This window comes from Centruroides vittatus, unplaced genomic scaffold (assembly GCF_030686945.1).
Source record: "Centruroides vittatus isolate TY-2023 unplaced genomic scaffold, ASM3068694v2 contig_3118, whole genome shotgun sequence".
NCBI lineage: Eukaryota > Metazoa > Arthropoda > Arachnida > Scorpiones > Buthidae > Centruroides > Centruroides vittatus.
In genome coordinates this window covers 6,968-269,269 of record NW_027122009.1, presented here as the reverse complement: position 1 = coordinate 269,269, position 262,302 = coordinate 6,968, and the positions used below count along the sequence as shown (strand labels likewise).

The 262,302-nt window shown below is 31.0% G+C and overlaps 3 protein-coding genes across 4 annotated transcripts; 2 read left to right on the top strand and 1 right to left on the bottom strand.

The window, feature by feature from the left end:
• Positions 1 to 24,525: 24,525 nt before the first annotated feature.
• tapas lies at positions 24,526 to 215,839 on the top strand. Of its 2 annotated transcripts, XM_067267916.1 has the most exons (26): positions 24,526 to 24,629; positions 47,885 to 47,982; positions 56,156 to 56,261; positions 69,477 to 69,585; positions 76,074 to 76,304; positions 85,489 to 85,696; positions 95,584 to 95,805; positions 121,298 to 121,377; positions 133,439 to 133,572; positions 137,230 to 137,278; positions 140,291 to 140,422; positions 146,819 to 146,965; positions 149,508 to 149,603; positions 152,534 to 152,652; positions 159,703 to 159,817; positions 160,764 to 160,889; positions 162,728 to 162,841; positions 169,780 to 169,887; positions 169,991 to 170,104; positions 170,816 to 170,934; positions 181,304 to 181,480; positions 192,950 to 193,097; positions 199,194 to 199,265; positions 209,319 to 209,432; positions 209,905 to 210,022; positions 215,306 to 215,839. In XM_067267916.1, the coding sequence occupies exons 2-26, from the start codon at positions 47,886 to 47,888 to the stop codon at positions 215,539 to 215,541; spliced, it is 3,291 nt and encodes a 1,096-aa protein (XP_067124017.1). In that variant the 5' UTR covers positions 24,526 to 24,629; position 47,885; the 3' UTR covers positions 215,542 to 215,839. The 2 variants fall into 2 exon arrangements, with proteins under 2 accessions (XP_067124017.1, XP_067124018.1); XM_067267917.1 differs by lacking the exons at positions 24,526 to 24,629; positions 69,477 to 69,585 and having other exon boundaries at positions 47,964 to 47,982.
• LOC136973213 (craniofacial development protein 2-like) lies at positions 36,137 to 37,231 on the top strand. Its single transcript, XM_067267914.1, has one exon. The coding sequence runs from the start codon at positions 36,137 to 36,139 to the stop codon at positions 37,229 to 37,231; it is 1,095 nt and encodes a 364-aa protein (XP_067124015.1).
• Positions 215,840 to 228,213: 12,374 nt separating the features above from the next.
• Positions 228,214 to 260,950, bottom strand: LOC136973212 (protein smoothened-like). Its single transcript, XM_067267913.1, has 8 exons — positions 260,703 to 260,950; positions 256,799 to 256,922; positions 246,299 to 246,391; positions 239,401 to 239,509; positions 239,147 to 239,326; positions 237,410 to 237,543; positions 233,615 to 233,746; positions 228,214 to 229,250 (listed from the first exon to the last, which is right to left on the bottom strand). Exons 1-8 carry the CDS (start codon positions 260,865 to 260,867, stop codon positions 228,214 to 228,216), a joined length of 1,974 nt encoding a protein of 657 aa, XP_067124014.1. The 5' UTR covers positions 260,868 to 260,950.
• Between the last annotated feature and the right edge of the window lie 1,352 nt (positions 260,951 to 262,302).

Here is a 262,302-nt window from a genome sequence, read left to right as displayed (position 1 = left end):
TAGTTGGTCATGTGTCACGCCTCTTCAACGGACTGGCCACGTGGCGTTTTCGGGTTTTCTTCTCATTTGTGACATCTAAATTTTCCATAAAGACTTTTCGGGAGGCATTTTTCCTCGTCATATCGCCCATACGTCGCATTGCCGTAACCAAATAAAACTAAAAATTTCTTTAAACATTCAATTAATTAATTTCTCCAAATACAGTCATTAAAGAAAAGTTACATATCATGGAGGAGGCATTGGAATAATCGCTGGATTTGTAAATGGACGCCTAGGGACTAAATTTTTTGGCGTACAACATGGATTCAATATTTTGCTGTCAGAATGGGCCAGATTGTGGGCAATTGGTAGTTACTTGTTAAACACAAGAGTGGGCGTATAAGTTAGGGAGTAGGGACAACTACATTCCAAATTTAGAGAAAACAATGGGGAAAATTCGGGCGAAACAAGTAGAAAAAACAGACAGAGAAAGCAAAAAGGTTAAGAAATCATCGGTGATGGCAAATTAAAAATTGGTATCTGTATTTTTTATTTGTTTAAATTTTCCTGATGTGCCCGTACATCCTGAAAATCCTCTTTAATCAAGACGTGACCGTACATCAGTGATTCTCAACCACTGTGCCGCGGCACTTTAGTGTGCCGCGAGATTTTTGAAATGTGCCGCCACTGCGGATATCCGTACAGTACATAAGCGACGTCAGACAAGTAGTTCAATAGGTTCTATCTTCCTAGGGCGCATTTGGAAATTGTAACCGGTGTTACCGGTAACTGCCGGTAGTTACCAAAGCGTGACCTAAATAACCAACCGCGTTTAAAAATCACTGGTATGACGTCCTGCGGTACTTACCGAAATAACTGTATGTGCCGTCAAATTTTTAAATTGTTACGAAAAAAAGGTTGAGAATCACTGCCGTACATCGACGTCTACAACGACATACTTCGCATCTAAAATTTCATACAAATAAGAAGAGGAAAATGTGTCTAATTGACGTGCGAGGCACATACATTCGACATCCTTCGCTCCCGCACAGCATTAGAAATATCTAAGTCAAGGACTCTGATATAATTTCCGCACCCACTTCCTGATGTTGGGTTGAGATGCAATAAACTTGTTTGTTCTAACTTGTGTGAATTATTTTCTTAATTGTAAAATACACTAGTCCGTCGTTAAACCGCTTATTTCGATATACTGTATTATGCCATCTTATATACGGCTTATTTGGTTTGTATCACTACAAGTAGTATATAGTAACATATACATGCGAAACTCTGGATTAAATATCTGAGTCGATATTTTAATTGCGAGACTCTGGAACAAATCTCTGAGTCGATATTTGGGTTGTCTGACTAACGAATTTCTAACATAACATTTTTTTCTGATTATAAGATATATATAAAGAAGAAAATTTAATAAAAGTCGTCATTTTGACTACAGGCTTTGAAGCAATATGTCTCCAATTATGGTTAAATTAATGAGTAAAGATACTAACTGGAGAGAATTTTTTATGTTAAATAATATTTCAGAAGATGCAATTCGCCAACTTCAAGATAAAGTTGATTGGGATATTATTTCGGATAGATCGGATAGATTAAATTGGGAAAAAGTTTGGAGAAATAAACCATATACTGAAGACTTTATGAGAAAATATTTTAACCACTTCTGTCTCAGTGCTTCATTCGATGGGATTTCATAAAATGTAACTTTTAACCCTTCAGGAGTAATTTTAGATTTAGCATACGATGTGCAAAAAGGAACGCAACAATTTTTAGGCACAATGTGCCTTTTCTATTTGAACTATACAATGAATGCATTTATATCTATACACCAAGCTGCAGTTAAAGAGTAAACCGTATATAACTCACGAATAAGTATAACTATATACAACTATAACTTTATGTAACTATTACAATTTCATAAAATCGCTATATCTGTACACGAAACGATCAATTTACTCAATACGTGATTCTCACCGATAACTAGCGCCAAAATCTTTTGCAGCGGCGAAAAATGGAAACAGTGTGAATACGGCAATTTTCTTTACGGAGGACGGCCTTACTAGCAAAGCGATCAAGAGACCTTGGCTAAGCTTAATTAAATATGTTGTTTAAAATAAACCACTGATTAGTCCTAAAGTTTATCGACATATGGTTCATTAATTTCACAAGAGCTGATTTAAAAAAAATAATGGAGTTTAATGTTTTGAAGTTCTTTAGTAATTATATTTCATCAGTTTAAATAACTATTATTTTGAAAGTAATAGATAAAGTGATTGTTGATGAATATAAATCATAAAAAATTCAAATAAAAGTTTAATGACTTAGGCCTATATTTATTCAATTTATTAAAATAAATAAAATTTTTTCCTAACCAACACAGTATAAATATGAATCTAAGGATGATCATTTTCAATTACATATACTGTATTTTCGTTAATGTAAGTATTAATTTTTAATATTATTATTTATTATTAGGGCCTACTGCTATATAATTTGAATTGAATTTTCATATTATATCATTTACTCACATTTCTTTTAGATAAATAAATTTTTAGTTATTTTAAGTTTTACATTTTAATCTATATATGTAATTTAAAGTTTTATATATAAATGTTTTAAAATTTACTTTTATAGATTCACATTAATTATTTTTAAAAAATGACAGAATTTTCTGATTACAATCGAAAAATTTAGGCCTACTCGAAAATTGCAAGAGATGAAAAATCTTATTATTTTAATCAACATGTTCGTTGTCCGCAGAAAAATATTTATGTAAGTATAAAATCTTTTTTTTTTATTATATATAAAAAAATACTAATATTAATTTTTAAAATAAATAATTACAGAATGCAATAATAATTGTTTTCGAAGCATTCCATTTAAAACATTATGGAATTATTTATCGTCAATTAGGATTCAAAACATTACATTCACCAATTGTAGCAGTAATTGGTATATACTGTATATTGAACTTGCCCCGGGCTGCCTTCTGGACGGATATCTGACGGAAACCCCGGGGCATTCTGTGGTGGAAATAAGATCGATTCGGGTCACGAGAAAGGTCTGTCTTAGACGGTCAACCCGACACCATACTTCGACTCTTGTTGATGGAACTATGAAACCTGCGCTCGTATTTTAGCCCGTTATTTCCTTTCTCTTGACATTTTAGAATGTTAACGATCAAACGCGATGTTTTCTGTTTATCAAACCCCCTTTTTTCTCCGATTCAGTTTAACTTCGATCTATTGTATACGAGCGTTAGTGTCAAAGTTCGAACTCTCCGGCTCGACACTGAACACGCACTCGGGACTCGCTTGTTGACTTTCTCGTAGCGTTTATTTTCATTACAATTTCTTTAGTTCAATCTTTTGGCATTTTTATAAAATTAATAACGAATTCAGAATTGGTCTGAAACCTCACAATAAAAAAAATCTTTGACATCCAGAAGACCGACGACAGATTGATTTTTCTACAGAAAAAATTCGTGGAATACAATTTACGTAATTATTTAATTAATATTAAGGTAAGGAATTCAAGTTATTTAGATAAACATTTTGTATAATAACGACGGTTTAATTGTGGAAAAAAATTACTTTTCCTTATTATTTAAAAGTAAATATAACTTAATAAAATGTTCATAAATTAAAATTTTCGTACTTTTCATATTAGCAAGGTTTTAAATTAAATATTTTAAAAATATATCAAGAAATCTTATAATTTTTAATTTAGAAAAAGAAAAAGTTGCATCACTTTCAGGACGATTTTCATCGATCATCCACAATAGGAATTGTCTGAACGGTATTACACGCAGGATTTGAATGGTATAATTTGTTATGAGAGTTTAGAGAGGGGGGAAAAAGAAAAGTGAGAAGAATGTGAAGAAAAGAGAGAGAGATAAGAAAAAATAGAGAAGAGAAAGCGCGCCCAATAAAATCATAAATTTCAAAATCTCTGTGGTTCCCAAAGTGGACGTTGCCACCCCCTGTGGGCAGTAAGTAAATCTAGGGGGCGAGGGTTGGAGTCACCGACAACCTTTCCCTTTCCTCTGTTAAAACGGTTAAGAAGAAACATTGCGTTTAATGGTGTACAGATGTGTAGAACAATGTACAGAAATGTGAGGTTCTTAGAAAAGTTATTCTAAAAATATTTCCAAGCCTTTCTCACACAAGGAAAAATGGGTTACGGGCGTTGAGTATAAGTTTATGGAACCAAGAGGGGCGGTGGCTCGAAAATGATTGGGAATAACTGCAATATCTACTGTCAGCAATCAGAGTAAACAAACGTCTTAAACAAGAACACCCACATGTGGTCAACCGGAAGGAAATTGCCTTTGGTGAGGAATAAATCACTTTTTGGCATCAGTTAGATGACACAAAAAGAAAATAAAACAATTGAATTACAAAATTTTACATCATCAATCCTATTCACCTGACTTAGGGCCGTCCGATTTTCATTCGTTTGGATCATTAAAAAATCATTTAAATATTTAAAAGTTTAAAAGTTTGACAACACGAAGTGTGGCGTGCAATTGTTTTGTCTGGTCAAAACCAAAACTTTTTATACCGTTAGAATAATAAACTTGTGGAATGTTGACAGAATAAATATAATTTATATTTTAACGTTGTCTTTGGTTTTCTTCCCTAAAAACGCAAAATTTTCTTAATTCAATACTTTTATTTGCACCAACCGGTGGCCGAGCGGTTGGAACCACTGAGCACTGGATTTCTGCGTGAAGTTTTCTAGGTTTTCTTCACGTGTCTAATACCTAAATAGGTGCCAGTTTCCCACAACTCACAGATTAATCCGTGTCATAACTTTTCCATTGAAAATTCTTCTGGGAGGCATCTCCCTTGGGAGAACTTTCAAATTTTTTCTACATTTAGCATTTTTATTAATTTTTTCATTAAGAATAGAGGGTGCGAGTTCCCTGGATTCCTCCCTGGTTATGCCAGTGCACACGGGCGTATGCCTATCCTTATGTATCAATTTATATACTTCCCCATAGAAAGCTATGGTTTTAAATTCTAAGTTAAATTAAATTTGCAAATGTTTAAACATACTTATAACTTTATATAAAACATAACATGCTTAAATTTACCTCTTTAACTTCCTCGATTCAAATTTTTTAAAATTTTACCCCATAATAAATAGGCATTCTAATGAAAATAAACAGAATACACAAATACTTTCTATTAATCGTATACATTTGATTAAATTTATATTATAGTGTGGTTCATTGTATAATAATAATAACAAATAAATTTAAGTTCTATAGAATTGTTACTTTCTTGCCTACTACCAACGTAATGATACGTCGGAAGCTAGTGAAATAAATACCTGTGAAGTCACCAGATGATTATTTGCTTGTTTATTCGAACTGACATATTTTGTGGGATCACCACCGACCTTTGATCTCGGAATGATTAAAAAATCGTGATATGGCAATATGTTTGGAGAGGTTTAAAGCGCCAACAAACACTGGTAATTGGTCGCAGGTTCTCATCCAAACAACGGTAGAGTTTCTCGGATTTTCTTCACTTGCCTAACATCTAAATAGGATCATATTTCCAGAGAGTCTTCCCGGGAGAAAAATCTATATATTATAGAAGTCTTCCCGGGAGGAATACAGTATATAGGGCCTATAGTTAGATTTGAGTCATTCCATATTAATTAATGACCACATACATAGGGTTATAAACATTAATTATACTTAATTTATATTATATAACAACTTATTTTAATTTCATGTAAAACATAAATTTTATAAAATTCTTATCCAGTTGTTTCTATTATAATTAATTTTTCGTTAAAATTAATAAATCTATTTTTAAAAATTTAAAGTTTAATCTACAAAAAAAAACAACAACAAAAAATTTAATAATTGGAGAATTACTGCAATAATATATTTATACTGTACTCACACAGCATTTCCGGAATGTTGTACGATGACTCATAGCGTGACTAATAAATACCTTCTATTCGAATAAGAATTTCTATTTTTCCTCATAAATATCTTTACAAATTTAATATGCAGCAAATTTAAATCGTACTGTACATTCACAATAATTTTTTTAATTTATTAATTAACAGAAAGAAATACGAAGTTTTTATATCGTTTAATGCTTAATGGAGACTTTTTCTTTAATTATACTGTATCTATAAGTTTAATATATATATTTTAATATTTAAAGATGAATACGGCAAAACCTGTTTAACACTAGAAAAAATATTTTATATGCGCAAAAGGCATTGATCAAAAGGAGAAATATAATTTTATTTATACGGTGAAAATGTTTACGTCACAAAAATATCGGGACAGAAGAAATAAATAATAAATAAAACAAAAAAAATTATACATTTAAAAACAAGTTGGATTTTTTTTTGGCCCTGATTACAGCTTCTAAACGACTAGGAATTGATTCAACTACTTTTTACTTTTCCGACTATAACGTATAACAACTATAACAAAAGGAATGTATAGCAATCGGTCAGAAAATGACCCCTCCCCAAGATTTTTACATTTTTGGACTTGAGGGACCCTAAAACGTCGAGAAATGAAAAAATCGAAGGTTTTTTTTTCTGTATGTATGGATGTTAGCGTGTGGGAGACACGATTTTGTTCATTCACTTTAAAGCATGATAATTCCTGTGCTTTTTGTCGAAAATGTCTGAAATTTTGCAGGAAGGTTTGTGTATTAGGGGGATTAGTACTATTAAATTTTGGTGATTAAAGGTCGGGAGATAGAAGGGGTCATGTGTCATATCTCAGTAAGATCAGACTTAGTAGCATTTACAATTGTTTTGTAAAACTCGTATCTATCCTGAAAAGAAAGCTTTTTGCCATTTTATAATAATTCATTATATAAAAAGATATTTTAAATAAAATATAGCAGATGGCGCTACGCTCAATTTTAAATGTTTCTGGGAAACTTATGCAACTCTTTGCAGGATTTTTTTTACTATTTAAATTATTAGTAATACTGTAGTTTTGTTTATTATATTCCAAACTCTGATGACATTTTGAAGATCAGTTTCGTTTGTTATTTATTTTTTCCGATAATTCATTCAATGTGATTTCACAAATGTTCAAGCGGGTTAAAGAGGTCGGGCGATTCTGGAGGACAGGAAGCACTTTTATACGGTGCTCATCAAGAAACTCCTTGACTGATTTCGAAGTGTTCGTTTGATCGTTGTCTGCTGGAAAACATATCTTCGGCCTAACTTGAATTTTCTTACGGATTTCTGAACACTTCCGTTTAAAATCTGTTTATACACACGTTGATTCATTATTCCATCAACGAATTTCAGTTCCATCACCACTTGCAGACATACAATCCCAAACCAACACTTAATCACCTCCATATGTAGGGTTCAGGTTTTTCATTTTTAATGATTATCTAGATTTTCTCCATACTTCTCCATACTTATCTTGATTTTCTCCATCTGAACCAAAAACATTGAATTTAGATTCGTTCGACCGTAAAAAATGAGTTCTAAAATGCTATTTGTTTTGTATAAAATTCTTTTACAAACTTTAATCTTTTTTGTTGATGAATGGCTTTTTCTTAGCAACATAACTTTTACAGCCACTTAGGAAATTTCTTAAGATTCTTCTCACATTTTCCGCCGATGTTTGTACTCTAAATTCTACAGAAGCCTCAGTAGCAAGCTCGGGGGCATTTATTTGTGGATTTTTCTATACTTTACTGACAATGACATGTGTACCTATTTGGATATATTGAATCTTTAGTGGCCATAAAAGTCACGCCAACTGAGCAAACCTCCACGCTCGACCCTCTCCAATTTTGTTCAGACTCCACCGTAATATTGTTATACATAAATTTGAAAGTTGTTTCGACACTGATGTCTAAATTTTTCTTTTGATACACTATGGCGTCACTCGTCGCTTCCTTTTCATGCCGTTTTCTGAGAGTCGGTGTGTTAAAATTTAAAATTTTATTCTATTTCGAAGGTTAGAAACAAGAGAAATCCGGAACTGTCCCAAATAGACCTGGATTTAGGTCACCCTGAAACGTGTTCGTTAATAAAATTCAATTGACTAGCAAAAGGTTGGAATAATTTAATGCCAAATCTTTTAAAGATTAATACATTTTAAAGAAAATAATTTGCAAATAAATGAAACTTATTCTCGAGGCTTCAACATTCATAAGAAAGTCACTAATGAAATTTTTATACCTGTCTGGAATTATTTTCAAATTTGCAAATAAAAATAGGCTAAACCGAAATTACGTTCAGTCAATTCTGTTTTTAAGGCATTAAATTGGCGTTCAAAATGCAGGAAAGTGAGCTTTTTTTCATTTCCTATATTTTAAAACAGTAACACTGTAGTTGATGTTCCGAAGTTGCTTAAGTAAATACCGTAATTGAAATTAAACTGGACTGTAATCCTACCTTCACCTATGGCAGGAATCTCTTTGTAGACGTCATTTTGTGGATGGAGATAGGATTACGGTCTAGTTTAAAGTGTTTTTAAGTAATTAAAATGACTAGTAACAGAGAGCACAATACAATAGATTAGTTTTATGTTTGCTTTAGAGATTCCGGCCCTTTAATGGTCTTGGGAATTTTGCAGGTGTTCGAGAACCAGCTGCCAATAAATAGTATTTATTAGTAGTTGTCAGTTGACTATCGGAGAGGAAAAGAATTTTGTATAAATGAAAACCTTTTTCGAAGATATATTAAATATAAATAAATGATAAATATTTTTCGTCGTAACAACATCGATATTTTGATCGGTATCTATTATTTTATGAATTATTATATACTTTATGTTATTATAAATATATATTGTGGCGCAATCAGGGGAAGGGGCGAGTGTTCCCGTAAAGAGAATTTTTAAAAAATATCGAAAAATTGTCAAATTGTCATAAATGAAAAATGGAACATGCTTCTTTATTTCTTTTATAATTCTTACTTGTTAGATAGTATTATTAAAAAAGTCGTTATTTTTAAAATTTGGCGCCCCATTGTGGGCCTAACCAAACACACGATGCATTTTATTATTATTATTTTTTAATGCTTTGTGCTCACGGAACGGGAAAGACAAAATAAATAAATTGGAAATTATTTATTTGATGTTTCATTACATTTCTTGACTATTTTCTGTCTGAAATATAAGATTTATCCCTCTCTTGTAAATATATACAGTAATATTCTCTTCGTAACTAAAATAAAATAGAAATAAATTAATTTTTGTTTCATTTAGCAAGAACAAACGAATGCTTTCCGCAGGCCTTCCCAAAGAGTAACGGGGTCCTGGAGCAAATTAAGTATTGAGGTAAGCGGACCATATATACCATTTACAACCCAACCGGGAACACATTTCAAAAGTAGTGAAAATGAGGTCTAAAAGTGATTGAACTTCGGTTATTTTCAAAAATTTATTTATTTATTGACCTATAAATTGTTTATATTAGGACCTATAAATTGGTTATATTATATTGACGTGGTAATAAAATTGCTCGATTGACAGATTGATTCTACAATCAAATGTTAAAAACATTTGGCTATCCTAATTGAGTGTCTTATAGCAAATTAAATTATTGCGTTAAAGTAAAAGAAGTAAAAAAATTCACTGTATATGGGACCCATTTTTTCGGGTACTGGACAATTCACTTCTTTTGCTTCCCTCTGGGCGTCCCTGATTTTAGAGCCCAACTTCAGAAGTTTAACGGCTTCTTTCACAGAGAAGTAAATATTTTACAGCAGTTGTGATAATTACAAATGCTAATTATATCCTTAGCGAGCATTGTAGGTTAATATTAAGACAAACAATTCATAGAAACAATTTTACGTTGATTTCAGCTAAGACCAATAATTGCATGATTATGAAAATTGTTTAATTCATTCCATATTAATATATGATTTTTTAATGATTATTAAAACTTACGAAAAACATATAAAACATGATGATTTGATAAGTAACTACTTGCAATAATGCTACTGTGCGCTTTAAAATTAATGTAATTTTAATTCTAATTATTAAATTTATCAAGAGAGGATTTGTGAGACTCCTAAAATCGAGTCGAAATTACGGGTAATTATAAAGTTCCGAAGTCGAAAAATTTCGGAGGTTAAACCGGAACAAGAGCTTGTGCTAGTGATGTAGACCAGACGGAAAGAAAACTATTTACGTATTTTAAAACAAACGCGACGCGATGATAAACGACGGAGGGGAATGTCAGCCGAGAGAGAGGGAACTTTGTCAAAGTGCTCGCGAACAAGTGTCGGGTCTAACAATCGAGAAAAAGGGGGGTTAATGACCGAAAAGGACATTTGTTAAGTCATGTGAGTCCGAAACCGATAAGGGGATAAACGGCCACAAGAACATCTGGTAAATCGTTTGAGTCCAAAACGTCAGAGAAAAAGGCCATAATGGAGTAAAATACGAACACGACACCTCTTGGACCTTTCCCGACCCGGATCGGTCTCGGTTTTCGCCTAGAGACAAAAGAATGACTAATCGGGGTAAGGGAGAGGGGAAACGGGACCAATCAAAAGGGTGACATTCGAGGGAAAATCTTATAAAACCCCCGAGTCTCAAGGTCAAGAAGTCGGTTCTCCTCCAATTCTGGCAGTGGTTGACCAGCGTCACATCTTCTCCGACCTTGAACTGTTCCATCTCAGCCGACCCCTCTCCGTCTCTTCAAGACTTCTTATCTAAGAAGACACTCTCGCCTACGTCGTCTCTGCCCCGGAGCTGCATCACTGTCTTCGGCTTTTGGACAATCCTACGAGATCAACGGTCATCCTACCCCACGTCTGATCTTTAAGATAGTCTGTGTTTGTTCGTAGTGTCAGTTGAATTTATGTCAAAAATACACGGTGTTTGTAAGACACTTGTCATCTTTGCCTCTGCCGCCGCCACCACCCACATACGATTCGCCCCTAGGTTTTCCTGACGCGCAATTAACTTATTGCCCTCAAAAGTCAGCAACTTACAGATAGACGTCATAACCGCCTACCTCTAGCCAAATTGATTTGTATTTAATTAGTTATTAGCTTTATTAATACATGTATAGCCCGCTAAATAATCCGGCAGATTCCTTTGTCTTAATCAAAACTGGATTATGTTATTATTTATGTATATCAAGACATTTGACATGTTTCGTTGCATATGACTAATATTTATCGCGGTAATCTATATCAATATAGGCCTAGATCGATAATAAAATATAATATTGATATATTAATTAATAATCATATTATTGTAGTCCTATGACTAAATCAAATAAAATAAAATAGAAATATATACGTATTACATATGTCTTATTTCTCAATTAAAAGAGAAGTAGTCACAATTAAAAACAATACAAGTACAGTCTTTGTTGAAAAGACTATTACAGGTTGCCCCGGCATATACAACTGCGGTCAAGACTACCGCTGACACCGCGCCTTCTTTATTGCTTCTCTTTCACGCTCTATTTATTTGGAGAAGGTATGCTTCGAATTCACTTCCCACATTTACTGTATAAAGTCCATATATAAAGTTACCGTATATAGGCTTTGATAAATTAAAAATATTTTTAGTAAAAGAAAAAACAAAAAAAATTGATTATACTTTATAATCACAAATACGTATTGATGTTATGTATTAACCCAAGAAATTTTCAGTAATTTCTTGTAATTTCACATAAGACAGTTTTTTAGTTTAGCTGCTAAACTAAAAAAACTTGCAGTTTTTCAAGTCTTCAATTACGTTATCACAAATATGGTCTTCAATACATCTAACACAGGTAGAATCTGAAAGCTGGATTATTTTTATTTCCGAAATTATTTGATTTTTGTTACTGAATTTATCAAATAGTACATTGGAAGCGCTTAAAAACATTCTTTCACAATTTTAGCATCAGTAAACGGTTTCATGTTTACCACGTATATAACGAATTTCATACGATGCCTTTGTTACAGCTGCATGTTGTGCTATTGCCACAGACATAATATTTTGTTGATGTTGTAATGACTTTTTTAAAATAGCCAATTTCTCGCGTCTTATGAGAGATCCCGGAAGAAAAGTATCATTGAACGATTTGTGTTTAGTATTAAAATGGCGAGCAATATTATATGTTTTTTATACACCTATCCCTCGTTTTACACGGTACTTCTTTTACACGTTTTCGCTTTTACACGGTTTAAAAAATAAATGTAGAAAATAAACTGGCTATGATCAAAAGGAACAATTTTTAACTCTAATCTACATCTATCTTCCAATCCACCTTAATTATATGTTATAGTTGATATTTAGGATACTAGGTGACAGTTTTATTTCAATCTGTCAAATAGTAACCGATAAACCGATATAGGGTACTCCCCCATACGCATGAAGTTGCATTCATTGCACATAGTTTTATACCAGAAAATTTTAATTTTTCATATTCATAAGTAACAAACGATTACATTATTTTTTATTACATTTTTTACATTACATTACATTACATTACACAATTGCATTACATTTTTATGAATCTTTCAGATTTTATTTTTTGTTCTTTTGTACTTTGTATTTAATTAATAAAAGAATATATTTTTTTGCCTTTCAATATTTTTGTTTGATTTATGTACCTTTAAAAAATTGAAAACAATTCATAATTAATAAACAACGAAATTATGCGTTTTTTTGCATACTTTTCGATTTACACGGTTTTACATTCAAAAAGATACAAATTCGATTTACACGTTTTTCTCAGGAACCTATCTTCCGTGTAAATTGAGGGATAGGTGTATAACACTTTCACGACAGATCAAACAAATTGCTAAACGGTGTTTGTTTTGCACTACAAAATAGTCAGCTTCCCATTCGTCTTGAAACAATATTTTTGTCAGATATTTTTCGTTTGTATATGGAAGACATTCCTGCATGGTTGATAATAATTATAAATTACAGTTTCTCGAATAAAATGGTCGCTAATTCAGTGTGATTTATTGTTTACTCAATTATAATAATATAATTAATATCGCGTGTAGGCGCTATGGGTCTCAATAAATTACTAAGTCTAGCTCTACTTTTACCGTCCCTTGCGCCACCATGTTCACAATGCTCTGACATCTGGCGACGACAATTTTCTAAGAAAGGACAAAAGTGACTTAGCGGTGTGGGCGGAGTGACTGTGCCTCAGCATTGTCTTTGGTCAAAAGGGAGAGAACTCTTCATCCCATCGCCTCTCAGATTCACAACTGCCTTACTAACCCCAGGAATGCATACTATATTAACTAGATTCGTTCCCATAATGGTATTGTTGGTAATGACAGAGCTGACTCTCTGGCCAAGGATGTAGCCAATAACCACTTTCTTCCCATCGAGTATTCCAAAATCCCTGCCAAGGTTCTTAAATACATGCTGAGGAAAGACCTTGTTAATAACTGGCAGGCCGACTGGGACAACTCCATTACCAAACAGTTCTTTCAAAATTTACATAGTTTGCTCAGCAAGAAATGGATGAAGCTTAACCATCATAGTGTTCAGTTCATTACCAATCATGGTAAATTCAATGCTTACCTACACAGATTCTCTCGCAGCAACAATAACCTTTGCCAGAGCCGTAACTAGCCATTCCTGTGCCCTGTGCAAGAATCTGAATTTAGGCCCCTTAATTTATCTGGTTTGGAAAATAAAACAAATACATTACAATAGATTTTTAATAAGATTTATTTTAATTGAACTTTTCTGGCTTTCATTTCAGCAAATTCGTTAATTACATCAATTTTGTAATTAAAAAAATTTTCGGGCAGATTTACTTTTGTTACAAAATTTTACCTTTACAGATTTCTAGCTCTGCACACTGTAGAAAAATCTAAAAATACGGTTTTGTATATCGTAATAATAATATTCGTTGCCAGAGAGTGCTATAGAGAAAAATTTGTAAATTTGAAGACTATAATCAAATTTAAATTTTTCAAAAAATAAATAAATAAATTTCAAAAGTCGCTACTTTTGGCTGATTTGTCTGCGGTTGCCGCAACGTCACTACGTCCCTCTAAAAGTCGTCACGGTTGAGAGCACTGGTGAGCAGACATCTAGGGTCTAAGTAAGGCAAAATGTAATCGCCAAACCGCGCTGTAGAAAGGCGAAAAAATTTAAAATTTAAAAATATAATTTCTTGTGAACAGCAGTTTGGGCCCCCCTTCCAAGTAGGCCCTGTGCGGGTGCAACTGTTTCACCTGCTTAGATACGGCTCTGACCTTGACCCTATCTGTGGTGTTCCTGACGGCAGTCTGCACTATATCTATCTATAATTGCCCCATTACTGAGCACGAAAGGCCACAACTCGAAATCTTCATCAGAAGCAAAAACAAGTTTTGGCCATGTAATTGAGAAGAGCTTACTCTCGACAACGACACCTACAATTTGTTTCTCAAATTAGTGGACAAGTACTTTCGGGTTACTCTGATGAATTAATGTAAATCTCTTTGGCTATACCTTGTCTATTATCCCGCATCTATAATTTGTTTATATAATTTATAATTTATATTGTAATTTATTATTTTACGCCGGTACTGTTATGCATTTATACTTACTGTTGCCCTTTATGTAACCACCTTCCTTTAGTTGCATATACTGTATTGTACTGTACATATCTTATTTTACTTCTTGTACTAGCATTTAAAATTTTTTTTTATTTTGTATTATCATGCAGCTATTGATTTCACTGCTTATAAATGTAATCTCATCTTATTCTTTCTTGTATTTTGTGTCTGGTTGTGCATTGCGGTGCCAAGCTATGTAAGTTGTTAATTTACGTTAATAAATATATAATGAATGAATGAATGAAATGACCGAATCTATTTTTTGCCGCGAAAATTTCAAAATTTATATTTTGACTGCATTATTTACGGGTCACGTCCGGGCCACTCACAAAAACTCAGCGGGCCTCATGTGGCATGCTGAGTTCTAGAGGGCTACATTTGCCTTTTAGCGAGTTTCTTTAGCCTTTTTGTATTTTGAACAAATGAAATTCGTAGAATGTTTCTTTATTACTAATAAAGATTTTATTTTCTGTTAGTAAAATATCGTTAATTGTATACGGATAGGACACTACAGGTCGTTTCCTCTGAGCCCGAAGAAAAAGTTTCCGGGTATCTATAATTAAATCTCAGCAGGACCATCAGGACACCCTTTGATGGCCCTGCTGAGATTTAATCATAGATATTAAAATCACATTCGTGACTTGTGAATGAGTTCGTTTAGAAAGCGTGATCACTGGAATGTTGTTTACTTTATTAATAGTTGGTGATCTACATCCTTATTTTACTAATGACAAATGTGATCACGTGATTGACAGTTTACCTGTTAAACCGTGCTAATTAATAATAATAACCGTGTTATGTGTCATTTCGCGACACTTTAGCTTTAGTTCATGTGTTCAATTTCAAAATTCAAACTATATTAATACGTGTTAAAATTTCCATCTTTTTAAAAATAATTTTTAAGTTAAGAGAGGGGTACACCCTTAAATCTATTTGCTTTTTTATTTTTATCATCGTCATGTTTAAGGTCACTCATTCAAATTTAATGGTAAACTTATTAAAAAATAAAAATTGTACTGATAAATGGAAAATATTCTAGACGTAATTCGCGTTTTTCATGAACTATAGAGGGCGCAGAATTTTTACAAAATGGCTACTTTATCTGGGTCGCTTGTAACTAGTAATGTAAAATTAATCATATATTACTGTCCGATATAATGATATATGCTGCTTGTAGCTGTTTATCAAGAAATTTTATAGTAGCAAAACAATTATTGCTAGCGGGATACTTCATTATGTGGTATCGAAACAAGTGAGCAAGATCGTTCTATACTGTACATATTTGTGCCCTTTGTGTTAAAAACATCAGCTTTGACATTGTCCTATCAGGGTTGGATTTACAAGTAAAAAACTATGTAAATTGTTGCTTAGGCTTCGACTTTCAAGGAGCCTCAAACATTTGTACAAAAAAAAAAAAAAATTAATGTCGAATTTTGTAATAAACATTTTTTTACAAACCAACAAAATATACTTTACTTTTTATTTTGTGTAGTATTTCATTAATTTTTTTCTAAGAATTAACATAAGGTCTTTTTTTAAAAAAATGATAAAACCAATTTTAAAAAAGATTCTTAATGGAATGGGTAAAAAAGTTTAATGAAATTCAGTTATAAAACAGAAGACTAGTGAAACCTCACATCTTTTTCTTCCAATAACCGTATTGAATCAGAGAGACAGTATGATTTAATTCTTTTCTTTTTATGATTGACTTCTAAAATTGTAAATGGTTGGTAACAGCGCCGGATTAAGCCTCTAGCGGGCCCTAGACAAAATTTAAATTAGGGCCCCATTTAAATAAGTTGCTCCTAAACAATGGGCTCTCGTGGCGCACATTACTTCTGACGCACGGGTGGCTGTTGACCTTTTTTTTTTTTTAGATAATGGCTAGTCGAGCGGAGCTTAGTAGGAATTGTTAAATACAGCCTTTTCTATCCTATCTAATTTCTTAAATAATTTTTAACTCGTTTTGAAACAGAGAAATCTTCTGCACTGAAGCCGGCCCCTCCGAATTCCGGGCCCTAGACATTTGTCTACTTTGCCTATTCGATAATCCGGCCCTGGTTGGTAAGGTGACTTACAGAGTTCAGTTTAGGGCTTCGAAATGCTTAAATCCCTGTGTCCCACACAAAATTACTGGCTTTTTAAACTTTAAGAAAATATCTTTTAAAATTGACAGCATAACTTGTTCATGTAAAGTTGGACAATCGAGAAAACCGCCCATTCTTAACAGTCTAATCCACTCTTTCAGAATTCGGAGAAGCTCATAAATATAACCAGTGCCGTAACTAGGATTTTGGACGCCTATGGCCAAGAATAAAAATGGCGCGCTTTTTTAATTTTTGTTTTTAAATAAAAATAAAAATGGTGGTTTATTTCTGAAATATATGTTCATAAAAATTACAGATAATAAATACTATATAAATATAATTATAGAAGTTTTTTTGTGTTATTAATTTCGAATACATATTACTGTATTCCAAAACCTTCTCGTTGGCACCTTTATTAAATCGGCGCCTATGGCGGGAGCCACGTTGGCCATACCCTAGTTACGACTCTGAATATAACCGACCGATTTCCGAATAGTCATCTGTTTTTCGTGTGGGAATAGACGAAAACTTATATTAGGCTCCCGTAAATCTTTGAAATTGCAATTTAGAACGCAACAGAATGCTTTGCTTTTTCTATTGTTATTCATCTTTACTGCTGATAATACACAAGAATTAATCAAAAGACCCAGATAGAATAGTTTTGTTTTTAAACACCAGAGGACGAGCATCCGGTGAAAAATGCGAATATTGAGGAGGGAAAGAATGATCGCGAAACACGTCGATGGCAATTGATAAAATAAAATGGTTTGAGAAGGCAAGCATTGATGTGGATTGATGTTCTTCCCTACAGAAATAATTTGCAAAATACTGTATATTTTATTAGGAAATCACCATACTGTAGTTACTTTTATGTTTATGTATATTTTTTATATTTATTAAATTTGATTTATAATTTTATATGTGACTTTTACATAATCAAGAGTATTTATTTATTTATTTAGCGTATGGCTACACATCTAAATCATGAAAAGAACAAATCATAAATGAAAGAACACAAATCAAAAATGAAAGAACACAAATCATAAATGTAAATCTAAGTTAGAAATATAGTATAAAGCACTTTCAGTCACAATCAGGAAGTCACTTAGTTGTCCCGGAAAAGATCTTACTGGACAATCTTCCAAGATATGGTGTATAGTCTATCTTTCGGCACCACAGTCACACTGCGGGGATGCAACTTTTCCCCACCTAAAAAGACTGTTCCTGCACACCCCATGTTTGGTCCGAATCCTATTTAACACACTTCAAAAATTTCTGGATAACTCAAATCCAGGTGGTCGCTTTGTGATACAAGGAAGTTGTCGACTGTCCATTATTGGAATGCAGGGATTTAGCTCTTAATAGGGGAGGGTGTCTTGATTTAAGCCGGTTTACGCTGAGGTTATCAATATCCTGATGAATCGGGAGTTGTGGATTAGACAATATCTTCTTATATTCCCTGAGCAGAGTGCTATCCCTTCGGAGTGCAGATGGAGGGATATGGCTCAGAATAGGTAACCAATGGACAGGAGTTGATCTGAGAGTACCTGTTATGATACGTAGGGTAGTATTTAGTTGGGCATCCAGTTTATTAATGTGAGTACTGTTCATCCATACCGGTGCACAGTATTCCGCTGCAGAGAAAACCAAGCCAAGAGCAGTGATCCGTAAGTTGGACGGCGAAGAACCCCATGTGGTTCCACATAACCTTTGGAGGATGTTGTTTCTGGTATTAACCTTGGCAGCCAAATTCATCAGATGTGTTGTAAAAGATAAAGTTCTATCCAGAGTGACACCAAGATATTTCGGGTTCTTGTTATATTTCAGTAAATTATTGTCAAAATAAACTTTTAATTCTTCATTTGCCAGCTTGTTATTAAGGTGAAAGCAAATGTTCTTCCCTACAGAAATAATTCGCAAAATACTGTATATTTTATTAGGAAATCACCATACTGTAGTTACTTTTATGTTTATGTATATTTTTTATATTTATTAAATTTGATTTATAATTTTATATGTGACTTTTACATAATCAAGAGTATATTATGTATTTATGGTGTCTATAATAATGCTATAGGCTAATATCTGTTGTATCTGTCTGTCTTACCACACCTGCAATTAATTTTAAGCTTGGAAAACAGCATTAGGATATTCGCATTTCCATCGTCAAACTGTGAGCAAATCACATTAAAATCACTGATATTAAAAAATTACAGTAACGAATCACGTCTATGATTGCAAAAATCACAAAATCACTCATCCCTACATAAATTAAAAGTTGTAAAATATAGTCGAACAACCAGTATTTGGGTTGAATTGATGGAATCAGGCAACGAAACACTGCTAAGTGGAGAATGTCTCTCGGGAGAACTTTCTATAGAAAACTATATTCACCTAAATAGGAAAACTGGTTCTATTTAGGTGGTAATTATATAGGAAAAGAAGACCCGAAAACTCTTAACCAGACCCGTTTGTCAGGAGTGGGACCTATTTTATTTAGTCTGCACATTGGAACAATTCGAATATTAACACGAAATAATACATGAATGAAAATTATTTTTTTTAACTGTTGTAGAAAAGAATAAATAAACTCGAAAAAAGCACGTCTTTCGAAAAAAAACCGAAACAATATCGGAAATTTACGTGGGTTAATTTTATTAGTGGAATCACAGCCGGATGCATTATGTTTATTTACAAAATGGTGTTTGAATAACACAAAACTCGGATTTTTTTTTTTTTTTTTTTTTTTTTTTGTAACTCTTTCCGCCCAGTGGGCACTAAGAGGGCCTCTTATAGCAAGCCCATTATGGGTTCGGCCAGGCCCACAATGGGGCGGCCGGGTGGTGAGGGACAGGAACCGACGTATCCGGATGCACCACCCCCCGAAAAATTCCTGAGGATTTTTCGACCCGTCTGGATTCGATCCCGGGTCCCCCAAGGCGGTAGGCTGCGAACCTTGACCGCTCAGCCATCCGGCCGCTAACTCGGATATTACTGAGACCAAGTTTAAAATAACAATCCGGAGATAAACTTTTCAAGCAACGATGTTATGAAATTTTAACAAAGCTTAAAATTTAATACACAAATCCTTTTTATGATTATTTTAATTCGTTATATTATTAAAATTATATAACGTGTATTTAAAATTAAGACTAGTTTTATTAAATTTTTCTATCGTCATATTTTTACATTTCTGCGATTAATCTGAGTGAAGATGACGATATCTTAATACGAATCCGGACGGGTCTAAAACCCTTAGAAATTTTTCATGGGCAATCTCGTCTTGTCCCTCACTACCAGGCAAGTCCACAATAGGATACTATTGTGGACTTGCCGAACCCACAATAGATCTTGATGCGTTATAGCCTCGTGGGGCCTAGGCAAATTTAAACTAGTTAAGTAATGCTGTATCATCGTGTAGTCAGAACGAAGCTGCTCGCACCTTTATTTTCTAGATTATGAGGGAAAAAAGAAACACAGAATCATTCGTTCTCAACAATATATTTGATTTCTATTGGATCATTTAAAGGTACAAATATAAGGTCAGAATAAGCCATTAATTTATTGCTATGCTAACGTCTCATGAAATTCTGTCTATCACTATTGGCCTTGGACTTACAGATTGACTCGTAGCGATTTTTATTGTAACTCTTTAAAAATACTGAGTCAGTTATTTTTTTCACTTGACTCAATGTAACATAGGTAAGACCGATAGCTGTCTCTTTTTCCCCTATATCTATTTTGATTTTTGGAAGAGTTAATCCCTGTGATTTATGTATAGTCATCGAGTATGCTAAGGTAATGGGAAACTGTCTACGAGATCGCAATATACTGCCATCGTTCGAAGAGCGTGTTATGGGGATTATTGGAAACAGATTATCATAGATGAAAGGTCCCTGATAGCTATCGAATTCCACTAAAATAAACAGAGGAAGAGCTGGAGGGAGAGCATTAGGAGCATATATAGTGTAGCGTATAGTTCCTAGTAAACCATTGACGAGAGCTCCTTGCACCCATAAGTTGACTGTCGGCATGATTCTGGCATTAACTGAGAGATTCAAATATTTGGAGAGACCAAGAGCTGAGTCATCTTTGGACGAAGGCGGGGCAATATCTGGAGTGTTTTCAGATGCTATATAAGCAAGAGGGCTGCAAGTAGTCTTCGTTGCTTTGTTTAACTTGCTCGTTTGTTGGATATGGCTCTACTGCCGTTTGGAACTGATCAAGTTCATCTCTGGATAAATAGGCTCGATTTCTTATCGTCAGAATGTTCAGATTTGTATCAGAGAAATCACCCGAAGCTAGATGTTGTAAGTCTGTAAGACATCTGTGAAGTAACTATCTGCGCTATTTTGTCTATGAGAATTACTAAGTTCAACAAACTTCTCAAAAGAATCAAATGCGAATGTAATGTAATGTCCCAACAAGGACATTACATTGTAAAAAGCACTCGAGTAGAGAGGAGTACAGTATCTTTAACAGGAAGAAGCTGACGAAAATCACCAAACAAATAGATAAAGAATCCATCAAACGGATCATCTTTCTCGGGGTTTATCTCCCCCAATCTTCTCTTGATCATGTAAAGCATTCTTGCACCAATCATTGACATTTCATCGATGATGATGAATTTGAGCGACTTCATTTCAATCTGGAATCTCTGTGCAGCTTCTCCATTTAGAGATCGAAATTTCGAACTAACGATAGCAAGACGAAGGAAAGAATGGATCGTAAAGCCATCAATATTGATCGCTGCTGCTCCACGTTTTAAAAAGAAACCTTTTAAAGCTTATTATTCTATAAAGATTCTTTATATTTGTTGTGTATCTAGTTAGCGATGACATTTACCTTTCGAAATTACCGTTTTAATGCTTGTCGTATTTTCTGACCACTAGATGACGCTTCTACACGTGCGTGCAGGAAGCAACTAACACTTGACTTTATGCATTCCTTGTCAACATTATGACTCAAAAATGATCTATACTGAAGAAAAACGCGATCTTCGTTTTGACCCCTATCTCCAGTTCTACAAAAATGAATCATTTTTGAGAGTTGAAATTTTAATCAGTTCATCCTTGAGTGATGATGAGTCGTCCTAGAAAGTTTCATCAAGATCGGACAACTCATTCTAGAGTTATAATGTTGACAAGGAATGCAGGAAGTCAAGTATTAGTCGTCACTTCGTTCCGACGATTAGGGAGCCCTATGTACAGTACAGTGTTGACTTCAGACATCTTTCTTATAGGAAATGTTTAGGAGGAAATATTTTCTTATAAAGGATTGGTTTGGCTCCCTGCTGGTGGGGGCTCCAGGCAATTGCCTTTTTTCCCCTTAGGGTAATGCGCCACTGACAATTGGTACGGAAAAAAATGTCTTTTTAGTGTCCACAAGCAGTGGCAGGTCGCACAGCTGCAAGAAGCGTCCGCTTGGGCCGGGCTGGCCGTGTGGATTTTTCTCGGGTTTTCCTCGTTTGTAACGTCTAAATAGGGGTCAGTTACCTTTAAAAGCCCTCCCAGAAGGCATTCCTCTAGGCAGATTGCTCAAGTGTTGTGTTGCCATAACTTAAACAAACTGATCTCTTGAAAACTGCAAACTGTGCAAACAAATGAAAAAGTTTAACCTGCTTGCGTTTGGTGTGGTTGGTGCTTTTTAGTGTTGTTTCTTTTTTGCAAAGAAAACGCTATAAAAAATATTCATGTATTATATTATTGTTTATGTTATAGAATAAGTTCCGTTTTATTGTGATTGCTGGTTATTACAATCAACAACAAGGACCCATTCAAAACAGTAAAATCCACTGCATTTAGTCGATTAGAATCATACCATCGAGTATTAAAACTGATTGATCAAGGCCGTGTTCAGTAACACAGAATGCTAAGAAATCTATTAATTCTTTTTTGTCTCTATGCCCTTACTTTTATAAATTTCTATTTGTATCCTTGTCTACTTTGGACTTTGTTTATTAATAGGACTTATTACACGTTTAGCAAATAGAGGAGATTTTAGTCAAAAATTTTGACTTTCTGATTATACAATTTTGGACTCAGGGGACCTTAAAACGTTGAGAAATGCATGCAAAAAAAGAAAAAATTAAAGGGTATTTTTTCTGTATATATGGATGTTAGTGTGTGGAGGGCACGATTTTGTTCACCCACTTTGAAGCTTAACTCCTGTGTCTTTTTTCGAAAATTTCTGAAATTTTTCAGGGAGGTTTGATGTCGTGGCGGAATCGTGGCTCGTTGGGATTGGTCAATAATGAATGTTCCACGATCCGTTAGATTTGAATGAGCGGCGGACCCGACAGAAAGCTACAGAAGAACGGAGACGCTGATTGATAGATCGCGGCCCGCCGTAGCGCTTACAAGGACAGTTTCAGGAGACGTCGTTTCATCTTTCTTCAGTGAGAGTTATCGTCTGGCTCGAGAAGAACGAATCGCCTGGCCTACGAGAGGTGGATTATACATCGCTAAGGACACCGGAAGTGCTTTTACATCGTAAGGTGCTTTCCTGAACGGACTTTTACGGGATAAGAACAATTAGCAATCATTGGCGCTCTGTTTTTGGACACCATTTATGGAATCTTTAAGTTTACAAACTTGACTTTTGTGTATTAGGGGAAATGATACTATTAAGGAGTGAATCTGCCGATCGGGAGTGTCCCGGCAACGAATCCGGGCGGAAAACCGTACTGGTAGGCTTCGTAAAATTAGTTTTTTATTTTTGTAACCACCCTGTGGGATCGGTCTGAAGGCGCGAATTTTTGTCTTTGGGATCAGCCATTTTTCTGTGTTGGGCTATGCCTGGACGTGTTTTCTAAATACTGTATTGTTAATATCCTTCTGTGTGTACTGTAACTAAACATTCGATTTTATTAAACTGTATCGGTCAATTATAAAGTGGTCTAGAGTTCTTTATGTCCATGACACCTACGATGTTTTCGTGAAAAGTTTGTTTCGGATATGTCGGATCTCGTCACTTATTCGTCACATCAATCGTCCTTATTGTAGTTATACCCACGATGGATATAACTATAATGGCCTTTAATAGTACCCACAGATTGAAACCATAAAAAAGAAAAAAAAAAAGAAAAAAGTGTGATGAAGTTGAAAAATGACAATACGTAATTATGTATATAAATTATAAATATTGAAATTGGATCTTTCATAGTGTAGAATATTTTACTGCGAGATTATATCATTGGATTATTTAGAATGAATTCAAATCATTCTAAGTGAACTTAATTCAAACTCGAATCACGTATATAGTTTCCAATTTTTTAAATATATTTTTATCCCAATATTACAAGAAGCTGTCATGAGATATAGTGATTATATGACGACGACAGGATGGCCGAGCGGTAAGATGGCAGCTGTGGCCAAGCGGTCTTCGTACCATGAACATTGGGAGGCTCGGACGCTGACCACGTGGAGTTTTCTGAGTTTTCTCACGTCTGTAACGCCTAAATAGGGGCCAGTTTCCCTTAAAAGACCTCCCGGAAGGCATCCCCCATAGGCAGATCGCCCAAGTGTTGCGTTATCATAACTAAAACAAACAAACAAACAAAACCGCTCTGAGGAACCGGGATCGATTCTGGAAGGGTCGAAAACCCCAGAGTTTTTAGGGAGCGATCCGTCCGGATAAATGACGGGCTCAGTTCTTCACTACTCGGCCTATCCATTGTGGACTTACTAAAAAGATCCACTTAATGCCTACAGGGCGGAGAGTTTAAAAAAGTGGCTATACGATAAGAGCGATTCACTCCCAATAAACGAAAACATCAATCAACTGATGAAAAATGACTAATTTCAAAAAATATATATTTTTTGAAATATTTTTACTATTTAATTATTAATACTTATAATTAATTTATATTAAAAATAATGATAATTTTCTAATACTTAAAACTTTGAGAGATGGCAGCACTGATTTTGTTTCGTTTATCTCAATGGGAAGTTAGCGCGTTCAATTTCATTTCGGAAGTTCCCGCTGTTCGAAAAAATTAAGGTTAGAATGTTTCTGTTTTTATTCATTCTAATATCTGTCAATGCAAATGCCAAATTTCGTGTCAATTTTTAATGTTTATAAAACTAGAAATATATTTTGGTTTAACGTATTTAATTTTTAAGTCAGTTTAAAAAAGTATTACATTAATCAATTTCATATGGAAAGAATTAGTTAAAAACTAAAAAACTTTGTCATTTGGGTTGAAGTTGTAATTTGATTTTAATTGATTATGATAAGTATTGATATTAACTATATGAACATGAATTCTTTTAGTAGTTTGTCATTTATTATTATTATTAAATGAAACTTCGTCTTCGAACTTTTAATCTTCGTATTTTTTTAATACAAAAGTTCAAATCGTTGATCTGCATTTTTTACTTTTAGTTTATTTAACAGTTTGCTTAATGTCTTAAGAGTTTTTGTAACTATTTTCGAACAATCTGTTAATCGAATGATACCTATGTTGTTCGATGTTGATGTACTGTACATTCGATTAACAGAATTCTTACTATGAGTAAAAACTGAAAATATTGACTTATTTATACTATACATAGGATTGTCATAAGTTTACCTACTCAATAATGGGACATCTTGTGTCCTTGGACCATTGGGAGAATGGTAGTTGGTTGAATTAAGACAGTATTCTTGCTTTAAAGTATCTTAATACATCTGATCAACTGTGTCAATTGATGTTTTGGTGGTGTTATGTTCCAAAACAATTTATGGCTTGTGAGTTTCTTGGTCAATTGAATCATGTATCATTGATATTAATATGATTGATTTTTGTTTTACAACAAAAACTAATATATAGTGATGTAACGAATAATATATTCGGCCTCAACCGAATACCGAATATTCGGCCAGGAGTGTTGCCGAATGGCCAAATATTCGGCCAAACTATTCGGCTTGATTAACGCACATATAAAAATTAGCGCACAAACCTCATTATGCAAGGATCGCGCACCCTGCTCTCTATTGGCCCGCTGTCACTACGATTTTTTCTTCCATTAGGTCTAAATTATTTAAATTAATTAATTAAATTATAATTATTAAAGTTAATATGAGATGGAGCCTAACGTCTACCTCTAGTGCCAAATTGGTTTATAATTTATGTAATAGCCGTAAATAGCCCGATATGATTCGGCAGTTGTTGGTATTTGGATGTAAGTTATAACTTACATCCAAATACCAAGTTCTTTTATTTGCAATCGATCATTTTAACTCTTTAATTAAACACTAAAATTTTGTTTTTACTACGTATTTGTAGACTGAATAGTACACTAAGGATATACTTTAGTGGTGACATAATATGGTCTAGTTTCTCCCCAGTTGTGGAACGGTTCAAATATATTATTGGGGAGTTTCTATTTGTGAAGTTTTGTGATATTTTGTTGCTATTGTTTTTGTCAATTTTTTTAAAATTAACATGATTTCAAATGTTATCTTTTGTATATAATGAAAAATGCTCATTCTTTGCTTTATATATAAAATAAATTATATATTAGTTACTCATCTTCTAGAAATAGATAAATAATTCTTTCATTAAATACGATAAGTTCCAATAAAACGTTTCGTAACTCATTTTAAAATATCGTATAAATATTAAAATATATGCGAATACGAATATAACTTAATTAACTAAACAATAACATTAATGCCCAATACATTCTAACCTACACACCATCAATGCCATATCGGGCTAGATAAAGGCTATATTATTATTTAACTACGAAATAATTTAATACTAGAGTTAGATGCTATTTCTTATTAACTTTAATAATTATAGTTTAATGTTCAGCATTAATAAAAGTTACAAAAATGATTAATTTATTGTGTTTTTGTTATTTCTTACTCCTGTTTTTAGGTATTCGGTATTCGGCCGAATAGTAATTAAATATTCGGTATTCGGCTGAATAGTGATTTAAATATTCAGTATTCGGCCGAATAGTGAAAAATAGGCCGAATACCGGGTAATAACTGAATATTCGTTACATCACTACTAATATAGCTTCCTTCTGAAATCCATCTTTTGTTAGGTAGGAATTGTGAAGGTATTTCTCATTTGGGTGCTTTTTGTTAAAGGGATGCCAGAAGACGATCGTGAAAGACTGTCACATTTAAACAATTTAACCCGTGCGATTGTGCCGGCTTCGAGTAGCCCGCTTGACTGTTGGTGGCGTACTTGATGTTATATAGTTTTAGGGGGGTGTGGGCGCTTGCACCTCAGCACCCCATGGGGGTGCTGAGGTGCAAGCGACAGTGAGCATGGAGGTGCACGTCTACATGCAAAGCATGTAGAATACGTAGTATACTGATAGGTATTAACAACTGACCTTTGGAGACAAATAACTCATGAAGAGTTAACAATTCTGGAGATGGTGTGAAATCCCTCATTCACAGCTTGCATCTTGCTCATTGCTGTACATATTTGGCAGGTTTATTTGGATTATATTGACCAAAACTACAGCATCCTCTAAATGCTTGTATTTTTTCATCTATGGTCACAAATTCTCAACAGAAATTGTCAACAACAGCAAAATGTCAGGCCCATTATGGAGAATTTTATGAAGTTCATTTTCAGAAAGACACTTTCTAGCTCTAAAAAAGATAATTAAAGTTAATTCTAATTACATAAAAGAAAATAAAGCTGTTTGTATCAAAATTTATAAAACAAGGACAAAATATAACAATAAACAGTTTTAAAAATGTATAAATATACTTACATCAGGGGTGAGCAACCTTTTTAATCAACGGGCCAATTTAAATTTTAAAATTTTTTGGCGGGCCGCACATAAAGTAACACTTATTAATAATTTACAAAACTTTATTTATAATAAACATTAGAATAAAAAAATATAAAATTTAAAAAAAAAGTAAAGATTTTATATACAAATTTTAATGCAAAATAAAAACAAACAAGAAAAGAACAGAAAAACGAATTTACTTGAAATTTTTAATGAGAAATTTGGCACTGTTTTTTCGATACAAGCTGATCAATATCAGCCGGAATTGATGAGGTAGCTACACATACGCAGCATTCTAATCGTGCATCACTCAGTCTTGATCGGTGGTCATTTTTGATTAATTTCATGGTTGAAAATAATTGTTCGCAAACATACGTACTTCCGAACAGAGACATCATTTGCTTTGCATTTTTCATCAAAAGTGGAAATTTCTCAGAGCTCGCATAAGATTTATAAAAATTTTCGATGTTTACTGAGAAAAATACATTTTTTAAATTGGTATTATTCTGCATGTCAATCACTTCCATTTGAAAGTCTTCGGGAACTGTATCCACATCGATATTAAATGGCGAGGAAAACATTTTCATGGAAACCGCTGTCTTCTCAGCTTTGAACATTTGAAATCGTAATTGAAATTCGTTGATTAAAATGTCTATATATTGTGCGCATTTTTGAGAAGTAGTAACGTTTTCTTTTTCTAAATGTGGAAAGTGAGACACATTATTCTGCAAAAGATGCTGTTTCTACAATTTTAATTTGTGCTCAAAACCCCGAATTTTATCATACAAATTGTGAATAAACCAGTGGCGTGTCGTGACATTTGATAGGGAAGCTGTGTTTCTGTAAGAAGCCGACTTACAGGGGCAATCAATTAATTGCGCGTCAGGGCCCGTTCGTATTCGTTTGTTCAATAAGCCAGTAAAAACCGTATACTTCTTTAAATGTATTTTTAATAGATTATCCGACGTACTTAATAAATAGAAAGTTCAATATAATTACCTCCGTTATTAGATTCAATAAATTCCCTATGCCCTCTAAATGCCAATTCTCGCTTTGAGAAAAAACATATAACATCTATTAATTTAGATATACCTATTAATCGTAATTATCTCATTATAATTTTCAATATTTATTTTATATTGTCTATCAATGTTAAATTCTATTACACTTTGATTTCCAAATTGCTTCAATTTTACGAAAGAATCGTCATTCGTCAAAAATGTTATCGTCAAAATGTCGAAATTTTTTTGTCGACGTATTTATATTTAATTTAGGCATTGGTCTTTTTCTTTTAATAATGTTTTCTTTTCCATTATACGGTCTTGAGCCAAAACTTCTTTTTTAAAATAAATTTTTGAATCACTAGCCACGATATAAGGGCTAAAATTAAAATTATCAGAAAAACTTACTTGGTAAAACAAAATGTATGATGAATATACATACCCAGTACAAAAAATTCTTCAATTGTACAAATATACTTTTAAAGAAACTTATAATTAAATATAACTTTGTGAAGAAACGTACATAAAAATAACAAAATATTCTTTACTTTTTAAATCTTAAAACAATTCACTTACAAGTTAGTGAAATAGCTCCCTACGAGTGGCTAATGAATGGAATCAGAGACGGTCCAGGTAGGTGTGTGCGTGCCAAATCCCGAGGGTGCCGATACCGGTCAATGTCAAATGCCTCTTTTGTCGCATCACTAGTATATTTCAAAGGACGCGACAGGGTTGTTGTAGATTTTAAACGTTTCTCACCATAGCTGTAAAAATCTAAATATGTTAAACTTAACAGATTGTCCGTCGTTCGTTTTCTAACTAATTCGTTTTAGAACGAGTGTTCACGGAAATTTCCAAAATTTACAACTTTTCCGTCACTCTCATTGAACTGGAAAAATTTCTGTCTTTATTACATCTAATATTACGAAGAGATCAGACCCCACTGTACTCGGCAAGAGATTGGTTCGGTTAAGCTTCTGTTTAAGTAAAATTTTGGCTCTTTCATCAGGGTTTTATATATGTTTCTAATTCCCTAATCGCTTAATTATTTTATTATTTTAACTACTACTTAAGTAGAAATAAGTTGAAACCGGTTACTTTGTACTTGAATATCTGTAGTCTTGGGAAAACAGTGGAAAGACAAATTTTTGTGACAACGGATATATAAATCGTAAATTTAAGGAAAATAAATTCTAGAGCTTTTTTTTGTACCATTGTATGTCTCATTCATTAAATTTGGTTGTAAATGATGCTGCCAAAGTAACAGTTAATTTTTTAACACTGTACTAGAATTGTACACGTTTTTTCTGCATCCCCTTACAGATGGGACATACTAAATCGTAATATCACCGGTTTAACATTGAAATCCGTAAGTAATATAAGATGGGAGAGCGGAATAAACGCAGAATAAATATATCAAATATTTTAATGGATTTTTTTAAAACTCCTTTTTTAAAACAGAACTATCATAAAAACATGCTAGTAAACTCCTATCGGTTGGGTTAAGTTATACATCTAGTCTGGGGTGAGCAACCGTTTTTATAACATGGGCCAGAATAAATTTTACGTTTTTTTCCGCGGGCCGTAGTAGTCAATTGACGCCTTCTTGTGACTTGTAATGTTTTTAGTCTGCAAATATGAAATAAATAAATAAAAAGTTAATTACTACATTTATTTTTCTTATCGTTTTCGAAAATTACAAAGAATTGGAAAAATAACTATTAATTAGTTATTTTTCCAATTTAATAATCTATTAAAGATCTTGCGGGCCGGATAGAAACTTTTCGCGAGCCGTAGCTGGCCCGCGGGCCAGGGGTTGCCCGCCGTTGATCTAGTCTGCTCATGATTCACATAATCGGGCGAGGGTGGCCGAATATCTAGCAGGCAGCTAACAGCCCACAACCGCTTCGGGATATAAAATGCTATCTTTACTGCGTGTGTTGCTTCTACCAGCTAAACCGTGACGTTGGTGCTCTGTAAAGCGCATGCGCCAATGCCTATAATCTGGCTGCTTGGAAGTTGACAGGCAGGCGGCTAACAGCCCACAACCGCTCCGGGATATAAAGTCGGACTCTTTACGTGTGTGTCGCTTCTACCAGCTAAACCGGGTGAGGTTGGTGCACTGTAAACCGCATGTGCTAATGCCTATATAATCTGGCTGATTAGAAACTGACCCAGTTTCGACATTCCTTCCACCACTGAATTATTCGAATATACAATAGCAATCTTATTGTTTTTTTTCACATGTAGTATAGAAATTTGTAAAAGATACATAATGCAGTTATAATAAAATATTAATTTTAATTAATTCAAAGTATGTTAAAATATGAAAATTTATATTTTATAAAATACAAGGGAAGGTCATTGGAAGGTGGAAGCGGCGCTTCCATCGCTTCCAATGACGGCACGCCACTGGAATAAACTGTCCTTTGCCTTGAAGTTTCACATTAAGATCATTGAGATGCTGAGTCATGTCGATAAGAAACCCAAAATCACACATCCATTCTTTATTACCAAAATGAGGAAAGTCATATCCCTTCATATCCAAGAACAATTGTATTACGATTTTTAAGTTGTATACTTTTTTAGCATTGCACCTCTACTAAGCCAACGTACTTCGGTATTAAAGACCACGTCGCCATATTCAGTTTCTAAATCTTTCAGGAATTCTTTAAATTCACGGTGATTTAACACGCGCAACTTTATAAAATTGATTAGTTTAATTATTGGTACTGTGACATTTGGCAAACTCAATCTTTTTGCACACAAATTTTCCTGGTGAATTATGCAGTGGTTAACGAATATTTCCCTTCCTGTGACCTTAATGTCTTGAAATAGCCTTCCCGATACTCCTACCTCAGGGCTTGATATTGCTCGTGCTCCATTTGTCGATATGCCAATAATCTTTTCTAATAAAATTGAAAAATTTTCCAACACAGACTTTAGTTCATCGCACAGGTCTTTGCCGGTTGTAGTCCCTTGCATTGGAATCAGTGAACAGAATTCTTCAGTAATATTAAATTTGGTGTCAATACCATGTATAAATATAGCCAGTTGTGCTGTATTGCTAATATCGCAACTCTCATCAAGTGCCAAAGAACAGTATTCGAATTTTGCAATGCGTTCACGAAGCGTTGTTGCTATGTTCTCGGACAAGTTTTCAATTCTCCTTGCAATAGTGAATCTTGATAAACTAGTGTTTGAAATAATATTTATTTTATCAGGAAATGCTATTTCTGCAACAGCAGTCAGACATTTTTTTATCATCTCTCCATCCGCAAAGGGTTTCATTTTTTTTGCCAGTGTTTGACTGACAACAAAACTTGCCTTTACTGCCGTATTTGATAAAATAGCTTGATTTTTAAAAATAGCCTGTTGGTTTCCCAAGTTTTTCTTTATTTGATTAAACTTATCTATCCGGAGTTGTCCTGTTAAGTTTTTCTATTGTTGTTCATGTTTTGTATTGTAATGCCTTTTTATGTTATATTCTTTTAATGTCGACACAGTCTCTGAGCATATTAAGCATACAGCTTTATCTTTGATGAAAGTGAAAAAATAATCAAATTTCCATTTTTCTTGGAAATGCCTGTGCTCATTCGCAACCTTCCGTTTTTTTGTTTGCTTTTCTGACATGCTATTATGGATTAAAAATTTGAAAGTTAAAAAAATCTGTAGGAAAACTTAATTTTGAATAAAAAAAACTAATATTACCTTTTTAACAATAATATTGCACTCACGCCTTTCAAGAAACAAGAATTGCTAAAATTGCTAGTTAACAGCTTACCAGTCTGACTGACTGTGTGACAGAAGCAAACACAAACAAGCACAGACGCGGCGCGTTCGTATTGCATGTTTAAACAAGTTGCCGACAAGTGAGTAACTCATCACAAAAAATTGTTTCGGTTTAGTATGTACTACCATTTTATTATAATTAATTTTATAACAATATATTAATGGGAGAAAGTCGATAAAATAAATTCAATTTTAGAAATGCTTGGCGGGCCGCATACACATGTTTAACAGGCCACAAGTGGCCCGTGGGCCGCGTGTTGCTCATCCCTGACTTACATGATTGTGTATATGTCACTATGTATGCCTAGGAGACATGCTTTTTATAAGAAATATATCAATTCAATTTTAAAATGCAAATGAATAGGATGTCTCTAAATGAAAGACAAGATGCTCAATGAATAGATAGGTGATCTTAAATGTTTATGCAAAAATATTGACATATGTCTGGGTGATGCATATACTTGTCTGCTACAGGGTTAAGTTAATTAATGACACAAAATAAAGTACATTACATTTTAACTGTAATTATAATAACAAAATAAATTTTAAACCAATTAAAGTACTAATATTACTTCGTTTTTGTCATATTGGTTACTAGTCACCCTTTTGAGCATTTCTTTTTTACAAACTTGTAAAATTCTGCATGACTTAAGTTCACATTACAAAACACGCGAAGAATAGATTCCACAGAACGAGAGAAACGAATTTTTGTGATAGAAACTATCTATATCCAATCTGCCCATTGCTCTATATCAAATTATTTTACAGAGCCATTGTTGCTTGGAATGGCAAAAATGTTTATTAAACCTGACTTCTGCTTTTTATGTTTTGTTTCCTTAAAAAGCTTGATGCACTTCTGATGTATATGTATTCCATTCAATTATCAATCTGATAGTTTTTTTTGAATTGTATAATCTCTAGATAAACTGATTGAAATACATGTTTGAATTTCTCATATCTATGTTTCTTTCTTAGAGATAAAGAAGGAACATTTTTGACAGATAACCGATTCAGAATATTGTTTTTATACATTCACTCAAAGAATAATGTGTGTAATGGACAAAATGACAATTCTATTGCAGTCTGGGAGCGATACACTCCAAATATAGGTGACGGTGGGTGGTGTCAATGGCAGCACATGCAATGGCCATTACTACACTAAATGTTCCTTACTCAAGTCTTCAAATGGTACAGACAGATGCGGGGGTCTGTAACAATGACATCACCTGTGTCTGGACGATGGACAATGATATGGTTGGCTGTGTGCATGCTTGTTGGAGGACCATGTGATCCTTTCAGCTAGTGATCTGCTGAGGGTGTCCTGAGCCTAAGTGCAGTGTGTGTGAGCTCTCTCGTCTACTGGTCTCAACATCACAGTGTTGTCACAATGGTCTATTTGACAAGATGACCATCTGGCTTTTCTTCAACCTGACAATCCTTTCCCATTCAAACTCAGTTAGTTGTTCATGTGGTCTTTGATTGTGATGTAAAGACATTTCTAGTGATAGTGTCCCTTTGAAACAGGTAAACTACAGACAGAATGCCTTTGCATGCTTTTTTCTAGGCTAAGGGGGGGACACTTTAATGTTTTCTGTTGGGCATTATGCAATGAGCCATCATGCTATGACTAATCATATCCATATCTGCTTGAGACTTATCTGCATGCCAAGTTTCTCAGCAATGTGACAACTCCTTGGTGTGCAAATTTTTATGGCAATGAGTTTATGTGAATAAAAATATTTTTCTTGAAAACGATTTTTTTTACTGAATAGACACATTAATATTTAAATAAACACACAAACTTGATTAGAACAAGATTGAATGAGTTAAGAAACATACTATACTAATATTCTATGATTAAAAAAATAGTCAAAAACACAAAAGAAATAATAGAAGTCAGTTGACTGCTAGCAAGCATTCTTGGAATAGGCTCAATTCAGGCATTCTAGTGTTAACCCTTGTACTACCTAGTGACATATTTTTTACAAAATTAATTGTAATATTTTCTTTTTTAGGCTTTTAACCCATAAAGTCCATTTCATAGCAAAATGCTGTGTATCTCATGAGACATGCTCTGTCCATACTTTCAGAAAATATCTTTTATTAAAGTCCACCAATGAACATGTGGATAAAACCATTGAACACTTTTAGCTCGTGATGGAATTGTGGCTGGAAAGTAAACACTTATGGAATTGCTTTGAAGTGCCAAGCTTATCTTTGCCAAAGAGAAGCTCCCAAGAAAAAAATTTTACTTGGAATGATATTTTTTTACATCTCATGTTTTACTTTGGATATCAATTGTTTTATTATTATGTTGGGTTAAGTTAGATATACTCGGTTAACACCGGTGGCTAAGTACTATGCCAGACCAAAGTCAAGGCATAGTAACCAAAACAGAAATTAAAGAAGTGTATCAGTGTGTGTGTCTGTATTCAGGAATTTTCTCACAATATGACATGTATTCAATATAGTGGCCTTCTGTAGAGTGATATATGTGTTTCTATTCAATTCTAATGTGCCCAGGCTTTTGTGTAGTGTGTGTGGTATGACACCTGTAGAGGAGAGAACAACAGGTACAGGAGGGTCTAATGATGTGTTCACTTGTTTATAATCAATCAGCGCAAATCGCAACCGTCAATCTCGTAACGGTCAAATCGTAACGGTCAACTCTTTGATAACAGGTGCGTGTCTGGGAATTGTAACGGATAAGTTACGGCGGCGCTGATCGATTATAAACAAGTGAACACATCATTAGACCCTCCTGTACAATAAGCACCCTATCCATCCTCCACAGATGCCTTATTTCCTGGGCGAGTTCTGTGTACTTGCTAATTTTTTCAGTGCATGCGTTTTGTATATTGTGAGTGTTTGGAATGGATATGTCTATAATGTATGTGATTTTATTGTGTTTGTCAATGAGTGTGATGTCTGGTCTGTTGTGGTAAATTGTTTTATCTGTGATTATGGCTCTGTCGTAGTACATTTTGTGCGTGTTGTTTTCCAAAACTGTCTGTGGAATGTATTTGTAGTATGGTTCGTGGATGTCTACTAATTTGTGTTTGTTTGCAAGCTCTTGGTGTATTATATTTGCTACTTGGTTATGTCTGTGTAAATAATCTGTCTGTGCCAAGAGCTTGCAACCAGAGGTGATGTGTCGTATAGTTTCTGGCATGATGTGACATTTTCTGCATGTGTCATTTGTGAGTGTTGCATCTTTGAGTATGTGTTTTCTGTAGTTTTTAGTATTTATGACCTGATCCTGTATTATTATTATTATTGTACAGGTTAATAATGCTTACGCATCTTCCTGTGCCCAAACTTTTTTTCTCCATTCTGTTCTGTCTCAACAATCCTCCTCTGTCAGTCCTTTGTACTTCATAGCTTTCGTTACTTCCTTTATTCATGTAGTCTGCGACCTTCCTCTCCTCGTTTTGCCTGTCGGAATCCATTTCAATATCTGTTGTGGTAGTCTACCTTCTTCCGTCCTCCGAACATGGCCAAACCAAGTTAATTGTTTGTTATGGATATAGTTGACTATAGAGTTTTGATAATCCGTTTTTTCCTAATTTCCTCATTTCTTACTTTATCTAGTTTTGAACATCGAGCAGATTTTCTCAAAAAGTCCATTTCTGTGGATTATAATTTAGGTTTAAATTTTGAATTTAATACCCACACTTCTGCTCCATATGTTATCACGCTTATAACTAATGATTTATATATGTTTATTTTTTACTCTGCCATTGCTGGTCCCAAGCCCGGATGAGAAAGGAAAAGGGGCGTGGAAGGAACTGGTAAACCACCATGCTATTTTTACCAGAACACTTCATGGCAAGCTACAAAGGAAGTTCTGTTATGGTGGATCCTCCAGGCTGCCTGATCACCTACCGGTTACTGGAGAAGAGCATAGTTTGTATCGCCTGTTCAATCAGACTTGGATGAAGTAGCAGGGTCAAACTCTGAGGAGCACCCTATGGCTGATACTCTTGATGAAAGGGTCAATCTGTGCTTCACAAAGAACAACATAAAAGTGGGAACTTGGAACGTAAGAGTAATGACCCTCAGCAGATTGGAGATAGTAAAGAAAGAAATGATAAGATGCAACTTTGACATTCTAGGAGTCAGTGAACTCCACTGGAAAGGGGATGGTTTCTTCCAATCTGATGATCACACTGTATATTTCTCGGGAAAGGATAACATCAGGCGTGAAAGCGTGGCATTTATAGTCAACAAAAAAGTCGTCAGGTGCATTAGTGGATATAATGCCAGTAATGAGAGAATCATCCTAATCAAAATCAACAGCAAACCCATGAATATAAACTTCATACAAGTTTATGTCCCCACGATAGACTCCACTGAAGAGGAAGTAGAAGCATTCTACAACAAACTTCACAACACAATTAAAACCATACCAAGGAAGGAAATGTTTTACGTTTTAGGAGATTTTAATGCCAAAGTGGGCACTGTTGAAGAACCACTCACTGTTGAAAAACATGGTCTTGGAGAGAGAAACAAGGCAGGAGACTGTTTAATACAATTTTGCCTGGAAAATGACATGATAATTATGAACACAATCTTTAAACAGCACAAGAGGCATCTATACACTTGGACCTCTCCAAGTGGACAATACAGAGATCAAATTGATTATGTATTGTGTCAGAAAGAGTGGAGAAGCTCCATTACTGTAGTCAAAACATTATCGGGTACTGACTGCAACTCAGACCATCAGCTACTCATGGCAAAGATGAAACTGAGGCTGTGCAGTTTCAAACCTACTAATCCAACAAAAAGGGTTGATGTGGAGAAAGTAACTACAGCATATGCTGTAGAAGTCAAGAACAGATTTGAAGCACTTTGCTGCGATGATAATAACTCGGAGGATCTGTGGAGGAAAATAAAACAAAATGTGTTAATAGCTGCTGAGATCACAGTTCCGTACAAAACAAAGAAGAAAAACAAAAAATGGTTAATGGAGGAGACACTGAAAATCGGAGAAAAAAGAAAAAGATGGCAAGCAAAAGCTAATGCCATGATTGATGAGTTCAAGAAGTTGAACAATGACTTCTAAAAGGCAGCATGCAAAGACAAGGAGGCTTTCCTTATCAGGAAATGTCAATTCTTTGAAGAAGAAAGCAAGAAAGGCCACACCAGGCCAATGTTCAAGGAGATTAAAGAGTTAAGATCAAATGTTAAAGCCAAAAAAGGAATGATCAAAAACAAGAATGGGATTGTACTACACGATCAACCGGATATAAAAGAAAGATGGTGGGAATATGTGACTGAACTATTCCCACCATCTCAACAGTCAATAGAACAGATCCTACAAACCCTTGCAAACAAGATGAGATACAAGAGCCATGCATCTTAGAATGTGAAGTTCTAAAGTCTGTGGAAGCACTGTCACAAGGAAAAGCACCAGGAATTGATGGAATCTCAATAGAACTTCTCAAAGCAGTGTCTGTCAAGATTCTGATAAAACTTTGCTAAGGGATATGGTCATCAGTATGTTGGCTAACTGACTGGAAGAGATCCATCTTCATACCTTTGTTTAAGAAGGGTGACTACAAGGACTGTTCAAACTATCACATGATTGCTCTGATATCGCATGCTAGCAAAATTCTTCTCAAAATAATACAGCACAGGATTCAACAGTTTGTTGACTGGGAGCTACCTGTAGAACAAACAGGATTCAGGAAAGGCAGAGGAACAAGGAAGGGATCATGGATCATATAGCAAACATCAGATGGATAATGGAAAAAGCAATAGAATTTCAGAAAGATGTCTACATGTATTTTATTGATTACAGTAAAGCTTTTGACTGTGTAGACCTCAATAAAATGTGGAAAACACTGAAGGACATGGACCTCCCTGATCACATCATCAATCTATTTCAAGCACTCTATCACAACCAAGAAGCAACAGAGAGAACAGTCTATGGTGACACAAACTGGCTAATAGTGGACAGAGGAGTCAGGCAAGGATGCATCCTTTCATCTTCACTGTTTAATATATATACAGAGATGATTTTCAAGAGGTCAGCCTCTCAAGATACAGACCTTGGTTTCCACGTAGGAGGCAAGGTCATCAATAATTTAAGGTATGCAGATGATACAACTTTACTAGCAGAGTTGGAAGATCTGGTCACTTTAATCAAGAGCATAAAAGACTAGAGTGAGAAGATGGGCCTGAAGCTCAACATTCAAAAGACCAAGGTCATGACGACAGCTGAACTGCATGGGAAAGTGACAATAGATGACTACAAACTAGAGCAGGCGTGGCCAACAGTTTTTGCCCCTGGGCTGAATTGGAAAGAAAAATTTTTTTGCGGGCCGAAAGAAATATTAAAATTAAAAAATGTTAAACACAAAAACGTTTCATTTAAGTAAATAAATGTTTAAATATATTAGTATTATATTTCTAGCAAAGCACACGAATTACTAAGTTAAATTGAATATCATCCATATGTCTTGAATTACTGTCTAACATACATTAAGATAAATATTAATATTTTAAATTTATCATTTTGTTTTATTCTGGCACTATCACACAGATGAGTACAAAAGTTGTAAATTTCTACAATGGAAGTTTTTTAAAAAATAAATAAGTATCGCGAATCCATTCAACCAATTATTGGAAGTTAAGTAGCTAATATTGAAAGATTAATCGCAGGCCGGATCCGGCCCGCGGGCCGTATGTTGGCCATGACTGAACTAGAGATTGTGGATGACTTCATCTTTCTTGGTTCAAAGTTAAGCAGAACAGGAGCATGCACAGAGGAGTTTAAGTGAAGGTTAACCTTGAGCCGCACCTCTCTAACCAAGATGGACAACATCTGGAAAAACCGAGATATCACAATATCTACTAAGGCCAGACAGGTCCAGGCAATTGTGTTTCCAATCACAACCTATGGTTGTGAAAGCTGGACAGTAAGAAAAAGTGAGAGAAGAAGGATAGATGCATTTGAACTTTGGTGTTGGCAGTGGATCCTCTGAATCCTGTGGACAGATAGAACAACTAATGAAGAAGTCCTAGATAAAATTCAACCACAAATCTTGGAGGCAATGATTGCACACTTGAGGTTAAAGTTCTTTGGTCACATCATTCGTGCTGACTCCCTGGAAAAATAGATCATTCTGGGAATGGTAGAGGGACATAGGAAAAGGGGAAGGCAATGTACCAAGAGGATGTATAATATCAAAGCAGATACCAGCCTGGAACTCAAATATCCGAAAGACTGGGCACTACACAGAACTCGCTGGAGGAAACTCGTCTATGAAGTCACCAATAGTCAGTCGTACACGACTCATTGGTTAAAGAAGAGATTTTTGTTGTTTTTAAAGATATTTGTTTATCCCATAAGATTCCATTTAATGTTCTTATCATAGATCTTCCTTTTATAATTCTGTCCCTAATTTCAATTTCCATCTGACCATCATTGTTATTTTTTTGTTGCAATTCTGTTGTTTTTTGAATCATTTATCACTATTTATTATAGCTTTGATAACATAATTTGGTCTTAAAACAGTCAATAGAAAAAAAATGAAAAAAATAAACCCAAGATCAGAATCTAACTGAACAAACTGAAAAAGAAAACTAAAGTATTTTCAGTTTGTTGAAAATGTAATTAATAGGATTGTTTCAGCTTCTTATTCACTGGTTTAAGTTTTCATGGCAGGATTGCACCTGTTGGTTCAAGATTATTGATTTTTTTTTCCAAATTTCATATTTTAAAATTCTACTATATGAGTTTAGTCCAGCATAAGTAGGAAATCAACTATTCTCATAGTAGAAAGAATGGGAGAAACTAAGACTCCTTAACCCCAGGCTGATTTAAGTGTCATTTTTAGGCCAAATTAGTGTATTACAGTCTATTGCCATTAGGGATTGCAATTGCTGGATCCCTCATCCAGCAGTCCAGCTGGATCCAGCGCATTCTTCGGCCTGCTGGATCTAGCACTTGGTGCTGGATCCAGCGCTGCGGATCCGCAAATACTCAATTAACTTTCTAAATAATTGCGAAAAAGTCTACGTCGTCGCGTTGCTGCTTTGCTAACTACTAGACTGCTACTAATTACTTACTCACTACTTTACTAACACTAATAATTAAATTACTTATAAATAAACTATACCTTAATCAATCCAGCAAAATTTAATAAAATAATAACGTATTCAATCGCTTTTAACGATCTTCCTCAGTTACAAAAAAATACAACATTAACTATAGAACATAAAATGTGTTTGGAATAAATATAAAAAGAATAGTGCTTAATTACATCCCATTTTTTAAACAAGATACATAGATGTACTGCCAGGTCTAATAATTTTCGTATTGTATACCGACGTAATCCCACTGTTTTCAAACTTTTAAGAAACGATAAAAAGAAAGAGGATCGGAATTCAACAACGGGTATATATTCGGTGCCTTTACACAACCAACGTTTCAATTCCAAGCTTGTTTATGTGGGTGCAACGATGCGCAGTTTAAAACAAAGGCTCAAGAGCACAAATATACAATCAGTAAGAACCTTGACAACACTGCGCTGGCATCATACGCAAGACAGAAGGATGTTAACGTCCAATGGGATCAAGCGGCAATTATAAAAACGACGACGAATAGGCAAACGGTCAAACATCTTGAGAGATTGGAAATCTGCAAGGCGCACATGACAACTGGTTGTATAAACCATAGAGATGCGGACTCATTGTCTACCATGTGGAGATCCTTTTACATTAATTAATGTTATTAACGGACAATGCTGGTTTCATTGGATCTTATATACAGGGTGTTTTTTTTTAAACTGACGGTACTCAGAGACATCTGTAGAGCAATCTAACAGCCGGACTGTCGCCAAATTTGGGAGAGTGACTAAGGACGACATGGGAAAGAGATTCCGCGAAGAAAAAAGTAGTACCCAAATTTTCCGGTAGGGGTGGATTTGGCGCTGTTGTAGCAAAACAGCTAAGAATCTGCATAAAATCCAGCTGCAATTAACAAACACACGAATGAATAATCAGACAGAGGTTTCAGTGTAATAACGAAAGTTTAATTAATCAGCAAATAACCTTCTCCCTTCTTCAATGTGATCACCGTCCTGCTGGACAACTCATTGCATCCTGAACACCGTGTTCTCTATGGCCGAACGTAACATGTCCGCAGGAATGTTCATCACAGTTCGAGAAATGTTGTCCTTCAAAGTCATCAAGTTTGGGACACTACCAAGATAGACCTTGGACTTTAAGTAACCCCACAGGAAAAAGTAACATGGGGTTAGATCCGGGGAGCGAGGCGGCCATGCAAGTGGAAAAAAGCGACTGATGACCCTTTCTTCAGTGAAGTGCTGGTAGCTTTTTCGCTACAACAGCGCCAAATCCTCCTCTACCGGCGAATTTAGGTACTACTTTTTTCTTCACGGAATCTCTTTTCCATGTCATCCTTAGTCACTCTCCCAAATTTGGCGACAGTCCGGCTGCTAGATTGCTCTACAGATGTTTCTGAGTACCGTCAGTTTAAAAAAAACACCCTGTATATATTTTTTCCGCTATTTATTTTGTTTATTTATCTATATTTTGTCCGTTTGGGCATTTTCCGTTAATTTTCATATTTATTCCGAACACATTTTATGTTCTATATTTAATGTTCTATTTTTTTTGTAACCGAGGAAGATCGTTAAAAACGATTGAAAACGTTATTATTTTATTAAATTTTGCTGGATTGATAAAGGTGTAGTTTATTTAACTTATTCTACTTCCAGTACATAGTTTTATATACCTATAAATAACTACAGACTAATATGTAGAGCCTATATATGAAAACTGGTAAGACTGATAGCCACTAAGCCACTGATTATCCGTCCTTACATTATTATAATATATTAACATAAATTAATCAGTAGAATTACCTTTGCTATTATTTAACTTAAAGATTACATTATAATTATAATCTAACTAAACATTTAAAGTTAATTATCTCTATCTCAAATGTTAAACCGAACCAAAGTTAAGTTTACTACCTAAATGTGTAAGAAGTTTTACTGATTTATAGTGACCAGTCTAAATAATAAAAGCTTTTTAAGTATTTTTAAAAAATGTTTTATTTCATTAAAAAAACATAAATTGCAGGATAGATAGATAGACAGATAACACTTTATTGCACCAAAAATACATCCGCGCTGGATTCAGCTGGAATGATTTAAATCCAGCAAAAATCCAGCTGGATTCAAAACACTGCTGGATTGCAATCCCTAATTGCCATGTGTTCGCTGTAATTTTAGTGTTGAATTTTAAGACGAAATGGATGGTTGTTCTGCAGTAAATTACGCATACCATTTAAAATAGTTATTGGGTTTATTATTATTTAATGTATTTGTATATTTAATGATTTTACTTCTTAAATATATTTCAGACATATATTTTATTATTAAATTTAAGAACTGTTATAAAATGTAAGTCCTTACATATATTTATTGAACTCTTAATTTAAGTAATTATTATTATTAGCATTTTTTTTTTATGAAGTAAGTAATAAAATTTAATGAAATCATTTTTAATTAGTGTGATCATAATTGGGGTGATTATTTGGATTATACTGCATTTTTGGGCTGCAATTTGAAAAATTGTAAACCAATAAATTCCCATTGCTGTCTGTCTGTCTTTACCCCCTTCTTAATCTTGAGAATGGAGTTGTAGATGAAAGCGAGACCAGATATGGAAACCTTAGGGGGCAGGAGACCTTGATTAACTATATATGAACTTCTGATGCAAACTATAAGTCATGCTATTTCAATTCAAAAAGTTATCACTGATGAAAGGTATTAGATATTGGGTTGTTTGAAAAGTAATTTCGTTTTTTTATTACTAGAGGAATTAAATGTATTTTTACCAGCCAATTTTATTTTAAATTGCATTTTCATTATATACTTCGACAGCTGACATTTTAAGGCTTATTTGTAAAAAATTTTGTTTGATTCTGTACAATTGTTTTTTTTTTTTTTTTTCGGTGACCCAACAAATATGGAAAATCGAAAGCATCATTTTTGGCATATTTTGCTTTTTTATAGCTAAAAAAACGAAAATGCTGTTCAAACAAGAAAAAAATTGTGGTACATGTTTGGAGAAGATGTGTTGAGAGAAAGACAGTGCCAAAACTGGTTTACAAAATTGTGTTCTGGCAATTTTAATATTGAAGATACACCACATTCTGGATGGCCAGTTGAAGCCAATGAAAACAAAACAAAGGTACTGATTGAAGCAATCTGCCATATAACAACACGTGAAATCACTAAGAGATTACATCTGTTAAATTGAACCGTTTATTATTACTTAAAACGAATTGGTTTCGTTTCAAAGCTCGATATGTGGGTTCCACATGTTATTAACGAGAGATGCTCTCTATGTTTGGATTTTAAAGAAATTTGTTTTTGAGCTTTTACCAGACAATTTAACAATTGATTTGAAAGTGTACTGCCATTGAGTAAACAAATTGAGTAATATCATCAAACAGAAAAGGCCAGAATTGATCAACAAACAAAGTGTAGTGTTTTATCATGATAATGCCAAATTTCATACAAGTTTGGTAACCGGTCAGAAACTGTTATAGCTTAGATGGGATGTATTATCACACCAACCATATTCGCCAGATTGGGCACACTCAGATTATTACTTGTTCCTGTCTATACAAATTTTTTTTAACTGTAAGACATTTACTTGAAATGACAATGTCAAAAATCACTTGGATCAATTTTTTGTAAACAACGATCAAAACTTTTATGAATGTGAAATTATGCTACTACCGGAAACAATGACAACAGGTATTTGACCAAAATCGTCAATATATAATTCAATAAAATATTTATTATAAGAATATTGCATTTATTTTTCTATGGAAAACACGAAATTACTTTTTGAACAACCCAATAGATAGATGACTGGCACGACTCTATTGTTAAAAGAAAAGTATGATGTACAGGGTCAAGCCATTATAAATTTGAAGTGGAGAGCATATATTTTAAATTAAGTTAATTAAAAATATGATTAAAAATTGCATCCTGGCATTGTGACGATATCACAATAAATGAATGCTCGTTATATTTAATATTATCAACAATACGTCCATGTTTAAATAATCGTGAACTACTCAGTGGCGTAGCTAGCATGGGTGACACCCAGTGCGGATATCGTGGTGTCACCCTTTTTAACTCTTTTATAAAACACTGTTGAATTGTAATATCTTCGCACTCGAGCAACTTGAATGCTATATTGAATATGCGATGTCGCGATGTATGAGTTTAGATTTATAGAATAAATCATAGTAAGATTTTCAGCTGGTGCGAGCTCTTGTGGCGTCTCCTCATAGCAAAGAAACCGTCATGGTAAGCAAGCCATTGACTTTCTTTCTCTTTTAGGTACAGGCCTACTGGGTGTCACCCCTACATGAGTGACACCCGGGGCGGGCCGCCCCACCGCCCTCCCCTAGCTACGCCTCTGGAACTACTCACGTTGATATTTATAACAAATAATGAATTCATAAAATATGTACTTTGCAAAAATGTGAAATGTCTTTTTTTCATCAACTATAAAAAATTTATAATTTTTACAATTACAAGTTGGTTATTCTAATAAATATTGATATCTTTGGTGAACTAAAACATGCTAAAATTTATTCATAACTTTTATATCATGATAAATTTTGAAAATAACTTTGATGTTGCTATGAAATTGATAGGTTTGTTATAACTGATGTCCATTGCACTTTCAATATGCCATGGCTGAGCATTGGCCTAAGGATGGCATGTAAATCAGTCTGGATTCTAGCAGCCCTAGAAGAAACAAAAAACACATTAAAAAATTGGTCTGTAAAACAGACCAATTTATTATGTCATTCATCAAATCATTATTTTTTTGAATTTTATTGTATTTAATTTTTTCCTGGAAATAATTAAATTTAAATCAATTTTTTTATAATTAATTAATAAAAGTGGAATTCTTTTGGTTTTTAAGATGTAGTTTATATCCATTTTTTGATTCTTACCATCACTTTTAGCACAACTTTTTATAGAGAAATTTTAGATAAAAATATAGGTATTCTTCATATAACATGGCAGTTATGTTCTGGAAAAGTGCCATGTTATGTGAATCCATGCTATACAAAACAAAGGACTAATACAAAACATGGGGTTAGATTCCAAAAGTTAACAAAAGTATAATATTCTTTTTTATTACTGTCAGAAAATGAAGCAAATAAACAAATCTAATGATGCACAGAAATATACAGTTTTATGTAACATGAATAAAAGCTGAAAGGGGGGAGACACCATACCATACAGAGATGTAGCAGACCAAACAAGACCTATGACCAAAAAAATGTGAAGCTTGCCAACATAGTGCCGTCTAATACAAAATATGTCTTAGCACACAGGGATTACATTTTTACTTTCTTTCACAATTACTAAGAGAAATATGTTTATTAAAGAAATCACTAACTCCAATGGAATGAGCTATATCTATGATATTGGCATAAAGGTTTTCAGTTGAACTCACGTTTCTTTCAACTATTACTTCAGGCCATATGACTTTCCAGCAAGAATTTATTGTTGACATTTTTTTTCGGCTTATGTGACATTTGTTACAAAATTTAAAATTATAAAATTTTTCCACATTTCAGGTAGAGTAAGTGAAGGATTTTCATCCAATTTTTTTAAAACATTGCAAAGGTTCGTCTAATGTAGTAAGCCTTAAATGTAGAAATTATTCCCTGATCTTGAGGTTGAATTAAGAAAGTTGTATTGGGAGGCAAGAACTCAATTTGTATATTTGCATGTTGCAAGTCTATTGGATGACTTGGTGAATTCTCTAGGAGCAATAGAACTTTGAACTCAAGGTTTTTTCTTGTAAATAACTTTTCACTTCAGATACAAAACATTTATAGAATCAGTCTTCAAATATTGTGCACGTCATCCATGCTTTTTTGTTGAAATGCCAATACACAGGTAAAAAACCTTTAGGTGTGAATTTTGTTAATACACAGGTAGTTTTTCCAAATCCTTTCCTTTTATTGCACGTGATCTTTGAGATCTATTAATCAATAAAGGTTTCAAACATGATTGCCTGATGCATTACTACAAAGAAGTAAAGTCACCCTATCCTTGGCTACTTTAAATCCCCCAGCCAATCTCTCAGATTTTGACAAATAAGTTCCAGAATAAGCCAGTCTCGTTGGCATTAAATACCTGGTCAAGAACGTAAGAGTTTTCTTCAATAATTTTTTTCAGTTTTGCCGACTTTTCATCACCAGAAGCAATTTCACCTTTAAGTTGAATGTCATGTAGATTGTGTCTTTTTTTTTTTTTAGAGAGCTAAAAAGATTAATTACTTTGTGTCTTATCGAATTAGAATCCACTGGTACTTTTTTTTTTACTATTATCTTCTATCCAAATTACTAAAGCTTTTTCTACTGCTTCTATTAAATCATCTTGTTTATATGTAGAAAATTTTGCACTTACAGTAGTTCCACTGGCTACATTCTTTCGAATAGAATCTTCCATTCACTTTATTGTCCTAACTGTCACCTCGTTCATTCCGTATTCTTTTGCTATGGATGTTGAACTTTGTCCAGATTTTAGTTTGTCTAAAATTTTAATTTTCTTTTCCAAACTAATTGTTTGTCGTTGCTTGGGAATTTTTTTCTTTCTGTTGACATTATAGGGCTATAAAAATTTTAAAACAGTATTATGAAATAAATTTTTAAAAATATAAACTCATTTCACCTGTTATTAGAATTCATTCACTTCGGAATTTTCTTTCTTATTCTTCTTAACAGGAACTGTCTGGACCAAAGATAACTCAGCTAATTTAAATAATCATACATAACATTTCATTGCTCAAAATAATTCAAACAATGCTTATTTACATTCTATTGGGTGCTGTTTATGACCTCAGCAAGTTTCGTAACTTTACACCCAATAGAAGTTTGTTTTGGACCATATTTTTGGTCCCTATCTATAGAGATAGTGTATTGGATCGAAAAATTTGTGATGTATTTGAGTATTTACAGTAACTGATGCACATCTGTCTAGAAACCTGTCTTCCCCTGAGATTTGTATGAGAATAAATCACAAACGACTACCAACAACTGTCTCAAACTTTTTTTTCGTTTTCATTTAAAAACCATGTAAAAGCGAAACTGTGCAAATAGAGGGATAGGTGTATATTATAATTAAAATTATAAAAGTTATTTTCTAAATAAGATTTCATAATAGCCAGGAGAGTTATATAACTCTCTACCATAAAATAATATTTTTACCATAAAACTTTTTATGTATGACAAAATAAAAATACGTTCTTAATCAAAAATTTGTTCTGGTTGCATATTAGATAAATTTTTTCTTTTTAATGAGAAGTTTTGCAAATGAAATACAATATCCACTTTTGAAACTAGTCAGTTTTATTTATGCTCTTGTATTATTTTGCTTTTGTAAATTAATTGCTATATTTAAAATTTAATTTTTTGATGATAATTATTTGAATCTTAACTCTTGATTAGATACTGTAACTATTAATTTTTATAAATAGGTTTTTTCATATAACCATTGCAATCTTCTAATTCAAATCACTCACTTTTTGATTGATGCATTCTTTATGATGGATATTTGATTCTTTGATTTATGTTTTATATATATAGGCCTATATATTTTAAATTTTAAACAAAAGTTATGTAATATTTCAGAATGAATGAAACAACAAATAGCAAAGCAGAGGTGGAAGCAATGTTACGGTCTGTTATTCAGAGTTCAAAGGGTGGTGTATTAATTTCAAATTTACAAAGTAAGTAAAGATAAATATCCTATTTTTTTTAATTTAAAGTGTAATTAAATTTTAAGGTAAATATTAAAAATTTATTAAAATAAAATTATTTTGCAAATTATCTATTTATGTGACATACCTATTCAAACTTTAACTGGATATATTTTATACACTAAATAATTTTTTAACTCCAGCACAGTCAGTTTTATTTAACACTTTTGGTTGTGTTAAATGGTTTTTCTCAGACTTTCTAAGAACACCAAAGTTCCAAACTGAATGGAATAAGACCTTTAAAATTATAGAACATCAATAAAGCATTGGTTGCATTTAAATTAAAGGAACATTTATACAATTGGTTATTTTTAAAAATTTTTAAGAATGATTTGCTCAATTTAAAACTTAGCCTCAATATTAACTATAGGCTTTGTTATAATACAACAGGACTTTGGAGCAAGGATCCTGATTATGGCTCTTTCTCCATCACCTCTCCACATGAATTTTTTGACTATGACTCCAGCCCCAGTCCAAACCAAACATTTAATTTTTAAGTGCAGTTGTTTGAGATGGAGTACATTATTCAAATTTTAACCATTTAATTTTATTCATTTATTTATAATCTGTTTCTATGGTTTTATATAAATTTTATATAAACAGTAGAACAGATCTTTTGACCATTTATGATATAACAATACAGCATGTATATTTAGCATTATTTTCAGATATATCAAACTACAGGGTGGGTGGAAAGTAATTAGGCATTTATTAATCACTATAATTTTTGTATTTCTAATGCAATGATGATGATAATTATTTGACATGTATCTTATTAAATGGAAATATGGATGCATACCTTAAAATTCAATGCAGGCACCAGCACCATCTGCCAACTTCCTGAAATGATAGGGGATTGTGATATGGATGAATGGGTATTTCTCTGTGTCTGCAATAGAACCTGCAGTAATTAGCTTTGAATGACTTCAAATTCTTGATTGTTTCTGGATGGATTGCATCCTGATATCTCTTCACCATATGCCACCATTTCTACATGGCAATCACTGATTTCGACACCTCCCACAATCTGCTCACTCCTGAACAGACAAACAGTCATCTTTTATGTCACTGCACATGTGGTCTCTCTTGGTTGTTGTCCCCACCACCAATGTGGGAATTATAAAACATTCTTGATGTACATACATACACAAACAGATTTTATTATGATTGCATTATTATTACAAAAATTATAGTGATTTTTCAATGCCTAGTTACTTTACAATCATGCTGTATAATTAAAGGGCAAGAAACCAGAGAAGAGAGAATGAGCTACCAATAAATAATTAACTAATAACTAGTACTCCCCATTTACTTACCGTCATTACCCCCTGCATCTAATTAAAAGTAGTTCAATCTGTTTTTACAATTGCCAGTATATAAGAAAGGCAGGCCTCGGAGTCGCTCACTTTTCTCACTTGTACTCACTTTTCTGAAGTATCCTCACTTTTCTCACTTTTCAGGTCATTTTCTCACTTTTCTCACTTTTTTGGTCATTTTCATGTGCTTAATTAAGATGTGGGACAAACCAAAAATAATTTTAAAGCCAAACGAATTGCCGAATTATCGGACTATCGGAATAGAATTTTTTAGAAGAAAATACGTGGCCCTGAGCAGACTCAAAATTGCAACTGCCGGCTCAGTGTCGTTAGATTATAGGAAACAAAAATTTATTTAACGTATTTAAAAAAATCTTTTATGCACTTAAAAAATTCCCTCTCATTACAAATTCAGAAGCCAGTGTTGAGTAAAGTTATGTACTCATGCCATATTTTCATTATTCGCCAAAATCTACCTTATCCGAATTGCATTTCCTTCTACAGAGTTTAAAAATAAGTATTCTAAGCATCCCGCGGTTTTGGCTGTTTTCTAAGAAAATCACTAAAGTCCTTTTGCAGGGGAAAACACATTACGCAGAGGGATTAATCTCTCAAGCTGACAATACTGCTGCCGCTTTTAAATTCAAAATATATAATTATTAAAATTAACACGAGATGATAGCGTAACCTCCTACCACTAAAAAAGATTTCGTTCCTGACCATTTAGTTATCCTGGTTATAGCCCAATAATTTGGCAGATTATTTGGTTTTAATTAACAATCGGGTTATGGAGTTGTCGTTTACAAAAATATTTTTTTACTTGATTTATCTTTAAATAATTTCATAAACTTGAGTTTAATAAAATTACTTTAATGATTTCATAGCATATTGTTAACATTAAATCACATCTACATCTTCCCATAAATGTATGTTTAAATTGACTACAAGTATAATTATTCCATGTAGTAAGTGTTATTTTCATAAAATGTGTGATTACTTTGCTTGTGAAATATCCATTTTTTAATCTTCTCTTATGCCGATTATAATTGTGCATTAATTGAGAGACTAAAAAAGTAAACGAAAATGTAAATTCATATTTACATATAAAATTTACCAAATAAATTAAAATATTGGAAGTGTTGTAAAAAGTACAACACGTAATTGCTTGTGAGAAAGATTTTCACACGCTTCCCAAAGGTTAACAACTTTGCAACGATGTTGGTTTTTATTCATCTGCAGGAAAAAGTTTCTTTTTATTTATGAAATCGTTAATAAAATATTATTTTACTTATATTATTTGGAGTATATTTATTTCAGATTAATTATTTTATTTGGAAATCAATATTTACACATCTCGAAGCATTAAAAAATAAACAGTTTCTGATAATGGTATATATCTGAGAATAGCCAAATTAGTGAAATCAGCATCGAAAATCCCGTTCCCATGAAAGAGAGGATCAATTTTATGCCGGGCACTTTCTCCTGATAGAGCATCAGTGTTAGAAAGAATGCTTAATTCACTTTTGATTGTTAAGGAGAGACTAAACGTGTATGACCAAAGCCCACACCTTGTACCTATTACAAAGGACGACTGAGATTAGCTTCCTCGGTGCATAGAAATTATCAAGAACGATTGGAAAATGAAAAGAAGTTAAAAGAATAAGAGAAACGGAAAAAAGAGCACAGAAATGTTTTGAAGAACAACAAAAGAAAGCTGTTCGTAACATGAAGATTATGGAACTGGAACTGAGTTTAAACCAGAAAAATGTAGAAGAAAATGAAATACATGCGACAGTCCAAGTTTTGTTAGAAGCAGCAAACAAAAAAACTGGAGAAGGCTATTAACAGCAAGAACATGAATGAAGTATAAGCAGCACGTATGATGCTTATTAGTGTTAAGTGTTCAAAAGCAAGAGGAAGCGAAAAAGAAGGAAGCTGATAACATACAGAATAATCTTAATAAAAGAACATCATCTTTCATGACTGATTATTTACAGAAGCCAAAGACTTTTCAAGTATTCATGGTTACTTGAAATACAGAAGCCACTGGTTATCGGGAGACAGAAAAAAACGCGATATAACCGAGTAATAAGAATTCTGGGCTTTTACTGAACAGATTATACATGCTATGGAATCACTATTCTTTCATCAGCAAGTGTTTCTGATATAAAATAAGCTTAGTTTTTCAATCCTGAATTTTATTCGTAGGTTATATCGAATTAATTGACGTTTACGTAAACATCGAAACCATGAACGCCCATTTAGCATTATTGTTTCTTTAACAATGACAATGAAAGACAAATACTGTCGATATAAAAACAAAACATCAATTGCGATTTTATTATACAGTACTATATAAATCGCTTATTAGAAATTCGTGTAGTTTATATTTTTCAATAAAAATTATAAATACTGTAATTGAAAATTTAAAAAAATAAATATTGAATATATAATAGAACATCAAAACTTATAAAATTAGAGTAAAAATTCTCTAAAAAGCAAAATAAAGTTACTACTGTATAAAAATTTTAAAGTTTTCGTTCAGAATTAGAGATCTTTTCCTTACACATTATGTGGTGAATTCGAAATTTCACACCTTTATGTGAATTGACGCAATACCGTTAATTCACATAAAGGTATGAAATTTCGAATTCACAGAAACTTGTAAATGAGGAGACTGTACTTAAAACTAACAAATAAACAATTTTTATATCAAAAGGAAACAAATGACAATCCATCTAACCACCTGTTCTGCATATTTAGCTCTTTCTCGTATTTCGTTGCAAATAGAAATTCAGTGGCAATTGGTAATTTAAAATTAATTGACTCAAATGCTTTTAAAATTTGGGGGACCAAAAAAAACACGATATAACGAGTGGCTACTATATTACAGTATATACAGAAATTTTTAAAATGTGTTTAACCCTAACAGAATAAAAAGAAAATAATTTTTACTGCTATTTTGCTGAGTTTTCCTTCTGTATTTTCACTTTGTTTTGTCACTATTGCACTCACTTTTTATTCACTTTTTTCTGTATTTCAACTCACTTTTCTCACTTTTTCAAAGGGGAAATAGCACTCCTAGGCCTGGAAAGGTTATAATAGTAAATAGTACACAGTAACTTAAACAGTAAACAGGTTATAATATGTAAATGAAATTAACATAACATCTTAATTATTATTTAAATGCTTCTAAAGTATTGTTCATTTTATGGTGGTATTGATTACACTTGATATAAATTATTTTTTGTTTAATTCTGAAAAAATAAACAGACTATGTCAAAATATATCTTTGGTAGTATGTCAGTAATATAAGTTGTTAGTAAACTTTGGTTAGATTCACAAAATTTTTAAAACATTTGCAAAATGTAAAGTTCAAACATTCTAGGGCATGTAAGAAATTATCTAAGTTCCCCAAAAAGAAAACAAATTGGAGCTAGAGCTAAGAATTTTTTTAAAGACTATATGGCTCTGGCTCCAAAGTTTTGCAACACAATAACATTCATTAACATATTTTAAGTTAAATAAATTAAAAATCAATTAAGATTGGATAAATTAAATTATAGTAATGTAGATACCAATTAGAAACCATAAGTTGTACCAATTCTTTCCCGTAAAGAATTTCATAACAAGATCTCTTCACATGAGAAAAAATCTGAAAGCCCTTATAATACCTCAAATAAAAGCTCAGTACTTACTCCAGTACATGATTCAGTACTCAAACAAACATTATTGGTCTCATTTAGGGTATTATTTGAGGTATTGACTGTTGTTCCAGCTTTGGGAGTTCATACTGTCCTTATAGTTCATAATTTGTTTTTTCATGACTGTGCTTGTGTTAAAGGTTTATTTAGGTGTGATATATTCTATTTTTCTTTCTATTAATTTTTATCTTCATAGAAATATGAATTTTTTGCAAATTTATTAAATATTATAAACAAGTAAACCAAGATTGGACAGCACGCCGATCGTTTAATACGAGAGAATTCTTGTTGTACAGGTGTTAGATTACAAACAAATGTTGCTATATTTACAAATGCTTTTGACGAGATTATTTTCGTCTTCTTCAGGTCAATAAATGTGGTTAATATCCTTTTTTGAATAGAAATATCGAATTATTCCAATGGTATTAACGCTTTGGAATAAAATCAATGATGGAATGGAATGTAAACAATTTAAATAAAACACACATGGTTGTAATGCACATATGCCATAAGTCGCTGAAATGTGTAGCTAGATACAATGTCTTAAACCGTTCTATAAGTTAACCCACATAGGTGGCAAATTGAGCATGGGGATGTTGCACAGATTTAGTACATCAGTAAGAAGGGCCTCCCAAATACATACAAGGTTTCTGTTATCACAACGCCTGAGCATCATTACCTGGCCCCACAACGGGGTGTGTTGGTGTTGCAACACCATTCTAGCTAGCTCGGTATCATACTTGCCTGCAAATTTTAATTTAAATGGCATTATTTGTTTTTTTATTTTAATAATTTTTATTACATAACAAACAATTTCTGATTTATTTTTCAGTTTATTAATATTTTATTAAGTGTAGGAAATTTATTAAGAGAGAAATTTAATAAAATATATACTTTTGTACATGGATTCTACAGGATTTGTTAATAAATAATAAATAATGGCTTTTTTCTTTTTTCAAAGCCATACAGATTTATGGTTGTGGATTAATAACAGGATAAACTAATTTAAACATTTTATTTTTAATTTTAAAAATTCAACAATTACAAAAAATATGTAACTGTTAATTAGAAAAAATATCGTACATTTCCGCAGATAAGACGATAGTTGAATCATAAAAAAAAGGCCCCCAAAATCCGGAGTCATCTTATAGGACAGATACAAAAAATTAGATTGAAATTTATATAAATTAAAACCATTATAAAAAAACAAACAAACCGTAATTATTTACTAGTAGAGAGTAGGGCATGATCACAAAATAGAATAGCCCATACGACATTTTTGTGAATAGTCAAGGTCATTACTCGAATGCCCGAATCAGTGCAAACGTTTGCAATAGCAAGGCAGAAAATAAAATTTGTTCGTTCGAAAAATTACGAATCTATATATATATAATCGTGACGAGTTGATGATAATAATAATAATAATAATAATCTGTGCAGAGCCCAAAAGGTTAGGAGTTGAAAGTTGAAATTTGGTACACAGTTAGGGTACGTCATGAGAACGCACCCTAAGAAGGAATTTTTCGAAATTCCTCCCTACGGGGGAGAGGGACAGGATTAAGTCTTAACACTTCCATCAACAATGGAAGTGTCAAGTAACAATGGAAGTGTCAACAATGGAAGTGTTACGTAACAATGGAGAACAAGAGAAAGCGACATGCAAGATTTACCGGCACTGGAGAAAAAGAAGAAAGAAAGAAAAAGATAATATGTTAGAACATATTCAATTTTCAAATTTAAACACATTAGTTCGGTTTTTCTCGACCTTTCTTCTTTAGAACTGAATGTTCTAAAATGTTCTGAATGTTCAATGAAAATTGAACGATATAATCAGAACACGTTGTGAAAATCGAACAATATTAGAACATTCGATTTTCAAATTCGACCTTTCTTTAGAAATATTTAGATTGTTGATGAAATTACTCTTTTTCTTTTGTGACTATAATGTAATAATTTTAATCTTTGCTATCGTTACTTTTGCTCGAGCAACGCTGGGCCTACCTGCTAGTAGGACATAATTCCATATACACTATACAGTATTATTATCCAGATGATGATCGCTGATCTAAACTAAATTCATAGGCCATTGATAGTTTGGGGGTTGTCTTATAGGACAGATATATGCTAAACTATAAAACTTTGACGAAAATTTATACCTCATCTTATCTGCGGAAGTATATGGTAACTAATTAAAAAGTTGAAGAAGGTACTAAAGTACTATGCACATATGCTATACGCATATGTGCATAGTAAGTCAAATACTGTTTTACTTTGTTAGTGTGCCATATTGTAAGGGATGTGAGGGTTGGGAAGACAGGAAAAGTCATGAAACTTTAAAATTTTAGTAGGAACCCTGATATAACCTGTGTATTATCTGTGTTTAAAAGACAATTTGAAAGGGATGCAGTTTATGTAATGATTTGGGTTATGTTCCAATTTTAATTTCAGTTATGAAGTTTTGCTTATGGAGCTATATCTGCTCTGTATGTACTGTACATGGAATACATTGGGGAAGAATTATGTGATGTTATATTTATGTTTTAGCCATTTTTAACAGGGTACATTTGGTATAAAAAGAGAAGTTTATTATTATTAAAAAATTGGCAGTTTTGTCCATCAAATAAAGCCTTATTGCAGTTAAGATTGGAAATAGATTTTTTAAACTTTTCTTTATATATACAATTACTTTATAAAAGCATATTTCTAATTTAAATTCTAATAAATTGATATACAATAGAGCATCGATTATTCAACTTAATTGGGGACTGGGGTTGGTCGGATAACCGAAAAGTATGAAAAAATACATTATTAGTATAGTGTATTAGGCCTGGTTTAAATACTAGCCTCCCTTTCATGATCGAGCCAGTGGTGCCAGCTAAGACATGCAAAAATTTAACAAAAATAATATTAAAGTAGCCAAACATAACCAAATATTGTAGCGCCACATCACTAGTGGACATTTGAATTTGCCGACTAGAATGTGGTCGGTTAACCGATAAGTCGGTTAATCGGGGGTCAGATAATCGATGCTCTACTGTATTAGAATTTAAATTAGATATATTTATGTTTAGCTTTATAATAAAGCAATTTCTGGTGTGTAATTGTTATTACTGTATTTTATAGAGGAATATAAATTACTTGTGGGCAAAAATGTTCCATTCAAAATGCTTGGTTATCCAACTATTGAAGCAATGCTTAGAGATATGCCTGATGTTGTGAGGATTGTTAGGTAAGTTTGTATTTTATATATTATTTTATATACAAGTATATATTGTATTTTATATCGAATTTTCTAAATCAATTACCTTTTTATTTCTAAATGTTTTTCAACTATAAATATAGTCAAAAAACATATAGGATATTGTGATATTTTGTTTTAAACAGTGAATTATAAACTATTAAGTGAATATAATTATCAAATATTACCTAGTATTACTAAAGGCTGATTAATTGCTAACAGGCATGCTTATGTAGTCTGGTATGTCAGATTTATTTGCTTTATGTAAAGAATTTAGGTCAAATGGATAATTTACATTAGAAACATCTGAATTATTATAAAATTGAGATTCGTTATCATTAAATTAATGATACAAAATTTCAGAAGTTATAGTGTTTATTTGGCATTGAAAATCAGTGACATCAAACTTACATATACACTGTATAAGATAAAATTTTCAATAAATTTATTCAAACAACATTGAAATGTTCATAAACTTTATATTTAACTTTATTATTCCTTAGAAATTAACACATTTCATAAACCTCTGGATGCCCAGCAACAAAATTCATGGGTAAAAAAATTTTTGTGTGTTCCTTCTGAGCTCTGTTTCAGGTGTTACATTAATAAAGGAAACCTCTTATAATCACCATTTATGAAAGGTTTCCTTTATTTAATTACCATTTTAAAGCATTTACACTTATTTTTACACAAATACACACCTTTTTAGTTTTTAAAAAAATGTTTAAAATTGTATAGTTTTATTTTAATTTTATTCTGTGAGAATTGAATGGGAAAGGAAAACAACAATAGGCTGACTTCATCAGCAGCCAGTGTTTCTCAGTTTTCTGACCTGAGAGAGTTTTGACTTATGCTTCCTCAGTGTTGGAAGTGACACCTTTCTTCTGATCTTTTGACATCCTCAGGTATTTTGCTACTTTAATATACCAAGAAATGGCTGAATCAGAGTTGTCATCTGTTCCTCCAGCCATAGAGATTATTGTCTGTGCCTTGTCCAGCCACTGGAATCTCGAACCGAGTGCTTCACCTACCTTTACACTGAGGACTATCTTATTCCACACTTTGAACTGTGCCAAGAACTTTGTGTTCATCCCCTGTGATTAAGTACCAAACTTTGTAAATTTTCTCTCTTTCTCTGCGATGATAGCACATATGACTGCGAATACTAGGCTTTACTCTATGTGATGTCTTGTACAAGCCTTCATGCTGTTCAATAAATGTTTGAATGTAGGAACTGCATTGAGTGACTCCTTCCAACCGAATCTCATCTCCTACTTCATCCTCTTACCCCTAGTCTCACATACGAGACTGTGTTACTGCTGTCCGCAAAATACTCCAAACTTGTGTAGTAGGCATAACCTACTTGGTGTCTTCACAGTTCATCCCTGTGAGATAGAGTGAGCCCCACAATGGAGTCAAAATAACCCTTCTAAATAGAAACTTACAATTTTATGTATTTCTTTTTAATCAACCTTTATAGAAATTCACATTTACTTTTACTTTTATAAAGCTTATGAACACAGAGTTGATTCATCCAGTGATCACTAACGTAATTCTAAGAAATAGTCAAATATCTGTAATAAAGGACTGAGAAGGGGCAAAAGGTCCAAAATGCATTTCCTGTTATAATAAAGTTGGAATAGCCAATTACTGGTGTGTTCCTTGTGTGATTTGTTCTCTCCAGCAAAATTTATGCTTATAACTAAAGAATATATCAAGAGAACAAGTAACAATTAAACATATGCGATGTTAATTGGTTTTTGTTGTTCTTGTAAAATTTGATTTTTGATGTTTGAGGTTTTCATATTTCAACAATGATTATTTAATTTGAAAAGATCTGTTTTGTGTGGAATAGTGTTTTTACATAACTATGGTTGGCATAGCTATGAAAATTTATTTAATAATATAATTGGGCTGCAGTTTGCAAAAATTGTAGACCTATAAATTCCTACTGTCATCTGTCTGTTTATCTGTCTTTCCTTAATCTTGAGAACGATGTTAGATAGTTGAAAGATGAGACCAGATATGGAAACCTTAGTGCAGGAAACCCTGATTTAACTATATATGAACTTACCTATTGGAAGAATTTGTTACGCTCATACAGTATAATTTTCGAATAGCAGACACTGTCAGAACCGACAAGTTTGTCCTCTATTTAGAGGTGTCTGCTATTTGGAGGTACAGTACATGTTGGTGGCTATACTGTATCTTAACCTGAACATCATACAGTGAAGAATATGATGGATTGCAAAAACATCAAATTTGCATTAGGAATGTGACTATACCAAAAAGTATATGTAGCATATATAACTAAAATATATATACAATATATTATTTAACTTTACAGCTGTAAAAATATTGTTTTAATTTAATCTAATTTGAATGTCAAATTACGAAGGAGATTTGCTATCCACTTCAAGGAGTGGGAAATATATTTGGAATTGTTACATTTATAACGTTATTTATGATCTAAGCAACTAATAAAAATCAATATAGCGATTTGTCTGCTTTGTAGTTATGAAGTAGGTGTAACTTAGAACATTTCTGCTTTTTTCAGTAAATGATAAGCATTAGCAACCACAAAGCTGTTAAAACGGTTACAAAAACAGCATTTGTTTGGTGAAAATTCAAAGGTGTGTTATGAAGGTGATTTGCTGACCACTTTAAAGTGTAGGAAGATATTCAGTTTTCTTGCATTTATGATCTTAAGTTTCTTTTTCATTACTACTATACTACAGTTCTTGTTGAATTAATGTATAACTTTGGAAAAGCTTATAGTTTTTTAGTGTCATAAGTTTTATTCCAACAATAAGACTGAAGTTTAATAACATTAATATGTATAACGATAAATGGTGATTGACAACTTAACCAGATTAAACTTCTTTAACAAATGAAGAATATTGTTCAACTTCTTACAATCTGCCCTCCTTTTATTCCTGTTTTAAGCCAGTCTTTATTTGATGCCTACGGTCAGAATTCTCTGTCTGAAAGAGTATTTGAACTGATTCTCTGTTTTCGTTTTAAAATATTTCCTACGTAATTAATTATTTTGGACTATTGAAGGTGGGACAGTGTGTTTTCATAAGGTTGGTTGTGGATGACTGCATCTGTTGTTTAGAGTTCACTATTTAGGAATAAATATTATAGATTTCCTAATTGAAGGGTCTGGGATTGTAAAAATGTCTATTAAGTAGAAGTGTCCGTTAATGGAGGTTTCACTGTACATGCTTATCTAGGAGTTACTATACATAACAAAATACATACAGTAACTGTAGATTACTACAGTGAAATTCTATTAACTTGGCATCCCATATGCTGGCAAATCTGATAAGCTGGTGAGCTTGTCGTGGGGGAATTATTGGTGCATTAGGCCAGAAACCCTGGGGTTATCGGCATGCCAGTTAAACTGCAACTAAAAAAAAATTCACACAATCGCTCACAACTGGGTAAACTTAATAAAAATAGGCACCAAAACCAAATAACCAGCAGAAAAAAGGGAGAGAGAGCTAACATTTTCATTCATGTTGAATGGACATCATGACCTTGCAGCTGTTGAAACAATGGGGGATTGCTGTACATGTGTGAAGAGGGAAGGTGAGAGATGAAAGAGAGAGGAGAGGGGGGAGAGGATAGTAAGTTTACAGTTTGTGAAATGACTTCCATGCCAGGGGAAGGAATCTACATCATAAAAGTTAATGACAGTATATTTGCCTGTGGTCTTATAAATTTCAATTTGTTGTAAATGTCTGAGAGGTACACGTGGATTTGTACAGTTTTACTTGCAAAGATATCAGAAATTTTATCCAGGGAATCGAAAAAACTGGAAAAATTTCCACTGTCCAATAAGGCAGCATATTTGATAAACCAGCACTATGTCAGTCTTGATGCTGAATTAATGGAATTTCACTGTATTTAAATGTCACCCATAATCAACATCAGTGTGATCAAATATTTTTCTATGGACTGGTAAAATTTTTTGTGGTCTAGTGGTTCAATAACACTGGTATAAATCCTATCATCTGATTGCAGAGACAATGTTTAGATGGTGATGATGGTTTAGCAGTAGTCTAGATTGTGGTTCAGAAAAATGTCATTGCAGACATTATTTTTCTTGCTTGCTGCAGGTTAGATGATTAGAAACCAGTTATTTGACGTACTTTCTAGACTTGCTTAATAACAGATTAAGATGGTATTTTAATTTGAGTGTAAGTTGCCATATTGATTTGTTTGTGGCAAGTTAATTAAAAATGGATATTGTTCATTTGATAAACGTTGTAAACGAGATGAATCAATAAAATTATTCACCAATTATGAAGGGAGAGAGTAATACAAGATTGCAGTAATCCTTTAGAAATCTATTGTGAAGACAATAAATACACCCCACTAACTTTAATAATGCTTTGCAGTTATTTTGTAATGTACCACAAACATTTTTGGTCCACCCTAGGACCTTCAGGTGAAGTTCTAGAAAAAAAAAACCTTTTCCGGTGTGATTAGTGTTCTATTCAGTTTCCAATGTGTCCTAATTTCGAATGCTTCTATTTTGAATTTCCTTTAATTCCTGACAATGTGTGCCTGCATCGACTGTTATAATGCCGGGTCATTACATAGCCTGCCACACCTCGAGAGTTTGTTTTCATCTTTAAAATTGATTGAAAGGCCCTGGAATTTCGCTTTAAAAATCTCTAATGCCTCCAAATTCCTAAGTTGGTTTATATGACGAGTTTGTCAGATTATGGGTGCAGCTGTTGAAACAATGGGGGATTGCTGTAATTCGGGTGTAATGCCGTTTTCACTGGCATATATAGCTAAGGCGGTAGTGTTTTTCTTCTTTTCAATATTGGTTTTATGTTCATGGAGGCATTGTTTGAGCGATCTTCTTGTATATCTGATATATACAAGGTCTCTATTGAATCTGTTTGATCTATAGAATGGTTTTTGTATTCGATCTATAGAATGGTTTTTTTTTCATATTCATTCCTGAAGAGGGCTGATAAAATTGTGGCTGAAAACATTTGAATATTAAATATTTGTGTATTTATTTGCTGGAAATTTGTGTTTAGTTGTTATTCTGTTCATATACTGTATACTGGTTATACTGTATATATGTGAAATTGTTTAGCTTTGTCAAACAATATGTATGTGAATTAAGAATGCATGTTAAACATGATTCTCTAATCATAAACAACAGCAAAACTTACTATTTGATAAAATTGAATATACAGTCAAACCTCCGGTTTCGAATACCTCACTTATGATCAATTCAGTTTATGAACAAAATTTTGAATACTTTTTTTGCTCCAGTTGCTGTATGATAACTTGGTTGCTGAATAAGCTACTCAGCAGAGCTGGCCACCAATGGTCAACTTCCTATACTTTCTAACATAGAAAGAGGCCTGACCAATCAATGACAGGACTACTGAATCAGAAGTTAGGGGTGCTAAGATCACCTTGCACCTTGTGTCACAATACGAATTGTGGATGATGATGCTATTTAAATTATATTTCAATGCACAAGCATTGAATACTATTTCTGTTTTTTGGTACATGCCATTGTCAAATTTAAATCAAATTAATTAATAAAAACTGTTAATTGACATTCATGTAATATAAATGGCATTCAAGTATTAATATACAATATTATAATAATATTAATTATTAATATTTATTAATACCAGGTAGCCAGTTAATTAAAACTAAAAGTAAAATAAATTAAATTTATTAAAATTTAAATTAAAATTAAAGTTGAAATTAAATCAAATAAAATGTAATATTTTGGAAAGTGTGGATAAAGTATTGTACTTCTCTGTCTTGATTTGGTTATTCTGTATACAGGGTTCCTACACACCTGGAAAGTCGGGGATTTTCATTAGTGTTTGGAAAAAGTCATGGAAAGTCAGGGAATTTGTCTCCTTAGCTGCCTTGTTGATTTCGTTTGTGGAATATGGCTGACCAAGTGTAACCATCTGCAGGTGGCAAGAAGTAATGCTGCAATCTTTAATAAGAAAATATACCAGAATCCGATTTGAAATGGCTTTTTTCACCATTCTGAAGCCATAAAATTTTACAGTTGTGGATTAATAACAGGATAAACTACTTTTATGTAGTAGTGTTTAATTTTTAATTTTAATAATTCAGCAATTATAATAAGATGAAATTGTTAATTAGAATAAAAAGTAACTAATTAAAAATTTGTTTGCAAACTTTTAAAAGTTGAAATCATAATTTATTAGAATGTTCACTTCAAAATAGCTAAATAGATCAGTAAAAATCTGTAATTTAATCGTTTTTCACATTTAAAACATTACTACACAACGTAAAAAATTATCAATAGCTACCTGGCATTTACAGTAAAATGCTGGTGCCAACTTGTGGTTGGCATGAGCTTTTTAAATTTGTTATGATTTTTCTTGAAAGTACTGTACTGCAAGTGTATTTTCCCCCCTCTCTTCCATTAATTTCTGCAACTTCGATACATAGTTTAATAATTAGTTTAACAGAAATGACATTGGGTAACAAATATCACTGATTTTGGCAAATTTAGGGCTTAAAAACTGGCAACATTCATCATACCTATAATAAATAGTTTTGAAAATCAACAGGTAATCTGATAGTTTAACCAATGTTAACTTGCTTATAATTAAAATTTAAAAACCTGGTAAATTTTAAAAAAATTAATTAAATTACTAAATTATTAAAATAAATTTGATTATCTTTTGTGTGAAACAACAACAAAACAATATTTATAGTTATGCAAAAGAGATTTGTAGTTACCATTCTATGTGCTGAACATATATATTTTATTAACGTATAATTGTTATTCTGTTTGATGTTTATTTCTGTATTTATTTTATTTTATTTAAATTCTATAAGTTTTAAGAATTCCAATATTGTAATACAGGTACTCCTCACTTTACGATCTATCTTGCTTAACGACCACTCGCACTTACGACTAATCGAGTTTCGACCTGCAATTCGGAGAATCCCCTTTCTCAGCTTGAGTGTCGGTCAGTGGCGAATGGTGACATGCGCACTAACCGTACTATAATAGGCTAATAGCGTACTATAATAGTCTTTTTATGAATAAATTTGAAGTTTGTTGCATAATTTGTATAATTTTACAACAATCCTATATTCCCGGTGCAAGCTCCTCGCTTATCGACCAATTCGCTTAACGATGTGGTCATTGGAACGGAACTTGGTCGTAAAGTGAAGTGTACCTGTACTATGACATCATAGGAATACAAGTGTGAGGTTTTGGAATTGTCCTGGAACTCACTAAAATAGAAAAAACATAAAATAATTTAATTATTAGAGAAAAAAGGAATAAACAAAAGTTTTTTTATAGAAACTTGAGAAATAGTCAAGACAGTGTAGCTCCCAAGATCAATCGTTTGGGTTGAAGTCGGATTTTCCATTGTTTGAAAAGACAATAATGACTTCTGCAAACTCCAATTCTTTGATTGATATAAGTAAATCGGAGAATCCATTAGATCCCCATCATAAAGCGTGGGAAGGTACCTGTCAAGTACAAATGTGGGAAGGCTTTGTATTTGTGTTTTACTTGGAGGTTCTACATGATACAAACAAGATTGATGAGAAATGTGCTGCAAAGCAAAAGAACAGTATGATATACTCTGCAATAAAGTGTCCATAAAACTCTTTTCTACAAAGTTTGAGGACTTCATATCTGAAAGGAGTGATGATGATGGTCTGGACACATTTTATTGTGAAATTATGAAGGATGATAGGCAACTGCAAGATCTGTGGTCTATTATCAAAATTTCGGTTTTTTTCTCATATGGGAATGCAAGTGTTGAGAGTGATTTCTTGGTTAACAAATCACTGTTAATTGAAAATCTTAAGGAAGAAAGTTTAGTTGTTCAATGCTTAGTTTATGATGGGGTCCATTTTTCAAGTAGTATTGATCAAATAAATTTAGACCAGAAAATGTTGTTAACAGTCAGAGGATCTAGACAGCGATATATTACATCTCTGCAACAGAAAAAAGATATTCAGAAGCAGCAGGCATTGAGGGCTGAAGAAAAAAGAAAACTTACACAACAACTTAAGGATTTAAAACAACACAAGAAAATGTTAAGAAAAGATCACGAAAAGGAAGAAAAAAGATTGAAATGAAAATAAATACACTTGAGGAGAAAAAGCTAAAACTACATTAATATAATAGTTCTTGTGTTATGTGAATTGTAATTAATTTTTTATTTTCTAATTATCTGTATTTTGAAAAAAAAGAATTAATACTAAGAAGTTTCTCTGTATTTTGATTATTCATTTTGTAAAAAAATAAAAGGATTTTACAATAAATTAGATGTGTTTGTTAGAGAAGCTATAGTAAAAACTTACACTTATCCCTGTTTATATACAATATATTTTTATGCAATTTTGAAATAATGTGGTTGACAAAAGAAAGCTAAATTTTTTTTTACATGATTGATTTTTTTACAAAGGGAAAAAATGCTTTATTTGAAAATTTTTAAATTTAATTTTTTGTTAAAATTATGTTGCCGTTTAAAAACAGTTACTCTTTGTTGAAAGATTGGTTTTAAAATTATGTGTTTCTAAGTCAAGAGTTTAGTTTAATTAAGCACAGTACACTACTATTTGTATATCAAAGAATACTGTTTGTTGATTTTATGCTACTTTGTATTTATTAGATTTACATACAAATAATAATGATAAATGATGATAAAATAAAAAGTACATGTTTGTAAATTGCTTATTTTTTCATTACATTTAAGTTGTGGACTCTATCAAGCATTTTTCTACAGGATGTATGTACTGTATTTTTTTAATGTGGCAGTCTTTGAAACATAGGCTCTATCAACTGTGCAAAAAGAGGGATAGATGTACTTACTGTTCACAGTAAATAAAATTCTGGTTTATTATGTTGATATTTCACACTGTAAGAAATGTGAGGGTCAAGGAATTTGGACAAAGTTGGTCAAGGAAAATCAGGGAATTCAAAACAAAAATTTGAGTAGGAACCCTGTGTATATTTCATCCAGGCAGAGTTGAATCTCTGTTTATAGCACTTCTTGTGAAGTTAGTTTTGGTTTCGGTTGGCAATGACTAACATTTTGCTTTTAATATATATATAGAAATAGAATGGAGATATAGATAATATAATTTTATATATATTATAACACAAATATTGCCTTCATAGGCATTGTTATGCATGAAATACAGCTAAAAAGATTTTTAAAAAGTTTTATTTTTGGGGTTAGGAATGGATTAATCCATTTTATATTGTTTCTTATCAGAAAATTTGTTTCACTTTTAGAACAAATAAGTTGATGTTTATAATATTTAAATTCATTTAACTTATGAAAAGTTAAATAAATTTATTTTCTGGTGGTTGTGGAAAACAAGATTTTGAAAATTTACTACTTTCCACTTTTTTATGACTTCAATTTTAAATTAATCAGCTTCCTTTATCTCTGTTTCCTGTTTCATTTCCTGTTTTTGTTTTCCTCTATATTAATGAGATTTGGGAATTTTCTAGTGAAGATTGAACAAATATAATATGGATAATTATTTTTTAAAAAACAATTACTAATATTTAGTATTATTTTATCTGAATATTATTTACTATCTTCTTTTGGGTGGAGGTAGATCATTTGCCACTTCTACATTTTCCCTAACAGCTACATCACTTATTGTTACAGGTGATGATAATCTTGAATTAGAACACTAATTCAATATTTTTTTTCACTTGTAATGTTCAGTGGTAATGGTTCGATACAGTCACCAAAAACAAATAGAACCACTTGTGTGGCAGGATTTGGCAATGATGATTCTGGCCCTTCTCCTGTTAAATGTGCAGCGCATTGGTTGTTGTCGGCCTCTTTCTTTGCTTCTGTTTTTAAGTATTTCCAACAACTTATAATATAGGAGACCGTAAGATGTAATTTTCTGTTAATCTAATACATAGAAATAGAGATTTGGGGGATGTAAAGTCTTGATTCAGAATAGAGTTCTAACATAAATAATTTGGTTATGCAATAGTGCAAATCTTTTTCAATTAAAATTATAATTAAAATACTGATTTTTCTTACTTTTTGACTTTGCACAATATATTATGTCTTATTTAAGAGTAATTTTTATTGACATAAATAAAATTTATACAAGTAATAATTATAACTTTCCATATTCTTTTTATTAAACTTTTGAATTATTACTCTACTTTGATGTTAGTTAAAATTTTTAACATTAATAACAACAACTTATAGATGTAAAATATTCATTGAAGATTATACTTCCTTCAATTGCTCTATGTTGTGAGCAAATCGACAAGGAAATGATGAAAATTTGCTTTGTATTCTCATCTATGCAATTTATCTATGAAATTTTTTCATTACCGGAGTTTGATTATTATATTCTTTCTTTTCAACTGCAGGATAATTTTTTATTATTTCCAAGAGAACACTTTTTTCTTCTTCGGAAAAAATTCCTGCAAGTTTTTGGCACGTTGTTAGTTACCATTTTTCTGAGATCAAAAACAAATGACCTAATAGGTTGAATGACTAAGAGAGAGGAGTAACAGTGAAGAAAGTAATAGCCAATGATATTTTGTCAAGATTTGTTTAAACAGCATTCAGAAATAGACAATCATTTTAAACTGCAGTGTAGTCGGCCAATGTCTAGACACCAATTGGCTGTTAATTGATGTTTAATGTAAACTCTGTCTCTGCAAATGGATGCATATGTTTGTATACTATATTTGCCTGGGATCATATGTCGTTTGATATAAGGATAAATTTTCTATATAAAGATTTTGGAATTAGAGAATTTCCTGTATCTTTTTTACAATCAATTACAAATAAGGTTTTTTCTTTAATAATGATGAATTTCAAATGTGTTTTATTCATGTAAATGCTACTTAAATTTGATTAACATAAGAAAATTTTCATTTTTTAAGATTTTGATGTTTAACATGAACTAATACATGTAATCATAATTATTTATATGCTTACTTTTTCAAGCACTTTTAATCTTAATAAAAAGAAACTAAGTTTGATATGCTGCATTTTTAGCATGAAAGAAGGTATCTTATTAAAGTAAGTTATGCTTGCAAACATCTTTTATAAGGGTTGTTCAAGGTTAAACGAGACTTTTATTTCTACAGACCAAACAGAATGTCCAAAACATGTGTATAAATTATGTCAATTTTTTGAAATACTTTCCATCTGTATGTAGACACTGTTCCCAGCGGCAGAGTAGGTCCCTGATACCTTTCTCATAGAAAGAAGTGAGCTGATGTAGCTAGCACAGGACAACTTGCTGCAGTTCATCATCTGTCTGGAATTTTGTTCCTCCCAGGTGCTCTTTAAGGGACCCAAACAAATGGTAATCATTGGGAGCTAAGTCTGGACTGTAAGGGGCATGAGACAACACCTCCCATTCCATTTTGGCCAGAGTTGATGTTGTCAAATTGGCTGTGTGCAGTCAAGCATTATCATGAAGAATCACTTTCCCAGATAACATTTCAGATTTTTTCTTGCGAATGGTGTTTCGTACGGCATCTGTAATCAATTGGTGTAATACTGGGCATTAATTGTGGCCCCTTTCTCTAGAAAATCCACTGTCATTACTGTAGTTGGTTGAACATGTCCATGTGCTTCATTTGTCACCAGCTCTCATCCTTTACCGAATTGTCGACACCATTTGTACACTCTTGCCCATGATAGCATTTGTTTCCATACTGTGCATTCTATCTTCTCTAAATTTCAGCAGGTTTAACCTTTTCCTTCACCAGAAATTTTATTATGCACCACTCTTCCAGTGTTATGGACACATTACCTTCTGCCATGATTGCTAAAACTGCTACACATATGCAAAATACGTCATGCTTGCTACCAAAATCTTGGGATGGATAATGCTACTCTTGCTTCGGGTTTTATTGTGTTACAGTTACTCTTCAAAATTATAGGCCCAAAAGTCTTGTTTAAGCTTGAGTGACCCATGTAGTAATAGATTGATAAAATTTTTATGCTTGAGGAATACAAATTATGCTAAATGTTTTAAGAAAAAGCGATCACTAAAATACTCATTTGAGACTTTCCCATGAATGTATCCAAAAATTAAATCATGATTTTGTTCATCTTTTAAAATGTATCAGTATTATGCAATTTATGATACTAGTTTTCAAGATTTCTTATTAAAAATATTTTAGAACCAACTAAAATTTATATTAAATATTGTACAAATTATTTCAATGTCTTTTTACATTTAAAAAAATTTTTAATTTATTAAAAGAAACCTCCTCCTTTTTAATCTTAAAAATCTTTCTTCCTGCTTTATTGGAGATTTTGTGATTGTTTGCTGTAGTGTTAAATGAGAGCAAAAAGACTTATTGGAAGTTTAAACATTGAATCCAGTCAGTTTAAGATAGTTCGATGTTTTAAGATTTACACGATGTTCGATACGGAAATTGTTTCCTCTACATTGCATAAAGTTAACTAAAATAAATAAAATAAAAATTATTTCAGTTAGTTTATTTAAGAAAATATACTATGATTAAAATGTTTACATATTAAAAAAATATATATATTGAAGAAACATAAATTGTCATCTTAAATCCATCACTCTCACATTCACCAGGAACAAAAACAATTTTTAATCTCAGAGATGATTTTTTTATTTCAGGTAAAAACAGTTTAAATGTTCTCTGGTGATGATGCCAAAACTTAAAAATAAATAGACAAATTATTTTTTTATAAGTTTTGGCATCATCACCAGAGAACTGTTTTTACATATTTTCATAGAGGTGAAGCCTCAAATAAAAGATTACCTCTGTGATTAAAAATTGTTTTTATTCCTGGTGAATGTGAGAGTGATGGATTTAAGATGACAATTTATGTTTCTTCAATATATATTAAAGTATGACAAACTTGATCTGGCAGGGGGCATGATAGACTCTGTTTGAGATGAAAAGTTCATTTAGCTTGAGATAAGAAGTGTTTGAAAGAAGATTTTGTTTTAAAAGTAGATAGTATTTGCCTGATGTTTGTTGAAGTTTCTTCTGAGGTTCACACTCCTGATGACGATATGAAAGACCTAAAAATTTTTTGAACTTAATAGCAAACAATCATATGACTTTCAATAAAGCAAGAATTAATAGATTTAAATTTACTATATAAATGGAAATAACAGTAATAATTAAAGTGCATTACATTAATTATTTAGGAATTCTGCTGGAGAAGATGTAGTAAATGCTGTGGTTGATGAAAATACGGCTCATCTTGCTAGTTTAGTTGCAAGGCAGAAACCAAGTAAAACTGTGTCAAAAGTTAAGGTCAGTAAAATTACAAGATTTATTAAAGAAAGATTTTTAAATATTTTGCTATAAAATTTTGTATTGTATTGTTTCATTGACTAATGCTTGTTTGACATATATTTTGGATGAATATTGTACAGTAGAGTCTTGATAGTTTGAGATTATGTATAATTCAAGTCACTTATCACCCTTAAGCCAAAATACATGTACTCAACCAGAATGTGTAAAAATGACATATTTAGGTAATTGAAATCATGTGTGTTGAGACATCATATTTCCACAACATTATCTTATGTCACTGAGAATTATTTATTAACTTTAACAAACGTTTTCAACCTGTTCTACAGGCCATCTTCAGGTTTTTAAAAGCTATGGAATATTGATAATGGTTCTTTTTGAATAGAACAGTTAAGAACACATTTAAAATACAAAATTCTTTGGAATAATGAACTATTTGAATCCAAAGAATAAATTACATTAGTATACACAGTGCGGCAATTATATTCCAGGACTGGATCTATAAAAATGAAACAAAACAATTTTATTCAAATCTTTTTATTAAATTATTCAAAATACTCTCCTCCTGCTTCAATACACTTTTTACAGCGATTCAATAGTGATTCAAATGCCTGCTCAAGCTCAATTTTCGGTATTGCCTCTAATGTGCGGTAGAGGCTTCGGTATGCGCGTAGACTCTCTTTGGATGGTTTCAATATCATTATCATGCGTCCTTTCAATTTCATTTTCATTTTTGGAAATAAAGAGAAGTCACATAGTGCTAAATCGGGAGAATACGGCAAATGATTCAACACACAGACTTGATTTTGTGCCAAAAATTCACGAACAGTCAATGATGTGTGACTCGGTGCATTATCGTGTAACAAAAACCAGTCACAAACACCAGAATTGCGATATTCTGGTCGAATTCGACGAATTCGTCCCATTAATTGTTATAAAACTCCCAAGTAGAAAGCAGCAGTAACTGTTTGACCCTGTGGGACGAACTCACGGTGGATGATGCCTTTGCTATCGAAGAAAACAATGAACATCGTCTTGATTTTTGATGGAACTTTTCGTGTTTTCTTGGCTTGAGGTGATGATTTTGACTTCCATTTGGCACTTTGACGTTTTGTTTGTGGGTCATATTGAAAACACCAGGTCTCGTCACCAGTAACAATTGATTTGAGGAAGGTTGCGCTGTTATTTGCTGCTCGTACAATCTCTCTGGAATGTTCCAGTCTCATCAATTTTTGCTCTTGGGTTAGTGTGTGCAGAACAAATTTAGCACAGACCTTTGTTTTGCCCAAATCTTCTTTAAGAATTTGTTGTATTGTCTCTTTGTTAATGTATAATGCCTGTTCCATCATTCTCAGTGTCGCATTGCGATCGTTGGATACAAATTCTTGCACTTTTTGAATCGAATCTGCTGTTCGAATTGTTATTGGCCTTCCCACACGTTTGTTGTCCTCCAGTGATTGTCTGCCTTCCAAAAATCGCTTGTGCCACTCAAAAGTCTTTGACCATGATAAACACTCACTTCCATACACTTTTTGCATCATTTTGAACGTTTCTGTGAGATTGGGAAATCCCCTTGAACGTAAAATTATAATAAATTATATCCGAATTAATAATTACCCCTTTCTTATATCCGGATATAATCCGAATATAATACGACTTATAATAAAATTGTTCCCTATATTGAATCGAAAATTTTCCTATTATAAACATCCTGCCTAAAAACGGTCCTGGATGAGAAAATATGCGTCCCTGGCCGTATAACTGTCAACTATCTATTGTTCTTACGCTGAGTACAGATCATCTTGCAACTTAAGTTTATAGTTAGCGCCTGAATTCGCCATATTGTTTCCAATCTTGGGAACACCTATGGCCTAAGCACATGCATGTGACCAACTTTCCCAGCAAAAAGCTATATAAGATGCTTCCTTCCCCCTCTGGGGAGTCAATCATCGATTTAGATTGAGTTGCGATCTCGTCCATTTTTGTCCTTTGTGCCTAAGGGAATATTTTACGTTGTGCCTCAAGAGTTACCGATCCTTCCCTTTAAAAGAATTATCGATCCTTGTGACCGACAGAATATTGGAAATACTGATTGTCCAAGAGGTATGGAACCCGTTTATGTGAGCTCTCTCTCTCTCTCCTCGCGTGGTAGGGATATATAGCTTTTTATATGTCACCCCTTTTATGTCAGATTTTTGTAACGTATATTTTGTTTTCCATTAAATTGTTGTTATCCTGTTATATGGTGTCTTGTTTGCTCGAATATCCGCTTATTGCCTTACCACGACTCCACCTTCCCTCCTACACTAGACCGGATGAAACGTAGTCCCGTCCCTACGGGATTCCTACCGCCAATTAAGCCTTCTCTGACACGTGGGCAAGTCCCTCCAACTTGTTGCCGAAATTAGACAGAGGTCTGACCTCGTCGTCCCTCCTTGGTACACACATTTCTGTGGCACTTGTGCCAAGTTTAGTGTGAAATTTAATAACAGCACGTTGTTCCATTATTGTTTTCCGACCTGTAACAAAATAAACTGATAAACAAAATATCAAAAACAATGATAAATGTCAACCGATTTAAATAAAAGTTTTAGGTTATGTTCATATATGTCCAAACTTCATATGACATAAAATTTAAACAGATGTCGCTACTGGTTGCTGAGATATAGCTTCAGTCCCGGAATTTAATTGCCGCACTGTGTATATACAATTTAAAATAACAAAATAATAAAATATAATAAAATTTTAAAAAAATCATACACTGAAATTGTAAGCACACTGTGAAAAGTTTAGTATTGACTTTCAATTTATTGCATTGTGAAATGATATTATTTCCAGATTCTTCTAGATTTGGTTGTCACTTGCCCAGTATTATACAGGACATCTTGTATTTTAAGCCAATAAAATAAACTTGGAATTATTCAATGCCTTTAGTTATTACTGTTTTCCATTTCATATATATTCTGTATACTTTGGGTTTTCATTAGTTTGAACTGTCAAGACTCTACTGTACTTTGTAATTGGAAGATTGATAAATTAATTGCATATAAATATTGAGGATTGATTTCTTTAAAAAAAATAAATTGAAATTTTAGATTTTTTAATTGGAAGTCACACTGCAGAAAAAATGTTTTAGTTTATTGGCACTTTCTAGCAACTTTTATCATGTGCTGTTGTGAAGCAGCTAACACTTTCATGATGTCTCCTGTAGGAGATATGAGAATGACCTTTAGCCTCTACAAGGCAATTCCTGTAACTCTCCCATGATTTTTGTTATCATAACTATAAATTTATTTTTTCATATTTCTATGACCATAGTCCTTTCAGTAAGTAATATACTCCTAGCTTCATCTAGTGACAAAATTTTAATATTAAAATTGAAAATTTTTAATGAATTTTTTTTTTGCAACAAACAAGTTTTCTTGCTTTTTTTGTAGTTATTATCATTATTAAATATTTAATATTTTTAATTCTTTTAAAACATAAATACAAATAAGCAAAAACGTTACAATTATTATAGTTTAATCCATTTTTTATGGCATGCTAATTCACATATTTACCAGGATGGCATATAAACAAAACTAAGATTCTGTTGCACACATCTTCATAAATCTTTGTCAGATGGTAGAAAACAATCAACAGAATGAAAATAAACCATTACTGAATCAGAATTGAGCACAGATTTTTCAAATGGTACAATTATGAAAATGGCTTTAAAAAAATTGATTTTTGCATTTGTTTACATTTAATTCAAATTATCTATAATTAAACTTATATCAACAAATTCTTATTTATCAGATATTAGATTAAATGATAAAAATGATATTTATGGTTTTTTATTATTAGTCTATGTTAAAGTTTTACTTGTTTTCAAATATATGTAATTATAAAAAAGGTTAACAAAGGTCATTCCACAGACACATGACACCTAAAAAACATCAGTCCCATAAGCATTAACACTTTCAGGTTGGATCTTTGGGTGTCATGACTCTGTGGATTAACTTTTGTTGACCTTTTTTAAAATCTTGCATGTTTGAAAATGAATAACACTATGGTTTTTATGAATAGTCTATATTAAAAAAAATTTTTTTTTTGTTTAATTTGATATATAAGTAAGTATTGTTAATACACATTTGATTGTTCATAATATAAATATAATGTATACAAATGCAAAAACCAATTTTTTAGTCTTTATTGTGAGGTTCCAGAACAGGTCAAAACTAAAATTTAATTTAAAAATAATTAAAAGCATACATGCTATTGTTGGGTTGAGTCAAAGGTGGTGATAATTATGTAAGGGAAAAAAGAGAGAAAAAACTAGCTGTCAAACAGATGTGACACAAAAACAAATGACATAATGGATCAGATGGAATGTCAGTGGGGAAAGGTAGAACTCTGACACAAGTGCTCATAAACAGTCAATCTAGGTTAAAAATTTCGAAAAGGGGAAAGATTTGATGAATAGAAAAACATTGCATATGATCATTAAAGTTTCAAGACAACAGAAATCACAAACAACGGGCTAAATTATGAGTGCAAGTCTTATGGTTCTATCAACAATCTCTGGACATAGTCAAGGAAAAGGTGTTAAATAGACACCTCGAATTGAACCTTTCTCGTAACCCGAGTAGGCCTTGGTTTTTACCTGGAAACAAAAGAGAGACCAATTGGAAGTGAGGAAGGGAATGAGGGGCCAATCAGAAATACAGATAGCAGGAGAAAAACTATAAAAATAGGAAATTCAAGGTCGAAAAACTGTCTTCTTCTGGATTAAGCTCAAAGTCGTGCTCTTTAAATTGTGTTGTATCACCATCAACCACTTAGGACACCACAGCATCTCCGCAATCATCATTACGTATAAACATTAACAGTCATAGCCTGTTATACAATGAACACGCCAAATGATATGCCAAATTCTTGGGCTGTGTAAAGGCTATAATTAAATATTAGAAATTAAATAATTTTACTAGCAGTAGGCAGTTATGCTGCTATCTCATATTAAATTTATTGACCAATTCCAAATTAAATTTTAGAAATGTCTAAATTAAAAATTATTTATTTATAATTATTAAGTTTAATATGAACTAGAAGCATAATTGCTTACCTCTAGTCAAATTAATCAATTTATAATATTTAATTATAGCCTTAATAGCCCAAGAATTTGGTATATCATTTGGCATGTTTTTGAGACGTCTGTGATTTTTTTTTTTTTTTTTTTGTTTTCTGCAAATCAAATTTGTATTCCAGGTTGGTTCTTTTCACGCTAGAAGAAAAGATGATGATGATTCACGCTCCTTAACAATGTATATTGTATAATTTTCTTTGAATAAACGTTATAAATAAAATATTTGAGTATTTTTTTCAGCATGGAATGCATTATCGTATTTTACGTTAATTTATATGGAAAAAATTGTTTTGCTTAACAAGTGTTGCATATTACGAGTAAGATTCTGGAATGAATTATGCTTGTTAAGTGAGATTCCACTGTGTTAGACTTCAATTTTTCTTTTGTAGAAATTCTTGAGCTCTTTGGGATACTCTGTAAATAGTGGAGCTTCTGCAATTTAATTTTTTTTGAAACTGGTTGAATCTCTTCTCCAATCAACGCTTTGACGAATGCTTCTCTAAACATTATAAGTTTTATTTTAAAAGAAGTTGCTTTTTGAAAGAGTTTGTGCGCATTATGTATATATATTTCTATAATATGTAATGCAACCTTTTTGGGCCATCTAATAGTCTTTCTTAGAGCTGTGTAGTACGATAGCATTTGATCTGATCGTCAATGCCAGACATTCCACGATTATAATCTCAAATTATATTCGGTTTCATCGAACATTTTCCATTGCGATTGAACACCTCTACCATTTCAACAACGTGCATGTTTGAAATGGTAAGGACTTCTCGTTTGTCTTTCCATTTACATACAGTAACAGGACCATTTCGCTGCCAAATAAACTCCCCCATCCTCACCAAAAATTTTGTCAGATTCTGAATCACTTAGATTAGTGTAGTAATCAAGTTGTTTTTTAGTCAGTGGTCTTTTCTTATCCATTTTGGGATATTTATAATTTGATTATAAAAATAAATAAAAAATAACACTCTCAAAAAAGACGTAAATGTGATGTGCTCGCCTCTATATCCGATTTATTACTAATGAATTTAGACGCACATCTCCGATTGGCTGTAGCGAAGTGACAGGACGAATCGTGTTTGTGCACGAATTAACTCGTAGTTTGGCTTTAGCGAAGAGCTTTCTGTTACATAAGCCAACTACGAGATAATTCGTAATACCTTTATTTTAAGAAAAACACATTCTATATGCTATTTGATTATTACTATATACTCTGATTAGAGTTTTTAATAATATAATATAATTAAATTAAGTTGGCGTTTTACAACAGAATCCTAAAAAGTCACGTGGCAGTCAACGTGTTAATATGCAGCAAGTAAAAATTGTTGTTCTAATGAAGTGTTATTCTATTTTATAGATGCTGAAGAGACGACCACCTAAAGTATCTTATGGAAGGAAAGTTCAGAATTCTCCATATTTACCAAGAATGAATCATCAGAATTACAATTACAAATTTTATTCTAATTTTCCTCAATTTGAATATAATTATCACAATAAAAATACTTCATTGGTAAAAAGATTTGATCATCAGCCTTCTGTCCCTCCTCCACCACCTCCTCCTCCTCCTCCTCCTCCATTACGAAGAAAGGTAATGTGTATATTTATTTCATGTAGAATAAAATTTTTACTTTTACAATTTAGGAATTATAAATTTTCCCTACAAACGTAATGTAATTGTTTTTGTAGACTAATCTAATATACAAGTACAGTACACCTCTAATCTAATCCTCTTTCTTTGAATCCTCCTTTAAGTTGAACTGGATTATTAGTTCTGGTGAACACCTTACAGAATTTGACATAGGACACCCCTTGTAGTTTAATAGTTCTGCACTATGTTGGCATTTTCAGTGATATAAATTTCATACCTGTGTAATAGTAGTTTATACTGTGTTGAAGCACAGTGTAATTCTAAGAAAATACTATTCCAAGATCAGAATAAACAATACAATTTTTGCATTTTTACCTGCACACCCATAACATCTAAAACAACTTTTGGTTTTCTGTTAAGTTTTTTTGGGGATAAAACTGTTACATTTAGAAATGCCATGCAGAAAGCAATGAACAGAGCAAAAAAGGGCTAAATTTATGCTTTGTGATGAAAACAAGATTATAAATGCATTGCCAAATATTTGAACATATTGACAAGTGTAATCTGTAATTACTTAAAAAATCCAAATATTTAGTCAAATAGAAAGGGCAAATTTGCTTTGAAACTCCCAAAGAGATCAGCAAAGAATTGTTAGAATGGCTTCAAATTCTACCAAAAGCTACAGTGACATCCAGAAAATGTGTGATCTTAACATCTCTGCACAAACTATGTGCCAAGTTTTACATCAGTGTGTGAACATTATGCAAGCCGAAATGAAGACCTATCCATACATACAGGATGTACACAAAAAGGTGTCTGGAATTTACTCAAATGAACATACTGTATTTTACGGACTATAAGACACACTTTTTTTCTTCAAAAAATTGCCTCCAAAATTCAGGTGCGTCTTATAGTCCATAGCGTCTTATAGGTATTTTTTTTTAAAAAATTGCTTAAAAATTAAGGTGCGTCTTATAGTCTGTAGCGGCTTATAGTCCGTAAAATACGGTAACAGGAAAGAATTGTCTCAGAGCAGGACACAAACTTACAACTGCCACTTACCGCAGTTGTGGGTTTGTGGACTGATTCTTTTCTTCCAGAATATTCTAAATTATTTAATTTAATTTTAATTATTAAATTTAATAAGAGAGGGTGCCTAATGTCTCTCTCTAGTGACAAATTATTTAAAATTAATTAAATATAATCTTGGAAAAGTAGCTCGATGTAATCCAGTAGTTGTTTGGCTTATTACAAATATATTGGGTTTTGGGATGTTTGTATAGTTGTGTATTCATTGTAAGGTTCAACATAAATGAAATATGGCATTTCACAAATCTTAGAGCTTTTATCAAGTTTCACAAGAAACTTTGTTAATTCTGTTATTTCAAAAGAGATTCATTTTGCCTGATGGTGTTAACATTTTTACCCCAAAAGATTCAAAATAAATGACAGATGCACTCTAACCCTGTGCAATATATAAATAAATATTATATGTACTGTACAGTATGTTAAGAAATTAAAAAACTATCACATTTTTTTAGATTCCTCAAAACTAACTATGTTTAATGATCAATTATTTGCAACCAAATAAATACAATAAATAATCACATTTCAGTTAGTTCAACAATCTTAACACATTTTAGTTATTAGTTTTACAAAGTCAAATTTTTACTGTAATTTTTATTTCTTCATATTTATTTTTACATGCTTATGCTTGTGGTTACATACTATGTCACCACAATTGAATAAGCTTCACAAATTACTGGTCATGGATGAAAAAGACAAGTTTGATATGAAAATAGGGTAGCATAGTCACCATATTTTTTTTAATTGTTAATGTTATGGACAATTTCTTTATGTGCTTGTGTTTGTTACAGTTCAAATATAACAATTATTTGTGATTCATAACAAATAATTTCCAATAATTTCTTCACATTATTGGAAAAATGAAATTCTCTGCTTGAACCACCACATCTGAAAATAAATGTGAAGAAATAAAAAGTTTATTTAACAACATAAAAGAGTTAAATCTACAGAGGCTTCATTTTTGCTAAATAGGAAAAGACATCACAATTTTTTCATCTCTTGTTTTATGTGAGGAATAATAATTCTAATGATACTGTAAAATAATAAAATAATTACAGTAATACCTCGAGTTACACTACCCTGACTTACGTGAACCCGGAGTTACACGATTTTCAAACCTCGTTCGTTCATTTTTTGTTTGAGCGTCACACAACTCTTGATTACTCATTCCTCCCACATTATTGTTCAGCTTACATGTTCGGACGTGTCGCACAGAATTGATGCATAGCTACAATTTATTTTGAGTTTGTAGGGGTAGAATCATGCAGGAACACGATTCCAGCCTTCTTTTTGAACTGGTAATGGTCACCGTTACAAAAAGACAGTTGAGGAAGCGACTGTTGGAGTTTGAATGCATATCCGCTCATTGGTCATTAGACTGTCGTAGCACCTGCGGACCTAAGATAAAGCTAGTTCAATTGAAAAGGGGTTACGAATTTAAAAAAATATAAACTCCAACAAAGAGCGCATTTCTTCTACAAAACGAGAAATAAAAAAATTATTAGCATGCTATGAAGAAATTTTGCGGGAGAAAAAAATCTTTGAGCCGTCAGACGAATTTGTTAGATTTTAGGAAGCCTTCTACATCAAAATAACTTCAGTTTATGATTTTAATAATATAATTTGTTATACATATGTATTATCTAAGATTTTATTAAACATGTTTTTCTAAATTATTGTTTTTTTTAGTCCCCAGCCCCAATTAAAAATAATTTGTATGTATTTATATGTGAAATTATACCATGACTTATGCGAATTCAACTTACATGGTTATCGCTCGGTCTCACCTATCGTGTAAGTTCGGGGTATACCTGTATATTACACAAAAAAGAAAAAAAAATCTAAAATTGCAAAGATTTGAATATACATTGTGTAGCTCCAGCGCCTAATATCTTATCTATTTGGCTGTCGTCATCTGAGGAGATGTGAAACTTTCATAGACATGCTAAACACTCAAGTTTATATATATGTATAAATGTCCATGAAGCTTTTTTTCTGCACCTCACAATACATCAGCAAATATATAAATATCATTACAAGAATATTGGAAAAATGAAATTCTCTGCTCGAACAAAGCTTTTACAATCAATCAGAAAAATGGTCTACTCCAGACTCATGAAGTGTGATTGAACTTGAGAATGCCATCTTCAACCAGGATCTGTCAACATTGTGCATAGTTGAACTATAGAAACGACTGGACCAACCTTGTCATCTGTTACAAAAGGAAGTTAGAATGGATACTTCTATTTCAAGTGCTGAAAAGTAAGTAACTGGTCCTCTTTTCTGTAGTGTGGGATGATATCTCAATCCCCTCTTTTGTACAGGAGGTACTGAAGTATGGCCCAATGTTTGCACCTCCTCCCTCCAATAAGGACACTAGATCCATCATTTTAGATCTAGATATCCTGTTGAATGGTCTCCTCGACACACAAAAGAATACTACAGATAGTAGTGTGAAAATTTGAACCCGACGGAACCAAAACACTAATAATAAAATATTTTATTGTTTGGTTCCCACGGAGAAAACATGAATCATGAGGAACAACATTCAAATAATGCTGGTTGGTGAAACCGAGAAACGTGACCGAGACGATAAAAGGCGACGAGAGAAGAAAAGGGGGCCGGTTACGTAGTGTCGCTTAGACAGTGTGTGTGCGTCCCAAGTCCCGAGGGAATCCGACATCGAACGAAGGAATACCTTGCCGGGGATACTTTAACTGGTAACAAGATCGACTCGGATTAAGAGGTATGACTTCCCCAAAGTTGTGTAAACTCTCCCTCCACGTGGCTAAACTGTAGGCGACAGTAGCTCGCCTCTATTCTAACTGTAGCTTTAGTCTTAATAACTTGTTGTTGTTGTTTTTAGACGTTGTCAATGTCCTTTATTCGAGTATCGCCGCCACTCTACCGTCGGACCCATCCGCTTCCTCCTTCTCCACTCGCGTAACGAATCCAAGCTGCCATCTTGACGTGGGCAGGTCTCACTGACCTGTTAGCTGAGAAATAGGAGGTGCGACTCCGTCCACCTCCTGGCGCACCCACAGTAGCGATATGAAGATCAGGAATGCAAAGGAAACCCCATAGATGGTGAAGCTAAGGGATGACCTTCATAGAACTATGGGCTGGATGTGGAGGAATAACATTACTCTCATCAAGGCCGACAAGAGAATGTCCTTCCTAGTTATGAAAAGAGACACTTATGTATGAGGTTTGCAACAGTACATAGAGCAGATGCAATGCAAACATGTGGGGCCTGAGTTTGTAGATAAACTGCAAGCTAGGGTTAAACACTTTGCCTGTACTAAGCTAACTGAGCAGCTGGCTATAGCTAGGTCAACCGTGGACTCACCAGATATTCCAAGGTGGTTTGCATTTGCCAAAATCCACAAACAGGGTCAGTGACTTTGTCCAGTGCTGGACAAGACTAGATCTACCTGCTTGTTGGAGAAGTACATTCATACACTCCTTACTGTTTGTAGCTCATATGAACTGGTCCAGCAATTACAGAATGTTGGCCCTCCAGGCTCCTGAACAGTTTTGGACTTAAGTTTCTGTACCCATCTATGAAACTTCTCCCGTGTTTATGTGTAGTTTGCAACTGGTTCTTCCAGCACACTCCACCTACAGATACTGGAACTGGCAACCCTTTTCTGATTTGCTACTACCCCATTCTCCATTTTAACAGTAAGGTCTTCCTCCAAGGACATGAGGGACTTGATGGGTAGCCCATTTTCAAGAGATTTGTGTGAGAGTAATTTGCCAGTTAGAAGAGAAGGTCCTCCTGGCATTCCACTTCAACATTTTTTTTATGTAGGAGATATGTGGATGATATCCTCATTTTATGGAAGGAGGTCCCAGATTTAAGGCCATTTCTTGATTCTATCAATAGCAACCCTTACAGCCGATTGCAGAGAGAACATTTAGAGGCCAACGGCAGTTTACAGATCAGGTAGACCATTATTCAGAAAAATTTCATTGCAGAGACAGTGTTTTGAGCTTGCCACAATGTCGACAGTAATTAGAAACAAGTTATCTGACCTACTTTCTAGACTCACTCGACAGCAGGTTTAGAGGGCTTTTTAATTCAAGTGGTAGTTTTGTTGGTGGTGGAAAAGTTTAGATAAAAATGGATATCATTCCTTCAATAAATGTTGTAAATGGTATGAATTGACAAAATTATTCATTAATTAATTGCTTGGAACAAAAATAACAAATTAAATATTTTAAATTTGTTTTAAATGTTCCAATTCTGATATTCAAATGGGTAAAGACTTAAAACAGTGTTTCTCAAACTTTTTTGTCTGGTGGCACACTGAAATTATTAAACAAAATTCACGGCACCCCTATTATTATTATTATTATATTTTATTTTTTGCTTTTTTATGGTTAGTAAAGATATGAAGGATGAAAAGTCTTTGAAAAAAAATAAAAGTTTTTTAAAGTAAGTAAGTTTATTTCCAAACAACACAAAAACATTCAAAACAAAAGTTATTATTATAAAGGTATCTGGTGATAAAATGAGCTCCCAATTTTTTATGATTTACTAGTGCTAATTGATTCCTTAGCTTTGCTACCAGTAACCACTTCTTGATCATTAGAATCTTCACGTTTTCTTTTTTTAATGAAAAAATTGTTCATGATATTGAACGACATAATTAACTTCAATATTTTATTATAAAATTTAATTACACGTTAATAATTTATTTTTTTCTTGTTGTAAAGAAGAAAAATATTTTTATATGATGCTTTTTCGTTATTGTCTGAACATATAACAATAATAAAAACAATTACTGCATTCAACGCATTTATATTGCACTTCTACTCGCTGCAGGAACAGAAGAACAGACAACTAGTAACTAGTTCGTTTTTTTTTATAGTATTTACGTATCGCCAATTACCGAGTCACTGAGACAAGTGGCGACGTAACAAGATTAGTAGAAAAAAACCAATATTCATTTTTTATAATTGTTTTAATTATTTATTTAATTTAATACTTTAATTCCATTATTTTAAGTAATTTTAATTTAATTATTTAAAAATTTCACGGCACCCTTGTGGCGTACTTGCGGCACCCGCTTTGAGAACCACTGACTTAAAACTACAATTAATTTAAATCACATGCATTTATTTACAATTTGAGTATCGCGTCGGTTATAAAACATTAATGCATTTCGGAGTCATTTCGGAGTTAATCACCTAGTCAGAACGTTCTGTTATACAAACAAGACAGTTTAATAATTACTGAAATTTTTTTATAGAAATAAAAAAATGAATAATTTTAAATATTTTATTATTACTATTACATTTTGACAGTTAGGATGGGAGATGATGTCAAGATAATTCCTTAAAAATTTATTCCAAAGATGATTTCGAATTTGGTATAAATTTTCTAAATATGGATTTGTTCGTATTTTAAACTGTATTGGCAATGAAATTAAATATCAAAATGGAAAAGGATTGTCATTAATTGCCGAACAATGGTTGTTGACGGCCTTAAGATTTTATTTCTGGAAGGTTTTGGAATATAGCTGGCAACCTATTTTGATGTCACAAACAAATAACCTGATTGGCTGAATGACTCTTAACATGGGAGTAATGGCGAAGAAAGTAAGAGCCAATGTTTTTTCAAAGTTTGTTTAGAGGGCGTTCAGAAATAGACGCTTGTCATCTTTGCAATGCATTTTAAACTGCAGTTCAGCCAGCCAATGTCTATAGGCCGTTCTGTTGTTAAACGTCGTTTAATGAAAACTCTGTCTCTGCAATTGGCTGTTAGGGTTACTACTGGAGCTGGACCATGCAAGCAGGGATGAAGTGCATTTCTTAGATATCAACATCATGCACAAGAGGCTGATATTGTGACCTTGGTCTATTGTAAGCTGACTTTCGTTCCGTGTTACATCCTGGCTGGCTTATATGATCCCTGCTCCTATAAAATTGTGGTAGAGCCTGGGCACATTACAATTGAACAGAAACACATACCGTATTTTACGGACTATAAGACGCGCCTTAATTTTTAAGCAATTTTTTAAAAAAATACCTAGAAGACACTACGGACTATAAGACACACCTGAATTTTGGAGGCAATTTTTCGAAGAAAAAAGTGTGTCTTATAGTCTGTAAAATACGGTATACCCATTCTTCCTCACCAGTTATGTGATGATGAATTGGTGCAGTAGAAAGTCTAGCTATAGCCAATGGACATAATGCATCATTCGTGCATAGGATAGCAGCTGAGGCTGCTTGTGACCACCCCAATATATCAAAAAGGCTAAATGGGCTGCCATAGTAGTGATCGCCAGATTAGAGAGGAGTGTGACGTGGTGACCTTTCACCTCCTCCTGAGGTTGGTATTTAATATGATTGCCAGAAAAGGGCCATAAATATTACTTATAGGAGATATCTCACTATTTTCACTGTCCTCAGGAATGTGAAGGATCCCCACCCCCCATAAGCTTCTGGGTGTGTAATGCTTTCAGAGGCACAGAAAGATAGGAGATTTGATAGGCACTAGTGTATATAGGCTCCACAAAAAGATCACTGGATTGTCAGTGGCTACAGGAGCATGTTGCTGACATGTTGCAGTCAACGCTCCCTGTCAATATATGCAGTTGACCTGCATTTAGAGGTGCACTTACAACAAACTAGTATCCTAATAACAATGCAATGCACTGGCCGGCTTACATATTTAGAAGCCTTATAAATTTTCAAAGCAAACATAAACAGCATGTGTATCAATCACAAGGAGGAATTTTTTCTACATGCAGCTTGGCAAGCTTTTTACAAACTGGCACTGTAGTTTTTCAGTTGTTGTAGGGCCTCTTGCACATACCCATACCAATGCAGGGCATTTTGTTTTGTTTTTGTATTGTCAAAGCAGGAGCTCAAACACATTCCTTTTGTTGTAAATTAGTTTGTTTTTTTAATGGACATTCAAATTTTTATATTTTTTTTTGTGATTGTGTTTTATCAATGAAACAGTAAGATTCACTAAAGCCGGACTTTGGAGGAGCCCAAAAACATTCATGCAGTATATATATTACTGACACTGGACAATAGATTTATAGCGAGATTTATATATCATCCAGTGTAGAGTGTTCTTTTTCATCTTATTAAATTTATATTTAATGTAAAACTAAATCATTGCTCAATTGATAAATTACAATATAAATTTTTATATATATATTTTATGTTAAGTATCACATGCAACAGACTTATTTAACAAATGTTAAATAAGTCTGTTGCATAAGATAGAAGAATTTTTGCTCGATGACTGATGAACACATTTGTAGGAAAACATTACAAATGTTTTTGTATAACAAATAAAATATAGCATTAACTTTCTCATTACTAAATTTATCAACTACTAAATTTCTGTATTCTAAGTATATAATCTGAAAAATATTTTTTGATAAAAGTAGAATAGAAAACCTACAGTTCAATCTTAACTTTATCATAGAAAAGTTATGAGAAGCATTGTCATAGATACATGCGTTTTCTTTAATGAAACTTTGAATGGTAAAGAAATATCTTGAATACCTTGATGATAAAAGAATTAAAATTATTAAATACGAAATGTAAAATAACTGAAGCTTTTTTAAAAACCTTATTTAGCATTTGAAATCTGTATATTTAGAATAAATGATGAAAGTAGATTAGTATAGCAGCCATGATATGATTTCTGAATAAAAATTTGTCTAGTCAAACCAGTTTTTAAAATAATTATTTAACCTTTTTCAAATTTAAATCAATTTTTTGGGTTTTTAAATTACCCATGAATGATTATAAAACAGTAAAAAAATAGCCTTGTGTTAAGTAATTACATTTAATAACTATAAGAGATGACTTTAACATCTCTTCAATTGATAGCATATGTAAAAAGAATTTTGAATCAGGTAATTTAGATTCTTACTAAATAATAAGTACACTATTCAGGATAATTTAATATCAGTTTGTCTGGGATTATGAACCAAAAAATGATACTGGAAATTTGTCATTAAAGCATCTATAAATCATTTGCAATATGAATTATATAATTTCAGTAGATTTATATTATATATACTGTATTTATTAAAGTAATCTTTCTCTGAAATGTTTTCAGGTACAAATTGCTCGCAAACCTATTCAAAATTTACCTCCAAGATTTTTACGAGCTCAGAGGATATCGTCTTCATCATTGTCATCATCTCCTCCTTCAGTTTTATCTATAGAAAATTTTACAGATGTATGTACACCTGAACCTGAAATAGCTGCAAACAATTGGGTAGAAGATGTGGCACCTTTACAGTCAGTTATTTCAGAAGAAAATGGTATTCATTTATTTAAGCTAATAAAAATATATAAAGGATGTTCCAAAAGTCATTTGACTAAAATATATTATAAGATTATTTATATGCAAATGTTTTGAACAGATTTTAACAATTATTTAAAATCTTAAAATATATATTTGGTGAAGTGACTTTTTGGTCCTTATAAGATTAAGGCTAGAAACATGTAGTTTTATACAAAAAGTCAAAGATTTATTAAATTTTGGTCAAGTATCATTTTTAGCCTTGTAAATTATATTAAGTAAAATAAATTGAAATATTAAAAATAAATTAGTTACTCTAGAATAATTTTATTCATGACAGGTTAAAATTTTAAAACTCAATCTTTTTATTACTTAATAAACTAAGATTGGAAATAAATCAGCTATTTCAAGCTATTGTTTAGATTCTAACTGATTGGTTAATTGTAATTGCTGACAGAAAGCTTTCATCATGCTTTTTAAAATATAAATGAAGCTAAAGAACTAAAGTGTGAACTAGATAAAAGAATTACCGTATTTTACGGACTATAAGACGCACTTTTTTCTTCGAAAAATTGCCTCCCAAAATTCAGGTGCGTCTTATAGTCCGTAGTGTCTTAAAGGTATTTTTTTAAAAAAAATTGCTTAAAAATTAAGGTGTGTCTTATAGTCCGTAGCGTCTTATAGTCCGTAAAATACGGTATATATATACTGTATTTACTCTCATATAAAACGAAGTTTTTATTCATTTTTTCACTGCTTTAAAAATTAAATTGTCTTATACATGCGAGCGAAGGATTCTTTGTGTTTTTGCAATAATTTTTGTAAACCATGTATTTGCATTTTTTACTGGATGCTCACCCTCTGGCGTTTAAAAACAAAAGTATTTTATCTGGGTCGTTTGAATCGTTCTTGTGTATTGTCAGGTGTAAAGATGAATAGCAATAGGAAAAGCAAGGCTTTTGAATTGAATTCCAAATTGAAATTCCAAAATCACACGGGAGATTGATATAAGTTTTAATCAATTCCTACGTGAGAACAGATGATGATTCGGAAATCAGAATTCAGAGAAACTCACAAGTGTAATTGACGGAGAGGGGATTCGACGGTTAAGAATTGGCAAAAAAGGTTGCTGATTATCCAGCTTTACATGAACAAATTATGTTGTCGATTTTACAAGATTTTTCCTTAAAGTTTAAAATGCCAGTAATTTTTGCAGGACAACATGTGCATTTACATGCTTTTGATATTTTATTTGTGATTAAAAAAAAAAAAAAAAAATTAGAATTGTATTAATAAATCTAATTTTCTTTATTTTGATCTTTAAAGTTACACCTCGTCCTATATACGAGATCATCTTATTGTGAGTAAATAAAGTATATATTTTAAAACCAATGTCAATTGATTTTTAATAATGATTTTGATGTGAGTTAAATGTTTTTAACTTTGATTTTATTCATTTGCTGTCTGTTTTTTGTTGAACAGCTCTTTTCTTTATTATTTACTATTACTTTTTTTTAAACTCAAAAAATCATGAAGACATTGACTAACTTCTAATTAGCTGATTGCACAGAATATAGTTATTTACTTTAATATTTTAAAAAATTAAACTTTTAAATGAAGTATTTTTGTTTAAAATTTATCTGTACATAAAACCTTTATTGCCTAATATAAAAACTTAAACTTAAAAATTTTTTTCGAAAAATACTTTGTAGATGATTTTTACTATATTATTATATAAAGTAGCTTTTAGCCATCAAGATGCACTTATTTTTCAAAACTATCCAGAAATATTTGTAGATTTCTTTTACAGCACAGTATGAATGTGTGTATTTTTGTGAAGTAACTTTTTCATTAACAATATTTTAAGAAACAGACATATTGCTTTATAAATTAATAATTTTACTTTTAGAAACTTTTAGAAATATCATTGTTAATTTATAAATTTAAATATTAAATGAGCCAAAATTGAGAGTTCATTGTTGCAAAATCAGATGAGTATGAGAGAGAGAGATCCCAACAGCTGTACTTTCCAGTGTTTTCAGTGACATGAAGCAGCAGGGCTGTGTGTCTATTGGCCAATATTGGCTATTTTTTGCATAATTTTTCTTGCATTTGATGCATTTTTTCACGGTAAGAATGATTTTACCAGGTTGTAGGAATAAGTAATGTACAAAGATCACTCTGAAAGTTTCTAGATATATGAAAAGTTTTATGTGAAACTTATCACCATTGTTCACAATTTATCAAAATATTCTGCATGATGCTGAATGTAACTATTCATCTAGTCAAACCACTTAAGGAAAGATATGAATCACTCTCTCTTCTTCACAGAGATTGGTTGGGTTGGCCACCAATCAATCTCTATAGGCACTTACAGCTTCTTCTGGCAACTCAAAATGTTGTCCATAGAAGCTACTTTTATTTCTGTAAAGAGAAAGAAGTTTGAATGGACTACCTGGTCAGGCTATTTGGTGGATGGGTTACCAGCTGTATCTTTAACTCATTCAGAAACTCAACGGTCTTTGTGGCTATGTGGATGGGTGTGTTGTCATGGTAAAGAAGACAATCTGGTAATTGGCTGCCTTCTGCAAATCTTCCCAGAAACCTTTTGTTAGGCAAACAGTGGTGTACCATTCTGCAGTAATAGTTTTTATTTCCACCAGTGGAATGGTGCAAATGTGTGTAGATTTTCCAAAGATGATGGTCACAATTTGCCAACCAACACTTATTTAATGCTTCACTGTCAGATGGATTTCCTTGTTGGAAAAAATGAAATTTGGGATTGCTGTCTGATTTCTGGCTCATATTGATAGACAAATGTATCATCACCAGTAATGACACCGAAAAACGTTTTGATATTCCATTTGCAAATTTCTTAATTGTTAAGACACCATTCCATATGAACCTCCTTTTGCTCCTCAGTAAGAGAATGTGGCACTCAGCAATATGAATCTTTAAGTGAAGGTGTGTGAGAAAAAATTCATACACTGCTACCAATTTAATCTGCAAGATGTTAGCAATTTCCTTGTAAGTTATCTAGGAGTCTTCCCTGACCATGACCTCTACCAAGCCACATTCTATTGAGTAACTGCAGTTGAGGGGTAGCCACTTTTACCTTCATCTTTCAGGCTCATTCTTCCATACTGAAATTAAGTGAATTCCAAAAATAAAAAAAACTGTGTTTTTGGTGAACAAATGTCTAGAAAATCTGCCTGCAAACACACAAGACATTCTTACCTGCAGTAGACAATCATAAAGTTATAATATTTTATGGGTGAAGACTTGGCTTTGTCACATGCTTGGAGTTTCATCAACATTGATTTGATAATTAATAGTGAGGTTGTGGTCGAAGTTTTCATCTCTAAAACATGAACGTTGAGCTCCACTGTCTTGTAAGTGGCACTCAATGTGCACGTTTTAGAGATGAAAACTTCTGCCAAAACCTTGCTATTGATTATCACATAGGATCCAAGTTTAATTGTATGTTACAGTGCTATGGAAAAACTATATCTCTTTTCAGGAAAAAAATACACATTTCCAGATGAATTTTTCCTCCTTCCTTCATTTAACTTGTATCTATTTATCCGACTTTGATATTTTCTAGGGAAATCAGTATCTGGATATTGTTGAATAAAGCAATTTAGAACCATTTGCAATAATGTTGATCAGTTGTTCATTATCAATTATTTTAGCTAGACAACCATAATACTGTAATTTTGGGCATAATTTGTCTTTTAAATTTAGATAATCTATAGGTTTTCTGTATTTGAAATTGGGTACAGGTTATATTTCAGTTTTAAATTGCAATTATGATTTATCAAACAGATTTTGTATCTAAAGTCACTGATAGCATGTTTAGAAAACACAAAAAATCCTGTGTATGTGATGCAGAAATATTTTTCTGCCATTGAAATTTTTCCAAAACCTACAAAAACATACAGTATATGTATACTTCATCTTTAAGATCTCTCCTATTTTATTTTTTGTCTTTTAGTTTTTGCCTATAACTTTATAGAATTTTTTAATATTTAAACCTCATCCAGCATTCATTTATTCTTGTTCTACAGGGTGTTTCATTTAAAAGTGGCCCAATGCACAGGATATAAGAGAGAATATAATATCAGAAAATAATTATATTGTGAGAACTATGGCTATTATTTATAAAATTTAATATTTGAATCAAATTTAAAGTTAAACAAAAGCTAAAAATCTTGGAAATCAACAGGGAAGTTCAGGAGATTTTATCTTTTGACAATACTTCCTTTTAAAATGATACATCTTCCTGAGATTACTACTCCAGGAAACTTTGATAAAAAGCAGAGATTGGATAATAATCTAATAATCTCATTCCCTATCTGATTTTACCAAATTTGGGTATATCTAAATTTGTGAAAAGGACAATATAAAATGGAAAGGTGACAGAAGGTCAAAGGAGTTTGAGTTCAAGTCTGAGTATACTTCAAGATTGTTTCTTGCTGCTTTGCCCCAGCAAGACTCCATTGTCTCAGCTCCCAAGTTGTGCCTATATTGCTAGAATGTTGATGGTGTCTATGTCTTATACTAAGGAATATATTGAAGGAAGGAACAAGGAACTCCACAACAGGCATTTATCAACATGTGTTCAGGTTGTAAACTCTGTCTTGTGGAATCAGGTGTGGATAGGTTACACTGAATGGTACAGAAATCTCTACTAGATGTAATTTATGTTGTTTGTAGTGTGTAGTGATAATTCCTTATGTTTAAAATAAATCTTTGTTGTTTTTTTGTAGTAAAGTGAATCACTTTCAGGTTTCATGTCTCTTCTATCTCTCCTCCATCCCTTGTCCTGAGTCCCCATATGGAAACTTGTGACCTAGACATGGATAAACCATAGGCGGTGTCAGAAGAATATCAGTCATTCCATTTGATTTACTGTCATCTGGAAACCCCCCATTTCTGATCATGTGACTTTCACAATATTATATATTGTATTACCATATTACTACAAGCACACACATTGCTCCATCTGTGCTCACCACATATCATATGTTTGCACACATTACAACCTTCCCTTTGGTGATGGAATGGGATAGCCAAGTGAGAAAACTAGACATTCATGTATGTTCATGTGTATTGTGCAATTGATGTACTAATTTCAGCAAATGACGATATTATCATTTAATTAATATGCCTTTGTGTCTTTAATTTAAACTTATCTCGTCTACTAGTACTTTATCAATTAACAGGACTTATTATACTGGATTTATGGATGCAGCAATTAGGTCTTACAGATCAGAAATAATAATGTTTGTTTAAATCATCTGAACACATACACTTTAACATCGTGTTTTGGACCTGTTCGTCCCTCATCAGCAGGCATTTAAAAGACATTTTCTACAATTAAAATAAATTTTGTTACAATCATAAATAAACAAATTTCCTGACAATAAAACAATAAAATTCTTACAAATTCTGGGTTTTTAAACACATTCCTAATTCCGAGCATATTCAAAATCAATATTAATCAAATAATTCCATATGTATTCCTGTTTTTTTAAATACATAAATAATTAAATTAAATAAATTTTTTTGGTTTAAAACTTACACAAAAACTTACATCCTTGATTGTTCACATTCACTTAAACTTCACCCCAATCCATTCGAATCCTTCCTTTTATACGTCTCCCCCTCTCTTCTGTCACTGATTCCTCTCCATGATTGGTGTATCTCTCTTTCGGTATTGTCCGGTATTTATTCTATCCATTTATTTAATTATATTGACGTGTTCATATAATTGTCTTTTATAATTATTTTTCTCTTTTTTTCCTTATTTTCACGGTATTCAAATCAATTTAGCAACGTTCTGAATTACAGTGTTCAGCCACTGCTGAATTTGCATTCGCTTATGAGGACATAGTATGTACTATGAGCAAAAATGTGTGAAAAATGTGAAGAAACAAGTTTTATTTAACGATGTAAAAGAGTTAAATCTACAGAGACTTGTTTTCACTAAACAGGATAGGACATCACAATTTTTAATCTCTTGTTTTATAAGCTTTAAACATGAGGAATAATACTAATAATAATGCTAATGATGCAGTAAAATAATAAAATAATAATGTTACACACAAAGGAAAAACTAAACTAAACTAAAATTCCATCTGGCTCTCTCCTTGTTATCAATAAGAATCAGTTTCAAATAAATTTTTTTAATGTATAATTCTGAATAACACATTTGATCACAGTGTTTAAACAATATTTCACAGGTTCTGTAATGTCAAAATTTTTTTGTTTACTGAAAAAGATCAAAGTGAAAAAATAGTCATCCCAAAAAATTCCCCAAATTTTCTGTCAGTTAAAAAAAACAAGTTTTCAATATGGAAATGCTGGGAGACATTGCACAAAACTGCCTTCAGTTCTCAACATCACTTCCTACTTTTCTGCCCAAACTTGCCATGTGATGTCATGAAATTGCTAGGTATGTGATGCATGAGACTAATTGCACATTTGCTTGACATTCTGTTGTTTTTTGTGAAGTGTGCATTGTGATTCAATTTCATTTTGAATTTAGAAATAAGTGCACTAGGGTTTTTATCTAAACTTGCTATCGCCAGTATCATATTTTTATTGTCACATTAATAAAAATATTGCAAAGTGGCAATTTTGGCACTATGCAGCACAATCCATGATTATGGTTCCCAAGGTCACCTGAGTATGTGTGATATTACTACCTATAGGGAAAGTTGAATTCAAATCCACTGACATTTTAAGACTTGAAATTGAATGTTGAATGCAAATTCATTAATACTAGTTGGATGAGCTTTAACATGTGTTTAGGATATGTTAAAACTCAACCAATTAGTTTTCCTTAAGAATGTTTGAGTTTCAACATGTACAAGAGAAACAAGGTGTGCCTTGGTGTCGACGGTCAAAACTTTCAACACCATCTGTAAAGCTGAGTGGATAAACCTGTTTGTATATTCTCTGGTTGTGACAGTTTTTAAATGATACACCCTGTGTTTTTGTTAATATTTGAAAATGTTCAATTTTTGAAACATCAACCTGATGAAAGTCATTAAATATGACCAAAACATTTTTCAGTTTAATAAACCTTTTTTTCTTGCTGTATAAGATTTTATATGGATGATTGAATGATGAAATCGTGATTGCACAAAGTAATTCTTGCAAGTTCTGAGAAAGTTCTAAGAAGACTAAAGCTACCTCTGGTGCTTACAAGGCAGAAATGATGACACCAACACAAATTCATCAGTATAAACACTTTAACTCTTTAAGCACTAAAATTTTTGTTTTTACTACGTAATTGTAGACTGAATTGTTTTTACCCTAAGGATATACTTTAGTGGGGACATATGGTCTAGTTTCTCCCCGGTTGTGTAACAGTTCAAATATATTATTGGGGTGTTTCTATTTGTGAAGTTTTGTGATATTTTCTTGCTATTGTTTTTGTCAATATTTTTAAAATTAACATGATTTTAAATGTTATCTTTTGTATATGATGAGAAATGCACATTCTTTGCTTTATATATAGAATAAATTATATATTAGTTACTCCTCTTTTGAAATAGATAAATAATTCTTTCATTAAATACAATAAGTTTCAATAAAACATTTTGTAAATCATTTTAAAATATTGTAAAAAATATTAAAATATACATGAAAACGAATATGACATAATTAACTAAACAATAACATTAATACTCGATATATTCTAACCTACACACCATCAATGCCATAAGATATCGGACTAGATAAAGCTATAATATATTTTAATTATGAAATAATTTGGTACTAGAGTTAGATGCTATTTCTTATTAACTTTAATAATTATAATTTAATTAAATAATATTATAGCCTTTATCTAGCCTGATATCTTATGATGTTGATAGCATGTAACATAATTAACGATATAAAATAATTTGCATTATAACAATAAAGAATATATTATAAAATAAGATTGATATAAATATAATAAATGAAAAAAAGTTAGAAGAAAGTGTAGATAACATTTCATTCAACAATACAATAATATTTAATTTATATAAAAAATACACAGTATATACAAAACAACAAAGATTTTGTAAACATAACTAACAGACATTCGATGTCTCTCTTAAATGAAAATGAACGCAACCAGGCGAGAAGGGAGTAGAGGAAACGTAAACAATTTGTAAAACAAAACCAGTAAAACAACTTTTTGTTCAGCCGACTTCGTCTTGAACTGGTTAAGGCACTTCATAAAAGTACTTCCAAGCAGGGAGATGGTCTCTGTCCTTGTAATTAATGGCCATTGATCTTCTGGTTGACATGTATTTTTCCAATTTTTCAAGATATGTGAGGTGGGGAAATTTGTTTGTTGCATGTAATATATTAGCTTCTTTTAGGATAATCTGAATGTTGTTCTCCATTGTAAAGGCAGCTAGGGCAATGGTGTGTGATTTCTTTTTATGGAAAATACATATCCCTAAAGTCATAAGTCAAGGGAGTAGTAGTGGTGCTGATCTATACACACTGTTTTGTGGAACCTGTTATTCATGAAGGAAATAGAATACACTCCTGGGAGGTGTTTTCTATCTTTGGAGTTCTAAGAAGACTATACAGTAGGGTTTCTTCTATAATGATCTTGAAAAAAGTGAAGCATCCTGAAACATATCCTATTATCATAAATTTTGTATGTCTAATGTGGATACGGAGATAGAGTTGATAACAATTTCAAAGCAACAGCTCCTATTTTGGAAAGATCATACATATTTGTATATAGTAAAGCCATCTCTGGCTGCAATACATGTGGATATATGGCTTGACATAGAATCAAACCAAGTGTGGAATTTGTTCTGTGGCAGATTTTTCCAAGCCTGTGTTGTTTCTCAAGATATTGGAAGATTCCATGTTGGCTTCAACTGACATTTAAGCATATCCCAGACAGTTGAAATGGTGAAAGATCTGGAGAGAATATGAGTATGGAGAAGTTTTAACATAACAAAGGCATTTTTGTGAAGCATGAGCAGTATGGAGTTGAGCATTGTATTTGCTGGAAAATTGCCAATTGCAGATGTTCCATGAAAAACAACAATCAGTTTCAGGATTTCTTGAATGTATTGCTTTGCTGTTAAGGTTCTGCTGATAAGGGTAGACTGGATATTACAGGAAATTGCCCTTGGCATCTTAACACCAATAATTCTGGAAGTGTGCTGTCCCACAACAGACTGCAGTTTGGATTTCTGCACTTTCTTCCTCCTTACACAAATACAATGGCCATCTGAGGCAAGATTAAAATGTAATTTATCACTACATGTGATGCAATGACATTCAGTGTCTCTCATACCTGTTGGTTGTGACACCATTGGAGATAAAATTGCCTGTGCTGTCTAGTCAGTGGCAGATGCTATAAGGGGGCAGAAAGAGTGGAATGTTGCCTCCACACGGCATCTTGTGATGGTGAGGGATGACACAAGATGTTGTAAAGAGGATGATACACCTTGCTCAATGCTGTAGAATGAAACTGTTGGATTGGAATTATCCAATGGTTTTACACAATTTGATTGTCTTGCTATCCAATAATCATCTCTAGCAGTGCCTGACTAAAAGTAGTTCTTTTAGGCAGTAGCCTGACTGAAAGAATGTTTACTCATTGCACCAACTTTGCAGACACACAAATTTTTTTCATAAATTTCTAAATTTTCTTTATCATAGATTTACAGAGAGGAATACTTTTTATTTTACATTTTGAATAAAAGGCTGTTAAAGGGGGATTTTTGTTTTGATGATTATATTTTGTACTGTTATAACTTATGTATATTTTGTATTTAAATTTGTTAATCATTAAATAAAAATTAACAAAAATATAATTTATTATAAATAAATGATTTATATGTAATTAATTTTCTGTTTTATAAAAATTTATTTCAGTTTCTAATCGTGGTATCATTCGTTCATATGCAGTTTCTAAAGGACTTACGGTAACCTTTCGAAATCTTCCGTTAAATACTAGAGAATTGCCATATACTTACATTTCTATGTTGTTGATTGATGGACAAAAATTTAATTCGTATCCTAATGATAAACCGACTATTGACGAAGCTGAAGAAGAGGCTGCTCGAGTTGCTGTGGAATCTTTGGATTTAAGGCCAGGTAAATCTGTGTGTACTAAAACTACAAGATATGTACAAATCCAAAAATTACCATTAAACAGAGAGACTTTAATTATTACAATTTTCTGATAATTAATGCAAATGAAATTTTAACTATGAAATGAAACTGTATAATTTATGGAAAAGATTTACTAACAACAAAATAAATTTTCTTTGTATATGTATTCAAATTTTTAATTTTCTGTATAAGAATTGTTTTGTAGTAATATCATATTGTCATTCATTTACAGTCTGTTACAAAAGTATAGGAACACCATAAATTTTGTATTTTTTCAAAATTTATTTTGCAATTATTACTGGAAATATTATTAATTATTTTTTATTATTATTTTAATTATTTTATCAGGTTTTTTTTATATTTCATAAAGCAGCATAAATTTTTTTTCACAGTTATTCATTTTTTGATGTGTTACAAAAGTATAGGTACACCACTTAAAAGTCTGAATAATAATAATTAAAATTATCAACTAGGGTGATATATCATCATTTTAAACTGCCATGGTGGCTTTTTTGAATGTTTTATTGAATTTTACATAAATATTTTCAACAATGCCTCGTAGAACTGTACTTCAGGAGCAAAAATACATAAAATTTATTATTTGAGTAGTTCAGGCAAGTATCTGAGGCAAATTTCTGCAGCTGTAAATAGATCTACGAATGCTATTTGAAATGTTTTGCAACAAGGTGAAAACTATGGGCAAAAACTGAAGTCAGGATGGCCTAAATGTTTAGCATTTAGGAAGGAGAGCCAAGTTTTGAAGCTTATAACTAATAAAAGCAAGTAATTTTAGAAAGTGTACCTATACTTTTGTAACAAGTAAAAAGTGAAAAACTGTAATAACTTCTATTATATTATTGTTAAAAAATAAAAAGCTTGAAAATGATATTTTTGTAATTGTTTTAAAACATATAAACAGTTTTCTATTAAAAAAGTTCAAATAAATTTAAAAAAAAACACAAAATTTGTGGTGTTCCTATACTTTTGTAACAGACTGTAATTTACTAGTTTTATATTAAACAATTGTATTTTTTAAAATTTCAATATTAATAACAACAACTTGTTCATTTAAATTGACTTGGTATAAATATTCCTACATTAATTTAATGAATAATACAAGCAGTGCATTAAATGTTAATTTTTAAAATATAATAAATACAAAAGAATTCTGACTTTCTGCTTAAAACGATATTGAAATTCTTTAAGTGATTTGAAAATATGAAAATAAATATAGGTATGCTTTAAAAATAAGAATGACCAGTATTATTCTAATGAACATATTATAACAGTAGATTAAATGATCACTGCAAATAAGTTTTTTTTTTAAATAAAATTCTTTTTATGTTCATAATCTGTTGTTGCAGTAATAGATCTTGGGCATAGTTTGAAAGATTCCTATGACTTTCCAAACAGTTAGAGAAAGAGCTTTCATCCTTATAATTTTGATATAGTTGTCTGTATGATCATTTAGTTAAACAAGTCACACAACATTTTAAGCTTTTCAATACATTTTTTTTTTTTTTAATAATAATTAATTTATAGAAAAGTGATCACCAAAATTTGAACATTCAATTAATGCGAAATTAAGTAGCACAATAAATAGCGAGGTTGAGGCCGAAGTTTTAAATGCAACAACATGTACATCAGATGTTCAACACTGCTTTACTGTAAACCTAGAAGTTTGACAATGGTGTTTGGAATGTTGAGCATGATTCCACTGACTTTCCAAACACCATTGTCAAACATCTAGGCTTACAGTAAAGCATCGAACGTCTGATGTACACATTGTTGCATTTAAAACTTCGGCCTCAACCTCGCTTATAACTGTCTGTGTTAAGACCTTTAAATAAGCACAAAATATATATGCAAATATTTTCAACAAGGCATTACCATCTTCATCAGGCAAAAATTTTTTATAAAATGCATATCAAACAAAAATTCTTTAAAAATGTTAGATGATTAAAAAATTTTTTCAAAAAGTTATTAAGAAAATGCAGCTTCTAAAATTTTTCTCTAATGTGCATAAATACTTAATGTGAATTTTAACGATTTTTAAAGTTTCAATTAAATGTGAGACAAATTGTTAAAAACTTGACATAAAATGGAAAAAGTTACTCATACATAGGAGATACCACCAGAAAGCCTATTACCATTTAGCAGAACAAGATAACATTTTAAGTAATAGATGCTCTACAGAGCTTACCAAGAAGGTGTTAGAACATAATTATGATTATGGTTGGAAGCATCATTATTGAGATAATGTTTAGAGTGGAGAGGCATATTTATCTGGAAATCCTTATATATAGCAACTATGGATTCCTGTAATAGATCGAAACTTTAAAGATCAATTAAAGACACACTAAGTATTTATGCATGTAAGAGAAAAAGTTTAAACTAGTGTTCTCTGAATTAAAAATTTTTATATAAAGTTATTATCTAGCCCTTTTAAAAAATATTGTTTGATATTTCATTCCACAAAAAATTTTTTGCCTGATGCAGATGGTAATGCCTTGTTGAAAGTACTTGCATATATATTTTGTTTATTAAAAGGTTTAAATACCAAAACATATTTGTTGATTATGCTACTTAGAAAACTGATATTTGTGTTTAGTAAACTGTTATTGGATTTGTTTTGTTTTATTATATATTTTAACTCAAAGTTACTTAAGGTTGCAAATTATTAATGTATTCATTTTTATTTCCCTGGCTGTTATCTAACAGTGAAAAAGTACGGTGATCAGTCAAAAAAATGGACTCCAACATTTTTACATTTTTGCACTCAGGATCATGAAATGTTGGGAAATGAAAAACAGTTGGGAGTTTTTCTGTATATATGGATGTTAGTGTGTGTGTGTGTGGAAAGCATGAATTTTTACTAACTTTGAAGCTTAATACCACCTGTGCCTTTGTCAAAAATTTCTGAATTTTTGCAAGAAGGTTTGTTAGGGGGAAATGTTTCTACAGATTTTCAGGAAAATTGACCATTGGTTTGAGAGAGATGACCCCCATCTCTTTAATATCTCCTGAAGCAATCTGAAGATTTATAAAGGTAATGGTAGCAATTATTAAGGATGGAAACAAATATGAATGTGGGAAAGTTCAGCAAAAACATTGCTAGCTTTTTAAAAATTTAATATAATTTTTACTAATTTTCTCAGCTTCTTTCAAATGTGTTTTGTTTCAAAAACCTGCTAAAAACTGCTTGATGATATGTTTGTTTTAAAGATTTGACACCAAATATTCAGGTACACTACAACCTTCACTTCAACCTGCCATTACCCATTAACTATGGATTTCTGTTTTCACTTCATTACTTGCTGTCACTCATACTATTGATACAGATTTTTGCTTTTTGATTAAATCATCTTTTGTCTTATATAACTCGTCTTTAAGTTTTCTCATTAAAAATTTAAAAGAAATAAGATCTTTAAGAATTTAAGATGTTCATAACTTTATTAGAAGGAAGAGCATTAGGATTCTGCAATAATTACCTAAAAAATCAAATGATTTGAATGTTGTAAAAATGCATTGTTTTGGAACAAACTATGTGAAATGCAATTCATAAATTCTAGGATGGAGCCTTGTGATAAAATTTTAAAGATTCAAATTGCAGAATTTGGTTGGAAACAAAGGAAGAAGCCAGATGGAATAATGTACAGTTGGGTTATTTTTTTCATATTTGGATTAAAAACTATAGAGTTGGACAACCATTGGAATAGGAAGTTTATGTAGAGTGAAAGAGAAACTTTTGAAAATCAGAAGATGGAAGTTGTAGCATTTTACAGAGTAATCAACAAACTTCAAGTTAGACTTAAATGTGAGTGACTAGAGTACAGGTATACCTCGAGTTACGTCGTTCTCGATTATACGTCGTTTGTCAAAAAAGTATATGGAAAAATAAAAATCAAGTTTAAGTCATTTTATTCGACTTTACATTTGTCCGCCACAAATATTGAAGTCGTAATATCACTAGAAAAGCATTAAAAGCACATAAAATTATATTAAAATATGTACATTTACAGTAAATGTTAATATAATTATCATAAATCCTAGAGAACGAAACATGAAAACATCTGTGTTTCTGTGTTGTCCTCTCATTTAGTGGTCGTTAAGTGCTCATTATTGGCGTTTTCCACTGTAGTTTTGACTTACGTCGTAACTACACAAGTAAATTCGACTTACGTCATTTTTTGACTTATGTTGCCTCTCCTGGAACCAATTACCGATGTAAGGCTAGGTATACCTGTAGAGGAAGACACTGATTAGTATCAATAATGAGACAGTTAATACATCTCAATTAGGAAATGGATTCAACAATCAAATGTTTCAAAATGGAAGGTTGGTATGTTTCTTGATTCCTCTTCAGGAAGAGTCATATGTAGCTTGTGAAGTTGATAAGAATGTTTACACACAATCTTGCTAAAACAATCTGTAAATAAATGTTTTTATTATCATTTTAGTACAAATGACTATAAATTTTAGAAAAAAACCAGTTATGATTCAGAATCGTGAATCAAGAAGGAAACTGAATAACACACAGGGTTCCTACCAACTTGGAAAGTCAGGGATTTTCATTAGACAAATTCCTTGACTTTCTATGAATTTTTTTGTTCAAAAAAGTCATAGAAAGTCAGGGAATTTGTTTCCTTGGCTACTTTGTTGATTTTTTTTTCTCACACTATGGTTGACCAAGTATAGCTGTCTGTAGATGACAAGAAGTAATGTGGTGCAATGCAGTTCAAAAAACAGGGTTCAGAATATCTCCAGGACCCAAAATTTCTCCCAGACATACACAGAATTTCCCCAAAAATCATTGCACACAAAATAAAACTGTGAGATAGGCAGAGGGTCAGGGGTAAAACCTCACTGACCACTTACATGGGTTGGTAAAACCTGACCTCGTTGTCGTTTCAGATGGCTAGGAGGGCAAAAGTGAGTAGGGAGGTGCATCAGTAAGTCGACGGGTGTCCTTACTTTGACAGGAGACAGGTTTAACAAATAACAATAAAGGTTTATTAAATAACAACGGCAAATACACATACAATAAAGATAACTGATTACTGTTAAAATGTGGATAAAATATATCTATTGCTAACTGCGATCTAACCAATAAAGTGGTCATGTGCCTAACTTCTAGCGGGAGAGAATTTACAAAGGTTATGTTGATATACCTTAATATGCGGTCCGATGACAGTATGTGATGACCTCCTGGACTATGGAAGCTGGAATCAGTCTTATGTCTGGGACTGGAGACACTAGATTCAGACCTTCCTGGATGATTGCGCTCTTTCTGGAGTCGATCGGGTTTTTATACGATCGTTGTTGGCATCGAGCCAACCTATCGTTCAACGTTTGATGACTAATTTGCCGACTCACGATGACTTGGATTTTGTTTTCTCTTTACGATCGGATCGGATGTGTAATTGACGTCCAATCGATTTCCGATCGAACTTGCGGGTCATGAACCCCTTTAAACTTACGAATCTACGCCTTCAAAATCCGCGAGCTCACAAAACCATAATTTGTGGACCAATTAATAATTATCACCTAGTTTAAAAATTCAAATTAAATCATACATATAATTAAATAGCTCTATCATACAATTAGCCATGTAACACTAAAGATAAGTTAACATAAAACATGTAACATCGATAAGTTAACATAAAAAGATTTTAGATTAAGAGAATGCTTTAATTTAAGCATATGTTTTCATTACCATAGGATGGCATATATAATTATAATAATATGTTGATTAATAGAAAATAAAACAACAACTGTCAGAATCACTGGGAAGGATAATCAACCCACGAGAACCTTATTATATCCCAGTATTGACAAATTTTAATTAAAACTAATATTTTCGACCACAATCATGGTCTTCCTCAGGCTTTTGATCAGTACAAATTCAAATATGGAATTAATTAAAATTTGTCGATATTGGGATATAAGAAGGTTCTCGTGGGTTGATTTAATAGAAATAAAATTTAAGTCAGTGCCATGAATGATTATTTCTAGCATAGACAGAAATTAATGGAGCTTTTGACATCCAAAAACAAAAAATGTATTTATGACAATGACTTCAGAATGAATTTTTATAAGGCTCAAAAATTTCAGTTAAGAATGAACTTCAAGTAATGAACACTAAAAAAATACTTTAAAAAGGAAACTTTCAGATATGGCAAGAAAATTTTCGTATTATTGAAATTATTTTCTCACCATAGCTGTTTTGTCTAACTTCAAAAACACTCATTTACAACTATTTAAGTTAAATTAATTTAACTAAAATTAATAATTTAAAAAGTTAATAGGAAAAATTACATATATTTACAATTACAATCATTTAAATAATTTCCTTAAAACATTATAACTTTTTGAAATTACTTGAAATTTTAAAAAGCACAAGCCAGATTTGAGCTCTGGTAATTAATACTGGCTTCCTTATGCACTTAGTTCACCAATGGCTGAGTGGATAAAATACTAATAATTGGTAGCAGATTTGCATCTTACTAACAAGCTGGCAATATAGAGTTTTTCAGGTTTTCTTCACAGATTTAACACTTAAATAGGGTCAGTTTCCTATAGAAAGTTTCTGAGAGGCATCCATTCTTGGCAGATTGTACAAGTGTTGCATCAGTTAAATATCTCATTCTGAGATATTTAACTGATTTTTTTTTTTCATTTGATATTGAAAGCATCATCTGAAAACACTGAAAATGTTTGCACAATGTGTAATGCTGAACAATAGAAATTTTTCTATCCAGATATTTGAGATAATTCAGATGACAGATTTCTCAACAATGTATGGTTTACAGATTCCTGTGGATCTGCAAATGTGTTGACAGGGGTCCTTGAGTTTGTAGAAGAAAAAGAAACATATTCTGTTGTTCAAATTAAAATAAAGACACACTATTGATAATGAAGATAAAACTGTTAAGCTTCATTCACATCTACCAGCACGTAGCGTGGCAGACACGGCACAGACAATAGTTTTCACATCTACAATCCAGCATGCACAGATGCTTTCCGGCGTACTAGGGAGTGCACGTGCGTACCAAATTTTGAAATTATTCGATAGAAGAACTAGCCGTGATGGCAATTTTACTAGAAGAAGAAGAAGAATCAGGTTGTGTAGAAAATCACTATTTTTGTCTACATGGTTAGCTGGAACATTGCCAATAGTGGGTCTCTCCTTGAAATACAGCAACAGAAAAGACATCTCGTCCTCATTTTTCCATTTTTTCCTAGATACACTAGCTTGTCCACTTTTAGTTTTTTTTTGTTTTTTTATGACATGTCTGAATGCATTGCGTAGTAAAGCCCATGTTTTCTTGCAGCCGCAATCTGAAACAAAAAATGTCTTGTTTAATTTTATTGCAGATTTTTGGCAACTGGAGACTCCTACATAACTATAGCATACAGTTATCGACTTGGTGTGAGCACTGTGCACAATATAATTGTAGAAATATGTACTACTATCATACAAAAAATGACAGAAGAATGCATGCTAACACCTACCAAAAAAAAAAAAAAATTTTGTGATATCTTTATATCAGAAGAATTTTGGCACGTATGGAACTTTCCCAATTGCCTTGGTGCCATAGATGGCAAATACGTCGTCATAATAGCTCCAGCTAACAGTGGATCTCTTTATTTTAACTATAAAAAACTTTTTCAATTGTACTGATGGCGATAGTTGATGCCAATTATAAATTTATATATGTGGATATAGGTGCATATGGCAAAAATAGTGATGGGGGAATATTCTCTAATTCAACCATTGGAAAAACTTTATCGGCAGATACTTTAAATGTACCAGAAGAAAAATATCTACCTGGCACTGAAATACTAATGCTGCATGTCATTATAGGAGATGAAGCATTTCCTCTAAAAACATATTTAATGCGGCCTTATCCACAGCCGCAAACACATGTAGTGCAAAAGAAATTTCAATGACAGATTGTCACGTGCAAGAAAGGTAGCAGAAAATACTTTTGGATAATTGGCACAAAAGTTTCGTTTATACAATAGAAGAATCCAGCTCAAACCTGAAAATACAGACAAAGTAGTTATGACTACATGTATTCTGCACAACTTTATAAAATATAACAATGCCCATGCAAAAGAAAGTACAGGAGTTAGTAATTTGAGAGGCTTACCAAGGCAACGCGGAAGTAGTCAATCTACCGCTTTTGATGTCAGAAACAAACTTAACTCTGTTTTTGGTTCACCTGCAGGAGCAATGTAAACAATAATAATGTTTTTTCTTAAATACATTTCTACTTACCTTTTACTTGAAGTTTTTTTGCTATTTCTTTCCACGCATCATCTTTTTGTTGATTGTCACTGTACCTGCGATCACTTAAATCATAAAGAAACGCATATTCCCGAACTAGTTCAATTAATTTCTCTTGATTCATCATTTTAACCAAGCACTGTCTGTACGTGTCGACGATGACATTCATACTAACCACACCGACTCCCACAGACATGTACAGACACATGCCGGCACAGACAAAACATTTTCGCAGACAATGCTGGCCAGTGCCAGCCTGTGTCTGTGTGGACACAATCTGCTCATGCACAGTATATGTAAATATGCCCACAGAAAATGTATGTAATAATATTTTTATGTCTGTGCTGTTACATATCTGCCACATACGGTATCTGTAGATATGAATGAAGCTTTACAGTGAAATGTTGATAATGTGTGGGATGTGTAAAATAGAAATGTTAAAGAATACACAAGTTCTATTCATCAATTTTTCTATATTTTTTTACAATTTTATATTTAAGCAAATCTTATAAATAAGACTTTTTAATCTATTTCGTTGTAAGATTGTATTTTAAAAATCACTCAACATCAGATTTTATAAATTGTGATTACTTTGTGTATTTTTATTTTGTTTAATGTTCAGACTGTTATTGCAGACATTTACTTCTTTTACTGATAGTGCAAATTAATTTTAGAAACTAATATTGGTTGTTTGTGTGAAGAGTTTTAAAATGCAACAAGGTGAGGGAGCATTGCAAAATGCACAGGGATCAAAGTCCCAAATATAACATATGGCAGTATTAATTGTCATTTTTTTAAGTTTTAAAACAGCTGTAATTATGCAGTGTTAAGAATTTGAGAAAGTCTGTAATACTCATAAATAACCTAACATTAAAATTTTTTGAAATATTTTAACACACTGAATCTCTCACAATTGTCATTTACACACAATTTGAGGGCAAGTGTTCATGAACTGATTAAAAAAAAAAAATGATTAAGTACAGAAAATAATAAATAATTTTAATTTAAATGGTATTATTTACCATGTTTCATTTTAATAATTTTGATTGCATAGAATAAATTTTGATTTTTTCAAGTTTATTAATTATTAATATTTTATAAATTTCAGGAAATTTATTAAGGGATAAATTTAATAAATATGTACTTTTGTACATGGATTCTACAAGATTTGTAGTGAATAATAAATAATGGTTTTTTTTCTTTTTTTCAAAGTGATATAGATTTATGGTTGTGTATTAATAACAGGATAAACTATTTTAATTAAACATTTTATTTTTAATTTTAATAATTTGGCAATTGTAAAAATTATGTAACTGTTAATTAGAAAAAATAACTACCGTATATCTCGGCAGATAAGACAATAGTTGAACCATAAAAAATGGCCCCAAAAATCTGGGGTTGTCTTATAGGACAATACAAAAAAATTAGATTGAAATTTATATAAATTAAAACCATTATAAAAAGACAGACAAACTGTAATTATTTAGTAGAAGAGAGTAGGGTATGTGCACAAAATAGAATAGCCCATACAATGTTTTTGTGAATAGTCATGGTCATTACCCGAATGCCCAAATTAGTGTGAATGTTTGCAAAAATCGCCAGATGCAAGAAAATAAAATTTGTTCGTTCGAAAAATTACAAATAGGACATAATTCCATATACGCTATACAGTATTATTATTCAGACAATGATTGCTGATCTAAACTAAATTCATAGGCCGTTGATAGTTTGGGGGTCATCTTATAGGACAGATATATGCTAAAACTATAAAACTTTGACGAAAATTTATACATCGTCTTATCTGAAGGTCGTCTTATCCGCTGAGATATACGGTAATTAAAAAGTTGAAGAAGCAATAGCATATGTGCATAGTAAATCAAATGCTGTTCTACTTTTGTCAGTGTTCCATACTGTCAGTGACGTGAGGGTCAGAGAATTTGTACAAAGTTGGTCAGGGAAAGTCATGGAATTTAAAATAAAAATTTGAGTAGGAACCCTGAACACATTTTTAATTTAATTAAATGCCTTATTCTTTGTTCAAAAAATGATTTGAAATTCTTTTCAGTTGAAATGAAATTTTTAAAGCATCTTATTCTTCTTATTTTACAAGGTTTTATTTGATTAATTCGATAGTTTTCATATATCCAAAGTCTGATTGGTGGTAGTTTCAAAGCTTTTATTGGCTGTAGTTCACAGACTGTTCTGTCCCAACTAAAAATATTTAACTTTTTAAATCTGTCCGACTGGTACTACTAGTTGGCTGACCAACTGGTGTTATCATGGCAACATGATATGGAGTTGGTCCAGTCGGTCATAGTGTGAAATCAGCCTTACAGATATCAAAAACAGAAATGTATCAAAATAAACTGTTTCAAATTTATTCAGACAGTCATTACTTTTCCATGATATAAAATAAAACACGATGATATGTAAGTAATGTGCAAATTAAGTGAACTACCTATGACCTAAGTATGTGTGTATGAACTGTAGTTTTAAATATGGGAATAACAAAAATTTTATCTCTATGAACAGGGACAAATTAATTTATATAAGTCAGGAGGAAAATTAGTAAAGGAAATTATTGCACTCATTAACAGACCAAATTGTGGACCAAATCATTAACAGACCATCAACTGAAAAGGTGATTACTTATCAAGATGATAGAGAAAGGACATCTTAAAAAGGAAGATAGGACCCAAACCTAAACTGACATCCCAGGCATGTAAGCAAATAGTGTTGAGTTAGGCCAAAAAAAGTTATGTCAATAGAAAATTGAAGAAGGAATTAGACTTGTCTTGAAGCCATATATAATAAACTAAAATAATTTAAAAAAAAATTATTTTAGTCACTTAATAATTAAGTTTTAATCCCATTCTTCTATTTCAATTCACACCTTCAGTTTCTAGATCAAAATATTGTTATATAAAAACTTTGACTCCCTCCCAGATAAATTCTTTGCTTTTAATTTTAGATTTTTAATCATTGGGTTGCAATTGAAAAAACTGTAAACATAAATTTCCACTGTTGTGTCTCTGTCTGTCTGCCCTTCCTTAATCTTGAGAACGATATTAGATAGATAAAAGTCAAGACCAAATATGAAAATCTTAAGGGCAGGAAGCCCCAATTAACTATATATGAACTTCCAATGCAAACCATAAGTTACATTTTTTTCAATTCAAAAATTTTCCCTGAAAGGAATTAGTTAGATGACTGCCAAGACCCAATTGCTAAAGGAAAAGTATGATGTACAGGAGCAAGACACTACAAATTTGAAGGTGGAGAACATATATTTTAAATTAAATAAATTTAAAAATATGATTAAAAATTGCAGCCAGGCAATGTAATGTGATGATGTCACAATAAAATAATTGCTTGTTAAAAAAACTTTTTTCATATTATAATTTAATACTCAGCATATGATAGTATATATATATACCTTTTGTGCTTATATTACACTAAAAGTGAGCTATACTTGTTACTTAGGACCTGTTTTAAAGCATTGTGAACTGGTGAAGAAGAGTTCAGACCTGAAATGCATCCAAAAACATACAATTCAAATTAATTACTTATAAGACCTTTTCCTGTATAATATGTTCAATATTTGTTAACTTGACAAATTTAAGAAGTACAACAATTGAAAAAAAGGACAAGAAGCTCTGAACACAAAAATTTGAAACAGTTTATTTTGGTACATTTCTGTTTTTGATCAGCTAAGCAATTATGATATGTTTTTTTAAAAATTATTTATTGTATTATGTCAAACCTTAGTAAGTAAATGTTGTTTTTGTATATATTGGACTTAACCAATGCATTGCTTTCATTGCCAAGTTGCTGTTGATGAGTGTCTAGATAAATATAAAACAGTTTTTATAAGTGTTGGATTCAAAGATGATGACATCATCTGTTTCAAAAAACGTTTTAATCTGTATTAAAAATGAGTTTATTAAAATGAATAGCATACAGTATTACAAAAAAATATACAGAATAAATAAAGAAATGTTAGCAAACAAACAAGCAGTCCAGAAAAATCTTTTTTACTCAATAAGATTTTTTTTTTATACAGAACAAATTCAATACCAAAAACAATTAAATTTAAAATGTAATATTTAAATAGGAAAATAAAAAGTTCAGTAAGCTTTAATATAATAATGACATTATGATGTAAAAATTATCCAAGTTAATATTTTTTTTTGTAACTCAAAAACTATTTCAGTTTTGTTAGAAAAATGATCCATAAATGAAAAAATATGTAAAAAAATGTATGTACATACATACATACATACATATATATATATATTTTTTTTTGATTTAAAGCAATCCTTTTGAAACCTGATATTTAACAGTTAAACAGAGCATTTCCATACAGTAGATTTTCCTACTGTCCATTTTGTTTCAGCTTTTTCCATATTAACACACTCAAGGATTAATATATTCATTGTATTTTTTAAAAATGAATAAATAATTATATCATAAAATTTGGATTATTTGCTTTACTTCTGAACTTATTTTAAAGGAAGAATTTTTTTATTTTTTTTTTTACAAATAGACTGAACCAGATGTGTTAATGTGATTCCACATTGATTGCATTCAAAATTTTTGGATTTCTGCATTTGTGTTACAAGTTTTGACATTTACATTCTCTGCTGCCATTATAGATCTATCTATTGTATTTAATATACATTTGATTGAAATGTTTATAGGACTTATTACTTAAAAACTTTTCATAAACTGAGATATAACACAAGAAGACCAGCAGACAATTTTCCTAAATTCCAGCAAATAATTTAATTAAATTGATGAATGTTTTTGGCTTCCTTAATAGGGCAACAGGTCACATCAATAAACCGTGATTAATCCAAGTGTAAAATTATTGAAAACTACACATTTTATTAATCAAACATTAAATTCTATAGGTTTATGATATGTGACCTGAAGCTGGCTTATTAAAGAGGCAGAAAACCTTCATTAATTTAATGAAATCATTTGCTTGGATTAACTGACTAGTGCTAACTTTATCCATATTTTGGTTAAAGTGAAAAAAATTCTGTTAATTTTGAGCTTTATTTATGTAAAGTGTGCTTTATTCAAGTCCAATTTTTGAGATATGCTGACATTATCTAAAAAATGGATGGATGAAGAAAGAATAAAACTTAAAATTCATGTTTTATCTAGATAAAGAGAGATCACACTACCATTGTTTGGATAGTGTTACATACATATGTTGCTTTTTTATGAGTATGAGCATTTTGTTTTTACTTTCCTGGCTCTTTTTTATATAACAGAGGGAAAGTATGGCAATCTGTCAAAAAATGACCCTGTCAAGATTTTTATATGCTACAAAGACAATTAAACAAAACGATATTGTAGAAATCTATCTTGCTCGGGGTATATTTGAAGATGTGAAAAAAGTTCAAACTGAAGAAGAGGAGAAAACAATAGTAGTAGAGGAACTTCAGGAAAAGTTAAACAAAAGAAAATCATATTTAATAACAAATTTCCTTGGTAAGAAACCAAAAAAGTGACTTAGGACAGAAAATCTAATCAGGATCTGTCAGTTCCAGTAATTTTCCAACTAATTGAATATTTGTTTTTATCTGAAACATGTAAAAATGGTTACAGTAATAAAGGAAAGGTAACACACAACTTATTAAAATGTCTTTCTTTAATATGCAGGTATCTTGAATCAACATTTTGATTTTATATCCAAGCTGAATTAAATATTGTAAAGTATGAAGTGTGATGACACGAACATATACTGGCACATACACATTTTTGGTATATGCTTTCATTAATTTTGTAATAATGAGTCTCCCACAATACTTTTAACAGTATTTGCTTTTTTTGTTTTTTTAATTTGGACTTGATTTTCTCTTTTATATTCATTATCATAACTGCTTTAAGGTCTGAAAGTGAAAAAATCACCAAAAAAGCCATATTTTCTTTTTCATCCAGCACTGCAGATGCTCATAGAAAAAACTACTGGCTATAGAAAGCTCATATTTTATACTTAAGTTTTTCTTGTTATTAGTGCGGTGCTTGAGAAACTTCTGAGTCAATAGGTCAAGGTTCAGAGAGCTATTGCAGTTTTATAGCTTAATTTTATGTTTATAAGGATAAAATTACATCAAAACAAATGAATTTTATTAAAAATATTACTCAGAATAACAAAAATTTATGCAAATTAAAACTCTTTTTCCTCTTGTAAGATCACATATTTTCTTGCGTCTGGGACTAAGATGGATTTTAACTGGTCAGTGACCGTTAGTTTTATAAGTTTGTCTACTGTCTTAACCTCCCTACTATCTACATAGTATCTGTAGAGGTCTTCTAATCGGGATGCAAACTGGGACTATGTCTCTCTCGCATATTGTTTCACCCATTTAAATCCTTTCAGGTATTCAGTAGGGGAAAGTTTGAACTCTTCAAGAATGAACTGTTTTAAGGAAGAGTAGTGTCTAACCTTATCTACCATTAACTTCATTAATGCCACCTTACATTTCTCTGATACCATGCTCAGCACAATTTGCTATTGTAGTTCCTCTGGAACCTCATAGGTCTCCAGACCTAACTCAACCACACAGAACCAAGAAGGCACTTCCTCCTCTCCTTCTGGCCACCTAGGCAGTGCCATCTTACCCTATGTGCATAATTGTCAAAATTTTCCTTGGCGATTCAGTCTGCAGAGTTTCGGGCCTCATTATGTAGTTTTTCTCATTCTAACTTCAATCCTCGTGGTTCAACGTGCAGCTTTAACTTCTTGAGTTCATCTAGTGATTTGTTCTGTGTCAAGTTTGTCTTGTCCCTGGAAGTCTGGTCACCTTCACTACAATACTGATCCCCATACCCGACTTGATTATGATCGCCCTATGCCCCTGACTTGTTCCCGTCTCTTTCCCTTTCCCTTAACTCCCGAGATTTCTCATGTTCTGCCATCTCTGTGTGAAAAGGAAAGGCAACCTACGTAGGACTGCATCTCTTTGGGCTTCCGAATCTCTGTCTATTTGTATCCTGGATCCTAGACTCACTTTTGTGGTCATTAGTGTTGTCCCGGTTCTTGAGTTGCAGTTCAGTCTTTCTGATGAGGGTGTTCTTTGCTTTTGGAGTCTCCCTCCAATACTGTGTGGAAATGTCCCTCAAATCATACTGACTGTGTCAGTAAATTTCAGATAATGTCATCCGGCTTCCAGTCCATCAAAAGAGAATACTTTATGATTCCTTGAACTCAGACTAAGTCCATATATTTGACGACTATTCACAATACATATATAGCAATGTTTCTTGCTTGCTTCTTACAACACAGTCTTAGGCCAGGCTTTTTTCTTCTCGTTCCAATGGTTGCATTGCCTTATATCTAAGTTCTAGATCTGTTGGCCGACCAATCTGGAGCTGAGTCAGTAGCTCTCCTGCAGGTCTGTCTTGGTTGGCATACCTGTCCCAACTTGTCCAGGATGACTCGCTAACAGACCTTTTCCATAAAACGTGTTCTTATGAGTGGAATTTGAATTATCTTGTTCCTATTTGATAGGCCTTCTTGACAGTGGTTTCTTCTCAAACACAAGAAACAAATTTCTTTCTTTTTTAAAATCTCTCTCTCTTTCTTTGTTTTTTTTTAAAGTTATACTAAAGGCAAAAGGCAATGCAATTTTTGATCTTATGGTCCTTTTTGAAAAATATACGATCTTTCTCAATTACTGTATTCAGTGCAGCTGATGAAGCAGACTTGAAGTCTGCTTTTGAAACTTTCATAAATTTTTTGCTTCTATATGGATATATCAGAATTTCTGTGTTTTGTAAATTTTCTAGCATTACTTTTGTTTTTATTTTATGCTGGCAAGTTCTCTGTTCACTCTGTACTATGTAACTCTCTTTTCAAGAAGTTCGTCAAATTTACTATTTCCATTGCTGTCATACAGACGATTGAACTTTAAAGCTAAATCTTTAGGAATATCTTTCATAAGAATTGGATACAACAAATGTACAAAGGAGTTCATTCGAATTCCCAGCATCTCAAACCTTGAATATGAATTTCACGTTGATCACAAAGATTTCTTAATCATGTTAAGTTGTTGGACCTTCTCACAGATGTCAAATTGAAAAGGTTATTTATATACATGTCAATGAGAAGTTTCTTATGCTCAAACCTTTCTTCTAAAATCTTTATAGTGGTAGCATAATTTTTGCTTGTCAGTGTCATATCATGTATTGAAGTTGCTGCTTCTTCACTGAGAACTGATTTCAAATAATTAAATTTCTCAATTTCATTTCATGTATGGCTGTTCTGAATTGTGTCCAAAGGGTGGGCCAGCCACACATGTCTCTCTTAAAGATATCAATATTGAGTTTGGGCAATTTGGTTTTACAAGACATGTTGATAGTTTGTTGAATCTCATTACTTATTCTGTCATTTGCTGAATTGTAGGAAATGAATGACCTGTGAAAGTCTCCTTAGATATCTACTTGTGTGACTCTTATATATAATAATTTTGTCCTTATATTCTTCTATGATTCTAAGCTCATCTTCAAAATCATCAAGATTCTTTAACAATTCAACTCTTCCATCAATCTCAGTTAGCGAGCTTTCCTTGTCTATAAATTAAGCAAGGGAATCCTATATCACTTTAGTATTTGATTGATTTCTGGAAAATTCTGCTTCTAATTTATTTATCAATTTAGTAGCCAGGCTTCATAATAGTTCTTTTCCTCTCTAGTCATTCAAAATCCATATTAGGGGTTACTGTTGTTCAATTTACTTACTTTTTCTAGTAGTAGTAATTTCTAAAATTGATTCTCACTTCTTATGCAAGATCTGGCTTATCTCAGGTTCTGCAACCAAAAAATGTGTTGGAAAAACCCATTGAATGTTTATTTTCAACAAAACATTTATGAAACAGAAAAATGCCTAACTTCAAACATTCCAAAATTCCAGCATTTTAAATTCTTCTTTTTTTTAAATCAAACATCATCAAAAAAGCACCATTTGGTTAAATTCTCATAATTCACAATAAGAAGGTTTCTATCACAGATGACAGAGATAACTTGGTATATATAGAAGCCACTGCATCATTATTAACTTAATGGTTAAAGGAATATAAGTATGCTATTAAGAAATAATTTCTCTTTACAACTCTGGCTGCTTATGACTTGGACAATTTGGTGAAGGTTCATTGGGATGAAGCTAAGGTCATCAAACATATCAGAAACAAGTACTATCTTAGAAACGTCAAGACCCTTGAAACCTATAAGTCAATGCATAATGGGAACTTTGTCAATTATAAGAATCTAAACACGATATCAAGTGCTTGGAAATGCTGATTTGAGATCTACACATGACACAATATGAATTTTGTTACTAATTTTTATTGTTGTTTTTGTCTTTTAGTTTTTGTGGTGTAGCAGGGAATAGAATTTTTTTTAATGTATAAACACACTTAGCATTCACTTATTTTTATTCTATTTCTATTAGTTTTGCAAATGTTTGGTTTTTTTTTTTTTGGATATCAACCTGATGAATATTTTTAAATATGACTGAAAACATTAAATTTTTTTCCAGTTTAATAAATTTGGAGAAAACACTGCTGTATGAGGTTATGTATAGATGATTGAGAGACATACGGTGTGTTTTTTTTGCCCACAAAAGTGTAGCATAAATGACATCATGAGCAGCAACCACTGCATATCATCACATGGTATTTTACAAATCTTGTTGCTGAAGCAAGGTGGACACTGTCACTTGTTTGCTAATTTCTGTTTTAGAAAGCAACATCTTGTTTAAAGAATTACAACACAATAAAAAAGAAGTATAAAAAATTTAATGATCGGTATTACTGTTTCAAATAAATGCAAAAAATTTAAAAGATTAAAAAAAATTATGAAGAAGAGGTAGTACTAGTGTTGCCACTTTTTCAAAATTGCTGACTTGGACGGCAAGTCAGGTTTGTTCGAACAGAAGTCCCTAATGCATGCGCAATGTTATTTTACCATGCAAAGAATAACATGCCTGCCAGTTCTACAGTTAGGGACTTGTTTAGGAGCAACTTAAATTAAGAAATGAAATAACTTAGCTTTAAAGAACTGAGAAGCAAACAGCAAAAAAAAAAGAGGTTGACAGGTTGCTACGAAACCTTGGACAAAATTAATTGTTAACCCGGACAATGAATTAAAAAATGGACTGGTGGCAACACTAGGTAGTACCTTTATATTCAATTGGTGACGTGAAGTCTCATTTTAGACTCACAAAAAGTTCAACAGAAGTAATTTTTTTAGCTTAAAAATTAATAGAAAATTTAGCTTATTTTAACTGATGATGCATTTATTTTTTCTTGGAAATTATAAAATTAATAAACTCAAAGAAAAATCAAAGTATAAAAAGGTTTTACCTCTTGTTTCACCTACAAAACAAATCTTATTAAGTATTTGGACTCTTGCTAATCAAGAGTCATTTAGAAGTATTGGAGATAGGTTTGGTGTAAGTAAAAGTCATGCACATAAGACTTCTGTGAAAAAATGTGTTGTATGGCAAGCTTGTTAGAAGGCCAATTGATGACTTGGAAAGAATAGTCAATAAATATTAACAATTATATACTGTTTCATTGTCTGGAATAATTGGATGTGTTAGTGGAAAACACACACACAACATATAAACTGAAGGAAGATAGCCAGAGCTGTTACAACAGGAAAATAATGCACTCTATCCTGTTGCAAATAATCTGCAATTGTCAAATGTGCATTTGTTGGTTGGCCTCATAGTGTCAATGATCCTCAGGTTTGGCAGCAAAGTTTTATTTACAACATGTTACAAGATGAATTTTCAAAGTATTTAGGAGACAATTATTATTTACTTGGAGATTCAGCATATCCATTGGATACATTTTTAATTATACCTTATAAAGATTATGGTAATCTTACTGTTAAACAAAAAAATTTTAACAGAAAACACAGTTCTATTAGAGTTATGGTAGAACAAACCATAGGTCTATTAAAAGGGTAATTCTGTCAACTGAATACCTGGATATGGAAAACATTTCATTAATGTCTAAAGTCATAATAACATCATGTATATTGTAAAATCGGTGCATTACTCGAGATATTGACTGTACAGAGGATGCATTTGTGGATTAAAGGTAAGCTGTTAAGTTGCCATTTTGTATGAAATTTAATAATTAAAAATAAATATCTGATTAATTCTTTTTGCCTGTAAGTCCTTACTTTATTGATTTCTTTTTTATATCTTTGTGTCTACATTGGACTTTGTCTATTAATAGGACTTATTACACTTGTGTAGTTTCCATTTAGCAAATAGAAGAGATCCTATTCAGAAAAATCAAATATATATAAATTTAGAATTTTCTGGAAGAATAGATTAATCCAAAGTGTGATTCTAACTGCAACTAATTCTTACCATGCAGATGTGTTACCAACTACATTACTTGGGCTTCCATCCAATCTTTGTTTCTAGACTAATTAATTTAAAGATATAGTGATATAGATATGATATAGAAGATACAGGCAAGTGAACTGTATGGTTATATCTTCTGAATGGTTTGAAAGTAAATATTGGATGGTGGCTGGGTAATCTAATTGCTGATGCATCTGTGCAGTAAGCAGAAGTTGCAAGTTTTGAGTCAGGATGACCTTTTCTTCTAGAACAGTGTTTCTCAACCTGGGGGTCAGAAAACAATAATGAAATCAATTTTATGAGAAAAAAATCATTTATTATAAACTTGTGTACTTATTGTAAGTAAAATGTTTATATGTAAAAAAAAGAAATTAATGTGATGGTTGCATTTGTTTTTCATTTAAAAGTTTCTCCATATGTGGATCTATTTTCTTAATGTATAAAATTAGTGCAATGTGGTTATATAATATTTTAAAAAATTTACATTTATAATTACAGTCAAAATTCAATTAGTAATAATAAGGCTTACTGTTATTATTCCTTTGGGTGGGGGGTTTGCGAAATATTAATTTTATTTATATTTACTATTTGGGGGGGTTGTGGAGCTAAGAAGGTTGAGAATCGCTGTTCTAGAATATTCTAAATTAATTACAGTCAAACCTCAGTTTTCAAACTATTTGGTTTATGAGCAAAATTTTGAACTTGTATTTACCTTGGTTGTTAAACAAGCTACTTGGCAAGAGTTTACTATAGATTAGAGAGATACAGATGGTTAATTCCCTATATTTTCCCTGTTAAAGAAAGATGACAATCAATCAACAACAGGACTACTGATTCAAGAGTTAGTGGCGCTGAGATCATCTTACATCATTAGATGTCATGGCATAAATCATCAATGACATTGCTATTTAAAATATATTTCAATGCACACGTGGGAAAGATATTATTTCCATTTTTTGGTTTGTGCAGCAGTTGAATCTAAATCAAATGAATTAATAAAACTGCATTAATTGATATTCATGTAATATAAATGGCATCCAAGAATTTGTTTAAATATGCTTAAGTTAAATAACAAAAATGTATTAATATATTATTATATTAGTATTTAATATTTATTAATACTAGGTAGTCAGTTAATTAAGACTAAAAATAATAATTTAAACTGGCCTTTACACCAAAACTAAAATTAAAAATAAAATCAATAGTAGTTAATTAATTTAAAAAAAATTGAAATCAAATCAATTGAAATGTAATATTTCAGAAAGTGTGGATAAAGTATTTGTTGACTGTCTTGATTGATTTTGTTATATTTCATCCAGGCAGTCATTTGTAGCACTTCTTTATAAAGTATTGGTTTCAAATCTTCAACACAAACCTAATAACCAGCACCAGTCTAATTAATTTTCTACGGCAAACGTTTTTGGACTCCACTCTGGGTCCATTCTCAAGCCTAAATAGTTTCAGGAGTTTATTAGTATTGGTTTCAGTTTCAGTTGGCCATGATGGAACATTTTGCTTTTAATATATGTATAGAATAGATATAGATGCATTTGTAGGCATTTTTATGCATGAAATACTGCTGAAAATGTAAAAAACAAGGCAGCTTTGTTTTGGGGGTCGGGAACTGATTAATCCATTTTATATTGTTTGTTATGGGAAAATTTGTTTTGTTTTTAGAACAAATCAGTTTTTGGAACAAATAAGTTTGAAAACTGAGGTTTGACTATACTTCTAATTATTAAATTTAATACAAGATAGCAGCTTAACTACCTATCTTAGTTTAAAGTACATAATATTTGATGAGTAAAAATTATTGTGACATTGTCACAGGTCCAGGCTTCAATTTTTAATCATATTTTTAATTTATTTAATTTAAAATATATTTTATTAATTAATAGTGTCTTGCCTCTGTACTGTACATACTTTTCCTGATAACAACAGAATCCTGCTAGTCATCTATTCTGGGGAAAATTTTTGAATTGAAGTAATATGACTTTTGGTCTAGACTGGAAGTTAGTATATAGTTAATTGGGGTCTCCTGCCAATAATCTTTCCATATCTGGTTTCTTTCATTTATCCAACATTGTAATTGAGATTAAGGAAGGAAGGACAGACAGTGGGTGACAGTGGAAATTTATAGGTGTACAATTTTTTCAAATTGCAGTCCAATTAGCCATATTATAGAAAATAACAGTACTTAAAATTCAGTACTGTTATTTTCTAATTGTTCATTGGTCATTTGTATGTGTTTGTTAGTGAACAGTTACAAAATATCCAAAAGTTATTAGCAGTATTACGGTCGTTATAGTAGTTGCAGGTTAACCAAAGACAAATTAGTGTTACGAGGTCTTTATTGAATTAGGGTGAAAGATCAAACATTTTTTATTTGCTTAACTTAAAGCATACTTATTTACATACATTAATACCATTCACATTTTTCTGAAGGATGAACTTTAAAAAAAATTGTGTTATTTTTATCAGTTCATAGAATACCATGCAATGCATATTTGAGTTCACTTTTATTTGTAGGAGACATTTAGTGTTTTCAGTTAGTCTGTTTCAATAAGGAGACCAAATATTGTTTGAGAAGAAACTTTTAAATTAACTGGTGCAGTCAACTGTGGTAAGTAAATGATCCCCTTCATTGGCTTCTTAAAGCAATAACATTCTTGCTATTTCATGAAATGGTTCATAAGTAATTTAACTTATTAATGTAATAAATTCATATTTCTTTCATTAAGTATTTAATCATTATGTCATATTAATTCACAAATCACTATTTTGATGTAAATTAATTCATAGTTTGTTGTTTTATTAACTTTGTAACATCAATTTTGCAATAATGTTTTTACAGATGACTTTTCATTTAATATTTATTCAAAACATTTAGTTTTCTGAATTAATTTAATAATAATAATTTTATATAAGTTCAATAGAGTACAGTAGACCCCCTATAACACAACAATTCTGCAACAATTGACTATGTACACAAGCAGATACTTGCAACTTTCAATGTTTTATTCAATAGTTACCCAAACTTCTTAAATTAAAATTATTTTATATTCATTAAAGTAAAATATGTAAGAAATTGAACATTTTGAATATCTATCAAATAGTATCATCAAAGTGAAGTACTGTACATACAGTAACAACACAAATAGTTGTGTAACAAAATGTAAAAGTTTTTATAAATGAATGTTAGAAATGCATTTGAAACTTCATGTTTTTTTAAAATCAAATATAAAAATTAAGATGATTAATTTGAGATAAATATTATTGTTCAACACAGAATATTCTAATAATAGACCAAATGATAGTACTACTGATCATGTGACCAATTGAGAATAATTCTCATTGGTCACATCATCCAATCTAATTGTTACACAATGAAAAGGATCCACAATATGCCTTTATTATATCAGCTATACATAGCATACATAGTAGTTGATGAGAGATTCAGTGTGAGTAGAGAATACATTGGAACAACCTCTTGCTCTCTCTTGACAAGACTACAGGAGCATGCAGCTGATATAAATAAAAGTGTGTTTCAACAATTTTAAGTTATTGCTAAAACTCTTAATAATTTGATCAAATGAAAATATATTGAAATTTTTAGTTTTCTTTACATCTAGTGGTCATGATGCTTAATTTGAGATCTCATTTGCTGAATTTTATAAATTGGAAATATGTGAACTAAGTGACTTTGTTTGCCATTAATTATATAGATTATTTGATGACTTTGTTTTAGTATATATTAAAAAATTTCAGATATTTCTTGATTTCATTGTGTTAAAAATGAAAAATTTTACAACTAAAAACTTTGTTATACATTTTTTTTTCTTTAGGTCAGTTTAAATATTTTGATAAATGTTTTTGAGAAAAAAAGGTAACATGATGAAGTTTTTAGTTGTAATTTATTATTATAAAAAATAGGGTTGTGCTCTGAAGAGTAGTTCAACCCCTAGAAAAAGTTTTCAAACAGCAGTAGCTATGCAAAAATGATTGATTAATTGCAAGAAATTTTTTTTATTTGTTAACAAATATTCTACAGTAATAAAAATTCTAGATTTTATTTCTAATGGTACCAGTAAGAACTTTTATCATGCAAAATATCACACTGGAAAATAATTTGAAATATAAAAAAAGAGAATTTTGTCTAATCCTAGTCTGGAAAAAGTTTTCAAACATTCCCATCTCAGGAAAAAAGTTTTTGAACATAGTAGAAAGAAATGTGTTTAAGCGCACTCTGTAACAATAATTGCATTAGTTTACCAAAATTAGTCGCCTGGAAGTATTATGTACACTGTACTGTACATCTATTTCCATTATTGTTGCCTTTACATTGCTTTAAAATGGGTTATGTTAAAGAATACAGTGAGGATTTTTGAGACTAAATTGTGACTTTGCTTCTAGAACAGAAAACTCAGAGAAAAGTTCCTCAACAACTTGGTTGTATTGTTTCAACAGTATTTCACATGGACAAAAGAAGAGAAATCTGAAAGTGTAAAAACATTAAAGAAAACTAGTGGTCATGAGGTTGATTTGAGACCTCATTTGGAGAGCAACAAGCAAGAATCAAGATTATGTCTTAAGACACATCGGCCTACAAAATCGAAAAGGCATATCAAAGAGTTAAATGTTTAGTGGAAAGTTTATCATGCCAATGTTTCCCATCATATGGTTCAAAATCAATTGGATGAAATGGACTACAACTTTTGTAAAGCCAAAACAAAATCATTCATGAGAAAAGAACACACGAAAAAACTTATGGAATGGACAAGGCATTACCAAAATTGGACTATTGATAATTGGGAGAAAGTTATTTTTTCAGATAAGAACAGACTTTGTTTTAGATGTGGAGACAATCCTGGACAATTTGTATAGCACAGAGCAGATGAAAAGTTATGACAAGAATGTCTTTTGCATAAGAAGAAATTCCTGGTTTGTCTTGGAGCTGCATGTCAGCAAAAGGCAAGGGAGAATTGTGTATTCTAAAAGAAAGTGTAAATGGCAAAGTGTATGAAGAAATTTTGGATACTTTTGGTGGAAAATCAATTTGGGGATGAGGAAGTTTTCCAGGATGATAATGTAGATTGTCATGGTACAAAAAAAAAATGAAAAAGAATTTTTGAAAAGAGACACATTAAATCTTTATGTTGGTCACCAAACAGCCCCAATTTAAATTTTATTGAAAATATGTGCGCTAAACCGAAAATGTTAGTGGATGAAAACAACCTACCATAAAGGAAGAATTGAAAGCTGCCTTATTGTACAGTTGGAAGGAAATTAATGATGAGTATTGCTTAGAACTTGTGAAATCAGTGCCACACCACATTAAAGCTGTTAATAAGGCCAAAGAAGGTCCAACAAAATATTAAAAAATTTTCATTTCATTTTTTCTACTATATTCAAAAACTTTTTTCGAGAGTAGGCTTGGACATGATTCATTTTTTTTAATATTCCAAATTATTTTTCCACTGTGATGTAATTTGTCTAATAAAAGCTCTTATAGGTATCGTTAGAAATAAACCCCAGAATTTTTATTACTGTAGAATTATTTGTTAACAAATAAACTAAACTCCTGCACTCAATAATTTTCATATAGCTGCTGCTATTTCAAAATTTTTTTCCCAGGAATTGTATATAACTTTTACAAATAATTTTTAATAAAAAGACAATTTCTAAAATTAATAAATTTGTAAATATATTTTAAGAAGTATTTTAAATTTAATAAAATATAACTAAAATTAACTCAGTTGGGCTGAACTAAAATATTTATTTTACAGGCCAGAAATCTGAAAATTTAAAAACTTCCTCTGTGGATAACTCTGATGAAAAGAAACTAATACTAGACAGGATATTTAAAGTATGCTATTATTATTTCAGTTAAATCAATATACTAATTACAGTTTAGCAGTTAAGTTCAGTACATTAAAAGAAATCAAATGTCAGGATGAAAAAGAATGTGTAATACTATTTATAGTAATTTCTCAAAACACACACACACACTACCATTCATAGATTACTAGAAAAATTTTATTTATTTATTTTAATGACAAATTGGAAATATCAAAGACAAATTATTTTCATTTCCCAAACAACATAATATCTGCAAGAAAAGTTAAAAGAAAAAAAATTACAATAAATATAATTTAATACAATATTTATGAATTATAAAGCATAATTTCACAAAATTTTTTTATAATGCAAATAATCAAGATGAAGCATATGCTCTATAGTAATTAAACTACAGTCAAACCTGTTTTTATGTGGTGGATAGGGACCGCATAAAAAAAAGGCATTAAAAAAATTGCACGAAACTTCATGAGTGGCTATAAAAATTAGTTTTTGCAACACAATTAAAAAAATATTTCTTTTATGCGATCAATAGGGACCGCATAAAAAAAGTCTCCCATAGAAAATAACTCAAAACCGTACGAAATAACTAGGAATTGCTTTTTTAAACGAAATCATGACGAGGCTTGGCAGCTACTTGGAATCTCGCCAAACCTTTTGGAATCTGATTTAGAAAATACGTAAATAATACAGTACATTTACCTTCAATTTACGCTTTGAAATGAATCTTATCTTAATGGTCCAGGAATGTGAAAGCACTTTGAAGGTTTAATCAACGTAATTAAAACAGACGTAGAATTTATTGACAACAGATGTCAGCACTTGACTGCATCGTCTTGTCTATCGTCTGTTTTACATATTTTTGTCCAGGTGGTGTTTTGTTGACTTAAAAAATAAATTATTTCAGTTTTTGCATATTCATGAAATAATATTGCTATAATAAGTTCATTTATGCTATAATAAGTTTATTTAGCTATAATAAGTCAATGTGAGACATGACAAAATGCATGAGACTAGTCGCCGACTATACCGCACAAATAAAAAATTGCACAAAAAAGACCGCATAAAAACAGGTTTGACTGTATTAGCTTTGCAATAAAAGTATGATCTGTGAGTTATATTTAAATGGTAAATGGAAATGTAAATACAGTAGACCCCTCCATAACACGGTAGATACGTTCCATGTTATATGAATCCGTGTTGTACGAGTCACTTAAATACATGAGCCAATCACAGCCCAGCACGTGTGCAGTTCTTGGCTACGGCTGTTTGAAAGGTTTTCTTCCATAAAATTGACTGATTCTAGACTAATTTGACTCAACATTTCCAAATCACGTATAATTTTTTGGGAATAATCCATATAAACTATGCTATAAACAAAAAATTGTAGGATTACTTACTGAGTGTGCACTGTTCGACGACGCCATTGCTTAAGCTTGTTTTCATCGCAGAGCAGCTCATTGAACGGCAGATGCATGTTTCCTGATCAGCGAATTTTTCGCAGAAAAACTTTGGAGACATCATTAATAAAAATGTAATTTTTATGGCCGTTGAATAATAAATGTTTTTTAGTAGGTCCAGTGCTCGTTTAAACTCAATGGTTTGTACAATATCCGCTATTAGTCCAGATTCGACCAATCCTGTCGCGACACGAGTTGCCGATGACGTTTTACCATGTTATACGAGTCTCTTTTAGCGTGTTATACGAACACAATCGCAATTTTTTTGCCTTGTTATATGAATCCGTGTTATGTGAACCCGTGTTATAGGGGGGTCGACTGTACATGATAAGTTACGGGGGCTTCTAAGAGGTACTCTGAGGTATAATAAACCAACCATTAAAATATTTTTAAAAAGTTAGCCATCAAAATATTTAATTTTTTAATTAAGAACAGGGAAGCTTAATCTAACCCTGGCAATATTTGGTGAACTAGTGCATGGTAGATGGCAAAATTTGTTTAATAAAAAATAAGTTTTATTCAGTTCCTGTGAAATTCTGTTAGTGAATGATAGAGCAGCCATAGACAAAATAGTTAATCAATAGCGAGGTTGAGGTCGAAGTTTTCAATGCAAAAACGTGTACATCAGACATTCAGCACTGCTTTCCTGCAAGCCTAGAAGTTTCGCAATGGCCTTTGGAATGTTGAGCATGATTCCACTGACTTTCCAAAGGCCATTGCCAAACTTCTAGGCTTACAGGAAAGCGGCGCTGAATGTCTGACATATACATTTTTGCGTTGAAAACTTTGGCCTTAACCTTGTTATTAAGCAGTTGAAAATTAGCAAAAGAAAAAAGTAGATCATAAAATGCTTTTGGAAGAAATATTGTAAGAAAATTATTACAGGATTCCAGATGTATTTGCATTTTTTCACCAGATGTTCGCCCTCTGGTGTTTAAAAACAAAACTATTCTATCTGGGTTGTTTGATTCATTCTTGTGTATTATCAGCAGTAAAGATGAATAGCAATAGAAGAAGCAAAGCTTTCTGTTGTTTTCCAAATTGCAATTTCAAAGCCTGAACCTGATATAAGTTTTCATCTATTCCCACATGAAAAACAGATGATTATTCGGAAATCGGTCGATTATATGTATGAGCTTCTCTGAATTCTGAAAGAGTGGATTAGACTGTTAAGAATTGGTGGTTTCCCGATTGTCCAGCTTTACATGAACAAGTTATGCTGTCAATTTTAAAAGATATTTTTTTAAAGTTTAAAATGCCAGTAATTTTGTGTGGGACACAGGGTCGGATTTAAGCATTTCGAAGCCCTAAGCTGAACTCTGTAAGTCCCCTTACCAACTCCTTCACAATTTTAGAAGTCAATCATAAAAAGAAAAGGATTAAATCAGACTATCTCTCTGATTCAATATGGTTATTGGAAGAAAAAGATGCGAGGTTTCACTAGTCTACTGTTTTATAACTGAATTTAATTAAATTTTTATACCCATTCCATTAAAAATCTTTTTTAAAACTGGTTTTATCAATTTTTTTTTAAAAAAAGACCTTATATTAATTCTCAGAAAAAAAAATTAATGAAATACTACACAAAATAAAAAGTAGTACACAGGTAGACCTCCTACAACGTGGTAGATACGTTCTCTCAAAATACCGTGTTGTGGGAAATCATGTTATAGGAAACACCAACTTAATACAAAAACTGGGATTCAGTTCTAAAAAGAGAAAAACTGCCTTTTATGATGTAACATTTTCATCATTTTTTAAATTTATGTACATAAAAAGCTTAAATAAAATTCAACATCATATAAAAACTAAAAAGATTATGATTTCAAGTCAAAATCAAAAAGAAACATAATGTTATGCTCCCAAATTCAGTCCTCATTGTCACTTATTATAGTTGTTTGAGAATGTTTGACTGACCTTATTTTAAGATCTGAGCTTGTTTCATCAAGTTCCACTGCACTTATGTGATCCGTTGCGATTTTTCTGTTATGTGAAAGATAATTCATTTCTAAATACCCTAAACTGTGTTGTAAAAGTACTGCATTGTAAGAAAATTTTCGTGTTTTTCCAACCGCGCTGGAGCGAAAATGCATTGTAAAGGTACCGTGTTGTAGGAGGCCTACCCGTATTTTGTTGGTTTGTAAAAAAATGTTTATTACAAAATTTGACTCGACTTTTTTTTTTTTCTGGTAGAAATGTTTGTGACCCTTTGAAAGTTGAAGCCCTAAGCAACAATTTACATAGCTCTATACTTGTAAATCCGGCCCTGATAGGACAATGTCGAAGCTGATATTTTTTAACACAAAGGGCACAAATATGTACAGAATGATCTCGCTCACTTGTTTCAATACCACATAATGACATGTCCCGCTAGCAATAATTGTTCTTTTATAAAATTTCTTGATAATCAGCTACAAGCAGCATATATCATTATATCAGACAGTAATATGTGATTAATTTTACATTACCAGTTACAAGCGACCCGAATAAAGTAGTCATTTTGTGAAAATGCAGCATTCTCTATAGTTCATGAGAAATGTGAATTGCCAAAGCTTTAACTATCTTATGTATATGACATTTAAATGATAATCTGTTGTTGAATATAATTCCAAGATCATTAACAGGTTGCACACAGTGTAAAGAATTATTGTTGACAATGAAAGACAGCAAATAAACATCCTGATGTAAAGAAAAACACAACAATGGTTTTATGAATGTTAATTTTAAGATTGTATTATCCAAATAAAACTGACAAATGATCTAAATCAGATTGAAGAACAACAGGATCCTGATTGATAAGTTTGATATCATCTGCATATCTGATAACTGTAGATTCAATTTGAGCAAGCAAGTTGTTAATACAGATGGAAAAAAATAAGTTACTTAAAATTGAATGTTGTCAAATACATTAGGTAAAATATCTAAAAACTCAAAATCTCCAAGTATGGTTTTGTAAGACTGTGCAAGGTAATAATTTTTTAATCATGAATGATGGAGCAGGATTATTGAAATCATCATGGAGTAACAGTAGGATACTAGGAATCTGAACTTGAATGTCTGGCTAATATCATTGTAAATTACATATACAGAGCATTTTTTTCCATTATCAAGAATAACAGATATAAAATCAATTAAGTTAGTTGTTGTTGAATGGTTAAATAACTCACAATGTTGTACTGGTATAGGTAATATACAGTAAACCTTTGAAGAAATTGGGAATAGATATTACAGAAGAGACAAATTTCAAAAATTTTCAACATTGCAGAGGAAAGGGATATAGGTCTAAAGGAGTTTTTATTCTTTTTTAGAATGGTGGTGACTATAGAAGAATGTATATGCTTTAAGACAAAACCAGGCTGAATAAATTTAGAAAATAGTCTTGCTAAAACTACTACTACTATAAGTTTTAAGTTTTTATATAGTATAGCCATAGTATGATCTGGACTGTGAGGCCGCGACTCCACTAGCCGTAAAAGGGCCGTAAAACCCCTCACCGTAAAAGCTTTTAATCACGTGACCATGATATTTTACGCCTGAGCAGGTCGTAAAACCAACGTAAAAGCGAGTTGAACACTGCTCAACTCGCTTTTAGGCGTAAAATATCATGGTCACGTGATTAAAAGCTTTTACGGTGAGGGGTTTTACGGCCCTTTTACGGCTAGTGGAGTCGCAGCCTGATTGGTAATTCTGAGATTGTCAATTGTGTTCTTAATTTCAGAAAAAGTAAAAAATGACAATAAGTAAAGGATGATGATGAAATGGCTTAAAATCAGACAGGCAAAATTCCAGAGAATCTATTTTTGAAATTTCTATAAACATCATATATCATATTATGTATGGAATTAAGTTCACTGGGAATTTGTTCAGGGATTTGGGATGAAACTCCAGATCAGACAGGAGTTTGAAGCAAAATTAGAAAATATATTGTTGAAATAATTTTGAAAACTAATAAAGTGGTTTCTCAATCTATCATTTTTGGTGGGACTTCGGAGGAAAAATGACTGATGCAGGAAAACAATTGACACAGGAAATTTAAGATGTCGATGCTTTTATTGTTTATCTTGTATGAAATGTGTATTTTTCAGTGATAGGCTTATATGATGGGCTTCTGTAATACTAAGTGATAATGGAGCATACAAATCAAAAAATTGTTAAGAATACTGAAATTTTTCCTATTTTCTTTTGGTAAGAATACTTAATGTATTGACTCCTTTTCTTTCACTTGAAGATGATACCATAGAAATATCAAAAATGTTAGTGAAATTATTAATTTTTGTCACTTACGATGTGTTGATTCTCTTATGGAAAAGGGTTCTGACTTTTCTCACTTGTCCAGACATGATCTCCCCTATTTGAAGACAATGTAGTGTTGCCAACCTTATGGAAGAAAATCATTGTATCTGCCCCTTGAAATTATAATGTTTCACTTAAAATTATTGTACATCCAACTCAATCCTTTATATTTATGCCCTTTATCTGTAGAAATATTAACAAAGTTTGCCCTATGTCAGAATCTCATAAACTTTTTATCTGCAATCCCTTCCTACAACAAAAAAATTTTTATACCCTATTTTACAATGAATTTTTTACAAATCTCCCTTATAATATGTGATGCAAAACAAATCTTTGAATGGGCATAAGCTAAAATTTACATTTTTTATGCAACTTCAAGATACCAAACATTAACAAATTATACTAAAAACATTCCCAAAACCTTTGTATCTCCAGTTGTAAATTTTTTATTAGTGACTAACATTTTTGATCTTAAACAGATCATCTTCAGATGTGAATATACAAACCAAATTAGAATGCAAAAAATATAACATATTAGTTAAAAATTGGAACAAACCAATAAACAAATACATAATGTATTTAGAAATAAAATAAAAATAAAGAAATATTGGTAACAAGTTTTTTAAAATTATGTAAAATAAAAATATTATTTAAAATTAAATATAATGCATGCATTATATTTAATTTTATATAAAATTCACCAGGAAAGTTATGCATTTTGTTTCTGGATTTTTTTATTTAATGAAATGTCTTATTTTAAGTTTTAATAATTCTGTGACTCTGAAAACTTCTTCTAATTAATAATTTTAACCAATTAAAAATTTTAATTTGCAAAATTTAAGATAACTCATTAGAAAGAACAATAAATATACAGGTAATTTTTCTCTCAATTTTTTTTAAAGCGAGACATGCCATATGATTCTAATAGATGCCTCCAGCATTTAATTACTGAACTGGCTGACCGACCTGATTCTTATTAGACTATGGTTATGTTCTACAAAAAATAAAGAAAAAATTAAAGAACAGATCAAAATATACAGATATAATAAAAGATAGTTAATGACCCTTTTGCTAATTTTGGTCAATTGGCTCAGATACGACGCACTCGAAAACAAAACTGGAAATTGCCAAGCTTTGGTTTTACCAGAAATTGGCATCTATTCAAGTTTTTGCAGTAAGGCTGCATTTATGCAAATGCAAGAAGAGGGAAAAACATGCAAAAACGAACTTTTCAGACCAGAATTTACAATCTTGACACTGTTTAGGCAGAAGTGAGAGAGAAATTTCTTATACAAACACATGAAAAATGCGCACAAATGTCTAGACCAGTTGTTCTCAAAGTGTGCGCAAGGGCGCACTGCTGCACCCTAGAAGATTTCTGGGTGCGCCTTATGGTATTCCAGAGAAATATGTGCCCAGATATAAAAATAAATATAGTTACTCTATTATACCATTTCATTATGGAAATATGTTCTTTTTGTTAACACATCATTATTATATTTATTATTAAAAGTATAATGACTGTTTCTGATAAAGCTCAATTTGCTTTCTTATCAATTATCAGAACTGATAGCAAAAAATATGAAAGCTCATACTTTAGGTGAGCCACTTATTTTGCCTACAGGCAAAAAAATAGTCATGACAATGCTCAGAAATGAAGCAGCAATGAAAATAAGCAAGATTCCTTTGTCCAATGATACAGTTTACAGGCATATTATAGAAATGTCTTCTGATATTGAGAAAATGTATGCAGTAATAAGCTTCAGTATTCAAATTTTGCATTGTAAGTTGATGAGTCAACAGACATTACCAACACAGTGCAACTCTTTGCATTCGTCCATTTTGTTAATGAAGATCAAATAGTAAATCAGTTTCTTTTTTGCAAAGAATTAAGTTTGTCTACAAAACGTAAATTACATTTTTAACATTTCGAATAACTATCTTGATAAATGGCAATGAAGTCGTGTGTAGGCATTTGTACAGATGGCATTCCTTCCCTTTCATGGTAAACTGTGTTAAGGCTCTTACATCTTTTGTAAAAAAACAAAATGAGAATGTTATTGTAACTCACTGCTTTCTTCATAGGGAGGCCTTGATGGCAAAAACATTGGGAGAAAAATTAGTAGAAGTTTTAGATCAAGTTGTTCAGATGGTAAACTTTATTAAAACAAGACCAGTCAAATCGAGTTTATTTGAAAAGCTTTGTATCAATATGGATTCACAACACAGATGGCTGTTTTTACACACTGAGGTGAGGTGGTTGTCAAGGGGAAAAGTACTTACCTGTGTACACAAGCTATGACAAGAACTTCTTGCGTTTTTTGAAGAGATGAAACAGTTAAATTTTTCTAACCTCCCTCAGTGCAAATTTTGGATTACCAGGTTACAGTATTTGGCTGATATATTTCAACAGCTCAATATCTTGAATACTAGTATGCAAGAAGAAAGAAGAAAGTATTCTCACATCCACTGACAAAATGAAAGTGTTTCAGAGAAAATTACAGATTTGGAAAAGAAAAGCTGTTGAAGGTAGTTTGGAAGAAATTAGAAGAAATGTTTTCATTGGTAAATAACACTTGCATAAATAAAACACTTCCAATAATAGTTGAACATTTAATAAGTTTAGAAGAAAAATTGGGTTCTTATTTTCCATCACTTAACACTGAACAATACGATTGGATTAGAAACTCATTCATGGTAGCTTCAAGTGATTTTGGCTGAACATTAACAGAAGAAGAACTGGCAGCTATATCCACTGATTGTGGAATGATGATTGAACATAAGGAATTGTCTCTTGAAGCCTTTTGGGTTTCTATAAAAGAAAAATATGTGGCAATATCTAAAAAAGCTTTGAGCATTTTACTACAATTTTCAACATCCTATTTATGTGAATTAGGATTTTCTATTCTCAACAGAATTAAGAGTAGAAAGAGAGAAACTCTTCAATGTATTGATGAGGAAATGAGAGTTTGCCTTTGAAATATATTTTCAAACATTGAGAAACTTGCTAGGACACATCAAGCTCATGTTTTTCATAAACACAAGAATGAAAAAACTTAACACATTCATGCCAGGACTTGCTGAATTTACTAAATCTTATTACGAATGTATCTATATATATATATATATATATATAAAGATAACTTTTTTGTCATTGTTTTATTTTTTAACCCCTCTTTTTTACAAATTCTAAAAAGCATAACTCAAAAAATGTAATATAAAAATGTTTTTTAATGTCAGAATAAATTTAATTTTGTTGTATTTATTTCATTTAATTACCATAAAATCACACTTAAACTTTATATATTTGTTTTCTTTAATATTTGACTTAATTATTATAACATATTTCTCAGAAATTTGTATACAGTGTGCCTACAATTATTTGTAGGATTTTAAATGCGCCCCAATTTCAAAAAGTTTGAGAACCACTGGCCTAGACCCTGTGTGAGCATTAGTTTTAAATTATGCCACTGTGGAAAACAGTGCCAATAGTCAGAAGCTTGATTTGTGGTATTTTCTGGTCATAATTACAGATTATGATTGTTTTATTCGTAATAACTTATGTTTATTATTAACTAATAGTAAGTACCCTTTAAACAAAAGAAAATGTTCTCAAACTGAATTATAATGTCAAATGAAACAAAAGTCATAAATATAAAATAACATTCAGACTCAACTCCTTACAAATAATGTATATCATCATGGTCAACTAATTTTCTTTTCGGTCACTGTTGTTCACTTTTTCCTTGCTGAGAGTTACTATTTTTGCTTATTTTGAAGTCATTTTTTGTTCCAAGGCCTGAAATTATCAATACAAGAACTAAACAAAATATACAGAAAGAACAAAGTCCCATAACTAGTTTCTCTCCACAAGTCAAAAGGCTACTGTGAAAGCATTTGAAATGTTAGTAGAGAATGGGAATAATAATAATCACAAAGATTTGGACTTAATTACCAGGAAAGAGACAAAAGGACATTGGCTGATCCTTAAACACTATGAAAATTGAGAGAGAAATGCAAGCTTTAAAGTTGTATGCAAATTGTTTGGCTAGTGAGTCATAGGGAGGCTAGTGAGGTAGAGTACATAATGACTATAGATGACGCTTACATCTACTTAAGCTACTGCAACAAGGAATGGGGAATACCATATGATAAACAAGAAAAAAATGTTACTAATAAGTAACTAGTCCACTCTAGTGAAAGATGGCCAGATGGCTTCATGGTTATCACAGGAATGATGGGCTGTTGATCATAGTACCAAAAAGGTTAAAGTTAACACAGAATATTATGTGAAGAAGGTATTAAAGTGAGACTTGCTAAGAGTTTTATTGCTATATTCTGGTGAGCTCCACAAAGTCATATTTTACCATGACATGACATCCAGCCATACAGCCTATTTTACAACTATGTATCTTGAAAATCTGAAATCCACTGGCATCAACTATATTATGAAAAGGGACATACCTATCAAGTTTCAATTAATCACTAATGGATTTCTGGTTTTGGGTTTTAAAATAATGTCTTTCTCAGAATAGTCAATATTGTAGAAGGCCTCTGTAAAGTTTTCAAAGATAAGTTGTCCAAAATCATATAGAAGTGCATGGAAGTCTTCAGTGCTTGAAAATAGAGATGTAGAGGTGTAATAGACTTTGTGAGCAGTAAATCAAGCAGACCAAGGTTATTTTTTGTTGAGTTTTGAGGGACAAAAATTAAGCAGCAAATTGTATCAAATTTGCATGAACACCCTCTTTGTGAATTGCAATGATTCAAAGTGCTTTTGGAAGAGTGGAAAATATATGATTTTGAACCATTTATTAGGTGGTTGCAAATGAAATAGCCAATTTTTCTTTTTGACTTTGAACATTTATTAATTTAATTTAAAACTTACATATTCAATCAAAATTATCTCCACTGACAGTAATACACTTTTCCCAATGCAATAGAAATGCATTAATGACAATTTGGTAGAAATCATAAGAATGAGATGCCAAAAAGTTGTTATAGGTACTTTTTATTGCATCCTTTTCTGAGAAGACTTTCTTTGCCAAAAAACTGTCCAAATGTATAAAAAAATGAGTCTGTTGGCAAAAATTCTACAGAATAAGGTGGATGGGGAAGAATTTTATTTGAATACTTCTATTTTTGTGACAAATAATTAAAGAACTGCAGACCTCCAAATGATGCTCTTCATCTCTCTCACTGAGTTTTTGTGGTACCCATTTATCAAGCTTCTTGACTTTCCATAACATGTTTAGATGTTGAGAAATGATTGAATAATCTTTGGTATGTTCAACCTTTTTGTGATCTCTCAGTCAGTCGGGTGGTGGTCTGAATTTTATGACTACTTTTGATTCTCCTGTTTGAGATTTGTATTTTTGGAATGATATTTATTGAACCAATTCCTGGTGTCCTGCTCGCTCACAGAACTTTCACCAAAAGTTTTATTGGAATTTTGGGTTACTTTTGCTGCATTATGTTCCTGCTTATACTTGAAAAACAAAATTATTCAATTTCCTTTTTTTCCATGCTGTCAGAAAAAGTATTCTTTAAAAATGTGGAACTCACAATATAAATGAGATTACATTTTAAACTCACATATAATGTGTGCAAACATGTTATATGTGAATTATAAAGGTAATTTCTTACATTTGCAAACATACAGCACTGTTCACATGGATAAAAGTTGAACTACAAGGCCAGAAAGTTTAAATTTTAAAAAATGGCCATTTCATTTGCAATGACTCAATATTTGGTTCAGTATTATGAATTTCAATGAAAAGTAAATCTTTAATGAAAGTAAAGAAATTAGAATAAGTATTGTTATTAAAGGCTTTTAAATTACATTTGAATAATATATAGTTGAAGGTTTTTAAACAAAAGAAATTTATGAATTTTTAAATATTATTGTACAGTTAGTGTTTGAATATAACAAGACTTGGAATTATCTAGAGATTTCTGCAAAATAGCAAATTATTTGGTGTAATTATTTTTTTTATTCCTTTACTATCTGTTTTAGCTTGCACTTTTTGAACAACAAGTTCTTTGTAAATTCTCTCATATTCAGAATAGTTCTTATACAGAATGAAATTGGTCTAAATTGAAAATGTTACTGAATTAAATGCTTTTATTCTAAGTTTTTAATTAAAATTACTGAATTTTCTTGATTATTTTCTGTTGCTGACAAGTAACTCAGTTTTATTATGTTGCTTAAAATGTTTATCAGTCAGATAGTATTAAACTTTTTAGATATTTAAATAAGTGAATAAAAGAAAAAATTTTAAATATGTCATTTATTTATGCCTTAAATTATACTTACAGATTATTGATGGAAAGCAAAATGGTTTATGGAATATGAAAGTTGAATCAGTTTATAAAGAAACATATAAAGAAGTTTTACCTCCAAATTGGATACAGTTAATTCCTGAACATGATTATAATATTCATGTTAACCAGTATGTATATTAAATTTATTTGATTGTCTATATATTTTAATGTATATATTTAAATTTGCTTATAAATTAATGTAATACATAACTGCATAATATATTAATCAGTTATATACAGTAAAATTTGTCTATTGCAACCACACACGGTTCTTTTCAAAAAGAGGTCTTTTAGACAGGTTGTCCAATACAGGTGGTGCTATATAATCATATTTTTGTTCATATTTTGTGCACTTTTTAGCCATTTCTACTATGCAAAACTTGAGGTAAGCAAAAATAAGCAAATTTTTTTAATGATAGAGCTATATTGGTATTGTATTTTATTCTTATCGATAACTCAATTAACAGGAGTTGTCATGATTTTATAAGACAGATTTAATACCAATATTTTAATGATTAATACAGTATTTGGATTTTCTCGATTATAATGCACACTTTATTTTTTCTGACTAAATTAATTCAATTTGGTTCTGTTTGTTTGCTCCTTAGTTATGTGTGTTACATCATTGATATAGAAGCACAATGTATCTTTCCGCCACTTCGGTTTTGGTTTTTATTAGTTTAATCTTTAATTAATAAGTCTTGTTATAAATAAGACTTATTAATCTATTTCATTGTAAGATTGTATTTTAAAATCACTCAAAATTAGATTTTATAAATTGTGATTACTTTGTGTTTTTTTATTTTGTTTAATGTTCAGACAATTATTGCAGACATTTACTTCTTTTACTGATAGTGCAGATTAATTTTAAAAACTAATATTGGTTGCTTGTGTGAAGAGTTTTAAATTCAACAAGGTGAGGGAGCATTGCAAAATGCCCAGGGATCAAAGTAAGTCCCAAATATAACATATGGCAGTATTAATTGTCATTTTTTTAAGTTTTAAAACAGCTGTAATTATGCAGTGTTAAGAATTTGAGAAAGTCTGTAATACTCATAAATAACCTAACATTAAAATTTTTTGAAATATTTTAACACACTGAATCTCTCACAATTGTCATTTACACACAATTTGAGGGCAAGTGTTAATGAACTGATTAAAAAAACTGATTAAGTACAGAAAATAATAAATAATTTTAATTTAAATGGTGGTATTTACCATTTTTCATTTTAATAATTTTTGATTGCATAAAACAAGTTTTGATTTTTTCCAGTTTATTAATATTTTATAAAGTTCAGAAAATTTATTAAGGGATAAATTTAATAAATATGTACATGGATCCTACAGGATTTGTTAATGAATAATAATAATGGCTTTTTTTCAAAGCTATGTAGATTTATGATTGTGGATTAATAACAGAATAAACTGCTTTAATTTAATAAAACATTTTAATTTTAATAATTTGGCAATTGTAAAAATTATGTAACTGTTAATTAGAAAAAATTAGAAAACTAATTAAAAAGTTGAAGAAGCAATAGCATATGTGCATAGTAAAGCAAATGCTGTTTTACTTGGTCAATGTGCCGTATTGTCAGGGACGTGAGGATCAGGAAACTTGTACAAAGTTGGTCAGGGGAAGTCATGGAATTTAAATCAAAAATTTGAGTAGGAACCCTGAGTGTATGAGTACAGCAACTGTCCATGATCAAGAGGATTTTGTGATTTTTCTGTTGACCTTAAAATTAAAATGTCCTTGATTTTTTTCCTCATGATTTTCAACATTGTTGCTTTAGCCAATTTTTGTTCTTTTGCAACAGCATTATATGATTTTTTATTATGTTTTTTGACATTTTGAATGATCAACACTTTGGAAAAAGTACTGATCATTCAGGCACATTCAGTATTTTTGAAATACACTTAAAAAAGTAATAAAATAAAATGTATACAGTTGATTTATATGGTAAGTTATGAATGTACAGTTATGTTACTTGGACTTATGACAACAACAGTATAATGTAGTGTTCTCCAAAATTAGTAGTTTAAGATGCAAAATGTATAAAGTTTATATGAAATGCAAAATTTCCAAATGAATAGAAGTAGAACTAGCTTTACTGTTGCAGTACTGTCTATTTAGTGCAGTGGTTCTCAACCTTTCTGAGGCTGAAGAACACCATTCATACACTTTTTATTACACTGAGCATTAGCATGAATACATTCAAAAATTGACAAGCAATTCCAATTTATGTTTACTATTCTCAAGAAACAAACAAGCATTAAACTAATAAACTTTAATATATTGAATAAAATAGAAACATAGAATTATCCACAAATATAGCAATGGGAATAAATTTGAATAAAAATTTTAAAATCTTTTCTTTTGTGGAACACTTGAGGTAGGTTTGTGGAACACTGGTTAAGAACCACTGATTTAGAGGATAAAGACAAATCACAAGTGCTAATGAAATAAAAACTAAGTATGATGATCATTATGTCAATCTATTTGATTCATTTTTAAAAGTTTATATTGTAGAAATCTGTTTTGTATAAATTAAAATAACATTGTTTCAGAGTTTAAAATATTAAATTAGTTTCAAGTTAGATGTTGATAATATAAAAATTACTCAAAGATTAATTTACCAGTAAGTGTTTATTGGATGAATGAAACTGAATTTTTATTTTATATTGGATGGCCTGATAATTGCAATTTATCACATTTCTTTTATATAAGTATGTTACATCCAAACATTCTCTGATGTACGGGAAAAATTTTAGTATGTTATAAGCAAAAAGTATGCTTTATCCAATATAAAATTTATAGTACCCTATGGGAGAAATGGGGAATATAAAATTTTATGTTATAAACAGGATATGATATCACACTTGACTGTATTACATTATATGACCATTGATTGATTGATTTGTTATAAACAAGTGTTTTAAGATAAACAGTCAATCCTTTTTTATGTACTATAGATCATGGCTTCTTAAAGTTTTTCCATTTGCAACCTTATACCTGAGAAAGTTTTACACATGACCTTTGTTTTATAGATATATAAAATAGTTATATGAATCCTTCTCATTAATATGTAAATTTGCTTGCAATAAATGGTAAAACAAGTAAAATGGTGAAGCCGTTTTTGGGATGAGACTATGTCTCAGAGAGAGCAAGCAACGCATGCACAAATCTCCACTCTCACCTGTGTGCATGATTTGGGCACCAAATACTCTGTGCCAATTGCAACTCGTGACATGTACTCCTTCATACCTCTAAGGTGTGCAGCCATTGACAGCAGCACGATTTTAGAGACGAGACAGAGTTTTGTCAATAATACATGTATATCGAAGAACTGTTTTGAAAAAATTGTTTTTATAATTTATTATCAGTAAATCACTTTCTGATGATAAATTATAAAACAATTTTTCCAAAAGTTTTTTGATATACTTACTTTTACCATTTATTGCAAGCAAATTTACATACTGATGAGAAGGATTTGTTTGTTTGTTTTTTTACATAAAGAATTAAATCTTAGACAAATGTTCGATACTGCATAATGCAGAGAATCTTCAACATTGTTTGGAGTTGATTGATGTTTCTGTTTTATAATCATGATGAAAATGCCACTTTGAGTAAATATCTAGTACAAAATTTTGATGATGTCAAATTTTTTACAACCCACAGTTTAAGAAGTCCTGATTTAGATAAAAAATGTTATAGACAAATGTTAACTTATGCTAGTTTATCAGATATAAAATTTATTTCATTGTTGTTTAAAATTTGTTTTCAGTGTTGGAGAAAATAGAAGTATTTTATATCCTATACAGAAGAATTCATTGGTAATTTGAATTTTTTATTATTTTAGCTAACCTGTAATTTTAAAATGAAAAAAGTAAAACCACTAATATTTATTTATTATTAGGATATATTTAATTTCATATAAATAGAATTTTTCCAATGTTTATTATTATTATTATTATAATAATAACTCTCTCGTGGTCACCACCTGGTTGCAGTGGGAGAGCCCAGTAATTTCACTAATCCATAGGGCAATACAGGCTGGAGCACAAGTGGGTGCTCCGACCTGCATTGATGCTCCTGGCAGGGGCATCTATGCCAGTAAGGTCTATGGGGAGAAATGAAGCTAAGAGTGACCACACCTACATTCTGTGGAGATATTTATCATAGTAGTAACCAGGTCTAAGAAGTGTGATACCGGCTTGGATGTCGCCCGGGTTAACAAGGTCCACATTTGTGGGTTAGGCAGATGCTCACGCTCAAAAAATAAGCCACAATCTCCCTTGGTTACCAGTGGTGAAAGCAGTGCCAGTTTAAGCATGGCTACTGCAATGCCTTCAACATATGTGAGGAACCAACCTAGCATTGGTGTTTCTGTGACAATGCATCCACAGACCACAAAGGCTGGAAAACCATGCCAATGGATGAAATGGACAATAGAAATGAATGAATTTACGTATTTACTACACCATTCGTACTTACTACACCATCACAAAACTGGAAACAAACATGACAGCATACAGATACAACTACACATAGATTCACACAACAATATCCTCAACTCACTGTCACCAAACAAAGGGTTGTTGATCAAAAAAGAACAATTATACACAACAACCTTATTCCACAAACAACACTTGAACTTATCAAACAACAGGTTGCTGATCAAATACATCAACAGAGAGAAACATTTAACATTAATGAAGATCACGTAACCTGCCAGGATAATCCAGCAACAAGCACTGATAATAGCACATGCACAACTACCGAAAAAAAATCAAGTAGCAAATATAATACATCAAGAACTTGCAAAGAAACACAAATTGTTAGACATCCACAAATCATACAACAAATACATTTAACAAATACATTCAACAGACAGTATTGGAAAACAACACACAAAATATACTATGACAGAGTCATAATCACAGATAAAACAATTTACCAGAACAGACCAGACATCACACTCATTGACAAACACAATAAAATCACATACATTATAGACATATCCATTCCAAACACCCACAATGTACAAAACATGTGCACTGAAAAAGTCAGCAAGTACACAGAACTTGCCCAGGAAATAAGGCATCTGTGGAGGATGGATAGGGTGCTTATAGTACCTGTCATTTTTTTCCTCTACAGGTGTGATACCACACACGACACAAAAGCCTGGGCACATTACAATTGAATAGAAACACATATATCACACTACAGAAGGCCAGTATATTGAATACATGTCATATTTTTAGGAAATTCCTGAATACAGACATACACACACCAACAGCTTATTTAATTTTTGTCTTGTTTTGGTTGCTATGCCTTGACTTGGTCCAGCATAGTACACAGCAACCAGTGTCAACCAAGTATAACTCACTAAACCCAACATAATAATAATACAGACATAATTTTCAAAATTTCAATGTTAACTCAAAAATCTACAAGTCTGAATTTAATAAATTAATAATGTAAATAATTTAGTATCTAAACAATGTTTTATGTATTCATAAATCAAGTAATATGAGTATGTTTATTGTTATGTTATTTTATTTACATTTCTTTCTTTTTATTTTCCATTATTCTAAATTCAGGAATCAATTTTGTTAAACTTGACAGCTATCATAATACTTTCCAGCTTAGTTACTGATTTTTCATAATAAGGATTTGTATGTGTCCTTTTCTATTAAGTCTAGTTATGTTCAGCATAACTAGACTTAGCAAGAATTCTGTGTTACTGAACACAGCCCTAAATTCTAACTGTCTGTATATATGGGAATTGCATTTCACAAAATACCAAAATTTTTTATCTAGTTGAATATGGGAATAATTTATTTAATAAATAGATGGATAAAAAAAATTACTTGAGAGTTTAATAGCAGATATTGTAAACAGTTTAAATTTTAAAATTTTGTGTTATTTACTCTGATACTAGTATTTATAAAAGATGATTGTAAAGCTGATAAGATATGCTTTAATTGTTCTGGTCAGATGTGATGATTTAAATATGTTAGAAAGTTCCATCTTAAGTTATTACTACTTAAGGATTTGTTTTTTCTTGTTTTCTGTTTTTTTTCCTAATCAGTTTAATTAAGATTGTGTATTTTTGGACTTAGAATTATTATAAATTTAGTACTCATGATTTTCATGATTATTAAAATTAGCATAATTGTATGTTATTAAAGTTTTCATTATCTTGAACTCAGGTGATAAGTGTTTTATTAATCCAGTGAAGTAGATATTTTATCGTTACATTCAATTTTTAATTAGCTTTTTGATTTTATTATTTAGCAATAAAAAGTTAATAGTCTTACAATTTTATATCTTTAACAATTTGATCAAATAAAGAAATAATGTATTTCATAAGTTTAGTCTGCCAAATGTAAATAAGAAATATCTGATAAAATTTTGGATTAAAAAATAACAAAGTTAATTAGAATAGCCTGGGCCGTGTTCAGTAACATAGAACACCTAAGTTAGAATTCTGAGTGGCTTAGTGGGCAAAGCTAAGAATAGATAAAGGAAGCTAGTGGTGGGAGGAGTCAAGCAGTAGTAAGAAACGAGTTCAACATTACAGCATAACTAGACTTAGCAAGAATTCTGTGTTACTGAACACAGCCCTGAAAACTGAAGTTTTCTTTCTTCTAGTGGACTTCTGAGTCCTAAATTTTAACTGTCTGTATAAAGTGTCAGTTTTAATATTAAAAACTGTTTATTTTAATATTACAACTGTTTTTAATTATTGCTGTTTTGATTTCTGTTGATTTTTCAGTTAAACAAAAGTAAATTAAATGTTTGAAAAACAAATGAATTATACTTTAAATATGTTGTTTTAGGTACAAAATGAAAAACGAGAAAGAGTAAAAACTCCAGAGCCATTAATTTTGCCTGATACTGAATATTGGGATGTTTTTGTATCATATTTAACCAGCACCAATGATATAGCTGTTCAACTTATTGATTACTCAGTAAGTATTTAAAAATAACAAATTTAGAAATAGGCACAAGGTTTATAATATGTAAATCTGTATGCATGTGTAAGCAAATTTGCTGAAAAAGTATTAGAGCTTTAAATTGTTTTAATTCATATGTAGCTATAAAAAGTTTGTTTTTTTTTTTTCATTGGCAAGTAGATTTTATTTGCTGAGAAAAATGATAAAAAATTTTTCAGGAATGCATTGTTGAACATTATTAGAAAAATATTCAGAATAAATAAACATTCAACAATTGCCTAAATGATCGGGCTACAATTTGACTATTTTTAAATAATTAATACAAATTAATTTGCTACTAAGCAAATTAATTATTTTAATTAATTTATTAATTATTTAAAAGTAGCCTAATTGTAGCCCGATCATTTAGGCAATCGTTGGATATCTATATATACTCATCAGGCTTTACAATGTTTGTTATATTGTTATATTTGTTATAATGTTTGTTATATTGTTATATTCAGAATAATTTAACTGTTTAGAAATATTTTACTTCTGAACAGTGCCTAATTATTTAATTTTACAAATTTCTGTAAGATTATGTCCTAAATGTCTGAATACAGAATATGAAATATGTCTGTATACTATTATACATTCATAAATGATTATAGAATTATTTAGAAGTTTATAGAAGTATTCATTTATTGAATAAAGATATAGTTTAATTTAAAAGTGCTTTAATGGAATTAGATCTGCTTGTAGATTTGATCTATTAGTGGAAGAAACTTTTAAATCTAGTAGTTTTTTTATGATGTTTGTTTAGATCTTTAGAAAATTCAGTTTAGTATACAGAAACATAGGTTTTTTTTTAAATCTTACAGATAAAGAAGTGTTTCTTGGCTAAATATGTAACTAATAAGAAGTAGAACTCACTGTGTGTGGCATTACCAAATATTTTTCTTCCGAGTGCTTTCGATGAATGTATTTCCATCGTCTTCAGGCGAATAAGAGATTTTTATATCGAACATGAACGTTCGAAACAGAAAAGGACACATACAAATTTAAACAAAACAATTTTTTGGATGACATTCGATTTTCAAATATGTACAATGTTACGAATGTGACGTAATATGGCACATGCGTGGTACTGTTTCCCGTCAATGATGTGACAGATGATGTAAATCGCCATTTAATCGTTTGCATAAGGCGATCCAAATATTGGGCAGTTCCAGAGTAGGTGCATTGCACGTTTCCAAGGTTGTTATGTATAGTGACTTCTATATAAAGAGGAGCTTTTGGTCACTGCAGGTCCTGAGTATAGTAGAGTAGGTCCATAACGGGTTGTAATTCGTGTTGCGTACCCTTCTTGCGAGTTCAGTGCTGCATCTTCCTTTCGCCACATCATCCTGGTGTTTGGTTAAGCGGGTAGCCAACATTCTTGCTGTGGCCCCAATGTGTCTCGTATTATTCCTCGTTATGGGATTTTCCAATGGAACCACATAAATTCCTGACTTCTCAAAGACTGGGAACTTGTCTCGGTCATTGCAGAGGAGTCTGTGCAAGCTAGGTAACGGAGAAAGGGGCAGGAGCAGACCATATTGTCTAATAAAGCAAATGTGTAGAGAAAGCGGACCGAGGTATGGTGATACTGGTTGTACAAACGTAACTTCCCTCCTGTTAGTTAACGTGGTATTTGGAAACATCGTCTTGACTTTGTTGAGTACATGTGTGTACTTAGCACGCAAGAAACTCACTTCATGTACCGCTAAGCTAATGTTGTTTAATTCATTGTTTATAAGCTCTTCGGTTGATGGCAGCAAGAATGCTCTCTCTCAGTAGGGCAGCAATGGCAGCATTTTCATGAAGTGCAGTCTGGAATGCATTTGCTGGGATGATGTACGGTAGCATATTAAACTTGCGTTGAACCGAGAATAGTAGTGTTTCCGAGGATCTATGTATGCACAGATCTAAGAAAGCTTTAGACAACGTGGTCTGCTCCTGCTCCTTTCTCTGTTACCTAGCTTGCACAGACTCCTCTGCAATGACCGAGACAAGTTCTCCATCTTTGAGAAGTCAGGAATTTATGCGGTTCGTTGGAAAATCCTGTAACGGAGAATAATATGAGATACATTGGGGCCACAGCAAGAATGTTGGCTACCCGCTTGACCGAACATCAGGATGATGTGGCGAAAGGAAGATGCAGCACTAAACTCGCAAGAAGGGTTGTGTGACATGAATTACAACCCATTATGGATCTACTCTACTATACTCAGGACCTACAGTGATCGAAAGCTCCTCTTCATACGAAAGTCACTATACATAACAGCTGGGAAGCTCCCCATCCTACAATTTCTCCAATTTAATAGCAAATGTTATTGTATTTCTAGGGGCAGGAATGTTGATATTAATGGAACCATCTTTAAAGCCACCATGTTTGAATTAAACAAGCCTGTATCTACACTCCCACATCCTGCTTTAAGGAAGGGACTGTCTCCTCGAGTTACCTCTACAGAGATTGAAGCTTTTACAGATGAATCCAAATCAACGGATGGCACAGCAAGTGTCTTTGTGATCTTTAAGGCCAGTGAAGAGGTCTACAATGATTCCTTTGCTCTACACCCGGAATGCTCTGTCTTCCAAGCTGAGATCTTTGCTGTATTGATGGCAATGAACTGGTGCAACACTAACTTTGTGAACAAACTGATAAACATCTTCACAGACAGTGCCGCGACTGTTGCTGTTTTGGGGAATAAAGATAATACTCACCCTATTGCGAACGACATCTTTGCTGCAATTTCTACGTCTTCTAACAAGTATGCCATCAATTGGATCAAAGGACACAGCGACATTCCGGGTAATGAACGGGCTGACTTTCTGGCATGAAACGTTACACCTAATCCTGATACTCCTCCTGCCTACAATCTCATTCCTAAGTCAAGACTTAAATACTTATCTGGGACAATGCCTTGGAGAACTGGCAACTGGATTGGGACAAGATCCCAGAATAACACATAACAAGACATTTTATCCTAAAGCTCAAGGAACGTGTTCACAGCAAATGGATTCAACCCACACATGATTTAGCCCAATTTTTGACAGAACATGGGCACTTTCGTATTTACCTGAAAAGGTTTCACCACTCTAATTCTGACTGCTGTCAGCTCTGTGGGGTGCGGGATGGTGTCATGCACTATTTATACAACTGTCCTATGCTGGATGACAACAGGCAGAAGTGCATGCAGCATGCCAATATGAACAATATAGAGTGGCCAGTAAAGCCTGATTTTTTTCTTACAAAGCAACAGCAACTTTAACTTGCTAAAGAATTTTGTTTTACTCTACTCTATTAGACGTGGGATCCGTTGACCTGCTCTCTAGTGATCTGATTCACTCTAGCCTTTGATGCCAATGTATATACATGCCTTGCTCTGCTATTACAGCATTTTGACTTTGATGTACTGTACAATTATGTTATTTTAGTTATAGTGTACTTCTATTTTTATTCTTTTATTTTTTTTAATCATTTATTTAATTTATATTCTTATTTCTGTTTATTTTAATTCATTTATTCTATTTATTTTATTCATTATTTTATTTTATTTTACTTTCCTTTTTCTCTGCCATTTTACTATTGTATCCCTTGTATGACTTACAGCATGTATCTACTATGTATTTCTCTGTACTTCTGCCTGGCTGTGCTCAGCGGTGCCAAAAAATAAAGATTATTTTGACTGACTGACTATACATAACAACCTTGGAAATGTGCAATGCACCTACTCTGGAACTGCTCAATATTTGGATCGCCTTATGCAAACGATTAAATGGCGATTTACATCATCTGTCACATCATTGACGGGAAACAGTATCACGCATGCGCCATATTACGTCACATTCGTAACATTGTACGTATTTGAAAATCGAATGTCATCCAAAAAATTGTTTTATTTAAATTTGTATGTGTCCTTTTCTGTTTCGAACGTTCATGTTCGATATAAAAATCTCTTATTCGCCTGAAGATGACGGAAATACATTCATCGAAAGCACTCGGAAGAAAAATATTTGATAACATCGTACACAGTGAGTTCTACTTATTAATATTACTTGGCATGAATAGCATACTAGACTATATTAAAAAATATCTAACTGCTTTACCATATTGTATTACATTATATAATAATATTTTATCAAAATTAGTGCAAATGATAGTATAATTTAGATATAATTTGTGAATTTGAAATGAGTTAAATAGTTGATATATCATAAAAATTTATAAATTATTTACTCTTAGTAAAGTTTATATTATTAATATGAAATCTGATCAGTTATTTAAGACTGAATTTAGTTTAGTCTTTAGAAGAGAATTAAATGATAATTGAATTTCTAGATGTTGAGTTTAATATTAATATTAAATAAATGTCAAATTATTATGTTTAATTTTTGACATCAAAGCTTAGAAGCATTGGTATGTCATTCAAAATTTGGTTAATGTGAGCTTAGGCATACAAAATGGTGGCCGGAAGTGCCACCATCTTGTTTGCACATGCAAATGTGCAAACAAGATGGCGATTGTTGAAAATAACCTAAACACGCCTAAATTTAATCGTTTTTAAAACTAATAAATTGTTAAAATGTAAATTTGCTACTTACTTTTTCCCCTCCTTTCGGTTACTTTTCCTACTCTTGGACCAGAAACGAAAAACAAAAAAGTCATCATACGACCTATAAATTCTTTCATGGACGATGTGAATTACGGGTTTCTATACATCAGTGGTTCCAACCAAATTTGCCTGTATTGTACATAAAATTTACTCCTCTTAAGAACTGCAATCTGACGATTCACATCACTCGACCTTTCATCGACAATAGGCAGCGTCGCCATAGAGGTTGGCACCTGCGATCTACAGCCACATAGCCTTCCCTGTGTCGTTCACGTTGTCTTTTGTGTCGGAAATCACTGTTAGATGTCCTTTGTTATGACAAATTTACCACGTTTAACACACATTTGCACACTATAAATGCATATTTAAATCACGTTTAAACACATTAAGCTCACATTTGCACAATTTTAAACAAGTGTAACACATATTTAACACATTAACACACTTTAAACACAAATTACAACCGCATATACACCCTTTAAAAAACTTCTACCTCACTTACACAATGTTAACACACCTTTTACACACTTTTATGACATTTAACACGCATTAAAGACATTAATGACATGTTTATCATGTTAATTACCATTCACAAACTTTCCTTCTCAATAACTTTTGTCTTCGAGTGAATTGTACACACTTTGAAAAATACACAGACACTAAAAAAAAAATAAAACCCCGTACATAATCAGACTACATCGCAATCAAAATTCTAAATTCACGTTATTCCTCATGTATCCAGAGCAAAATTTTTTTGATGGATATTTGTATACGGATGCATCATTACTATCAGCGCCATCTACATTTCTTTTCTAAAAACACTTGCCATTGAGGCTACCGGAAGCGCCGCCATTTTATATACCTAAGCTCACATTAACCCAAAATTTATATATATTTAGTGTGGATGTGTTTGGGGAATATGTTAGTATTGTATAACACATCAATAGAATGAAACTTTCTCTAGTTCAATTTTTGCTATATATATTGTGTACACACACACCCCACACAAAATGAAACTTCTAATCATGAATCTCTGCTTAAATCAAAGTGAATTGTCAGTTTTGGCAAACACTGTGTAGAATGTATTTTCAATAAGCTGAATTAGTCAAACTCCAATCCAACTTCTAACCAATTTAAGTTTACTAAGTTCTGCTAACCCTTTCAGCAATTTTTCAGCAAAATTTTATGAAGTAGTTTTTAAAACAGCTGGGTAAGCAAGCCAATGACAAGTTGCCAATTTAGTGGAAAATTTGCTAAATCTAAGTTTCCTATAGCATCATCAAGAATATTAATAAAATGTTAGCTCTTTTTCTTTTTTCATAGCAAGCAGAGAGGGGATACTGCAATTACTAAAGTTTATTTTAGTATTTTGTTTTTTAATTTCTATTGGAGAAGGTTTTATGGGACATTATGGAAGTACTGGATTCAGCACTAACCTCTATTAGCATGTTATGGACTGCTTTACAACATATATGGATTCAGATTATTGAATTGATGCCAAGGCAGCAGGTTCAAGCTGCTAAAAAGTAAGAAGTGAATCAACCAAATATTAGAAGGATTGTTGCAATTCAATGAACACTTAATGGATAAGAAATGTGTGTTTGAATTTAAGTTGTTTATTTAATTATTCTTCTAAAGCTAAAGTATAGAGACTGAAAAATTTTTAATAGTTGTAATTTGGTAAAAAATTGTGCATTTATTTTGTATTATTTAAAGCAATAGATACTGTTAATTTATATTTCATCGATCAGTTTGAAATTTTTTATTTTAATAGGAAATATATGAAAAACTTATTAGTGAAATGCATGAATATTACAAAGATGAAAAGCCTATTCAGAAAATAATTGAAGGACAATTATATGCTGCATATTGGGATAACTGTTGGAATAGGATTCGTGCAGTTAATGTAATGGAAGAATTGGTAAGTGTTTTAATATATTTGCTTTTTTATACAAATATAAAGATCAATAAATCTGATTTTTAGATTAAAGCCAAACAATTGCCAGATTACATCAGGCTGTATTAATGCTACTAACCACTAATTAAATTAATGTAGCAATATAGCATTAATATAGCCGAATTTAATCCAGCAACTATGTGTTTTTCATAATTTAAATATTTTCCAAATTCATATATTTTTATGCATATTTAATAACTTTTTCATGTTAAATTAATTATTCTCAACCTAGAACCATGTTTCTAGGCTGCCATGTTGGAAAATGAGACATTAGAGGGCCAAGGAAGAATTTGAGTAGTAGTATCAAATTAATAGCCAAGCATATTGAAATGCAAGAGTAAACTTTAGCAATATTTTGGTGACTTTTTGATCATATTTAATCATAAAGCACTGGCAATGCTGAATATAACTCTGATGTCACTGGACATCATAAATTCATTTACACATTAATCCTTGTGTTTTTCTTTTCTATTTTCTATTGAAATATGTTACAAAATAGTAACATATGTTTTTCACTTAATGGATATGAGGAAACCACAAAAATAAATTATGGCCAGAAGGGAAACATTAGCAAAAACAGGTTGAGAATTACTGATTCAAATAATTCTTTCATATAATATGTACTGTACAGTACATTGTATATTTAACTAAAAATTAACTGTATTTAACCATTCATATTTTGACTCTGCAATGCTCTCATTGAATTTGATTGAAAGATAAATTTTTGTTTTGTTTTGTTGAATTTTCTAACTTTTTCATTAATCATAAATAAAATATATTAGATGGTTTTTTAATCTTTTGATGAAGTATATAATTAGCAACATTTAATACAGACATTTATTTTAAAACCAATTTTAATTATTGCTTTATGTATTTTCCCATTTTCTGGATTTGTATTTAGGGTCTGAGATTGCAAAAAATCAAGAGGATCATATTTGACACAATTACAATATTTTCCTGTGTTCTATACATAACAACTGGGAAAGTGAAAAGATTGATAATGGCAACAATAGGATATATTTTAGAAGTGATAAGTTTACACACAAAACTAACTTCAAATGTAATTAATAATTAATTGATATTATATTATATAATCGTTTTAGAGAAATAATGATTAGCAAAAAATTTTTAAATGGATACTCAGGTCATTTGTAATCATTTATAAAAGTTTTATAAATGTAAGTTTTAGTTTTATAGTTTTATAAATGATTTTTTTCATTACATACCTTGTATTACCAGAAATCTTGAAAGTTATCTTTTATGCCATGGTTAGTCATATATGATTTATTTCATATCTTTCAAGACAACTTCTGTTTTCATTTAAAATTTCCATTTATATCAAAGTGTAGCATAATATGTTCTGTGAAATTGATTAATGTTAATTATAATTTCTTTAATTTTAAATTTAACTTTAAATAATAATAATAATAATACAGTCTAACTCAGTTATAACATCATTGGATGTAACGACAACCCTAATGTAACGTCAAATTTTTATTGGTCCGATGAGTTTACTATATTAGATAATGTTAAAAGACCCACTTGTAACGACATAAAACCCTGTTTTTACGTCATATTTGAAGCACTCCCAAATTTACAAAATTAGATTACAAATTTTATTTCACAAAGAAAATACTACGTGTTTAGATTTAGGGTCAGAGTGTACTTCCTAGAATGACTGTGGGTTGTACTTTCACCACCTGACTTCGGTGGGGTGAAGTTCACTACACTTTTAACAACGTGGTTATTATGTACTCATTTTTAAATTGCTTTATGCTAAATTGTTAAATATTTTATTATTTTTAATATAATATATTACACAAATAGTTTATAAAGTAGTAATTGAATTATTTTTAATTGGCATACATTAGTTTAAGCTTTTGTTGTCTTTTGATTCAACATTATTCTCAAAAACCGGAAGTTCCGTCATTATTGAAACTTAAGACAAATAGAAATTTCTTATAAAAGATAATTTTTGAAATTTTTAATTACATAGATGTAAACTTAGACATAATAATGTAAATAAAGTTGATTTAAACATGTAGTTTGCATTTTTATACATATGATGATAAATTTATTATGATAATAATAGACCTCACAGATAACAACACTCTGTTATAACATCAAAAAATTTCCGGTACCATGGATGATGTTATAAACGAGTTAGACTGTAATACCTTTTAGATAACTTTAATTTAATTATAATTTCTTTAAATTTACTGTTTAATTAATTTTAACATTACTTAAATTAAAATTTTAATTTTTACAATGGTTATTTTATAAAATTTATCTTGATCAAAATACTTTTTATTTTATATTAAAATAGTTAAATAATAGATTGATAGTTAGAAATTATGAAACGTGATTTGTAGTAATTTGTAGAATACTAGTTATAAATCTTATTCAATTATAGTTTTTTAATTAGTTGCCATTGTTGACAGGTTTTTGAAATTTTAATTTTATTGATTTACCTTTAAATTTTATAATTAAATTATTTTAATTGCAGGCAGAATGTTATTTTGTTGATCATGGAGATTCCGAAATTTTAAGTGTTAAATGCCTTTATGAATTAGAATCCAGATTTGCAATATTACCATTTCAGGTAAAAGTCTTATGGATAAATTTATGCTTTTAAATACATGCATATAATTACATTTTTAGTAGAGAAAATAGTTATAAACAGAGAGAGAGAGAGAGCATTTTTCTGAAAAGTATATAATAATTAGCCTGTTAACTGTGGTTAATGCTAGCAATAATGAATATATTTAATAATAATTTTTTTCTGTAAGCTTTATAATCATTAGAAATTATTTTTTTGTGTGTAAAATAGGGCTGGCAGAAATACAGTATTAACACGTAAAAACACGTAAACAGATGATGAAAATCTTCTTTACTCGCCATGTCCAATCAGCGGGAACAAACTATTCTCCACAGCATAGACGACCTTTCCGCCAGCCCTATTTTACAAAGAAATCTTTTATTTTTAATTGTGAAGGAATTGTCACCTGTGGACATTTTAGACTGTTTTACATAATTTGGCAGAGGCGTAGCCTCTAAAGAAAGGTCGTCTCTGCTGTGGAGAATAGTTTGTTCCTGGTGATTGGACATGGCGAGTAAAGAAGATTTTCATTATCTGTTTACGTGTTAATTAGAAATTATGTTAATGCTTAGTTAATAATTTTACATGCTTTTTAGAATTCTGTTTTGTGACATAATATTTATTATAGTAATTGTAATGATGAAAATGCAGCAAGTGTTTGAATAAAAAAAAAATTATAATATTTCGGAATAAATATATTAGATTGTGAAATCAGTATCATAAGTATATCAATGAAAAAAGAAATAATAGAATTGAAATATTAAAATTTGATATTGTTGTTATGCAATCATTGTTAAATATTGCATAACAACAATATTTTGCAGTTTTTTTTCCCCCTCCCTACTTCTTCGAGATTCTCACCAAAAGTGACTCTTTCTCTGTCTGTTTGACCCCAGGGCCCCACACCGTCTTTTGTTCTACTTATTTTCGTGGAAAAGATAATCCTACCCAAGGGCAAAAGGGTTAGACGGCTACACTATAATCGAACAAATATGTAATAACAAATTCGAATTTAAACAGTTGGAACATTTGGTTAAAAAATCGTAATATGCAAATATTGAGCGTTTGGAAATTAAGTTATTACCATCAGAAACAAAAAATCATATCTGAAATAGTACAGTAGAAGCTGTTCTTCCGGTTAAACCTTAATGCTCTCTCTCTCTCCCCCATGGGGGAATTTCGAAAAATCCCTTCTTAGTGTGCCTTCCCATGGTATACCCTACTAAAACGCAGTTAAAAACAAAAAATTACATCTAAAATAGTAGAGTAGAAGCCATTCTTCCGGTTAAGCCTTAATGCTGTCTCTCTCCCCCCACAGGGAATTTCAAAAAATTGCTTCTTAGTGTGCGTTTCTATGACGTATTCTAACTGTGTACCAAATTTCACCTCTAGGTTCAGTGGTTTGCTCTAGGCAATGATGAATCAGTCAGTCAGTCAGGACAAGTAGTTTTATACAATCCATACTGGTAATCTTTTAAAGAATGCAAACATATCTGAACAATTTTCTCTACTGAAATTTTAGATTCTAATGCATAATTGAGAAAATATGAAAGAAAAAAGTTTAACCTCATTAAGAGAAGAAATTTTTGTTTTGGTGATGATTGTTAATTTATTTAAAACATAATTGCATGTTAAATATGATAATGATAAAAAAATAATGGTATCATTAATAACAAAAAAACAAAATTCACATGGAATTTGATGGGTTATTGGTAAACAGTTTATGATAAAAATAATTCCTGTTAAGTATGTTTGTGTTAACAAGGTTCAACTTCATAAATGCAAAAAGATAAGATTTGTTCATCAAATTATGTTTTATATGTTTTTGAACTTGAATATTGTCTTTTCAATAATATAAACAACAGCATCTCTGTTGCCACTGGTCCAAGCTGGAACTGATACAGAATCACTGTACAGTATACATACTCTTTCAGTAAGGTATAGAGGAACACGATGAACAGTAAAAGGCCAATACAAAAATCTAATTATAAGTTATATGTAATATTTTATAGTCTCATGTTTATATAAGTTTTATATAGTTTGTGGATATATTATATGTATATTTAATTTTGTAAATTTATGGTATGCACTAAGCTTATCAAAAAATATCATTTTGCTGAATTTTCAGTGCATTCTAAAATAGAATTCTTTATAAACTTTCAAATGTAATGCTTGAATTTGAAGCAGGCTTCTGAAATAAGCCAAAGACATTTGTATGTGCTAATAAATTACTTTGCTGGAAAAGTGTGTATGGTGATTTGTATTCAATTGCATTTTTTATTTATATCATAATATTTTTAGTGCTAATAATTTCATATAAAAATCTCTCTTGCTCTCTCTCTGTTAGGTTCAAACCTGCCAGATTTAAATCTGACAAAAGCCTGATTCTTTTCATATTCTGTCACAATATGACAGAATCATAAGAAATGTTTAATGCTGATTCAGTTAATAAAAGCATGCCTTATAATACCTTCAATGATTTTTTTAACAAATTTGAATTGATAAATTAATTATTTGATTATGTATGAAAAAAATTCAAATTTAAATTAATAAAATTGTGAATTATTTAAAATTTCAATTATTTATTTTGAAGGACCTAACATTTTTACTAGTAAGTTTTAATTGGCATAAATTACGTTAATAATCTGTTATCCCTTGCTTAATGCAGGATTTGATTAACATGTGAAATCAATTGATGCAGTCCCTTTATATACATGGCAGAAGTTTTAATTTACGTGACTTTACCCGCTGTCTTTACTTAACATAAATACCATTTTTTGATGTAGGATCAAGGGAGGATGCAGTAGGATTAGCTGCATTAATCAAGGGATACCTATAATTAATTTATCTGTGTTTTTACTATTTGTTTCTTTTAACATAATTTATTTGGAATTTATATCTGTTGAAGAGCATCTGTTGTTAATTTATTTTAGGCAATAAAATGCCAGTTATATGGGCTCATAGATTATGCTGACAACAAAATCATGCTGCATCATTTAACTGATAAAGATTTAATATTAGGAAAAACGCTAGTTGCTGAGGTTGTTAATAGGTAAATTTATTTAAAATTTTTGATAATATATATTTAATTTGACTGGAATATATTTTCATTACTTTAACTAAACCTTGGAAGTTTATTCTGAAAAAGAAAATGTAAGATATATGCATGCAAATTTATAAAAAAAATTTTTAAAATATGTTAATGATAGTCCTGTATTTTTTCTAAATAATAAGTGATATTCAATTGTGTTATTGAAATGAATGAAATAATAAATATACAAATGATAGCTAAATAAATTAAGTTTTGGATTTTTTGGCATACATGTCACAATACAAAACTAAATATTACTGAATGTTTTTAACAGTAGAACATTGTCTGTTGGTTAAAAATACTGATTTGTATCTGGTGAAAGAACATTCAACATTACAGGAGATAATGGGAGCATACTTAAAACACAGTTTCCTAGACTGTTAGTTCTTCTAGGGTTACTATAGAAACATTTTCTTTACCTTTTACTAAACCTGCAATAAGCTTCAAAGCAGTGTATTACATCTACAAAAGCATCTTTGCTAGTCACTAAACTTTTTCACCTTTATGGCTATTTCCAAACACAAGAACCCTGAAAGATGCAAAATTGCATCAGAATGAAAATGGAAATTAGTTTGAATGTACCAATTTATCTCGTATCTGATTTTTCTGAAACAACAATCATGCTGCATGTATGAGGGGAGAACTCCCCCTAAAAAAATTCTCTTCTCGAAGGGATGGTGGGCTCCTTCTAATTCAATCTTTCTGCTTAGGTGAATGTTCAATGAACCCATCTGCATCTATTTTCCAGATGGCATTGTTGTGAAAAGCTATATTTGGCAATAGTAAACTTTTTTCAAAATATTTCTGTTTTTCTATCTATTTTTTGATGTGAGAGGGACTGTGCATTGTTCCTCCAGGTTAAAAGATTAACTATAATTTTTGTCTGGAAGTTTTGAGAAAGTTGCACCAAAATTTGTGGAAGAAACATTTTCCACAAATCTTGATGCAATCTTCACTAACCTTAAGAAAATCATATATACCAAAAAGCTATTGTAAAATTTTTCATTCATTTACTTTTTATGTGATTTTGAAACTTGATAATCATTTTGGCAGAAACATTTTAAGCATTTTGGTGACTTGAAATTTTTTTGTTTTTACTTTACTCTTTTAACGTTTGGCTATATTCAAGCTTTAGTTTTTAATTAACAATTATCTGTCCATGTTTCTAGTGCATCTTCTCCACATAATTTAAATGTCTATTATGATGCTTATTTTCTTTCACATAGAAAATAAATTCTAAAATTCAAAATGATTTGTCTTGGAAAACAAAACCAAAACTCCAGAAGTAATGCATCTCGAGTTATGGCAAACAGGGTTTCCCACCATGGCAGCGCTCTTACTGAGCATTCAGCAGTTTTTGGCCCAAAACAATATGACCCTGTACTTCACTCTCCTTATTTACCTGATCTTTCTCCATTGCAACTTTTTGTTTCCTCAGATGAAAAAGTTCTCAAAAGATAAAGATCTTCTGATGTGGCAGAGGGGAACCTAAAAATGGCAGAAGCACTAAAAGACATAAAAATTGATGAATTCAAAAAGTGTTTTAAGCAGTGGGGGGAAAAAATTGATAAGTGCATTTCATCAAACAGAGAGTACTTTGAAGATGACTCAAGTTTGAAAATGTAAAAATAAATACATAACTTTTTATAAACAAATTTCAGTTCTTTTTTCTTTTTGTATAATATTGGCCTCTTCTCCATGAAACTCCATAACTACATTTTTTACTGTTTCAAAACTATGGCATAATATTTAACAACATTTAGTCAAGAGCTCCATTGAGTAATGGAGATACCAATGACTATGAATTTTCCATAGTTTCTACAGAAGTCACATATAAATTATGGACTTACAGAATATTCCTCTAAAAAACAGCAGAACGATCATTTACATTCTCAAACAAGTGTGCTAATTCAACAACACATTTAGGTATTTTATTCATATAGAATTGCTAGTATGCTGAATCTCAAATCAGTCAGTTCATACCAATACTGTGGAATTTAAGCTGAACAGGTGAATATGTCCAGTTTGCAAGTGACTAAGGGCCTGTTTAAAAATTGTTCCTATGCACTTCTGAATTTCATGGTTATACTAATTGACAAAAATTACTCATGTTTGCTTCTAAAAGTGACATGTGATCTTCTGACATCACAATCAAGCATACTGGAAAAACCCAAGCAAAAGGACTGTGTAATGTGTTTATGATGTAGATGAAATGGTGGATTACATCAATTATACAAATTTTATGCTATTAAATGATAAATATAAAATTTATTTTTAAGATCCATTACAGAATAATTTATAAATGAATAATCAAAATTTACAAATGCTACAATTAAATGGGGTTTTTTCTATTTACGTGGTATGATCCAAAAGTTCAGGGACTGCAGTAATCTATGACAACAAAAGCATGTATTTAAAGTTGCAGCGTATGAAATGGATTCTACCAAACCACCTCTGTGTTCAGGTTAATTTCACCCATGTCATGTGATTAAACCGTGAGCGCTGCTGTTTTTTTCCAGAGATAGTTACCTTTGTTCTGTGACATAATAAAAGTGGAGTTTCAAGAACAACCTCCAACATTAAATTTTGTCAGCGTTTAGGTAAAACACCTTTGGAGACTTTAAAATTGCTAAGAAAGGTGTACGGTGATTCTACCATGGCGAAGTCGAAATGTTGGAGGTTGTTCTTGAAACTCCACTTTTATTACATCGCAGAACAAAGGTAACTATCTCCGGAAAAAAACAGCAGCGCTTGAGGTTTAATCACATGACATGGGTGAAATTAACCTGAACACGTAGAGGTGGTTTGGTAGAATCCATTTCATACGCTGCAACTTCAAATACATGCTTTTGTTGTTATAGATTACTGCAGTCCTTGAACTTTTGGATCGTACTACGTATATACAGTAGATCATCGATTATCTAACCCCCGATCAACCATCACATCGGTTAACCAACCGTGTTCAAGTTGGCAAATTCAAATGTCCGCTAGTGATGTGGCGCTACAATATTTGGCTGTCTTGGCTACTTCAATATTATTTTTGTTAAATTTTTGTGTGTTTTAGCTCTCAACACTAGCTCGACCATGAAAGGGAGACCAGTATTTAAACCAGGCTTAATTTTCAATTTTTCCTTTATTTTTGTATTTATTTAGTTCAAAATAAAGAAATAATTTTTAACAATACAATAGTGACAATTATTATTTTTTTAAAAAATTTGTTAGGCTTAACATCAATGAAAATTCAGTGCGAAGTAGGTTAATAGTGATATACTAATTACATGGGATATACTAATATACTCTACTAATAATGTATTTTTTCATACTTTTCGGTTATCCGACCAATCCCAGTCCCCAATTGAGTCGGATAATTGATGTTTTACTGTATTTAATTACTTTAGATTAATTTTATAAATTTAATTATATTTTTCTCTATGTACAAAATACTTTACTTGAAACACTTTGTCATGATGATTTTATTACAAAAGAAAAAATAAAGCAGCAGCACAAGAAATAGATGAATTATCACAAAACTTTTTAATTTGGGCAAGCAATTGAAGCTCCTTAATAATAATATTATCTGAAGCAAATTATAAAATTATAATTTGAAAACATTAGATTAAATTTTAAAATAAAATAAAAATCGTTAATCAATAGTTTATAGAATATCTTAAAATTGGATTAATAACATATCAGAAGTGGATGAAAAATTGCTTCTCTGCTTTCCAATTGCTACATATGCTCATGTGCTACTGATGGCCCTCTTCTGAGGTTGGCATATTTGAAATGATAACTGGTTGTGGTGGGAGTGGAAGATTGATAAATTCTTGAATAATTCCACTTTTTTTACATGCACAATTAGTTTATTCACATTGCAGTATTTTCTTCTTGTATTCTCAGCTACTCTCCATTGGATGTGAAAAATGTTTTAAATGTTCTCATTTACACTTTTCAATAAAAGTACACAACTTCTTTATAACAGTTGTAACAAAAAACAGAACTTTATTTTCTTCACAATGTGGGCAACACTGGCACCTGACACTCAACAAAGCATGAAACTGACTCTGATGAAAAGTATGTCAGTACTGACGTGTGAGTCAGTATTGACTCACACGTCAGTACTGACACACACACAAAAAGAATCTACAAATTTTTTTGTTTCCTTGTTTTAAGCCGGGAAAACCTCATCCATATTCTTAAGGGATTACAAAAGACATTCCTGTGTCAATTTTAGTTTAGCTTCATAACTCAAACATTGAAATGAATTTATATCACAAATTAAATTCACATGAAATCAAATAATAAATTGAACTTAACATCACATGTAAGTCATGTAACATGTATTATTTTAGAATACCACAGACACAGTTTTTGACTGGCCTTTTCATGTAATTGCAGCACTAATAACAAACAGTAAAAATGAATCATAAAGTGTCATTTGGTCACATCACACTTGTGTAATGATTAAACAGTTTTGTAATTGTTGTTTTATTGACAACTTCCATCAGAAGGAAATATGTTTCTCCACATCCATTCATATTCAGAGTTTTCATTATCATGTTTGCTGTTGCATGACTTACACTGTTCCTTGTTTCATCAATACTAAACAAAATTATTTTGTTTTTTACCTCTCAATGATTATTGAATTCTGTCAATGAATTCTATTGATTATTTCACAATAGCTTTTTGGTAGATATGATTTTATTAAGGTAAATTCATCTGGGATGTGCTTTCTTGTATATTTTTTTAAAAATTTCTGAAAACATAATTATTCAATTTGATAAGAAGGATATCTGCTGACAGGAATGCTGAACATAGATCTATGTTAAATTGAGACATCTTTATCTGTAGTGATACTCAAATTATCCCCACTGCTACTTGTCAACAAATCTCCCTTTTGGTTTTTTTACAGTAGCAATTTATATGTTATGCTAAATCATCTCAAATAATCTATGACTATAAAAGATAATGACAACATTGCAGAATATTATCCCAACATTCCAGGCCATTGTTTGTTGGTTGTCACCCTCAATTTTCCGAGAACTTGTATTTTTCAAGGAAACCGAAACGAGCTTTGGTCTTTTTATTTATTTATTTAAGCATTCTGGTACAGAGACCCTGATGTGGGGATAGTACAAAACATAAGTAAACATAATCTTACAAGATAATATAAACATGTTCCACAAATATATTCAACAATTGTAATAACATAATTACAAAATTCATAAACTATTAATATCATTCTAAACTAAATACAATCAGAATACAAAACTTAAAGAACTACATGGGAGAACTATTTAAAACAAATTAACAACCAACTAGGCTAAAACTTACCTAGAAAAAAGGAAAAACAACAGTTGAAACCACTTGTTCAAAAGAAAATCGGATAGTCTCCCAAGCAGTCCAAGCAACCACAGATTAAATAGTAGGCAAACCACACCCTAAAACATAACTTACATAAAATAACTACTACTTTTGCTTTAAGCCTTGTAAAATAAATCAAAATCAGAAATAACTTTTTTAAACTGATTAAATGAAAAACAGGGAACCCCAAAAGTCTCCTCACGTAATTTTGACAAAAAAGTACAAACAGCAATAATATGAAATGCATCCAATGGCGAGTCAGTCGCACCACGTATTCAAATATCTCTTCTAGTAAAAAGGAAAAACAACAGTTTAAACCACTTGTTCAAAAGAAAATTGGATAGTCTCCCGTGTTTTTTTTGCTCATTTTTTTAATGAAAATTTGTTTTTAAATGTTGTTTGACTTGAAACAGCTTACCTGTTCTAATTTTATTTTTCATATATTTACAAAAATGTATTTTTCCATCAATTGAAATTAGATTTTTCAAATCTAAGATTGAATTTACCTACAAATTTAATTTATTAGCTTTTGTTGGCATCATCTTTTCAACTTAGTACACTGGCTACTTAATTAATACTGGAATTATAAAAGACTGAAGTATTTATTTCTGTTCCTTTATGTATTGCACGAATTTTAGATATTTCATTGTTGCCAGATCATGGGAACTCTCCACATTTGTATTCTACATCACATTTTTTAAGATTTGTAGAAAGTCTCATTTTCTATTTCTGTTATTTTGATGCAGTGCATGTCATTAATTTGTTTTTAATATTTAGTCTTACTACTGTGTCTTAATAGCAAGTATAGTGATCACCCCTTTTTCAGGTCCTTTGTACACATCTGTAGTTACTCTGTACACCTATGTATACCTACTCTTTCCTATACTTGTAAATGGGTTAAAGTCTAGAAAATTTATTGGTTGTGCTGTCATTCCTATGTAATCTATTTATGTTTTGGATCAGTAAAGTTTCATTTTCTTACTGTTCAACAGGTTTTTTTTTCTTTTGTATGTGGGTAAAAAGCCAAGTATACAAATAAAAAAAAAAGATACAAATTAAAACATTTTGATGTTGAACAACAAAAATGAAAAAAAGTAATATATTTGTCATTTCTAAAATATTTCATGTCATTATTTGCTAAAGTAAATATAATCATTTCATTCACAAAAATGCTTATTTTGTGGAAGATATGAAATCCTTGAACTATTTGCATGCACTATATTGTAATATCAAAAATATGTCAAAATATACTTTCATGGCATGGCTCAAAAACTTTACAAAGCCATGAAAAAATTTACTTTTATGCATTTTCTTAAGATATAAAGATGTTTGGAAAAATATGCATTTGCATGAACTTCCAAGCCTTACTTACATTTTTGTTTTATATGATAGATCCTTATTTTGTGACTGCAAAATAAGGATCTACTATTGATTGCCTTCTATTTTTTTGATTATATGAAATTATATTTAAGTAAATTTTTATCATGTAGTTTAAAATTATTTCCAGAAATAGAATTTCAGTTCAAATTTATGATACTGAGCTATAGAAAATTATGTAGTGCTGTTTGTCCAAGAACCAATTAATTGTAAAAGTGGGAGTTTATTGTATTTGATTTCAAAATATTAATAATTTATTTAATTACATTACAGAGAAGAACCAATTTCTTTAATATTATATGATACATCAACTGACGAAGATATCAATTTGAATCAGTATCTTATAGAAATAACTGAAAAAGAAACAATAACACCAAAATTACCAAAAGTAAGTATAATGTAAATGTTTTAATATTACATTGTATTACAGGAAATATTAATGTTTGTTGGTGCTGTAAAGAAAAGAAAAATGGTCTTATATAAAAAATGTTTGACATAACAATCTAGTAAATATATATAGTTGAACCTGTCTATTTTGAATCTCATGGGCACAAGAAAAAAATTTGAGATACAGTTTTGAGGTAGATATTCCTACACGGTAAACAGTAATAGGTTTGATTGAAGGTATGGTATTTTATTAATATAAAAGCAAGTACATACCTGCATTAGGTAGGTATAAATACAACATTTTTGACTTATCTTAACAGTAATAGTTTGTCAGTGGGTAAAACCACTGAACACTAGTAGTTAGTTATGAGTTTGCATTTTGCCAACAGACTCTCCGCATGAAGTTTTCTGGGTTTTCTTCACATATGTAACATTTAAACAGGTGCCAGTTTCCCATAGAATGTCTTCCGGGAAGCATCCCCCTTGGTAGATCACCCATGTGTCACATTGCCATAAACAAATTAAACAAACCAAACAAAACTTGTGTCTAATTAGAGAAAAACAGCATTAATTGCAACTACATACTTTAGTAAAGTAACCATGTTTGTACCTAACTTTTGGTAATAAATTGATTTTGTTGTTTACCTTGTCTTTGTTTTATGGACCATCAGAGATTGAAAAAGAAACAGCCTACATATATGAATGTTAGCTAAAAAAAAAAGTTGATACTTGTTGTATCTTGAAATGTGATTATCATTTATGATAATGCCAAATTTTGTAATTGAAAACTTTGATTACTAACTAGTAAATTAATAAAAATTAAAAGTAATGACTAAATTCTATATGTCTCCTTGTTTATTTTGATTAATGTAAATTTTTTTAATTTATGCATTATAAACTTTATAATTTTTGTTGTTACAGTTTTAAACTAAATTTTAATTTTGCAGATAGGTGGTATAACTAAAGTTTATCTTAGTCATGTTGATAACAATGGTGATATATATGTGCAAGTAGTTGGACCTGCATTAGAACTATTACAGAATATAATGAATGAATTTAATACTCAATGTGAAGTAAGTGGATTATACAGTATAAATATTAATTTTATTATATTGAGAGCACTTTTTTCTATAAATAATTTTATTATTAAAAAGATCATTTAATAAAACTAACTTAAAATTATATATAAGGTTGTAGCTTGAAGTATATCATTCAGGAGTATCATATATTTAGGAAAAAAATTATATTTTTCTAGTTTTGTAATATGTGTTAATTTTTACACTGAGAGAATATCAGTTTTTCAAAAACATAAAAATGAAAAAATATCAGGGTTAATGTGAAGATTATAAAATCAATAATAATTAACTATTCATGGATACAGTAGTTATTGTAAGGTTGCCGACTGGTGGGGATCAGTTAATTTTGTGTCGGGATGAACCTAAGGGAAGTTTGCATGTGGGTGTGGCAGAGGAGGCAAATGATGACAAGCGTTTTACATAAGAAAACCCGTTCGTTGGATAACATTTATGCTTACATCGACAATTGACAGTCCCCACTTCTCTACAGTCCTTCAGAGTGGCGAGGATTTCCCTTCCGTCGAAGCCTCGGGGCGGACGAGATGAGATCACTGGGCAGATGCTCGCAGAGATGCTGAGCCGTCCTACGTTGGTGGCGACACAACACAACACAGATCACGGCTTTTTGCGGGATGCAGAGGAGACTCCCCTCCGACCTTGGGGATTCTGATTTTTATAGTTTTTCGCTCGCTATTCCAATTTCCGATTGGCCCCTCATCCCCCTTCCCGTTTTCCGATTGGGCCCTCCTTTGTTTCTAGGCGAAACTCGGGACGGCTCGGGTCACGGAAAAGGTCTGATTCGGGGTGTCCATCTGGCGCCTTTTCGACCATTGTGCTCGGAAATTGTTGATTAATTTAAAAGACTCGAATTCATAATTTAGTTCGTTAATTGTGATTTCTGTCATCTAGGAACTTTTACGATCAAGTGCGATGTTTTTCTGTCTATCAAAACTGTCCCCTTTTCTGAAGTTGTCTTCTTAGATTGACTATTTATGAGCACTCGAGTCAGAATTTCACCTATTTATGGGCTTTCGTGTCAGAATTCTACCCCTCCGTTTGATATAGATGGGTCGTTTTTAACACGTGTTTTGGCACGTGTTCCGACACTCGTTTACATTTTGTGTCACGATGTCTAGATCAAGAGTTTTTTTTTCCTCTCTCTCTCTCTCTCTCTCTCTCTCTCTCTCTCTCTCTTCTATATAGTCTATTGTTATGATTTAAATGCAAGAATTTTGTGATTTACGGACCTCGTCTGCAAACTCATATTATTTTTAGCTGTAACAAATACAGGGATTCTTGGTGTAGGTTGTACTGATATGTCATTTAGCCTATACCTTGTTGATTAATTAGAAATGATAAACTTAGTATATACATTGATTATGTTTACAGTTATGTAAATCTTCGTCCGATGGCGATAATTATGATTAATTATTTGAAGACAAAGTCCTTCCCAAAATAAGGAACCACCACTTATTGTGTTCTGGACATTACATTTTTGGCGACTGACCTTTCCTTTGAGGCTACTGGCCTCAAAGGAATGTTTGGCGGCCAGTAGCCTCAAAGGAAAGGTCAGTCGCCAAAAATGTAATGTCCAGAACACAATAAATGGTGGTTCCTTATTTTGGGAAGGACTTTGTCTTCAAATAATTCACAGTTATATTGTTTGAACAGGAGTGTGTATGCATATTTCTCTCAAATTGAATTTTTTTCACTTGTGATTAAGAACCTGAGTCTAAAATTATTGGAAATTCCCATTATATAAAGTGTAAATTAATGAGGTTCTACTACAGTATATATATTTAAGAATAATTAACATTATTTTAAAATTATTTTAGAAAATTTTAGAGAATGTGAAGTCGTTGAAAATGGGGAAAATGTATTGTATCAATTACTCTAATAATTGGTACCGAGCAGTTGTAAAAGTAATGCCGCCTGAGCATGAAAATAAGGTAAGTTTAAATGAATATGTTGTTTAGTAACAAATTAGTTACAATTTGATTTAATAATGAAATCTATATATAAATGAGGATGTTTGTTTATTTGTTCTCAATGCATGCCTAGGCTATTTGACCAATTGCTATGAAACTCTGCAGTTACATTCAAGTCTCTCTAACTTAGATAACATTGTACAGTACATATTATCCAAAAATATTGATAGGATTTTTATATATCAATTAATTTCTATCTACTTTTGATATTCTGGCTTTATATGTAGTGCCATCTATTGGCAAAAATTTAAGAAAATAATAAATATAATACTTACAAAAAAGAATATAATTTTAAAAAATTTATATTATATTCACTTAATTACTACAACAATGGATATAGCACTTTCCTGCATGGATTGGAGTAGTGTTTTGCTCCTGTACATCCTACTTTTCCTGTTAGCAATAAAGCATGTTGGTTATGTATCTAACTCTGTTCAGGGAAATTTTTGTATTGAAATAACATGACTTGCAGTGAAAATTAGAAGTTCTTATATAGTTAATCTGGTCCTGTTGCTCTTTAGCATTTCATATCTGGTCTAAACAACGTTCATTTATCTAACTCCATTCTCAAGGTTGAGGAAGGATAACTTTCAAAAGTTTTCTTTACTTAGGTGTTTTTGCTGAGCTTAACTTTTTCAATCTGGTTTCACCAGTTGTTATTTTTTTTATGGGATCACATAAAAGTAATTATTCTCTCATTTTTAAAATATTGTTTTATTTTACCAAGTCTTATATTAAGTCTTTCGGACGTTAAGCAACTTGGATCACACGTAGGCCCATCACAACGTATTCAATGCAGATCACTTTTCAAACATTAATAGTTGACCAGTATTAATTAGTAGTTGTTGGCCATCCTCTCTTCTGGGAGGAGGTCAACTACTACTTTTTATCAAATTAACTTTAACTCCCTTTTTCAACAGTCCCCTCTACCTTTCTGACCCAACAGTATGGTGGTATTTGAATAGGAAAATTACATAATACAAGGCTACCAGTGAGCACAAAATATGTTTTCAGTGGTTTTCAAGGGTGTCGAGTTTAAATATTTGATCTATTTTTCACAAAATTTGATTTGTTGCCACATTACTGTTTGATATCCAGCTGTGAATGGAACAGATTGCTAGAGCTTACATTAGAAGAGAAAATATGATATCTTAAGAAATTTAAGATATCATATTTTCAATTGCTGTCCACTTGACCAATGAATTTGTGTCATTTCGTACCGAGTATCACAATAAACATGACAATAGTAGGCTAAAATAACCAAACCCTTTATATATATTTTTTTAATGTTTGTTATATACTATACAACTCCTAGTCAAAAAATTAGAATATTCACCTAATTGAAAGTTTAGTGTACATTTTCTCATGAACAACACAGAGTACAAAACTTTTTTGACACGACATAAACAATGTATATGTATATTTATTTTCCCCATTAATCAGACAAATTAACTCAAAAGTTTTTTTTATGAATGGAAATGAAATGACAAAAAAATAGAATAACACTTTGACTGTGACAAAAAATTAGAATATTAGCTAAATGTGGTGTAAATATAGGAAGTATAATAAAATAAACTTAATATTTTGTGGCATCGCCGTTTGCCATAATTACTGCTCGCAATCTGTTAGGCATAGTGTGGATTAATGCTTCACATTTGTTTCTGGTGATGCAATTCCAAATGTGTCGAATGCACGTCACTAGTTCCTCTGTAGAAGTTGGGCACCGTTCATTAAGTCATTGTTTCATGATCCCACAAATTTTCAATGGGGTTTAAGTCTGGGGAATTGCTTGGCCAAGGCAGGATTGCAATCTGTTGTTCTTGTAACCAATATATTATTGACTTTGCAGTATGAGAGGATGCCCTGTCTTATTGAAATAGAAATGTTTCCTCAACTAAATCCTCTGCTAATGGTATCATAAATGTCTCTAAGATATTTTGATATGTCTGTGCATTGACATGTTCCTGAAGAATGCACAGTTGTCCTATGCCGTTTGCACTCATGCACCCGCAGATCATGATAGATGATGCCGACTTTACAGATCTCTTCATACAGTCCTTTTCGAAGGCCTCTTTGGTTGTTCTTCATACACGTGAGCTTTGATCACCACAGGAGAGACAAAACAGGAATTTGTCACTGAAGAAAACATTATTCCAGTTGTGTTGTCCCTACATGAACCTCTCTCTGCACCATCTGACACACACTTGTCGTCGTGTTTTCATTAGAGATGGCTTTGTCTTGGGAACACGGCAGTTGAAGTGCAAGTTGTGCAACCTTCAGCATGTGGTTTGGCTACTAATGTTCACTCCAGTTGCTCTCCATTGTGCATGCAAATGTTTAATGCTCTTAAAGCAGTTTCGCACGACAATCCTTCTCAAGTTTCTCTCATCCCTCGCAGTTGTTGCTCGTCCACATTTCTAGCATTCGTTAGTTAAAACTTGAACATGGTTTTGTTGTTTCAGTATTCTAGAGACTGTTGGCTGAGAGCATTTTACATAGTTCACAATTTCTTTTTGTTTTTTTCTTGCTTTGTGCAAGGCTATGATAGTATCTTTAGTTGTGTCACTAATGTCGCATTTACGCCCCATGTTGTACTGTTATACTACTCTGCTCAGCGATATGCAAATTTGCATTACAATTTAGTTTTTTATGGCTGTTTGTCTGGCTGTTTTTGCTAATATTCTAATTTTTTGTCATGGTAAAAGTGTTGTTCTATTTTTTTTGTCATTTCATTTCCATTCATAAAAAAAACTTTTGAGTTAATTTGTCTGATTAATGGGTATAATAAATATACATATACATTGTTTATGTAGTGTCAAAAAAAGTTTGGTACTCTGTGTTGTTCATAAGAAAATGTACACTAAACTTTCAGTTAGGTGAATATTCTAATTTTTTGTCTAGAAGTTGTTGTATATTTTATAGTATTTGATATATATAAGTACAAATGTTATTTTACGTAAGAGTTTATCACACAGTGCTCAATTTAACACATTTTAAAAATTCTTTAAATTGTGTTCAGTAGAGGAATAAAGAATTTTAAAGTGTGTTAGATTGGTCACTTAGTGCAATAAACTCTTACATAAGGTAACCTTTGTAGTTATATAAATCAAATACTATAGTATAATAGAAGGGTTAGAAGTATGAAATAATCTAATAATGTTTGTTTTTATTTTTCGTCTGGGCAATACCAAGCTTACCTGCTAGTATTTTATAGAATTAAACTAGAACTTACTGAATCTATTTTTGTTTGTATTTAAAAAAAATTTTTTTGTACATTGAAAAATAACTTAAAATAAAACTAAACTGTTTGTTACAAATATTATAAATAGACACATTTTCTAATATATATGTTTTATTATAGTTTTTTAAATTCCTACTATTAGTTCACACTCTCCCTATTTATATCTTGTTCAAATTTTCACTCGTTAATAAAATACTTTTTGTTCATCCACTCAAGTTCAAATACATTTTTTTAAACTTGTAGTGGATGACACTTGATGTTAATACAGTTTTTTCAAATATTAATTCATTAATTAAATTTAATTATTGGTTAATATTACCTGTGGTATCGAAGATGGCGACGGGGAATTTTTTCCTTAGATACTAGCCGGTGACGGGGAAATTTTTCCCCCTATGTTTGAGATGGCCGCATTTCCGGTAATCTTGAATCAGATTCTCGAGTGATAATCTTGAATCAGATTATTGAGTCATAATTTCAAATCAGATTATCGAGTGATAATCTCAAATCAGATTATTGAGTGATAATCTGGAAACACATTAACAATGGATAATCTCAAAGTAGAATACTGAGTAATCTAAATGTTAGGGGGCGTACCCGTACTATCTGTCGCATTATGCAAATTAATAAATTAACCCATCACCGTCCAAGGGAAAAAGTTCCCCTTGTAGGAATTGACTTTAAAAAAATTTTTTTTATATTACTTGTTAAATAAAAAATTTATCAAGTATTCGATATTACATTTCTGTTTTCATAATTTACAAATAACAAATAAATGAAAAATTTAAATAAATAATACTCAGAGAAGTCAGAAAGTAAATTTACAAGATCTATACTGAACACATTGGAATTTCAACTACTATTCATATATAAGTGGAGATGTTAGTGGATTTTCTGTATTTTCTACAGAAGTTCATGTAAATTTTAGCCCTCTAAAAACTACAGAACAATCTTTTATACTTCCAAATAAGTGCACAAAATTAAAAATTAATTTTTTATAATTATTAAAATTAGCAAAAGATTGTGGATAATCATTTATCTTTCGGCAAATTAATTGGTTTGTAATCATTAACTTAGCCATATAATGGCCTGATAATTGGTACTTTGTTTGGTTTACTAAGTGTGCTAATACAACAATGAATATAGATGTTAGTTGGCACTTTGTCCTCACATAATATCCAGTATGTCAAGTATTACACCAATTCATGCATTAATACTAATAATGCAGAGTATACAGACAGTGAGTGCTTTTAGTTTGTATGTGACTAGCCAGAGCCTTATACTATTTTAGAATTAAGGGGCTGTTTAAAAGTGCTTCTGTGCATGATCAAGTTGCATGGATGTGCTAAAACCTGTCCCAAAAAATGACTCATGCTTACATCTAAAAATGACATGATCTTCTGATATCTTAATTGGGCATGCTGGAAAAGCCAAAGTGAGAAAGCAATGTAGTGTATGTATGATATAAACAAAACAGTGTATTTCATCAATTACACAAATTTTATTCTATTAAAAAAAATATATATTTATTTTTTAAAATCTATTATAGAATAATTTACTTAAAAATATTCAAAATTTTAAGAACTTTATGATAGTGTATTTTTTTTCTATTTATATATTTAATTATGCTAATATAATTGGGCTGGAATTTTCTAATTGCAGACCTATGCATTTGCTCTGTCCTTTGTCTGTTTCACTATATGCTTCTTTTTCATTAATCTTGAGAATAGAGTTAGATAGATGAAAATTGAGATTAGATATGGAAATCTTAGGGGGGGTGGAGACCCTGATTAACTACATAACAACTTCTGTCTGGACTGAATGTCATGTAATTTCAATTCAGAATTTTCTGGAGAATGGAATTTATATAGACGATGACATGACTTGATTGTTATCAGCAGAAATATGTTGTACAGAGGCAAGATACCACTAAACTCCAGATCAAATGTGGAAAGCTTAGAGGGCTGGAGACCACAATTAACTACAAGTGTATATATGAACTTCAGGTCTAGACCAGAAGTCACATGATTTTTTTGAAAATTAAAAGATGGTTAAAAATTGCAACTCAGCATTGTGATAATGTCACAATAAATAATTGCTTGTTAAATTTGTAAAATTAATTTCTTATATTTAATGACAGCACCAGGAGTTGATGAATAAACATGAAATTATTGTTATGAATAGTTTATATTGGGAATAAAGGGGCAAAGTTTATGGGGTGAATAAATGAAGTAAACAGGAGATTGGGCTGACTATGGCAGTCTGGAGAAAACAAATGGTGGTTCTGGGATTAGATGAATTGTCACAAAATTTTTGAATAAGAGGGAAGCAATTAAAGTTAGTGAGGAGCTTTGCTCCTCACTAACTTTATTATGTCCTTATTATTTTAAAATTTAATTTTTCATATGGTGATTAAAAAATGTTCGAATTTATTGTGTTGACCTCCATGAGATTGCATACTGATATTGAACATGGCAATATTGTCAACACATTGTTAGAGGAATAATGCTGTTGCTCAAGATTGTGAGAGGGGTGAGATCATATCTGGGTGGAATGAACTCTGAGCCAAGGCTTCATTTCTATGAAAAACCATTTATTTTATTAGATTGATGTAAGAAAAACTTTCTCTACTTACCCATGTTAACACTACTTAAGATGATCTGGGCATAATTTGAGTCCTGCTAAATATTGAATATTCTACAATTATGAATCATTAGACTGTGATCTTGTTGTGAACGAAGGTGGTGGTCTTCAGCTGGCTGTAGGAAGTTTCAGTGGATGCTTTTGAAGCACTTTTTTTCCAAGTGAATCTTCCAATACCAAGATGCAAGATGCAGTGGGTCAACTCTACCATTAATTGGACATCTTGAGTGATGAAGGTAATGTTGTAAATGTTGAACCTTGAAGAATAAAGATGACAGCTTCATGTGAGTTTGGAGAGAGATCAAAATGTAACAGGTGACCCAAAGACTTCCTGGCTTTTGGTGTAAGTCACTTGGTTAGCAAAGGATCCTCAAGAGAGCAAGGAACAGATCTTTGCAGAAACATTCAATCTTGTTTTCAAGCATTAATAGATACTCATGAAAACACTGTATCAAACCCCCATTCAAGTTAACTAGTTTGATTTAACATGTAAATCCCTATGCTAGAGGATTGAGGAAAGAAAATGACTGAGTTATTCCAGTTCTAGTTAACCTAGTCCACTATATTACATTTTTGAGATTATAAGTTGAGGTGGAGGAAATAGATGAAGTAGGGGTCATATCTTGTATGGGGTCAGATTTAATGAAATTTTTACTCTTTATTATCATTTACCATATTTCTATGAAGTTACTCCTATCTCAAAAACAAGGCTTTTCACCTTTCACAATAATTAATATTAAACAATTTTTTAATGAAATCAAATAAACTTAATAAATTTTTTTTAAAAACCCAAAAGTTGTCATACAATATAATCCATCATATTTTAATTAAAAACACTTTTTAAATTTTTATTCCATCTTTAACTATTGCTAAATAATAAGTTTGAATGATCTGATCTAAAATTGAAGACTTTCTTTGAATTTTCAGGTGATTTATAGAATTTATGTAGTTTGCATTGCAAATGTATTTTAATGTAAACATTATACCAATATGTGATTAATGAAACTTTTTTTAACAGGAAATAGAAATGCTTTGTGTTGATTATGGAAATAGTGCTTTTCTGCCAGTAACAAATATTTATGAATTGGGACAGTTAAATGATGTTTTATCTGGACTTCCATATCAGGTTTAAATTATGTTTTGATTGACAAATTTTGAAATTTTCTGATTGATATATATATATATATATATATGTTTATTAAAATATAAAATAATTATAAAATATCTAGGCTATTAAATGTGCTCTGCATGGTATACCTCCAAGCGAAGACTTGCTTTGGTCGAAAAAAACTGCAAAACATCTTTTAAAATTGACACCAGATCATCAGATATTTCTATTAAAGGTTTTTGTATAATTTTACTTGTAATTGTGTAATACTTGACTTTCTTAATAATAACAACAACAACAACATATCCATTCCAAACACTCACAATATACAAAACACATGCACTGAAAAAATCAGCAAGTACACAGAACTCACCCAGGAAATAAGGCATCTGTGGAGGATGGATAGTGTGCTTATTGTACTTGTTGTTCTCTCTCCTACAGGTGTGATACCCCACACACTACACAAAAGCTGGGAACATCACAATTGATTAGAAATACATACATCACACTACAGAAGGCCACAATATTGAATACATGCCATATTGTTAGGAAATTCCTGAATACTGACACTGACACTGACACTGACACACTTATTTAATTTTAGTTTTGTTTTGGTTGCTATGTCTTGACTCTGGTCCAGCATAGTACAGTACATAGCCACCGGTGTCAGCCGAGTATAATTCACTAAACCCAACATAATAATAATAAATATATATAATTGAAGCAAATTTTAAAGTAAGTTAAAATAATAGATGTTTTATATCATATCATATAGTGCAAAATAAATGTTTCTAATTTTGTTGTTGCAAAATAAATGTTTCTAATGCAAAATAAATGTTTCTGTTTATTTATTTAAAATTTATTTTTGTATTTATATTGATAACTGATGAATGAATCATAACAGATGTTTTACTAAAAATTTTTCTTAACTGATTTCATTTTGTAGGTAGTAACTGAAGCAACAACAATGAATCCTGCTAAAGTAGAACTGTTTAAAAGGATAGCGCCTTCTGATGAATTAGTATCAATTAATCAAACACTAGCTCTTTGCACTGATATTTTCAGGTAGAGAATTCAAATCTAATTTTTCTGTTCTTAATTTGACTTCAAAATGTCAATTTTATTAATTTTGTAAGTAATATGACATTTCTATTTACAATATTTGGTTTATATTAATTTTATAAATATGTAAGTTTATACATATAATTGTATATATAAATGTAACAAATAAGAAGTTGGTTAAATTGTCTGTTTATATTAAAATTAGTTTGTTAGTACATAATAGCAATTATTTTCTTAAAAAAATTCATTTGAAACTTTGAATATAATGTTCCAAAACATGACTTAGGAATCATTTATTAGACAATAAAGAAGTATTTTGAAAATATTTTTATAATTTTTTTTATTAGGTAGTAAATTGAAGAAATAAATTTGAATATTGTTGTTGTTGTTCATTGCTATTTTAAATGTGCTAGTTTAAATAAATGTAAACAAAGTGCACTAGAATCTTTGTAGTCTGGTCATTCTTTACATGCAGGTATGCCAGATTAGTGAGAGTTCCAGTTTACTGAGAGTTGATAGGCCTAAAGGCAATGAATGACAGCCTGACATTCTTCAGTACTAATTATTTTTGGATGCTATGAGTAAATAATATGTTATGTTGAAATGCAATACCATACATAGAAACTGAATAAAGAAGGAAAACAATGTGTGATATGACTAACATTTTCATGGAAATAGAAGCACGTGCCTAGTAGATCGTACTGGGGTGAGTATGCCAGATAAGCAAGAGTGTACTGTGGAATCTTTTTGTTAAGTCTAAACTATGCTGAAATCAATGTCATTAATTATTGGTATGCCCAATTTCATTTTATTTATTGTAAATTTTCAGCAGAATCAAATGATATCTAAAAGTAAAAAATTAACAATCAACTTAGACAATTTAAGATTACATGACCAAAAACACTAATAGGCATTCAAGGCATCACTTTATTTATGTAATAATAAGTTTTATTATAACAGTTAACTTTTTGCTTAAATATTTTAACATTTAGCAAAACTTTCTCTTTTGTAAATTTGAAGTTAAAATTCATTTTTAACTACAAAAATAAAAAAAAATATTTTATTATTTGCAGCAACTTTAATACTATATATATATCAACATGACAAGAATATCTGGAGAACAATTTTTATGTAGGAAGTTTGTTTTTCTGGAAAATCAGAATTTTGTGGAACTCCCAGGATGTTTATGGAGTTTTCCCTGATAAAAAAAAATTTCTGATAGACAATAGATAGCAGCTTACTGTTCTATAAAGTAGTAGACTCATATTATAGCAGCATTTAGGTGTTCTGTCCTAAGTGGACTTGCATCAAATGATCATTATATAAATTTTTCCAAATTTGGTGGGAAGAAGCCAATTAGATAATACAATTTTATGTTCAAATAAGAAAAATATTTCAGAATTTAAAAACCTATTCCTTAAAATTATTTAAAGTAATTTTAAAAATAAAAAAATATTGAGCTGTATTGGAAGAAAAAAGGTGCTACATTTAATGTTAACAAACTGATTTAATGTCCAAAAAGAAAAATGTCTTTCTCTCTACAAAAGTTCAAAGTCCACAATGGAACAAGAAAAGGCATGGTCAAAACTGTGTGCAACCCTTTTGATGACCATTATAAAAATGTGCCAAATAGGGTTTCTCAAACAGGATCTCTGGAATCCCGGTTGTTTTTTATCCCGGGAAATTCCGCAAATTTCTTAAAAATTCACTTTTTTCTTATTTTGTGTTAAAATTGAGAAAATTTTGCAAATACAAAGTATAATTATTAACCTATAAACTGTCAGAATACATTTGTATTTATTATTTTAAGCTTGCTTATTAGTTTTTTTAATGTTTTGCTTATTATGGCATGTTACAGATTGTTAATAATCAATATGTAGCCTATTTGTGACGGGACTCTGAAAATTCTTTACTTGTCAGAACCTGTAATATCTGGAATAATTGTGCTTATGCTTTAACCATGCCCAGTAGCTTTGATAACTGCATTATGCCAGATTATGCAAATTGGGTAGGGATACAAATGAGTATGAAGTATGCAAGTATGAAATTTTTCTTCATAAACCTTGATTATTAAAGCCAAACGAACTGTCGAATTATCGGGCTGTAAGCTTGATGCTGCTATTAAAGCAGACGAGGTAGACAAATTAAGAATACTAGATAGCGAAAGAAATATTGTAACACATCTTGAAAATGAACTAGAAATTTTCCAGGCTATAGGTGAAAAACACATAACATCTGTATTGTCTTAAGTGCATTAATGATGATTCCACCCACATCAATTGAATTGAAAAGGCATTCTCTGTAGCAGGACAAATTTACAATAATATTTTGTATTATGTTTTATTTAAATAACGGAAATTACCTTCTATCTTCGAAGTTTGATCTAAGTTCATTTTTTTCTTTAAATTTTCAACTCAATTCAAAGGCATTTTTGTTGTATGCAGTTTCCAACAAACTTTAATAAACTTTTTCTATTTGTGAAAATTTCTACGTAACTCAAAAAATAATTTTTTATATATATTTTACACAGCATTGTTAATATTATTTTGGAGATTGCAAGACATACTAAGTTACTTAAAAATGAAAATTAATCATATCATACGATTTTGAGATTTATTCTATATCTTAAAAATAATTAATTATATCCTGGGATCCCAGGAAACAGTTCACTTTTTTCCCAGAATCTTGGGACAAGCAAAAGACTGGGAAATGAGAAACCCTAGTGCCAAACATACACAGTGACGTGCTATGGGAAGAGACCGAGGTGTATTCACCTCAACAAAAAGTAAAGCAAAATATCACTACATAAATTTGTTTTCAATGATTAAATGATAGTTGAATTAAAGTGAAAAAGCAATCAATGAAATGAGTTAGTAAGTTATGTGAATGTATATGCACTTTGTTTTTGTTATTGTTGAAGTTATGGTCATGTCCTGGAAGAAATTGTAACAGATATTTGTATTTATGAATTGTAATTTTTTCTATTTAAATTAATATAAATTCAATAATGAATTATACAGCACTTTTATTTTTATGCATAATAAATTTAATTTTGAATAAAAATTTTTTAAAATGTTAAGGCATATTTTCATTTAAAAAGCTATTTCACCTTTGTTGATTTAGATTTCAGAAAGTCATGCTAACTAGATTTCAACCATTTACAGGATTGTTATATAATAGTAACATGCAGGAGTCGCTCACTTTTCTCACTTGTACTCACTTTTCTGAAGTATCCTCACTTTTCTCACTTTTCAGGTCATTTTCTCACTTTTCTCACTTTTTTGGTCATTTTCACGTGCTTAATTAAGATGTGGGGCAAACCAAAAATAATTTTAAAGCCAAACGAATTGCCGAATTATCGGACTATCAGAATAGAATTTTTTAGAAGAAAATACGCGGCCCTGAGCAGACTCAAAATTGCAACTGCCTGCTCAGTGTCGTTAGGTTATAGAAAACAAAAATTTATTTAACGTATTTAAAAAAATCTTTTATGCACTTAAAAAATCCCTCTCATTACAAATTCAGAAGCCAGTGTTGAGTAAAGTTATGTACTCATGCCATATTTTCATTATTCGCCAAAATCTACCTTATCCGAATTGCATTTCCTTCTACAGAGTTTAAAAATAAGTATTCTAAGCATCCCTGCAGTTTTGGCTGTTTTCTAAGAAAATCACTAAAGTCCTTTTGCAGGGGAAAGCACATTACGCAGAGGGATTAATCTCTCAAGCTGACAACACTGCTGCCGCTTTTAAATTCAAAATATATAATTATTAAAATTAACACGAGATAGTAGCGTAACCTCCTACCACTAAAAAAGATTTCGTTTCTGACCATTTAGTTATCCTGGTTATAGCCCAATAATTTGGCAGATTATTTGGTTTTAATTAACAATCGGGTTATGGAGTTGTCGTTTACAAAAATATTTTTTTACTTGATTTATCTTTAAATAATTTCATAAACTTGAGTTTAATAAAATTACTTTAATGATTTCATAGCATATTGTTAACGTTAAATCACATCTACATCTTCCCATAAATGTATGTTTAAATTGACTACAAGTATAATTATTCCATATAGTAAGTGTTATTTTCATAAAATGTGTGATTACTTTGCTTGTGAAATATCCATTTTTTAATCTTCTCTTATGCCGATTATAATTGTGCATTAATTGAGAGACTAAAAAAGTAAACGAAAATGTAAATTCATATTTACATATAAAATTTACCAAATAAATTAAAATATTCGAAGTGTTGTAAAAAGTACAACACGTAATTGCTTGTGAGAAAGATTTTCACACGCTTCCCAAAGGTTAACAACTTTGCAACGATGTTGGTTTTTATTCATCTGCAGGAAAAAGTTTTTTGTTATTTATGAAATCATTAATAAAATATTATTTTACTTATATTATTTGGAGTATATTTATTTCAGATTTATTATTTTATTTGGAAATCAATATTTACACATCTCGAAGCATTAAAAAATAAACAGTTTCTGATAATGATAAATATCCGAGAATAGCCAAATTAGTGAAATCAGCATCGAAAATCCCGTTCCCATGAATGAGAGGATCAATTTTATGCCGGGCACTTTCTCCTGATAGAGCATCAGTGTTGGAAAGAATGCTTAATTCACTTTTGATTGTTAAGGAGGGACTAAACATGTATGACCAAAGCCCACACCTTGTACCTATTGCAAAGGACGACTGAAATTAGCTTCCTCGGTGCATGGAAATTATCAAGAACGATTGGAAAATGAAAAGAAGTTAAAAGAATAAGAGAAATGGAAAAAAGAGCACAGAAATGTTTTGAAGAACAACAAAAGAAAGCTGTTCGTAACATGAAGATTATGGAACGGCAACTGAGTTTAAACCAGAAAAATGTAGAAGAAAATGAAATACATGCGACAGTCTATAGTTTTAAATATTGAAATTCACAGAAGCAATCACAAAACCTTGTGTCTTCTTTTTAACGTCCTTTTCGCACTCGGGAAATAACTGTCTTTACGGCGGAGTCGACCTTCTTTTGTAGGCTACTCTTCCGCCTCAATATGTAAAACACGGTTAAAAATATCCCCAAGGCTTTCGGCACAATCATTAAATTTAATTTACAAAAAATAATATAATTATAATTAAAATTACAATTAAAACATGCCAGGACAGAATTCATACTTTAAATATTGAAATTCACAGAAGCAATCACAAAACCTTGTGTCTTCTTTTTAACGTCCTTTTCGCACTCGGGAAATAACTGTCTTTACGGCGGAGTCGACCTTCTTTTGTAGGCTACTCTTCCGCCTCAATATGTAAAACACGGTTAAAAATATCCCCAAGGCTTTCGGCACAATCATTAAATTTAATTTACAAAAAATAATATAATTATAATTAAAATTACAATTAAAACATGCCAGGACAGAATTCATACTTTAAATATTGAAATTCACAGAAGCAATCACAAAACCTTGTGTCTTCTTTTTAACGTCCTTTTCGCACTCGGGAAATAACTGTCTTTACGGCGGAGTCGACCTTCTTTTGTAGGCTACTCTTCCGCCTCAATATGTAAAACACGGTTAAAAATATCCCCAAGGCTTTCGGCACAATCATTAAATTTAATTTACAAAAAATAATATAATTATAATTAAAATTACAATTAAAACATGCCAGGACAGAATTCATACTTTAAATATTGAAATTCACAGAAGCAATCACAAAACCTTGTGTCTTCTTTTTAACGTCCTTTTGATCGGCGAAAGCTTCGGGGATATTTTTAACTGTCTTTACTATTGGCGGAAGTAGTAGCCTACAAAAGAAGGTCGACTCCGCCGTAAAGACAGTTATTTCCCGAGTGCGAAAAGGACGTTAAAAAGAAGACACAAGGTTTTGTGATTGCTTCTGTGAATTTCAATATTTAAAGTATGAATTCTGTCCTGGCATGTTTTAATTGTAATTTTAATTATAATTATATATTTTTGTAAATTAAATTTAATGATTGTGCCGAAAGCCTTGGGGATATTTTTAACCGTGTTTTACATATTGAGGCGGAAGAGTAGCCTACAAAAGAAGGTCGACTCCGCCGTAAAGACAGTTATTTCCCGAGTGCGAAAAGGACGTTAAAAAGAAGACACAAGGTTTTGTGATTGCTTCTGTGAATTTCAATATTTAAAGTATGAATTCTGTCCTGGCATGTTTTAATTGTAATTTTAATTATAATTATATTATTTTTTGTAAAGTCTAAGTTTTGTTAGAAGCAGCAAACAAAAAAACTGGAGAAGGCTATTAACAGCAAGAACATGAATGAAGTACAAGCAGCACGTGTGATGCTTATTAGTGTTAAGTGTTCAAAAGCAAGAGGAAGCGAAATAGAAGGAAGTTGATAACATGCAGAATAATCTTAATAAAAGAACATCATCTTTCATGACTGATTATTTACAGAAGCCAAAGACTTTTCAAGTATTCATGGTTTACTGAAAATACAAAAGCCACTGATTATCGGGAAACAGAAAAAAAAAAACGCGATATAACCGAGTAATAAAAATTCTGGGCTTTTACTAAACAGATTATACATGCTATGGAATCTCTGTTCTTTCATCAGCAAGTGTTTCTGATATAAAATAAGCTTAGTTTTTCAATCCTGAATTTTATTCGTAGGTTATATCGAATTACCGGTAATTGACGTTTACGTAAACATCGAAACCATGAACGCCCATTTAGCATTGTTTCTTTAACAATGACATTGAAAGACAAATACTGTCGATATAAAAAACATCAATTGCGATTTTATTATACAGTACTATATAAATCGCTTATTAGAAATTCGTGTAGTTTATATTTTTCAATAAAAATTATAAATGCTGTAATTGAAAATTTAAAAAAAAATGAATATTGAATATATAATAGAACACCAAAACTTATAAAATTACAGAGTAAAAATTCTCTAAAAAGCAAAATGAAGTTACTACTGTATAAAAATTTTAGAAGTTTTCGTTCAGAATCAGAGAGATCTTTTCCTTACACGTTATGCGGTGAATTCGAAATTTCACACCTTTATGTGAATTGACGCAATACCGTTAATTCACATAAATGTATGAAATTTCGAATTCACAGAAACTTGTAAATGAGGAGACTGTACTTAAAACTAATAAATAAACAACTTTTATATCAAAAGGAAACAAATGACAATCGATCTATCCACCTGTTCTGCATATTTAGCTCTTTCTCGTATTTCGTTGCAAATAGAAATTCAGTGGTAATTGGTAATTTAAAATTAATTGACTCAAATGCTTTTAAAATTTAGGGGACCAAAAAAACGCGATATAACGAGTGGCTACTATATTACAGTATATACAGAAATTTTTAAAATGTGTTTAACCATAACAGAATAAAAAGAAATAACAATTTTTACTGCTGTTTTGCTGAGTTTTCCTTCTGTGTTTTCACTTTGTTTTGTCACTATTGCACTCACTTTTTATTCACTTTTTCTGTATTTCAACTCACTTTTCTCACTTTAGATTTCAGAAAGTCATGCTAACTAGATTTCAACCATTTACAGGATTGTTATATTAATAGTAAAATGCAGGATGTCCAAAAAGTTACTGTGCAGTGGAAATGATTTAAATAGTTATACATTTGATATTGCAGTTTCTCTTACAACAAATGTAGGAATTGTCCTTCAAAATTTGGGGACAGGTCTGGAGACCTAGCAGGTTAGATTCCAAACACCAGAACATCTGCGAGTAAGTAGTAATACCATCTATCACAAAGTGGTAATGCAGAAATATACAGGTCTTGTATGTAATGCTGTATGTACAACTTTAATATCATTACTAATTTCTCACTGCAAAAAGACTTTTCGGACACCCTGTAGCATTACACTTATGGCAAATTCATCAGGACCTTCGTCTATTGTTTATTATATTGTGGTGAGTCACTATAAACTGAATCTAATATAATATGTTTTGTATGGTACTTTTAACAAAACATTTAGTGAGAGTTTTAATTTTTACAAAGAAAATTAAAACTCTATCAAAAAAAATCTATTCCATTTATTTAACTTCAACTCCAAAAGTCAAAGTGAAATGATAAATAAGCTAGTAAATTTTTTCTCATTTATTTCTTTTCTGCATACATAAATCAAGTAGTAGAAAATTCTGCAAACATCACTTTAAAAATTAACTGGCTATAGTTTCATTTAAGAAGGATGTTTAAAATGAACATTGTTTAATTATAAGTATTTAATGTATTTAATTAGCTTTTATGTACATGTAAAGTAATTTAGAATTGCTACATGATTATATCAGTATTGAAATATAAAATTTGACATAACAGTATACTGTATGCTTATTTTATTTTCCAAATTAAATACTGTATAACAGTGGTGTCTAGTACTTTTTTACAAGGTCTTTTCTAATAAATATCAATCTGCAATTTACTTGTAAGTCTATTTAAACTTAAAATTTAACTTTATTTTCTTAAAAATTTTTTATTGGTTTATTTATTTATTTTGAAATTTTTAATTGTTTACTCATACATCATCATAAAGAAGAACCACTGTTAAGAAGTTTAAGATGTCAGATAATGTTTTATTTTACTATATTCAGTAGTGATGTAACGAATATTCGGTTACTACCCGGTATTCGGCCTATTCGGCCTATTTTTCACTATTCGGCCAAATACTGAATATTTAAATCACTATTCGGCCGAATACCGAATATTTAGTCACTATTCGGTCAAATACCGAATAATTAAAAACAGGAGTAAGAAATAACAAAAACACAGTAAATTAATCATTTTGGTAACTTTTATTAATGCTGAAAATTAAACTATAATTATTAAAGTTAATAAGAAGTAGCACCTAACTCTAGTATTAAATTATTTCGTAATTAAATAATATTATAGCCTTTATCTAGCCCGATATCTTATGGCATTGATGGCGTGTAGGTTAGAATGTATCGGGCATTAATATTATTGATTAGTTAACTATGTTATATTCGTATTTGTGTATATTTTAATATTTTTTTACGATATTTTAAAATGATTTACGAAACGTTTTATTGAAACTTATCGTATTTAAAGAAAGAATTATTTATCTATTTCTAGAAGATGAGTAGCTAATATATAATTTATTTTATATATAAAGCAAAGAATGAGCATTTCTCATCATATACAAAAGATAACATTTGAAATCATGTTAAATTTTAAAAATATTGACAAAAACAATGGCAACAAAATATCACAAAACTTCACAAATAGAAAACCCCCAATAATATATTTGAACTGTTCCAGAACTGGGCAGAAACTAGACCATATGTCTCCACTAAAGTATATCCTTAGGGCACTATTCAGTCTACAAATACGTATTAAAAACATAATTTTAGAGTTAAATAGATCGATTGCAATTAAAAAAACTTATAAGTTATAACTTACATCTAAATACCAACAACTGCCGAATCATATCGGGCTATTTACGGCTATTACATAAATTATAAACCAATTTGGAAGTAGAGGTAGACGTTAGGCTCCACCTCATATTAACTTTAATAATTATAATTTAATTAATTAATTTAAATAATTTAGATCTACTGGAAGAAAAAATCGTAGTGACAGCGGGCCAATAGAGAGCAAAGTGCGCGATTCTTGCCATAATGCGGTTTGCACGCCAATTTTCGTACTTGCGTTAATCAAGCCGAATAGTTTGGCCAAATATTCGGCCATTCGGCCACGCTCCTGGCCGAATATTTGGTATTCGGCTGAGGCCAAATATACTATTCGTTACATCACTAATATTCAGGCATTTAGAATAGATCAGACTTCTTTAATAACTTCAGTGATGACAGTGCTTTTTCAAAAATATTTCCTAATGTCTACATTTTGTCAGTTTGTTTACATTTTATATTTTAAATATTAAATTTTGATACCTGATAAGTTCCTGATGATTGTTGTATAAAGAAGAATATATAAATATTAATATATTCTTGATGATCAACAAAAAGCCTTTATGAAATTAATATTATGGGCACTACTATTGTTTATGATTTAGTGAGGATTAGAATTTATCCTTTGCTGTTGAAATTTTAAGATAAAGCAGTAAAGAAAATTTTAAATTAAAATTTTATACATTTTATATTTTAATTTAACTTATGATGATGAATTTTTTAGCTGTGGGTTTTAATATAATTGACATATCTTAAAATAATGAAAAATTAAGTAAACATAAGATTTATGTTTGCATGTAATTTTAATTGCTTATTTTCTCAAGTTTTAAAAATCTTGTTACAATAAGGTCTAATGTATTTTTTCTAACAGGTTTAAATGAGTTATCTTAAGTTCTTTTATGATTTACACGAGTATTTTGGAATTAAGTAATCTTTTTATTTACAGTTCAAAAGAAGAATCAGTGAATAGTTTTGATCAAGTAAATAATGTAACAAATGAAAAAACTTTAAAACCATTAAATCTTCAAACGGATTTATCAACAGTATCACCATATTTGAAGTCTCTCACCAATGGCATTCCTGTTCAGTGTTTTTCGTTACAAGAAGAAAATAGAATATCAAAGTAAGATGATAATATTTTTGCACTGCAATTTGTAAAATTGTAGACCTATAAATTTCCACTGTCTGTCTGTTCTTCCTTAATATCAAGAATGGAGTTAGATAGATTATAGTCAAGACCAGAAATGGAAAGCTTAGGGGGAGGGGGGGAGACCTTGATTAACTATACACAAACTTCCAGTCTAGACCAGAAATCACATTATTTCAAGTAAAACATTTTTTCCTGAAAGGAGTTAGTTGTATTGCTAACAGGAAAAGTATGATGTACAGGGGAAGACACTACTAATTTGGTATAATAGTGAAGAGCATATATTTTAAATTAAATAAGTTAAAAATATGATTGTCACAATGCCAAGCTGCAATTTTTAATGTCATCATAAAAATAATTCTTTTTGTTTTATGTATTTTGTTACATTAATGTTGCTTTACAGAATTAACTAGAAACAATGATATAGTATCAATTTCAGAAAAATTAACCACATTTAATAAGTTTTTTGTAAATTGTAATAAAACTGTAAAAAATTTTTCACATGTGTGATGAAAATTGTTTACACATCTATTAAAGCTCAAAACCACTGATATTTTCAGATAGTCATAAATTTTTAAATTGCTTGAGTTTTTTCCAAGTTTGTATTTCAAATATTGTTGAAGCTTGTTAGGTATTCATCAAATGAGAATAAATTTTTTCGGATTGTTTATGCCAGATTTCTTGAAATTTATTCAGTGAATTATTTACACATGAATAAATGGCTGGTTGATGAGATCAGTGTTAAGTAATGCCCGTAATACTGATTAGTGCCAAAGTGTTGGAGAATTTTTGTTTCTAGGTGTTTAAGTATCAAATATTCCTTCAAAATTTAATTCTTTATGTAAAAATAAATAAGCACATGAATCTCATTAGTATACAAATTTGTTTTTGTCTTTAATGTGTGACCGGAGGGTCGGTACCTTCTTGGTACCCTTTAGGACTGACACCACCGTGTCCCGGGTGACATGGAAGCCGAGACAGCATGTTAATTTGATCACACGAGCGGCCACGTACACAAGTGATCTGATTTGGGATGGAGATGAGATGAGAGAGAGCGCACTGGAAGTGAATCACTCAGATACTAGGTTAACAAACAATAACAATTTAATTTTAACAGAAAGGAGTACATGATACAATATCAATCTAGCAGTCGTGAGAGAGAGAGTTCACATGAAGTTCGCATGGCGATAAATATCTTGTCGAGGTTCTTGGCACGATGCTCAATGGGTCGAACAGGAGGAAACTCTTCAATATCAGTTCTTGGTTCAGATGTACTACAGGCGTTTCCGAAAGGTAATCCATATAGAGGAACTCGATGAGGGCAGATGCACAGGTAATAATAAGTCGGAGGATAAATCCGCAGGTATTGATTGAGGGACTCAATCGAGGAACTGGCGATGACTTTTTTTTTTTTTTTTGCTGGTCAAGAACACACACTTTAGGCAACTAGTTGATGTTGATGACGATGACCCCTCTCTTGTCATCACCTATTCCTTTTTATTAGGGGCTTCTCTTGGGTTTTTCCCATGACATCTCTAGAATTTTAGTACATCGGGGCCAATAGTTAAAATTTCACTCGTAGGTTCCGGGTGACACATTGAATGTGTCACCTTCAACAAGGAAACAAGTCCGTGGGAAACAGTTTTAATTGTCTTTGACTAAATTTTTCCATTTTGTGTGTGTCTAAATTTTTTGAAAAAAAACAAAAATAAAACAAAAGGGTTTTTGTACCAAATTTGGCTCTCACAAATAAATGGTAAAATAATACCTTAGTTTTGGAATAGATTGTTTTTTGATTTATTATCAGTAAGTGAATTTATTTGTTTACTTATTTTATATATCTATATACCAGGATTGCGTAAAATTTTGTTGGGTAAAAGGGGGTTGCAAATGGAAAGAGTTTAAGTCCCGATATAGATTCTTGAAATTTTTAATTATTATTCAGTTTTTTCAACTGACTTTTCACAATATTGCATGTGTCATCTTTAATTTGGAATGTTGGTGTTGTGTAATTGTTGATGTTTTCTCTTATTTTACATAAATAAAGACACATTTAGTCCTATAACTCTATACAACTTTACTTCCTATCTCATTAATTGATACAGAATACTTAGCTCTAAACACACACACTCTCTCACAGTTTGTAATTTGGTGTCAACAGAACATAGCATGTTATAGTAGATTTATTTACAACAAAAATGGATGCAACTATGCTATTAAATTTCCTTCCTATACACAATGTAGCAAGGGGGCAACCTTTGTTCTTTTTGATATTTTGCCTCTAGAGTTTTTGTTTAGATGACTTTGATGATTCATAAGGATAAAAAAAAATTTTAAATTAGTGTTCTCCCCAGATACTTTTAGATGCAGGTGCTCTGCTCAGATTTTGTAGACCATCTGGCTAATTAATCTGATGATTTAACATGTCAAAATAATGATTATAAATTGTAAAGCTGTGTTGTCATTTTGAAAGAGTAATGTGGACATAAAGATCTGAAATAGTTTCTATTTTTATATTATAGAAAAATTCCAGAAAATTAAATCTAAAAAAAAAATATTTTATCTTTCCATTTTCATTTGCAATAGTAAACATTGATAGCTAATGGAATAACATAGATCAACCCTGTAGGTGCAACAAAATGAAATGTTGATTGCATCCAAGGAAATGTAACTACACTGCTACATTAGAATGCTTTTTGATACCTACTAATATATAACTTTTGGAAAGATTTGCAAAAGGTATCAGTGCATACTATCAGACCCCAACTTGCAGCTATCTCATTTATGATCATATGGCTATTTTACAGTAGGAAGTGAAATATTTCCCTCCCCATTGTAAGGTAGTGGGAAGTTTTTGTAGATAATAGGTTGCTAAATCTCTTGTAAAAACGTCCTCTATGCTGTGGTTGACTGCTTCTATGTTGAATGACACTATTTAAACAAATAAGCATCTTGTCAGAGCTATCTAGCTATAGTACAGTACATCATCTCTGTTTGCTATGTGATTAGAGACAAAACATAAACAAATGTTGTTATATTGCTTGTTTTAATTATTTTTAAGTTCTAATTATATAATTATTAGTTGTCTGACACCATTTTATTGAGAAATTTATTTGTTGAAATTGTCCAGCAATAAATTTGCTGCCAAAGTAAACACAACTTTGCTGTTATGTAACAAGAGAAAATATGTAAATAATCACTAATAAAATTGTTTGTTATAGTCGATTGTTATAATCATAGTTGAAATAATATGTAAGTAGTGTTTACTGTTCATTATTGATAGCAGAAAATGTGTTGACCTTGATTTGTGTGAATGCAACCTTCACTACCAGGTAAATGGTGAAAGCTATGTAAATAATAGGTTGTAGTATAGCTTGTTTTATTTGCATTCTAAAGCTGTCCTTGCTAATTTTTATTTTGAATGACTTTTCTATATATATATTTTTTCATAGTAGACAAACTATATGTTTATAGCGTTGGTTGTTTCATTTTATAGCTGCTTACAGAAATATTATATAGCTCACAATGATGGCAGAAAGATTAGTTGGTAATTTATGTTCTGTTTTTATTTCTAAAGAAGATACATATATCCCATAAATCAATTATTTTATTTACAGATAGAAAATAATATAAAAATTAAAAAATAATAAAAACATAAATATACTACTAAAAGGACAAAGATGATGCAAAGCTAATATGAAAAAATGCAAAAATGCATATAATAATAATACAAATGTCATAGAAAATACAAAAAATCCAGAAAATAGTATAAATATAATACAAAATAATAATAATGATATAAAAATAACACAAAAAAATAGTACGGTACAATTTTATGCAAAGATCACTTTTTTGTGATAATTGAACCAATGGGTCAGACAAAGAAACTCACTACACTATTTGCAGAAATACTTTATTAAAATTTTTTTTTTGCTACTCACACCACACAAATGTTCCTTAGGTTTGTGCTTCTTTGTATCTCAGATTTGTCTAAAAAGTGCCAACCTATAAGGCAGCTTGAAGAAGGCAAACATGATCTTCTTTTACCTTGATTTGTATTATCATTGTATTTATTAAATAATTCTTTGATTAATTTCAATTTAAAATTGAGTAACATCATTCTTTCTCCTAATCTTTTATTCATAATATGTGCATTGAGTACACACACATCCAGAAACCTCAAATATACTTTTTTATTGTGTTTCTTTAGATGTGTCTTTGCTGTGTTTGTTGTTGTTAAAAACTGATCCATGAGATCGACTCCATCCATATGATGATTGTACTCAATGCACACTTTCAGCTTTTCTTTGTTTTCCTCCTCTTGTCAGTATTGTTACTATTGATGCAGCATATGTTAACTGATAATTAGAATCTTCTTCCAGTCTTTCCAGTTATAAATTGAATCATGTAAACTGCATGCTGTTTAAAATAAAAAAGCAACAACAGATCAATTTTAAAACAAGATATTGCCGTTTTAAAAATTATGCAAAAATTTCAAATTTTGCATTGCACTATGATGCTTGCTTGCCCTTGAACTTTATATCCACATGTAAGAGGTAATAACTTGCTAATAACACTGTACAATAATTAAATGTTGAATGTAAAACTGTAATGGGCAATAAATACATTATATATATGGTGTGGGAAAACCTCCAGACTGGTGGCATAAGTCCAGAACTAAGCAATACAGTTGGAAGCAGCTAGGCACAGTGCTAACCTTGGAACCTATTATGCAGCTATCATGAGTCACTTGTCCCATGCTCATATTGTTTGTTTATAATGTTTTATTCTTACATATTCTAACCTGTTACATTTGCAATGCTAGAAAAAATTGATAGATTTTTATCATCATAAGGGAATTATCCATCATAAATATGATTCAACCAACCAGAAAATGAACAAGGAATATTATATTTAAGTTTTGTGGCATTTAAGGGATGCAGTCTGTCACAAAAGGCCAACATTGTATCAGTGTGTGCAAATGGCAGCTCCACCATGATGATGCAGAAGCATCACACCTTTTGCAGCAGTTCCTCATAAAGCATCAGTTTCCATGTGTCCAATATTCACTATTTGTTCCCTGTGACTTTTTCTTCTTTCCAAAAATCAAAAGCTATTTGAAAAGAAAAAAAGGATTTCAGGATGTTGAGGAAATAGAATGGAATATTACAAGGTAGCTATGTTAATTCAGAAGATGATTTTAAAATGTTTCAAGTGGTGGAAAAAGTGCTGGGGCTAATTCAAAGGTGGTTAAGTTATTTGTAATTATTGTAATTGTTTTCAAAGTAAATCCAATTTAGACACTTTTAAATCACACCATATATAACAATAATTGGCATGTTTCTCTATAGATTGGGTTCATGTTAATTAATGTGTATTAATAAAAATTAGAGATGGGTGCATACTATCTGCTTGAGTTGCATAATATTTTCAACATCCAAAAATTTCCTCCAAGCATCCAGAATTTTCCCAAAAATTATTGCACACTAGCACACACAACAACATTTTACAGATTACAGTGACCTTTCACTTATACATCTCTCATTTAAGAGACATTTTTCACTGGTCCTGGCTGAAGTCTAGGGGAGATAATGTTTAAAATCTTTCATTTGAACAACTCAGTTCTACACCCCTAAAAATAGTTCAGACTAATGTATTTTTCCCTTATTTTACTGTTGTGATTGTCAATCACAAGAACTGAATGGAGTCATTTTACTGTAAATCAAATGTGCCTGGAAAATAAGAAAACAGATAGGATCATCATACTGGACATAACATCTGTTTTTAGAAAGAAAATGACTGCTGGCTAATGTTTAGGTAAAACAAGTGGTAATATCATTTAATAATGTCTAAAAGTTTTGACATAAAAACAAAAATTTTTGTAAAGTTCTGTTTCAATTTTAGTTTTTTATGGTTCAGTAAGGAGGACTTGTCCTTACAGTAAATGCACAACTGTAAGTAGGTGGTAATGTAATGAGTGACTGAACTGATCAGAAACAAAGTAAACAATGTTTTAATTTCACTTTTAAAACACAATTTCCCTGTATTTACAACAAATTCCGTGTAATTGGAAAATTTTTCCAATTAATGTCTGCAGGCTTAGTTGAGATTCTACTCCATGTTATTCTAATGTTTTTGCAGTTATTAGCAAGGTTGAGGCTGAAGTTTTAAACACAAAAACATGTACGTTGGACATTCAGTGCTGCTTTCCTGTAAGCCTAGAAGTTTGACAATGGTGTTTGGAATGTCAGCATGATTCCACTGACTTTCCAAACACCATTGTCAAACTTCTAGGCTTACAGGAAAGCAGCACTGAACATTTGTCATACACGTTCTCACATTTAAAACTTAAGCCTCAACCTTGCTAATGTCATTGTCAGAAATTTTTTTATTGCAAATTTTTCTCAAATCTTGTTTGTACAGTTGAACGTATTCTGTATTTCTGCTGTCCTCAAACACAAATGTAAAGTTAATAAAAATAAATTTGAATAATACAAATATCTTCAATAAAATTATTGGAGATATTTGTATTATTCAATGTACTGACTATGTCTCTCCAGCATTTCTGGTTTAATTTGTGACAAGAAAAGAAACAGACTAGATCCTGATTGTGTTCAATGCTTTTTTTCATGAATAAAAAAAAGTCTGCAGTAGGTGAGAATGAGAACAATCATCAATTAATCTATTGTAGTTGATATAGAAAGTATCTAAAACCAAGCTACTTTAAAAGTCAAAATTAAAACGTACAGTGTGTTAGTTTTATTTTTTATAATTTAGTAAATTGTTTTTTTTTTTTTTTACTTTTTATTTTACTTAATTAATATATACAAATAAATAAAAATAAGTTTATGTAATGAATATTAAATGAAATTATTAATTAAAGTTATGTAAGATATTTAATAAGTATTCAGGTATTTAGTATTCAAAATATTTAAATATTTGAGATTGGTTAAATATTCAAATTTGAGAAAAATGACATTTGCCCATCTCTACAATAAATTAACTTTTTACTGAGTCTTTTAGTTTGGATAATCATTTCTATACAGTAATCACAATGCCATTTTTATAATAACAAATTTATAGTACATCATAATAAATTTCAATTTTATAATATGTTTTTGTTTTAGATTTTGACTTTATCCCACTTTGTGAGCACTAAGATGACAAGGTTAAAGTGATCATTAATAAATTAAGTAAATATAGAAAATTAACAACAAAAATAAGATTAATTCTACACAAAGATTGCAATACTGCATTAATATGATTTTCAGTGCCTTAGAATGTGATTATCTAACAGCATTTCTGTAAATACAGTAAACCCTTGATTTAACAGAAAAAATTTTTGGGTCATAGTTTATATGTGAAAATTAACACCCTGTTAATTTTAAAATGCTTTTAATATGTGATTAAATTAACAGGGTTTTTTTTTCAAATATAAGCATCGCTACTGTTAATTTCATGCCAGAATGGGAGTGTCTCAATATATTGGCAGCTGAGGACGAATAAATGTAAAAACTTTTTTGCATTTGTTTTTGTCAAACAAATGTCAACTGACCCATACCACTGGTGCTCATACATCTCCAAACCATGAAGCTGGCAGGAAACTTCACTGAGCACTATAACAACAATGGCTCATTAGCTTGACTGGCAGACCGAATGATACATTTGCTTTTGTCTGTTGCTGATAATTTAAAGTTTGACTTATCAGACCACAGAATTTCATACCACTTTTGTTGAGACCAGGAAAGATGTTCTTTGGTTCACTGTACCCATTTCTTCTTTTGATGTGCTGTTAGCAAAGGTTTTTCACATGCTGCATAGAACTGGAAATGTATTTCTTGCAGTCTCCTGCATGTTATGGAAACAGATAAATTTTTTCTAGTTGTACCATTCCATATTATAGTTACATTCAATATCTGTGGCATGGCAGTTGTTTTTTATGATTCTTTTAAAACTCCTATCATCAACTTTTGAAATTTTTCACTGATGTCCAGCAGCTTTGTTAGGTACAACATTGCCGTGGTTAGTGTAATAAACAATAATCTGGTGCACTGTTGTCTTGCTTAGTATTAGCTCTTTTCTAATAGCTCTCTCAGACATGCCACAACTTTGTTTAGCGATGATAGCATTCCTTAAATCTTCTGAAACAGCTTTACTGCTGGTTATTGTAGACAGAATGCAAAGGTTCGTAAATAAAACTAAAAAAGCACCATATATCATTCACAGGGTTACTGCAGGCTAAAGTGAGGCTAAAATAATCAGTTGTTTCAGAAATACTGCAATTGTAACGTTATTTAAATGCAAATTATCAGCTGGTCTATATTTATTGACATGGGTGATGCAGTGGTCTATGTTTTTTGATGCCTGTGACTCAAGTTTGACTGGCTCAATTTTGTTAAACCTGCAAGATATCAAGTTGATATTTAGCAAAAATAAAGATTAATTACTGCATATTTGTTCTAAATTATGTAAAACATTCATGCAACGAATCAAAGCTGCTACTTTTTAAACCTATTTATTGGATGACATTAACTGCGGCCTGGTCTAAGTTCATTGGTGACTCACTACAGTAGATATAACTTTTAATTAACTGGCCATGTTAAACAATGTTTTTTTGATTTAATATAACACTATGAATGGTAAAAAAAACTTTAAATGTTTAACAGAAATGCTATTTTATTGCATGCATATTAATAGCATTCTGTTTAGTGACATCACTTAAACACATGCTTTTGTCATGGTGTTCAGACAACACTGACTATATTTGTTCACTATCCTATTGGAATGTTTAATTTTACCTCTAGATTTGAATTTCTCTTTAGACCATCCATATTAAGATCTTTAAAATGTGACTTAAAATTTCAAGTTTAAATTTAACAAAATTAACAGTTTAAATATTGTATGACTGTAAAATTAAATAATTTCTGTGTAATGTGTTGTTAATTTTAAGTAATTTATGAAATTAAGGAATTATTTTAAACACTTTAATCAGATATGTAGATTATGCTTATGACTTTAGGATATTATTTTAAAAAAAAACTTGGAATTTTTAAAAATGAGATTATTTGGAAAACTTAAATTGGGTGAAAAATCTATATTTCTATGAAATTTTAAATTTGATTGTCTTATGATGGTGTATTCATAAATAAAAAAATGTATTGATAATGAAAGAAATGTATGTTTAAGACGTCTGAATTTTTTTCTTAAACAGTACCAATTGAGTAATCAAATACTAAATACAATATTAAATATAATCATTGTAGTAATTAATAATTTTTCAGTTTTGTATTAAACAGTAAGTCTAAATTTATATTTAACATAAAAATTGAATGAACAGTGTGTCGACTCATTGCAAATCATGGAAAAATAAATTTTCAGAAAATTTCTCCTTGCAAGGAAAATGGGATTTATTAGAATTTCAAATTACTTGGGATTTTTTTTTTTTATTGAAATTCTAATAAAATAGCTTATTTAAACTGACATCATAGTGATGAAATTAAAAAACAATTATTTTGCAAACATTCATAACACAGAAAATTAATGCATATGCAATTGAAAATGTATTGCATTTGGAATAGGTAGAGAGAAATTTGTTCAAGTGAATTGATAATATTTTACTGATGTTTTCATATAAAATGTGTTTTATGTGAAAATAAATAACCATTATTTGAATGTTAATGAGGTTACATTAAAGTGTTTGAAACATTTTATTATGTAAAAATCAGTTCACTGATGCCTGAACAGAATTTCTATTACTTCTATTATAAGTTCTATTAATCATACTTTTGATTCATGTTAAAAATCTGAACTGCCACATCAAATTAATGATTATATTATCCTTAGGAACAATTTTTTAACTGAAAATTTAATGAGAAATGATAAAAACAATGATTTTTAAAATGATATTATTTTAATTTTAATTTTAATAATACAGTAGACCCCCCCATAACACGGTAGATACGTTTTGTGTTATATGAATTCTGTGTTGTATGAGTCACTTAAATACATGAGCCAATCACAGCCCGGCACATGTGCCGTTCTTGGCTATGGCTATTTGAAAGGTTTTCTTCCATAAAATAACTGATTCTAGACTAATTTGACTCAACATTTCCAAATCACGTATAATTTTTTGGGAATGATCCATATAAAGTATGCTATAAACAAAAAATTGTAGGATTACTTACCAAGTGTGCACTGTTCAACGACGCCATTGCTTAAGCTTGTTGTCGTTGCAGAGCGGCTCATCGAACAGCGGGTGCATGTTTTCTGATAAGTTATTTTTCTGCGAAAAATTCACTGACCTTTGGAGACATCATTAATATAAATATAATTTTTATGGCCATTAAATAATAAATGGTTTTTAGTAGGTCTGCTGCTCGTTTAAACTCAACAGTTTGTGCAATGTCTGCTATTGGTCAGATTTGACCAATCCTGTCACGACACGAGTCGGTGATGACATTTTACCATGTTATACGAGTCTCTTTTAGCTTGTTATACAAATACAATCGCAATTTTTTTGCTGTGTTATACAAATCCATGTTATATGAACCTGTGTTATAGGGGGTCTACTGTATATCAAATATTTTATCAATTTTTTAAAAACTGTTGCTGCCTAAATTCTATCCCTCAAGTGAAAGCATAAGCATACATCCAAAAAATTTTAAACTTTTGAAATATTTTCATTTCATCTTAATCTTTTCTTAAAGATCATTGAAACTTTTTATTGTGTTTATCTTTAATTTTCACATGTACAGGAGGGTCTAATGATGTGTTCACTTGTTTATAATCGATCAGCGCAAATCGCAACCGTCAATCTTGTAACGGTCAAATTGTAACGGTCAACTCTTTGATAACAGGTGCGTGTCTGGGAATTGTAACGGATAAGTTACGGCGGTGCTGATCGATTATAAACAAGTGAACACATCATTAGACCCTCCTGTACAGTACAATGATCTTTGAAGGAAAATGCAGTGTTTGCCTTCAGACCATCTTTTAGAAACAGAATCTGACAGACTAATTTAAACAGTTCATGGAAGACCTGATTTAGCTCATTGTAGTTATTATTATTATTTTTGTTTTATTTTTGAAGCAGTAGAAGGCAACAGTCATATGAAAAACAAAGTAAAGTACAGTCAGTAAATGAACACAAGTAGATCAATGGTGATTGAACTATTTGAACACTAAATAGATCAATGAAATTTCAATTTTTGCAGATCTGCTTCTTCTATTTCTTCAACTCAATCCTTGCAAATCTGCAATTAATAAGAATATTGGAAATAAGCTATTTTAAGAATGAAAAAAAAATCTAAAATTTATCTGAAAAACCTGGAGAAGTCTTTTCAAGATTGAGTAGACACACTGTTAGAAAGTTTTAATTATAGTTTACAAAGTTTTTCTTACATTATGATTATCTTATAAAAAACCAGTTTTATTAATTTCTTTCAGACATTATAGTGTGATTACTCCTGATGGTATTGGGGAACAAGTTGATGATGTATTAGACCTTGAAGATATAAAACCACCTGTTCTTCCTTCTGTAGGAGAATTTTTTGATGTCCACATTGTACATACTGCACATCCTCATAATTTTATTGTTAAGTATTTTTTAATGACTCTAAATAATAAGTTTATAAATTTTGTTACACAGTAAATAAACTTGTGATTAGTTAGGGTTATCATGATTTTGAAATTTCAGGAATATGTGGTTATCCAAAATGAATGCTATCATTTCAAATTACTATAATTGTGTTAATTATTATTCGAGAAGTATGTGACATACACAATCAATAAAATGACCATTCTCTGAGTTTGCTATAAAGATAGAGCTCATTTTAATTTTTGTGGCCTGACATTTACAACATATACAAACACAATTTTTATGAGTATTTTTTACAATAGTGGCCATAAAAATTGTGTTACTGTGTGAAACTAGAATATTTAAGCTACAATTATGATAATTTAAGTTACAATTTCATTGGCTGTTGATCTGCAGTCTGGAAGACAGGTACTTTTTGAAAAATGTCCAATCAATTTTCTTTGGTTTGACAAATGCCACTCTTTTTATATGCTTTTTATTAACTTACTATGTTTGTCTGACCAATGTGTGTTGCTGACTACAATACAGATTTTAGTTTGCAAACAGTTTTAACAGTTAGCAAAAAATTAAAATTTATAAAAATCTCATAACAGATGGCATTATGTGTAGGGCAAATCTTTGCTTTTTTTAGTTTTACTGTCTACAAAAAATCCTATAACTCAATTTTTTACCCCCATCCCAGTTAAATGCTAAAACAAGAATTTTGTTAATTTACTGTTACATGTGAAACTAAAAGGCAGAAAGTGAAAAATATAAATTTTTAAAGAAATGCTTTTATTTTCATATAAATGCACGGAAAAGTAAAGAAAGAAAGAAGAAAAAAAAAAAAAACTTAGCTTTCGCAGTATTCTTGGTATTATGTACCAAAAATAAAAGCATGGGTCACTCATGTTTAGTTGTGGTCATAGTTACACCTATTAATTTTTATGGGCTTTCCATGCTTTTATTTTTGGTTACATAATACCAAGAATACTGTAAAAGCCAAAGAAATTTTATTTTTTAGTGCATTTATATTTATATGAATAAAAAGCATTTCTTTAAAACTTAATATATATTCATTAAACTAGAAGCCAAACTAAGGTAATGTCTGTTGATCAGACAGAGAAGGTTTATCAGACATACACTAATCCATCACTCTGTTGCCTAAATCAGAGGAAGATAAGAGTAACTAAACTAGAGTAAGATTTAGAATTTCTGTGTCGGGAAGTGACATAAGTGGGTATATTGCTTTGATTTAAATCTCTATGTTGAAATACTCACCAAAAGTCTAGTAGATAAACTTTGGGATTTCTTTCCTTGCATCCAAAATACAGGGTTATTCATAAGTCCATGAAACATTTTAAAAAATTTATTATTTATAAACTATACAGTAGCTCATTTTTTCCAAGTGTACTGTACATATTTATGCCAACTGTGCAATATCTGTTTTTATAGGCAAGTAAAAAACTTTATCTACTGCCTTCAAAATTGTTTATAGTTGATTGGACAGCAATGCAAAATATCATCCCAAGAAGACGAAAAGTTCATTCAATTGGTCATCATTTATTGTCAGATCTAATTTTCACAAAAATATTATGCTGTGCATGGTTTGCTTCAAAGCTTATGGATGAAGGGAACTTTTTATAAATGTTAATAAAATATATTTTGTTATTGATGATCTAAAAAAACCCTGTGAGTGTAAAAAACAGCAGTTGTTCTACAATGCATGAGATATTGTGTAACTTATTATTTTCCTTGTTTTTAGAATAAGTACTGTACATCCTATCTCATGTACTAGTACATTTGCTTCAATCAATTAATAAAATGTAGTTTTTATGTCACTGATGATTTATTATCTGAATTTACTAATTTAAAAAAGTTTTTAATTAGATGTATTTTTAACAAAAAAATTCAAAAATGAATTTCAAAGGCAGAGGTTAAAAAAGGAAAACTGCATATTTTTTACTAGAAAATAAGTAGACAAAATGTATAAACCTGTGTAATTTACAATTATTTTATGCAAAAATTGAATTCTGATTTGGAAAGGAAAAAAAGGGTCTCTCTTGAGACTTGAAACAACAATCTCATACACGAGTCGAGCACTCTGCTATAAAGCCATGTGACATTTGGGAAAATTGTTCAAAAATTGTACTCATGAGTCATTTGCAATTTTTTTTTTAGCTTTGAGTTTTTGAAAATGTTTGAGAAGTGTACTGCTTCCCTTTGCTTAATAGATTCATATCAAGGTTTTTCCACACAAACAATATTATTGAAATCCCTGGAGACCACATTGTAAGGTCTTATTAGTTAGACTAACTAGTTCTCAAGTGGGTAGAGTACATTGATGTACCAAAGTACAGATCACCACATTCCATCACCACAAGGTGATGGGAAAACACGGTGACATGATATGAAATTGTCCTGAATGACATAGGTTTTTGTGTCATGAAAATGTTCTGTGTTTGTTAGAATTAGCTTGGCAGATGAAATGCTTTCTTAACTCACTGCATTCAAAGATCCATTTATATAATGTAGTCTGCTTACACCTTTACTAGATATGCAGCCCAATATCATTTGACTCACCAGAAAGTTTACTATCTGCAATAAATTAAGCAATCCCTGTTATTGGTCTTGTCTTTTCTATTTCTACATAGGTTTTTCTGTTATATTTGTGCAGACTAAATTCGATTCATCTGAAAATATATAAAAACACACAAAAATTGTGGGTTTGGATCATAATCCCAAATGTTGAAATCCCAAAAGATCAAAATTCCAAAAGGTTAAAATGTCAAAAATCACAATCCTGAAAGATTAAAATCCTGAAGTGGCTGAAACCTCAACTCTCAATGAAAAGTTTGGTCTGTATATGAGTGCATGTAGAATGGATTTCTGCAAACCCAAAACAATATAGAAGCATGGCACAGAAGTTGAGAAAATTTAGTGGAGAATGCTCATTTTGGTGTATATTGAATTATTGAAGAATTTCAAAAAGTGCAATGTTATGTATAAAATTAATATGAGTATATTGTCTGAGGAGAACCATGCCAAAAGAAAAAGTAGATACTCATCACAAAACAAGACTTCAAAGTATAGTTAATGATTGTGAAAGTCATTCAGCTCATATGGACTACCTCTATGCAATTGCCCATAATCTTTCAATGTAATGTGCTTTTTCTTATGTTGAGATTTCTGTTTTCTTCCCCACTATTTAAAATTTTCAGCATTGATTTTTATAATTCATAATTATATATACACCCATACCTCGCTCTACGGCCTAGATACGTTCCACGAAACTTGGCCGCAAAGCGAAAAGCCGTATAAGGAATCAATTATTGTAATACAAATTCATACAAATTCAATGGGATCGGTTCCAAATTTGTTAAATATGTAACATGGTTTATCATTCAAAATGCATTTTATCTTTTTATTTCATTTAAATAAAAAATACATACATAACAAGTACATACTTTTGTATATAAAATAATAACAGACTCCAAAAACCAACAATAATCTATAAACAAAAATGAAACAAACTTTATGTTACATAAAATATGTGTATGTATAAATACATAATTTTTTTTTAAAATGGCTTTAATCTGAAGACGATGAAGAAATGGTAACCTGCAGATCACTGTCGTCATCATTTTTCGCTGGTAAGGATGGGCCAGGATTAAAATAATCGTTTAACGTTGTTTGTCTTGCCTTCTTGTCTATTTCGTTCTTCAGTGATTTATAACAGCTAATGGCTGAGTTAATTCCTCGAGAAACTTTAGCGCTACGTTCGACGTCAGGATCGTTTTCAAGGAAGATGTTTATTCCTTGTTCGAAATAGGAAAAGCTTTCGACAAATTTTTTGATGTTAGCTGTTTGGATACAACAGGCTCTGTCTCTTCATCAAATGCCGGTTCTGCTTGCAACTGAATGAGTTCCTCATATGAAAGGGGTTCCCTATCAGCTTCAAGTAGATCAAGCACATCACGTTCGTTCAAACCTTCAAAACCGAGATCATGTGCTAGATCCAAAATATTTTGCCTAATTTCAGGAAGGAAATTAACTTCTGCATCAGTACTTTTTACACATTCTGGCCATATTTTTTTCCAAACATGGTTCATTGTTGTTAATTTTAATTCCTTCCATGATTCACTGATGCTGTCAACAGCATCTTTGATGTTATAGTTTTTCCAAAATGTTTTAATTGAAGATTTACCATCGGTTTCCCTTATAAGTTGTCGGAAAGTTCGGCGTAGGTAATATGCCTTAAAAGTGGCTTTTGCACCCTGATCCATTGGTTGGATCAGAGCTGTTGTATTTTTCGGAAGGTACTCAATCATGACATCTTCAGATAGTTCGGATAAATTAGTAGGATGCCCTGGTGCATTATCCAAAATTAGCAAAGCCTTGTTGCTTAAGTTTTTGTCTGGCAAATATTTTTTCACTTCTGTACAAAAGTGATTTTTGAACCAATTCTCAAAAATAGCTTTAGTCATCCAAGCTTTCTTGTTGGATCTCCATATCACGGGTAATTGATTTTTATTTAGTCCTTTAAGAGGACTTGGATTTTCGGACAAATATATTAAAAGTGGTTTTAGCTTAAAATCACCCACGGCATTTGCACCAAGTAGCAAAGTTAATCGTTCTTTAGACACCTTATACCCAGGCGCAGATTTTTCGGTTTTTGAATTGTACATGCGATCAGGCATTCGCTTCCAATAAAGCCCTGTTTCGTCTACGTTAAACACTTGTTCAGGTTTATAACCACCTCTTTCAATAATTCCCTTTAAAATGTAGAGATATTCCTTAGATGCGGCCTCATCGGCGCTAGCTGCTTTACCTTTTATTTTCAAATTATGCAAATTAAACCCATTTTTAAATTTTTCAAACCATCCTCGGCTTGCTTGGAATGTGACATCTTCAGCAGATTCATCGGTATCTCCATTCTTCAAATTTTCGAAAATACTTAAAGCTTTTTCCTGGATAGTAATTTGACTCATTGGCATTCTCCGTTTGTTATTGTCCTCAATCCATATAATCAATAGTTTTTCCATTTTTTCCATAATCCAGTTTCTTCGGCATGTTAATCTCGAGACATTTAAAGGTGCAGCAGATTGCAAATATGTTTTAATGTCTTCTTTTTTATCGCGAATAGTTTGAATGGTAGATTTCGCAAGTCCCATTGCCTTGCAAATTTCAACAATTTTCTCTCCAGCTTCTATACGACGTAATACTTCTAGTTTAGTTCCTAGTGTAACTGATTTTCGGCATCTCTTTTTATCAGTCTCCGAAGTCGATAATCGTTTCAGTGGCATTTTGTCTAAAAAATAATGAAATTATAAAATAAGTTTAATAAAAAAATACATATTAAAAATTTTTAATTTTTACATACATACATATGTACTGTACTTACGTACCAAAAATGTCCCTAATTGTTTCCAATTTTTCCAGTTAATGTATAACAATCAGTAATAAATATGTACATAAAACACTCACAGACAAGTCTAAACCAGCCTCTTTATGAGCCCACACTGAATAACGCTCGTAAACAAGAGGAAATAGAAAATAGTGTGCATTGAGATTGCGCTCGCGCAAGATTGGCAACATGTAGATATATCGACATCGAAAAAAAGTTTTTTTTGCCGTTATAGCGAAACATTTTAGGCCGTAAATCGAAAACGTGCCTTAATTGAAGAGGGTCGTTATAGCGAAATGCCGTATAAAGAGCGGCCGTATAGCGAGGTATGGGTGTATTTGATTTTAGTTACTATGTATTAATGTAATAACAGTGAATATATGTGTATTATGTATAGTGCATATGTATTGATTGTTACTGTTATTAAATATTTTATTGTGTAAAAGGGGCTATAAAGTATTCTGTCAAGTGTTTATATGTTTCTCAAATCAATTATATTTAAAAATGTAAATAAATGTGTTTTAAAGATTTATTATTATTTTTCCCAGGATTATATTTTAGAGATTTTAATCTGTCAGATTATGATTTTTTGGGATTATGATTGGCACCAAAAAATTGTATACTTTAATTTGATATTTGTAATTAATTTACAATCATAAATGTTTATTTCATGATGTATTAATTTTGTTTTTTTTTTTGTATGATAGTGTCAGTCTTGGAAACATGGAGCAGAATTAGATTTATTGTATGAAGAAATGCAATCATTTTATTCATCAGAGGTAATATTTTATACATTATTGTTTGCAGTAAATGCTTATTAATGTGAACTGTGGGGGCAGAGCAGTGAGCTCAAGCCCTTCTTACCAGTGTTGTGTCAATGGATGGTGTGATTGTAGGTGAGTGGGAGGTTAGCAAGGTTGGAAATACATGAAGGATAACACTCTGTTTTGACATAAATGTAATACATTTAATATGCGAAGAGCATATAAAAAGTAAAGGCTTGAACAATACATTCCACAGACATTAACAATTCTATTTGGTTATGGGCTACCGTTTGTAAATAGTCCGTTATTAACAGAAGTGAAATACACGGATTAAACTAATTTGTGTGTCTATTTAGTTTCCCTGATGCTAGTCTAATTTACAAACTACCTTTACCCAAGAGAGAGTTTACATCTACTTGTAGGTAAATACCTCTTATGTTACGTTGATGTGGCAACCTATTTCGGAATGGGTCCTAGTCAGTGGAGTAGAGTAGAGGTCCGAAACATCTAGTGGGTAGGAGGCTTACTTTGGACGAAGGCTGATCACAGAGGGAGCCAGGAGGGGTGATGGAGATATTGGCAGGTGGCATTCTTCTTTGTCGCTTTGCATATGGTGTCTCATTATGTCCACTGTTGTCTGCCCAGGTGATCTGATACAACCCCTTTTTATACATGATTCGCGTGAGAACTGACTGATGCAACTCATGATGTAATGTGTTTGAAGTTCGATTTAAGTCTGGGTGTTGCAGATGTGTGCTGTCAAGAATCGGATGTATGAACGATTTATGGGTATTTTTTATCCACTATTATTACTCATTTTACCTCATAAATTCATTTGTTTGACAGTTTTTTATCATGACTAATTGCCTGTATTGACTAGGGTCAGGACTTAGGTTACAACCTGAGTAATACTTGTCGATTTAGAGGGATATCTGACCAGTTTTATCTGTTAAGAAATCACGAGAAATAGGACGTGTGTGAGTTTTTCCCACTTTGACATCTTTTCCTCATTTGACCTTTTGCTTGCCTTTTTCGGCATCATATTAAAATATTACTTTAATTATTTAATTATTCCCCTCTGAATGTCACATTAATTTGTAGTTAATAGACTGTATTATCATTTCCCATTTTTGTTAAGATATTATATTATGCATTAATTCAAAATTTTAAGATGCTTTTAGATAATTCAAATAAAAATTACTGTAATTGCACTATACATCACAAATGATTATTATTATTATTTAAATAAGGGAAAGATGCCTTAACCAAATTTTATATTTGATCATTCTAGTTATACATTGTTTTCTCTTTTTAATCTGTACTGGAATCTTTGTAGAATTTTAAGTCATTCCAGAGTTAAAACATAAAATTTTTCTGGAAATTAGTTTTGATTTAATAGATAAAGTGTATTTTCCTTTTTTCTGCTTGTTGTGATGTTTCCTAGATTTTTATTGCGTTTTTAGATATTTTTGATAATCTTTAAAGTTTTGAATCCTTAGAATTTGAGTTAACAAGAATTTATTGTGTGTGGATACACACACACACCAAAAAAAAAACGTATTGTAATACATGCACAAAATTCCAAAAAATAAGGATAATTGTCCAATTCATAGATAGAACAAACAAATAAACAGTAGAAAATATATGCAAACATTTTCAGACAATAAAATGAAAGTATGTAGTTGAATGTTCTATTTAAAAACATCAGTTTATGCAAGATATGCAGGTTTTGTAAATACAGCAATAGCATGGTACTCTTTCCGTTTAATTATTAAGGACAGTTTATTGTTTTACTGACAGTGATAAAGCTACAAAGACACTGTACAGAATTTTATGAAAGAAAGAATTACTAGGCTAGAAGCAGACCAATTTCAGACAGATGTGTTCAGGACTCTGAATGTGCTACAAAGCATTATATCCAGATTTCAAAGAACAAGATGATGAATATGAACCTAAAGGTGGATGTCCAAGAGTTACCACTACTCTATAGAACAACTATTTGACATTAATGGCATGTGTAACAGAAGAATGTCTAGTAGTCATCTCTTTGCAGAGTTGTCTCTGTTAGTTTCACAACAAGCTGTCTGTAGGGACCTTTGGGCAAATGTCTTTTTCCCAAACACCCTGTACATTTGTGTTCTGTTGACTCCTGAGCATAGAAAAGCCCACTTAAGATTGTATCAAAAACATTAGACATTGGACAGTGAATGAATGAATGTTCTGTTCACTCACAAGTCCAGATACAGTCCACAGAATGATTCTTGTTAGATTAGAATCTGGAGAGAGTAGGGAATCCAATACCATCTTATGAACATCATGGAAAGATACCAGTTTGGAGGTGGTGGCATCTTGGTCTAGGGTGGCATTACACTTAATGGCCACACTGATTCTACCTTTATTGTGAGGAGTGTCATTACAGTAAGAAGGTACAGACAAGGTTTGGGAACTCCATGTAAAACTTTTCCAAAGTATTGAGTGCAGATTTCATATTCATGGATAAGAAGTCATTGACAAGTGCAGCTCTGTGTGTGGGAACATCCACACATGACTTTCTTGACTGTGAAGATATTTGCAGTCAAGAAATGACCAGCCTGATCTCTGGACCTAACTTCCATAAAACATGTGGAATGCTCCAGGGAGCCAAGTCTGATGGATGCAGCTTCATCCATCAGACTCCACTAAGAACACTAAAGGAGTTTCAAGATATTCTTGTACAAAAATGGACTTCCTGATAGAGCTAATAAACATTATAACCAGTATGAGCAATTACTGTGCAGTGTACAGTACATGGATGCAGGAGACAACCACATGTTATATTAATAATTTTCTGATTTATAACAATGCTTAGTACTTATTTCTTTTGATTTGATGTAATTTAGTTTAAGTTTTTGTTTATAAATTGTTTTGTTGCCTAAAGAATATAATTTACTGTTTGTATGTTAAGTTTCAGTGTTCTGATACATAGTTTCCAAAATACAGGTTAAATTAATAGTTATGCTTGCATTTTTGAACAGGAATGTTGATATGGCTAGGTTAAACTTTTTTATTACCCTTTTGAGTTATGTTTAGAAATAGCAGGTTTCTTTGTTAGATTTTGCTTAGTTATGTAATTCATTCAATGTGTGACTATTTAAATAATGATGATATAATTTATAATAAAATTTTTATAAATTTTGCAGTTATTTGTATACTTTTGTTTTATGTTTAGGTCAGCATTTCTCAACCTGGGGTTTGCAACCCCCAAGGAGGTTGCAGTGATATTAAAGGGGGGTCGTGAGACAATAATGAAATCATTTTAGAGAAAAAATCATTTATTATAAACTTATAAATGTTGTACTTACAAAAAGTACACATGTAAGGAAAAGAAATTAATGTGATGGTTGCATTAGTTTTTCATTTAAAATTTTTTCCATATGTGGATCAAATTACAAAGAGCACGTACACATCAAGTTGGAACTTGTAAATTATTCATGTATGTACACGTCATACATGCATGTTCATACCCATCGCTATAAATGCAGCGACATAAAATAATAGGAATAGTAGTATTACATTTTTTATACTGTCAGTATTTTCTTAATGTATAAAATTAGTGCAGTGTGATTATATAACAGAGATGGGCAAGCAAGAGTTCAATGGGAGCCGAAATGTAGGTTTTGCAAAATGCATGGGAGCTGCAGTTCTGTACTGTCATGGCGGATAGTATGGTAAGGCAGGGAAGGATAGGGTGTTCCCCATCCGGGTCGAGAACTTGTTTTCAAAGAATAGATTTGAAATGTCAATTTAATTTATTGCACCAACTTGGAAATAAATTACTAAATATTACATATATATAATTACATATTTTCACAAAATTGTGGAAATAAAATTGTAAAAATAATGATAAAAGGCAGAAATTAACACTTTCATCAAGAGCTGCATGTAACTCAAAAAGAGCCACATTTGCCCATGTCTGTTATATAATATGTAAAAAAATTAACATTTATAATTACAGTCAAAATTCAATTAGTAATAGTGAGGCTTACTGTTATTATTCCTTTGGGTGGGGTGTCACAAAATATTAATTTTATTTATATTTACTATTTGGGGGGTTGTGGAGCTAAGAAGGTTGAGAATTGCTGGTTTAGGTGATATGTGTTCAAAATATATTTGACTGTCATAGTTTGAATTTTATTTAGAGTAAGTTTAATTATTTGATTTTAGATAATTACACAACATAACTGAACCACTTGAATATATCAAAGCATTAAGAGCCATCTTAAGAGGAAAAAACGTCATAATACTGTTTGTACTCATAATTCAAAGTGTTCATTGTAGAAAATAATATTAATTCTTTTATATGACCGAACATAAAACCCCATATGAGCAAGTGAATTTGTTATATAATGCAACATAAGGACAGAAAAAGGAAATACTGTATTTAAAATTCTTTTTGTTAACACACATTCACTTAAACTTTTTTATATTGTGGAACAATTCAGTTAAATACAGTTTAACCCATTTATAATGTCATTCGTGGGATCATCAATTTTTTGATGTTATAATTGAGTGTCGTTATCTGCAGGGTCATAATTTCAGTCTAATAAAACATACCAAGTGTGTTTAAGAATCTATTATAAACTCCATTCTAATTTTACATCGTATGTATCACCATAAAATTATTTCCTAATGTTAATACAGTATACTGTATTTATTATGATAGTAATAATTTATTATCCTATGTATAAAAATGCAAACTACATGTTTAAATAAGCTTTATTTACATTGATGTAATTAAAAATTTCAAAAATTACATTTTATAAGAAATTTCTATTTGTCTTAAATTTCAATAATGGTGGTACTTCCAGTTTTGAGAATAATGTTGAATCAAAAGGCAACAAAAGGTTGAATTAATGTATGCCAATTAAAAATAATTCAATTATTTCTTTGTAAACTATTTGATTTAATATGTTATATTAAAAATAATAGAATATTTAACAACTAGTAGCCCGGGACGCCCCCTAGTGGGCGTTTTAGCAGTATTACAAATTTCTATGAGGCATGTTTAATGCACTTAATATATGAAAGTTGTGCGCGCTTAATTTTTAAAAGTTTGATGCACTTAATCTTCTATATATATAACCCATTCAACAGGTGTCCGTCCTTCCTTCCGTCTGTCCGTCCATTCGTGCCATGAAAGGTTTCTATTATTATATTAAAATATTAGCTTAACTATTTCACTTATCGTTTTATCGTAGCGGTTCAAATCTATCCGGTTTTTCGTTATTCGCCCCCTAGTGAACATTACAGGCATTCCGTGACAGTAATAAATTCCTATTACAAATATACTGAATTATTTATATTGTTATATTGACCAAATAATAATGTATTGGCCAAATGAAGAATAATAATTTATATTGCTAATTTAAATAATAATTAAAATTGTTAATTTAATTTGAATGTTTGAAATATGACACACGATAGGGGCGCCTCTAGTGTCGGTTATCAAACGGTTACGGGACGGACAGACGGAAGGAAGGACGGACACCTGTTGAATGGGTTATATATATAGATTTAGCATGAAGTAATTTAAAAATGAGTACGTAATAACTGATTGTCATATCGTTTAAAAGTTGCAAATTTCACCCCACCGAAGTCAGGTGGAAAGAGCACCACCCACAGTTTTTCTAGGAAATTGAACTCTGACCCTAGGACTGAACACTTAGTATTTTTTTTTGTTAAATAAAATTTGTAATCTAATTTTGTAAATTTGGGAGTGCTTCAAATATGACGTTAAAACGGGGTTTTATGTCGTTACAAGTGGGTTTTTTAACATTATCTAGTATAGTAAAATCGTGGGACCGACAAAAATTTGACGTATTAGGGTTGTTGTTACATCCAATGACATTATAATTGGGTTAAACTGTAGTGTATTCTCAAAAAAATATTGATTAAATATTTTTTAAAATTTTGTCTGTGTGAGAAGCTGGGGGTTGAGGTATGAGGCTTACCCCTTTTCTCTGACGTCATTCCAGTGAAGACTGGTGTCAGTGGATGGCATTCTTATGTTACACATTAGCCACAGTTTCAATTATCTTCTAGTTAGTATGAGTGAGAGAGTCAGTGAGGTTGTTGATAAGGTGTTGGCAATACACGAGTTAGATTAACCATTGTTATAACTCAACAAATTTAATATAAAAAGAAATGATTACATATGACTAGGTACAATCAATATACAGACAATTAACTTTTTCCTGACTGCGAGGTTCTAGGGATATAGTTCGCATTTCTAACTACTTACAAACTAACATACCGAGAGAGAGTTTACAGAGAGCAGTTAACAATCATACCTCTTTACAGTTGGTCTAGTAGTCAGGGATGTCAAATATCTAGGAAACAAGGAGACAATCTGAACAATAGATTACAAGGTGGAGAAGACTTCTGGGTGGACAATTGCGCTGAAGATCGGGTGCATGGTTGTTTTATCTCCCATCAGGTGTGGAAATTTGGTCAGGTTACCTTGGATTTTACTCGATGTGTAATCGTGTGGGCCAGCTAGGATGGTGAGAATTAGACTAATCTGGCGGATTTCGATTAATTGGGTTAACAGATTTGCAACCATTATGGAAATATTTCCGTTGTTTTTCTTATCAAGCTATCCCTGCAGAATTATATGGTAATATTTAAATTAACTTTATTGAATTGATTTGTACTATTTCAGATAATATGCTTTATATAAATCTTATATACTGCCATCAGTGGTAGTTCTTAAAACATACATGGCAAACATTAGTCACTTAAGGTCACTATACTTTTATCATTATAAAAATTTGCTAAAAATTCAATTTTAATTGTACAGATAAGAGAACAATCACTTATATTCATTACATTATGTAGTTTTTGAAAGTATGGTTTATTTTAGTTAATTGCTTAAATTTATAATGAAAAAATTACATCATTTTTGATAAACAAATAAAATTTTTCAATTACATATTTTATTCTTGGCACGAAGGAGAATATTCTTATCTACATTTTGATGTAATAAATATTGACCTATTTGTTCCTGAAATATTGCACTCAAACAGTTCACATGTACTGTACCTGTTTCACACCTCTTTGCTAAACTTGGAATCTCATCATTAATTATTCTCAATCCCAGTCTACTCAAAATTAATGAAAAATTCAGTTATTTACTTACTGTAGTAAAAAAATAAAAAGAAAAATTTATAAATTGTGTTAAGGTTGTAAAGTACAGTAGAGCATCGATTATCCGACTCAATTGGGGACTGGGGTTGGTCGGATAACTGAAAAGTCGGATAACCGAAAAGTATGAAAAAATACATTATTAGTATAATGTATTAGGCCTGGTTTAAATACTAGCCTCTCTTTCATGGTCGAGCCAGTGTTGCCAGCTAAAACATGCAAAAATTTAACAAAAATAATATTAAAGTAGCCAAGACATAACCAAATATTGTAGCGCCACATCACTAGCGGACATTTGAATTTGCCGACTAGAACGCGGTCGGTTAACCGATAAGTCGGTAAATCGGGGGTCGGATAATCGATGCTCTACTGTACTATTTTTAGTATCTTAGGAAACTGACACTAACTGCGGCCGGTAAAACTTCCGTTAACCTAACGGGTACTTTACGCAGATTCGAGATTAGTTTGCCAGGCCTGGGCTTTTACGCGTGCACTGAAAAGAATTAGTAAGAATAACGACAAATATCAAGTCAAAGAAAAAGTTTCAAATATATTTAATTAGTAAATCGAAATTAACTATGTACAATTGTCTATAATCCAAAACAAAATTTATTAACGAAAATGAACAAGTCAACCCAACAATAAACTCAGCTACTTAGCTTAACTTAATATTAATTCCCCTTTGAAAATTCGACAAATCAAATACTTAGGAACTATGAACAGAATCTCTTACGAACTAAACGTCTATCCGTCACCTCACTATACTAGGAACCTGTTTCCTCAATCTTTTCAAATCGTCAATCGAATTCCTCTTTAACACCTTGGATAGCCTAATTCTCAATCTGGACTTCGACCAGGAATCACCTCACTCTGGAATTCACCTCGCTTTCTTCGGTTGACGTGCTGGTTTTATGCTGTGAGGTGACGTCACAACTCAGCTGGGTTAATCCCCTTATTTACATACTTAGTTTTCTAACATTAAGTTTCTTTCTGGCAGCTTTAATTTTCGACAAAAGCTTATAAACCGTTTACGAAGTATTTAGTACAATTTTCTGGGATGTTATGACAGTTTAGTAAGTTCTTTGCTAGTGAGTGTGGGGATTCCCCCATCCATTTTTTTTTCTGTGGGCCGTTTACTTCCGCTGGGCAGCGCAAGTGCATGAGATTTTTCCTACGGCGCTTGTTTTTTTTCGTGAGTTGGTTTATCTTCTTTTTTCGTTACTAATAAAAGAGTGGTGGGGAACCTTTGTCCTAAATAAACATAAACCCCAAACAAAATATAATAAAACAAAAAAATAATAATAAAATAAAAATAATGCTTGGACTCAGTTCCTTACAAGGTAGATTATTAGAAGAATAGAGATGTGAAGTAGATGATTGATGCTTTTAATTCATGAAAGTAGATCACACTCCACTAGAAGAGCCACTTGTGACTTACAAGCTTGGCTACCATGGCATTAGATTCTGAAAACAGTAAGGTTGTCATATGAAATTACTATTTCATTTATGTGAAGGAATTTTGTCATTTGTGTTATTTCAATTGTCTTTTAATATGATGATTATGTTATGAATTTTGTATTTTTAATCATTGATGAAGACTAAATTGTTTTTTGCTTTATTAATTAATGGTATATTTAATACACAGTAATCCCTCCATTTACACAAATTCATTTTAACACAGTTGGGAAGTTTTAAATTTTAATAATCAACTGGACACCAGATGTCATCACAATGCATAAATTAAAAATTTTTAAGGATTAAATGAATTAAAGTAAATTAACTTTATGTACATTGTATGTGCACTGTTAATAGTATGCACATATTGTAATTATACAAATTTAGGAGTTTCCCAATTTAATTTATTCCATAATCTTATTTACAGTTATGTAGCAGAGTTGTCAGATTGGGTGGTTATTGTCGGTTGTGCTACTTTTGATGGTGTTTTGGCAATGGTTGCTATTTGGGAGATTTTAGTTTATGGTGTTGTAACAGTGTACGTAGTTACCATTTTATAGAACAAGTCTTTTTAATCGTTATTGATCTTTTCTATACCATATGTGTTTGAAGTTTTTGATGTTTTTATTGAAGAATCATCTAGCAAAAATGACTTTTCTATCCCATTAATAGTAAAATATGTAATAGATCATTACTTTATGCAGCTTTCCATGATTCCATTTACACAGTTTTCATTTACATGCTGTTTCATGGACCATATTACTTGTTCTGTATAAATGGAGGGATTACTGTAATATAAATATTGTTTTTTATTTTTATTTTATATATTTTCTTTACAATACTCTTTGAGTTTGTTTTTCTCACTTGAGCTTGTCTTTTCTTTTGCTTATTTATTAAAAGTCTCAAATAAAACCTACATTATAATGAAATGTAAAATATTTACAACATATTTTTTAAAAATTTTGCTTGAAATTTTTTCAATTACAGTAGAGAGTCGTTTATCCAAATCAATTGGAAATTGGGGTTGTTTGGATAACTGATTATGTATGAAAAAATATATTAACCTGTCCGATGTTGAAATTTTTCTCCATTGTGCATCGCTTCGTGTTGAATTTTCGTCGATTTTAAGCCTAATGAAAATTTTTATAATAATAATAGAGGCTATTGTACCGTTAAAAATTATTTCTTTATTTTGTACAAACAAAATAAATATATTGAAAAATATAAAAACATAAAAATTATACTTTAGAAGTAAATCTAGTATCAAAAAAGTTTGATTCAGCACGACACAGTCTGACTAGAAAGCGTTTGGATAAATGACTCTCTACTGTATTTGCTTTTGTCTTTGAAGGAATGTATGTATTTTGAATAAATGTTCTCTTGATTGAATAAAACATTTAAGAAATCTAAACATTTATTGATTTATTGTAGGAAAATACTATTGATATGGATGATTGCTTATTAAAGAGAGGTCAGTTTTATGCTGGAAAATATAATGACGAATGGAAGAGAGTATGGGTCAGCGATATAATTAGTGAAGATATGGTAAGCCATAAAACATAGAGAATTTGTTAAATTAAGATTAAACAGCTATACAATAATTAATACTTAGAAGGAGATTAAAATAACAAAGAAAATTTTACCTATTAGTAGTAATTATTGTAAAATATACAATATGAAATTATGACTTATATGTTAAGAAAAATGAGTGAAAAAAAATAACATTAACACACAAATATATATATATATATATATATATATATATATAAGTTAAAGCTCATGCACATTATGTAAACATATGCAAAAGTTACTCATGCTTGTTCTTATTACTCATATGGCCATGCACTCATACAACTTAGGTGGAACAATGATGATAGCTCTATTATTCACATTTATTGGAAAAATTTTTAAGATGTTATAATTATAGTTTTCTATCACTTCTGATGTTATGATATTAACATATATCTTAAACATATTGTAAAATATTATAATTTCATTAATATGATATTTATTGCAGGTTTCTGTTTACTTTGTCGATTATGGTGGATTTCAATTAATTGGGTTAACGGATTTGCAACCATTATGGAAATATTTCCGTTGTTTTCCTTATCAAGCTATCCCTGCAGAATTATATGGTAATATTTAAATTAACTTTATTGAATTGATTTGTACTATTTCAGACTGTTTCATGGAATTCAGTTAAAATTTTACATACATTCATTTAATAATAAATACAAAAATATACTGAACATATATATATATATATATATATATATATATTATTGAATGAATGTAACACAGTTGTAAAATATAGTCTGCTGGTGCAGTAACAGACTAAATACCCAACAAACTTGGGACTGGAAGTTATCCATAGTTTTGAATTTTCTGAACATAGGCTAAATATATATTTAAAATATAAAATAAACATTGAAAAGTAAAGAAATAAATTGTTTTTAACAAATGATATACCAACAGTCACACTGAAACTGGTATTGGGCAACAGGTACTCCATGGAAATTTATTTATTTTATATTTAATTGGAACTGACAATGGACAATAGATTTCCACCCCCTGAATAACACAATTTACCCAAAAATAGAATAAAATACAACACAATAAAATACAATTAAAAATAACAAATAAAATTAACAAAGTAAAAATTTTTTAAAAAGAAATATACAAAATAATAAAAAGAAATAAAGAGAAAGCATTGGCATAAATGATTATATTTTGTAAAATCTTGATGAAGAAGATGTTTAATGGGGAACATATAATGGAGCAATAAAAAAAAGGATCTATGACTTAATGCTAATCAATAAAAGGGGGTTTGTAGACATGATTGTAATCTAGTTATTCTGGAGGGAACGTCCAACCTGAGCCAGTAATTGTATATTATGCTATTAAAGTTTGGTTGAGATATTTAACTCTTTCTTTGAAATTAGGTATTCCCAGTCTGACTCTTGCGACATCGGCATTATTAGTGTATAGAAGATGGCAAAATTTGTTTTAAAGGAAATATATTTTGTGTATTTCCTTAATAACTTTGTTTAATAAAGAAGGGGCTGACGTTGCCCAGATTGATAAGCAGTAATCTATTAAGGACTGAAAATTTGCAAAGAAAATTGAAAATAGTACAGTTTTTAAGGATATAGGTTTACAAAACTGCCATAAAATTCCCCAACAAACTTCAATACATTTTGCGATTTTTTTCTATATGACCTTTAAAGAATAAAGAAGCTGCACAATGAACTATAGCTGCACTTCTGCATGCAAAAGTTAAAAATAGCCAGTTTTCTGGTAATTCCATATTTCTGAAAGCCAGATATTTGATAAAAGCAGCAACTAAAACCAAAACCAGTAGAAAAAAGTAACAGATCCAGACATGCACATCCAACCAGGCATATATACTATCCCCATTATAGATCACAGAACCAATCACTACTTGGAATATGTAGATGCTACGTGCCCTGTAAACACCTACCTCAAAGAGCATTGGAATTCCAACTTGAATTCCATCAGCTAACACTGCTTTAGCCATCTTTGCCTCCAACCCTGACATGGAAATACATTTCAATCGTGCACATTTCATATATAACTCCACCCAAAGATATTTAGAGCAGGTAGAACTTTACAAGGTCACCCAAAAAAATACTGCTATTAACTTTTATGATGTAGATTCCTCCCTCTTGCATGGAAGATGTACTGTAAAGTTTCTATCCTCTTCTATGAACTGTAAAGTTTCTATCCTCTTCTCCCTCTCTTTCTTTTTAACATCACCTTCCCTCTTGACATTTGAATGACAATCCCACCATTTTAACAGCTGTGAGGTTATTTAGCCTGAAGATGCCCATTTAACACTGTCAAAAACTTTAGCTCTGTTACTTTTTCTGCTGGTTCTTGGTTTTGGTTGCTGCTTTTATCAAATTTACTCAGTTGTGAATGGTGGTTTTATGCCAGATATTTGGTCTGGTATTTGCTATTATTTTGAATTTTGGTGTATGTAAAATTGTTAGAACAATGATGAGGCAGTCCTTTAGCTTAGAATTAAACTTTATTCTAATCTAAGACTATACATGCACGTTTATTTTTAAGAAATTTTACAATTTTTTAAAGATTATTGTTTTTTAAAGGTTTCTTCTTGTTTTGAGTGGTCTTGCACAGTGTTGCCAGTTCATACACAGTTTGTGATATTCACACTTGCTTTAGTTTAGTATTCCCTAACAAAAATACCTACATCCAAAATTTTTATCAAGAACTTTTGTTATATTAACTCTATTTTTGAAGTAATTATTTCAGTTTTATAGTGTTAATATAATAAAAATAATTGATTAAAAAATTAATATGTGCATTTATATTTCAAATTTAACAACTTTGGAATTTGAAAGGCAAATTATATTTTATACCCCAAATGTATTTTATTATTTAATTTATTTTATATATGCTGATATTTGATCATTATTAAAAAACATGCAAGTATTTTTGATGGTGCATTACCACCTTCTTCAGGCAAATCAAAAAAATATTGACAGTGCATTTGCCTGAAGATGACGACAATGCACTATCAAGAGTATTTGCATGTTTTTTTTTATTAAATAAATTTTTTAACACCATAAGACAAGTGTTTTTTTTTTTTTACTTTAATGTATGTAATGTGTCAAGTGTTCTTTCAACCCTTTTTTTTATAAGTTGGTATTATTAATAGCATTAATTCCATAATATTTCATCATTCATGATTTTTGGTTCACCCTGTATATAGTCTGAATAACTTTTTTTTTGGCTTTTCGAATTGCAGCTCAAGTAATTTTTGGGCTGCAATTTGAAAAAATTATAGATCTATAAATTCCCATTATCATCGATCTGTCTGTCTTTCCTTAATCTCGAGAATGGAGTTAGACAGATGACCTACATGACTCTGTTGCTAACAGAAAAGTATGATGTACAGGGGTAAGAGACTACTACAGTAATTTGAGGTGGAGAGCATATATTTTAAATTAAAAAATTATTAAAAATATGATTAAAAATTGTAGCTCAATTGATCAAAAACTGTTGTTTCATTTTGTTAATCTACCATACCATAAGGGATGCACAGGTTAGGGAATTTGTACAAAGGTGGTCAGGGAAAATCAGGAAAATTCATGGAATTTAAAATAAAAATGTGAGTAGGAACACTGTACATATTTGTTTATAAATTTGTACTTTAATGTTCACTCTATTTGAATGATTTGAAAGTCTTTTTTATCAATGAACTTTAATTTTTTTGGTACTTCAGTTTTATAATTTTTGCTGATTGTATTTTTATATACTGTAATATCTAAATGATGCAAATTAAAACAAAATTATCAAGTTGGAGTTTCTATTAGATCTTTTTTTTATCCAGAATAAATAAAAGCAATCAAAGCTTTCCTGTTTATTGATCACTTCACTTAATAAACTAAGTTCCATTCCTACAATTGGGTTGTTAAGTGAGGAGTGACTGTAGTGTCCCCTAGTATCATTGTTAGTGTTTAATGCAATGGACAGTTTACATGTATTAGGTTTTAACAATTTGTTCATATTGTTTTGATTAATTATAATAGTTTATGCAGTTAAGCTTACCTGTTTACAGCCATGGTTCTTAACCTTCTTATATTCGCAGTCCACCAAATATTTCATAATTTTTTTGTGACCTCCATTTTTTTTAATAATAATTTATATTTCTTAAATTATCTATAATAAATTGAATGTTATTTAAATAGATAAATGTAAATCAGAACTTTATTATTTCATTATTATATAAAAAAATCAAAGTTCACAATTAAACACGAAAACTCATTAATTCTTAACAAAAAATAAAATAAGAAACATGTCGATAAATCGATCCAAAGTCCATGCTAAAACTAAAACACCCACAACTTGTTGTAAAGATTTTGCATATCTTTTGCAAAAATATTTAAATTTTCAAAGCCTACTACTAAGCCTACTATTTTTCCTAATTATTTTTAAAATTCTGAGCATTGATAGAATTGCTTTGGAATAAAAGAAGTAAATACTGCGGTGTAAGTAGAATATTTGCATTTATTTCTTTCTGTACTAACAAAGTTGTATGTAGGAAGAAATAAAAAATAAATAAAAAAAACTGAATAGGAAAACTTTATCTTTTTTTATTTCACTTTTCAATACGATATTCGGTTATACATCAATTTTCTTTTTATTATATTCTGAAGGAAATTCTGCATAATTTGGTGACTCCCAGCAAACTTCTTATGGACCCCCAGGAGGCCACGGCCCCCTGTTAAGAATCACTGGTTTACAGTATTAGATTTTAGTTTTGTTATTTGTATAAATTTGAAAAAGCATTAGAAATTAATATTGTTCCTTCAAGAAATATTGTAATTTATCCAATTAAGTACCTTTGAAAGAGAAAGGTCATGCCTTTCAGAAAGTCCTTCCACTTCCAAAATGCAAATAAACTGACAGAAGAAGAAACAAACTTATTTTTTATTCTTTAATGTTTCATTTTTAAAATTTTGATAAAAATGAAAGTTTAATTTCAACATCCATTTCATACATATAATCTTGATTTTGAATTAGTAAAGAAATTTTTTTGCTTGATACAAATACAGTGAAACCTTGCTTAATGAGTATTTCGCATAATGAGCAAAACAAATTGTAAAAATTTGCCTCGCTTAATGAGCGATATTTTGCATAACGAGTGACAGGGAGAGGGGAAGTCCCAAATTGTGTGCATGCGACATGCTCCATCAGTCTGTGTTTACCACTCCTTCCGCTAGCATCTTAGTGTCACTTGTGATCACACATTACTTATAAACATCAACAACCATCACCCGTTATATAATAAACATGCCAAACAATGTGCCAAATTCTTGGGTCGTTAAATTCAATAACCGGTTCCAGATTAAATTTTAGAAATGTCTTAATTAAAAATTAACTATTTATAATTATTAAATTTAATACAAGATGGAAACATAACTGCCTACCTCTAGTCAAATTAATTAATTTCTAATATTTAATTATAGCATTTACATAACCCAAGAATTTGGCATATTGTTTGGAGTGTTTATCAAACATATTAGCTGTGATTTTTTTTTTTTTTTTTTTTTTTTTTGTTTCTGCAAATCGAATTCTCATTCCAGGATGGTTCATTCTGCACTAGAAGAAAAGATGATGATTCACACTCCTTAACAGTGTATATTGTACAATGTTTTTTGAATAAACATTATACATAAAACATTTCAGCATTTTTTCAGCGTGGAATGCATTATCGTATTTTACATTAATTTCTATGGAAAAAATTGTTTCGCTTAATGAGTGTTTTGCATTACGAGTAAGACTCTGGAATGAATTATGCTCGTTAAGCGAGGTTCCACTGTAGTAAGAAATACCCTACTTATTATCACTATAATTATATATTTTTTAAGGTGTTGAACCTCGTGAGAAAGATTGGAATCCGATGCATTGTATGCAATTTAAAAAGATGGTGGAAGGTAAAGAATTTGTTTCCGTGATAAAGAAGAAGATGCCAGACAACAGTACTGGTTTTGTGGGAGAAAAGTTAAGTTTGTGCTTAATAGATACTTCTCATCCTGATAAAGACGTATATATTGATAGACTTTTGCATGATGCTGGAATAGTAAAGCTTGTGTTTCAAAGGTAGTTTGCCTTTAAGTATACATTGTAGAAGAATTCACTTTGTGATGATTTCAGTTATTTTCAAATACTATTGTATATTTAACTTTGCTCCAAAAATAATTAAGGAAATATCAAAAAGTTACCACTTCTAATATTGATATTTAAGAGTGTATGTGGAGAAATAAATGTAAATACATAAAATATATATGCACTCAAATATTAAATATCTTAGTAGTAAATTTTATTGTTCTTACAACTATGCTGTTATCTTTAAATATTTTAGAATTTGTTTTTGGAAATAATAACTTATGAAGAAGTAGTCTTATTAGGAACATTCAGTTAAGTCATAAAATAATATCTACAGTTCATTTTCTTATATCAGTAAATAATTTAAAATGTGAATTCATTGCAAATGCTAGTTTTTATTTATGCAAAATATTCTTCACTTATGAAAATGTCACTTTTCCAATTTTATGAAATTAATTTATTTTCATTTAAACATAATTAAAGAAATGGAGGGAAAAAAATTTAAAAATTATTACAAATCATTTTCAATAAATAAGAATGTACAGATGTGTATAAATAAATAAATATTTGTAATTAATTGATAATGTATCCTTGTCTTTCCTTCATTTGATAGCCAAAACCTTATATCTCATTCTTCATGCCCATTTTGCATGATGTATGAGAAATGGGATTCAGCATTTTTAGATCAGAAGCGATGGGTTCCATTTCTGAAGAACTGAAATGACTTAAACTCTAGTTTCTTGTGGTCATATTCACCATGTCAAGTTACATTTAAGAGTAAGATTTGAATTGAAAGTTCAGATAAAACTGATATGCCACTTGCCAGTTATAATGCCATCTGCTATATCATAGATTCTGATTTAATGAGTGTCTTTCTAGTTCCCTTGTTTTGAGATTCTGAGAAAAACAAGAAGGATGTTTCTATAAACCTCACACTGTGGGAGACTTTCCTAATAAAAAAAAAAAAAAACAGTCCTAAGTAATAAGTGGAATTTCTCAGAAATTTCAGGCACTTTTCTTGGTGAAAGAAAAAAGATGCTTACTGTGTACAGTAAATAAGGGTTTTTATAAATTTTCTAGTTATGCAATGGTCTTCTTTCTATGATAGGCAGGGTTTGTTAATTTCTTTTAAGATCACTAACCACTACACAGTGACATGATTTTCTTATTTTGTAAGTTCTTTGCCAGTCCAGATGGGTTGATATTATAATAATACTGAAATTCTTACTGTTTGTCAGCATTAAATAGGTTTTTAATATAAAATTAAGTATAACAAGCACTTTTGACAAATACAAAATTGTCTTCTTCGGGCAACGAACAAAAGAATTTGAATACAAAAGGACATTCTAATAGAACGATTAAGAACTATGACATATTAACCATTTTTTAAGATTACAACACATCAACATTTTTTTAAACAGATATAAAATACATTTCAGAGGTGTGTATATTAAACAGTTAAGAAATTGTAAAAACATAAGGAACATGCATCATATAGAACATCCATCCAATGTTAAAACATCAGATGATAAACAAATAGTATACACATATCAACATCACCAAATATAGAAAGAAAACAATAATATATATATATATATATATATATATATTATTTTTCTTATATTTATTTTGGGTTGATATTTAATGATGGATACAATAATCTGAGTGTCTTACAAAACAGGTATGTGCTCCTGTTACAGATTAATTCTGCTAGGACTATGGATTCTCATGCTCTTGATATCAATAGAGTACAAACATTCAGACTGCCAAAGAACTTGTGATCATAACCATCATAGTGCTTCCCTCAACAAAAAAGAGAGAACTCAGATTTTAAACTATGAAGCAACTCTAGAACTGTTGTTTTTCTTATAATTGATAGGTCATGATAAGTCTAAAATTTAACCAGCAACATCTGAACAAGACAAAGAATAGATATTACAACTGTATAGACATTTCCTCTTTCTATGGAAGCAACCAGGCAAGTAAGGTCACCAAGTGTCCAGTTACAATTGTTTAGATCAGGAGTCACCAAACTTTTTTCATAGCCAGATAACTGAGAGAATGACGAGCACAGGCCATATAACAATTTTGTTCAGTACAGCACACTGAATATACAAAAAATAAAGACAACCAAAATATTTATTTGCCAATACACAAACATGATCACTACAGCAAGCTCATAATCACTTTCCTTAGAAACTTCATTGCAGGGACTTATACAAAAAATGCTCTGATATCCAAAGTCATAAAAAGTTGCCAAATTTTTTATTTCACTGATTTTCCTAAAAAGTTATATTACTGTCAAATGCAAAAATCAGATTAAGTAAAAATGCCAAAATTGGTCCAAATTTACTACATAAAACAATTAAAATAAGTGCATCTACAATTTATGGTATTTTCATATAAATAATTATATTTTAGCTCATTTGTGGCACAGTGTGGCAACAGGCCGAATGAACTGACCTTGTTTGGTGACTTCTGGTTTAGATGTGACATCTAGGTAACACACATACACATAGTCATGACCACCTGATAGCCACATTCCAATAAGAACTGTTTTAAATGGTCAATGAGTGCCACATTTTGTAAGAGCTGGCACAAAATGACAATCTAATATTCTGATGGCAACCTTTGGAGGCAACTGTGTGATTTTTGCCTCTGGTCTGCATTGAATCCATTTCACAGAGATCTTTCACATGTCTAGAATGTCAATTATATGAGAAACCCTTTCATGAGGATTTCATTCACATTTTCATCTGTCATTGCTGAAATGGGTTGTCCATAGCATGGCTCATTTGTTACCTTGACATGGCCATTTCTTAAACATGCCAATCATTATTTTGCCATTGTGAGGGAAGGGCAGTCCCACCCCCTAAGAGTAGCCAGAATCTCAGAATGAATCTTCTGAACTCTTTTTCCTCTGCAGAAACAAAACCTTCACAATCACACACTCCTCATTGTTGCTGAATTCTGGTGTTGATGCAGCCATCGTGAATTCAAATTGTCAAAGTAAGCAAACTAATGGTCATAATAGTGTTATGGAGCATGCATTTTAGTAATAACATCTCTATTATTCTTGTAGCATGATTTTGTAACATTACCCAGACACAAGAGAACAAACTTTTTAGCATTTTCTTACATTTATTTATTTACTAAATCAACATATAGGAAACCCCAATTACAGGTCTTTTACAAAGGAATATAACAATAAAAATTAGAACATTAAAGATTACTCCTCCACATAACACTGGAGAGATCTGTTTAAAAAAAATATATATATACTTGTTTTTTTAACAATGTCGCAGTAAACAAAAATTGAAAAATGTAAGACACAATTTCCACATTAAAATAAATGTTCAATATTAAACATCTTGCATAGTAACTGCCAAAACTGTCACTTAGAACTAAACAAATCTAATTGATAGCCAAAGCAATCATAAACAAACATCATCACTACAACCTGATACATTATAAAACTATAAGCCAACCAAGCCAACTTTAGTACCAAATTGTTTCATAATTTATTAGTATTATAGCCATTATCTAGCCTGATGGACATGTGGCATTAGTTGGCTTGTAAAGCAATTATAGTGCTACTGATTTATGAATATATATATATGTTCTGAGCAATATTAGATTTGCACAAAGGAATTTTAAATCAAATAGTTCCTTGTAGACACAGGTACTAGCAGATATAATTGTTCTAACAAAGCAGGAGTCTCAATTTCAGATTGTAACAGAGACCTTAAAACTTTGCAATATCCAATGTATGCAGTTGTCATTAAAGGTGGAAAATGTATTTCAGCTTCTTGATTTAATGTAAATTTCCTTTTACAATACAGAGGATGCAGATACAATAGAGAGAGCACACAGAGAATTTGTTACATTTTGCTATGAGATGTGCAGTCTGTAAGATCAGATGATTATTTGGTCAAATATGTAATGAAGCAAAAAAAAAAAATAATAATAATCATTAAATATTTCTCATTGTTGAGGTGTGCAAATAGCTTCCCAGCTGTAATAGGATGCAAAAATCTTTCTGCTCCAAGAGATGAGAAAGACTCCTACATAATTAGGTAAAATGATATGGTAGTCATGATGCCAGGGTCTGGAATAAGTTTTCTATATCAGGATATTCAATTAAAAAAGAATTGTTATTCCTGAGGACACTCATCTTCTAGGTGATAGTGTCTGTCTTTTAAATTCATGCCTTATGGTGCCATATAAGGATAATGGACAGCAAAGCAAAATTATTTTGATATGAAATTAAGTTCTGCACATAGTGATTGATCAAACTTATGAGAAAATGTTTGGAAGATTTTGTAGGTTGAACCTTATTATTTTTGGAACTAAATCCATCTTGAAAATCAGAACTGCAACCTGCATTCTGCACAATGTGTGTATCAACCAGGACGATGACACTGAAGAAAAAGTGGGACTTTTTCTTTTTCAGTGTCATCGTCCTGTCATCCCACAACTAGAGGAAGACTTGTAAGTTCTAAATATTCCATCTCAGTAGGATCTTGTAACAAAATGAATGCAATTGCAAATCAACTTTATGTAGAGAAATGATGATTAAACTAAAATTGCAACAGTAAAATAATAATAAAAAATCTGGGCTTTCTAAAGATTCTGACAGACAGTTCAAAATTCAACCAATATTGAAAAGCATGAAATAAAAGTGGTAATAAAATTCAAAATGTTTTGTTAAATTCAATTGAAAATATAATTTATATAAGTGAATAATAATTATTTGAATAAAGAAATTTATGAGTTATTTAATTGTAACGATTATTTTAATAATTATAATAGAGATTATTTTTCATCATTTAAGTTATATTAAGGTAAAAAATATTTTAATACATTAACTAAATATTATTAAATTATTGATCATGTAATAGTATGTACCACAATTAATTTAAACTAAACATAGTTTAATATTAAAGGGGTGGGGAGATAGATAGTTGTCATATGTCATATCTTGAGAGATGTCAGACTTAATGAAGGTGTTATTTGTTATTAATATTTATAATTTTTAAAAAATAAAACTCATCATTACCCTTAAAATTAAGCTTTGTCATTTGATGATAATAAAAAATATAAAAAGTTATGATAGATATCACTAGTCTCACTTATATGTCTTTTTTAATTATCCACAATTAACAGAGACCAAAATCAAAACAGTTCACTTTATTTCACCTATTTAACAATGCATTTTGGATTGGCAATTTTCCAATCCCTCTTCAGGCTCACAGCTTCAGTGTATAAGGTTTTTGTCTATAACATAATGAACAACATGCACAGCATAAGATTTTGCGAAACTAGCGGGACAAAATTACATTAAGAATGGAACAATTTAATTGTAATCAAAATATATTTGCAATAATTAAAATAAATCTTAAAACATAAAAGAAATGTAATTTTATACATTACATACTATCACAACTATTTCTATCATCAGAATCAATAGTCTCACTAGAAAGAGAATTGCTATCATTTACTTGTGTGTTTGTTGCTGCTGCTATTTGGATATTTGGAGCCTGTATCAGCTTCATTACCTCTGGATTAATAACTACTCTTGTATGCCTTTCTTGTTTTCTTCTTGTAGATGTAATTATTGGGTCTGACGTCATCATAAAATTATGTAGTAAATCTTTATTTGTTGGATTCTTAACACTTGCATGTTCTAGACAGTTTGCTTCCAATTGGACTGATGTTTGAAGAAGCACAGGAGTCTTGCCATAAGGAACTCCAGAAAAAGTTTTATATTACTTCTGGACCATACATAAGTATCTTGTGGAGAGTAACTGGCATTGGATACCAATTATAAACATACAAATTTGCAGTCTCGTCACAATACACTTTAAAGAAATTATTCAATTTACAACTGATTAATCCATTATATTAGAAGCCACATCAGCATTTTAAAGAAATCTAGCACTGTTATCATTGTTAGTATTTCCTCCTCCTTGATTTGGAGTGTCCGATAATAGTCTTATTTCTGACAAATCTGTTTATGATTTCTTTCTAGCTTTAACATTTTGTTTTTCTTCAGGCATAGGACACTGCCATTTCTGTACATCCAATATATTAAACATATTCATCAATTTTATTTGCACATATAGAGTAGATAAACCCTAAGAAAATGTCTGAACATCACTATTACGTTGTCGAACCATTTTAAAATTATTCATATCTTTTGACATTGCTTGGAAAATTTAGTATTTTTGGGTTGTCCCATTTCATCATCATATATCGTTTTTCAACATTTCATATAATTCTTGTCTCGATGCTTTTGTGACAGTACCTGTAAAAAGTCATTATTTTGTAATAAAGCATTTTACTGAATTCAAAATTTCATTGTACGAGGTCCATAGATCTTCAAGATTATAAAAAAAATACAAGACCCCAACGTACAAAGTATACAAAACTTTTGGCAGTCTGTTACAATTGTTAATTGCAATTAACTTCCGATTAACCTGTTAATATAGAGAGGTGGTATTTTGTTACAAATCTAAACGTTCGAGAAACCATTTACAAATTTAAATTTAAACTACATACCCTGATGTAAACGTTCTGTGGTGATTTGGTGAATTACCTAGAAAAGATTTAATTTTGAACTTCAGAAAGCAACCATCACTATTCCAGCACTCTCTTCAATATCTAATCAAGTTGAAAGTGATTTTTGAACAGTGATTAATAATACAAGCAGGCCGTACTGCATTGCAATTTTTTGTGGACGGCTTGTTTAATGTATCAGCTTTATTTTTAAAAGGTTATAAGTGAATATATTGTATGTTATTTTTATAACTTTTGTCCTGCTAGATTTGCAAAATCTTACATTGCATGTCATAACGAGATTTGAGCTTGAAATTGAGTGTTAAACTGTAGAACAGGGAGATTAAAAAGTGAGAAATTACTGTATACATATACATATATGCACCAAAATATACAGTACTGAAACTCTCACATCTTGAATGCACATATGTGTTTGTCAATGGTGCATAACTCCAGACACCTGTGTTCCCAGTAGTGAAAAGGACTTACATTACCCATACAGTGGTAAATCAACACACTAATAGTGTGTGTGTGTGTGTGTGTTACTTTCTTTCAGGAGAAATAACCAGGCCAGTCTTTAGGTGTGGGTCTTGGGCCCAGGGCCTCCTAACATTCGACACATCGAAAATATGCAAAATTGAATAGAGCAACAAGTAATAAAATTATTATAAACAGTAAACAATCAAAAGATATAATTATGTTTAATAAAATTTATCAAATATAACAATATATTTAGCAAAGAAAGCTAATTGAAAAAAATTTATGAACATTAACCCTCCATTACGAATTCCTTAAGGGGGCTTCCAAGCTTTTCTTGGCCCAGGGCCTCACTCATACCAAAGATGGGCCTGGTGACAACAAGGTAATATTGTTTGTCTTTTCATTTCAGTATTGTATATTTAGCTGCATACTGTATTTACTAGTGTACAAGTACTCTTGAAAAGAAGCAACAGAACAGTATAGCTGCAGAACAGCCAAGGAGAAAAAGAAACATTCTTCACAGCACTGTGCTGCCATAAAATATTCAAAAATAAGGGAGTTTGGTATGAATTGTCTTTCTTTAGATTTCCTAAGGATCCAAACGATAAAAACTTATTTACAGTGTTTTTAATTACATCAAGTTCATTTATATATATACAGTCCAACTTGTTTATAATGTCATCCATGAGACCGGCAATTTTTTGACATTATAACCGAGTGTTGTTATCTGCGAAGTCTATTATTATCATATGTATAAAAATGCAAACTACATGTTTAAATCAACTTTATTTACATTATTATGTCTAAGTTTACATCTATGTAATTAAAAATTTCAAAAATTCCCTTTTATAAGAAATTTCTATTTGTCATAAATTTCAATAATGGCAGAACTTCCAGTTTTGAGAATAATGTTGAATCAAAAAGCAACAAAAGCTTAAACTAATGTATGCCAATTAAAAATAATTCAATTACTACTTTATAAACTATTTGATGTAATATGTTATATTAAAAATAATAGAATATTTAACAATTTAGCATAAAATAATTTGAAAACGAGTACATGATAACCGATTGTCACGTCGTTAAAAGTGTAGCAAACCTCACCCCACCGAAGTCAGGTGGTGAGAGTACCACCCACAGTCGTTTTAGACCCTAGGACTAAAGACGTATTTTCTTTGTGAAATAAAATTTGTAATCTAATTTTGTAAATTTGGGAGTGCTTCAAATTTGACATTAAAACAGGGTTTTATGTTGTTACAAGCGGGTTTTTTAACATTATCTAGTATAGTAAAGTGGGGGGACCGATAAAAATTTGACATTACATTAGGGTTGTCGTTACATCCGATGACGTTATAACCAAGTTATATATATATATATATATAGTCTATCTTGATACATTCCTATGTTTGATCATCATGAAGGTCCAAAAGATGGGTGATAAACTACTGAAGGAAACATTATCTTAGTAAAACTACCAGAGTACTTAACAAAAAATTGCTGCTTATGTGTGGATCACTTTGATGATCAAATGTTTATGAACAGTGAAAAGAAGAATCAGTTAATCTGGAAAGCTGTTCAAACAAATTTTGATATTCCAAACTCTCAAAAACTTTTAGCTCCTGCAGTGATCTGATGATCTGTCACTGTCTCCGAGGAAGAGAAGTAAGTACTATTTTTTGGCAATTTTTGTATTATATTCCACAACACACAATTATGACAATATAAATCATTTGCTATGTGTACTTAAAATGCAAAGGATTTAATTTTAAAAGTGTAATAGTAAATCTCTTACTCAGAAATATAATGATTGTATTCTAGTTCTACCTTCTTTAACAGTTATTAGACCTTCTAGCTCAGTTGATGCTCCAACAAACATCACAAAGCCTAAAATAGCTCCCTGCAGTAACCAAAGCTTTTCAGTTGCAATTCAGTTTGTTGGGCTGGAAACTTATACAGAATTCACAGTAGGTGCAACAGTTTCCAGTTTCAGCACAATATCAGCAACTCCTGCTGATCCTGAAACAATCATGACTAAACATATGAACCCTGCAATCCCAAGTTCCACAATGTTCCCAGGAACAAGTAACATTAGTGCAGAAGAATTGTTAACTAAAATTGAAAACCAAAGAAAATTTCCCAGCTGCAGAAACAATTAGCAAAGCTAAAGCATCTGCACCTAAAAACAATTAATTGATAAGGAGCAAGTAACAAAATACATATCACAAAACTTCTCATGCTGGGAATCTAAAAATATTTTTTATCAATACAAATGGAGCTAGGAGATCACAATAAACACATTAACAGTATAAATGGACAAAAGAAATGCTTAATTTTGCTTTAGCTTTATACTTTCAAATTCCAGAAAGTTATTGCTTTAAGTGAGAGATATTTTCACTTCCTACCAAAAGTACCTTGCAGCAAAAAACAAAATATTTCTATTCAGCCAGGTTTTAACAATGAGCTGTTTGATATGTTAAAACACAAAATTCAACCAAGGCACCTAAATCAAAATTGCACTAAAAAAAAATTTAAAGCATATCAAAAATGCTAAATACTTTGAAAATGATGGTGATATGGGAATAAACATACAGTAGAGCGTGATAAGTGGAATAGCCGGAAAGTGGAACGATTTTCAGTCGGACTGTGTCGTGCTGAATCGAATGTTTTTGATACTAAATTTACTTCTAAAGTATAATTTTCATGTTTTTTATATTCTTTAATATATTTATTTTGTTTGTACAAAATGCAGAAATAATTTTTAACGATACGATAGCCTCGATGATTATTATAAAAATTTTCGTTAGGCTTAAAATCGACGAAAATTCAACACGAAGCGACACGCAACGGAGAAAAATTCAACAGGAAGCGATACGCAACGGAGAAAAATTTGAACATCGGACAGGTTAATGTATTTTTTCGTACAAAGTCGGAAACTGGAACAAATCATTAACTGGAAGGACCCCAGACCCCAATTGGTTCCACTTTTCGACGCTCTACTGTAGTTTCAAACTCTGCACTAGTATTTGTCATCAGGGAAATAAATAGCAATTTTAAGCAAGCTGTTGGTTATGCTTTAATTCATTCATCTATGTAAAGTAGTACAGTAGAGCATCGATTATCCGACTTAATTGGGGACTGGGGTTGGTCGGATAACTGAAAAGTATGAAAAAATACATTATTAGTATAGTGTATTAGGCCTGGTTTAAATACTAGCCTCCCTTTCATGGTCGAGCCAGTGCTGCCAGCTAAAACACGCAAAAATTTAACAAAAATAATATTAAAGTAGCCAAGACATAACCAAATATTGTAGCGCCACATCACTAGCGGACATTTGAATTTGCCGACTAGAACGTGGTCGGATAATCGATGCTCTACTGTACTTTGATTTTTTTCAGTTGGCAATTACATTAAAAAGTTAGAAGAAATTGATTTTGATGTACTCATCATTACTGATCAGGGTACTAACAACTTATTAAGCAGTCTGTTATTAGATTCAAATTTTAATTATTCATTTTAGAATAGTTGCAAAATTTCTGTTAAAAATAAAAGCTTTCAACTAATTCTTGTAGAAATGTTATTTTCAATTTATTACTTTCAATTGTTTTGCAAAATACAATTAATATAAAAATTTATCTGGCCATTACTACACATTAATAAGCAATAACACAAAACATATTTTTACTTCGTTATATATGTAAAGTATTGTAACATTCTTTTTATCATAACAAATTGCATAAAGTACATAAAAAAATTATGAAGTCTATGCAAAATTTTTACATACATTTGATAAGAAAACCAAATTAGACAATTTGAATTTTGTAATACTGTTTAAGTAAATGTTTTTTTAAAAAATTGGAATGAAGTTATGATTGATACATTACAAAATCTGTCTAATCATGAAGGGTTGGAGTTTTTCTCTTGACATTTAGCGGCAAATGCATGCAATGAGAGCGTCTGATCAAATTACAAATGAAACAGCTAATAATACAAAGTTTTGGGTATGAAAATGATGATTTCAATTTTTGTAGAAGTTGAAAACAGGTTGGAAAATTTCGTGTCAGTAATTCTGGTGCAAGCTAGCAGACAAATTATAAAGTAAGACTTTTCCCTTGCTTGATAGAAAATTTAATTTCAAATAAGTAAAATGTGCAATAAATTTTCTGCAAAAGCTGGAATTGCTGTCCCAGTTTAAGTTTGCATAAACTAATTTTAACTTTTAAAAAATTGAATGTATAAATAGACATTAGATTATTTGCAACCATTCTACCTAACAGATTTGTAAACTATACACTAGAATTTGTTAAGTAAATAAATTTTCCATGCTTTTTCTCTCTCCATTTTATAAATAATGTTAATGTGTTGATGATCTCTATCTATATAATAATAAGTTTTTAATATGATTATCATTATTATATTCCATTATGGATGATGACAAAATCATCATCATCATACTGCTTGTACAGTGACAGCATTTTCAGGTATATCTTAAAATGATCTGATACTTGATAATTTTAATGCCAATGTGTGAGAGAGATTGTATTTAGTCTGAATCCTATAATTTTGGCCTAATAATAAGCAGGATGATAATTTTTTTATCAAATATGAAAACTTAAAAAATTTCAGTGTGTTAGTAACAATCTAAACTTGAATGTTTTAGGATATTTTAAAATGTAAGTTTGTTATTGAATAGAACAAATGGTTTCCACTTGTAATTTAAATGAGCAAAAGTGCAACTCAAAATGATCTGTTGACAAAAATCTGTTTATTAATAAATAAGATTTTTATTATTTTTTTCAATTAACTGTGTGATGTGTTAGTTAAATGGCTTGTTAAAACTGCATCCAAAATATCTGCTTAAAAATAATTTTATGAAAAATTTCTGAATTATTCAAAAAGTTATCAAGTAATTTTTCATATTACAATTAAAAATATTTTGATTCCGATTGATTTTTAAATTGTCTTAATGCCGCAATTTATGGTAATCTCGAGATTTTTAGGTTATGCTTGCAATATAAGTCAACCTTGGCTTGCAGAAGGTCGAAACTGATTGCCATTATATGTATTGGGTTCCATATTTCAAAGTCCAAACTTTTTAACCAAATATAGCTTGAAGAAATTAGCTTTTACTTGTTTCAAGCTAAAAACTAGCAAAAATAAGTGGTAATGCATCTGCATGATAAGCATAAGTTTTGGGAACGAGTCCCACTACAGGTTGATCTGGATTATTCTATAGTTAATGTATTTATAATTACATTTATTGTTTGTTGATTGTCAAACGAAATTTATTTTGGTCACAATTGAAAAATAAGAATTTCTAGTCTAAAAATATTGTATCAAGTGTACATGCAAACAAAGTATTGCCTTTGGTAATTGTGAAAAAAAATTATTTTCTTACACATTAGTTGTGATTCATATGATTGTTGTGAAATTATTCAATGACATAAATTTAGCACTGAATATAATAGTAATATGTTAAATGTTAAAAAGAATTAAGGAATCAAAGATCCAGTAGTAATTCTAAAGTTCACTTGTATGACTTTTGATCTAATTTTTTGATTATGTAAATTAACTGTCAATTATAAATTAATATTTAATAAAAAATTATAAATAAACTTTTATGAAGCATCTAATTTTATTTTAATTGGTGGGGAGTTTGAGATACGGGGTGGATGGAAGCGGACCTCGGAGCAGAAGACCCCCTTTCGGAAAGTTCTGCTATGTCTTGCAAGCTTGGCTTTTTTTCCACATTCATTGATGATCTCTTTGTTAACTGACCATTCCGAAAGTTGTCACCATTTGAATGTTGAAATTCCCGAGGAAATGGTGCAATGTATTCAGTCAATTGATGTTTCTGTACTAGTCTTTGAGCAGATAAAATTTGAGTTTCGTCTGGCGAAAGATAATCTCCATCCGTGTAAAAATCAGATGTGTCTGAGATTCTTATTGGTAGATACTCGACTTCACTCGACGTGTCTACCATGGGATTAAGAGGGATCAGAGGTTCATGATTTAAATTAATATTGGTGTCGGAAAAATAGCTCATAGGTAAATAAGTATATTCCGGATAACCCATGCTGCCAGGAAGATAGGTGCAAGTACTGAGTTTTTGGGGTATAAATACATCTCCATAAACATTTACATGAGATGATGCTACGTCATAAGTCGAATGATAAAGTGGCATTCCGATTGGTTGAAAAATAGAATTAGGAACATCATTATGTCGAGGGTCAACCGGTGTTTTTGTCTGTGAATTTATATTTCCTTTATGTGAATTATCTGTCATGCCATGCGTGAATGGGGGATTAATTGTCTGTTTCTGAACAAGCGGACGAGTAATAAATAAGGAAGTTGTGGGACGATGAAAAAGAACTCCTTGTGTCAAGTCACCTGTACTAGTCGCTTTGGTAATCATTACTTTTTCGGAAGTCATACCCCGAGTGACGACACTCTGCTGAGAAGTATCGCTTCCCCTTCTATTAGGAATCCATGGGAAAATACGATTGCGAGTGCGAATTAAACGTTCTCTTTCTCTCCGCGTTTTCCTTCGTTGATGACGAGCCAATGCATGTGCGATCCACTCTTGTTCGCTGATCTGGACACTGAGTTGCGAATCTAATGACTGACGTCTGCCTCCATATGAATCAACCGAAAATTGTTGTTGACTTATATCTATAAAATTTTATTAAAATGCAATTAGTTGTGTTAAGTTATATGATACTCATATACATATATAGTAAGAATGTATTAACAGATTCTCGGGAATTCTTAGATTCATTTTTACTTTCTCAGCTTTGTTATACATAACAGAGGAAAAGTATGGTTGATCCCCACATGAGATTTTTACATTTTTGGACTCAGGAGACCTTGAAATGTCGAGAAATGCAAAAATTTGGAAATTTTTTCCTGTATGGGGGGCACAGTTTTATTCACCCTCTCTGAAGCATACTAATTCCTGTGCTTTTTGTTGAAAATTTCTGAAATTTTGCAGGGAGGTTTGTTTCTGTATTAGGGGATTGATGCTATTAAATTTTGGTGGTTAAAGATAGAAGAGGTCCTGTGCCATATCTTGAGTAGGTTGGACTTAATGACAATTTTACTCGTTATTAGCATTTACAATTTAAAAAAAAATAAAACTCATCTCTACCCTCAAAATTAAGCTTTTTGTCATTTTATAATAATTAAAAATAAAATATCATAACAGAGGGTGTCACGTGTAATTTTAAATGTTGCCGAGAAAGTTGAGCAACTTGTTGCTGGATTTTTTAATCTGAGAATTCCAGAAAATGCTTAGATATATCTATCACACTGTAAATTTCATAGTTTTACAGAAAAAGAGAAGAATGACGTTTCTTTTGATACTGTACATAATGGAAAAATTTTTATATTTATGTTGTAAATGAAAAATGTGTGTATTTCAATTAATCCATTAACTGATAAAAAAAAAAAAATACATTTTCTTTGAAATATCTCTGAGAAGTAGGATATTTTTACCAAATATATTATATAAATAGATATGCAATTTGGGAAGGGGAAAAATGAAAATTATCACCCACAATTCAGTCAAGATGCTCCATGCTCTTGTTGTTATGCAGATGGGGTATTTTAAGCTAAATACCTTTAGACCTAAAATATCCATTGTGTACCTATTGAGAAATTACTTTGGAAGTATGATCTCTCTAAAAAAAAGAGAACAACCTCCAAGAGATGCCACGGGGCACAACAGAATAGAATCTAGAAGAATGAGTGAACCCAAGCAGAGATCTACACATGCACAAATGACATGCAGAGGAGTCTCCTTGGCAGATCTGTAAAAGTGGCAAGAAGCCAAGGAAGAAAGTTTCAGTCAGTGACCAAAGCCAGTCACAATGCAAACTAGTCCATTCTTTGATAGCCAAGAAATCTTTACTTTGATAGGCAAAAATGTCTTGTTCTGCTTTAAACCAGAAGTTAACCCCACTACTTAAAATAATTGGTAGTAGTCCATTCTTTGATAGCTCTTAAAAAAGTGTTATGAGAAATACTAAGAACTGGTTTGGGTCCTACAAAGGAATCTGGGGCTTCCTGTTTGATGGTAAGCTGATACTTCAAGGACACAAGGTTATTGCTGATAATGTAACTCACAAAAGGAAGACTATAGTATTGTGTGCAGCTTGGCTTGTTGAGGCACAAATAGCATTCCTGACAAGAATCTACAAGGAATGCATTTTGGTACATCCTCTCCTTCAAATGTAAAAGTTTTATATTACAGTTATGCAACATTTTGACACATCTGTAAAACAGATATTGCAAAATAGGGATTAAAAATTAAGTTTAAACAGACCTGGAGTTCATTTCTAGATGTTATATTTTAGGAAAACTATAAATATACTACATTAAAAGTATGCAGCACTATAGATTCCTAAGAATTAATATTACAATAGCCACATTCATCAGTTATTGACAAAATATCTAAATATTAATTACAATTTATATATATACTGTATTATTTCATTAAAGCTTGAGTAAAATAAAACAAGATATCCTATATAAAAAGATATTTTTATACATAAGATATATTTTATGTCTCAAGGTAGAAGGCACAGTCAAAAAGTTCCCAGACTGGGTTCACTACACTTCTACTGTATGTTGGAAATGTGATGATGTAGCATAACACCTCCCAAGTATTCTTCAACCTGTCAAAATATGTGTGGTGGTGATGGATCATCACATTTCTCAAATCATTTGAAGTTTTGATTTCTAAGGAAGCAAGATGTCTCAGCTACGTTTGATAGACATCAGTACAGGAAGATGAGTACACTGGATAACCCTTAACATCCATAAATGAGGAAATCATTTTACTATCATCAAATTCAGCAACTTAGCTGGACTTTCCTCCAGCAGCTGTCACATCATTTTGCATGACATCCTGAACATGCATCATGTGAGAAAGCATGTAATTACAAAGAACTTGATAGCGACACAGATGGACAAGTGCATGACAATTTCCAAGGATAATTACCAAATGCCCCTGGACAGGATCATCACCAGAGACAAAATCTAGTACTTCCTGCACAATCTCAGACAAAATGTGCTCCTTTGTCATTACATCAACCAAAGAAATTCCAAGCTGACTGAAATTTATGTGAAAGGCATTGTCCTCTACAAAATTTATTCCCAATTTCCATAAAATCAACAAAAAGCTGTATCTGGAAGTGCTAACTAAAATGATTAAAAAGATGCCAAATCACGAATCCTCCATAAAGTTGTGATCTTGTCTTCATCAAGATTAAAATGTACAGAGGATAACAATTCCAGTTTGCCAACAAAGTGAAAGAAGCTGGGATGTTGCAAAAGAAGGCCTACAGGGTGCATTCCAATTGCTGTAGTCATGTTGGCAGAGTATGTGATGAGAGGAGGGGCATATTTTAAGTAAACACCATTTAAAGACTATATGTTTATATATAGAGCAAGGGTCCCAAACTCAAATGCAACAAAGGGCCAGTCAAATAGATGTATATCAGACACAGGCTGTATTCAATATTTGGTAAACCAAAGCATACTGTGATTTAAAAAAAAAGGCCCTTATCACTTATGTAAATATTGGTTGTCCGGAAAGTCTGTGCCGATTTTTTGTAGGTGGCGTAAGGACATGTCTGAACATGTCAGAATGATTGAAAACAAGTGACATGCATACATATCGTAAAAGACTTCAGGCATATTTGGAAAATATGCCTGAAGTACCAAATATCAGGTACTTCAGCCATATTTGGAAAAAAATTTGGTTACGATATGTTAATTTTTGTCAGTTTTATACACCTTTGAATATGGAAGAAAACAAAGTGCATTTTAGGCATTTAATGCTTTTCTTTTACCAGAAAGGCAAAAATGCCACACAAGTGGCAAACAACATATGCACTGTTTATGGTGAAGGTGCTGTAGCTGAAAGAACTGTGGAAGTGGTTTGCTAGGTTTAAAGCTGGTGATTTCAACCTTAAAGATCAAGAACACCTGGGTAGGCCCTCTACCACAGATGAAGACCAGATTAAAACACTGATTGAGAATAACCCACACTATATGACACACAAATTAGCAGAAATGTTAAATATGTCAGAATCCACCATCCACAAGTATTTTGTGAAGCTTGGCTACATAAACTGCTTTGATGTATAGGTTCCCCACAATTTAACGGAGAAAAATCTGATAAATCGCATTTCCATTTGCAACTTGCTCTATAAACGCAATGAGGAGACATCATTTTTGAAGAAAGTAGTGACAGGGGATGAAAAATGGATCATTTATAATAATGTTGAATGAAAAAGATTTTGGGGGAAGCAGAATGAACCACCTTTAGCCATCCCAAAAGCCGGTCTTCATCCAAAGAAGGTCATGCTCTGTGTCTGGTGAGATTGGAAAGGGATCCTGTATTATGAGCTTTTATCAAACAATGAGACAATAAATTCAGAGAAGTATTGTTCCCAATTAGACAAATTAAAGACAGCAATTGAACAAAAACATCCAGAAATAGCAAATCAGAAGGGCGTCATGTTTCATCAGGACAATGTGCAACCTCGTGTCTTTGATAACTCAACAAAAGTTGTTGGAGCTTGGTTGGGATGTCTACCCCATCCACCTATTTCGATCATTACAAAATTCCCTTAATGGAAAAATCTTCAACTCTTTGGTTGAAATAAAAAATCACATAGAAACGTTTTTTGCTGAAAAACCTGAGAGATTCTGAAAGGATAGAATTTTCAAGTTGCCTGAAAGATGGGGAAAGGTTATAGAACAGAATGGCACCTATATAATTTAATAAATGTATACTAAAATTTAAATCTCCTGCATTTCAATTTTCCTTCAAAATTAGCATGAACTTTCTAGACAACCCAATAGATGTTTGGATTTTTTGTTTTAATCCCTGCAAGATTTTAGAAATATTGATTTTTTTTAGAAAAGAAATTATCAAGGCTGTGGGCAGGATCTGGCCTACAGGCTGCCAGTTTGCAACCCTGATATAGGGTAAAAATTTATCCTAGAAAATGTTAATAATCAATAACCTGAAAGTGAGGAATGATGCCTTATGCTGCCTCCAACTATAGCACCTCGCCTTGAAATGAATTTTGGAAAAGCTGCAGCCCAAGTAGATGAAAGTTCTTGTGATGCTATACTGTTTAATTCAAAGTTCATTCCTAAAACAAATTTAACAAATAATTAACATATTATCAAAATAAATTAACATTTAAAGAAAATTAATTTTTTTGAAGATAACAGATATGCATTTTTGATCTTTACTTTTAACACACAATCTATTGTAGTTAGCCTCAGGTAAATAGTATGAATAAAAGAGCTTCAATTATTTACTGTGACATCATCACAATGCTGGGCTGCAATTTTAAACATATTACTAATTTGAGATGGAGAACATGTCTTGCCCCTGTACATCATACTTTTCCTGATAAATAGATGACTGGCATGACTCTGTTGTTAACTTTATTCAGGGGAAAATGTTTGAACTGAAATCACATGACTTTCATTCTATACTGGAAATTTTTATACAGTTAATTGGGGCCTCATACCGCTACTCTTTCCATATCTGATTCTGAATTTTATCTATCTAATACTGTTCTTGAGATTAAGGAAGGGCAGACAAACAGATGGATGACACTGGAAATTTATAAGCCTGCAATTAAATTGCTTGGAGATCAAGAACATCTTGGAGAAGCTGCTTTCAAAAGTCAGTTGGTTCTGCCATCCAGCATCTTTTTCAAATAATGACTTCAACAGAGCCAAGACAAGAGTGTGAGTGCTCTCATTCCACACTCAAATCACAGCCTTGATTGAGAGAAAAGCAGCTCTCAACTTTTTCTGCTGACAAAGTGATGGATAAGTAAGATTATACCAGTGGTTCCCAAACTTTTTCAATTCTAGGCACCCTTGCTAAATCCAGGTTTTCCAAAGGTGCCCTCTGTCAAATTCTAACAAGTACAATTTGCAAAATAGCCAATCATTTTTTTTAATTAAAGAGTTAGGACATTATCTTAAATATGTGTTTTATTTATTTTTTACTTAATTACATTTTTTTTTTTTTTGTTAATTGAATTTGTTCAGTGGGATGGATGTGCCTGTTGACTGTACATTTTCTCAAATCTTGAAATCAAATTGGACACAGCCACCCTCATTTCCTTCTCCACATTGATTTTTGTGATATATTTAGTTTTTATCACAGTGACAGCTGAAAACCCAGCTTTGCACAAATAAGAAGTCTCAAATGGAATTAAAATTCTCCAAGCTTTACCACTCAGAAGGGATATTCATCTTTTACTGATATCCAAAATTCAGGTAATTTTATGCTGTTAAATTTTGTTTTCAATGTATTGTCACAAGACAACTCAATAAGATTCTCTTCTTCTGCAGCAGTAAATTTAGATGGAGCAATGACATTAAATTTCCATAGATTCAAGATCCATTTATCGATATTATCATTTTGAAAATATTTCTCAAACCAAGTGGATAGACTGTGATAAATGTTCTTCAAAAATAGATTTCATACCTTAAGAGAAATCAACTCCATTGGAGGTCAAAAACTATTGCAACAAGGGGAAAACATTCTCTTCCTCCTCCTTCATTTATTCTTCTTTTCATAGTTTTAATTGTTTGAGAAAATTTTAGCTTTTATAAATCAACTTTAAAAAGGTGCATGTTGCTTCTCTGCTGGGAGAGATTCAGAGCATCATCTTTTCAAAAATATCACGTAAGTATGCTAGTTTTATCAAAAAATTTTCATTCACAAAATTTTTGGCATATTTGTGGTCTTTCTCTCTAAGAAAAATATAAACTTTCTGTCACAGTTCAAACATTACCACGAGAGAGCCATGTTTCTTGTGGTAATATTTTGTACTCTCTCAAAGTGCTGTAGTACAACAAAGACCTGTGCTCAGATCCTATATACTCACATAGTTTTTTGAAAAATCTTGCCTTCAATGACCGAGTTTTTATAAAGTTTACTACATTCACTAAATATTCTAAGGCCTGGTTCAATGTAGGACTCAAATATTTTGATGCAAGTGCTTCCCTGTGAATAATGCAATGGGTCCACAGTGCATTAGGGGCTTTGCTTCGAATAAGTGCTTGCAATCCTCCATAACATCCAGGCATAGAATGAGCACCATCAGTACCAGATACCAACACATTTGGTCCACTCTAAATTATTTTCGGATATAAAAATATCAAGAATCTGGAACAAGTCTTCAGCTTTAGCACCAGCAGTGATACTTTTACAAAAGAGAAGGTCTTCTACAATGTTATTACTATCTATAAACCGTGAGCACCATTATTATTATCTGTATCTTCATCCAACTACAATCCAAATTCCTTTCCTTTTATTTATTCAATTAACTGATCATTGAAGTCCTCCACAACTAATGGTGTTATTGGACAAAAACACTTTAGAAAGCTGCTTCTCAGCAGACTCACCAATCATAATGTTTACCATATCTACAGCAGCCAGTAGAATGAGTTCTGCAACGGTATGAGGCTTCTTACAGTTTGCATTTCTACATGACATCTTATAAGATGGTACTGTACATAGAATTGCAAGTTGAATTGCTACAAGATGCTGGCAAAGCATTGCTTGGTATTGATGCTTGCTTATAAAAACTACTTTTTCTTGATTTAACTCTTTTAACTTCCTAGTAAAGTACTCACAAGATTAAATAACCATGCTAGGTTGATTGGTTTTTAAATGGTGTTTCAACTTACTTGGTAGCATGCACTCTGGGACCAAAACTTTCATACACAGTACATTGCAGCCTTTCTTCACCATTGACTTCTGTCAATATAAAACCAAAGTCCAAATAACTATCATCATATTTTTGACATTTACACTTCTTCACAATGTGCTCTCTACTTTCCTTCACACAATGCTTATTACTGTTTAGTAAAAACTGATCCATTTTTAAAAATACATATGAGAAGAAATACTTCAAAAACTTCACTTGACTTAATTACAATATTCAGTTGACACAATCTCCGAAAATTAGTTGAACACTAAAATCGCATGAAACCAACAGTTATTTATATACAAAAACAAAGTACTGAGAAAGTTCGACAAACTACTAAAACAATTAAGAAAATTATTGCAGAGTGCCATCCGGTAAACATTTGTAGAGACTTCTGGAAACAGTTATTACTGAGTTAATGATTTGTACCAGGTCTGCTAGATGTTGCATCTTATCATATTGAATCGAAAACAGAAGTAAATTTATGAAAATTTTATAATATTTTGTGATGCCCCTGTGAGGGCACCGCAATTCACACTTTGGGAACCACTGGGTTGTACTGATGATGATAACACTAATTTATCATTTTGGAACAAGCCTATAATTATTTAGTACAATGTGCACATTTAAAAACTTTTATAATCATTTCATTTAGATATAACATTATTTAAACAGAGAAAATTGAACTTATTTTAAGTTATCTTGCATCATTCCATGTAATAAAGATGGTCAAGTTTGTTAATATGTTTTATATTAACTTCATCGAATGTTATTTTAGAAGGAATAAATTGCATTATATCAATCACTGTATCTTTGAAGCTTAAAAAATATTTTTGAATTCAGAATCTCTAAAATGGTCAGGTATGTCATTGCATGAGTTGCACTGCCAAGCCATGTTTTAGTAGTTCATTATTGATTGCATAAACAATAAATAAAAATATTTCTGATTTTTTAATGTAACTCAAAATTCAGCTTTAAAAAGATTGGAAAATTAAATGAAAGAAAAAACAATTAATTACAATTTAGTAATTACAATAATTAAAATGCAAAATGAAAGTATAAGTCTGTACTCACCAACAGGATCGTCATGAGTACTATGAAAACTAATTGAAAAAGGTCCTTGATTGATGTGTTTTTGAGCAAATACTTTAGCAATCATTTTACTCCTTTTCAATCTTACAGGTTCATTTATTGGATGATCAAAAAAACTATAAAATATTAATGTAATTATGTTATTTAAAACCAGTTAATATTTTATTTGTATCTGATGATCCTGGAAAAAAATGTACATTTTTTACTTGATTTCTACAATTTTCTTAATACCAACAATGATGCTACCTGCAATTACTTTACTAAACTGTAGTTGGTGTACTATCTTTGGGCATTAAGAGTGCCTTTTAATCATACCCATCCTGAGATTCAGTATCCCCAGTCTCCTAGAATGGTGGGTCAATTCTTTAACAGCCCTAGTGGATCTTCAGTGTACTTAATGTTTGATGTCACCAACTTAGAAAAGATTTTAAATTACAGTCAAACCTGTTTTTATGTGGTGGATAGGGACCGCATTAAAAAAAACGCATAAAAAAAAAATCTCACGAAACTTCACGAATGACTGTAAATAATAGTTTTCGCAACACAATTAAAAAAATATTTTTTTTAATGCGGTCAACAGGGACCGCATAAAAAAGTCTTACATAGCAAATAACTCAAAACCGTACGAAATAGAATTTATTGACAACAGATGTCAGCACTTGACTGCATCGTCTGGTCTATCGTCTGTTTTACATATTTTTGTCCAGGTGGTGTTTTGTTGACTTAAAAAGTAAATTATTTCATTTTTCGCATATTCATGCAATAATATTACTATAAGAAGTGCATTTATGCTATAATAAGTTCATTTAGCTATAATAAGTCAACGTGAGACATGACGAATCGCACGAGACTAGTCGCCAACTATACCGCACAAATAAAAAATCGCACAAAAAAAAACGCATAAATAAAAATCGCACATAAAAGACCGCATAAAAACAGGTTTGACTGTATTTTCAATTGAAATTACTATTATTTATTATTCTGTTTATTAATCAATTCACCTTTGTTGTTCAGCAGCCAATTTGTATTTTCTATACCTATGCAGTTTAGGAGATCCCCATCTTGTCTACAAAATATTTTTTTCCCTATTTCTTTTAATAGTTCTATTTGAGAGAACTGCTCACAGGTTATGTACCTTTTTATTTTATGAGGAATATGGAATAATAAAGCTTATGTTTTAATTTTTTTAATAGATTAGTGTTTGATTTAGTAAAATGATGTACAAGCCTACAAAAAGTCTTTCAAGTTCCACATATTAATACTGCATGCAGTAAATATTTTTAATTTAGTAAAATGCATATTTAAAACTGAATTTCCTCACAGAATTCTTTCCTAGTATCTGTTTATTCTGTGTTTTAAAGATTTAAGATGTGGAATTGAAAATATATTATTCTCGTATAATGCTATTATATTGTAGACTATTAGCAATTTTTTTTCAAATCCTTAAAAGCTAAATGACACTTTATATAAAAATGAATTCAAACAAATATGGATTAAAATTTTATTTCATATAACTTTTCAAGATTCTGATCATATTTTTTAAAAAAAGAAGCTATTTTAAATCAAATTAAATGTGAACACCAATTCATCAAATCTTTCATCTTTTTTTATGAAAGAATAAAGAAATGATTAACAATAAGCAAATTCCTAAATAAACTCTGAATACAAAAGAGGTTGAAAGAAATTAATTTGTAAAATTTTTATTGATAACTATCTTACCGATAAAAGAAACGTTTCCAAGCATTAACACACGACGCAGTCCACACCCAAGATGACATCAGTATACCACTGCCAAACACGGATATCAAATGAAGATAAATGACCATTGGACTCATGCGATTCTTAAACGAGCAGGTGCTTTCGTTTTCGTGCATCTCTGCTGCCTTCTTGGCCGAGCAACTGTATAAAAATATCTAAAATGTAATGTGAACATGTCATAAATTAATGTAAATTTCAATAAACATAATTCTTACACAATATATTTCCACAAACTGTTCTTCCATTCTTGTTGGTAATTATATTCATATATATGACATCCAAAAGAAAATGATACAAACAGTAAACAAAGAAAGGTAAAAACAGCTATAAAATTACAAGAAAATTCATATCATTACATTTATAACAGAAATTAATAAATAAATCAAATTACTTACATTTTTAAATTTTAATGTAATATATATTACTAAAAATAAAAAAAACTTTTAAATGCTTTTTATTCACTTAAATACACTAAAAAGTAAAACAGAAATTTTTTCCCCAGCTTTCATAATTCATCATGGTATTGTGTGGGCACTCATGTTTAGAAATACAGTATTCTTATTTACACTTTCTATTAATTTTTATGGGCTTCCCACAGGCACCCAATGCTTTTATTTTTGAACACACAATACAAAGAATACTCTGAAAGCTGGGGAAAAAAATTTTTTTTTTTTACTTCTTAGTGCACTTATGTGAATAAAAAGCATTTCTTTTAAAACTTATATATATATTTTTTCTACTTTTAGTTTTATGCATGGAATACTGAATCATCAAAATTCTTCTTGGTTTATTATTTCATAAGGATGTGAATGAAAATTGAGTTACAATGCTTTATTAAGACAGTAAGACTAAAAAGGAGCATAGCTACTATAGTGCTATCTTTTATCAGATTTACAAATTTTATTTTTCTACTATATTTTTGCTAATTGCTAAAATTGCTTGAAAACTTTTAAAAAATGTATACATATCAGTGGTGTGCCGTGACATTTGATGATAAGGAAGCCGTGTTTCTGTAAGAAGCCAACTTCCAGGGGCAATCAGTTAATTGCACGTTAGTAATGGTCTAGGGTCCATTCGTACGTGGGTGGTGGCTGTAGAGACAAAGACGACAAGTATCTGACAAAAACCGTTTATTTTAACATAAAATAAACATATACTAGGTACAAAATAGTTTGCTTTAGGACAATCAGCCGTTCAGACGTCCTGGGCGTCGATGTGGTTCTTCGATGGTCGATTGAAGGTGGCCGCGGGACAGTGGCGTTGACAAGTCTGTAAGGCATGGGGAGGGACTATATCAATCTCCATCCTTTCTTTCATCCATTTTGATTGGTCGTTCTCCCTCAATCACACTTCCCAAGTGGTTGGTCCCTCGTTACTAAACGTAACGAGACTCTTACCTGGAGAGTGAGAAAAGTCAAAATCGAAGACGAATTCGATCTTCCACCAATCATAGGATGACTTCCTTCTGCGATTTATGGTTTCTGCCTGGCAGTTTGATATAAACAATGGGTGTCCGACTACAAACGACTTTTACCTATGTTTTTTTGAACTAATAAATTTTTCTCTAAATTAACCGTTTTTTCATGTCAGACCTGTCCGGTACATGACATTTCCATAAAAGTTTTAAACAAATACTGGAAATGACAAAAATAAACAATTTATGTATTTTAGTTCTAAAATACAAATAATACATACATAATACAAATTGATATGATACAAACAATGATAGAAAAACTTGTGTTTTTAATTTTTTATAAACTAATTCTATTCGGCGATTTTTTCTGCAAAGTCGTTAATTACTTTATCATAAAAGTCGCTGGTCGTTGACTCCATCAATGTATTTAAAAGTTCTTTTTCTATTGAAAGCAATGCTAGCGACGACAATTTTTCCTTCGACCGACTGTTCCTGGCCAATGTATGAATTTGCTCCGTGGTCGAAAAACTGCGCTCAACAGACCCACCGGTAGATGGTACCATAGAAATTAATGATATTAAATCATATAATTCTTTTAGTACGTCTTTGTTTGGATCGACATTAATTATAATATGTTTTATGTCTAAGAGTTACTTGTCAATATAGTCCGGACACGAATATAAATATTGCGATTCACTACGTAATTTAGATAAGTAAATTTTATGGGAAATTTTTTGATTTAATTTAAAGAATTAAAACACGCTTGGAAAAATTGTTAATAATTTTAATATTATGAAAAACATCTAAAAGTGATAAAAATTCTAAAGATTTTATGTCTGAAAATCTGTCAATATAATTATAATTTTCTTTTAATTATACTGTAATTAAATGTAACTTTGCAAAAAAACATACATAAAAATAACATTGAATACTCTTTACTTTTTAAATCTTAAACAATTCACTTAGTCAGATAGCTCCCTGCTAGTGGCTAAGGGATACAATTGTTGGATACGTTACACGTGTGTAGTTTCCATCAGCTAAACTGGCTGAGGTTGGTGCTCTGTAAAGCATGTGCCAATGTCCTCTAGCTGCTTTACACCATTCAGTTATTCTCGCCATGGAAGCTGTCTCGGAAGCGTTTCCATTCCGCCACTGACATTCAAATATACAATAGCAATCTTATTGTTTTTTTCACATATAGTATAGAATTTTTTAACAAGATACAGAATGCAGTTATAATAAAATATTAATTTTAATTAATTCAAAGTATGTTAAAATATAAAAATTTATATTTTAGAAAATACAAGGGAAGGTCATTAGAAGGTGGATGTGGCGCTTCCACCGCGTCCAATGACGGCATGCCACGCCACTGATATATATGTATTCCCAATGACAATACAAAGTTTTAACTAGATCAGAATTTGGGCAAAAATTGAGATACAAGATTTTAACTACAGACAGTAAGCTAACAAAAAGCAAATAATTAACTTAGTTCTTTTTCATCAACTTTACAGTACTCAAAACATAGAAAGCTTTTATTCCTTACAAAGAATGAGAAGAAACATATGAAACCTAACATAATAAAACAACAATTTAATTACTGTTTTTTTAAAATAAAATTTAATCTTGATCTCATGTAAGTACAGTAGAGACTCGTTAATCGGAACCCCGGTAATCGGAACGATTTTCAGTCGGACTGTGTCGTGCTGAATCGAACGTTTTTGATACTAAATTTACTTCTAAAGTATAATTTTCATGTTTTTATATTTTTCAATATATTTATTTTGTTTGTACAAAATGCAGAAATAATTTTTAACGATACAATAGCCTCGATTATTATTATAAAAATTTTTGTTAGGCTTAAAATCGACGAAAATTCAACACGAAGCAACACGCAACAGAGAAAAATTTGAACATCGGACAAGTTAATGTATTTTTTCGTACATAATCGGTAATCGGAACAAATCACTAATCTGAACAACCCCAGTCCCCAATTGATTCCGATTTTCGACTCTCTACTGTATCAATGTAAACTACTAGAAAATATTTACTGTACATGCAGCATTTCTTCATATAAAGTGTTTAATTTCAGCATTTATCAAATATTAATTCAAAAACATGAGCATCTAATTATTTCAAAATAATTATGACAAAACTGAAGAAGCAAGCAGATAAAAGAAACAAACCTTGTATAACTCCAACAAAATATTTATTTGACTAAAAACATTTTTGACCTATTACTCTAGGCCTTCTTCAGTTGAAATATCAAACTTAAATGAAAAAAAAGAATACAAAGAACATTTTAATCCAATACAACACTCCATTCAATACAATGAATAGATGAAAAAATAAAACAAACAAATTCATTGTATAATAAAAATATACACAAGCAAATATAAAATTGAATTGTACACAAAATGAAAATAAACAATAAACAATAAAGAATTAACAGAGGACCAAGCCAAAGTTAGAGCTCACTGTTGATAACATGTCAGCATCCCTATGGTTGAGAAAGAAGTGTTCACTATTAGCTTTAAAAATTTCTAATAATTCCAAGAACTTGATTGATTAGGGCTTCTGGAGGGTCTAATGATCCTAGCTTCATTCTGTTTTAATAATGTGATCAACTGTACTCCTTTGAAACAGGTACTCCAAAAATACTCCTTTTGGTCTTTGTGCCAGTAATTTAAATTATTGAAAGAGAAAAAAATGATGTTTTACATAATTATTAGTGATGTAACGAATATTCGGTTACTACCCGGTATTTGGCCTATTCGGCCTATTTTTCGCTATTCGGCCGAATACCGAATATTTAAATCACTATTCGGCCGAATACCGAATATCTGAAAACAGGAGTAAGAAATAACAAAAACACAGTAAATTAATCATTTTGGTAACTTTTATTAATGCTGAACATTAAATTATAATTATTAAAGTTAATAAGAAATGGCATCTAACTCTAGTATTAAATTATTTCGTAATTAAATAATATTATAGCCTTTATCTAGCCTCTTTATCTTATGGCATTGATGGCGTATAGGTTAGAATGTATCGGGCATTAATGTTATTGTTTAGTTAATTATGTTATATTCGTATTCGCGTATATTTTAATATTTATACAATATTTTAAAATGAGTTACGAAACGTTTTATTGAAACTTATCATATTTAATGAAAGAATTATTTATCTATTTCTAGAAGATGAGTAACTAATATATAATTTATTTTATATATAAAGCAAAGAATGAGCATTTTTCATTATATACAAAAGATAATTTCAAATGTTATGTTAATTTTAAAAATATTGACAAAAACAATAGCAACAAAACTTCACAAATAGAAACTCCCCAATAATATATTTGAACTGTTCCACAAATGGGGAGAAACTAGACCATATTATGTCACCACTAAAGTATATCCTTAGGCAAGGACGACGCCAGCCAATGGGTAAGGGGGGACAAGATGATGTAAATTGATAGAGGATATGAATTGTATGTAAGTAAAATAAAAACGATTCATAAAGTTTTAATCATTTACTATGTACCGGAAAAAGAAATATCTCAAATAAAACATTTTCTTTAACTTACAAGAAGCCTAAGAAGATTATTTTAATTAAAACTTAACATTTAAATAACTTTTCGAATTTCTAGGGGAGGGCAGCTGCCCCTCTGCCCCTCTCCCTGGTGACGCCCTTGTCCTTAGGGTACTATTCAGTCTACAAATACATAGTAAAAATAAAATTTTAGTGTTTAATTAAAGAGTTAAAATGATCGATTTCAAATAAAATAACTTATAAGTTATAACTTACATCTAAATACCAACAACTGCCGAATCATATCGGGCTATTTACGGCTATTACATAAATTATAAACCAATTTGGTACTAGAGGTAGACGTTAGGCTCCATCTCATATTAGCTTTAATAATTATAATTTAATTAATTAATTTAAATAATTTAGACCTAATGGAAGAAAAAATCGTAGTGACAGCGGGCCAATAGAGAGCACGGTGTGCGATCCTTGCCATAATACGGTTTGCGCGCCAATTTTTGTACGTGCGTTAATCAAGCCGAATAGTTTGGCCGAATATTCGGTATTCGGTTGAGGCCGAATATACTATTCATTACATCACTAATAATTATACTTAAATACTTTTGAATACTCAACAATAATTAAGTCATGCAAAGCCTTTGAAAACAAATGCTGTGTATCTATTAAGATCATCTAATAATAATCTTACAATCTATTAAGATCATCTAATAATAATCTTACAATCTATTAATTAACAGAATTGGTAAAAATAAAAAATGACTTCAAATTGTTGAATTATTGATGTATAAAAAAAATAAGCAATTATTTATTGTGACATTGTCACAATGCTGAGCTACAAATTTTACTTTTCCAGCTGTTATGTATACATTACAAAGGATAGTATTGGAATCATGTCAAGTTTAACCCTCCAAGTTTTTTTCAAATCTCCATGCTTTGAGACCTCCTGAATCCAAAAAAGTCAAAAAACAGCAAAAAAATTCTGTGGATGTGCATGTGTTTTGGTATCTATTTCACTTAATATCTCAAGATGGGGTAAAGATTAAAAAACAAAATTTGGCATGGTAACTTGTGTTTAAGGGGCATTGGTGGTGAAAAGTCAATCAAGTGGGAAGATAGAGGGAAGGGACTTAACTCTTAAGTTCTGAAAACTCACTCCATCTTTGTTGCTAATGGCTAAATCATTTTTACCTCTCAGGCTATAAGGGGAACTTGTATAGCAATACCAGTCTAACAACTTTTCAACTGGCCAATTTCGTTTTTAATGAATAAGGTCGATTCTGTGTTTAAAGAGTTTATGAAGATTTTAAAGTGTAAATGTTAATAATGAATTTTTTTTTTTTTTTATAAAACTCACCCCTACCCTCAAAATTAAGCTTTTTACCATTTTATAGTTACTAAAAATATAAAAAGTTTTTATAACAAAACCTGATAACAGATGGTGCCACACACAATTTTATTTTTTGCTTAATAATATGAGTTTTTATAAAGCTTCATAACAACTGGGAAAGTTATGCAACTCTTGTTGCTGGATTTTTTAATTTCACTGATATATATTTTAGGTGGTATACATGTGCACAGAATTTTATATGAAATTTATTATGTTGTAAAGTGTTAATTTCCAGTTATAAATTTATTTATTCAATATGCTTTAAACAGTTATAAAAAGAAAATTAATGACTGTTGAAACAAAAATGAAAGTTTCATGTTCACTTGTAACTACTCTTTCTGAAATATATATGCAATATGCAAGGAAGCCTACTACCCAGATCATACTGTAGTTCATTGTCTCAATTTCACTCTATAGCAAGTCAATGTGCACAAGCCTTTAAAATATTGAATGTTATAATGCTATACAATATATACATTGAACAAATGATGCACTATACATTACATTTAGTTTATAGCACACTATAAGCTGTATTTGTTCAATGCTGCATTGCATTTACTATATATGGTATACATGGTAGCATTATAGTGCTCTATATTATAGTAACCAGTGTATGTCAATTACATAGCCTTAATAATTACAGATTTAAGGAAATAATTTAAGCTTTTATCTTTTTTCAAAACAAATCTTATTAACAAACTAATGATAAAGTAAAAAATGTACATAAAATAAGTATGTTGATATAAAGTATCATTATACTTACCAATTCTGATAATCATGTACTGAATTTTCATATTCATATTGTCTTTAATAATTTCTCCACTTTTTATTTTTACTTTAATTAATATAAGAAGGCCTAAAAAATAAAATTATAAATCAAAACTTCATCAAATGTTTCTTGACAATTAACCAATTACTTGTTTCAAAAGTAGATAATCTTCTAATATGATATTTACTGTATTTACTCTGCACAATGACATTAAGGCAATTATTATTTAAACATCTCAGTTTATTAAAATTACACAAACATGTTCATTTATTCAGTTTGCTTTGCTTGTCAGGAATAACCTTCTCTTTATATCAGTGGTTCTTAACCGGTGGTCCCTGAAAGCACCCGAAGTGGTCCGTGAAGTCATCCTAAAATTATTAAATAAATGACGACGAGTTTTGTCAGTTCAAATTTCAAATACATTTTGCTTATTTAGTGGATTTTTTTTGCAAAAACTAAATAAATTGAACCTTCAACTGCAACTGTCAGGAAATATGAAATTGGAAGGCACTAGCAATATATTTGCATTTGAAGATAAAATCAATATGTTTATTGCTAAAATCGACCTATTGATCAGCAAAGTTGAAAGAGGGAATTTTTCTGTGTTTGATACATTAAACCCAATTATTGACAGTGTGCTGAGATGCCCACCAGTGGCCGAGTGGTTCTGTCACTAAACACTGAGAGTTTGGTCGCGGGTTCCCACTGCGTTCGGACGGGCTGGCCACGTGGAGTTCTCCGGGTTTTCTCCACGTTTGTAACACCTGAATAGGGGCCAGTTTCCTTTAAAAGACCTCCTGGAAGGCATTATTCGGAAACTGATTCATAATCCTTTCATAGTCAACATTTTTGAGGTGCCGGATAAAATACAAGAGTTAATTGAAATGTAACACGAGGCAAGGGTACTTTCGAGACAGGAATTAATCTTGAAGATTTTTGGAGGCATAAAGCTATTGCTTTCTCTAAAATTCGAGAAATTGCTTTACGGTATTAACTTTATTTTCAACCACATATTTATGCAAGCAAGGATTCTCAGTGCTTTTGATAATTAAAAATAAACATCGAAATCGGTTGGATGCCAGTGCCGACATGCGTTTGGCTTTGAGTAGCACTGAACAAAGAATCCAGCAGTTGGTAAACACTATGCAGTTACAAAAATTGCACTAAAATAATATAATTAATGTAATGTTTTCGCAAATAATATAATACTCTTGGTTTCGAATAATTTTATACATGTTTAATTTATAGAACAACCTTATAAGAACTTATATTACTGCCAAACAGCTCGTGGTCCATGGCAAGAGAAAAATTTTGATAAATGGTCCCTCATCACTAAAAGGTTAAGAACCACTGCTTTATATAAAGATAAACAACAGATTCATATTCAGATGAATGACTCAATCTGAATATGAATCTGTTAGAACCAAGTAGATGCATCAGTAGAAGATGCATCAGTTTTACACACTGAAAGCTTCAAAACATATCAGGGTCAATTGATAAATAGTGGCAACTTATTTCTTAGATAATGTTTGAAACTGTGAATGATGAAACACTTATATTAGTCCTCATTACATTCTGAACAATTTGACATGCATCTGAAACTTATAGGCTTCTTAGCATAGTGGTAGGGATTTCATAAAGAAGCCTCCTGCTAGAATGAGGCCTGCAAGGATAATGAAAAAATGTTAATGTTATCATCAATTTCTCTGTAGACAATTTAAACTATCTTGCCATTGAACAATAAGAAAGAGCATTTGTTCCTTTGGCTTTAACCAGTTCTTTATACTACTGATGTGCTGTTACTCTGTGCTTAGCAACAATTTTTGCATAACACTTTTGTTCCAAATGAAGTGATGGGCCTTGGGAGGATACATCAAATATCATAGGCCCTCATTGCTGATGTCATTGCATCAGAAGCACAAAGTGTAAAATCATGAAAATAATGTCAAATTGTTCATAATTTAATAAGGATTACAATATATTGCCACAACTGACACTCTTAACAAATATATTAAAACTCTCAATTATAAAATTTCAAAATTAACAAACATTGCCATGTTTTTTCTCACTCATTTTTATGCTGTTAAACTATTGAATTTGACTTAGATGTCACTGATCATGCACTTGTATGACATAAGAGAATTACAGTGTGAGAGGAGAAAGGAGAAGTGATGGTTCAGATAATCTGAGTTCTACTGTACTTCTATTTGCTGTGACAGATCCAAATGTTCAATAGGATGCTATTTGCACATTGATGAATAAATAAATAAATAATATGTATACAATACTGTGCGGTTATCCTATGATTTCATTCTTTACATGTTAATCCACTTATCCAAATTTTTGATTATTTGAAACAATTGAAGAATGAATCAATTTGGACAATCAAAGTTCTACTGTAAGATGTTTTGCCATTTCATATATATTTCAATATTTAAATAATTAATACAGTAAAGTAAACAGGACTGAAAATACCAAATAGTATAGAAACCTAATAAATGTTTATTATACATAAATTCTATTCTATTCTGTTCAAACAAAATACAATTTAACTATAAAAAACCCCTTATATGTGTTTTTAAACTGGTATGATTGAAATAATAGCATTTTAAATAAAAAATATGATGATACATTAAATAAATTATTTGATCTTTTAAAAATCACACACTAATGTTGTTTTTTCATTTTATTTTTTTGTCAGATTTTATAATAAAAATACAGTAAAACCTGCCAAACTTGAAAAATATTCATACCATACAATTCTGATTTACACAGGTTTAACTATATTATGATTGTTATGATAAAATCAGACAAAATGTAATGTAGTAAATTAAAATTGTATTCTACAATATTTCTAAATTATTTATACATGTTGAAGGAAACCTTGCATTTGAACCAATGGCAAAATTGGCTAAAGAACCAAATCCTATTTCCTGCAAATCTTTCCTTTACATATTTCTAAATATCTAGACATCATTTATAACAAACCAAACCCATACTTAGCAGAAAGAATAATTATTAAAATTATCAGTAAATACCTTTTGCTGCTGAGACATTCATTTACTTATACACTAATGTTTTCAGCCTAATGCATAGGCCATCCTCAGTGACGGATTTATATTTGAAATAAAATACTATTAAAAAAAAAGCAAGGAAAGTATGGCAATGTTTACTTCTTCAATTAACCAGCTACCAGCTGTTAGTAATATGAACTCGGGTTCTGCAACTTGAACAAGGGATATCAAGGTGTGTAGGTATGTTGGTTAACCGATCTGCACCTTTTAATGTAAAAATTTTCTTAAACATTGGTTGTAAAGTGTTATTGTCTTAATATTTTAGTTGACTGAAGAGGGGCATATTAGGTCCGAAACAAGCTATGTACGCACCTATCAACTAAATAAAAGGGAGAAGAAAGCCAAGTGATCGTCAAAGCACTATATTGTGTTTCATAGTTAACAAGAATCAAGCACGACACGGTTTCAAGTCATTAAAAATAGTGATGTTATGAAATCTCGTATAGAAAATTAGTCAACTGGATCAGATCAGAAGAAAAATGTGAAGTAAATTTTTACAAAGCTAAAGCTGAAAGAAAAATTAAAAATATATAAATTAAATTTTTATAATGACAATTTCTGGAGGCAAAAAGAAAATATTAAAACTAGAATAATAGAATAAATGAAATTATTTTTCAAAGATATCAAAAAGGTATAAAACATTTGAACTAACATTTAGTAATTGCCTACAATTTGGAATTAATAAGGGCAACATGCAATAGAAGGAGCAATCTATAAATATCTGCATGCATAATCTTTCTGTGTAATGCTAACATGTAGAGTTCTCTTTAAGGCGTTTACTTTTATAAATATCAATATACAGTAATATCATTTAGAGTAAATTCTTCTATTTGTTTTATTAATAAATATATTTTCCTGATATAAATGAAAAAAAAATTATTATGTGCTATGTACAACACAAATGGTTATTTCATCATTTAATAGTAGTAATAAATGAATATTTTTTAATTGTATTGCTTTCAGTTGATTGATTAAATGTATTCTATATGATGTAAAAAAAGGTATATGTAAGTATATACCAGGGGTGGGCAAGCAAGAGTTCAATGGGAGCCGAAATGTAAGTTTTGCAAAATGCATGGGAGCTGCAGTTCTGTACTGTCGTAGTGGATAACATGGTAAGGTGTGCAATTTTATTATATAATATAAATATAATATAAAACAAATATTGAATTTTTTTAATAAACATATTTTCACAAAAGTATAAAAATAAAATTGTAAAAATAATAATAAAAAACAGAAATTAACACTTTCAGCAAGAGCCGCATGTCACTCAAAAAGAGCCACATTTGCCCATGTCTGGTATATACAGTGAAACCTCACTTAACGAGCATAATTAGTTCCAGAATATTACTTGTAATGCAAAACACTCGTAAAGAAAAACATTTTTTCCCATATAAATTAAAATAAAATACGATAATGCGTTCCATGCCGAAAAAAATACTCAAATATTTTATGCATAACATTTATTTGAAGAAAATTATACAATATACATTGTTAAGGAGCATGAATCATCATAATCTTTTCTTCTAGCATGGAATGAGCCAACCTGGAATGCGAATGCAATTTGCAGAAACAAAAGAAAAGAAAACCACATATAATATGTCCGATAAACACACCAAACGATATGCCAAATTCTTAGGCTATGTAAAGGCTATAAATAAATATTAGAAATTAATTAATTTGCCTAGAGGTAGGCAGTTATTCTGCCATCTTGTATTAAATTAAATAAATAATTAATTTTTAATTTAGACATTTCTAAAATTTAATTTGGAATTGGTCATTAAATTTAATATGAGATGACAGTGTAACTGCCTATCTCTAGTCAAATTAATCAATTTCTAATATTTAATTATAGCCTTTACATAGCCCAAGAATTTGGCAAATCATTTGGCATGTTTATTATATAATGGGTGATGGTTGTTGATGTTTATATGTCATGTGTGTGAACACAAGTTTGGAAAAATGTGTAATCACAAGCGACACTAAGATGCTAGCGGAACAAGTTCTAAATACAGACTGATGGAGCATACGCACAATCCGGAACTTCCCCTCTCCTCATCACTCATTATGTGAAAAATCGCTCATTAAGCGAGTCATTTTTTAACAATTTGTTTTGCTCGTTATGTGAAATACTGATTATGCGAGGTGCTTGTTAAGCAAGGATCCACAGTACCTAAATAGTCAGTTGTTTAAAAATGTAATAATAAATACAAACAAAAATGATTATTAAATACAATTGATAATGGTTAAGTTTAAAGTAAAACTTATTAATTTTTCTACAATTCTTAATATTATAACATTGCAGTAATAAAATATATGTTAAATTTGTTTCAATTAAATTTAAATTTGATTTCAGTTACAATATCTTTTTCCTTACTGACTGCTAAAGAATTTCAGAAAATTTAAAACTTGTGTTAAATGTCCAAAATTACTAAATTATTGTTTGTTCTATTCAACTATTATGATTCATTACTATTAAATCAAAAATAATTAGTAATATGAAATGACATTCACAAATATTAAATACTATCAAGTTATTAGTATTTGTATATTTATAACTTAATAGTTACTAATATTTGCTATATATAGTTAACTTAAAATACAAAATATATGAATAATATAAATAATAATAAATCTAGCTGAATTAATTTTTTTTAATTATCAGTAATATTATAATTACTTAGGAAATTTATATTATTGTTAAGTAACTTTTCTTTTAAAATTCATTTTAATAATAATCTTTTCATTTTTTAACAGTATCAGAATTTAATTATTTGTATGTATTTTATTAAATTATGTACTTACTTTTTTAATCCTGAGAAAGAAATTAAATGAAAAAAGTTATTAATTTAGTAAACAAAAAAATAAGAAAACTTATTTATAGAAATTAAATACAATTATTTTTATCAATTATGAATAAAACAGAATTTTTTTAGATAAACAAGTTAAATTTAAACATCTTAAAAAACAAAACCCAAATATATAGTTGCTAAATATATGTGAAGTAGTAGTTGTTGATTATGAGAACAGCATTAAATATAAATACAGTATATCTTGGCGGATAAGACGATGTATAAATTTTCGTCGAAGTTTTATTGTTTTAGCATATATCTGTCCTATAAGACGACCCTCAAACTATCAATGGCCTATGAAATTATATGCGTATATGGAATTATGTCCTATTTGTAACTTTTCAAATGGACAAATTTTATTTTCTTTCATCTGGCGATTTTTGCAAACATTTGCATTAATTTGGGCATTCGGGTAATGACCTTGACTATTTACAAAAACATCCTATGGGCTATTCTATTTTGTGCACATACTCTACTCTCTTCTACTAAATAATTATGGTTTGTCTGTCTTTTTATAATGGTTTTAATTTATATAAATTTCAATCTAATTTTTTTTGTATCTGTCCTATAAGACAACCCCGGATTTTTGGGGCCATTTTTTATGGTTCAACTATCGTCTTATCCGCCGAGATATACGGTACTTTAATAATAGTAATTGAAGTCTTAGCATAAAAATGAAAACAATCAAGGATATAGAATATTTAAGAACAATACAGTGGTACCTCATACTTCAAACTCATCAGAGCTTGAATGTTAAATTCGACAAAATTTTCATGAGATTTCAAACGATATGCTTTTTATCTGAAGAAATTTCAACATGATTTTATTTAAAAAAAATATGAAGTAAAAAGTTTAAAATAAGCTTCTGAACAAAGAATACAATCTCTCATTAGCATTTTATCAATAATCTCATTGCTTGGGGTCAGGGAATGAATTAATTCACTTTCCATTATTTCTTATGAGAAAAATTGCTTCAGAGTTCGAATGACCTCCTGGGATGAATTAAGTTTGAAGTATGAGGCATCACTGTATTTATAGCAAATACGTTCCAAATTAATATATATTTTAATACTTCCAAATGGAATACCACAAAACAAAAAGAAACATTCATTTCCTCATAGATTACAGGATAATTCTAAATATTGAAAAACAAAAATATAAAATTCATAAAAAGAGAAATAGACTTATAATTTGATTTGCTAATTGACCAGCAAGGAATAAATATTTTTAAATATTTCCATGATCACACTTATAAAGTAAAAACTGATTACAATGTTTTTCACTTATTTTATTAATGTGTATGCCTTTTGAACACCAATTCAAACATTATTTTTCAAACTATATTTTGTTCAAATCTCTACAGAAATTTGGTTAATTACAAACTAAAAATATCTTGAAAAGCTCTTAGGCCGCGACTCCACTAGCTGTAAAAGGGCAATGATACCCTGGTCCATTGGCTGAAAAAAAAGGGATATAGAGTGTTGGGTGGAAATAAATCACTAAAGGCATAAGTATGTAAATCTTAAAGGTTTGTTGGATGCCCAGAGGCATAATCAAGAACTAAAACAACTTTATTAGGTAAGTCATTTGCAGCATAAAATTTCACCATCTCTAGACAAAAGTATGAAAACTATTATTCAGTAAAGATTGTCTGAATTACCCATGCTTTTTATTAATACTCCAGATAATAGGCAAATGAGTCTTATCATTGCCTATAGATACAAGCAGAGATACATAGGGTATCTCTGCTTGGTATATCAACAGTTTTAGTTTGAATGTGCCTTATGCATTACCACTCAGTAGCAATGCAAGTCAATCTTTTTCAGCCTTAAAAATACTAAATTTCTCATCACCAGCTACGTATGCCCTACTAGGCAACTCTTTCTAAAGGCTGTCTTATCCACATTAACCCCAATGCCAAAGTATAAAAGGTTACTAGGTCATCAAAAAATAGCTAGTTTTTTTTTAACCAAAATACTGCCAAATTTGCAAACAATTGCAACATTATGCTGCCAAAATATTAAGTTTACACATTTTTTATTTTTACTTTTTGCTATTTATTTTGAAATATTCATTAATGTGAATCTTCACAAAGAGGAGGAAATATAAAACAAGATCTTATTGCAGCACCATAGCTGGCAAAAGGGGCACAAACCCTGGAGGGCACAATCAGTGAAGTGATTCTTAGTATTTCAATATATCTAGTAGAGAATTTTTGAGGGCCAAAATCAGAATCTTGCCCTGGACACCAATGATCCTAGCTACAACACTGTCTTACTGTATATTATTATTATTATTTTTTAATTCATTAGTAAAAGTGTCAAGATGATACAAATATAAACTGATCTTACTCAGATATTCCTCAAGTTATGATAATTTATTGAGTTTTGCTTCCACAAGAGTAAAACACTTGTCATATTAAATTATCTAGATTAGTCAACCAGCCAATCCTCATGACAACTTTATTTAAAGTAGACATTATCTTATTAAATTTTTCTTCAAAATATAAATTGCTTAGGAGAATCTAACATGAGTGAGAAAAATTTATCCAGTTTAACATTTTTTAAAGTTGGCTTGTTTGACAATCAATGTCATTTAACTACCAAAGCCAAGAACAAGTAGAATTAGATGAAGTATGGGAAGTAGGACCAGAACTTATTTCTATTCCACTCAATACTAGAAAAACTCATGTAATTAATTTAAAAAACATGATATTTTCATATCACATAACAATTACCTTGTGAACTTGAAAATTTGATGCAATAGTAAGCAACAGACAATACCAATAAAAACTCAGTAAGAATTTTAATAAATAACTACATTTTCAACTATATTTGAAACTGATGGTGACTGATCTTAAGAACTTGATGACGACTGGTAAATGTAGTTGAAAACATTAGTTATTTATTAAACTTCTTAATGGATTTTATTGGTGTTGAGTATATCACTTACATGCCATGTCCCAAATATATCAAATTCTATACCATATTTTCACAAAATGGCCAGCATGCCGCATAAAAATGAGGGAGACCATCATGCTGGAAACCTCTGAATTACTGGCATGCCAGTTAAGGTCCATTTACACACAACAGTGACATGTCGGCACAGTGCAGTGAATTTTTGCCTGTGGGAAATCATTGACCTAGTTTTAAACCACCCTGTCCAGACTCATCTGTCACAGTGTTGTGCGGTAGCAGTGGCATGACCATACCATGAAAGTACATTTGATGGAATAATATTTTCACTGACAGTAAATTTATTTTCCAATGGATGACGAACATTTAATTGAAATTGTGCATCAACACCCTATTCTATTTGATTTATCTCATTCAAAATACATGGACATTGGGTACAAAATGAATATTTTTTCTGTTTTGTTTAATAAAATACGAAATGCATGTTGGGACATTCGAAAATATTCAAAAAATATAGATTTGTCATCTCAATTTTTTATAAAGAGTATGAAACTCCCATTCTGTTGATATTTTTTGTCCATGCTTGATGTACCCACTTGCGGCACTTTCTTGATTGCATTTCTTTTTCTTCTTTATCTAAACATATAGCTATCATAGCCAATTCATTCTCAGAAAAGTCCATGACAACTCACTGACAGCACGGTCACGTCACTGTTATGTGTAAATACTCATCACTGTGCTGTGCTCGACGTCACTGTCACCAAATGGTCACTGTGCCATGCTCGACATCACTGTCACCAAACGGTCACTGTGCCGGCATGTCACTGTTGTGTGTAAACGGACCCTTAAACTGACTAAAATATAAAATTGATCAGATCTAACAAAACTAGTTGTTAATTAAAATCAGGAAGAGTGTTTTTGTTTACAAGGCAATAAAACAATTAATGACTTATTATTATTGTTGTTGTTGTTGTTGTTGGTGGTGGTGGTGGTGGTGGTTAGTCAGTGTGGGCAATATTGACCAACTACCCTGACCTTAAAAATAACACCTTCCTCTCAAATTTTACACAAAGTGGATGTATGTTAATCATGTAAGCTGAGATAATTTACAGTGAATTCCTTAAATTTAATATGTTTATTTTTGCATTTTTGAATCAAATAACAATAAAATACACATTAAAAAAGCACTTTCAGAATTCCATGAGTATTTTACATCATTAGAAAGAAGACAAAATGAAGAAATTAAAAATGTAATCATAGTTTTTGATGCAACACTGACAATTCCACAGTTTTAGAATAAAAACTTGTTCAGTTTTTTTAATGTGCCCTCTAGAGAAGGATGCATAACCTCACTTAAACTGGCATACCAGCATTCTCCAGGGATAAATCAGAATGCTGGTTTTTACCATAAGGAAATAGCTGATTTCATGGTCAGCCCGGATAGACTGGCATGCCAGTCATTCCATGAAAACATGGTATTATTCTTTTTACATAAAATTTATAATCATATTTTATATTTGTAACATTTTGAAAATTTTGAAAAAATCTTAAAAATACTTAACCAGCAAAAAAACTTTGCTTTTTTTTCCCCCAGAAGACTATTTATTGTCTAATTTAAAAATATAATATTACTCAAGATTTGAAAATATATACCTCTCAAAAGAAAAAATATTCCAATTACAGTAGCTAAAGCAACAGGAACAAGAAGAAATCCTCCACGAGCTGACTGATTAATATACCCAACAAAACATATACCATATATAGAACTTCCATCTACCTATAATAAAAAAAAAAATCATTAAAGAGTTCTTTTTAATCAAATCAGTCGCAGCATTATAAGTATTCAACATTAAAAAATATTCATGATTTTAATCTCATTTAGTATACAATGAGAACAATCCAATCAATCTAAATGAAATATTCTGTAAAGAAAAAGAATTTAACTTTCTATAATTAACATGTGGTTTAATATTGTATGTTAAAAATGAGTTTTTCAACCAATACTTAAAATTTTTAAATTTATAATGGTATCCAAAATTAAACTGAAAAATGAAAAATTAAGAATTTCACAAAGAATACATGATAAATTTTAATAAAATTTTCTTATCTACCAGTTGATTTATATATATATATATGTTTACAATATATATATATATATGAAGAAAAGAAACAGTCACCTAAATTTATGTGATGAGTATGTTACATATACTGCATATGGGCACTGCTGAATAAGCTGAGGGGGCTTAGCCTCCTCAAAATCCCCTGTAGCTATGTCTGTGCATTAATGAATAGTTACTTAAAATAAAAAATATAAAAAAGTTTAAAAAACACTTTTTATTCACATAAATGCACTAAAAGGTAAAAAATACTTTTTTTCAGCTTTCACAGTATTCACAGTATTATGCAACCAAAAATAAATGAAGGGCACTTGTGAGAAGCCCATAAAAATTGACAGAAAGCATAACTAAAAATAGTAAAGGCCCAAGGATTAATTCACTTATTGAGACAACAACCATACAAATAATTCTGGGTCAATTCAAATCTTTTTAAAATTCCAACTAGAGACAGATAGTTAACAACACAAAGATACAAAAAGTTCTTCATTAAAAAAGATCAATGACATGATATTAAAAAATACATACAATATACATTTGATGTCGACCTTTTCTTTGAGGATCTGACGTCAACAACACAGCATCAAAAATTTTCCAAAAAATCATTCAGGTCAATATCTGTTACATTTATACACATCTGCAGACCACTGGTCGAGAATTTTTTCACAATTTCATCTGCATTCATTGCTTTTTGATCTTCATGTTGTTAACCATCTGTCTCTAGTTGGAATTTTAAAAAAAGATTTGAAATGACCCAGAATTATTTGTATGGGCATTGTCTCAATAACTAAAAATATTTCTAAACATGAATGCCCCACACTTTTTATCTTTGGTCACATAATAGCAAGAATATTGAGAAAGGTGAAAAAAATTATTTTTTACTTTTTAATGCATTTATGTAAATAAAAAGCATTTCTTTAAAATTATTGGTTAATATTTTTTATTTTCTACTTTTTAGTTTTATACATGGAACACTGAATTATTGAAATTCTTCTTGGTTTGACATTTAATTGTAAAGTTGTTGAAAAATTGAGTCACAGTAATATACTATAATTATTATACTATACTAAGCAGTTATACTATAATTTCTACATTAAAGATACAGTGTAAAGATTTGTTTTATATTAATTCAAATGACATTCATATAAATTATTACTTAATAAGTTTTGAGTTAGAAGATAATGGTAAAATAAATCTTTGTGTAATGTTTTCTAAACAGCAATTGGGTAAACAAAACAAAATTTTGGCAACAGTCAGATCACTCATTCTATTGAGTGATCTGACAATTGACAATCTGTCAAGTTTTTACCATAAGGAAGTACATCTTTCATTTGAAAAAGTTGGTTGTCATAGGATAAAAAATTGTTTTTATAATATAGTTTCATTTCTGTCAAATAATAAATATATAATATATTAATTTACAGTATAACATAACAATAATAATAATTAAATGAAAAAAATAATACTTGAATTTTAAGCTTAGTTCATACAGGTAACTAAAAGCAAAACGGAAAAATATTATGTCAGCATAATTTTGACATCCTTTCTGGTGAATTGTTCTGTTTTGTGAAAAGTAATCACATTTTAACATGAACTTTTCTTCTAGCAAAAAGCATTCATTGATAAACAGAACATTAAATTTTCAGAGATATTTAAACATGACAAGTATGAAGAAAACATTTTCTAATTCTTATAATTATTATAATTAATTTTTATATTTTCTTTTTAATAAATAAATATAGTAAGCAAGCATTAAAAAACTTTGCTGTTATCATCTGTCATCTTGTTGTCATATACAGCATGAGTTTCATTTCAATGTTCTTGTTTTGAAAACCAGCAGTGAGAATCAAATTTATTACAAGAAAATAAATCATTTTTATATTCTGCTTTTACTTTTACTAGCAGAATATAATTTTTTATATAGTTTTTGCTTCTCTATCTGAACTAAGCTTAGAGTTCTCTATAGAAAATGAGAGCCAAGTAATCAACTCTTAAACTCATAACATTAGATATTATCAACATTAAAATTATTTTATACCAAATTTTATTATTATTATTATTATTTGATAAATAAAACAAATGAAAAGATATTATCAAATGACAAAGTTTTTTAATCATATTTTCTACAAAGTTTAGGAGATTCCTTGTCAGTATTCCATTTTATTTCACTTATTTTATAATTACATCTATATTGAAGTGAAATAAAAAAAAAAAAAAACAATATTTTAGATTTGAGATGGTATCTTCTAGACCAGGGATGGCCAACAAGTCGATTGCTCGCGATGTCTTTACTTTATTTGTTACACTTGTAACCGAACGCAACGCCTGAACGTAACACACAAATGCAACAGTATGCATGCAGTTATGGGTCGACTCATAGAAAAACACAGCCATTTAGCTTGAATATTTAGTATTGTCATACAGTAGCTTCTTTTCTTTAGTACATGTATTAACAATATTATTACTATTTCTCCCATTATTATTAAGGTAATAAAATAAATTCCAAATCTGTCTTTATCTGTAGCTAATTTGAATGAATAAATATTGTTAATAATTATTCATGTTGTTTTAATTCCCCTGGATGTGAGTTTTTTGGCCCGTTAAATAATTATGTTGTTTTTTACATAGGTAGATATACAGGGTGTTTCAGTACGACGTGTACTCCCGCAATTGATAGATAAACAAAGAATAAGTCTAAAAATCTTATATCATCCTTCCATGATAAATTTTCCTGGCCCACAAAAAATTGCAAAAGAAATCTTAAAATCAAATTATCAGCCGTAGTGTACTTTTTCATATTTACGAACACATAGTACCATAACTTAGCTTATACATTGCAATTGATTAAAAAAAATTAAATTATATTTTAAGTTACTAAAAATCTATCTTGAAAGATTTTTTTAGGTACCGCCTGTATGGAATGAACTGGTAGCTGCAAATATTAAAAGTTGGGTCTGAAAGTTTATTTTTTTATGAGCTCTATATCTCAAAAACTTAATAAGTAATTTAAAAAATAGAAAAATAGTTTTGAATATATTTTGCTTATCTGCCCATAGCTCGCGGGAGTGCACCTCGTACTGAAATACAGTGTATAAACATAGTATGTATTACACACCTCCCCCTCTCCACTTAGACTATGTCTATGACAAACAGATCGCGACACATTTTTAAGATAAAAAGTAGATCTTATGTACACAAAAGTTGGCCACCCCTGTTCTAGACTATGTACTAGTAAATACCATGTTGTCAACAGCCAGTCTGGAGATACAGTGCAATGTTTACAGTGGAGCAAGTTACACAAAAGTTTTATTTTCATTCTAGCAATTTTCTGCTGGATATATGTCATTACAAGTTATATGTCAAAGTTTATCTGTTTTATTAACCAAATATTACATATAATTTTTATATTGAAATAATAATCTTAAATAAATAACCATATTTACCTCACTGAGAGCCATTATAGTGATTGTTAAAATTAAAGGAAGACTCCAGGATACCATATGAAAATAAGCTGCTTTTCCTTCTGTTAAATCTCTCGGAATGCCCACATTTCGAAACGATATGCTCCATGTGTATGCAAGTATCACAAACCAAACAATAGATGCCATCAGAGAGTAGTAAGTTAAAATGAAAACAATAATGCAAGACAAGTTTGAACCATTTCTGGAAAAAAATGTTCACTGATTTTTTATTTTGAAATTAGAATTATATACAGAAATTTATTATTAAGTAATAATGAATTGAAATTATACTGAAATTCACTACAATATGTATTTTAAAATCAATAAACATAAGTTTGCATACAATGTCAAAATTTATCTGTTTTATTCTCTTCAAACAATAAAAAAAATTAATTTTGAACTCTCAAATATTTCTGATATATACTTACTTCTCTGTGTGGCAATATTCTGTACACTTTTGTATATAAACAGAAATGTAATTAATTCTGTTGGAATTTCTTTATAAGTAATTTATTAAAAAAAACGTTAATACGAAAAATTATTAATTATTAAATTGTAATAATTAATACAGAAAACTGTTAGAAATAAAACATATTTCATTAAAATTTTATAGGAACAAATTATATTTTCCTTGAAAGAAGTAATATATTTTCACTTTCACTATATTTTGTTTAAGAATTGACATTTGTGTGACCGTTACATCAGCAATACCCAAATCAGGACTGACACTACCTGTGATTTTAGTCACACAAGAACCTTTTGAATAATTTTAATTGCATGAGCAGTCATGTAAGAAGGAACAAACAGGTCTGAGATGGAAAAGGGAGTTTAGAGACAGTGCACCGGAAATAACGAACTCCACTACGCATTAAACAATAAAACAGCAAATGTTTATTCTTCAAGCAATTATAAATTTACAAAGAAAAATACAAATAGTGGGAGAGCCTAAACCTTTATGCACACCTATTTGAGAGAGAGTGTTTACAATTGCGTATGTGGATTGATAAATACCTGAATTTGTAATGGTCAATTGGATATCTAGAAGAGGATACAACTTGGATATGACAAGTCCTGAATTTTAATGAAACTATTGAAAGTGACTATGCAATAGTTAGTCCTGAGTGGCCAAGGTCTGATAAAAATGGTGGGAAATTGAGATCAGCAGTGGGGCATGGTGGGGATGAGCACACACTTCAAAGCGGTCAGGCAAACTCTCTCAGACCTTCTTTTTCCTCTATTTTTAGTTGGGATTATATTCCCCCCTGCTACTCTGATGACCTTTTTTCGTAAGGTCACGCAGGGAGCTGGTGGTTAGTCCAATCCCCAATTTTTGTGATACTTCTTTCAATGAGTAGTTTTTATCTGAATGTGTCACCCATGAAGGAAGTATTATCAGTGGGAAAATCTTGTAAATTTCCTCCATTGAATTTGTTAATTTGGGTTTAAATATAATTTTCTTTTTTCTTGAACAAAAATTAAATAATCGAGATCATCGAATCTACAGAATTACTAGCCCAGGTTCTCACATTTGATATATCAACTATTATTTCATGATTTTTCCATCTTAATAATTAATATAATC

Coding starts and splice junctions, on each gene's coding strand:
- LOC136973213 (XM_067267914.1), top strand. CDS start 36,137: ATGGCTGATACTCTTGATGAAAGGGTCAATCTGTGCTTCACAAAGAAC.
- tapas (XM_067267916.1), top strand. CDS start 47,886: ATGAATGAAACAACAAATAGCAAAGCAGAGGTGGAAGCAATGTTACGG. Junction 162,842..169,779: donor CGCCTGAGCATGAAAATAAG/GTAAGTTTAAAT, acceptor TTTTTTTAACAG/GAAATAGAAATGCTTTGTGT. Junction 209,433..209,904: donor ATATAATTAGTGAAGATATG/GTAAGCCATAAA, acceptor TATTTATTGCAG/GTTTCTGTTTACTTTGTCGA.
- LOC136973212 (XM_067267913.1), bottom strand. CDS start 260,867: ATGGCATCTATTGTTTGGTTTGTGATACTTGCATACACATGGAGCATA. Junction 256,923..260,702: donor CTATAATGGCTCTCAGTGAG/GTAAATATGGTT, acceptor TTTTTATTATAG/GTAGATGGAAGTTCTATATA. Junction 237,544..239,146: donor TGGAAACGTTTCTTTTATCG/GTAAGATAGTTA, acceptor AATATTTTATAG/TTTTTTTGATCATCCAATAA.